General features: G+C 37.5%; 3 protein-coding genes across 7 annotated transcripts; all 3 read right to left on the reverse strand.

The window, feature by feature from the left end:
• Positions 1–7,821: 7,821 nt before the first annotated feature.
• DNER (delta/notch like EGF repeat containing) lies at positions 7,822–136,747 on the reverse strand. The gene is made up of 13 exons (XM_005147040.2): positions 136,490–136,747; positions 80,927–81,223; positions 72,338–72,432; positions 69,772–69,938; positions 55,466–55,611; positions 47,034–47,187; positions 44,085–44,198; positions 35,152–35,376; positions 24,746–24,868; positions 21,382–21,495; positions 20,178–20,309; positions 14,625–14,871; positions 7,822–7,933 (listed from the first exon to the last, which is right to left on the reverse strand). The coding sequence occupies exons 1-13, from the start codon at positions 136,745–136,747 to the stop codon at positions 7,822–7,824; spliced, it is 2,184 nt and encodes a 727-aa protein (XP_005147097.1).
• A 16,435-nt stretch (positions 136,748–153,182) lies between these two features.
• TRIP12 (thyroid hormone receptor interactor 12) lies at positions 153,183–230,669 on the reverse strand. Of its 5 annotated transcripts, XM_031047242.2 has the most exons (43): positions 230,522–230,669; positions 222,811–222,908; positions 205,373–205,519; positions 195,728–195,853; positions 193,976–194,775; positions 186,847–186,952; positions 185,535–185,671; positions 184,484–184,567; positions 182,999–183,094; positions 181,870–182,018; positions 181,535–181,570; positions 181,341–181,436; positions 180,843–180,935; positions 180,542–180,703; positions 178,765–178,833; positions 178,501–178,666; positions 177,549–177,666; positions 177,252–177,408; positions 176,783–176,936; positions 176,023–176,251; positions 175,180–175,298; positions 174,165–174,372; positions 172,916–173,016; positions 172,617–172,791; positions 172,073–172,214; positions 171,028–171,219; positions 169,950–170,101; positions 168,424–168,596; positions 167,822–167,895; positions 167,518–167,717; positions 166,537–166,664; positions 166,126–166,277; positions 165,527–165,669; positions 164,837–164,993; positions 163,592–163,690; positions 162,944–163,058; positions 162,612–162,766; positions 161,961–162,125; positions 160,572–160,736; positions 156,919–157,032; positions 156,046–156,140; positions 155,743–155,846; positions 154,383–154,579 (listed from the first exon to the last, which is right to left on the reverse strand). In XM_031047242.2, exons 3-43 carry the CDS (start codon positions 205,468–205,470, stop codon positions 154,383–154,385), a joined length of 6,201 nt encoding a protein of 2,066 aa, XP_030903102.1. In that variant the 5' UTR covers positions 205,471–205,519; positions 222,811–222,908; positions 230,522–230,669. The 5 variants fall into 5 exon arrangements, with proteins under 5 accessions (XP_030903101.1, XP_030903103.1, XP_030903105.1 ...); XM_031047241.2 differs by lacking the exon at positions 222,811–222,908 and having other exon boundaries at positions 153,183–154,579; positions 230,522–230,667; XM_031047243.2 differs by lacking the exon at positions 222,811–222,908 and having other exon boundaries at positions 153,183–154,579; positions 168,424–168,581; positions 230,522–230,666.
• A 31,768-nt stretch (positions 230,670–262,437) lies between these two features.
• Positions 262,438–276,862, reverse strand: SLC16A14 (solute carrier family 16 member 14). The gene is made up of 6 exons (XM_034063966.1): positions 276,707–276,862; positions 272,198–272,315; positions 271,646–271,922; positions 270,809–270,952; positions 266,233–267,228; positions 262,438–264,584 (listed from the first exon to the last, which is right to left on the reverse strand). Exons 3-6 carry the CDS (start codon positions 271,905–271,907, stop codon positions 264,436–264,438), a joined length of 1,551 nt encoding a protein of 516 aa, XP_033919857.1. The 5' UTR covers positions 271,908–271,922; positions 272,198–272,315; positions 276,707–276,862; the 3' UTR covers positions 262,438–264,435.
• Positions 276,863–288,358: the final 11,496 nt, after the last annotated feature.

Below are 288,358 nucleotides of genomic sequence, written 5' to 3' on the forward strand. Positions count from 1 at the left end.
AAAAGAAGCTAAGAGCCAATCTTCTTGGAGGTGGCTGGGGTAAATAAAATTCATCATACACAAAATTGCATTCATGGCCCTCATACTCATTACAAAAGAGTTTTCTTGAAGCCTATAATGGTCAGATGTGCAGAAGAAAAGGAGGAGGAACTGAGGTTCTGTGTCTTTGTTCCGTAAGTCAAACCCCTTTGGTCTGATTGTCATTGGAAGCACTTTGTGCTGGTATTTTGATATAAACATGTCCTATATTTATTATTATTAAATGTTGTAGATACTTTCCTCCCAGGAAGAGCTCCAAGCAATCTTGACTTTATGTTTATATGCCAAACACCCCAAAAGGGGGAAAAATGCAACTATGCCAAAACACTGACACTCTGAAACAAGGAAACAATAGGAAGCCATTTGGCTTACATGGCTTGAGGACAAGCAAGGGCATTTGCATAGACTACAGACTACTTTTAATAATGCATCATTTAGGTGCTAAACACTACATTCTTGACTGAGCAATGTCATGCTGAAATATTGCTGTCCTGATGCAAGACCAGATGCAGTCTTTCATCTACTAATGCATTAACAGGATGGGAGGAAGAAGAGATTTAATGAGCAAGGACTTACGGAGAAGGATGAGCCAAGAGCGTCGTAAGTTCATCCTGGTCTGGCTTGCCAAAGAGATTCACAGCTGAGAACTCTTCATAGACCTATTTTCAATTTTTTTACTTGCATATCTACATCTATGATGCCAAAGGCTAAATTTCTCCATAAGATGCTAATGCTCTGGAGTGGTAAGGCAAAAGATTCAGCATAAGCAAAGGAAGAAAGTGAAGGATGGTAGCATACATTACAACAAAGATCATGCCTCAAGCCACTACAAATGGAGGTGAGAACTAAGTCTACTGATAAACTAATTGGAATTGCTGTTGCTACATGCCAAAAATCATCCAAATTGCATTAAGTTATTTTCTCTTTCCACAGCAGCTACACGCATTTTTTTAACTTGTACAACTTGTACCTGGTTTATAGGCTCATATTCCAGGAAGATTAAAGTCAGATTACCTAAAATGCACATATGTCAATAAAAACCTCCGGTGAAGATCAGGACAGTCACATTCTGATTTCTTTGAGCAAAGGTGGACTGATATCCATGTATGATCATATGGATACGCACGTGAACTTGATCATATAGAAACATGGAGTCCAAAGTTTAAGACACTGCAAATTCAGGTTATTGTCCATGTGTATACTACAACCAGGAGGTAGAAGTCACAGCTAGCTTTGTAAGAGATCCCTGTTCTGTTGCAAGGAGCTACCTCTGAAGGGAAGTAGACAAGTCCACAGGAAAAGAAACAGATCAAAAATCTAGACTGAAGGACATTTCCTTGAGAAGATCACATTGCTTCCAGAGTAATAAACATTATCTCTCCTGGTTTGTGGGACAGCAAAAAGTTCAGGATCAGCAAACTAGAGCAGATTGTTTCCCTTAGACTCTTCCTGGTCTGTTATTGAAGAAAGCACAGCAGACCAGCTTATTTTCCTAAATGATTAACTTTGCTGCCTTTTCTGCTCAGCACATCAGATAAAGAAGTTTATTCTGTTAGCTTATTTATTTACATTCCTTTGCCAAAGATCTCACCAAACAAAGCCTATTTGATGATATATTCTTTGCTAAAGGGGAAGCTTATTTACCATAATCATCTTATCATAAAAGGAGGATTTGAAACTGGAATTCATCATAACAGAGAAATCTGACTTTTTCAGAGAGGTCATTTTTGTTATCCATTTTGCACTGTAGAAGAAATTAAGCCAGCCAAGCCCAGATAAGTCTGGATGTGGCATAACCACTCTGAAGTTCTGTTTGTTTTCACTGGTTGACCCACCTTCCCTCAGAAGGAATCACCTTCACCTAATTGGAGCTATTCCAAAATATGAGGGGGGAAAGTATTCAGAGGATGGGTCCCACAGAGGGTGCTCTGCAGCACAGAAGTTGCACAAGAGGGATTATCTCTAGTGTAAGCAGAAAGGAAAGAGTCAAGAAGTACAAAAAAATTTCTGAGCAAGGCCTCTCCAGTGACCAGCACATTAGACTGAGAAAGAGCTGGTGGGAGCTAGGAGCACATTGCACTCTGCCCATGTTGTAAAAATCCCCAGCTGTTTCAGGTGATAGCAGTATTCCAGTTGTTCTGATGTCAGACCTGGGCCAGTCCCATCTCCCTGATGAGATGCTTATGACGGACATAAAGGTGGCACAGAATCAAATTTTCCTTATGCTGTCCCTGCTGCCCCCACACAACTACTGTATCTTGGCAGATGCTCAGCCAACGTCTCAGGGAATGGAGGACAATCTTACAAAGAAGACATAAAGCAGACCAGCTCCATCTCTCTTGTTCGGCACTGATTAAGTCCCTTGCCCTTCTCCCACTGCTCAACTGCTTGTACAGAGCATTTCACAGGGGTAATAGGCTCCAACAGATAAACTATATTTTAAACAAACAAACAACTACCCAAACAAAGCACTTTTTTTCTTATAAAGCAAAAGGTGCTTGAAGACCATAACACGGTAAATCTCTCTTTTAGTAGCCAACAGGTTTGAAGAAAGGGTTTGGGCACACATTGGACTGCCCTGACATTCCCATTTCTTATGTTAGGAACATGTCTGAACTCATTAGCTCTTGATAATACTCAACACTAATTATTTTAGCAGGGAATGGCTTGAAAGATTAAAGCCTCCCCTGAGTTAAACTGGTTTTCATCTGCCTTCCATGTCCAAACAGAAAGAAAAGGTCCAAGGAGGGCCTATACTTCCACACCCCTTCTGAGGTCAGGAACAGGAGAACAGAGTAACATACAAATAGCAATCTCAGAACAGCCAATGCTGAGCAACACATGAACCTTAGAAACATGGCACTAGGGAAAGAAAAAGAGGTTCCCAAAGCCAGTCAAGCAGCAAACAGTTTACACAGAAACTGGGCTGGAGGCACACAAAGGGAGGATGGGTTTTGTTTTCTCAGCTGTAAGGATAGGGCATGGCTCTATCTGATAGTTTGCTGGTATGCTCTGCAAAATCTGAGCAGTTGTGGGCAAAATGAGAAGGGGATCTCAGAGAAATTTTGGACACAAAGGGATTTGGCTACATGAAGGGTCAAAGGAGTTCCCTGAAGGCATAACAGGCAACACAAGTGGGGAGGGGCTGATTAATTCCTTTTAGCCATCCACACAGAGAATAATATTCAGAGCTGTTGAATTTATTCCTCATCAGGTGTCTATTGCTATCAAAAGAGAAACTATACATCTTCAGAAATGTCATAACTGCTCAGGCATTTCTCAACAAAGCCCTGCTGGAGAAAAGCCAAACCATTTCCAGAAATGAAGCTGAGATAGGATGAAAACATCAATGCTGTGATTAAGTTTCACCACATGAGACTTCACTGAAGTAAGCACCATTTACTGTAACTCTATACACCTATGGACAGATGTTTTGTATTTTTAGATGCAGACAGACACCAAACCAGTTTCCCCCCAAACATCCCAAATATCACCTTCAAACTCCCATTGTTTTCAAAGGGATTAACCACGTAAAGAATTCTGCCATTTGAAGATGCACTTTACTGAGCTTAAATCACTTCTCTGTTCTCATTTCCCTCACACCAGTGAGCAGTTAACTACGTTGGCAGTGGAGGGAGCAACAACAAAATCAGACCAATGTTTTTGGTGCAGGGTGCTGCCCAGCCTGGATTGACAGCACGCAGGGTTATTCATAGCAGAGGCTGCCTCAGGTCTCATTGTAACTGCTCACAGAATGAGCCCACATAACAGGACACAAGCCTTCATCTCTGGCAGGAAACCTTGTCTCCTTCACAAGCTACCTGCACCCCTCAACAACATAATTTTTCATCATGTATTTGGAAAAAGATCAAGTGTGTTAGAGGTAGGGAGGGCTGAGACCAGCTTCTTCCAAAGTGCAAGGCCTGCTAGTGAAAGCTGGTCCTGGTGGGGGACCAAGGCTTCTTACCCAGAGGTTCAGATATGTGTCACTTCTGGAGCCCACACAGGCGACATGCTAATTCCAAAAGCACCTCCATAGAGATTAGATGCAAAGAGAGGCCAAAGCTGGGGAAATAGGCTAATTTTTTTCAGCTAAACATAGCATTATGCCTGTGGGTTTTAGTGGGAAAAATTTGTATGGTTTTACTCAGCATGTGTTTCCTAGTTGTTATGCTCAACTCTTCCTTTGGGCCTTGTGTTTATCATACTGTAATTAGCCCAAACACAGGGATAGGATCACTGTCTTCATAATTTTGAGCTGAGCCCATCAGAATCCATGTAAATCATAACATTTTCCTGTTAGCACATGTATCACAACTCTGAGCTGTAACCACAAGTTTCACACCACCCTAAGAAGCATGCAAGAATAGATGTCCATGCTGCTGGGAGAAAACCACTCAGGGATGTTCTCCTATTTTCAGAGAGAAAAGGAAGAAAAAAGAACCAAACCTGGAGTGTGCCCAAGTACTAGAGGTTAATGACAAGCCCAGAGACTTGCCCCCATCTGCAGGAGGAGCTGGAGGCTGTTAGCCCATTTCAGGGGGGAAAAGCACATACAATCATCCCTTTCTGTACCTGGATGATTTACAGAACAAAAAAATGAATGTGGAGGAGATTAACAGCAGGTGGTATTTGCTATGCTTCTATATTTGCACCCTATACAGAACAAACCTTCTTGGGTTTGGCAAAAGAATATGGAATATCCAGTGTCCTTCATCCATATGTCTGTATACCCTCAGAAGGACATTATCTGGCATATAAAGACAGCAATCAACTTGCTCTAGCTGCTTCAGAGCTGGGCTAAAAACTCAGGATGGGTTTGTTCCCCCAGGTCTGAAGGCTGCTCCATCTGGCAATAAGTGCAGTGCCTCACAAATATCTCAGAAGCACACAGATTCAGGCATAGTGCATGCATAACATGCCACCAGAGTTCAATAAAATAAATTGAAAGAAGCAGAAGTAATTTTCAAAGCACAATTCACAGGAAGCCTAGGATGATTTACAGAAGCTAAAGGCTGCAAACTGACAGGAAAATAGCTCCTCACAAATTACTTATCTTTCAGGTCAGTCACTTGAGAGAAATATAGGATGTTCAAGAATCACTGCCAAGGTTTGGTTTGTATGCAGAAGGGCTGCTGTTCATTGCAACAACTCTTGTAAAATATGGACTATGAGTATGTGTGTTCCCTAAAACAATAGAGTTGCTTGTTTCCCTACTTTGTATACATTTCAAGTTCTTCAAAGATAAACCAATATTTTACAGCTGAAAAATAAAAAAAACTTGCAGAATTAGTCTTTCATTTCTATCCGATTGACAGCTCTATTATTACAATACTGTATTTGCCCTTGTTCCACAGAAGTTATAAAAATGGCATAGGGTACTGCTTGTTCTTGACCCCTCTTTCCAAGGGGTTCTTAAAACATTCCTTGAAGTCACCATAAACAAAAGTTTCCATACCTAGCATAAAGCAGCAGCAGCAAAATGTACCAAGAAAAAAGCTAGCCTGACAGCCACCACGTGCAAATGCACAACCTTTATGATAGAAAACAGTGCTTGAAGAATAAAAGAGTCTTTAATTTTGTTCCTTTAGGTCTCTTACTAGTAATTATTGTTGTGGGCCAACATCATCGAAGGCTCATTGTAGCAGATACAGGATGTCAGGAAAGGTATTCTGGATTACTGAGATGCATTTGGCATTTCCATAATTCAAACACAACACAGTGTTACTAATCTGCATATCCACCATCCAGTTATTCCAAACAGTAAGACAATCCTCTGAGCTTCCCTTTAACAGTTAACAGTTCTACTAAAATATATTTTCATTTGCTTTCCTTTCATTTCAAAGTTGGCCCATACCTGCTGCATTTACTTTATTTTTTGGTTTTTAGTGGTGAGCTAGAATGTAACCTCACAATAAAAATCACATTTTAGCAACTCTAACAGCTTGATTTGCAATAATTTGTCTGCCTCTTTTCAGCACTAATTATGCAAGATTCAATTACTATGACTGCAACCAGAAGCTGAAATAATAATGAAGTTCAAAATTAAAAGTAACCTACCAAATGTACTTTGCTCACCTAAACAAAAGAATTAAAACCAGTGGCAGCTTTTTTATCTTTACAATTTTTAATTACATTTGTCTTTAGTGGCTGATCTGGGACCTGGAGATGTCAGCATTTGCAAGGAAAGGGAATGATTGCCTGAGACAACTGCTGTCCTCATACAGAGATGATCAGAGTTGGTGTCATCTTTTTTCTGTCTGGTAATGTTATTTATGTGAAATATGAAGATTTGGGATGCATTCCAAGATTTCCTAAGATTAAGAGGCCAACCAGAGCTTGGCCTTTCAGTGCTTATCAGCCTGTAACATAACAGTACTAACTGGATCCAGTGCAGCACCATGCAGCAGGATTTATAGGTAGCTACAGTATTATTTCCCTCCATACCATGCAGCCTTGGCTTCCCTGGTAGCAGGCCTCTTTGAAACACAAAGTCAGATCAAGCCTACTCACATAAACAGGTTACTCTGACAAAATGTCACTCTTGCTATAACCTAGAGCCCAGATTTGCAGCCAGATCCACTCAGGGAATAGGTTGTAGTGCATATGGCCTGGACTGCCTCTTTACTCTGGTTCTGTATTTGTCTAACTTCTGAGAGATTACCTTGAAAAGCCCATTTTTTTCCTTTTCAAATTAACAGCTGGAATATCTTCTTTTGGCATTATTTATAGTACATTATATGCTCATGTCCTTTCAAATTTATAGATAACACTGCACTTTCAAATGAAGAAAAACAAAGAAACAATCTTCACTTGATAACATTTATTCAATATTTTCTGAAATAAGCAAGAATTTTAAGAAGCCCAGAAGCCATCAATTACAGCCACAAAACCCCCATACTGATCCTAAATAAGAAGCACTATGAGAAATACACAACATTTCATGAAACAATACTGTACATCAACAACCTTTAGGAAACAAACAATTCAAACCATGTGATTATTTTACTCACAATATAAAAAACTTTAACCTTTAAAGAAAAATATAGATTCAGTCCAATTGTAGGATCCAATCCCATGCCCACTGAAGTCAGTGGAAGTTCTTTCACTGATTCCAATGTTTAAAGGATCATACCCTTACTTTGCCTCAAGAGGCACTTTAATTATTATACAAGGCCTAGCCTGAATACTATTACAAAAATGTCAGACATCAACTGAAGAGTATGTTTCAGCAACTTTCAGGAAATAATGGAGGAATAGGGTATCTATCCATGCATGGAATAAGGCAAAAGCTAATTCATTCAGATTAGGAATAATAATTTTTACTATTTTCTTTTTCACAACACAAACATTTTAGACTTTTTTAAGTAATGGATATATTATATATCATATTATGCTTCACATTTTTCCTACCTCTACTGAGAAAGCTGGCACTGACATGTCATAAAGAACTCCTCATTAATTACTGTTTTCTGTTCTGTAACAACCACAAGAAACTCATCTGGGTTTAGTAATAGTGTCTACCAAGAAAAAAGCACACACTATCATAAGCTTATAATTTATAGAGCTCAAGGTACATTAAAATGTAATTCATGAAGTTCACAACTTCTTTTTTAAAATATGTTTCCAAACTAAAAGCTGCAGAAAATTGGTTCTTAAATATTCTACAGAAAATTCTGAAGCATCTAATGGTTTAAATTACTTATGCTTTCTTCTTAAAAATATTTAAATAAGGTTAGTAGCCCATCCTTTTGAAAAATAATCCAAAAAAGATACACTAGATTACAAATCTTTTGTCTTAATCAGTGTAACCAAAGGTTTGTCATCTGGGCTGTAATCTTCGTAAGCAATGGGGGTTGCATCATACATTGCAGGTCGGGATTTCTTGCCAAACCTGGAAAAAAAAGAAAGCTTTTGGTGACAAACAGAAGTATGAATGAGTTAATGACAACAACCCACTGAGTTATGGTATGCAGTTTATCAGAGAGCATAGATAAATTTTAAATTGTATTGGAACATGCCAGAAGTACAGAGGTTTAAATATCTGAACTGTCACTTTTTAAATATATGTGTCAAAAAAAAAAAATCTTCTTGCAAACAAGAAACAGATTCCATATCAAAGGCTACAGGAATTCTGCTGTAGGGTTCAGCAGTATCAGAATATGGGAAGACTATGGAAGGCAAGAGTGAAACTGATACAGTTTCAGGAAGGCCAGAATTTTATTTTAAAGCCTGCTCTAACAGGCAATATTAAGGTCAGGTCATACATATTTACATAAAGTAAATAAGGAACAGCTATGTGGTATTTGCATCTGGGAATGCAATTATCTGTGCTCTGAATTGACTTAGAATCTAGAGCAAAAATGTAAGTCTTTGCTTACCTGACATCCACTTGAAAAGCATATTGATATTATCAACATACTGCACTATGCAGCACTGGCAAAGTTAATGGTAGTTAGGATACTGCAATGCCACATGGACATACCAGTTTAGTAAAGGTTCACAGGCAACAGAATCACATCAGCAGCACGATCCTCCTGAGCAACCACCACTGCTAACAACCAGGCTGTATCTGCCTATGCAGAGAACCACTGCAGCTGTATGGTTGTAGCTGCACATCTGGAATTCCTTGAGGTGCTTTTGCACTGCATACACAGTCTATCAGCCTTCTGACAATTTTTTAGGATACAAAACTAGTGCTAAAAATGGAACTCGAAAGTGGAAAAATTACTAAAGCGTTCTGACTGCAATTACAGGAGCTTTTAAATAACAAAAAGGATCACATGAAAATAAGGTAAAAAATGGTCAAGTCTGCTTTCCTTATGAACCTGATGCAGAGGAAATATTAACACAGAAACAGAAATATTTATGTAGTCATCCACTATTCATGTACCATATCCCCTTCTTATGTACCATATTAAGTCTATATTAAAGTTGTGCACAATGGAAGATGAGATTCAGAAAATTTAGATTTTGAGGATATTTAGACCAAACCAAAATTAGCTTGGTTTTTTTTTCCAAGTTTCTTATGCAACTTCCCGACTCTTCCAATTTATTTCTTGTCTTTTTCAGTGATCTAGAATTGCTGACAAAACTAAAATAGCTGGAAGAATTATAATCAATATGGTGGAAAATTCATTTTTCAAAATACTTCAGCTGTCAATAAGGCCACACTAGATACAGTTCTATGATAGAACATCTGCTTTCTTCTATAGTTCTCTTTAATAAATACAGACAGGCCAAGTTTGCTCAAACCTGGTTTTCTTTAAATGAGATAAAACTCCAATAATTGAAAGAAGGAATTAAATTATGGTATCTTACAAAATCAGAGGCAGCAATGAATTCTGAATCACCCTTTTTTTCCATCACTCTCAAGGGTTTAAAGGAAATAGAGCTTTGCATAAATACAAATTATGGTGAATATTCTCCAGTGATTTAAGTAAAATTTCCTCATTTCTGACAGGGAGAGAACACACGGCTTGTTGCACACAGTGAAGCAGTACAAAATCCGTTCTCTTGTGTAGGTCAGGGTTGACATGTGGCTCTGATTAGAAAATGCTGAGAGAAGACCACAGCACATGTGCTAGTTGTTTGTGGCCTGGTTGAGCCATCTAGCTGGTAAACCACATTGCTTTGATCAAGCAGTTCAGAAGCCAGTCCGTGCTCGTAACAGTCAACAGAGTTAACACAAACCTCAGAGGTCTTGAAACAGAATTGTTAAATGGGGAATCTTAGTTCAATGGGTGTGTATCTGGTAGGATTGCACAAGAATGCTATTTTATCATTTAATTGATGACATAAAAGAAAACATAAAACAATTACCAATACAATCTGCAAGACACAACAATTCAAGGGTCAAAAGATTCAGGGCCCTGCTACAGAGAGTACTGGATCAATTAATAAGCTGCTTATAACAAAAGCACAAACAAATGAATAAAGATTTTTTCAATGCAACCAAATACAGATTATTCACCTAATAAAGACTATACAGTCTTGGGAAGCACCAAGTCTGGAAAAAGACTGGAGGGACATGATGGATAATCAGTTTAACATTAGCTTTAATGCTATACTATATTTGATTAAAAATATATATGTGCTTAGACCAGTAAACAGAGTGTATCAGTAGGTCTAGGGAAGTTTTACAGCTTCTGCATTTAGCATTGATGTGTCCATTCATGAGTGATGATAGTTGTCCAGTGTGAAATTACCAGTGGCATAGGGATCATCACAAATGAAGTAAATTACAATGAGAATTAGAAAGTATATTTTGCAATAAAACACTGAATAGGAGTGACCTGTGTAACCTGACAAAGAGAGACTGAGGGTTCTACGACTGAGGGCTGCCCTGCTGCTTCCTTAGAAGGACATGTCAAAAGATAGGTAACTGTAGAGAGTTATTAATCTCAACAATTCCATTTGCATAGAAGACTTAAAAGAACATTGAATGAACCCTAAAGAAATGGTATCCTCCAAGTTCTGTCAGATAGGCTGCAGTCTCAGATTTTGCACAGAAGCAGAAGAAAGAAACCATGTGTTGCTACTCTGCTCAAAAACAGCAACTGGTAAAAGGAGACCACAAATACTGTTTAAACAAGAGAGACCAGAATTTTCTTTTATTATTTTTTTCTTTTAAAGCCTCCACAGGAGGAGATTGAGAATATTAATTTCCTCTGCATTATTCAGAGAAAAGGCCATGTGCACAAGTGGAATTTTGAGTTCCTTTTTATAACTGGACTATGATGATAGAGTTCTCACAAAGTTGAGACTCTAGCAGAAGGTATATATAAGCAACTGGCACATGCTGTGGAGAGCAGAGTCCTATGCACATGATCATACTTTCACAAAGAGGCAGTAGACTGAAACTCATCACTGAAATCCCTGTCAGGTAATGGTGAAAATCAAGCATGTGCGGAAGCTCATCAGATTCAGGAAGCTCAGGACACTGCAGTGTAACACAGCTGATTTGAACACAGGAACATGGAGAATGTGCAGTGGAAAGAACCTTAACCTGTTCTGACAAAAATCAGAGTCTGATAAACCAGACTCCAACCCACACACAGACAGATCAAGAGCCAGCATATGAAAGTAAAACTTAAAGAAAATACACTTTAAGTAGTGCCTGAAGTCTACTGCTAACACTATCTAGACACACAAAAAGTTTATAGAAGTACAGTTCCTGTAACCAAGTATTTTGTGAACTCAGTGTGGACACTTTTCTAAAGTGCACAATCCAGTTTCAACAGCAGATCCCGGTACCAATTCAACAAAGTCTTAAGGCTGCAGTAGCCAGTGGTTAACTACAGTGTGCTCTGCTGGCTTTAAAATTTATAGGTTTTAACATAAAAGGAGTACTTATTTACTGTCTGCATAATGAATACTAAAGAGACTTGTGATTCACCTGGTTAAAAAACTATTTAGTTCTAAACTGCTAATCCTTAAGAGCATTCACTAGAAGTAGACATTTATTGGTGATGATCCTTGAGCATATCCATTTTCTCTCACAGCAAGTACCTTGACTAGTAATGTCAAATTATAAAAAATGATTAAGAAAAAGACCTGCTGAGAAACATGAACAAGTAATTTTAACATAATTCACTGGACATGCAACAGGCTTCCACACTCCCTGGACACCTACTGACTTTAACAGAAAACTTACATTTAAAGAAAATAGTCTATTCTTTATTACTTAGGCCTCCATTTTCCAAAATTACTAATAAATTTGGATATCAAACTGGGAAAGGAAATGATTTTCGGAAAATACCAAGAATCTATTATTTGAAAGCATATCTCTTAGATACAGAAATTCTGAAAATTAAGATCTTAGTATTTTTTCTATGCAGATGTAAGAGTTTACTCAAAAAATAACTGTAAAAGTTGTGCTCTTTTTCCTGGATTAAAATTACCAAAGCTGTGTTTAATATCCTTCTGAAACCAAAATAAACACAATAATCTTAACAGTAAACCTCTGTGAACTGGCAGCTCTATCTTGTATTTTTATAAGGCATCCATTCTTTGAGAGGCACAGGGAATTATTTGGAATAAAAACATTTCTTTTCATTTACATAGGGGAGAAACACCTTTCCTGAGATATGGAAACCTTTTACTGCCTGGATCCAATAATGTAATTTTTAATGAGTAGTATGGACCTGAAAAATCATTGTGAATATATCCCATTCTAAGAATGTCTTTGAAAAGTTAATGTTGATGAAAATATGCTTTTCTAAATTCTGCCTTCAGTAATAAACAGAGATTAATTCAGAATAATCCAGACAGTAATGATAAAGGCCTCAACTAGCCCAGCTTCCAAGATCTGAAAGGATTCATAGAGGAAATCTTCTACCATTTCTATTATTTGCCAGTGAAAGTGTAAAAGCCAGGGAAAGCTCAGATTAAGAAGATCCTGCCTTGCTTGTATGCTTTTAGTTTGTACCCTTGGATAGAAAGCTGCCTAATTTGCTTTAAGAAATAATTAAGAAAACCCAGGTATTCCACACTGATCCTCAGGAGACAAGTTCCAGTTCGTGAGGAAATACAAAATACCACTTCAGTGAGTAGTAACTGAGGACTGACACATTCATCAGCAGTAGTAGGAGGGAGATGTTTAATTTGAACACTATCATTTTGCACCTTGCTCTCCACCCTTGGAGATATGTAGTAGACATTCAGAAGGCCAAATAATAAAAAAATATAAAGCTTTTTACGGGCCATAAAGCAACACCCTCCTGTCCCAGTACACTGCTAATGACAAAAGGAGTTCTTGGGGTGTGTATGGTGTGGAGGTGCTGAGCTCCCTCTGGAAGAGGTATAATGTTAAGCATCAAAGGAGAATTCAAGGGAAGGCTTAAAAGAACACTGATTTTATTGCTATGTTAAATCAGCTATACACACCTTTCTTTTTTGAAGTATTTACTAATATATTTTGATAATAAACAAATGTTTTATTGCAAATCTAGTCAAAATAGTTTAAAAAGATACAGCTTAAAGCTGCAACATGATTAACTGAGTCTGTGGGAACTCCTCATCCATTTCATATAACTTTGATGACTTCAGCAGTGGTACAAGTTAACCTATTCAAACTAAAATAGAACTGGAGCATTCAAAAAATCAATTACTAGCAATCACCAACCAAAATGCATGCATTTCTCCATGTCAATGAGCAGGAATGTGTCTTCCTCCATTCTTTCAAAAGCATTTTAATGGTAGCATACATGAACCCTCTTCTTGGAATGTGAAGTGATCTTGACAAATTTAAGATATGGGAAAAAGAAATAACAAAAATGAAGGTTCTATCCTATTAAGAGAGATGTCAAATACAGAATAAACAATATTGGCTAGGAAGCAAAATGGCACAGAGAATCTTGGGATGAGGAAAAGGACTAACAGGTCACAAAATTGAGTCATCAGTTGCTGTTGTAATACAAATTAAGAGAATAAAAGGTAAAAAGCAAGCAGATTTTAATTCCAGATATCTGAACAGGAATGCCATAAACAAGATGCAGGAGGTGATAACTCAAGCCATTTGGTACAGGTGAAGATTTAGCTGAGAACCATTTACAGCTTTAGGAACCACCCTTCAAAAAGAAAAAGTGCGTCCCAGGGAGACAATAAAGAAGCTGATATGATATCCCTGGCCAGGTCAGACAGTGCCTCGGGTGAGGCTGTCCAGTGTGAGATACCCATGCCCATGGCAGGGGGGTTGGAACTAGGTGACCTTAAGGTCCTTTCCAACCCAAACCATTCTATGATTCTGTGGTTCTATGATCCAGAAGGAGATACTGGAAAAATGTGTTAGTTTAGTCTAGGGAAGAAGGAAGTTGTTCTGCTTTGCTTGGTTTTTCTATAAAAAAGGGGGGATGTCGGATATGACACCTGTTGTACATAATTGCTATAAAGGGAACAGCGATAGGTTATTCTTTGTGACACACTGAAAAACAGTAGGAAAGAAGCAGCTTAATTCACAGAAAATAAAATTTTGGTTGGATTTTAGAAAAGCCCTTTCTAAATTTATTCAACTCTTTTGAAGGTTTTTAAACACAGTTGTTGGCAGGAATCTAGGTATAATTAATGCTATATCAGTGCAATAGCTGTGCTTGAGCTCTTGAATCCCTTCCAGGCCTACTTTGTATTATTCTGACACCCAATGCCTTGGCTTGCAAGTGCTCCATTTCTAGGAAATTTTGAGGCAAACAGGAGCACAAAAATGAGGATTCAAAGTCTTACTAAATAATCTTGTAAATTAGCCACAAAAATCAATGTGCCAAATTACTTATGTGTATCAGTCAAGGAGTATTTACAACACAAACAGGTCTTACAGGCTAAGAACTCTGTCTCTCTTCAACAGTTACACCAAATAAATTCAGAATAACTCCCTCTGTTTTTAAGGAGTTATGCTGGATTATCACATTTCAGATGAGAACTGATTAGGGATGAAAAAAATACAATGAGCAATGCCTCAAAAGACGGTAGTCCTGTCTTTTCACAGTGAAGAAGCTCATTCCCTGCCAATAGCAGTTAGATGCACTGTGCATGGACTGAAATTACATAGTGTAACAGATTTCCTTTAAATTACCATCCCCAGAACAAACCTGGCATGTCGGATAGAAGCAATTGCACTACTGAATTCACTGTCAATGCTTCTACAGTTGTAAAATTCTTCATAGGCTGGTCTGGAAGAGCCTTGATATTCAATGCGGCTGATACGACATATTCCCACAATCAGAATGATCAGCATCAGGACAAACGCCACACAAAGAGCCCCAATTATGATGTAGAGGGAGTGACGAGGCATATTTGTTAGGCTCTCTGCCATATGTCCAGACTTCCACTGCAGATCTACAATAAGAAATAAAAGGTTATAATTAATTAGTAATTTATATCCTTCGTGCTGAATAGAATTCTTTTATGATATTCATATATTTTATTATATTTATTATATTTCTGTGGAGACTTTTGAAGTTTTGAAGGGGGATATGTAATTTGAACCTTCCCAGGCTCTGTTATGGATATGTCACCATGCAACAAATTTGAATAGCACTATCTTGATCCTTCACCCATCTTTTTTCACAGATTTTTAAGATCTCACAGGAACACCTAGTTTAATTTCCTGTACAATCCAAGTCATAGAAAGCCATGCAGTTAGTATTGTATTATGTTATATTATAGGCTCTCTATAAAGGCAGGTAGGTTTTACATAAAAGCTTCCAGTACTCCACTGACTCTCTGTGCAGTTTGTTCTAGTAGTTGGTGAACCCTTCCACTAAAATGTGGTATTTAATATGTATCAAGCATGCTTAGTTTTTAATTTGAAGCACAGGCTTTTGTTATGCCTATATCCACCAGACTGCAAAGACTTCAAAACCAGCATTTCAAGAACAAAAAGGGCATCTCATAAAGCGCTACAGTTCTGAGCTTACTGGAGTCCTCTCTCAAGCATAATTCCTCTGAGAGGCCTCAAAGCAGACCTCAAAGCAAATCTGGAAGAGGATTTTTGCATTTATAAATATTCTTGATGACCAAACTATTGTATATCAATTCCAAACAGATTGTCTATCAATTGCTTATGTCCTCAGATCTCTTTCTCTAGCACAGGTCAGAGTATTTCTATTAACCTGTACTTCCCTCTAGAGTTCATTTTTGGCAGTCTTTTAAGCCTATGGTCTGGTACATTATTTCAAACCAGGAACAAGCTTGAATCATTCTGACTACGGAAATCTGACAGACTGCAAAAGTTATTTCTAGCAGGTGACTGTTCCTTTTTCAAGTGGACTTCTGCTTTGCAGTGGTATAGAAACTTCCTTTACTTAATAACAGACATTCTGGGAACAGGCCTATCATGCATGTGCTTTGAGAATGCTAAAATATTCTTAGACACCACTTCTCGGGGTTGCTTGTTGATGGCAGAGAACTGATTCAAGCACCTGAGCTGCAATCACATGTTTAGTGGCATCTGTGGATATAATCTCCATCTGTGGTAGAAATACAAGGGAACATATAAGTACAGAAAACAAAAAAATCCATTTTAGAGGAAGGCAGGGAGAAAGATTGCAGCTGTAACGTGTGGGATTCAGCTGGGCAGAGTTTGAAGAACTGATTGCTTTTTGTTTACAATACCAAAGATTGTCTCAGAGCACCTCTGAGCTTGGGCTTGCTTAGACTTTTTGCCCACAAATGGGAACTGAGTTGAAAGGACTGACTGCTTGTTGGTGTTATTTTCTATCAGTAAAGATTCAATCATTCAGTGTTTTAATGTTTCTAAAGTGATGTTACTGCAATATGCTCAGTTAGGATGTGGGGGAAAGAATATAGCTGTGCTCTGTTCCATTTTGGAATTGGTTTCTATTTCTGTTCTGTAGCACATTCGTCACACATGGTGATTTCTGTCAAGTTGTCAGACTAGGCCAAAGTCAGATCTACTGTGCACAGATATATGGTAAGACAGTTCTTATTTAGATTCTGTGTCTTCCAACTCTGGATGGTAAAAGGGTAAGAGAAATGTCTTCCTTTCTTCCTCACCAGATAAAAATATGAAGACTAGCAGCTTATACTCCAAAGGTCATAAATAGTACATGACAGCTCAAAATCACAGTGTTCTCAGATGGCATAGTAATGTTTGTAAAATTAATTGCAAAACTAGTTTTCAATGTCATATACACAGTCCGTACCAGAAATTCTTCATAATGTTAGTTTTTAAGTAACTACATGGTTTGGCCTACCTTGGTAACTACATTAAAAATTACTAAATTGGCAAAGGTAATGATATTAGCAAATAATCAGCAGGCATTAGAGAATTTATATGAGACATTTTGTAAGCATTTTTACAGTGAATGCTTCATTAACTTTTTAGGCAAATATATTTCATTTTGAAAGGAAAACTATCCTCTGTATAATTAAGACCAATTTAATCCTATTTAACTGGAGTTGCTAACACTGGTAAGGACCATAAAATTATATAATAAATATCACAGTTCATCCAGGCAACATAAATCTTGCCTAGTTTCTTGCATATAGAGCATTTGAAAATTAAAGAGTACAGTTTTACAAGATAAACCTGAAATCCTGCTAGGGTAGGCATTGGTGGAAAAAATGGGGAACCATTAAAATAGTTGTTCTACAAAAAAAGAATAAGTTTTAACAACCTCCTTAATGGCTAGTAATCATGAAAGATAAATCATAAAAAGAATCATGAAAGATAAAATGTGATCTATTTACTCAAAAGACTCCTGAACACCAGCTTGTCTCCCTCTTGAGAAACCTGAAGTATTGCTTCATTATGTCATTTTCTAGCATTCAGAGGGACAGTCCAATACAAAGGAAGTCAGTATGCAGCGTTAAAATTTAATTTCCAATACATTATTAACCATTATGTACAAATTGCTGAAACAACATTATAAATATGACAAGGAGGTACGAAAAGGTCAACTGCAGTAGACTCAATCTTTACAACTGAACAGAAATCTACTGCACCATTGACTCAACTCCAGTGAGATCAGAAGTGCTGCACCTATTTATAAAAGAATTGGGTATTGCCTTTCTAGACATGAATAGAATTGGGTTTACATCAGTTGGACAACCCGTAGTTTAGAGAAAGTCAGTGAGTGCAAAGATATTCCCATGGATACATAGTTCTGTAGAAAAAAATGTGCAGATCTAAATGCTTTTAAATCCTTTCTGCAAAGTGATTTCTTCAAAACCCAATCCCTCTCTGCATAATCCTTTATATACCTGTTAAGATCCAAGCAATTTAGGAGAGTTTCTACAGCTTTGTGTATAAGCCCCTGCATTGGTTAGCAAGGCTGCATATCCACACTTTTATCTGACTACTGCGAAGTATCATGGTGTCCCATAACAACACATCATTTTACTTTGATGCTGTGTCAAAGTGACATTTGCAGATGTTAAGGTTATTGAAGAAACTATTGTTAGCCTTCAAATTTTAAGCTTAATTGTACTTTAAAATGTATCTTTATGTGACTACACAAAGATTTTCTGTTTTCATTCAAGACCAATCCAAATCAGAATTTTCTAGATTTTTTTATATCTCTTGTATTATTACATATACGCACTCTATTAGCTATCCTAGTTTATTGAATAAATAAAACCCCAACACAGTAATTTCAACCTCTTCAACTAGGAACAATTGCCATGAGCTATACTATTTATTCTTCAGATATTGAGATGGAAAGAAAAGGTCTAATGTTTCTGGTTGAGAATCAGCCTTACAGTATTACCAATGCCAGTTAACAACTCAGATAATTCTCTGCTTCCTGTCATAGCAGTCACAAGATAAAAGAACAAATCAATCAGTAAAAGCAACAAAAAGTGCTGTTGCTTCTTCCCATCATTTTAAACTACACAGCTTCCAAATGCATACTACAGGCAGAAAACCCAAGTTCTTGAGCAGCAGACAAGGTCACTGCAGCTCAGCTGTAAACAGATGCTATGTGTAGAGAAATAAGCACTAAGCAGAGACAATCCCCTTGCTCAAGAGAACACAGTTTAAGCAGAGTTTTATCCACTATCTCTCTCATACACTTGCAAAAGTGTACAAAGTCTGAAATAGGTTTATACTGACTAACCACAGATGTTGACAGCTTGAACCTGCCTGCCGTATATAGTGCTTAGGCATACATCCCTCATAGAGGGAAACAGGAAAAATTGAATAGCTGGACAGTAGAAAAGGCTCCTTCCACTATCTGCTCTGCTTTCCTCATTTTTCCGTATATTTATATGCACCACACTGTGTATCTGTGGTGCAAAAAGCCAAACTCTTAGTAACTAGAGCATGCTAGCCAAAGGAGAACTCCAGAACAAGCATCACTGAGCCCTGCAGATGGGCTATATGAAATCAGGAAGCACACAAGCTTGTCTGCCTCTGGCATCTATTCATTCCATAACATAACAGAAATGTGATTGTTACTACATTGAGGTACTCCAGGAAGTATATTTCCGGGATGATTACTGCTTTCTCCAACAACTATACTCACCTCTCTCATCAGCCTGCTATTAAGACAGAGAGAATTGCATTGACTTGGACATCCATGTTTCAGGTATTGCCAACAACAGCATTTGCAGTAAAAGCTCATCTGAACATCTGTTGGTATGAGCAATATGGCATACAGACAGCACTCAACATCACACTCCCAACATTAAAATGGCTCTGTACCACGCAGGGAAGCGTGTGTGCCATTCACAGAGACAGCAAAATGTCAGAGCTGCCACCATTTTTGGATTAGCTAGCATGCTCCTCTACAGTCTTTGCTTTCAAAAGAAAGCACTGAAACTGAATTCAAAGCAAACAATACAGGGAGAGGAGGTCATAAACCTGTCAAGATAAAACTTTTACATCAGCCTAGGTGGGAACAGAGTTGTCTCCTGGATTAAAGTTCCACAGTTGGGCTTCGTACTTTCTTCCTCTCATGGACCCTCTGCAGCTCATAAGGGTGCAATTAACACTGAAGCTTTTCTCTATTCTAAGAGGCAAGATAACACTGAAGCTCTTCCTTCAATAGACCCACCAGTGGAACCTCTCTAAATCTTCGTAAATGCTTAGGAAATGTTTTGTTTTGGAGACCTTTGCCTTTCTAACAGTTTTGGTGGAAATCAGCCTGTGATTGAAAAAGTTATTCCTGGAAAAGCTGGTAAACACATGCACACTTATGTTACAGAACAATTACATAGGACTTGTTTCCTTTGGTAAGCAAGTTCAAAATCATTTTGCTGAAACATCACTAGAAGCACAGGTGCTCAAAAGTCAATACAAGTCTGTTAGGACTGTTCTTAGAGTGCTATGAAAGTACACTTTACCCAAGGTAAGTAGGAAAGTAAGCTCAGAAACATAAATGCAACTAGAGTCAGGCAATTTAGAGGTTAAAGGCAAACTGCCTAGTTTCCAGCTGTGAGATAGCATCTCTGACAATCTAGTCCAACATATTCCAAAGCAGGGTACACAGAAAAATAATTTTCTAACTTTCATAGCCCCTTTTTAAATGTTATGGCCTAAAATAAAATTCATTTAACAGAATTTTGGTATCCTACAGATGATTCAGAGTATTTGTGCAGGCATTTATTCACAGTCAAAAACAATTTCTCCATTTTAATGTATCATTTTTTAGAAATATTTAGAAAAATGCTAAACTTACGTATTTCGCAGTTTGCACCGACCCATCCATGTGGACAATGGCAGGTGTAACCACCAGGTTGATCTATGCAAGTTCCAGCATGGTGACATGGATTGCTGTCGCAGTCATTTACATCAATTTCACAATCTTCACCTTGTAACAGAAAAAAAACAACAAAACCCAAACTTCTGTATAGTTGGTGCCTCACATAGCAGGCACATCATCAGTCATTTGATTTGTCTCTACCTGCAAAACACCTTATAGCTCAATAGTATCTTTATTCTCAGAGCTTTGAGTGTTCTATAACTGTTTCAAGTAAAGAGTCTTATATAGCCTTTGAGAAGGAAGCATTATCTTCATTCATCCAGGTGAGGGCTAAGTGACTGGACTAACCTCACCAAGATTGCATGTCTCATTTCTTTAATATAAGCTCCATTCCAAGAAAATGTGGTATAACAATTTAGCACATATATTCTGAAGTGTTATACAATAATCTATCACACTATACAATAATACATTGCTGAGAAACAGCCACTCTACAGTGGAAAGCTATTTTTTTAAATGCCCATTAATTAGCACAGATCAAAAAGCATTATTTGATTTGCAAAACAGCAATGAATGAGCTTATCTTTTGCTGTCACATTTGATATTACTTTACATGACTAACAGAGCATCAGGTTGTAAATTACCTTGACAGCAGATATTTGGATTACACCAAACATGTCAGTTTAAATACAAGGCCAAAGGATGAAATGGGCTGCTTACCATTACTCTGGAAGTGTAAACTGATCCATAACAAGCACATCGGCTTTTTAGCAAATGGATATTGAGGTCATGAGTAAGTAGTTTCTTCAGCTCACAGTAATTAAGGTCTATGTGAAAACATTTTCCAGTTTCAACAGTCTCCAATTAGTATATTGGATTACCTGGAAGTCTTCAAAAGTTGTTTAAAATGGAATCTAGTCTCAAGCAGTAAGGCCATGAGGTGTGTTAAGTGGTTGTGGGCTTAATGAATTATCTTTATTTTGCTGAAAATTTTTTCAAGTTCAAAGCAGTTGCAAGTAATATCAAGAACTTTTCATTCTCACTACCCTGATTACAATTCAGCAAAGTCCAAATTAATTTCTTTCCTTGAAGAAACACAGTCTTACTTTGTATGCATCTTCTCTTGGACACAGCGAACACTGCCAACTAGACATTCTGTGTAATGTAACAAATTACTTGCCTGCATATCCAGGTGCACAGATACATGTAGCATTTAGGCCTTCACTGTCACAAGTGCCACCGTTCTGACAGTTGATGTTAAGACAAGGATCTTTGTACAATTCACAGTGCCTTCCTGAAAAAGTGAAATTAGTAATCGCCATTAACATGACCTACACTGACAGCAGGAAATCAGTACATGTGAAAACTTCATTTTACCTGCATGAGCACAGTGGAGTGCAGCCTCCAAACCTGTCCTATTAGGCAAATGCCATAAGATTAAAGCCATATATTTTATGGTGCTTAAATTTTTTACATACATGCCTCTGTTCTTCTCACACACTTAGGCTTTGGGATAAAAATGGTAGGGCAATTTCTGCTTACAAGAACTGCAGGAATGTCTATGAAAAAACAATGGTATAATAAAATGTAATCTGATCTGCTATCTAATATTCTTAAATAAAATGTGAACAACAATAGTCTTCAGTAGGATTGTTATGTAATAACTTATCTAATAATACACATAAGCATTCTGATATCTCTCACTGACTTTTGCAGGAAACTGAGTATAACAAACCAATAAAGAGAGAAATTAATTTGTTCAAATGTATAGCTAAAACTAAATAATTGGGTGGCTCAACTTCATGCTACTACCTTTGCTCTTTCATTTTCAGGTGTAGTCTATGTGAATTCAGTGGCTTCGCCTTGCAGAAGACAATGCAAGCCATATGTGTCATACAGAACATAAAGCACAAAAGACTCCCACCTGGAGATGGGGACAGAGGCTCTATTGCCATTGCTACACGCATCATTTTCTCTGGAGCTACTTTTCAGATAAAATCAGAAAAACAAATGTATGACTGACCTGATTGATGCATGAATGGCATTTCATACACAAAACTAAATGTACATATGTGACTAATGAGTGGTTGGTGGGACTTTGTTTATAATGTATCTAGTACAGTGAAATTAGTTTGCATTTAACATACCTGCTTAAATTAATCCATTAATGTAAGTTTTAAGTCTAAATCTAAGACTTAGTAGAATTCCTTGCTTGTGAAAGGATCCAAAATTACCACTTAGCTAAAATCTTAAATTGTCTCCCAAGTATTCCCATTATAATTTTTACAAGAATTTCAACAAACAGAAGAGCAGGACAGAAATTTAAATGCTTCCATGTGATAACATTTCTGAATCCTTACTGGCCTACAAACTGTAAAGATGCAGTCAACAGAAGCATAAACTCGTACTGTTTATTAAGTGTAAAAACTGCAGTGCAGCTTTTGCATCAGAAAAATGTTTCTAATCATGAGGTAGTGAATGACAGTGAAGGAATTGTGTTGCATATGGAAGTTACAGAAGCTGTAATGATAGAGGACAAGAATAGGTTAGACAAAGACATGCAAAAAGTAGACATGCATCTGGTCCTGCCGTATCCCTGTCTGACCTCTTTCATAAATACAGTTGTGTTCCACTGGAATTGGGTGTTTTGTGAATTTGTGTTTGGAGAGTATGAGACACAGAGCTATACAGATGTAAAATTAATAACAAAATAGTCTTTAGAGAAAAGAACATGAGAAAAAAATCAATAACAAAAAAGTAAGAAATCAGACATTTCAGACATGTGTACAAAAATTTATTTTATGAGTGAATGATTAAAAGGAATTAACTTAATTCTCTAGCATTCAACACTGCAGTTATGTACAGCAATGCAAGCTTACATGAATTATATTTTTTAATTCCTATTTAAAAAATTCTGTAAGTTAATTGTAATAATTAAAAAATATATAAAAGCAATTTATTTAAAATGTGTGTAGATTTACATATATATATATATATACACACATGTACTCACTCACTACAGACCTACTAAATTCATTTGCTCTGCCTTTTCAGCAGCAAAAAGGCAGAGCACTCTACTTTGAGCATCCTGCCGCTAAGTAGCAGAAGCCAGCAGAGCTAAAAGCACGCAGGTACATGCTGGCATGCACTTCAGTCCAGAGAAGTGATAACAGCTCTTGTCTGTTTGCCAGCCGGGAGGTATGGAGGCAGAAGGGGGCACTGTAGACTGGGGGGGTGGGCTGGTGATAGCAAAATTGAGGCCTCTAATGGCCCGTATATTATCTTGAGCTGAGTACCTCAGGTTTATTCATTAGTACCACTGAATACCTTAAGTGCTGGAATGAAGAAAGCTCAGTAATCGGAAAAAAACTGCTTATGGGACCAGATCCCCTGCTTTTATTTAAAGCAAAATATGCTGCACACAGAGTGCTTTTAGCTGCATGTACAGGTTAGATGAGAACAGAACATGAAGTCATACCATTATCATCAAGTGATCTTTAAACTACCATGAAAAGCTGAGGGTCATTTCCTCGCTAAGCCTCTAAAATTATTAATTCTGTATCTATTGTCAAACATCAGTGAATTCACCAACATGAAATACATATTTAGCCTCAAGCAGCTGTTAAGTGAGCATTACTTATCAACATAGATAAGGACTTATACACTTAATGAGAAAATGGGGTAATGTTCCTTAAAACAGTCATTGTATCTAAAAAATATATATATATTAACACTAGTACCATAGAAAATTACATTCAGTATGGTCTCTCAGCATGATTCAAAACACAATACACAAAAAGTATTGGTTTAGCCCTCCACAGAAGGACATATCACAATTGATATGTGCTACTCTGTGTAAAGCTGAAATCCACTGCAAGATAACAGACTTTGTATATCAAAACACGTAATTTTCTCCTCTATTTTATAGATTACTTGAGAAATGCCAGAGACCAATTCCACTTGGGTGTATCTAGGAATAGCTGTAGGTAACATGGGAAAGCAGTCATAATCCTACTACTGTCTCTTGGCTTTATGGTCTTCTAAATGAACAATCAACATAAAGCTTTCATTTTTACTCCTTTGTGCTAATCTGTTTCAAATACTAACATTTTATTACTGAGCTTTTTAATTCACTTCACTAGAGAAAATAAATAAAACTGGAATTTTGAAGGGCTTCCATGTAATCGATCCTAACAATAACTGATGAAAAAATGTATTTACCTGTTATGTTTTCCTTTAAAAACTCATAACTTTCTAACATATCTTAAAAACAGTAGAAAAAGCTGTACACATAAGAAGAACAGAGAGAAGCCATTTGTCCCCAGACAAGGACATGCATTCCTCATAGACCTGCTAAATCTGAACTACTCATTTGAATAAAGATTACAGGATCAGGATCTACATTGATGTTTCTTTCTGTTAATTTTAGATGTGGGATTCATTTCTGCTCAGTAAAGGATATTATATACCTCTGTCTGTAACGGAACCTACTATGAAAAAATACATAGAACAATCTGAAAAACAAGACACAAACCCCATCCTACCTTCATACTCAGCAAGGCACACACACTCATAGCTGTTGACAAGGTCTCTGCAGGTGGCTCCGTTCTGGCAGGGTGCAGAAAGACATTCGTTATATTCCTCTTCGCAGTAAAGGCCATGGTAACCTAAATCACATGAAGAGGAAATAAAACAAGCTATGAAACACTTCCTAGTAAAATTTAACAATTAGGCAGCTACAGACTGTAGGCAGATGCTTGCTGATTGAAATACACTGCACAGACAAGTACATGCTAAAATACTGATTTTTTGGACATCTCTCCAAGTGAAAATTACCAAAAAGAAAAAAGCCTGGAAGCACAATGTTCTGAGATAAGCCCCAGTTGTTGCCTCTGCACTAAACCACAGTGAGGCCATGAACATAGAGACTGGTGACCAAGGACACTAGAAACAATGAGAATACCCACTCTCTAATTGTAAAAAGGAATAGACTAATACAGACATATCGCCTGGCTTTCCTGGATCCTTGCATCAAAGCTGCTTTTCATCGAAGCGTAGATAATTGTATATCAGTAGATCGAATGATAACATATTTGAACTTTAATGCTGTAAAATGTCAAAACACTGTAGAAACTTAAGATACTTAATTTTTTGCATAGTCCTGAGCCATAGGCAGATACTATGGTCTGGTTATGCAGACATAGAAAGTAGGAACACAGGAAAGCTACAAGATCTGTTAATGGCCACTGAGTCATACGTACCATTAGGTTAAGAAATAAGGAGTTAATCCGCTTGACATAGCGCTTTTCTCATTATTTAGTCTGCCATACAATCATTAGTCTTAACAGTAGCTGAATGCTTCTAGACATAGTATATCAGGTCTAAGTAGTACTTACTCATATTAATAACAGCATTAATTAGTATAGCACAGCAGAGGAAATAAATGGCTGTAATACTAAAATGTGTTTGCCTGATAATATTGGTTATTTGGTATTAAATATGAAGAATCATAAGCCTTGTCAGTTTGAACAGTATTATATTTGATACCAAGAAGCTTAAATTCCTCCTCTACAGTACCAAGTATATAGGTCTGTTAATCAAAAGCTCCGTCTTTTTTATTGTTACTTTTTTCTTCTCTTTTTTTTCTTCTTTTTTTTTTAATCTTTCTTAAGGTATCTTTCCATCTTATCTTTGAACCTCCAGAAATAATGTCTAAATTTATAAGCAATTAATGCATCAACAATAAAAAAATAAAATAGATTGGTCTTACTGCTTAGTAAGTACAAATAATGCATTTAAATGCAACATGAACACTGCTTTCTTCCTGACATATAATCACAGAAGAATTGTAAAACTGCTAGTGTGTTTGACCAGTCAAAAGAGTACCAGGCAATTTGCTTGAGTCTTTCTAAGTAGTTGTTTCTCCCTCTTTGGGGATACAGAGTGTGCTTCATAATTAGCCCAATTAAATTCTGAACCTTCCCCTAAAGGCAATAGATTAAACAAAATACGTTCTTATCTTTTTGAAAGTAGAAATATTACAAATATTTCTACTAAACCATGCATCTTTCAAAATGTTTACCCCCTTCCTGGAAATTGCAGCAAACAACTGAGTGACCAGACTTTTGCACTTCCCACATCTCTTTAGCTGTCAGCTATGTGCTGTTATTACTTCCAAATCCTAGCATCAGACTTGGGACATCACACAGCTACCTCCCTCTCAAGCAAATCAAAGACCACACAGTTAACATCACCTGAATTGACTGGATAATTAAAACAAATTAGTGGTTTAGATGTTTAAGGAAATGGTTTGGCTTCATGGAACCACGACATCACCTCTTCTTTACACATCCATGGAAAGGTGAAGAAGGAAATTCTAGCCCATACTACTTTCCATAGGACAAAACCAGAGACACTTAGTACATAGTGGTTACTGTACACTCTTTCCTGTTGGGCTTTTATTTTATATTTGTGTGGTACTGAAAAAAAAAACCCAATAGGTTGGGAATTTATTTGTTTCAAACATCCCATCTCTATTTGTCAAATTTGCTCAATGTGCTTGAAATTTCATTCTGACAAAGTCTATATTACACATTTTAAAAGTTTCAAATATGCTTTCATATTAAAAACACAGGTTTGCAAAAACAGTCATACCGAGATATGTATGCTAACAGTAGATAAAGACATTTGTTCCACCCATAACATGGATTAATTTTAGTTAAATCTGCTAAACATTTAACCTTGTTGACTCATCATAGCCAATTTTGCCCTTTACCTCCTGCTATTGTGATATAATGCACTTAATATGTACTGTAATCTGTAGTATAGTACCATACATTGGAACAGTTTCTATATACTTTTAAAAATCTTAATTTACTCATTGCATATAGCTATAAAATCAATAGATAAATGAGCATACAATGAAGGAAGATGCAATGGGCATGAATAAAGATGCCAAGGAAAAGGCCTGTAACACAGATGTAGATTCTGCAGTGTGATTCTACTGCTTCAGACAATCTCCAGTTAGTAGCAAAACTTATAGAAATTAAATTAGGATATCTTACATGAAAAAGAACCAAAGTGAGGGGCAGATACTCAGTAGTAATCTATATTCACTTTTCTGGTCTAAATTTCCCCCAGAATTCTCACAGAACCATTGGAAATACAACAAATGTAACCTCCACTCACCATTTTCTTCCCCCTTCCCCTCCATTATGTATAATTCAAAATAAAACTGTATGAAAACACATGTTAGTATTGCACAAGATGCATATGCACTTTTACCCATTTGATTCTCCACAAAATTGTCTTTTTATATGAAATAGTTGAATGTAGCTTATTAGGAAACACCTCTGAACCACTTTCTCTAAAGCTGTTAGCCAGGCAATATGGAATTAATTATGCTAAACGTTATGGGTATTCTTATTAGCCTATGATGAAGTTTATCTAGCTTATGATGAAGGGACTTATCCTTATGTAGTGACAGCTGTAGCCAACATACAAAATCAGAAAACTTAAAACATACGGGAATTCCCTGTGGTGAACACAGATGTAATTAGATATTTTCAGAAGAAAAGTTTTCCACTTCTCACCTTTCAAAGGGAAGAGAAGGAACTGTGTGACTGAACAGTTGTCTGGTTTCCAAAATCAATATCAGCTACAGTATAACCTCCTTAGGATTAGGACAGCCCGCGCTACCACGCACTGCACACAGTGAGCGAAAGATACTCCCTCTCTCCACGAGAGGGCAGATCTCGCCCACACACGATTTCACCCTCGTCGTCCTCACCCTGATGCCAGAAGCATCCTTCTGCTGTAACTGCTGTGATGGAGAAAGTTCTACTGTGTGAGCAGGCGCCAGAGGCAAAGGCGTGTTTCTTTTCATGGAGCTGAGACGCACCGGATCATTCCTAACAACCATTTCTTTTTGTATTTCTGCTTTTGAATTGTATTGATATATAAACCATGTATTATACTGGATTCACACATTTATATTTAAAAAGACTATATAAATAATGTCCTTATTTTTGTTAAAGGTTTTAGATGGTAACAGGAGAATTCTTCATAGATAACTTCAAAATAACACATTCTAGTATAGAACCTTCCTCTCTTTCTAGTAACATTATGATTCTGCTTCTTTTATGTCCACAAGCAATGTCAAATAGAGCTGTCTGCATTTTTTGCAGTGCATAACATTTCTGTGGATGTATTTATAAAAAAAGAAATAATACCTACATTAACAGCACTTCTGTCTTGGGTTCCTGCTGCTGTGTCCTAAGCAGGGAAAAAAAAAAAAAAAATAAAAAAAAAAAATCCCATCTGGTCATTGCAGCTTCAAAAAGCTTCAACTGATATTAACAGACATTTTGCTCTCCAGGTCACTAGAAATTGGATGTCTTCAAAATCAGCACCTTCATGAACTGAAGCAGAACTTGGCAGTAATGCTCCTATTCTGATGTGCTTTCTTCAGAGGCTGGGAAATGGACACGGAACCTAAACAAAAAATCCTTAAGATAAAAGATGTCCCTATGTTACCTCTTCTCCCTCTACATGACAGTCCCTCTCCTGCTGGTCTTTACAAAGCAGAAGCAGATCTGTTGCCACAGTCCTCTGGATTCCTAAATCCTTATTTCTGTTTCTTAAGAAACAGGGAGACTGCCCTGAAGAGACCAGGACATTTGCCTGATGCTGCCTGGCATGGTCCTCAGACAGCATGCAGAGGCGCAGTGCCTTTGTATGTGGCCATGTTAAAAACTGAAATGGGAGAAAATGTGAAAGGAATTTATAATCTGTGTCATAAAGGCTGATGAGGAGAAGCTATGGATTTTGTCAAAGCCTTCAAGAACAGTTGACAGAGCAAAACATACAGCAGTCCAACTTCCTGAGAGTATCTGCATTATCAGATTAACAAAAGAGAAAAGGAGAAGCTTACTCTTCCCTTTATAAATCAATAAAGATCAAAGTTGAAAGCTTTCAAGGTTTTCTTAGACATCACCTCCTCAGCAGTGATACTCTGGCTTATACACACTTAACACCAGAAAATCAAGGCAGCAAGGAAAAAAATCCCTCTTTATGGGGATGAAATTCAGCGCAAGAGAACTCTATTTTGAACATCAGTTCATATATATGGCCACTCACTAACAGAGAATTGCATGTTACAAAGTCAAGAAATGTGTTCACTTAAACTCTGCTTATATGGCAATTACATAAAAGAAAGAGAGAAGAGTTGCCCCAGATGGCAGGAAGGTAGGAAGGAATGTTTACCAGCCATGTCCAGATTGCATGGAGGGTTGTTTCAATGTAGAAGTGGAAACAAGATAAGGAAACAGAAACAATAAAGGGCTCACAGACAGTCTTGCACTGGAATTAACCTAAAGTTGCTTCCGCCAGAGCTTGCATTCCTGCCCCAGTTCCAAACTGTGGGAAAGGAAAACACAGAGAAAAAAAAGGCTACTGCTGGAGAAAAAAGGTGCACCTGCCCTGCAAAGGCACCAAGACAGATCTATGCTCCTATTACCATCTATTAAGCTGCATAAACCAAAGAATCTCCATAGCAGTACTTCTCAAGTTGGCACCATTCTTAATACCTTGTGGATTTTTTTCTGACACTCCTTGGGTTTTTTGTTTGTTAGCTTTTTATTTTCCCCAAAATGTTCTCTATGTGTTCTCATATATATTTTGAAAGTTGAGGGCAGGTGTTAAATGTCTGTACATGTGTACTGCCATTTCAAACTCCATACCCCTATGTCTTTAAGAAAGCCAAATGCAAAACTTTTCTGTCACATTTAGTTATTTCAGGACATATTTCTTTGCTTTTGGCCAGATAAAATTAAAAACAATATATTAGATATGTGCATTTGAAATTGATAACAGCCGCTCTATTAAAATAATGGAGTATAAAGAAAAAAGGCTTAAAGAGGAAAGGTTTAAGAGAAGGAAGACACCTCATTGGGATTCAGGGACTAAAGAAACAGACACAGTGGAGTCTCACCGGTTTCATAATCTAGGTTTGAGATGAGAAATCCAGCAAATGAGCACAAGAATTTTTATCAGGATAAGTTCTTTAACATGGAGTAAGCACAAAAATACATGATACAAACTATGCATCTCTTTGCTACCCATAAAGGGCCAGGTGATAATTGGGGTGTGGAAGAATACAACTGAAGACATAAAGTTTCATGTGCAATTTAAAAATTACACATATAATACAAAAGTAGGTATTTAAGTATAAGGTAGTAAGTATATTCAGCTTGGAAATAACTTACATATTTCCTCACCATGCTGGAAATAGGAACATTCAGAAGTATTAGACTACTTTCCAAGTTAACTTATACAAATTAGCTTTTCTATACAAGCTGATAATGCAGGTTACCTATAACTATGCCCACAGTGAAAGCCAACACATGAAAAAAGAACAGTAGTAAATGTCTGCTTGCGTTTGTTCTGCAAATTGTGCATATATGCAAGTTTAACTACTATCATTTATCATTCTTCAAATCTTAAAACTGGCCAAAAAAACATAGTAACCAAACTGCCTACTGAACAAGGAAATTTTCATAGTCCTTAGGCTAATTTGAACTCTTTAAAATTCATCTTTTAATTTTTGAGGCAGAAGTAACACAGACAAAAATCTAGCTGACACTCTGCCGGCTGGTAGAAACAATGCATAAAGGAAGGATGGCATTAAGGTCACATATATGAACAAAACACTGCAGCACTTTGCTTCTCTAATAAGAAATTATATCCTCTGTGAAATACCTAAAAAACCCCGAAAAGAAAAAAATCAAAAAAACCCAACAACCAAACCATTATGGCATCTTAGAGGTGAACACAAAAATAAATGTCAGGTTCTAAAGTTTTTAAAACATTATGTTTCAGATATATCATATAACCAAGTTAGAAGAACGTTCTAAAACATCATTTTATGAACTTACCATTAATATAGCTCAAAACCAAATAGGAATTCAGTGACATGTCTGAAAGTGAAAGACTCCTGTACAAAGAAGTCAGTAGTCTAGGAGCTCGCCCACCAATGCTGAGCGCCTGCAAGCCAGAAAGCTGCAGGGTCAAGAGGCAGACATAATTTCTTTCCTCCTTATGTATAGTAATATCTTTCTGTAGTTCAGTAAGTTTGTTATTAACCCATTAACCTTTGATAATGCTACTAAACTGCAAAAAAAAATTATTCATCCACTTTACATGTAACAGAGGCCGTCAAATTCTCTGCAGGAAAAACTGTAAATAGAATTTATCTTTTTAATATACCCATATGTAACTCACTTTATCAAATTGCTTTTTGATAGCGATACTAGGAATCCCCAAGTTTAATTTCTCTTGTCCACATTACACACAATAAAACAACACTTGCAAAGTGTGTGTTATGATGCATCCTAAATGCTGATCTACACAGAAGCTGACTCTCGGTTATCTACTATCCCTTTAATTCAAGGAAATCTCTGAAGATAATTGGTCCAAATCCTGCTGGTATAACTTGAAAAAACTGAAAACAACCATAATGGTATGTTCATAACAATTAAAAGGCATAGAAGAATAAACAAACTATTCTGACTGGCCCTATCTTGCTAACACTTAGGTTCAGTTCTTTAACAATATTTTGAAATGTTATCCAAGATTTTAAGTTATTGCAGGTTAATGACAAGCTCACACAATTTGGCTTTTTGTTTCATCTCTATATGAAACAAGTAATGATATATGTAGAGGGAATTCTTTCTGAAACAAATTGTCATTCTTGAAAGTGAAGTTTACAGCAGTCTACAAAAGGTTTGGAAAGAAATAAAATATATATACATATATATTTCCCATTAAACTTCACATGGAGCAACACAAAAAAGTTCAACTACAGTTGTGTTATATATGGTCTTGGATGCAACTTCTACAGCATCTCATCTGGCTAGCTTTTAAACGCACAAATATTATTTCAATAACAGCAAGTTTCCATAACATGAGTGGTCTGTGACTTCTTTTAAATCCTGAGAGACATAGAATTAGTTTGAACAAAATATATTAACAACTTACAATCAGTCTTGGGTGAAAAATTTTAGAAAAAAAAACTAACCAACATTTATTTGTCCAAGAATATTTAACTAGCTCATTTTGTTTGATTGTTTGTTTGTTTGAACCAGAGGCAAAGAACAGGGTGAAGAAGATAAAAACTTTCCTGGTTTACTTGGAAAAAGAAATGCCTAGATTTTCCTACCCTGGATGACTTGGGAAAGGGCACTGGTGCTGAACAGGTCCAAATACTCCAGATAGAAAATCAAATCCCTTTTTATAACAGAAAGTAGGAAAAAAAAATTCTTGCACTAATTGGGAAATCCAGGTTTCTGATGACTTGAATTATCTTCCTGTCCCAAGGTAGAGTATCTGTTCTTGTGTTTTGATTTCTACAATTCAATTCATTTAAATTGTGGCAAATCTTCTCACAACTTTGCAAGAGTACACAGGCACAGTCCTGGTAGTCTTAAAAATGTGCTTCTTCAGTCCCTGTATTTTTTTCAGTCAACTGTTGTTGCATTCATATATTAAAAAACACTTAAATATTAAAACATTGACACACTTTGATCACTTTCCTTGGTGTCCAGAGTGAGGCAGCTCCTCATCTCAGTAGTTCCTCCACCCTCTGTAGAGATTTTTCTTGGCTATGCCTTAACTGCTTGTACCATTCAACAGCTAGAAAAATAGCAGTTTTCTGATAGGAATACAAACCAGTTACCAAAATAATTGCTATCCAATGAATGAATGGGTTGATATTATCAATTCACTTTCATAGCCCTACCCACTGACTTCTTTTTTTCTCCATCTTTATGAATGTTTTTTATACTTCAAACATTTTTTTCCTGTTTACTCCCTTTGCTATTTAGTCCTTCTAGCAGCTGCATGAGGAGAATAATACCAAAAATGAAGAGGAAAACATTAAACTATTAAATTCTCAGTTCTAAAAATGAATTTAGGAAAACAGCACCTGGCAATTTCAACTACCTACAATCAAAAAGATATTTGGTCAGACATAGAACTTATCAATTGATGAATTCTAGTTTGTGCTCTCAATAAGACAGGGTTTGCTAGCTCTATTTAAATATGACTACATCTGTTGCTCTTCATCTCAATACCAATTGTTTTCTCTAAGGATTTCTCTATTATGCAAATGATCAGCAAAACATTTAAACACTTCAAAAAGAAAGACTGAAAATTTGTAATAAAAGAATTATCATCTTCACCTCCTGAAATATATAAAACTAAACACATGTTAGGAAATACTCTTCTGCATTACATAATGACATTCTTCTGTTCAAATGAAAACTGTCCACACCATTCACAGAAACATCTGGACTGAAAACATTTGAGGTCATTTAACCATCAGGACCTATCTTGCCACAAAAATCTACCTACCCGCTGGTTTCCAAAAGTCACAACCAGAAGAACTGAGGATGCTTCCTAAAACACTCCATAAAATGGAGGCTTTTGTTGTTGTTGTTGTTGTTAAATAAGTGAATACATTTCAAAGGTTAAAGCTCTTACATGAGTTTCTTATCATCCTGTAGGTCTAAATTCACTTCTGCTAGACAACAAACAAATTATGAGATAACACTACTATGTATTGTCTCCATTTCACCTTTGTAATTTTCTCCTTTATAAAAAAGTAACTTAATTATAAATCTGTCAAATCCAAACTATAAATTTCCATTGGCTTCTGTTCACTTGTGAGTACCTCTCCAAAACCAATTTCTAATGGTCCTTTTTATGTCTCTAAATAGCAGTGATTAATTCTGACACCTTTTAAAGATGCTGCATTAATATATTTCATTACAAACTCCCCAAATCCATAAATACCTGCAAATATGAGATTGGTAGGGTACCTGCACATACTGATAACTGAGAACAAGGGAAAAGAGCTGAAAAATTGTGGCTGGTTTCCCACAAGACAAGGCAAAGCAGCAGAGAAAAGGTATTCCTCTGAAAGGAACTTTGTAAGAGCATGCATGTCAGAGCATTATGTATATATAGAGCTACCAACTATCCAATCCCACTCTTTATTTTATTCCTGGTAAACTGGGAATTTATTTTCCTCTGAACCTCTGCAGTTTTCAAGTTTACAGCTTAAAAAAAAAAAAAACCCCAAAAAAAAAGTGCCAAAATGATTACAATTATTCATATGAAAACAAATATCATTGGTTTTCATTCTGTAAGTGCTTAAGCAGTAGTAGATATGCGGCACATGGTATCATTCATTTTAACTGCTACTTAACCTATTAATTATCATTTCTAAAATGCATAAAGGAAGCTATAAGTATTCCAATATTCTGTTAATTTGGTACAATTAAGAAAAAATCCCAAGAGCTAAGCAAAATGCAACCCAGACGCTATGCACCTAATGTTAGGGTATATTGTCAAACAGTTACTAGCTGAATCTAACTATACTCATCTATATATTGAACCTGTACTAGCTATACACATCTAAGCTTTATCACTGAAACTTCTGAAGAGAGATAATTTATGTAAACACAGACGGCAGAACTGAACCGTTTGTGGTAGCCAATTTTTTTCCTTTTCTACCTTTGTCCAACTACGTCATTTCCATTCCTTCCACAATGATCAGTGTCACATTTTCCCTGTGATGTGGAAACCATATTTGTAATTACCAATGACACTGATACCTCACTTTAAAAAAGATTTATCCTCTAGACTGTAGTTTTATAACTGTAGATATCAACTAAGCCATATGGATCTCAGTGGGTATTTTCAGTGCTCAGTCTGCAATTTTTAATTTTCCAAATGGAATATGTAGATTTCTAACATTGTTTTAAACAGACAGAACATCTGCTCAATGTATTTTATACACTGAAAAGAAAAAAGTAATTTTAAACTATATATGGAATATGCATTTAAAAATACTAGAAGTTTACAAAACAGATAACTCTTTGGTACAAACCAGGGATACAGAGGCATCTATAGCTGGTTCCAACACTACGACAAATGCCATGTGCACAAGGATTCAGAGCACAGAAGTCAATAAGCTGAGCACATGTAGGTCCTGTAAATCCAGGACTACAACTGCAGGAGAAGGCAAGTCTGTCTGCATAACAGGTTCCATTGTTCTGGCACGGAGATGATGCACAAGGGTCTATTTTTTCTTCACATGAGCTTCCTAAAAATCCTAAAAGAAATAAATGTTTTTTATAAGTAAGTATTCTGCTATGCATACAATTTTAATAACCAAAGCAAGTTAAAAGTCTTTGATATTTGATATAGCTATATTTCTATTTTTTAGTGCTGTGAAATTACAAAATTACATACTTCCTATATATATATTAAACTCTAATTTTACCCATTAACATGGTATGATAAAATACCATTTTATCCATTTATACCATTAACACAGTATGATAAAATGCTTCAGGTAGAATCATACTATCATATGATTAAGGCAGTGGATTGCAAAGGTTGAATCAGACAGTGTTTATCCACTTTACAAAGTACATCTGGCTAGAAAAGCAGAAGAGATTTTCTAAAGATCAGGAATAGGCTAGACTAGAAAAAAAAAGAAAAGCCAAAACTGACCTTTTTTTTTCATTACTGTTAAAGTGTATGTTAAGAATAACAACCTCCAGAACAGCACATGAATTTACTTGAGCTTCAATAACTTTGAAGAGTACCTTTTACCAGAACATCCTTCTCATTAGCAGGAGAGACAATGATTTATTGAAGCAAAAGCATGCAAAAATTAGACCTAAAGAAAAGGATCTTCTTGCAAAGGAGTTTTTTTAATCAGATGTAGAAAAGAATAATATTTGAACAAACAACAGTATACTAACTATAGTTTTTATCTATACATACAGATATGTCATATATATACATAGTAACACTACATGTAGTTATTGTACCCAAAAGTTACTCAAGAGAAGTATATTCAAATACCAGTACTCTTCTAAATAAAAGGGGAAATTGTCCTTTCCATTCAATTCTAGTATTTTTTGATCATTATTTGGTCAACTCGTACAGACCATCAGTTTTCAGGCTTCATGTTTCCTGGAATATCTTACATCGTAGAATAGCTTTTATCATTACAATACATTAATCACTGGGAATGAGAAATTAGGAGCAAATCAGGCCAGCCTCCACTCAAGACACAGCAAGCCAGCTTTACCTACACTCTATCAAAATGTAAACCGCAGCGTAAAAGGCAAACAGACCACATTGTCACTGCTACCCAGAAGACTGTAGCAACATTTCAGACACCAAAGAAAATAGGTAAATGCATTAAAAAGTACTCTAGGATTTGAAAATTATTTAACCAGAAAGAGGGAAAAAATAAATTTAAACAATCCACACAAAAAAACCCCAAAACAACCTCAAAGCAAAAACCCACACAAAATGTGTCTGATGGTGAGAGAAAGGATCAAGATGGAGGAGATGACTCTTCTAGAGCATCCTGCCAATGACTCAGAGCATGAAAACCATGACAGGTGACATTTTGGATCAACACTCAATATTGAAATCTTATCCCTGATGGAATGAAGCAGATTTTTGGCCTTATGTGTATAGTTTTTGCACCTCTGCAGTCTCACAGATGGATTAAAACTAGTTGATGTATTAGAACTGAACTCCTATATTGTATAAAGCTTATAATGAATACCAAAAGTGAGATTGAATACCACATTCAGTACATAGTTCATGGCACCTCATTATCTTTTACTGATTCCATATACATTTTTGTTCTAAATAATGTAATTCCAAATTTCAAGCAAGGTAAAAATCACCAGGAAATAGTTTTCAGTTAATTTTGATAGTTGTGTTACTTTTGGGGCATTTTGATTTTTTTTTCTTTTCTAATTATTCATTATTCACATTCAAGTGAGTTTAATTTTGTTTAGCTGTAATTCTAGCACGGTAATCATGGATAGCAAGTCAGGAGTTGACATTTCTGAAAACAAGCACATAAGAAATTAATTTACATTTTAAAGCGTAACAAAAAAAAAAACAAACATTTACTAAGAAATTTGAATTCTATAGTTTGTTCTTTACTGATTAATTTGTTGCGGGTCTTTGGCCAGAAAGAGCTAGTAAACTGGGCATAACCTCTCAACTTGACTGAGCTCCAAGACTTGAAGAGTGAGGGAGGGCTGAGATAATCAGGCTAAAGACATTAATTTGCCAGCACACAACATAAAGAAGACTGGCAATTAATTTTAAATATCCTGATGGCTTCCTCAAGAAGACACACTCCATGGCACCACAAAAGCTCAGTGAACTGCATCAGAAAGAGGGGGACATGCTTATTAAGCTAAGGTGAGCAACGCACACAGTGTATTACAGATATCTACTCAGAGAATTAACAAAACTAAGTAAAAGATAGAAAGGCCAGAACTACCCTGTGAGCTTCAGACAAAACTAGAAGATTCTTGGGCACTGTTGGCAACAGGATTTTAGAAGAATCCTCAAAATGTTAAGTCCTGGACAAATGACTTAAAAAGCCACATTTCCCTCATATGTTCAGAAAACTTACATCAGAACTATGGAATGAAAAACAAAGAAAAAATAATCCAATTAAACAACCTCCAAAAAAAAGAGTAATAAAAAAAAAAAAAAGAAAGAAAGAACTACAGATTGACGCTTTAAGAGTTTAGTGGCAACTCATTCAGTAACAGACCAGGAAACAAAAAACAGATCTGGCAAGACACAGGCAAAGAGCCATCAAGAGCTTTCTGCCCTCTCAATTTTGCTATTTTATGGCTCAGATTGCATTATGGGCTTTGTCAGGACCACCTGCACAGTAGTGCTGGAGAGGGAGAGCTTAAAAACAGATACTGTGGAAGCTCATATTAGAGGTCCCTCCTGTAGATGATAACTGCACAAACCATCAGGAACTGAAAAGAATTAAAACCCTAAAATCAAGAATCTAATCACAGAAACAGTTTCCTGGCATATGTAAAAAAAAAAAAAAAGGAATAGAACCAACAAAATTAACTCCTGGACAGATTAAAAGGAATCTCCAAGGACTTTACTACCAGGAAGAGATCAGCCAATAAGTCCAGTGAAATCTCTAACTCTGAAACCAGATTAAAAAGGATCAAAGAGATCTGAGGTCACACAATGACATTAATGCTGTTTCACTACAACCTTTGCAATTATTTTTGCTACAAACTACAAAGTGAAGCTTACTGGCAGATGGCTAATGTTTTAAGTGACAAAGCACTTCAAGAACACAGGCGGGTTTAAAATACACTAAAACATGTTGCCCTTGTGCTATCTTTGACTGCACTGAGAAATGTGTTTAGTTGATTCTGGAAGTTTAAACCTTGTGTACGAATTAAATATCCAAAAATATTCAAAGCAGCAGCAGTTATAAATCTGAATTGAAGATCTATTATTCTGGCATTTCTGAATTTACATTTAAATCCATATCAATAAAATTGTTGAAAACAAATAATCCAAATAATAAATTTGAAAATCAAATTTAGAGGTGTATTGATTAAAAACAGAATAAAATGCTAAAGGAAAAAAATCCCAACCCTGCATCTACGTCATTACTGGTGCAAGAGGGTCATGACTGAAATATAAAGACTACTGATGATTTGAAAGATCTGAATGCAAAGTTTACTAAAGGAATAACACAGAAGGTAGAGAGGAAAGGCAATATTTGGGCTTACACAGTTCAGACCGTTTGGCTTGTTCTCCAGAAAAATAAAAGTATTAAATCAAGTGATATGCTTTATATATTACTACAGACCTCCTGGGCAGTGATAGAAATTTTTTCAGAGATAGAAAACCTCTGGATAAAAGTCAGTTTTCTCACCATGGTGGTATTTTAATTCATAGGCTATTGAAAGCAAAAGAGAGTATAAATCAAGGAAGTTAAAAATTTTCTGAAGATACTGTACAACTGCTTTTTATGCAGTCTGCAGAGCAACAAACTTGCCTAATTGTTATGTTTAACCTAATTCCAAGAATTACACAAACATGAAAAAAAGAAGTCATGAATTGATAGGGCTCAGGATTACAAAACTGTTAAATTTTAAATACAGTGATAAATAATTAAAAGAGATGCAGGCAATACATTATTTTCCCTATAGAAAATTGTTTTGTGAGGAAATACAAAATATCTGCTAGTATTTCAGAAGAATTCTGTAAATGAAAAAGAAAAGACAGCATAAGGAAACAAGAAATCATTAAAATGTAATTGTAAGATTTTGATTAAAGTTCACACTAGCTAAGTCTTTACAGGTAAAGATGAACAGAAGCTCAGCCCATTAAAGCATTAAGAAGTGTATTAAAAATAAGAGCAATTTGGGAAGATGTCAGGTAAAAACATTAGATAAGCAGAAAATACCAGAAACTAAACAGCCATAAAAAAATTTAATTAACAACAAAATGTTCTTCAGGTAAATTAAACTCTCTTATGGTAATATGAAAAATTCTGCATTCTCTAATGACCAGTAACCTTGGGCAATCTTCCATATGCAACAGCTGTGTGACCTAGTTTCCTGGAATCAAGATAATAAATAGGTTTATTGTATGTAAACCTAAAGATGTTAGCATCACATCTGCAAGCTATAATATAGAAAAAAGGCTTTTAGATGAACAACGAAGCTCAGAAAAAGTGAAGACCTTGAAACTTCAACTATTCTTCACAATTAAAATTCATGGTGACAAATGTGCATTTTATAGCTGCTACTGCAAATCAGCACATATGAATCACAAGTTAGCATCTTCTATAGCTGTCAACCTCTTTCAAACCACAGAAACCACAGTAAGAACATTCATAACTTTGCTGCTTTACAGTATTTCCAGAAATACCTGCAGGTATTCAGGTTTTTTCAGTATGTTGCCTAGCTGTGATTCAGTAATTTTACTGTCAATACAGTAGGATGTTATGCATGGAAGAACATCAGAGGAGATATTTAAAAAGTGATATGGAGTTTTATGGAATCATTCTGAATATAAATTTCAAACATCTCTGTTCAGGTCAACAGATGTTTACTACATGTAGATATTTAGAATTTCTAGAAATTTCTTTGCATAATCATTTGAAGGTAATGCTTGCTAAATGTATGTTTATTATCATGAAACTTTAAAGATGATCAAAGATCCCTACCCCATTTTAAGTACAACATCCCAAACATCCTTTTCACAATAATAAAGACTGAAAATTTTTAACAAATTCTTAAGTCCTTAGTATTTCTTAAGCATCTTGACTATAAATTTGATTATAAAATCCAGTTTTCCCTTCAGTACGGGTGACTCGACAACATTAGATAGCAGTTTATTTTTTGACACATTTTGGACATTAAAATTGACAACGCATCCCACAGAAAACTGAATCTGCAAGCATAAAGAAATATTACTTTCAAAAGGACTCCTAAAAGAGTAAAATTGTCTAAAGACAATTAAATGTTCATATCTAATCTAGACTGCTTTTCCAGTGCCTCAGATTTCACCTTCTGTAAGCTATCACATGCTTCTTTCATTAACACATCTCATTTGTAAAAGAAATGCACACTTTCAAGACCATTCCTCATTGTCTCCATCGCATTCCTTTATCTGCCGTCTTTTGCCTTTGTGAGATACTTTCCCCATCATCTCTTATAATGTTCTGTCTAACCACATTTTATCTCCAGGAGGGTGTTAATTCAGGAAGTTGGAAGCTAGCAACAAAAAAAAAACAAAAACAAAACCAAAACCCCAAACAAGCAAACAAAACCAACAACAACAAAAAAAAGGAGGAAGATGACAGTTAAAAGCAAGGGGCTTCCTTTAAAATCTGACAGGCAGCAGTGAAATGGATTACTATGAGTGCCTCCAAGAAAAAGCAGCAGGTCATAGTAGTCAGTGGCTCTACTTTGAAGGGCAGAGAGGCACCCATCTGTCAGCCTGACGCAGTCTCAAGGGAGACATGTTGCCTACCAGGGGCTCAGATCAGGGATGTTGCAGAGAGTCTGCCTGGTCTAGTAAGTCCCACTGACTATTACCCACTTATACCCACTTCATCCATGTGGGTGCTAGGGATAGATAGCAGTAACCTGGGAATCATTAAGAAGGACTACAGAGCACTGGGAGAGGTGGTTAGGGCCCTAGAGCTCAGACTGGTTTTTCATCAATCTTCCAGGTCAAAGGGGAGGACCTTGAAAAGTCCAGGCAGATTTGGCAGGTTAATAAATGGTTAGAACAGTGGTGCCATAGTCAGGGTCTGGTTATTTAGAACATATGACTCAATCTGGGAGGCCAGGTCTACTGGAGGCTGCTGGAGCTGGTATGACAGCAAAGGGGAAGAGCAGTTTTGGTAGGAGGCTTTGCCAGACTTGTCAAGGATGCTTTAAACTAGATGTGCTGGGGGAGGGGGGCATCATTCCATCCCAACACACCCACTCAGTTGCCAACACCTATAATAAAAGCTTGGAGCGATGCAGACATATTTCAGGTGCTCCAGCCAATGAACTGGCTTCATTTGTAGCTCAGCTCAGATGCCTCTATACAAACGTCCTCAGTATGGGGAGCAAACAAGAGGAATTAGAGGTGTGTGCATGTCTATGGAGATATGGTATCATTGGCATCACAGAAACATGGTGGGATGTCTCCTATGACTGGAGTTTTGGAATGGGAGGTTACAGGCTCTTTAGGAAAGACAGGTCCAGCAGGCAGGGAGGGGAGTAGCTATTTATGTCAGTGATAGGCTGGAGAGTATGGAACCCTCTCTGGGGACAGGTGATCAGTTAACAGAGAGCTTGTGGGTCAGGGTCAAAGGGAGAACAGCGATGGGGGACATTACTGTGAGGATCTGTTACAAGCCACCTCATCAGGAGGACTCTGTGGATGAAGCGCAAGCAAGAGGGACTCTTCATTAGGGACTGTAGTGATAGGACAAGGGGTAAAGGGTTGAAACTTAAACAGCAGAGGTTTAGGTTAGATCTAAGCAAGAAGTTCTTTACTGTGAGGCCCTGGAAGAGGTTGCCCAAGGAAATTGTGAATGCTCCATCCTCAGCAGTGTTCAAGGCCAGGTTGGATGGAATCTTGTGTGACATAGTTTAGTGTGTGGTGTTCTTGCACATGGTAGGGGGGTTGGAACTAGATAATCTTAAGGTCCTTTCCAACCCTAACTATTCTATGATTCTATAACACAGAGACAATCAAACAGGAGTAAAACCAGAAAAGCACAACCTGGCTCTCCTGCAGTGGGAAAGCTGCTATCAAAAGGAACACTACACATCAAGCAGTGGCCCATCAGATAACATCTACATTATTCTCTTTGCAGAGAACAGCTCTGGAGGGAGATGAAGGGAAGGTTTTTCTCTGCTGTGCTCCAGGTGGCACAGGGCCTTTGGCACAGCCAGCTAGTGCACTTACAGGAGCAGCATTGCTGCCGGTGACTGTCAGGGCCTGTGGGCCAGGAGGAGCTGGCAGCCTGCCCCACTCCCATTCACAGGCTAATTGCAGCTGGCATGAGCTCCCCGAGCAGGAGAGCAGCCTCAACCCCCCACAGCTATCAGGACATAAATGCCTTTTAACAGGGTGATCAAGAGCTATGCTATAAGCATTGTGTCCCAGCCAAGCACCCCAACACACCCACAGAAGGGAAAGGGTGAGGTGACCATCCAGGGACCTCAACCTACCAGCAGCCATGTCCCATGGTCAGCATATCAAATGGCTATAGGAGACAAGTTGAGACACAGCCAGCATATTCATTGATAGGTCACCAGGAGCAAGCAATTAAGGTACGGCACACATAGAAACAAATATATCAGTTCTAAACCAGCCAAAAATCCTGGTAGCTATTTTTCCAAGCATTTATTACTGGAAAGACCCTTTCCTGCAAAGGATCCTTAAAGATCCTTGAACAGATTTCCTAAGAAAAATGAAGATAAATTATTGACCAAGTCTAACATCTAATAATTTTCTCACTGATTTTTGTTACAAAGCAAACAATTTTCAGAATTTCTTCCAAATTCAAGACCTGCACTGTTGACAAAATGTCAGTGTCTGCGTTTCAACACAGCTGTTAAGTGGGTCATTCATTAAAGGATGACACTTCAGAAAAGCAAGGAATCAGCCTAAAGAAATTACAAATAATCTTCATTATTAAGCAAGTATGTTACAAGAGCAGTTATCAAAGACTTGTACCCTTAGAGCATACACAAGGTGCTGTCAGAATAAAAACAACTTCCACAGATCAAGAACAGAAATATAATTAGTTCAAGGTTCTAATCTTAATTATAAATAACTAATAGAGGGCTTTATAATTGAGAGCTTTCACTCCTGATATTTTTTTTTGTGAGCAATTTAGGCATCTGCCATTTCAGTCGGCAAACTGTTATGAAAGCATGCATTTTAGCATTATGATGTCCTCATTTCACACAGCGTGTTTAACGATGAGAATCACTGAAAGGCTTTCATGTAGAGAAATAAGAAGTTCAAGTAGAAAGGAGAATTAATTAAAAATTTGGGGGATTGAAATCATTCCCTCAGTTTTGAATTACTGCTCTTACATACATTTTAGCCAACTGGTCCATATGCAGAACTATGCAGAGGGAGGCATCTTTTTCTCACACATTTACTGGAAAACATAAAAATCAGACCACATCCGGGGTCTCCTACGATTCAACTTTCTCACAGTGCTGGAGGCTGATTTCTACTTTAAAGGCACCAGAGAATGAGAGAACATTTCTGCACCACATATACACCAAAACATTAAGCTCCTAACATACTTTGTATACTAATGATGATTATAGAGCAATTTCTCATCTTTTTCCCAAATGTGACCTAAAGCACAATTTTACAAATATTTAAATAGATATAGGTGGAAATTTAGACTAAGCATACCCTGCAAAACACCAGTTTTTATGAGGTATTAGACAGGTCTTTGTTGTTTACCTTCCGGGCACTGACAACTGAATCCATTGATGTTGGATGAGCAGGTACCTCCATTTTGGCATGGTTCCTGGATGCAATGATCGATCTCTGACTGGCACAGCTCTCCTGTATAACCTACAAAACAGCACAGAACATTCAGAAAATACACCAAAAAATGAGGCTTTATCACTAAATGGTGATAAAGGTAGGTCATTCAAACAGACCATTAGTTTTCTGAGTGTAAAATTAACCAAAGTAAGAAATAAAATCCAGGTCAGTCTTCTAATTTCTTCTAAAATGAGATTTTTAATTAAAACTTGTACTTCACTGGAGAAACATAAGCAAGTAGTGAAAATCTAGAGATTATATCAATTGTATTTTACCAGCAGCAATATTTTGACAGCACAAGTATAATGGAGGTTGGTACTCATTAGCATCCATATAACAAAAAAGAAAAAAAAAAGAAAAAAAAAGTCATTTTTGAATGGTTTTCAAACACATCTTAAATATAAAGGCAACAATCTTTATCAAGACTTTAAATAAGACTTGACATTATGAATTATTTGTGCATATGCTGAATGACTGTCATTTGCTCCTACTGCTGGGCTTCAAGCAGAGTGTTTATTTTAAGTGGGAACTGTGAAGAACTGTTCAGCACAGTTGCAAACTCTTCCAAATAGGCTCCTTTATGTTCACAAGCTACAGATTGTGTGTACTGTACTATTTGACCATAAGTTTGCTTTGTTCCATATGTCTGATGTCTCAAATATGTCCCCAAAAAAATAAACAAACTTACAAAATACAATCTAAATGATTAAACACTCAAAAAGAAATCTTAACAAATGCTACACGTTGCCCCTTTCAATTTTTATTTATCCCAAAGAAACTATCTTGGATGCATGACTGAAAAAGAAACTACACATTACACAGAGGCATTTTATTTCTTAAATGTAACTCTACATAAAATAGTAAGTATCTTCCATAGAAGCATGTTTAACACAATGGCTAGTGGTAAAGAACAGTAAGCTGTAACTAGGTGACACTGTTAATACAATATATCACTATGGATTTTTTGGAGAGGTTTTTTTACAATCATTCTTGTATTTCTTCTGAGATAGGGAAATTGCAAAAGGAAATTTAGCCTATAGTACTTGATGTAGAATAATTTCCAATATATCTGTCTCAATAAAAGCAAACAACAAAAACATAACAAATACAATTTTTTTTTCTTTTCTAGTTGGAAACTATTTGTCACGATCCAAAAGAATTCTGAATCAAACATATTCAACATGACAGTAGTGGTAGGAGTTGTTCAAATGTTGGAAGTTTGTCCCACTCTGCTCTTTCTCTTATTTAAATGATTACTCAACTGTATTTACCTATCATGTTAAAGTGGTATTTAATCCTTTGGCAAATTTATGAAATAGAACATAGTACACCTGCATAATAAATTCACATCTTAGTTTCAGAGCAATATAAATCCAGGTCATTAGAAAAAAATATACAAATATAGATCTCTTTCTGACTGCACTTTTGTTAGGGACTTTAAGCAAAGTGAGAAAAAGTGGGAGTCCTAGAAGCAGAAAAATTATGAACTTAAGCCTCTGTAGAGAATGTAGAGCCCTTAATAATTTGCCATTGCTGATTTTCTGAACTGCAAAGTTCACGAAACAGTTTGGAGGACAGTATATGACATCCACATTAAAGCATCATTTGCATTCACATGTTTACGGCTCAGTCATACTTCAGGCTGGTACTTATATATAATCTAATGCAGATGGAAGTTTCTCTAGTCTGTACAACATGTGTGAGGGTAAAGAATAAGAATATTTCTATCTTCAAGGGAATATCAGAACACCCACTCCAGGACCTGCTTTGGGGCAGAATAAAGTATCGCTACATGTACCTTATATATATATTTCATGCACACAAACACCCACTGAGCATGAAATCCAGTCAGCCATTTAGACACAATCACTAGAAACCTGACCAAATAATTTATTTTTCCACCTGCTTAGCTTCTATAATCTGCAGGTCTTAAGGACTATTCTGGAAGTATCTTCCCCTTTTTTCAGTTTTTCCCTTAAGTTCCCTTTCTCTCTAGTATCAGCTGACCAGTATTACAGAAATGAAAGTATAAAGTAATGTTTGTAGGAAAGAAAATATGTTACCTGCTACTGATCATAATCTTAGTCAACTTTTATTTTTAAATAATATTAGAAAACAGATTGAAGTAACTTCTATTATGATAACTGAGTTTGGTTTGGTAAATTTCAGATAATTTTCTGTAATAGTTATTCAGTAAGAGTTTTTTCCATCAGCATGTATCTTTAATTTATCCTCCAGCATGTGACTATCATATTTAGTTTGATTTTAATTTCAATTAACATTTCTATATTCACTTAATTGATTTTTTTAAACAAATGTTCTTAAAATAACTTCAGAGAACACAGTCATTTGTTCATTAATCAAACCCACAAAGGACACCATTTAGTTTATACATTTTTTAAAAATTTCAGGACTTGAGTTAATTTTGGGGAACAATCCAACTGCATAGTTAGGAGAAAATATTCTTCCATTTGATGGGTGTAACTGAAGAAAAGAGTTTGGTAGTTAGAAAGAAAGGATGCTTATTGAAAGTTTAGTTGTAATGGATACTTAAAATCTACATTGGATATTTAAAAAAAGAAAAAAGATTAAGAAAAAGCTGATGTACACTGCATTTTGGTTTTTTCATCTGAGTAGGTAAAGTTCTATTGTTATGAATAATTCACTCATTAAGTTATAGTTCAGATGTGTGTTTTCAATGTCATTTTTCACAGATGAATCTTCCTTTTAAAAACTGTCCTTACGCTGTTGCTGTATTTTCCTTCTTTCCTAGTATTTGAAGTTGCAGTTCATTGCTCTGCATAAGAGATGTACTGAATGATAAAACAAAATGCATTATTCAAAGGGTAATACAAAACCTACCAGGTAGGCAGGTGCAGGTGAAATTATTCCTGTCATGTTTCTGTGCTACATCAGTGCAGGTTGCATTGTTCTGACAGGGCTGGCTCTGACAAGCATCAAATTCTTCACAGAGGGAACCCCGGTACTCATCCTCACATTCACAGAAAAAGGTTGCCTAAAACCAAACAGAATTTGCACTTTACAATACATTTTCAAATACTATGTTTTCACTGAGTACTCCACTGAACAAAGATAGAGCTTCATTTTCTTGTTCATAACAAGACTAGCTGCTGTAAACACATCAACTGCACAAAGTTACTTGATGATATCCTAAACCTGCAACAATTCTTCAGCTAAAATTTGTAAACATGCCAAGTAATTTCATCTAGACAAGGAGGCTGGGTTCAGATCCATCATGTCTAAATCATTATACATTTTTTCTTCCACAAATTACACTTACAGAGAGGAATAACTGTCAGAATGAGTAATGCACAAGTTTTTCCTGCAACAAAATCCTACTACAAAGATGCACCCTTTATGCATCTTTGTGCCTGTGATGGTCAGAGCTGAAGTCTCAGAGGCTCACTTCAATGATACTTCAGTAGTGACACATCCCTTCAATTCTGTTAAAACAAGTCTTCTTCTGAATGTACTTGTTATTTTTTCCAAACCCTGTTGCTTAATAAAGATCAAAAGCACTACACAAGTGTTAAAGATTTAAAATACCTGTAGTAGGCATGATAGGGCACATCTTTGTGAACAATAAGATAATTAAAATTAGATTTAAAAATTCTTTAGAACACAAAGAAATCTCAAGGAATCGAAGCAAGGAAAGCTCTCATCTGTAGCATACATTTAACCAAATCTTACTATTTTTGTTCATCAGACACTAGATGGCAATATCACTTATTCTCATACATTTTAAAGCCAGATCACTGGGGCTGAACTGAAGCTGTCCAAAGCACAAATGTAACACAAAGTTCAGAATGTGCAAGGAACTAGAAACAAAGAGATGGGGTTAGTATTTTGTCTTCTATTTTTACTTGTGTTTACTTCATATGAATAATCATCTGTGACCTAAGTAGAAAATAATCTTCATGCAAATTAAAAAAACTTTATTCAGTAAAATCTGGACTTAGTTCTTCCTTACAAATATTACACTGGTAGTGTTTAAACAAGGATTAATACCATATAACTCCAAAACTCATAGTCATGAGAATGTTAGTTATCAGGAGTGCTGGAAGTTCTTGCTAAGTGCAGTCTATACATGTCCTGGTATTACCCAAGCCTTTTCATAAACCAGCTCTGAACATCTCACACATTGGCAATGACAGGATTCCAAATAAGGCTGTAGCTTAAGAGGAAGGAAAGTGAGGCAAGCAAATCAGTCAAAATTATTAAAAACACAGAACAGTAACTTACTCTGAAGAGATCGGGGGAGGGGGGGGTGGTGTGGTGAGGGAGGGGCTGAGGTGGGGTTTTAAACCACGATAAGAATTCACAAGAGCTACAAAGGAAAGGGGCTAACAGTGAAACAAATGATCACTTTTATTTAAGAAGTAAGCAATTAAGATAGAATCATAGAATAGTTAGGGTTGGAAAGGACCTTAAGATCATCTAGTTCCAACCCCCCTGCCATGGGCATGGACACCTCACACTGAACCATATCACCCAAGGCTTCATCCAGCCTGGCCTTGAACACTGCCAGGGATGGAGCATTCACTACCTCCCTGGGCAACCCATTCCAGTACCTCACCACCCTAACAGTAAAGAATTTCTTCCTTATATTCAATCTAAACCTCCCCTGTTTAAGTTTTAATCTGTTACTCCCTGTTCTGTCACTACAGTCCCTAATGAATAGTCCCTCCCCAGCATCCCTATAGCCTCCCTTCAGATACTGGAAGGCTGCTATGAGGTCTCCACACAGCCTTCTCTTCTCCAGGCTGAACAGCCCCAACTTCCTCAGCCTGTCTTCATATGGGAGGTGCTCCAGTCCCCTGATCATCCTCGTGGCCCTCCTCTGGACCATCCTCGTGGCCCTCCTCTGGACTTGTTCCAACAGTACCATGTCCTTTTTATGTTGAGGGCACCAGAACTGCACACAATACTCCAAGTGAGGTCTCATGAGAGCAGAGTAGAGGGGCAGGATCATCGCCTTCAACCCGCCGGTCATTCTCCTTTTGATGCAGCCCAGGATACGGTTGGCTTTCTGGGCTGTGAGCACACACTGAAGCCGGCTCATGTTCATTGACCAACACCCCTAAGTCCTTCTCTACAGGGCTGCTCTGAATCTCTTCTCTACCCAATCTGTAGCTGTGCCTGCGATTGCTCCAACCCAGGTGTAGGACCTTTCAGTTATCGTGGTTAAACTTCATGAGGTTGGCATCAGCCCACCTCACAAGCATGTCAAGATCCCTCTGGATGGCATTCCTTCCCTCCAGTGTATCAACCGAACCACACATTCGACAAATGTGCCAATTGTGATCGGCAAACTTGCTGAGGGCGCACTCAATCCCACTGTCCATGTCATCAACAAAGATGTTAAACAAGACCGGTCCCAACACCGATCCGTGAGGGACACCACTCTTTACTGGTCTCCAGCTGGACATTGAACCGTTGACCCCAACTCTTTGCATGTGCCCATCCAGCCAGTTCTTTATCCACCAAATTAAATGCACAGTATTAAATTTCCTATAGTAAATGTAATCAAATGCACAGTAAGTATTTCCATATTTCCATATGGTATTACTGGGAAACACATCAGCACAGGGATCACTTTGGTCTTCTGTTTCAAAATTAGTGTTGTTCTCAACATCTCAAGTCACTAGAGTCATGCTATACCATTGTGCATATATAGGATCAGGACACAGGCTGAGTCAGAACAGAGCTGCATCCTTTGCACATGCTCTGACTTTACTGATACTAAATATTGACTTAAAGTGCTTGTTATTGTTGCTGGAATGGAGTGTTGAGTTTAGACTTAACACAAAATCAAGGCTGCTGCCTGTTTAAATACACCTGTTCTGGATGAACAAAGTGAAATGCCATTCTATGCAAAAAAAGTCATTTTTTCTTAAAATTGATGTGAGTAGCGCATCTGGAAAGAACACACACTGCACATAGACTCTGTGCCATTCAAAGAGATCAGATCTTTGATCTCATTTAAATGAGTTACTGGAAATGAGAACAGGCTTATCTACATCTATCTGAAGCTTAAGACATTCCTAAGCAAGATATCCAAGAAATATATCAAAGTTAACTGCATGAACAGAGAGGTGCTGTGTTTGCTGGGTAGGTTCAGATTCACAACTGCTGCATGCTAGATCCAAGATGCAAAGTACATCATCACCTGAACCATTCATTGGAGAGGAAGGGAATGTCTGTACTGTTCACAGACACAAACAACATGGCTCTGCCTGTACTAAAATCTCAGTTCAAAATAATGGAATCTGATTATTATAAGTATTATTTTATTTAAACAGTGCAAAAGTCAGTCATTGCCTGAACAATATTAATGAAATAGGAATTCACAAAAAGCTCAGATAATATTGATATCTAAGAGTACAATATAGAGATCTTTACGCATGAAGTGTAGTTAAAAAAATGGGTTTTGAAAGCAGCAAATAAAAGACTGTAACACTTCAGACTGAAACATCCAATGACAGATAACAGTTCTGAGCTGTAGACAAGTCATTCTGTAGAGAAGATTTGATGTTACCTTTTCTTTTGCCAAATTACACTATTAAATTTTATCCAGAACAGATGGCAAGTACTAGCATATTTGAGGAAAATTAAGTTAAGAAGCAGCTACACACTAGCATAATGCTAGTATTTAAGTCACTAAGAATTCCAAAACAAGCTACTACCTGGGTATTTTATTTGATTATGGGAGTGCAAATCTATCATATGTAACTTTAGGTGCAATAAAATACATTCTTTAAAATAATATGTCATTATCCAGTCTGCAAGTATCATATGACAATTATAGTTGGAATATAGTACTTTTTTTCCTATTTTAGGTAAGCCTAGTAATAAAGTGCTTATAAGGGTTTAAATTTCAGACTAGAAATGCTATAAATGCCATTTATAGTATAGATAGCATTTATATTTTTTTAACTATAGTAAAGAAGCTGTTAAGATGACCAGGACAAAATGGATGTCTACTCTTCCTCTTGCTGAGAAAGACTTTCAGTATGTATTGCAAGTCACAGTGAGCTGCTATAATATTTGAGTAAAACATTGTTTTATAACAGTTATATATTCTGCATTTAGAAGCATATCCTATTTAGGAACCTAAGTCCACATGTAGTAGAGCACACCTTTAGGTATAAAAGGGGCTCTTTTATAATTGGCCTTTCTACAAATATAATTAAGTGGATCTAGCCCAAAGCTTCTAACCCATAGAGGTGGCATGGAAATCATTGCTATTCAGTTCAATACATTATTTCTCAGTGCAGGCAGAGGCCAGTTATTTTTGTGTAAATTTCAAGGGTTCTAAATCAAGCAATAACATTTCACATATACACAGTCAGCTCTTCAGGAGAAACGAAGTTATGGAACAGAGCAATTTGTGAAATAAATCATTTTATCCCCATATGTCAGCAAAATTGCGGCACTTAAATCCAATGGATGGCCAAAGTTCTCTTTAAAATTCTACATGGAATTAGAAAATCGCACCAAACAAATCTTTCAGGTAATACCGAAATATTTTCTCTTCCATTCACAGCTAACTGGTTTGAGGACAGCTTATTCCTCAAATAACTCAGTAAAGCTGAGTACACGAATGTGAAAATTGTATTTATATTTGCATCATGCCAAGACCAGTATTATCCTTCTGATACATTAATACTTCCATTGTGGAACAACAGCAAGCATGGCAGCAAAGCAGAGGTACAAACTTTGCACATAGGAAGGAAAAGGCATCACTTTGACTCAACATCACTTCACAGAACTTTGTTCAAAGTCTTCCTTTCAAAAGCAACAATAACTGAAAAGAATTCTGCCATTAAAAACTTCCCTCTCATATTCACACTCTGTAAAAAGCACTAGCTGAGTAGAAGCTAAGTTATGTATAAGTAATAAACGAATAAAATCTGGATGAGACTTCCAAATTAGACCAGAATTTGTTTATAGTTTTATGCACTCTGTAGATAACAGTATGCCACTGCACTTAACATCACTGCAGACTGTTAATCACATTTAACTTTCCCATTAAGCAGACGTGCTACTACATTCTTTTACATTAAACTAGATTTAGAATAAAATTATGAAGTACATAAAATCACAAGGACAATAATTAATGTTCTTGGCACTGGAAACAACCACTACAGCCAGCAGAGCTCTTAGTTTGTTCATGGTATTAGGCCTTTTATGCATTCTTCTAAGGAATTGCTCTGCAATCTGACTAGATTGTGCAAAACAGAATGAATTATAGATAAAAACAAACAGCAAATCACAAAGGGCATGTTGTAAACCTAAAGATGATTAATGTTTCAATTCTGCAAAAAGAAGTACAGAAGATGCGTCTTGTGGGAAACTGACACAGCAGTCAGTACACGTAATTTTGGCAGTTGTTTGCTCCATCATTAGGAAATCATCAAGGTATTTTAGAGCATATCTTACCTAAGATGAGTTGAACAATAGCAAAAATATCCTGCTTAATGAATTACACACCTTCTATTTTGACCTATGTGGCTTATGCTGGGCCTGAATTGTTTTATTCTCCCTGGAGCAGGCAACTGGACATAAATTATGTATATTTCAAAAAACTGTATTTGAGTTTTTAGTGAGCTACCCCAGCCCAGCAGGCTACCTCAAACCACCATTTGAGGATCACTGATATGTTTTCCTCATTTGTTCAAGTTCTAGAAAATTTAGGAGCAGTTTGTGACAGTGAAAAATAAAGAAGTTACATTTCTAAGGTTTTGTTTGAAGATAAGAGATATTATTATTATTAGAATCCTAATTCTAGTTCTCTGACTACCATGAATTGGTAGGTGCCTTTTTGTAATCAAATTTCAGCATGATTTCTGTGTCCCACATTTTCAGCCAGAGGGACGGCAAGCAACTGCAGCATAGTGCATACTGCATCAAAAACACCACGTAATAAATTTTCCACTTATCACTCTTAGGTTTCAAAGAAAACATAGGTGGAAAAGTATGAAAATCCTTCAATCCCCTTTTTTTGCATTGTGACTCCAATGTCAAGAGCACAGGTGAGCACATAGAGGTCCTGATTTCTTTCTTTTATTTTTGAGTGACATACTAGCTCCTCTTTCTTGCCATGAAGCAAATTGTCTCTCTTTTCAAAAGTGTATTTTATTTTACTTGCCATGTCACAAAGATTTGCAAAACATGGATAATTATTAAAGGCTATATATGCATTTTCATTAATATAGAAAAGCACTTATTTTTCTGCATAGATACAGGAAGTAATTTATTCTTATTTGTGAGATATAGCATGTAATAAGAGAAAAAAAATTCATGAAAATGGGCAAATACCATGAAAACAGAGAAAACAACTATTTATGAAAGGCTTTAACTCTTATCTGAGAAAAAATGGAAAAATTAGGCATTTTGATATGCTGTTATATACAGTAAATTTGAACGCAAATAAGCGTAAACCAAATTCAAGATACTGAATTTGTAAACTAAAACTGTGAAATACATTAAAGCAGAAAAACAAAACAGGACTATGAAATAGGACATTGTATCTGAATTAGTGGTTGGTTTGGATACCAGCCAGCTGGTATGGTAGAGTAGCACTTACTTCTAAACACATCTTGTAACAATTGTGTTCACACATCACCTCAAGCATTTGAAATTTTCATTTTTGAGAAATTAGATGCTTAATTATTTCAGCTGTTAGCACTACCATGCATATATAGATTATGGTAGCAATTTTATTATTATTGTTCAAAAGGTCATTTTTCTACCAAACATGCTTATTGAGAATTTAAATCAGAAATTGGTAGCAGATGAACAGTGAATTCCCTAAATATGCCTGATGTTCTGTGCTCATGGCAGGCTCACAGCTGTTAATATTTACTCAACAGTTACTATTGCTTTTCTCTCCCAAATGAATATTAATAAAACCAAAGATTAACTGTGCATATTTGTGCTGTAAATTACTTTTAATCCATTAAATAAAACACCACATATAGAAAGTAATAAGAGAATACAGGATCTCATTCACAGAAGGCCAGACTGGTTCTGTAAAAGCAGTAATATGGACTGCAGATCTGACACATTTGGTTGTTATGTCCTCATGTGTCCTGGTTTGAGCAGTAGCAGTCATTTTTTCTCCTTCTTGGTAGCTGGTGCAGTGCTGGGTTTTGACTTTCGGGCTGGAAACGGTTGCTGATAGCAAGTATGTTTTGAGTTACTGCTCAAATGTTTGGTTTGTCCAAGGACTTTCTGAGCCTCATGCTCTGCCAGGGAGGAGGGGAGGCCTTGAGGAAGTGGAGACAGGACACCTGACCCAGGCTAGCCAAAGAGATATTCCATACCATAGCACATCATACCCAGGATGTAACGGAGGGTGATCCAGAAGGGCTAGGACTCTTGGGGGGTTGGAGGAGGTATTGGTCAGTGCTCGGTCGGGCAGGGTGTGGTGAATTATGGGTCGGTGGCAGGTGAGATGTTGTATTCTCTTCACTTGTTATTTGCTTTATCATTATTACTATTATTAGTGGTAGCAGTAGTGATTTGTGTTATACCTTAGTTATTAAACTGTTCTTATCTCAACCCGTGGGGGCTACATTCTTTGGATTCTCCTTCCTAACTCTCCAGGAGTTGGGGGAGCAAGGGGGGGAGTGAGTGAATGAGCTGTGTGGATTGGGATTAAACCACGACATCATGTTACTAGATAGCACAAAAACCTCACAGTGGCCAGTGGAATTTTTGTCACTATTGCGATCTCGCAGCATAGTATCTTGTAAAGGAGAAAACTGCACAGGAAAACTTCCAAACGTTACTAAATTACTCCATTTTGTTTCCAAGTGAGAAATTATTGAGACATGGAGAGATAAATACTAGATTAAATCAGACCTAAAACTGAAAGAAGGTTGAAGACAGAACAAACCGGAACACACTGTTTTGGAGATTGAGGATCCCAGCTGCCCACTAGCTCATGAAGATGCTCTTCACCTCATAAAGAAATGTTCTTATATAGTGACAGTAAGATGCAGTAGACATTATGTTATAGCTGATTTGAAGAATTGTTTTTATTGCCAAGGTATGAATCTTTTAATCTCATCTGAGTTATTTTCTTTCTTCAAGTGCTTGAGTTTTAGAAATAACAAATAAACATACGGTAATTATTTAGTACTATCTGTGAGCTATAGAAGAGTGTTACACAGCAGCAAGGTATGCACACACTCAGAGAACCAAGAAAAGCTTACCTTGTGTTTATATTATTATGGAATTTCCACACTACAGAAAATTCACCTTACCTCATCTGGTTTAGTGATACATTTTCCTTTCCCCGAACACTGGAAGTTATCTGAATGGCTTCCCACAGGCATGCAGGTACTGACTTTCACTATCACAGTCAAGCGTAGAGCCACAATGCATTTAGTAACTGAATCATTCAGAAAACCTTAGAAATAAATAAATAAATCAATCAATCTTACTATAGAAGAAAATACACCAATACATATTACTGCTGTATCACTAGACAAACAAATAAAACTCAATAGAAAGAAACTGGCAACTAAGAACAACACTGTTCATATTTCATACACAACTATCTAAATTTAATGCATGTAAATAAAAACAAGAATATAGTCTGGAAACAAGCACTCATATTAACAAAGGGAGGCAGGTTGGTGAAATAGATCTACATCCAAACCTCTAACCTGCTGTCTTTATTCAGGTCTCAAATAAGCAAATGCTTTTGCCTGCAACTTTCTGATAAGTTAAAATATAATTCTTTAAGTTTTTTAATGACAGGGAATATCAAATTCAGTAGAGAAAATGTTTAAATGAATTTCTGAAAGTTATGTCAGAGCTAAAAAGCACACAGATCTCCAACTGCATTACATGGGTAACAGATGGCTGTATTTTTAGGAAGTTTGCAAGAGCATATATACACAGCTTGACAGCATTTCTTTTTATGCTTGCAATACAAGTACTATTGAATGCCTGATCTGATTACTCTATAAGGTGATATACCAGGTAGAGACAAACAAAACATGAAAATGGGAACGTTTGGCAAGGAAGAGGAAAATTCATTAATCTCTGGCTAGCACTTCAAATTACATGGAATTGAAATATAGTTGATTAGAAGCTATTAAAACACACTGGAGCATAATGACATCCCTATCACCCATATTTCTAGCAGATATACCTAGAAAATAAAAGCCAGCAGAATAGATAAAATAAGATAAAATACAAAGCCCATGACATACAGTATTAAGTCAGAGTTCAAAGTAAAATACATATACTGCTCCTATACTTCAGTTGTGCTCAAACTGCATCGTTCTACCCAGGTTACAGCCCTTCCATGTGTGGCATCAGTTGGTTGTTTTGTTCTAGAAGCTTGTAGCAGAATAAATGTGCTGTGACATAAAAATTGTGGGTTTTATATAGTGCATACACTGTATGCAGAATATATTCATTGAAAAAAAAAAAACCCTGAACAAACAAACAGAACAAAGATTGTTCCATAAACTGTCAAACTTTAATTTGACTTTACCTTTCTTCATATGGATAGACTCCTAAGGGTCTAAGGCTGTTTGTAATAACAGAATGGGAAGTTACAGACACAGGACCATTGCAGGATCATACTTTTTTATAGAAATTAAGGAGAGAATTTAGTTAAAAACTGATAATTTTTTTTTAATCTAGATATCCCTATTTTTAAAAATAATGACAGTAAATAGATGCAGGAGTGAATGACATTGAAAGTTTTCCCTAATATTTTTCACTTTGAATTCTAGAATCCATTTATAGCCTAAACTTCAAAAGAAGTTCAAAGATGCAATCTAGCTTCCTGCATTAATAGACTGGAAATAGCAATACTTGAATACTTAAATAGTCAAGCAGAACAAAAAATAGTATGAGATAATATTTATAATGAACAGTAATAAACCTAGGTTTTATGAAACTCTCTGAATTTCAGGTGAATTCTCTTTCCAGAACAGCTGCTAAACGTTTCTTTGATTTGGTATATCAGAGTGTCAAGCATGACTAATTTTACAAATACTATTAAAAATAAGACTTTCATTCTTTGTTCACTTTTTAAATCCTGCATCCTTTCAACAAATAGTGGTCTATGCTAGAAAAAATGATCCCTAAGACATATCTTCAAAGCAGGAAAATCTCATGTCCAGTATGGATGTCATCAGCTTGAACATTGCCTCTACAAGCTAGCTAAGTATTCTAAAAGATCAGATTAAAAATATACACATATGTGTACTGGCTATAGTTCCAAATGTCTAATGGTCTGTTTTGGCTAGTAAACATTACTGTAATCTGCTGACCTCTTCAATGCAAGCCAATATATTCTGGCCTTAATACACACCCCATTTTTAACCATCTGTTCAAAGATGCAACCAGAATTATTTCCTTTAATAATTGAATGAGATTGTCACTGGCAACCATGCAATTATATGTGAATGCTTGAAAGAATGCAGTATTTAGAAAATGTCTTTGGGTTCACATTTGCTTGTCTGAAGCAGATTGCTACATATTCTTCAGGACAGTTCCCTAAAGGAATATTAAATCAACCTTCTTTGTACTTTCAATCTTGCTACTATTTTGGTATCAAAAGCCCTTAGGCAAAACACTGGAAAAAATCATTATTCACACTGGAATGCCACATATTTTCCTGCAACTCCTAATTATTTTGCCTAATTTCCAAAGACTAGAAAAATAAAAACATGGCTATTTATTTTCACTCTATAGAAGCTGCATACAACTTTCTGAGAGCTCCAGCTTTTAAGGCTAGAAGCTTCACTGATCACCTATATATGGCATCCTGCTTAACTCGGGTCATAGCATTTCAATTAATTCCTTCTCCAATTCTCATAACAACAAATGAACTAAAGTGAGTTTCAAGTTCTATTTTTAACTTCCAGGTAGGAGAATAATTTCAGAAGCATTTTTACAGCTCCCTTCGTCTAAGGTCTGGGGAAAACATTACAGCTGTTTAAACCAGAAACTAATTTTGTTCAGTTTAATCTTCCTGGTTTTCTAGAGCTAGTTAAAACATAATGACATCAGAGTATTTTAAGCTGAAGAATTGAGGATAGAGCTATTTATAGTAATACTGCGGAAACAATTTTAAAGCCTAACATATCATAATATGATCTGAGAAGTCATTTGGATTGCAGAGGAGGCATTTTTGAGCTTTGTGCACACACATTTGATAGTCTGAGAAATGCCTGCACAATTTCATCAGCAGTATGCATGGTAACATAAACTGCAGCTCATTCCACTGGTAGTTTCACCTGCTTACACCTAGGAGCACAAAGTACATATGTTGCTGTTTCTCTCACATCAAGAAAGAATGAAAAATAAGGAATAAAGTCAAAATAAAAGATGACAGGTGTCATCATGTCTAGGGGAATTCAGCAAGGTCATATCGTGCCATTAAGATTACCACTACTCAAACATTGATTGATTGTAGATTTTCTAGGATACACAAACTGATTTGCTTCCTTTTGCAAGTCCCATTTCTGAACAATACCTACTTTCTATGCACAGCAGGCTGTGGTCAGCAAGCTCATCCATGGTAGGCTGCCAAAATAAGGAAGACGAGCTAATAGGCCACCAACTCCAAACATTATCTGGTTGCATATTATGTTAATGGAAGGCACAAACTGAAGCTAGATCTTGTTACGCACCCAATGCTATTACACACTCTTGCCCATTGCAATTGGCTCAAGAGTATTCTACAGAGTGACTATACGTATTCCAACATACTTTCATCTATAGTCGAAACAATACTATGAGGGTGGTGAGGCACTGGAGCAAATTACTCAGGGAAGTTGCGGATGCTCCACCCCTGGAAGTGTTCAAGACCAGACCAGACGGTGGTTTGAGCAACCTGGTCTAATGGAAGGTGTCCCTGCCTGTGGCAGGACATTTTACTGTATGTAAAATCATACAATGGAACTGTATGATTTTAAGGTTACTTCCAACCTGTCCTGGGTTCAGCAGGAGCAGTCATTTTTCTCCTTCTTAGTACCTGGTGCAGTGCTGTGTTTTAGACTTCAATCTGAGAACACCACTGACAACACAGAAATGTTTTAGTTGTTGCTAACTAATGCTTATGCCAATCAAGGACTTTTCAATCTCTCATACTCTGCCAGTGAGGAGGGGCACAAAAAAGCCAGGAAGGAACAGAGATAGGACATCTGACTCAAACTAGCCAAAGGGATATCCCATACCACAGTATGGCATGCCCACCATCTAAAATGGGGGAGTTACCTGGAAGGGACTGATTACTGCTCAGGTCAGGCGGGGTATCAGTGGGCAGGGGGTGAGCAATTGTATTGTGCATCAATTGTGTTTATTGTTGGGGTTTTTCCCCTTCTCTTTTTAAGTTTTATGTTCTCTCCCCTTGTTATTTCCCTTATCATTATTGTTAGTAGTAGTTTTGTATTATTCTTTAGTTACTGGACTGTTCTTATCTCAACCTGTGGGGTTACATTCTTTTGATTCTCCTCCTCATTCTGCCAGAAACAAGGGGGAAGAAAGAGGAAAGTGACTGAGCAGCTGCATGGCTCTGAATTAACAGCTGGGCTTAAACTATGACACAACACAAACCATTTTATGATTCTGTATTTTTACAGCAGAAATACAGTAATGGCTCCCTACATTAAGTTCCAGTTTATAAAAAATATAGCTCTATGAGTCCTCCTAAAAGTTTCTTAGATGAGAGAGTATGACTGCCAGGGCAGTTGGACACTCACAATGAAGCATCAGTCCCCAAGTTCTCAACTTATTTTTAGCCTGGTTTCCCAAGGAAATGAGACAGCAGTGAGATGTCTATCAGTTTCTGTCTGTTCTGGTTTTCTCTCTTAACACTTTCCCACACCAAAAGCTTTTGGGGTCAGTAGCCAACTTCAACATTTTGCAAGCAGTGGAGTTCTCAAAGACACTATGTGCCTACAGCTTCCGTGCACTGTATACAGCCTTAGCACTACGGGCATTTCTAAGTGGGCAGGAAAAGAGTAAGGTCCCCAGAACAAGGTCATTTCATTTCTTCTCTCTATTCCTGGTGTACAGTACTTATTCACAGTTTGGAAAAAGGAAAACTGGCATACATATTGTAAGTAAAACAGTATCAGTCCTTCAGGAGCAAAGCGGTGGTATTGGGTGTGCCTGCACCACATCATCAGTTCATGTCGTGTAATAACATAATGAATCTACAATACTTCTAGACCTGATTTCAGCTTCTAGAAACAATATGGCTGCTGTCAGAAGAAATTGAACCATAGCTTAGAAGCCTTAGTGATCCAGAATAGAAGCTACATAAGTACCTCTGCTAGCTCATCCACAGATAATGGAAAGTTACAGAATTAACCTAAAGTGTAAGAGATCAAAGAGGAATTTGCTGTTTGACCACATCTCTCAGATCACAGGAGAAAATGCTATCCAGCAGGCTAAATAGGAGTGATTAATATGCTCAACCTTTTCTTTTGTGATTGTTGAAATTTGCAGGCATAAGAATAATTTAAAGAAAGGAAGCTGGGGGAAGGGAATTGATTACAATACTCTACAAAAAGACTACAAAGAGAGGGAGACTTAAATTCTTGTCCTTCCTCCTAAAATTTTATGTCCAAATTTTATTCAAAGATTATTCATGTCCATAAGACTTACACTATCCATATATCATATGATATAGCTAACATTGAAGACTATGAAGCCCACCATAGAGATCTATACTAATCACTGCCATGCTTAAGTAAATTTTTGGATCTAAGCATGAAGTAGTAAATTCAGTTTAGCTAGCAAACCAATTTCCCTCTCTTATGGCATTGTATATCACAAACTCAAACAGTAGTTATTAATCTAGCAAATCCAGGAGTGCTCAGTCCTTCTTACTCATTCATGGAAGTGATGTTCAACTCATTTTAGAAACCTAACAAATGAAAAAGCATAACAAGCTGTCCTCATGATACACTTGATTGTGAAAATTTACCTTTACATGTTGAAATAACAGAGACATGCTTTTGATTTACAAATAACACAGTCATTTATCTTTCTTTTCCATGACTCTAATGGTCAAAGTCATTAAGGCCTATCAATACCCTCAGGGCCCTGACACTAGTTCTACAGATTCTGAAAAAATAGGTCAGGAATCCTTTCCTAGTTTTCCTTAGGATTATTTTCATACATAAGCAGAAAACAGTAAGTGAGAAACAGGTAGTCGATGACATTAGTAATCTTTGATGCAGTGCTTCTGTGCCATCAGTGCCTTAGGATATTTGTACAGAACATCTGAGATCACTCTGTAATGATACTGCTAGGCAACATAGCATCTGGGAATACAAAAATACAGCTGCAATCGCAAAACTGCTATTTTGCCCAGAAATAGCATTTTTGATAAGTGGTACAGCTCTCCCAAATTTTATACAGATCAGAATGCGGACTGTGCTTTGTCACAGAAGCCTTGGTCAGATACTACTTTTGAAAGTAGATACAGTTTTTATTTATTTATTTATTTATACAGTTCAAGAATTGTTTGAAAGACTTTATTTTTCAAAAATTCACATGAAACCGCAATTCAAATAGTTTTTTTGTTGTGCTGGAAAGTGACTGTAAAACTTCTCTTGTATTTTTTTTTCTTCTCCAAAATGATGTCATAGTCACATTCAGTTTAAAAATAGATATACTTGCTTCTTTCATTACCAGCACCAAAAACTCATCCTGGGCTCTGAAAAATCAAACATATGCTTTCTTCTTAGACGTAATCACCATTACAGTGATAAAGATAAATGTGCTGCTGGTCAAGTTATATTCTCAGTAACATTACTGGAATTCTGTCAGTGACAGATTGACCATTACAGTGTTACACAGGTGCAACAGAGAGTAAAAAAAAAAAAAAAAAATATTGGGATATCAGGAAATTAATACCAAAACTTTGGGAAGAAATAGCATACAGCTTGACCTTCAAGCCAGAGCTGAGTTTTGCAGGACTCACAGTTAAAATACATTTATGAACTAAGCAAACCAGCTGGATTCTCTTAGCTCAGAGAAATCCCCAACCACATGTTCCATTACATTTCTTCTAAAACAAATGCCAGCTTCTGAATTTCAATGTTACTAAACAATTGCCCAACTTAATGGCTTGAGTGGACCAAAACCCATAATAGGATTATGAAATAGTCAGCTAACAAGAGTATACTTACGCTTATGAAACTGCTTGCATACAGCTTATTAAGGAGATGTGACAGTAGCTTAGAGTGTGACCTTCTGTCATGGCTTCAAGGACTCTGCTTACTGTCCAAAATAATGGTGAAAGCCCAGTGAAGTGTGACAAGACTAATCTTCTAATAGATTTCCTATATCACAATTCCCCTGTTTAGTGCTTATTTATCAGCATCCCAACAATATTGCCAAGCTGGCAGCAAAACATTTTGGGCACAAATGTAGACCACCAGAATCTCTGATACCACACATTCCCAAAGTAGTTAAGTGTGGTGGAATGCAAATGGCATAGCTGATAGGGAGAGCTGCAGTAGATGGGATGACAAGGTTGGCCAGGATTTATCTATAGTGACTGGTTCACCTTACAGACTTATGAGTAGCTACCCTACTTTTAAATACACTGTTCAGCATGTTACACTACTAGCTGAAGATCTCAAAGCATATGGCAAGCATTATTAAAATGTGCCTCCCATTTCCCTTTGAATTATGCATTGCCATCCTTATTTTACAAATTGGGTTAAGCAATTTTCCCAAGATCTCACAGTGCAAACGACCATGTGGTCGACTGAATGTAAATACCTTTGAGAGTGAATTGGTCTCAAAAGTCCTATATGAAGAAAGAGAAATCTTAAATAAACAAAGTATATTTTGCCAAGCATTACATGTTTGAGCAAATGCATTTCCAGAGAAAATAATTTCCCACTGTTACTTGCTAGAAGTGAATAAAATTAATTATAATAACATAGTAATTCAAGATTACTCTAAAGAGTAAAAATTATTTAGATTCTAGCTTAAAACTTAATACAATGTATTAAAGAAGTAAATAGTCAAATGTTTACATTGGTTTACATGTGAGATAAGGTCCACATAGTTTGATCATGAAGGACAGCACAGGATATTGATTTTTATCATATTTATAAAAATACCCTTTCTTATATAGCCTAACAGCATTCTTCAGAATTATTTGGATATCAAATGAGTGCTTAACTTTTTTTGCCTTATAGGATGATCTTTTAAAAAAGTAACTGAAATTAACACTTGATTGAACTTTTTATGCTCTTCACACTTCTGCTGCTGCTATTATTTATCAAACAGCCATTTTCTGCAAGGTTAGCTCTCATGCCAAGAACCCCAGGGAAATGTTCACAGTTGAGCACAATACTCAATACCGCCTACAGCAGGGCCCTTCCAAGCAAATTGCACACATAAAAATGAAAACCCCATTAACTGGAGCACTTGTCACCATATTCCCCCAGCAGCAAGGCTGAGTTGCACAGAAGTAACTAAGTAGTCATACACACACATTACTGCACAACAGCAGAGCAGCAGAACTGCATGAACAGTCCAGCTATGGCATGTGCAAGGCATTGTGATTATTGTGACTGCACATATGCCATGGGCTAAGAGCTCACACAGATGCTCAGCTGACACATGTTAACTTGTTAAAGCTAGAGTAACTTGATTATGTGGCTTTCAGTGAATTCAATTCACACATCTCCTACTATGAAATAAAATTGTCCTATTTTATTTTTGCTTAAGTAAAAACAATTTCAACATGCAGCAAACTGCTTTCTTTTGATGAAAATATGTCTGTTTTAAAGATGTGTAACAACACAAAATACAGCATCCAAAAGACGTTTACAACCTGTTTCCCAATCTGAAATTCTATAGCCAGATAAAAAGAGCAAGATCAGACTCAGTTCTTTCAAAATATATCTCTAGATTGCTTTTAATACAGTATTTTGGACACTAAGTTTCATTTTGCCTATTTGATATACTTGCAGCCATATTAGTGATGATCACTTGTTAATGTATGAAGAGATGTTGCAAAGAGATTCATTAAATAACCCAAGGAGCATCAGAGAAATAACTGCTCAGAGCAGAGATAACAAAGAAAATACTTTGCTGCACGAGAAAGCCAGGACAGCATTTTGGAAAGGGAAATATTAGCCTTTCTGATGCCAAAAGCACACATGGTTCACACACTTCTTAAAATGCAACTGATCTCTTGTGCTTGAAGAGTCAAGCATTAATTTGAAAAGCAAATGAAAAGCAAATTAAAATGAAAACAAACTTCAGAAAGTTTTCTGGAATTCAAGAAAGCTGATAGGTGCTGGCATTTTAATAGCATCAGTATTCTTCATAAGGATTCTACAGCATCCATTTCCAAATGTGTTCATACAGCTATCAAATTTACTTAAAGAAACACTTTTAAAATACTTTATAATTATGGTTTAAACTGATTAGTTAAAATGTATTCATCTAAAAGGCCAGGCATCTTGCAGAAAAACATGTTACATACCTGGTCTATACCAATTTTTCTTTGCTGTGATGAAAACAAAGATATTAAAGATTGTACTGGAGGATTTATTTTCTATTCGGATAAAAATATTCATTCATATTAAATGTTATACTTTCTGCTTTATTATCTCCAAGGTCTTATCTGAGAAATAGCAAATTTCCTTATATATTTCTTCTTTTTATAAGCAGACAAAAAAAAACCAAAAATCTAAATGTAGCAATATCTCACAAAAGCTGCTTTTCAAGCTGTACCATGGATGTAATAAATTAAGCATAAAGTCAAAAAGCGAGTAATTTCAAGACATTTACAAGCATGTAGGTATACAGCTTTTTCTATCATATTACCTATGGAGGCAAAATAACAGCACCCAGCTCTTTGTTTTACTATTTTTCTGAAACAACTCCCATCATTGCAGCTTCAACAGTGGGCACACCAATGCAGAAAAGCAGTTTTTCCAACATTTTATCATGGAAGCTGATAAGAAGCAGGTTATGTCAAAAGAGTTAATATCCTAATAACCATGATACAGACCTGAAAACATAATTGCATTTTTTTAATGTTGTTGGGAGAAAGGAAAGAAATAGGTTGCATGCACACAGTCAGCACTTCCAGCTCCATGTTCTGCATTACACCCAAACCTCTAAATAAAGACTATTGAAGCAATAATCATACAACGTGTAATTTTATTGCCCAATTTCAAAAAAAAGAATCAAAAATTATAATAGTATAAAGACTTAATTAAAGGATTTAGTATATGTTGGGTTTGGGATTTTTACTATTTTGATAGCAGACTGTGTTTTACAGTAAATGTTCCAGTTTTCAATCAGACTGTGATTGCATGCTTTAATGAAAAAAGATGCATGCAACAAATCATAGGAGATTTTTGAGACAGATGCCATGCAAGATGAAAATGTCTTTCAAGATCCTTCATAAAGGCCTTCTTATTTTCTAAAAGAAAATATAAAGACTTTTTTTCTCAAGAGAGATATTATTTAATCAATTTAGTAAATATTACACACTTGCAACAAGTCTGTTCCTGCATATGTTCGCAAACACAGTATATTATTCCATGACAGAAGTGCTCAGTGTTGAGCAGATTAGATTCCAACCAAAACACCCTTTAGTAATAAGCAGCACTTTCAACTCACCACAGAGATTCTTAGCTGTAACCTATTAACATTCATGAGTACTTGAGTCTGAAAGACATGCACAAACTGACAGGGTATCAGGGCATTCTTATCTTTTTTTTTCAGACTTGAAAAATGTATTTAATCAGATTTCAAGTTTTCAAGATATTTTGCAATGAAGAATAGGTGTGTGTGACAGTAACAAGATAACGTTTTACAATTATTTTCAAATATTCTAGTACTATTATTGTTAGCATGATTGTCTGAAAATCCTGAAGTAAAACACATACTGATGGGACATTTTATAAATATTATAAATAATATATGCAAGAATAACTCATTAACTTCAAAGAATACTGGGAAAAATTCCATGAAGCTATAACTATTGAAGTAAAAGGCAGACTTTCCATGAATTAGTGTTTCAAATATCAAATTCCTTAACTGCCATCTCATTAAAAATATGTTAAATTCCCTCCTGCTTCACTTCCCAACTATCTCTTTGGGAAATCTTGACATCCACCCATAGCAATCCAACAAATACAACACTTTTTGACTTCTTAACATCAAATGAAGCATTTTGTTGCAAACGGTGAGCAGAAATCAATAATTCATCTGTCTTGTGCTACAGGTCAACCACTTAGTGATTGTCTTTGTCTAGTAGTAACTTGATACTAAAAGCCATCAGCACCTTGAGATATGCTCTGTGCTTCAACCTACACGTAATCAGTGAGCGAATCAGCAATTTCAGGGACTTTTTAACTTCAAAAACCTGAGCCATATTGGTCCTTTTTTCCATTGGCTAATAAGTATACTTTCTAATAAAACATAGTAATTTATTTTAGAAGAGTGGCATGTCTGTAGCACCAAACTTATTACAAAAGATAACTCATTACAGAAGTTACAAACTCACTACAGAAGGTACAAGCCAGTCTTCAAGTTAGTACTTTTACCCATCTACTGGGACTTATTCTAATGGGGTAAATGCTGTAATTAACAACATAATTATGCTGCATTAATCACAGCATCATAACTCTTTTTCTGCACTACAAAAGCCTGTTTACAAAAGCAGCAAGCATTTTATAAATCACATTATAGAAAACAGACTGCTCTTTTTTGTTTAGTTGTATTACACTCTTCTCCTTCCCTTAAACTCTTCATTCTCATACAGTGCAGGTACTGTCTCTGGGGCAGTATGATCAAGGTGTCTATTTTAGGATCGTAGAGACAGCATTCTTTCTATCCTCTAGACATTATGCCCTGAATCATATGATCAGCAAACCAGTACATTACTGTTGACTTTTGAATCTGGTCTATACAACTTTAAACTTGTGTCACCATGAGGAAACACAAAACAAATAGTATTTCCCTAAATATTTTAACTTTGACATAGCCATCTTATTCAGAAAGATTTGCAAGAGGTAATTAAAGTACCTTGCTGAGTAACAAAACATGGAGGCAACACAGTGAGAAGAGACTCAAATAAGATGCAGATCAAATGACACACACACAAAAACAAATTCCCATGCTCAATCTATCTTCCCCATTTTTATTTTAGAGTTCTACTTAGAAATTTTTTAAAACATAAAAGAAATGCATTTTACAGAATTCAAAAATCATGGGGAAAAAAATCTTTAAAACCACATTTGAATAAACGGAAAAATTGTGAGGGGTAAAAGCGGAAAATATAGAAGGTAAATTTATCAGCTGGCATGGTCCACAGCCTTACTGTGTGATTCTGTGCTTGCACCATCCTACACTGTATGTGGCCTTGTGATTGTTCTACCTTAAGTACCTTCAATAAAAGCACATGCTACATTATCGCTCTTTTATATCAAATCATTAAATGTGACTCATCATACCTTAGAATATGTTGGACACATATACCAAGAATCATACAGGAAGTGCTGAAACTGGCAGTTTCCCTATTCCTTTAGTATTTCACCCTTCTTCTACTCAAGTGTTTTAATAAAAGTAATTTATTCTGGGAAAAGCTGCACCTAAATTAAGGCCATATAGAATAATTTACTCCAGAAAATTGTTATCTCATTACTTTTTTTATATCATAGTACAGAGTTGCAATGCCACAGGAGTAAAAGATATGCAGAGGGAATGTTTCATACTCATTTTCCTATGAAAAGCACTACAGATAATCCATCCATTTGCTAAAATAAATAGGATTTCTAAAAATTCAAAAGCACTATATCTGCGCTCATCTTCACTAAGCACTCAAATGCTCCTATTCACAAATGCATCCCTGTAGTACGGGAGTCTCCCTGCTGCTCCATGCATATGCATTTATGATTCATGTTCTTTACATAAATTACACTACAACTGGAAAATTCTACGGAAAATTTCACTATCAGGAAATTAAGAAGAAAGACCAAAGAGAGTCGCAAAAAAACCCCAGATGGAAGTAAAATTAGAGGTCTGAGAATATTTGTACTCCATGAAAGAAGCAAGATTGTTAGTACAATTTTAATGAACTAAACTTTAGTTTGTATTCATCAAGAAAAAGATCTATTTTCCCTTCATGTTACCTAGAACACAGTATATTCAAAGTAAAAATCTCAGTGGGAGAAAGACAGCTACAGAGAGACAAGTAGGAAAAGAAAAGCTATGAAAGAGCAAGAAAATATTCATTTTAGCCATCTAAATTAGCAGCTTTTGCTTTATGTTGTGTCATGTACATTCAAGTGGAGCCTTCACAGAGCAACTTAAGCCTTCCGTCTGGGAGCTTATAGATCAATTTATGCCTTTAGGTACTTCATTGGGTGCATAAGTCTTAGAAATTATCCTGTCTTCACCAAGTTTTTACTTCCTTTTATCATACATTAACTACCACAAGGCAAATGCATAAAATAGGGAGTTTTAACTCTAATAATTTAAATGAAAAAATAAAGAAAAATATCTAAAAGTAACTGTCTTGGAAGGAAGTAAAGAATAAAGAAAATAAAAGGAACTGGAAAATTATTTTATAAATAAATATAAAACACCACTGATCATAATTGAATTATTATATCAACAGCCTTCAAGTAATATCTTTGCCTTATGACAGCTCAAAAAGGAGGGAGCATGGCATTACTTTTGCATTTGTGGGTTGGGTTGTTTTTTTCCTGTATCAGCTACACAATTCAAATTTGGCCCAATGTTTCTGCATCAGGATGCTTTTAATTTTACATTTATAAGCATGATAGGTTGCTGAATAACAATTTGTGGCAGCTTACTCTTTGTTATAAGATATACAGAACTCAAGCAGATTGCAATAAATGCTGTTATCACAATGACTTTGGTTTTGAAGTCATTGGTTCTATCTGCCCAGAAAGCTTTATTTAATTGAGTCTATTGTGTCTGTGCATAAATAGTGTATTAAATCAGTATTATTTCCCATACAGTGAAAAATAACATATCAGCCTATTTTCATTACATCCCTTCTGCAAAGACACATAACATTTATTTGCCCAATGAAACATATATTTCTAAGATTTCATACTCAGAGACAAAACTGGAAGAGAAAAAGTAATGCAAGTAAACACTGTTAGAAGATCAGATTTTCTATCATATTTTAATATAATTTTTCAAGTTTACGGTGCACAGACTTAAGGTTCTTTATGAAGTATCCCATGGTATAATATCTGAGAAAGAAACCCTGAAACATTCAGACCTATTTATTGTAGCATTTACCAAAAGCTTTATGGTTGTTTAAAATACAACATATAAAATACCTTGCATTATCTAAAGGTATCAGACAAAAATCACCATCTAGATTTTAAACTGAATCGTGACACCTGTGTAAAAATTTTGCTTACCTCTTGTGTGCTTTGAATGAACCAAGGTCCCAACATCTGGATCTTTCAGCAGCACTTAAAGGAGTTACCTCTTTGTTTCTCTAAATACTGGGTAAACTATCAGCTGTCACATAAAGGTGATAAAACATTAGCATGTTACTCACCAATAAAGTAGTTGTTTCCTAATGCAAGCATTTCTTCAGAAAGAACAAGTCCACCCAGTGCCTGGAGAAGAGTGACACTTCTGCCATCAATAAGTGAACACTGTTTAAATCCAGTGGTTGTGACCTTCCATAGCAGGATAAGAGAAGCAGTAGCATCTTGCCTTATTCTGACAAAAGAAATTATAAGAATAATTTACACTAAGGGAAATTGGTGTTATTAGGAAGTACATCACTGCAGGACAAAAGTTCATCCACAAAATAGAAAAACTCACATGTAGCACACATGGAATCAAGAAAAGGCCTGAAGGTTTTTAACATGTCCACAAAAATAAAAAAATGCATCAAGAGTAATATTTAATATTAGAGTCTCAATTTCTAATACTTGAAGGGCATAATCTTAGTGGCCATGAGGAGTTTTACATGAACATTACATAAAAGCATTCCTTCTCAGTTTTTCTATTTCTGCCTTTTTTAATAGATCCTCCGTTCTACATCTACATCATTTTCTGTAGCTGAACTACATCCAGCTTTCTTGTTTATTGAAGTACATTAAATATTCATTCAATACAGGGAAACGGATCCTGGTAGAAATCCTCATGTTTGACATACCAGATTGAAGGTTCAGAACAGCTTACTCTTGTAAATGAGTCATGTAATGGTCCCAAGGTCACCGAGTACACCGTGTGCTCCTAAATACCGACAGGGTAAGTATTCACAACTGCATACATACTGTCGGCTCCACTAGGGAGCACTGTATCTATGTCAGTGTTTCTTTCCTCTCAGGATACTTTTTTCCTTACTCAACTCCACAAAGAAATAAAATCCTGTCGTGTTTCTGGCAAGTGCCCAAACATTGGCATTAATTTCCTCCAAAGGAACGCCAATATGTTTGAATGATCCTCCAAAAATTCAAATGCAACTGCATCCAACTTCTGAAAACTGGTAATTCTCTCTTGGTGAAAACAGGCCTAGAAATACCCAGAGATGAAGTTCTGGTCCCCAGTTTCCTGTACTGAAATTGTTTCAATCCTGCTAAAAACACAAGGCAGTTTTTCTCTTGTTACTTTTTATTTGCATCTAAAACAAGAAATGAAAACTTTCGTAATCATGTTTGATACAAGTTGAAAAAAGAATTCAGCTAGACATCATACGAAGCAAAATTTTGGACAGTATTTGGAGTCCTCTTTAAGAACAATAGAACAACCCTCATCACTACTGCTAAAGCTGACCAACTCACTGTGAGAACAGGACAGCAGCCGATTTTACAGTTTAGGTCATGCCTGATAATCAAAGCAAAATAAAATTATTAAGCTGAAATTATTTTCCTTTCAGAGATAGCCGTTGAACCAGTAACTTGGACCTGTAAGGAAAATAATAGAATGAGGTAAAGATAGATACTGACCCGCACTAATCTACCTAGATACAAATCACTGCTAAAGATATATAGTGTGAAAAAATGACTGTGCACTCTGCAACCTCCTTTAAGATGGGGCCCCTCCAACAAGGGTCCTAAATACAGCTGTAGCATCCAAAAACACCAGCTTATTCCTGATTTCATGAAAAGACACTTGTTTACTTACAGATTCCACCCAACCAGAGCATCCACTCTTAGAGATCTCTTCCTGACTTAGGCTTAATGCTCATGAATGAGAGTAATGTGGGAAGAGTAGGACAGCTCCCACGTTTAACAGTTACTGCCCCAAACTGTCTGCAGCTTGTCTGCTTGCATCAGTTTGTTTTTTCCTGTGAGCATGGCCTTTTTTAACTGAAAGCTGGGATTCTGAAAGATGAAATGACAGTATGATAAAAGTAGGCTATTTGGGGAAAATGCAAGTCTAAAATTGCAGCAAAGCTGTGAGCCAGAGAACTACGTTGGCAGATTTTTATTTTAAATAAAATTTGCTATAAGAAAATGTCTCATCCCAGCTGACAGAATCAGATCTTTCCAGGAAATCGTGTTCTGTTAATTAAAATAACAAAGCAAGTATTTAATAGAAAAAGCGTGAGTTTGAAAAGTGAATAATACAGAATCAATTAGAATGTTTGAGAAGTGTGTTTGAAAAGTGAATAATATAGAATCAATTAGAATGTTTGAGAAGTGTGTTTGCAGAACACACACAATGATTTCACAGCTGATGATGACACCCAGATCAAATGCAAGTTCACAAAATACATGCGTTTAGATAGTCAATAATACTTTCTACTAGCAAGTGCATTTTAAGATTAAAGGCGGGAATAAGCGTTCACTGCATGAAAGAGAAATTAAATGTTGTATCTTCCTCAAACTGACATCTTCAACACATCTGCCCTAATTCTGAATGCATTCTGATAGCCCAGAGACAGTTTACATGCTTACATCTTCTAAAACATTAAATATGTGGGGAAAATTATGTCAAGCAAAGAACTGACATGGCACTGCTAGATGTCTGAAGTCTGTCTGAAGTTCTTTCATATACTTCTAGTCATTTGACAAACCTGCCTATCTGAATAACCTTTATCTAAAAGATGCAGACAAATTAAAATAAAGGAATTTTTATATTTCACCATATATGAAAAACATTCTTACTTTATTGATGTATTCTGTGGAACTTCAAAGGAGACAAGCCGGCCCCCAGCAGAGTTATTGGAACTGGCATTTCCACAAGCTACATCTGGGGTTATCTGAAAATGAGAATAGTTTTAAATAACAATAAACTAGAAAATCTGGCCAAAGAAATCATGAAAGATTTTTTAGAAAGTAACACAAGGAGTCCAGCAGTCTTCTTGTAAAAATCATCAGGATAAAACAAAACAGTCACCAAAATTTTTATGCTATCAACAAATATTCCGAGAATTCACATAACCATCCTTTGGTTTTTTTAAACAAAAATGTCCTGCACAGAATTGTGAACTTCTAAAAGCTTCTTCCTTTAAAAGAGGTCATGTTTAGTAAATTAATAGGCTTCTTGTCTTTTAAAATAAAAAATAAAGCTCTTACTTTTGCCAGTTCCAAGAAATGTTGTATCATTAATTTAGGTGATCTTGGAGGATTTATAAAACAAATACCGATATTGTCTTTCTACTATATTGAAATATATCTTTTTACAAACATAAATTAAAAAAAAAAATACTGGCCCACTTGCCATTTTTTATTATTTCCAGGTAAAAGTTAAGAACACAGTTGAAAGTGGAAGGATATATTTGCCAAATCAGTGGTGCTTCGTAGGCGTTTCATAAAGGCAGCTTGAACACCATGAGCATTACTAGTGACACATTTATTTCAAAGAAGTAATATATTATGTGGCATAAATGAGCCTATCACCTACATTACCAGTAATTTTAATTGAGTAGTTTTCAGATATTTTCATCATCTTACCTATGAAATATCACACTGTAAAAAAAATCAGTTCAAACAGCTAGGCAGTTTTTGCAATGTATTGTTTCAGTCCTCTATAATACTCACTGGCAAAGCAAAAATGCAACCTGATGCACTCCCTGAATTAATCAAAGAAAATAGTAAATTTGCAAAATTAAGTAAAATACAAACCCATATTTCAACTTCACTATGAAACATCTGTGAAAACATGAACAACAGAAGTCCAGAACACGATGCAAGTAGTAGGTTTTAGAAGACTCAAAGCTGATTTTGACTCAGGCAACACAAATTCACATTTCCCAAAAATGTCTAGGTTACTTGATTCATTGTTAAATTCCCTGGCACATAGAATATATACATGTAGTTTCTGAAAATTGAGATGCAATTTTATTGTATTTGTTCAAATATATTTTGAAAAAAGATTATATCCGTTACAAATTTTCCAATTTTGGAAGTCAGAATTATGTAGCTAACATTCAAAGTACAATGAATCCAAAACCTTTTTGGCTAACACTCTTCCTTTCATATTTGCCAACATTTACACTTTCTTTTTTTTTGTGAATCTATATTCCTACTGAGCCAAATACAAAAAAAAAAAAATTGAATCAATATCTCTATTCTCACACAATTTTATACAACATCTAAAAATACATTCACTTTTAAAGTATTTGTATAATTTTACAGTTTCATGCATCTATTACCCTGGAACACACGGGGGAAAGAAATGCAATTTAAGCCTTTCCTTTACATTACTATTCAATATTAGAAGTTTGTAAAAGAAATTGATCTCTTTGAAACTAGAATTAAAAAATGACAAATAAAAAATTAAAGAGGACAGAGATGACCAAAGTGGCTTCGCAATGAGAGCTGAGACTTAAACTTTGAAAATAAAAAAAAAAACAAACCAAAACAAAAAAAAAAACCTTTGGTTTGCAAACACATCAGAATTAAGCATTACTCAGCATGATAAACACGCATAGGCAATATTTCAACAGGTATCAGAAGACCGAAATGCAAAATTTGTGACTGTGACTTTTCTGTTAAGACATCTGTAACATTCGATGTCTTTCTCTAGGAACTTCATTTGTAATTGACCCTGATTTCATGCTTCAAGAGTCAGAGAAAATAATGATCTAAACCAGTAGGACACCAAAATAAAATTTTACAACAGCTTAATTTATTTTTTTTAATATTAAAAATCCCAGTAATTGGATCAGGAAAAAAAAAAACAAACAACAAAACCAAAAAAACAAAAAACCCCCAGAGTACCACAGCAAGAAGCAGCAGCTCTCATAAGGAAGAAAAAATGGTTCTAGCAGTGTCTTCTTTCAGACAAATATTAGGGAGACAAAAATTACAGCTTTGACACCTGAATTAGGAAATAAATTGCACACAGAGTTTTTCTAGAGCTATGGGAAATAGGAATAAGGATTTTAAGTGTGTCTCTTTCCTGTCTGAACAGAGCTCCCTGCAAATTTGAAAGATTAAAGAATGAGGGTAAAAACCACCATGGAATTTAAATGGATTACCTTACCAGGCCATAGCAATAATGCAGATGAGATTGCAAAAGAAATCAGATGTTACCTAAGAAGAGAGCAACAGAGTATTTTTCCATATTACAACTTCTCTGAAAAAAAAATGTGTGAATTGTATAGATTCTCTCAGGCCCTACACACCAACCAGAAAAATGAGATAGACACTCGATTCAACAAGTACTGAAATACATACATAAATCCCAAGGCAACAGTTTTACATGAGTGTTTTTACTACTTTGATAAATTAAGTGTACTAGCCTTTAATTCAATGAATTAAAGTAATATACACACCCTAAGTCTGTATTTATGCTAGATACACAAACACAGCCTCTCACTACTGAAAGTAGTTCTCTGAAGATTTTTATTATATATGAAATTTCAGAGTATGTGTCTTGAAAAGGTGACTAGATATGTAACTCTACAAGGACTTATTAGCAGGGGCAGACTAATCCTGTACAGTGCAAAAAAAAAGTTTATGTTAATAGAAGAGTATGAAAACAATTTCATTTTGAGAAAAACAAGGGTATGTTCTGAGTGGTCTCCCATGAAAACTGACATGGTCATTAAGAAAGATTATCTTTCACTTCTTCGGTAGGACAGAAACTGCCATAATGAATGCATTATGAAGGATGCTTCAATAACGCAAGTTTCATAACATGCAATTTTGCCTTTTCTCAATATATAACTACCTTTCATTAGGATAAGGCCTGCAGGATTTTTTCTTTTCCAGCCCTCTAAGGGTACCAAGAGGTATCTCCTGTTTTCTAAGAAATAAAACATGTTTGTCAGCCTTCCTTACACAAAGGAAAAATACTACATCAAAGAAAAAAAACAGGAGACTATAAGATCTTGAACATCCCTCTGCAAATAATTAAAAAGTAGGAAAATAAAAAGCAATATAACGCAACCATAAGAGAGGGATCGATTACCATCTTCTTGTAGTCAAGACACCAAGCAATAAATGAGGATCGTTTCTGGCACAGAAATACCATTTAAACAGAACAAAATCCTACAAGAAAAAAAAGAAAAGCAATTCCCTTGCCCTGTAGCATGGAACAACCACCTCTCCTGAAAACCTAGAGGCACACAGCTTAGCCTCCACATGAGTGAATTTGTTTCTACGCTCCAGTGTTTCATATGGGACAACATTTGAAAGAAAAACAGAATAGAAAGAAAATAAAGGCTTACTTCTAACATATCTCACCAGCAGGAGAGAAAATCAGAAGTGTTTAGAGTAGGAGTAGTGCCTCTCTGAAGAGCACCAAGGGAAGACTGACAGACTGCATCCAAAAACAGTATCAAATGAAGAAAGCTTTCCAGCTATTATAGCACTGAAAAGTGATCTGAGGAAGGCTGCATATCCACCCAGAGAATTCTATAGCTGGCAGTCTGTGTTTCTTGGCTCATCTGAGCAAAAGACACTTTGTGGAGTCAGCAATCAATTGCCATGAGGATCCAGTGCATTCTAGCATTGGCAATCCTCTAGATGACACTATTAAAACCGTATTTCTGTCACAGGTTAACAGTGCCAATATTACACCAAGTGGTAAATGCTTCATCAGGCACAGTAAGGTACCTTAAACAATGATACTTTTTCTGACAGATAGCCTGGATAATCATATAAGCCAGATGCCTTCCTGTCTAAAGCTGGCTAACAAAATCAATATTAACTTCCTAAAATCTAACAGTCTGTACTGGTTTGGGCAGGGATAGAGTTAATTTCTGCACAGTGGCTTCCACAGTGCTATTTTTTGGATTTGTGATTAAAAATGTTAATAATCACTGTTAATAAAACAGTCAGGGCATGTTTTAGCTTTTATGAACAGTGTTTCAGTGTATCTGATACTGAACACAGCAACAAGGCCTTTTCTGCTTCTCAGACTGCCTTGCCAGCAAGTACACTAGGGGTGCACAAGTTTGGGGGATGCAGTGAGACAGGTGACCCCAGCTGACCAAAGGGACATCCCATACCATATGATGTCATTTGCAGCAATAAAAATAGGATGGAAGTTGACAAGGGCTGCTGTTGCTTGAAGACCAACTGGGCATCAGCTTTTGTTTTGTTTGGGATTTTGCTTTGTCATTTTCTTTCTCTTTCTTTTTTAAATCATTAAAATGTCTAACTCAACCCATGAGTTTTCACCATTTTGCTTTTTCAATTGTCTGCCCCATCCCACTAAGTAGGGGAGTGAGCAAGCAGCTGTGTGGGGCTCAGCTCCCTACTCCTTGGTTAAACCTCAACACAGTCATTCAATAAACATTACTTCCTTGAACAAATAAAGGTCTTTTCTTCTTCCAGAATGTATGGAGCTGCTCTAAATTATAAAGGTAAACACTGTGGAAACAAGTTCATTGAGCAAAACTTCCACATAGTCAAATCTTTACAACCAGCATTTGAGTTCAGAGCAAGGGAAAATAAGCTAGGACATAAACTTCAACCAAAGCCCATCAAGTCAGCCATAACACTGAAAGGCAGTAAAGCCATCAGGGTTTGGTTTGGGTTTCGTTTGTGTGCAGGTTTCTTTTATTGTTTGATACTTTGATTTTTGTTTTGTTGATTTTGTTTCATTGTTTTGGGGGTTTTGCTTTTGTTTTTTCTCAGACTTTCAAAGACTTCAAGACAGGATGATTCCTGAAGGAGCAGTTAAAGAACCCAGATACTTGTAAAAGATAGTAACCAAAAGTCCTGAGCATACCCACCATAATAGATTCAGACAAGCAGGGTTTCAGTATCTTGACATAATTGCACTCACTGAATTTTCTATAGCATAATTCTGTTCCTAAAGAGGATACAAGAGTTTTGATTTTTAAGAAAGCTAATATTTATAACAATTCATTAAACATCTTTTAGTAATGGAACATACTGAACTAAGGTTTGTGTGAACTTCACGTAAGTTTTATTTGAGCATATTGAGCTTTTAGAGACATTTTGTTCAGTGCTTTGAAAATAAATATGATAAGGGGTATCACCTATCCAGAGATGCTTACAAGTTTTCTATCAGAATGGCACTTGCACAGTAAGTTACATACACAAATACTGTAGAGGAGAGATTTAGTTAATTTACAGATTTATGCTAGAAGAAAGACAAGATTATTCTAGTAAAATCGGTTTTCTTCAGTCTCCCTATTTGCTTGTATGATACCTTTTTTAACAAGCAAATGAAAAATAATAGTTTCCAAAACAAATCTTATACACAGTTATTAGAACAGCTGCCCTAAGTCAAACCCAAAGTATACATATTCCATTACTTTATTTAACTCCACCAGCAATCATAAGAGGGAATGCCAAGAAAATAACATAAGGGCAAGCCTACTTCCTGCAACCTCTGCTCAGTTTCATAACAGCTTAGGAAAATCTTTGTCATTTCAAAGGACAGCATTTCTATGTATTTAGCAACCTCAAATGGATTTCTCCACCATGATTCTGTTCAGCCTCCTTCTGTACCTATAGCACACTTTGGCAAAAACATGTAAGCATTTGGCAACACACAAAGCAGTCAAAGATTCAAAGGTCTCTGTTTCAGGCCAAATTATTCCTTAAGCACATGCCATTGCTGCAGAGCAGGAGCACTCTCTTTCAGAATTTTCCACCAGACACAGCCATTCTCCTTGTAAAGGCTTACAATTTACTAAGAAAACATAAAACAAATGTTTTCCCCATTGCAAGGGGAATTACAAGTTTATTGTAGCCTTTAATCACTAGTTCCAAAAGCTTGAATGTAAGTAGTAGTGTTGCAGTATAAATAAAAGGTTAGACTAGGACTCACATGCTTAGCATTCTACTTCCTGCCTGTACACCTGGTAAATCACTTTGCTGCTCTGTACTTCAGCATCTCCGTTTGTAAAATGTGAATAATACTACTTATTTCCTTTGAAAAAAAAATGAGAACTATTAGGGGAAAGTATTATATAAGAGTACACTACTGCTATTCTTACAGTTAATTTTGTACACAGAAATGTTTGTTCTGTTAGTTGAGCAGGATTAATGAGATGGTTTCTTTTTCTTCTATTATTGGCTAATAGAAATCTTTTCTACACTGTAAGACAAAAGATCATTGAACTAGGAACATGCAGATTGCTAGTCATATCTCTTGCAGATGGAACAAGTTAGTCACCTCAAGTAGGAAGAAAAGTTCTCTTTCAACAGCTGAGCACAAAGATAAATTCCAAAGAGAAGTTCCTTAAAGAAACCAACAGACAATATTTTTCTCTCAGTGATCTGTTTGTAGTCCTTAATCTGCATATCAGGAAAAAACTCATTTATAGCAAGTGATCTCCAAGAAATTAAACTATCTAAAGACATCTGTATGTTGTCTACTGGTGCAGATATTACTGAGAACACTCAGTCAAGCAAGCACTAGCAATTATATCCCTAATATTTAAGAAATACAGGAAAACATGTCTGACTGTAACCATACATCATGCTTCTCTTTGTTTACTTTGCTCAGGTGTTCATTTTTTCAGTTCCCAAAGCTTCCCAGAAAAGCTTCTATGGAAACTTCACCTTTGCAAAATACTGAGAGCTTTCATTTGGAGAGATTCTGCAAAATTTGTCTTTGAGCAAGCAGGTTAAAGAATATGAAGAACATCAGTTTACTTGCAGTATCAGCACAGAATAATGGGAAACAGGCTGACTTGGAAGATTAATAAAAAAATAACAAGAACAGTTCAATTGTTACCTCCAAATCTCAAGGAAGATCAAAACAGTAGATGTTTTGTAATATAAAACCTAGCTATTTATTTTTTTCCCTTTTAAGAGTGCAAAAAAGTATTAAGCTCTGCAAAGCTTTTAAAGCTATGAGAAAAAGTAGTATTTTCCTGCTTAATACTTTTTAGTGTTGAATCCTCCACCAAAGAGTCTTTGGAATACAGACATTCAGGCAAATCAACTCTCTTTAGTTTAATACAAATCAGAGACAATGTCTTGAATTAGCAACTGAAATCTTTCTTTCGGATAAGCATCTCATTATGAATTCTAAAGAACAGAAGGTCATTATGCTACACTAGAAAGACTGTGAAAAAGATCCTTCACAATATATTAAAAACATATCAACACAAGTAATTTTTTTAACAGGGTACAGGGTAATAAGTAATTTCCACATTTATGTTAATAATGCAATTGATAACCTATATCTATTTCTCAGGTAACAGAAGACATGCAGAAGGGTGAGTTATAGCTATTAAAATACCCACTTGTGAATGATCTGCTTGGCCAAAATGCTTAGTGAATCTACCTAAAATGCAAACCAGGCAGAAATGTTACTTACACAATACCAGAGCACAGATTGAGAAAGACACAAGGGAAATCCAGTACAGAGAAAAACATACCCTTAATTGATCAGGACATATGGAGCACCCATGCAGAGACAACCCTGAGTTGAGACTAAGTAATGAAAGCAGATCATTGTTTCTGCTTCAGTGCTTTCTCCATACTCCACACTTGGTGCCCAACATATGTTCTACTGTAAAATAATACGTATGGGAAATTGAACTCCAAGAAACAAAGCTCTGTTCTCCAGACACTGCCCACCAGAAGTCCCACTCAAATGGGAAACAGCTCTATAAATACTTGTACCTCAGATCTGATTTGTGAGTCGTAACATATGAAAAAAATATTTTACATAGGTTGAGTTTACTTCCAACATTTGATTTAGATAAATGTTACAGTAAAAACATGACTAAATTTGGACTAGCAAAGAGTTATGAAAAAAATACTTTTTCCAGGATTAAACTCCTTTCGCAATATCTGGTGTGTGCCAACACCTCAGAAGAATTTCACTCCTTGAAACACTTCATACACAGATACAACGGACGTTTTGCCTACTTATTTCTGAATAAACTTATATAAAATTACTTTACAATGTGTTTTTCCTTAAGAAAAAGACATCACAAACATTTTACTTCTTTGCCTACTGAAATTATATTTCATCAGCACATTAGTTTGGTACTAAATTGACCCAAACAAAAATAAAGACAAAAAAAATTATTTGATATTTGGAGATATGTTGTCATGCAAATGACTAAAAGAATATTATCCCATTCAAAAAAAATACACAATACAACATGTTGGTCAACTTCAACCTATTGCTCTTAACAAGCATCAAATTTGTTTGCATTTAATTTAAACTAGCATATTAACTCAGGGCAGGTATCATATCATCAGTCCTCTCATGTAGATATCAGTGAAGTCATGCACAAATGGCAACCCAACAATGATAACAAAAGTTCTTTCCTATGCATTTTTATTTAGACAGAATGTTCTCACCTCTGTTTCATCCCATTTCAGATCTACAACTTTTTGTCCAGCTTTTGGCTGCCATGTAGGTAACGTCACAGTTGCTTTTGAACGAGGAAGAACAATGTCAGGTTCCAGAGTGGATGAGACTACTCTGCTGTGTTCTGCTGATGTCATCTCTGTCCGTTCAGAGACTGGAAGGCTGTGGATTGAGTGTTCACAGTTTGTTCCCTCATAGCCTTCACTACAGAGACAGAGGTAGCCATCACTGGTAGTGCTGCAGTTACCATGGTGACAGGGGTTGCTGGCACAAGGATCTGAAACAAACTGGGAAAAACATATGTAGGTCAATTACTGCATATAAAGGATTTATTTCTGACCTTTACAAAGATGATAAAAAAAAGATTCCTTCCCCTCCTATATTTTATCTTCTAAATGTATTTACAAACCAAGCTCATATTTGATGTATTTTCAAGGAAGTAATTTTAAAGGATTAGAGAAAAATATTAATCCATATTACTCATTTTTCTCAGATCATTTAATGCTAATTCACTGTTGGCACATCCAAGCAAAGGGATAAACACAATGTAGGAACACAGACACTGTTGATAATCAGGGATTTTCAGAAACAGTCTTAAAAGAGTAACCTATCCAGGGAAAGCAAAGAGCATCTGGAAAAATAATGCAGTAACAGAGCTAAGGATGTGGCACAGAACACCTACAGATTATCAGGTCATGGAGCAGCTCTGTGTTGTCATCATGCAATCTTATTTGTGGACTCTCTGTCCATTTTAAAACAGCTCCGCCTTTCACCCACACTTTGTTCAGTGGACATCAGTTTCAGAATCTGATTCATTCTAATGCTGAAAACTTTCTATGGGAGTTAGGAAGTTGGGGCAAAAATGTGTTTATTTTTAGAACATCATTTGTAATAGCATAGGACAAGACTGAACTCAGTGATGTAGGAAAAATCCTGTCCTAGGCTTGCTTGCCTTCTTCCAGTTTCTAGCTGAAATTATTCTACAGCTAGTTTGTATTCAGTTTCTTATGTTATCATTTACTTTCATATTAAATGTTTTTTCCCTCTTTTGTGCTGATGTCTACATCCACAATGTACTTACATACTACATCTACAAACTCTTCTCAAGTTTCTTCTCATAGACTAGATAAGTCATGCTTTCTCCTTACAGAGGATAAACCCTCCATTCATGTGCTCATTTTTTGCACCCTGAACTCCGAAGTTTAGCACTGACTTTTGTAAATGCATCTAGGACAAACTTTTGGTTGTCCTAGAAATAGCTTTCTTGATATTACTTAAGATATGTTTGCCTTAGTCAGAGCTAGATCACACTGCTGACTCACTGTCACCATTTGACCAATCAAGACAGCCAGGCAGTTCCCTTGATTTGTCTTCACATCAAAGTGAGAACCCATAACTGGAAAAAGACATTTTCTCAGTCTTTAAACACAAATTTCACCCAAGTGCTGCACTCCTAAAAGTTACTAGTTTTCCCCTGCACAATATTCCAGCCCTTCCCTTCATAAGCAATGCTTCTTATTATATTTCTCTGGAAGACGCCACAATTTTTTTATTATTAAGCATTTGTTTCAGTTATCATAGGAACTACAAAAGCACTGGATCTACACTATAAATTTTACCTTTGTATCAGTTCAAAGGCCTGGTGTCAGTAATATCCAAATCCTATTATTACAATTTCTTATGTAAAACAGTACCATTATTGACCTCAGTCAGAACTCTTTCTTTGGCTGTATTTTTGTATACCCAACCTCTGTATCATTTTTTGACAGAAACAGAGGAAACATTATTATGAAAGTTAACTTCAGAGACAGTTAATGTTGAATGTCTCTTCCTCCTGCAAATCAGCAGAATATGTAAGTTCTTTAAGAACAATTTCTAAATTGATTCTCTGCAAAATAATATTTAAGTGACACAAAAGAAAATAACCATTTCTATGAAGGAACAAAACCCAGTTCTGTTCTGTGGTTTCTCAATTACATTTTAAGCTTGCTCCCACAGCCAAGCAGCCAAGATTTTGACAGAAATTCTTCCTTATAAAAGTGTTGAAGATAAAAAGTGTTGATGTGTAAACAAAGCCCAGTTAAAAAAATTTTTCCAAAGCTTTTTCATGTTCTTGTTGCTTGGATTAGATCTGAGTTTCAAAGACATGCAACTACCCTATTTTGGGATAAGCTCTTTATTCACTCTTTCACAATTGATCCAAATTCACATAACTCATTTTTTTAATAAATCAGCATTTATTCTATTCGGAGGATATATAATTGTTCTCATCACACCTAAAATGTGAAGGTTATTCTTTTAAAAAATAAAGAGCATTTTTTCCCCTTAGTAAATACAACCATTCACTTTACAAGCAAAATAGTAAAAGGTGTTCTGTGATACATTACTTGCTGTAAACTGTTTTGAGCTCATTTGACTGAAAACAGATGTGCTTCCTGAAAAGCACTGCTTACTGCTGGCCATGAATCACCACTAACCTTCCACACACAGTGGAAGTGGAAATGATTAAAGCTGTTTGGTTTAGATGAAGAATAAAAAAAGATGAGTGTAGATGCAGAACTTCAGTAATGCACTCAGAATTTTGCTTTATGAAATACTTCACAGGATTTTAACTTATCATTCCCTTTTCTTAGTTACTATTAATTCTAAAGCTCACTTCCCTTTCAGCAAGCCTATCAAAACAATGCAATGTCCTTTATGCATGAAAGTTTTCTGTTGAACTACAGAAAGTTCATTTTAATTAGCAGCTAAAAAGAGATTAAGAAATAAAATTGATTAATCTCTGTTGGTTGTGATGTTTCTGTGGTTCTTCTAGTCCTCTTAGAGGCAAGATGGAATGGTTAGCAAGGGCTCTGCCAAACATCTCGACAAACACAATATGTTCATTACTAAAAAATACTAGATTATATTTAGGTGTAGAATTTCAATAATCTTGATTAAGAAAGTATATTTAGTATCTAGGTCTCTTGTTTTCACCACCATGTCTCCATTTAATAGCCCGTCAGTTTTCCTAACACATTCAGTGACTAAATAGGTACAGTCAGCAGTTTCAGCTGACAAAGATGAGCTAAAAATCATAAAATATATTTACATGCAATTACTATTCCAGATGCCTGGACAGTTGTAATCTTTGGAGCATTTTTCCAATAAAATCCTAAAATAGATTCATTCTAAGGTGCCCTTCATATTGCAGTTAATTTTCCAAAGGCAGACTAAATATGGTATAAACACTAAGCTTGATTAAGAACCACACTCACAAACATGGATTGCTTGCCAGCCAGTCCAAATGTTTTTAAATTTTCAGTTTAAGACAAAATATAGCGAGATGTAAATCTGCAAGACTTCTGCAAGCAGAAAGACAATCTTTCTGCTGGTACTCCTTGTGGTGACACTAATTTGTCATATTTTATGTTCATTCAACATCTCTTCAGAGTGGTTCTACTTGTTCTACTTAGAGACAGTCCAAATAGATTCCCCCTAGAGAGCTTCAAAAAATAGAAAGGTAAACCTAGAGAGAAGGCTGTAGATAAGCCCTTAAACACTCTGCAAAACCTGTAGTCCACTATGGCTCCCCTCTTAGGTGTGTTAATACAAAACTAACTTTTGGGTCAGATTTATTGCTGTTGCCTGCAGTCACAGACAGCATTATATCAGCTTGTGATTTTGTTAAAATACAGAAAAAAAAGAGTAAAGCCAGTCCTCATATTAGGAATTCAGCAGATTGTTTAAATCCATTCTACATAGTGAACGTCAACCAGTTAACAAAGCGAAGCTTCCTCAAACATTTTGAAGGCTGGTATTACATATGTATGGTACCACTCAAAACCTCTGAAGTAGCCTTCAGACATTAAAAGCTGACATAATCCAAAAGTTTTGAATGGCTCCTCAATGGCTCCCTGAAATAATTTTTCCAGTTACAGGATAAAATGTTGTGGTTTTCAAATACGGAATCATAGAACAGTTAGGGTTGGAAAGGACCTTCAGATCATCTGTGAAGTGTCATGTGAAATGTCTTTAGCTGATTGCTATTTAGACAACTAATTCCTTCATGTGTTATGATAGAAACAGATCTTAGGAGAAATTTAAATCCGTAACACTGGCTTTCCACCTACATTGCTGTAGAAATCTCCCAATGCAAAAGCAGACAACTGTGATCAAAAGCATTATCACCAGCAGAAAGGAGCAGACACACCAGTTTCAAGCTATGCACAGTACATTAAAAATTATCAACTTCTGAATACTTTAGAAATAAAATAATTAAAATCTACAGTCTAAAATATTATTAGTCTGGTTTTAATACAGTAAGTAGAAAATAAAATTTTCTCTTATAAGCACATCTGAAATATATTATCTTTGCATATGCATTACTTTCTGAAAAAGAGATAGATTTAAATCTTTTACATAGCAATGGCAATAAAGATTACCTATAAATGTAAGAATGGTTTAACTATGTTCAAATTATTAAACTCAGCCTTGTTCAATCCCTCAGTCAGTGAAATTTTAAATCCGATTCAATCACACACTAAATATTAATGCAAACTAGAAAATGAAAGACAGGAAAACAAGATGAATTTAAATAGGAAAAAGCAAACAGATGTTCTATAAAGCATCCACAGAAAAAGCACTGAGATGAGTATATGGAATGAATGCATTTTCTTCTATTTTGGGAAAAGACTGTCTTGTGACGCAGTGGGACTTAAGCAACATATGAGGTCCTGGAAACCAGAGCAATCAGGGCTTTCTTTTCCATCCCTCAAAATAATCTAAGCAGGACAAAACATTTTTGTATTACATAAAACATTCATATGGCAGCTACACGAGTTTCAGTTCTGAGAAACTACAAGCTGCAACACAGAATTGGAATTAATCAAGATTCAGAGGGTAATGCCAAGAACTATATTATACTGAAACTACAATGTAAGCAACTTCTTTCTAGAAGTCAACATGTACTGTTTTCCTTTAGCGATTCCACTCAATGCCCCCAACCCATCAAAAATGACATCAATAAATCTAATAAAGAACTGTAACTTTTATCAGATAATTCAGAACATGATTCTTTGAAACACCATTAACCACAAGTATTTTGGATTGCTTACATGCTGCTATTCTCACTGTATGAGTTTTGAATAATTAGAGTAATGAAACTGCCAGTGAATGTAATAAATGGATAGAGAACATTTTCCTTACTTCAGTGAAGCAGCAAAAGAATGCCTAAAGAAATTGTCTGTTTAATTGAGAACCAAAGCATGGCTGCCCAAATCTATTTGAAAAACCAGCAAAAATAACAAGGCAAATTTTGAAAAGCAGGATAGATTTTAAAAACAGAGCTCTGGCAAATGACTAAGTTATCCTTGCATAATAAGTTACCATACATCTGCTTTGCTCTGCCTATCCTCAGGCACATTCTTACCTCAAGGCATACTGAAATAACTACAAAATAAATGGATATCACTTTCCTCAACAAAAGTTAAAAATCTATTTCACACTAACCACAGATTACTGCTATGTATAAGCATGTACATGGCTAATTATTGAGAATCACTTTACAATTTTTCTCAGATTTTTTCATCAGTTCGTGGGGGGGGAGGTTATTATTACTATTTTCCTTTATCCTGTTAGGAATGGCCATTCAAACTGTTTGATATTTGTCTAGATATAGTGGATTTAATATCACATTTCAAGTATACAAGTCAACTTACTGTGTTTTTCAGCCATGCCCATACTTAGCAAAAATGCTTCTAAAAATCAAAATGAAGTCAGAATATAGATCCTGAAGACAGGTCAACTGCTTATCAGAGAGGATCTAAAAAGATCAGAATTGAGTTTTTTTACCAAAGCATCATCTTATGTTGCTCTCAGCAAGGGCTGGCAATCAATATTACAACTGTTAAATGGGACCCCAGTGGCACTCTGATTACTGCTGGTAGACCTAGGGGATAATTTTGAAGACAAACCATTAAATTTGTTACAGGAACACAACACATCTGTTCAGACCTGATCATATTATTTCAGTATTAAAATATCACACAGAGAAAGAATTGCCAATAGTGTCTTTATTCTTAATATTGTTTTCCCTTTTTAGAAGTATTTTTTCTTGAGCAACAGTAGGGTGCACAAAATATTTTTATGATAGGACATTAAGATATGTAATGATATGAAAACTCATAATATTTTTATTTCTAGGATGAACTTTTGCTACTTTCTAACACACACTTGTGCAAAGCTGAAATGAAGTAAATAAACTCCTTTATTTTCTTCTAGAAGTCATTAACTGGCCTAAAAAAAAATCACAGATAGCATTCTATTAAAAAGAAGAAAAATTAAAAAAAGGCAAATGTTTCAACTCACATGCAAAAGATTTTAAAATCTTTTTAAACAAAAGATTAAGTAACTCTAATTAATTTAAATTTTAAGTTAAGCATTTGGCTCACACTCTGATCCAAGGCTAAAAATATTACTTCAAAATCTTAAAGTTCTGCCATGAATGCTCTGAGTTATGGTGAGATCACGACTCGCCTAGGCAGAAATACAGTTGAAATACCTTTGATCTGAACAAAAAATCCCAAATAATCCACTACTGGGATTTTCTAAACTGACTAAAGAAATTACTTATTCTACTGAGATTAAGAATATCTTGAATTCCTAAATTTTCATCTGTTTATAAATCAACAGCACACTATAGCCTCTATTCATGTATACCAAGTATTACACGGTCTGTGTGTCTGTTCACCCTTACAAATATTGACTGCAGTGAATGAACCATATCTGGTATTTTTCTAGAGATCTCAAAAATAATTAAGCTTCTTGCATTTCCATTGCATGAACAAGCAACCAGATAGAGGATCAAGCCTCTGGCAAAAAGACCACCATGAAGTTTACACTTTATTATATAGCAAGCTAGTTACAAGGCAGAGCACTCTTAGAAAAGTTCAACAACAACAACAGCAGCGTTTTCACATTCTTTAGCATCAACATCAATCAACCTCGAGACACAAATTCATATAAAACAAGACTTCATTACTTCAAGTACTCATGACATTTCTTGATTTAGAAGTCTGAGGCTTCAGACATTTTCTAGGTAAGATACAGCAAAACAGACACACAGATCTTGCAACAAGGACTGAATAACTTAGTGAGTTGTGCAATAAAACTATGCAGTTGAACCATCAACACCACATAAAAACCTGAAAAACTCGATAGATGTGACAATTGGCTACTCTCATAGCTGTTTGCCCACAAAAGGCTGTGAAAACAGGAAAAGATAAACACAACCACAAGGTATCTAGGCAATATGATAAGCTCAGCAGACCACTGATGTCACGTTTTCCAAATCAAACACCAGAACAAAACCCAATTAAAGTTTGGGGAGTTTGGAAAGAAGTCATAATAATTTCAAGCCACAAAACATCAGAAAGGAGACTTTTCACCAGCTGAGGCATTCAGCAATCAATAAAATGCTTATACACCTAGCCAGATAGACAACCATTACACAGGTCCTCCAGCACTTGCAAATGGTCAGCATTACAACTAACATCACTGCACTCTGTGTAGTACAACTGACATCACAGTAAACCACAGATATGTATACTCCTGATATTTTCTTATTTCTCATACTTAAACATCCTGCCAGATCAACAGTTAAAATATTGGTTAGTTGGAGAAATACTGAAAGATTAAAAAAATTGTGAGCACATGAATGCATTCTCTCAGTAGGTCTTCTCTGTATTGCTGTGTTGGATTAAGCTACTCCCCACAATCTCTGTTTTAAAAACACTTTCCTGTATTTATTAATATATAATTAATTTTAATAATTTAGGCTCAGGATTAGAATTCCAAGACTCACCTGCATTTTTCATATGGTTATTGAGGGTTACACATCAGGTACTTAACACACAGAGCAGAACTGACATCTATGGTGTGGAAGACAACTTCCTTCTGCAAGTAATAGAGGAGCCGACGAGGAGAGGTGCCCTGCTTGACCTCGTGCTCACCAACAAGGAAGGACTCGTTGGAAATGTGATGCTCCAGGGCAGCCTTGGATGCAGCAATCATGAAATGGTTGAATTCGAGGTCCTCAGGACAGTGAGTAGAATGTGCAGCAAACTTGCTGCCCTGGACTTCAACAGAGCAGACTTTGGCCTCTTCAGGAACGTGCTTAGTAAGGTTCCATGGGATATAGCCCTAGAGGGCAGGGGGACCCAAGACTCTTGGTTGATATTCAAGGATCACCTGCTTCAAGCTCAGGAGTTTTGCATACCAACTAGAAGGAAGTGCAGCAGGAGGGCCAGGAGACCCCTTTGGATGGATAAGGAGCTGCTGAGAAAAATTCAAATGAAAAAAGAGGCTTATAAAAGGTGGAAGCAAGGACAGGCGATCTGGGAAGAATACAGGAATGTTGTCCGGGAAGCTAGGGACCAGGTTAGGAAAGGTAAGGCCCAGTTAGAATTCAAACTGGCTAGGGTTGTTAAGGACAACAGGAAGGGATTGTATAGGTATGTAGCAGATAAACACCAGAGTAGGGACAATGTAGACCCCCTCCGGAAACTTTCGGGAGAACTGGCTACACAGGACTTGGAGAAGGCTGAGGTTCTGAATGGCTTCTTTGCCTCAGTCTTCACTGGCAAAGGCTCTGACCGCAGCACCCAAGTCTTGGAAGGCAGACACAGGGACTGTGAAAACCTAGACCTTGGGTCCACTGTACGAGAGGATCTGGTTCGAGACCATCTTAAGAACCTGAATGTACACAAGTCCATGGGACCTGATTAAATCCATCCGCAGGTCCTGAAGGAGCTGGCGAATGAAGTTGCAAAGCCACTGGCCATCATATTTGAAAAATCATGGCAGACAGGTGAAGTTCCTGATGACTGGAAAAAGGGAAATATAACCCCCATTTTCAAGAAGGGGAAAATGGATGACACAGGAAATTACAGACCAGTCAGTCTCCCTCTGTGCCTGGCAAAATCTGGGAGCAGATTCTCCTGGAAGGCATGCTAGGGAACATGAAAAACAAGAAGGTGTTTGGTGACAGCCAGCATGACTTCACTAGGGGGAAATCCTGTCTGACCAACCTGCTGGCCTTCTATGACGGGGCTACAGAACTGATGGACAGGGGTGGAGCAGCTGATGTCACCTACCTGGACTTGTGCAAAGTGTTTGGTACTGTCCCACATGACATCCTTGTCTCTAAATTGGAGTGTCATCAATTTGATAGGTGGACCACTCGGTGGATAAAGAACTGGCTGGATGGCAAAGAGTTGTGGTCAAAGGCTCAATGTCCAGCTGGAGACCAGTAACGAGTGGTGTCCCTCAGGGATCGGTGTTGGGACCGGCTTGTTTAATATCTCTGCTGGTGACATGGACAGTGGGATTGAGTGTGCCCTCAGCAAGTTTGCCGATGACACCAAGCTGTGTGGTTCGGTTGATACGCTAGAGGGAAGGAATGCCATCCAGAGGGACCTTGACTCACCTGTGAGGTGGGCTGATGCCAACCTCATGAAGTTTAACCATGCCAAGTGCATGGTCCTACACCTGGGTCAGAGCAATCCCAGGCACAGCTACAGGTTGGGCAAAAAGGAAATTCATGGTAGTCCTGCGGAGAAGGACTTGGGGGTGTTGGTCAATGAGAAAATGAACATGAGCCAGCTTCAGTGTGCACTCACAGCCCAGAAAGCCAACAGTATCCTGGGCTGCATCAAGAGGAGCATGACCAGCAGGTCAAAGGAGGTGATCCTGCCCCTCTGCTTTCATGAGACCTCACCTGGAGTATTGGGTGCAGTTCTGATGTCCTCAACATAAAAAGGACATGGAACCATGGCAGGGAGGTTGGAACTCAGTGATCTTAAGGTCCTTTCCAACCCTAACTATTCTATGGTTCTGTGGTTCTATGACTGTAAAGAGATTCAGTGAAAAGGGATGCCAGTGTGAAGTAGCTGCCTTAATTTCTCTGGTTGTTACAGCAGACAAGGACTCACAGACTTTCTGCATGAATTAGGAACCTAAACAGATTTCTTGTCACAAACGATTTTTCTTTTAAGACACAGAGACAGTATAGAAGCCTTTATCTCATAACAAAGCACCTGCCTGCACATAAAGAGCAATGTCCAAAGAGTTTCAAATCAACATCCAGTTCCTAATCCTGAAGAATATAATTTTACTGCAAGAAATAATTGGATTAAATATTTGAACAGTGTTGGAAACAGAGATAAAAGCCCAAATTTTCTCTGCTTCTCCTTGCTTAAACATCACCACTCACTTGTGTTGACACTCATTCCCATCGTCACACTCTCTGCCCCTGTGATTTTTGCTCTGTGAAAGCAGTTCAAACTATGCTTTATCTCACATTTTATGACAGGCTAAGAGTGAACTCAGTTACTTCATGGCAACTAACACACTAACTTGTTAAGGTATGACAACAGCAACATATGCCTATAACTTGAGAATGAGCCAGTCTTCAGATGCATAAAATAGGTCTCTTTATTCAGTGGTTAGAGGCAATTTTTCTTTTAACCTCATCTGAAATAGCTGATTTGCCCAGTCAGTAGAAAAACCTATAGGGGGCTACTTTAAAAATTTGCCTTGTGGCCCAAAAAGACCTTCTAAGATTTGTCTTAAAATAAACTGGACGATCATTTTTTCATGTCAGATACAATAACAATTTTTCAGGGTTTTACCTTTCTAGCTTCTATAAATACAATATTTCTAATATCAGGTTTTGATAATTTTCTTCTAATTTCAGCTTCTCTATAATTTTCACAGCTTCTGGTTATATACATAAGCTTTTCATTTCTGTAGTGCAGAGAACTGTGCCTTCATGATAGGACAATTCAAACAGGAAACAACCTCAAAAATCTCTAGGTCTAGGAAAATAGAAATATGGTGTTTAACCACCTCTCTGAGACAGTGGCATGCAGTCTCAGCTCTCCTGCACCTAGTCACAGGGACCCTGTCATTACAAATAGGATATTTAATCCTCAGTATGTTTACTGTTTTTTTGTATTCTGTCACATCAAAGATAACAAGCAGAAAGTTGTTTATTGTTAGATCTTCTTACTGTTGTCTCCAGGATGCCATGCATGCTCATTGTTCAACATGATGAAAGGCACACGTAAAATTAAATGGTAAGATTACTCAAGTTTCACTAAACTAGCACCCAGCAATAAACTCATCATCTGTAATTCTAAGTCTGCCCTAAAGATCACAATTGTTACCAAATGCATTACAACATTAATGAACAGTCCCTGAAATTCATTACATGATTTGTCCCCACTCTAGATGGAAGGGTACAAATGCAGGGGCCCTGACCTTTTAGAGCATAAACGATTATAGGGGTGTTTTTGCCTAAGTTTCTCTTTCCATTGGCCTGAACTCTGGCATTTTCAAAATCCGATACAAAACTTTACAGCCCATTTTTCTAGCACTGTAGAAAGTAGGGCTGTGACCTAAATAAACAATCCTATTAACTGTGCATGAGGTCAGATATCGAATGACCTTATACCTGTCAAACTACACTGTGGGCATGCTGTCATTTTGCTGGCCCATATAAACTCTAAAAATAAGAGTATTTTTTTAAGCAATACCATTCTACAATTTCTCTCAATCTTAAAATTTCCCTTTTGATGGTTTACCCTCAGATACCCTCTGTATCCATAGAATCTGAAGATTATGTCAGTGGTCATCGCCCATATTTTTTTCTTCTCCAAATGCTTTATTACTCTCTTTGAATAACTTGCAATCCACTGTTTTAGCTAATAATTTCAATATTAAAATATGTTTATTGGCCAGGTCCCTTCATGTTTTGATGTTATGAATTAGAGTTATCATTTTCTGAACTCAGCAATACTTCATGGCATCTAAAAAAATTCTGTGACAATAACTAAGCTGTAGAATTTCTGTGCTGAATGAGGAAATATTCCTTTAACCTGATTTAAATTTTCTGTTCAGCAATTTTATTACATTCTTACTCCTTATCCTGTGATATGCTCTCTTCTCCACATCATTCATGACAATTGAGACTCCTGTCACAGCTGTGTTTGGAAAAGAGGTGAAAAAGAAAAGGCCTAGATATTAAGAAGTTCTTACCTATGGCTTGTTATCGTTCAGTAATTTTGAGGTGGAGAGTGAGTACTGGAGATGTGGGGATTTATAGACCAGTATAGTGAAAATACCTGCTTTTTTCTCTGGTCCTTTCATCACACTGAAATATTAAAACCATTTCTTACAATGATCCTCATTTGTTTTGTCACTATATGTCATGTCCTATCTTTATGACACATTACTTTATTCAAGGACAAAATTGATTGCTTTTATTGGTTTAGAGAGAGACCCTCTGAGGTTCTGCATGTCTCCTGCATACATGTACAATACACAATGGCAATTACCCACACAAATCAGGAAGGCAAAGATTTTCAGATCTGATCACAGTCATGCTGGGAAGCTTTGTTTGAATACAAAGGCAATAGCAGCAGAATTCTATTTCCTGCAGACAGTTCGAGCAGCCTTTCATTAGTTAGAGTCCTGTATGTATCCTTGGTTTTTTTTCTTTTTTTTGCAAGATTCCATTGAGTCTTAGAATAAAACATTCTTTTTTGGTGATAAACATCAGGGCTTTCGAAAGGTACTCTCCCATACTGATTAATGATATCATGGGTAGAAAGAGACAAGAGTGAGAGCACTCCAGAAGCAAGAAGTATTTATTTATGGATATTCTTTTCCTCCAGATTATCAGAGTTTTAGAAGCTGAAGCACTTTGAAACAGCTACAAGAATTCAAGGGAACACTTCCTGCTACTATAAAAGAATTCTAGGTTATTTCTGGGGTTAGCATATTGCCTCAAGTCACACGCATTAGTGAGGCACTTGCATACTGTTGTTCACGGTGCTTAGCTCTGATAATAAGCATTAGTCACGATATTAAAAATGCTACTTTTCCTATTGAAACTGTATTGAAAGATGGTGACGCAGGAAACATTTGAACAGGCAGCCAAACAGTCTACAAATAGCAAAACAGTATAGTACATTTTGCACAAAAGTGTATCTCTGGGGACTCATTCCATTCAATATAAATTTCAATTTGTACATCCGTCTATTTACTTAATGGGATTAGATAGTATCTTTTGATAAAACTCAGATATTTTAAAACTCACTGAAAACTACAAAAACACATCTTGCATCAGTATTTTGTCCTTGACCTTCAGCAAATATGTTTATACTAAAACAAACTTCTAAAATAATATAGGAAAAATGGGAGAATAAATATAAGAATTTTAAACCACTGTTACGGACACGGCTTGCAGGAAGTTTCTAGTGATGGACAAAAAAATGGCTCATTAAATCCCTGCTGTGCCATATCCTACATATCTTATTCTGTCAGGTTATATGATATTTTAAGACACTACACAACTGCCATTCCCTCTGAGGACAGAAAGTGCAAGAGGATAGGATAAGATTCTTAATGCTAGTTTGCAAAATGGTAAAACACAACATCACCTCATTGTGGTATAAATTCTGTCTTTACTCTCTGTTCCCTCACTGTTAGTTAGTTCAAAAATTGTTTTAATTGAGATAAGTAATTAAAAAGGTAAAAATATGGACAGTGAAAAGTGATAAACAATTTTCTCCTCATTTGTCTTGTTTCTGTTTTTCCACCTTATCTGTTTTTCTTTCCTTATTCCCAAGAAACCTTTCAGACATACAGTGTTCCTTCAAGATTCTACTGCAAGTCAAGAAAATTTTAAAACCATGATGTGATTAACCAAAAATCCTGGCAAACCTCTTCAAATTCATATGCCTTTTGCCTTACAGAAATTATAATTATTTTTTACTTAAAGGCACAATTAAAATATTTTTCTGAGTAATAATATTTTAATTAATTTTAATTATAATATAGGAAATATATACTGGGGGAGAAAGACTAGAGCAAGATCAAAAGAAGCCAAGGGAAGCTGATCAGGAGAGACAAAAACATATTTTTACAATACAAGTGAAAGGAGTATTATTTAATCAAAACATTTATTCACAGAATCTGTCAGATTTTCTAATATTAAAGATTACGACCATGGGTTCACAATTCTTTTCTTTATTATAACAAGACAATGAGTTACAGATTAAATAGAGGGGTCATATGACTAGTGCTATAGCATTTAAGAAATAGATTTGTATTGCAAGGAGACAAGAATGCAAGCATTTTACATAAGATTAGACAAATATTTCTAAAAAATGAGTCAGAACTAAGCATTTGCTAAACTTGGTACCGTACCTTTAACCTGAAATCTCTACCTACAGATGTGTTCTTGCAGCATTCAGCTGCAAAATACTCATAGAATCTCAATTGTTCACATTAAAAACAAGCAAAGTACCACAAGCACTACTTTCTGAAATGTTAGCCCAAAGCGACAAAGAGGAAAAACAGTTCTGAAGTGTTAAAAAAAATGTTATTTACCCACATATGCCATATATGCTTTTCATTATTACTTTTACTTACAAGATAAATACATAGGAGGAATACCAAAAAATCCACCTATTTCAGGGCACAGAGCAAAAGAGTTTTACAACTATTGAAAACTACAGTTTGCAAGAGAAACAATCTGATAATGATAGAGTTCTATCTCTCTCCTGTCCTGCGAAAATCAGGCTATTGCTCACCTTCCAAAAAGCTTTCTTAGAAATTCTGCAGCATACTACTGTTTCTTATCCAAGTCTTCCATAAGTTCTCCATGAATGCTAAAATACATATCATAACTACAGTTCCATCATGGGACATCTACTCCAATTACAGCCTTAAAGACTACAGATTTTTTAGACCTTCCTGTTTTCATCATTTTTCATCCAGCTGATGATCTGACATACACTGGAACAGAACCACTAATGAGCAATGGGCATTTACATACGTTTGCATCCTTGAGTAAAGGGGTGTAAGATGCAAAAAACAAACTAAGCCTTAGAATCAGAGGATAAATAAATACCCTAGAAAATACTGTTACCCTGCCTAATAGATATTGGGAATTAATCTGCCAACAACTCTGATATCTTCCATACAATTATGATGGATACTCACAAACATGCTGAACCACATGGTTTTCTGTAGCATTTGATTTGCTAGGCCCAGTTTTAATACTGCCTCTCTGAGTCCAAATCCTTGAACAAACATTCAGATGCACCCCAAAACTCTCTTGAATCTCTTATTTGAAGGACACCATCATCCAAATGTTCATGCACTTGTTTCAGGAGAAACTCCCTCATGTGTTGTCGCTGTCAGCTTCTTTAACTCATGGTTTATTTCTGACAATGAAAGGACAATGAAGTCAATTAACACTCAGACACTGAAATTTCATATATGTACCCACTTTATTAGGTGTAAAGAAAAGTTGTACAGTTGGTTGGAAATACAACATGTGACCAAAATCACTTTTCCATTGTGCAGACTACACTAGCATCCTTAGGTTACAAGTCAATCCTGATGCTTTCTTACTATATTTAGGTTTGCAAAGCCCACTCTCCTCCCTAAAAATGGCTGAAGGTAAACATCCCTCCTTTCGAATCTTAAAGTCTGCTTTGCAAGTCTACAAAATCCATATAGTTTCCTCTCCCTGCTCAAATGATCTGCTGCTTAATTACAAGCTCATAGGGAAGGATCAGTATCTCCTGGTTGCAACCAACTCATTATCCCAACATTCTGCATTAGACTAAGAGAAACTCCAGAATTTTATTTTTTAATTGTTCAAGTTTCAAGCATCCTCTTTAAATACCTCCTGGAATTTCATGCCCAAATACACATTTAAAAAGATTAAAATAGAAATTGTGACTTTTTGAAGATGGTATGGAAATGATGCTTAAAACCTAAAGAATGGAGAAGTATAGGAGAACATGAAGTTACTTTTATTCTTATGGTCTCCTCTGCCAGAACACTGACTTTCTGTGACAGCAAAACCAAAAGAGTATATGAAACATTAAATTCCCACTTTAATCAGAATATTTTGCTCATTACTGCTTTTGCCATATCAAAGGGAACAAAGGTACAGATGACTAGAAAGCCTAACACAAAGCATGCAGTAAAATGTACTGCTTTGAATCAAAGTGTCAACACCTGCATAAATAATTAACCAGAACAAACATATTTAAAATACGAATATGCAAAACATATTTAATAACACCCAAAGTTGTAATTTCTCCAACAGATAGGCCCTCAATGGATTCAGAGAGTAAAGAGAAGCCTGCAAACTACAAGTCAGATAAATGTTAAAGAATCACTGCCCTCCTGGGATTGTAGATTAGTATTAAATTTGGAAAAAGCAAAAGACTGAAAGGTAAGAAAAAGCAGGTGGCTCTTGTACAAGCTTTGGCACCTTGCTTTGCCAATATATTTCTGGCTTGATTTGTCACACTTCTAATACTTTTCTATTAGCCTTTACTAGAACAGACTGCATATTTTATGAAGACATTCAGGAACAACTTCTTGCACACAAAAATGTCAAGGACAAAATAATTAGGAATTTCATTTTCATTTATGATCTCAAAGAGGATTTGAATCTTGATAAAGCATGGACTAGTTCTCCTAAAAAGGAAAGGAGCAACCTTTAGACTGCCTGAATTAGGGCTTCCTCACATTATGATGTTAGTCTTCAGTGTAACATAATGTTATTTATTTTTAAAATCCAACAAAATCTGACTATCAATCAACTAAACAACTAACCATGGAAACCTCCTGCACCATAGGCCAGTGGAATTACAGCAAGTAATGCTGTAGGTGTGCCTGGAACTCCTTGCTGTGGCATCTACCACATTAAAAAAATAAAACCACCATGCAATATTCCACCACAAACACGTACAGAGATCTGCCAGATAAATAATTTGAAACTAGAAGGCCTGTATTACAAGCAGATTGAAGCGTGGCACTATCTCATCCTAAACTTCATTATACATTCCTTTTGTCTACACTTAGATTGCAAAGTCAGAAAAATAAAATCAAAGCAAAACAGTTTTAGATGACAAATAATCTGGCAAAATGCCTAAAATATTTACTCTGTTTCCTTTAGAATAGCTATCCACATGTTGGTAACTACCCATATTTTCTTGTCCCATGATACAATCAGCTTGGAACTAGAAATGAAACCCAGAGCACTGAAATTAGAAGTATATTCACAATTTAGAGTATTTCCTACTGCAACTGTATTGTTCTTTCGTTTAGTGTAGAAAATTCTGCCTGCTGATTTATTATTGCTTTTAAACACCAGTACTCATTAGATTTCAAATTGTAATGACCTTGCAAAAGAAAGCACTGATCATCATATTGGGGCTGGATTCATCTTTTTTTTTTTTTTGTCTTTCTTTTCATTACTTTTGTTTTTATTTATTAATAAAAAATACCAGATCTCTTCCACCTATTTAGCCTGTTCTGCTTATTCTAGAAATATTTCCAAAAATAGAATTATCTTTTCCATCCCAATAGACACATTCTGTATCTTCATTACTCTTGCTATGGCAAAGCTATATTACTCCAGATCAAAAAATTCAGTACATTGAATGCTTCTTTACTAAGTTTATAACTCCCTGTTCTGCTCACAAAAATGATTGCAATCTTTTCTTCTTGTATTTTTTATTTGTCATAAACAGCTCTTGCCAAGTAGCAATGGAGGGGAAAAAAAAAATTATATTACTCCATATTACATGTAATGAACTATATTATTTATCCTTTCAATGATAACTATTAGATGCACTAACTAGCTTGCTTGGATTTTCCAACTACATCAATCCACCAATATGTATTATTTTATTTACTAACCCCATTCCTAAGTATTATAAGTATTTTTATGTTGAAGGAATACTTAACTAAATTGCCTGGTTAAAAATTATGTAAAAAATAAACCAAACCCTGAGACAGTATGACTTATTCATTAACAAAAGCAATTAAGAAGATAATTAATGATGTGACATGACAGCAGAGTTTGTATTCTGTAAGGAATACTGACACCCTTCAACTGAAGCATTGCATGACACCTACATTCTTAACATACAAGCATCTGTATAACTAGATAATATAAATTCTCTTGATTTGGCATCAAATGTCTTTTCTCCACCACTTTTCTGTAAAGAATAACGAGTTTTGGGTGAAAACTTTGAAAAATTTTAATTAATTACTTTAATTTATTCATACATACATACACAAGAATGTTTAAACAGCAGCTATTAGACAGATTGCCCAGCTCTTTCTCTCAGTTTTATTACTTTTAATATGGCAGTCTAAACACTTCTGACACAGACAGACCATCAGTATACACTCAGAAATAAACAGCAGTGCTTCAGAAGCATCAATAACATGACAAGATACACCCCCTAGCAGCTAGCAGTACAGAAATGACATAACAATGCAAGCATCTCCCCCAGGGCTGTTAAAACTCCTAGTAAATTCATTTCACATTCTTTAAATACAGTAACAGTCTCACAAAATTGATATGAAAAAGTCAAACACCTAATAAATCACAGAATCACAGAAATTTTCATTTAGAATGTATTGGTTTGCACACTACTTAGCTAATACTACACGTTCTCTAATCCCTGCAGTGAAAAACTGAATCAAACAGGACATCATCTTCAGTTTTTCTTACAATCAATATTTACCCATAGGCAACAGCCAAGCACCAGATAGTGTGCATAGGCATCATGAAATTGCATTAAGGATGGAAGAGCTAGGAGTAAGCAAACTGAAAGATGACAGTTATGGTTGTTTTCAAAAAATACAGGAGAGGAAAAAGCAAAATTTGAATGAGAAACAGCCAAAAATATTAATTATTTTTATAAATATCAAACACTTGAATAGCCTAGTTAGAATCAGAAAGATTGCACTTTCTAGCAAGAAATTATTCCATAGATCACTGTTTATCACTGTCATCTGCCTTAAAAATTGGAAGCATTTTCAAAATTGCATCAGAAATGTCCCTGGTTTTTCATACACTTTTTTGCTATTTCTTACAGCAATGTATTTTAGTCTCAGAACCACCTTTCCAATTAATTTCTAGCATAATAACACAGAATATATGTCCTGGTTCAGCAGTAGCAGTCATTTTTCTCCTTGGTAGCTGGTGCATTGCTGGGTTTTGACTTTTGGGCTGAGAACGGTTGCTGATAGCAAGTATGTTTTGAGTTACTGCTCATTTGTCCAAGGCCTCTTCTGAGCTCATGCTCTGCAGGGGAAGGAGGGAGGCCGGGAGGAAGGAGAGACAGGACACCTGACCCAGGCTAGCCAAGGAGGTATTCCATACCATAGCACGTCATACCCAGGAGGTAACCGGGGGAGACCCGGAAAGGCTGGAGCTCTGGGGGAATGGAGCAGGTATCGGTCGGTGCTCGGTCGGGCAGGTGAGTTATGGGCCGGTGGCTGGTGAGGTGTTGTATTCCCTTCACTTGTTATTTGCTTTATCATTATTATCTGTAGTAGTAGTAGCAGTAGTGATTTGTGTTATACCTTAGCTATTAAATTGTTCTTATCTCAACCCGTAGGGGCTACATTCTTTGGATTCTCCTTCCTAACTCTCCAGGAGTTGGGGGAGCAAGGGGGGGAGTGAGTTGACGAGCTGTGCAGACTTGGTTTTAAACCACGACAATATAGCAAGTTTGGGTTTTTTCTTTTTTAAATTAGAGAATAGCTTATGTTTGTTAAATGGTCAAGAGCCCCTCTGCTTTATACAATACAAAATAAAAGATCTTCTCTTTATATACGTGGCATTCAAAAAATAACTCCTCAACCTGAGACTGTCAGAAATGGGCCACATTTCTATGATTTAGAGTGCAGGTGCACTCTACAAAAGCTATCACACACTTATACTGTTTAACTGTTTCAGAAATGCAGATTTATCTTCATGCAAGAGGGGGGTGAATCACATAAATGTCAGGTATACTTTCTCTACCGATCCAGGGTCAAGAGTAGTTGAGACTTGTCTTCAGGATGAGGTGCTTCTGTCTTGCAGATGGCCTTTTACTGTATCTGCTCCATTTATCGTTCCAGCACCTCTCTTCTCTTGTTGCATTCACAGTCCCTTCCCACCTTGATCTAATGGGAGAAGGTCACATTTCACTCCAGTGCTTATTTAACTAACTAGGAATTTACTCCATTCACAGTCCTTTTGATATCAACACAATACATTTTAGTATGCCTTGGTAATGAGGGAACAGGTCACTCTTAGGCAAAGACTTCTGTAACTCATTCTTAAATTCATAAATTTGCACTTCAGTCAACTTCCACTGGCAGCTCACTGTACAACTATATCTGAGTCAAAGGCAAAAACTCACCACTTTCCTCCTTCACTACCACCCAAAGCTAAATTCTTTAAGTATGTCTTAGCAGAAACACGTACTTTCCTACACACTTGCTACACACAAACTCTGCAACTAAATATTGACTAGTTTTGGTTGTGTGTAACATCATTTAGACACAATTTTACTTCATCATGTTAATTCTTGAAATGTAAAGCTTACATTCATCATTTTTCTGTTAAGGAAAATGCAGCCTAAATTTTATGAGCATTTTCTTAGAGATAAAAATGGAGCAGTAGTAAATCCTACTGTTTAAGACAATTATAATCGAGGCTTCACTAATCAAACTTTGGGAATAAAAGTTTAACACAAGTAGTTCCCTGTTAAAATACATAGTTACTGAATTTTCACATTTTCTTCTCTGTTATCTGATTTCTTCTCTTGGGTCCTTCTGGTGACCTATATAAAATGGCAAAGTCTCATTAACAGAAATTTGCAGCACCCAGAACTGGTTGTAACTGATGAACTGAAGTCACAGCCATAGCAAGAACCTGTAGTTCTAAAGCCAAGCAGGAAATCTTCACTTTGAAATAAACCAGAAATAGGCTGTCCTCACAAGGGCTTTGAAAACAGGGGTTGGTAAAAATGTGAAGCTCTCTTATACAGAAATAAGGAGGATTTAGGGGAAAAAAAAATCTCAAATTGATGCTTTTATCCTCCTAACCACTGCTGCCCTTACAAGCTTGGAAAAATCATTTAAGTCCATCAGTCTTTCAAGAACACCATTCCTCACAGAACTCACATGCTTACAAAGGAGGGAGGGGGGAGAAGTAACTTCTGTTCACATTGTGAATGCAGAAGGGAATACATCATAAAATATATAAAAACATTAATGAGTAAGTCTAGGCATGGAAAATCCATGGAATTTCTAGAATTCTAGAAGGACATACACAGACATCATAAAAAAATAGCTAAGAAATTATCTTACTTCATGTATGTTCTAACAAGATGTTATATTCTAATGGCCCAACATCGATCAGCAGAACAAGGAAAGCATAACACAATGTTTTCAGTCTGAGAGCACAGAAAATTTCAGTAAGATGGAAAACTGAGCATTACTTTCATCTTATTAATGGAATGAAAGGTGGGAGAACAATAGTTCAGTTATCTTGTCTCATTCTCTTGAAATCTGAAGTACCCTTGGGACCTGCGGTGTGCATAAACCATTTGCTTGGATGCATCTAACACATTGATCTTCAAGAGTTTATGATACCACAACCACCCAAGCCTTGGTGCCTACATTTTTCTCTCCATCCAGCCAGAACTTCTACAGAAACTGTTCTGTAACAGGCCACTCTGAAAATAATTCTCCTCCATGTGCAATTCAGTGAAGGAAGCTCAATTTCTAGGAAGTTTCTAGAACTTCAAGTTCTTAGGAACTTATTCCACTCTACTCATCACTGGTCCCCATTATACAAAAAAGCTGTGGACAGGCTGGAGGCAGTCCAGAGAAGGGCCACATGAGGAAAGGCTGACAGAACTGGATTTGTTCAGCCTTGAGAAAAGGCAGCTCTGGGGAGACCCATTCACTATGTTCCAGTATTTAAAGGGTGACTCTCTTCTCATAGAGAGTCACATGGAAAAGACAAGGGGTAATGGGTAGAGTTACTCCCAGGGGTATTCCAACCAGACACAAGTGGAAAATTTTTCATAACGAGATCAATCAGCCACTGGGAATAATCTCTCCAGAGAACTGGTGGATTCCCCAGTACTGGAGACTGTAAACATTCAGTTGGACAGGGCACTGGGACATACTGTCCAGTTCATGCTTTTGCCAAGAAAGGTTGGACCAGGTGATCCTTGAGGTCCCTGCCAACATGGTATTTTATGATTGACTGATTGTGATGAAACCTCTCCAAACTTCTTGTTTTTAAGCATACCTGAGGCACAGAGAAACAGATCAATACATGTCTTCCTACTCTTATTTTCAATTTATTTGGTTTAGCTCTATCTCTGTTTAAGGAATATTTAGTTTTCAATATTAATTTCTCTTCAGATTTGAAGTTCTAGGCTGAGCTTTTTGTAAAAGACACTAGAAATTGCACTTCTCTGACAGCTCTAGGGTAAATGAAACAATGTCCCCTACATACGCTTCCTGATACTTTTGTGTTAACATGGGAACAGAAACACGACTTTACCACAGAAACAAATATCACAGCTTTAAGAGATTTGTTCAGTCTCTCTTTGTAATTGACTTTTGCAGTTTCAAAGTCTGTGTACTCCTAAGAATTCTAGTGGATTCCCAGGGCTTTGGTTGGCTACAGCAGTGACCAATTTGTCAGAATTTCTTAGATTACCTACCATTATTTTAACTGTCTACACACATGAGACTTATGCATGCATCATATGAATTGACCACACCAGCAAACAAAATTTCCAGCTGCATGCATCTTCATGCAGAAATCATTACAAAGCTCTCCCATGTCAAAACATCAGTAAGTAAAGTAAAATAGCAGGATTTTTGAGAGGTAGAACTCTTAGCCTTATCTATATGCTTAAGGACCACATTACAGCTTATAGAAGCATATGAAATATGTGGTTCCTACCTTTACCATTCTTTCTAAATAGTATCTAAGAAAATAACATAGGTTAAAAGAAACAAAAATTACTGGAAGGATATTTTAACATGTTCGCTGTTTCAGAACAAAACGCAAGTGACTGCAACACCCTCAAAATATCAAACTTCAGTCAAAACAGGCATATGACATATATTGCTTCATAGCCTTACACCATATAATACAAATTTCATCTACATGTGTGCTGTCATAAAACATTGAAAATCAAGCTTTTGTGCCTTAAAAAAATACATCAAATTAGATTATTTTTATCTATATTTTACCACTTAAGCCCTGTTTTTTGTATAAAATAATAATAAACTGGCCTACAAAGAAAAACATGACCAGTTCAAATTGCATGTTATGTGGAAGCAAAGGTTTCATAACATGTTCTCTCTTTTCTTTCTAGAAAAGAAATCCTAGAAGAATTGTTCTAGGTATAGACAGTACTTGCAATCAACAGATATAAAAATTTGATCTAGAAAAATGGCTTTCCAAAAATTTCATCTTAACAATGCAATATAGTTTTTACTCTGTGGTTAAGAAGTTATTTTTTCCTTAATAATATTCTTCAAAGTATAAAACCCTTTAAAAAAATTGGACTACAATGACTCAGTAGTTCCAGAGTAAGAAAAGAAGGCTTAAACAAAGTGGTATCTCTGCATCTAGTGAGCAAATACCTAATAGCTATAAATATCCTTAAAGACCATACTAAAATCTACTTGGTCAGCATCCTAGATTTCAGCATTTAACCTTGGTTAATTCATTAATTTGATCCAGAAATCAGTTTATTCCTTGCTTTTGCTGCAATCACAACAAAAGCACCCTTCATAACTCTACTGACTGTTTAAAAAAGAAGTAAAACAAATAAATAGAAACCACATGGGAAGAATCTTTCCTTGTTCCTTAGAACAAATGTATCCATACACTTACAAAAATAATCATGGGACAGAGTACATATGTTTTATAAATAAATGTAATTAGAGCTGTAACCCTTCTGCCTCTGTATATAATTCTCAGAAATACATCATTTCCTGAAGAAATATACTTGCCAATATATTTCTACACCATTGTCTCCAAGTCCATCTGCAGACATGAAAGTATAATATGTAAGTGTAATGCAAAAAGAACTTTTTCAGGACTGGAGCATGTACCACCAGTACTTACCAGCCCACCCCACCCCACCCCTCTTTTTTTTGTTTTTTTGGGTTTGGGCTAGGGAGTTTTTTCTAATTCAAAATGGCCTGTTTAGCAACAATCATCAAAGCCCTAATTCAGGACAAAAATTGCAAGCATCTTCTTTCAATATGCATTCCAGTTCCACTGATTTCAACAGCAAATACATTCATGGCTACTTTTTCTAACAAGGCCTAAACCATATTCCAACAAAAATTGTTATATCCTTAGAAGTCATTCAAACGTATTTTTGTTTTCCAGATATGAACTGCTAATTTCCATGTTGCCTTGTAATATTATATTGGACACGAGGCTGTCTTGTATTATAAACAGGAACTACTTATAAATACATATACTTATCATGAGAAATTAATATTCCTAAAATTTAATGAGCAATACTGGTGTTTGCATGCAGTTCATTAGGTTCCCATGTGGAGAGCGGAAAACACAACCACTCAAAATTAAAAACAGTGGTTGTAAATTTGTTCTTTTAGGCCTCCTCATCTTTTGATTGGCAGTGGTAAACAGATGTGAGACAGCAGATGCTCTAAGTTCAGCTCATTACTGTCAACCATGCATTATTTCCCAACCTTACTGACAGCATGCTAATTGATTCCTACTCTGTAAGTCATATTCCTCTAGACGCATTTGGATTTGAACAAAGATTTTCTCTGCCATATTTCAGGAATTTCAATATTTTTTATTTTTTCTCCTATTTTCTTGTGTTCATGCTATAGTTTGAAGATCACTTGTCTCAACATACTTTCCTGTAGTAATGGAACAAAAATCATTAGGAATTTTTATTGTACTGTGTCTCATCTTCAAAGCAGAAAAAATATATTTCACACTGGAAGAGTGGTGTGCCAAGAGTACTGCAATTCCCAGAAAAGATTTACGTTAGCTCGAGAACAGCTGCCAAAACAAAGGTGCTATCATGATCCAAAACCAGGAATGATTTGCACAAAAAGGGTGCGTAAGGAGTAAATATGAGAAAAGCACTCAAGTTACAAAAGGTAGGCAATATGAAAAGAGTTCTACAAACTACAAAATTCAAACTACAGATGCCCTCTAGCAAACAACTTGTTTTCAGTAATACATGAAAGTTTGGGCCATTTAAAAATAATTTCCCTAAATTTTCACTGGAAAATTTAAGAAAGTTTACCAAATTAATAACATCATTTATTACATAAGGAAACACAAAGAAAAAAAAAATAAAAATAATGAATTCCAGATTTTTATTTTTAAGATTTACACTCCTAGAGCAGAAATAAGTCTGCCTTGGCATATTTTGAGGTTATGTAATTTGCTTCCTTACCTCATGTCCCCATAAGACATCCCCATAAGACTTTACATATCTCTGAATTGCTGTAACTAACCATGCAGTCATACTCTACACTTTTTAAAAGCAGAGAAGAAAAAGCATATGGGTATTTTAAAATAACACAGGTGTTTCAACTAAAGTTTTTAATCAGATGCTTTCAAAAGGTTTCATTTGAGGTTACATACTGAAGGAAAGAAGAAGGAAAGAATAAGGAAATAATGAAAGAGGATGCCCATTCTGGTTACTTTGCCCATGGCCTGGTTACATTGCTCTGTATTTGACAAGTCAGAACACAGACAATAATGTCAATAAATGCATTTACATAAAAACTTTGAGATACACAGCTTTTGATATTGTCACACTTGAAGACATCAATTCAAGGGAATACAAAATAAAAAATGACCAAACAACAAGAAATGAAACTCTCACAAAACTTAGGACAAGTGCTCATTCAAAATTTGTTTAGCAGTCTATGGCAGTTTGGATTAACCTTGTCAATTAAAAGGCTATTCTACCTGTAAAGTCTTCCCCACATAATGTCTCCAATGCTTTAAATAAAGAACTGTGTTCAGTACCAGTTGTATTTCTGCAACCCGTTCAGGGCTACAAATAAGATAGCTCTGCATCATACTCATATTACTAGCTGAAGTACTAAGTATTCAGAAAAAGAGACTGCACTCTTCCTGAAGCCCAAGATCCCATGACTCTGGGTACAGTATACACACAATGACCTGAAAAAACCTCCCTTGACAACTAAAAGTAAACTTTGATATCTTTTTCTCCATGGATAGCAACAGGTTTTTCCCTTCAAAAACTTTGATCAGTCTTCACATCATAACATACAAAGTGGGATTGTAAGGAGAAATTGCATATAGTTGGAGCAATATACAGTAGATGAACTTTTAACAACTTTGTTATTAAATAACTTTTAATAACTGTTATTAAAAAAAAAAAAAAAAGCTGGTTGGTGACAGCCAGCATGGCTTCACTAGGGGGAAATCCTGGCTGACCAATCTGGTGGCCTTCCATGATGGGGCTACAGAAGTGATGGACAGGAGTGGAGCAGTTGACGTCATCTACCTGGACTTGTGCAAAGCGTTCAACCCTGTCCCACACAACATCCTTGTCACTAAATTGGAGTGTCATCAATTTGATAGGTAGACCACTCGGTGGATAAAGAACTGGCTTGATGGTGGCACTCAAAGAGTTGTGGTCAACAGTTCAATGTCCGGCTGGAGATCAGTAACGAGTGGTGTCCCTCAGGGATGGTGTTGGGACCGGTCTTGTTCAACATCTTTGTCAGTGATATGGACAGTGGGATTGAGTGTGCCCTCAGCAAGTTTGCCGATGACACCAAGCTGTGTGGTTCGGTTGATACGCTGGAGGGAAGGAATGCCATCCAGAGGGACCTTGACATGCTTGTGAGGTGGGCTGATGCCAACCTCATGAAGTTTAACCATGCCAAGTGCAAGGTCCTACACCTGGGTGGGAGCAATCCCAGGCACAGCTACAAGTTGGGCAAAAAAGAAATTCAAGATTGTCTTGCAGAGAAGGACTTGGGGGTGTTAGTCAATGAGAAAATGAACATGAGCCAGCAGTGTGCACTCACAGCCCAGAAAGCCAACCGTATCCTGGGCTGCATCAAAAGGAGCATGACCAGCAGGTTGAAGGAGGTGATCCTGCCCCTCTACTCTGCTCTCGTGAGACTTCACTTGGAGTATTCTGTGCAGTTCTGGTGTCCTCAACATGAAAAGGACATGGAACTGTTGGAACAAGTCCAGAGGAGGGCCACAAGGATGCTCAGGGAACTTTAGCACCACCCATATGAAGACAGGCTGAGAACGTAGGGGCTGTTCAGCCTGGAGAAGAGAAGGCTGCGTGGAAATCTCATAGCAGCCTTCCAGTATCTGAAGGGAGCCTACAGGAATGCTGGGGAGGGACTATTCATTAGGGACTGTAGTGACAGGACAAGGGGTAACGGGCTGAAACTTAAACAGCAGAGGTTTAGATTGGATATAAGGAAGAAATTCTTTACTGTTAGGGTGGTGAGGTACTGGAATGGGTTGCCCAGGGAGGTAGTGAATGCTCCATCCCTGTCAGTGTTCAAGGCCAGGTTAGATGAAGCCTTGGGTGATATGGTTTAGTGTGAGGTGTCCCTGCCCATGGCAGGGGGGTTGGAACTAGATGATTTTGAGGTCCTTTCCAATCCTAACTATTCTATGATTCTATGATTCTATTTTACATGTAAAGTATGGACCAAAAACCTCTCCAACAAGGAAAACAAGTAGGAAATAGCGCTGATTGACAATGGAAAGCCTCTCTCTGTCATACTTTCTTAACACACAATCCCACATTCACTCTTGCATTTTAGTAGTTGTTCTGGATTCAGCAGTAGGAGTCATTTTTCTCCTTCTTAGTAGCTGGTGCAGTGCTGTTTTTGACTTTCGGCCTGGGAACAGTGCTGATGACACCGATGTTTTTAGTTGCTGCTCAGTAATGTTTACTCTGACCAAGGACTTTCTCAGTCTCATGCTCTGCGAGGGAGGATGTGAAGCCGGGAGGAAGCAGAGACAGGACACCTGACTCAAACTAGCCAATGAGGTATTCCATAGCATAGCAAGTCATGCCCACTATATAAACTTGGGGCAGCTACCCAGAAGGGCTAGATTGCTGCTCAGGTCAGGCTGGGTCTCGGTCAGCAGGTGGTGAGCAGTTGTATTCGCTTCCCTTGTTATTTTCCTTATCATTATTATTATTGGTAGTAGCAGCAGTGGTTTGTGTTATACCTTAGTTACTGGACTGCTCTTAACCCATGGGAGTTACATTCTTTCAATTCTCCTCCCCATTGCTCCAGGAGTAGGGGGTGGGAGGAACGGTGTGGGGAGTGAATGAGTGGCTGCGTGGTTCTGGATTGCCGGCTGGGCTTAAACCACGACAGTAATAAATCAGACTGTTATTCTTTTGGAAGAGTGCAGACTAAACAGGCCACTTGGGACACTGCATCCTTCAATTCTTCTTAAGGATAAATTCTAGACTCCAAATAAAACCTGGAAGCTATCAAGTACTATGTATCTGGGAAAACATAGAATCATAAGGTTGGAAAAAAACCCTTAAGATAGAGTTCAGCCATTTACCTAATACTGCCAAATCCACCATTAAACCATATCCCTAAGTGCCTATCTACACGACATCCCCCAGGGATGGTGACTCTACCTCTTCCTTGGCCATCCTGTTCCAGTTTTTTTCCAATGCTTGACACCCTATCAATGAAGGCAATTTTCCTAATATCCAAACTATATCTCCCCTGTTGCAGCTTGAGGCTGTTTCCTCTCATTCTACCAACCTCGGAGAAAACAACACCCACCTCACTACAAACCTCTTCAGGTAGTTATCGAGAGGTAATGCTGTAGGTCAGGTATCAGATCAGATAAGGCAGTAAAGAGCAGACATGGAGGAAGTAAGAGTCACAATAAGTGGAATAAATTTAGCAACCAAGTCCTATTTCACTTCAGTAAAAGGGTAAAGAGAAAGCACCAGCAAAGGGCTCCTGCATACACCTATGTGAGGATGTCAGACAGGAATAAACATAAGTCTCAGTGTTTAGCAAGACCAAAACCAGCAACTTGCATCTAGGAACCTGAGAAGCAAAACTATGCTAACTAAAAAACAATGTTTGGACAGCAATCACGAATCACTGACACAAGATCAACAGAATGCATGAAATTCCCATGGACTGTGGTTACTGGCCATACTTAGAAGTCATGTCAGGTTAACTAAAATAGGTTTTTTTTAAACTAAGACATCATTTGTGCATGGACTCTTCAAATATTTCAAAAGGCTTTCAAATAGTTATTTCTACTTAAATTTCACCTGCAAATTTGTGCCATTCTCATTGTAGGAGAATTCTACTAAAGCCTACTAAAGAGAACTTTTGGCTTCAAATTCCTACGGCTTTCTTGCTGGGAGAAGACAGGGAGAGTGGAGATAGTGCAAGAGGATTATTAGACTGGACACAGGCAACTTTCCCATTAACTTTGGAAATCAGTCCAAAATATTTCATGTTCATGTCATGTTAACCAAGCTTTTAATTGTATTTTTTTTCCATGGTCATGATAAACCAGCCATGAAGCAAATGCTGCTAGGTCTCCTTGACATGCCATTTTTTTCTTTTGTGACAAACTGGAATCACACAAAAATCATTCTTTCCTTTTGTGTTTATAGAAGTACAGCAAAATCCTTGTTTGTGCCTTATTTTCTAGATGCTACAATATGTATGTACTATTACATGCAGAATTACCAGCAAATTATGGTTTTGGATGATACCATGGCTACAAGTTCAGAATATTTCTGGGGAGGTTGTTGCAGTGAGCTTAAATGACCCAAATTTGACAGGCTATGCAAAGTCCACCCCTTCACAATATGAATCAGCTTGAACAGCTCTCAACATGAGTATGAGGTTTAGAGCATATTTTATATTGTCTGACTAAAACGATCTGGGCCAAGAAGGATACTTCACTGATAATGGTTATCTGGAAGGAAGTCTGCATCCAAAATAAACCATTTAATAATTCAAAAGTTCTACCTGAAGATAACTTAGAAAAAATAACATTTTGCTTTTCAGCTATTATACCTGAGAGTATCTACCATTAAAAAGCCTAAATGCAAGAGCTTTTTATGTTACCTTACATCCTTAAAGACTGCTAAAAATTTAACGAGGTGGAATCCAAAACATGTGACCCTAAATTGAGAAGCTGTTAAATAAAACATGTAGGAACACACTCAAAGCTTTCATTTGGAATTCTATTGTGGCCATTCTATATTTGGAGCTTAAATGTCTCAAGGAGTACCTCAGGTAACCTATGAAAAATCTGCAGGGGGAAAAAAAAACAGTCAGTGGCTTAGGAGGCAAAAGGAAAATAAATCTTATTTTGAAATCATATATTCTTGCAGCCTACATGAAATGCAAAAGTAACCAAGCGGTGAAAAGCATGCTTTGACACAGCCAGTAGTTTACCTAAATTTATTTTTTCTATTACATCAACAGTGTTTAAGTGTTAAATAGATATCCAGAATGAACAGCCAACTGACAGAAAGAGACAAAGATAGAGATGAATATAAATGCGTAGGGGGAAAAAAATCCAAAAGTTTTGTTATTAGTTCTTATACATAAAAACTTATGCTTCCCCTTTTTGAGGGATGAAAATTCACAAAATAACCCCTTCTTTTACTACTTTTCAACTACTATGACATAACAAGACAATGATAGCCAACTTTAGCTAGAGGGCTTGGTTTTCAATGATTAGACCATCCAGTTAACTAGTAGATTCGGATATATGAACCCATACATGTAGGAGAAATCAAATCCTGATAGTCTGATACAGGGAGTAACTGAAGACACACTTTTCCTAATGGAATCTGCAAGCTCTGTGAGCAAAACAACACCATTTAACAGCCCCTGGTCATGAGCTTACCAGCTTCAGAAACTTCTCATTAACTTTCCCCTCTGGTAAAACTTCGTTCTTCAGAAAATATGCAATGTTACAAGGTGCTATTTTATTCAATTTAGAAAGAAATAAAATGTTCATATGCCTTCTGAAGCAATAAAAAAGAAAATTAATTTGTTAAGACAGCATATAACAAGATTTTGGAAAAACTTCTGGATATTTTCTTATAAATAATTCCTCTCAATTTCTCCAGTCCTGTCCCACACTGATCTGCAGTATCAATACTACATTGGACTCCTATTCAAACATTTGACATTGTTAACCACCACAATGTTGATTAGATTTTCTCAATTTAATTTTCACCAGCCCAAAATTAGTATATTATTTGTAAGCTGTTTGGTGTTTTATAGCGTTTATCCATTAAACCAAATAAGTCTTTTCAGTGCTACTTGCTTGAGTTGGAATCAGAACACTATTTACAGTTCCTCCCCAAAAAAACGTTGCATAAAAGGTTACTTTAGAAATTTTTTTAACAGTTGTGGAACTATGTGCAAAAAACAACAAAAGAAACATAAAAATCACTGGGTGAAAGTGGTTTCAGTTTCTTGCTGGGAGAGTATGATTTATAGAATAAAAATGTTTGAGAAATATTTTTCTGTATGTATTTGTTTTCACACTCTATCAAGCGCAGATCTTCTAGTAAACAAAGCAACTCAGAAGGTTGTCTTTTTAAATCCTTTATTAAAATTACCATCCTATGAGGTTTTCTTAGAAATATAAATGCCCCACACCAAAGATTCAAAAACTTATACAAATTATGCTATACAGCATTAATTATGAATTTTGCAATAGACCTACACTGAAATTTTCCCATAAATTTAAACCAGTATGTCATCCACAGGATGACAGTCAAATCAAGGAACAAAAAAATGAATCTGAGTTTTCTCATTTACATCCTAACAATAAAATTATTTCTCTTTTTGTTAGTTCACACAACTTTGTCTATTCAGCTGCTGTTATTTTATGCAAAGTAAACATTTGTTGGTTTTTAAGAGTATGAAAAAATGTATGAAATCTGGGTAATTTCAATGGCAATGTAAAAAAATGCTCACTGGTAAAAAATACCATTGAAGAAGAAAAATCATCTAGAATGCAGTATTCGTGTCAGCACAAAGTTTCTTTTTGATAATAAGCTCTCAATCAGATTGGCATTAAAAAGTAGAGAGCTTTTTTTCTTCTTTTCTTGAACTACAAATAATTAAGGGTAACTACTTAGAGTTTACTGAACAAAGTACAACCTAGTCATAACTGACATACATTTGGATTAATTTTCTCCACAATGCATAATGTCACACTTCTCTATTTCTATTCAAATTACAACCCATAACTGAGTATTCATTATCTATTGAATCTTATGTGTAGGATCATTTACTTTTTAATGAAGTACCAAATTACCAAAACAAAACTCCACAACAGAAAACGTTCCCTAGCTTACAAACATACCTCCATTAAGCTTCCACCTTTAATTATAAATATGATATTAAAATCAGGTCTAATATAACAGGCAAGATCTCAAATCACATGTAAAAACCTTGTTAAAAAGTTATTAATGGCAATTGTTACTATCTCATTAATTCCTGTGCTTGTCAAAACTTGTCTATTAAAGCATATTCGTATTTATGCCTACCTGCTAAAAAGCAAAAAGAAAAATGTAATAATAATATATTACTAAAAGTCTGAAGCAATCAGGACACTGATAGTCATCCAGAATGGGAGGTAGAGAAAGTGAGAATATACTGAGGTAGTAAAAATTGCCTTTTTGAGGCATGCATTACAAAACAGAGAGTATAACACTTCTGTGGACAGAAAGATGAGTAAAATAATATACTCCCAGAATTATAAGTACCATCATTAATACAAAACAAGGAATGTTTCTTAGCATTTGTTTTATTTGCTACATAACATAGAGCAAGACTGAGAAGTATCATTTAAGCAGATAAGGAAATCCACAAATAAACTGAGACCAAACAGGAATTGCCACCAAACAGCATCTTAGATATGGAACAAACAAAATCTCAAATATCATTCAAAGCAGAAGATATCAGAGGTGACTCTGATGTGTGTGCACTCACAGCCCAGAAAGCCAACCGTATCCTGGGCTGCATCAAAAGGAGCATGACCAGCAGGTTGAAGGAGGTGATCCTGCCCCTCTACTCTGCTCTCGTGAGACTTCACTTGGAGTATTCTGTGCAGTTCTGGTGTCCTCAATATAAAAAAGACATGGAACTGTTGGAACAAGTCCAGAGGAGGGCCACGAGGATGATCAGGGAACTTTAGCACCTCCCATATGAAGATAGGCTGAGAAAGTTGGGGCTGTTCAGCCTGGAGAAGAGAAGGCTGCGTGGAAACCTCATAGCAGCCTTCCAGTATCTGAAGGGAGCCTACAGGAATGCTGGGGAGGGACTATTCATTAGGGACTGTAGTGACAGGACAAAGGGTAACGGGTTGAAACTTAAACAGCAGAGGTTTAGACTGGATATAAGGAAGAAATTCTTTACTGTTAGGGTGGTGAGGTACTGGAATGGGTTGCCCAGGGAGGTAGTGAATGCTCCATCCCTGTCAGTGTTCAAGGCCAGGTTGGATGAAGCCTTGGGTGATATGGTTTAGTGTGAGGTGTCCCTGCCCATGGCAGGGGGGTTGGAACTAGATGATTTTGAGGTCCTTTCCAATCCTAACTATTCTATGATCTATGATCTACAACTATACTCTGCTACCACATTGGCACAAAAGAGACAGAACTTCCTTTGAATTTAACATTTTGAAACAACAACACAACTTCCTGTTCCGCCTTCTCACCCCCGAGCTTTCTATGTTTATGTAATTTCTTAACTGGTAATGTTATTTATTATTAAGAATAATTCCTCATCTGAACTGTGCATCATCCCACCTCAGAATGCCTCATCCGTGTTCAGTGAGTAAAGTTCCAAAAAGTTACTTGTCAGCCCTCCAGTCACGAGGTAGGGGGACCAAAGAGCACATAACTGCCAGATGGGCAGACAAGAACTCTCCACAGAGTTAATGTTAACAGAGGTATAAATCATTTAAATTTAAGAAAGAGCACAGTAGTACATACACTTTTGGCAGCAGTTAAAAGTAAAGCTGTAAGTTTCCAACTAAGTAAAGGTTGAAATCCTTAATTAGACTTCAAGACAGAAGAGCATATTTCAGAACTAGAAAAACCTTAATACTAGGTTTCAAAATCAGAAAAATTGGCTTTCCTGTAACTCAGATTGGGTGGGGGAAAGAGCTATTTGCTTTTAAAAACATATAGGTGTAAACCCTTTAAAATACCTTACATATAAACCTGCTTCACATGAAATGGAATGGAATAGGAAAGAAATTGTGTCACTGTGTATGCTGTTGACAATTCCATCTATTATCTTTTTATCACAAAAGTCATTAAGCACTGCAGCTTTCAGGCCAAAAGCAACCTTGAATTTTTACTTACAACTTCTGTAAAACCTCAAATGTTTCATATTTTCAGAAATGTCTGGGCAACACGTTTGATTTATTACAACATCAATGAACCAGTTCACTGACATACCTGCATCCAGGCAAGACTAAGCATTCATGAAAGAAGTGCAAGCCAGAAAACTTATTTCCTGATAATGGACACTATAACCCAGCGTGATTGACAATTTTCAACACAAACTACCACTATTACTTGAAATTGTGCAATCCAGCCAAGTATCTCACACTTAGCAGCAGCAGAGAATCCAGGTAACATGGCAGTGAAGCTGGACAGCTAACTTCGCATTCCAGCCCAAAGCAGACTCTGCTTTCCATTTGATAAAATTGTTTATTTCATTTCAAGTCTGAATATAAAGTCACAAACAGCTTTTACCCTGTCTGAAGAAAGATGCAGAGACACATGCAAGCTACTGTTGCATAATTAATGGTTTGAGTTTTAGCATCTAACTTGACTGCTATCATCCACTGCAGTAACAGCATGGTAAGCAAAATAAGCTCTTAGTGTAAGCAAACTTCCCTCTCATTTACTCCTTCCATTTCACCTTCCTTTCTCTGCTGCAAGAGATCACCAGATGCATCAAAGATTGAAACAAACTATCTCTGTGCAGAATTACACATAAATCAAGAACTTCTGTCATTGCTGAAATCAGCAGATTGAACATTAAATGGTTAAAGATTTGAAATCTCAATCATTCACCCATTTGTGAAAGGAAATATTTCTTTCTTTCCCTTCATCCAGCAATATCAGGGTGGTCTATTGATACTGTTTTTACAACTAAATACATTTGGCAAAACACGCTTGTTTCCTCCTACTCCTAAGCAGACAAGTTAGAAACCCCCAGGTCTAACTCTGTATTTTCCAATTTTATACATATTTGTCCATTTTATTTTAACATAAGAGGTCACATTAAATTTGCTTTGCTGGTTGTACACATGTCAAACAGCTGTAAAATACAATTAACATGGTAGGGGTATTTCAGGAGAAAACAAAGGGTGCAGATGGCATTGCTATGAGATGAGAATTTGTATCTACAGATGAAAATACTTCCTGGACTGAAACCTTTTGCTAATCATTGAATTATTATAAACAGCGAGGTATTTTTATCTCCACTGATTCTCCAGCTCCCCCCCGGGACAGTTGCTGTGTAGCAGCAGCAGCAGACAGCCAAGGTTAGAGGACTTCACCCACCGTAGCTTAGCAACCAGCAGCCTTGCCTGGGCTGAAGGACGCAGGGAGCAGAGCAGGGCAGCCCAGCTGCCCTTAGAACCCACCATAGGTGCAGAATCCATAGAGTGCTCTCACTGTCCTAATCCTCTCCTGATGATGGGAGGGGTTCGTTTTCCAGCTATTATAGGTGGGTTTTTTTGTCATGAATCCTCTTTGCTGATAGATAGCAGATTCAAACATGGAAATTACTTTGCTTTTGAAGCAACTACAGGTCCACTGCTAACCAGCCTGGTAAGTTTTACTTCAGAGAGCTTAGGCAGGACTCATGCTCCTGCCATACCACAGGAGCATTAAGGACCACAGCCTAACCAAATTTTGAGTAAAGGTGATAAAGTGATAGGAGACAGTATTATTAGTAGTACTTAGCAGTTATCTTATGCAATGCCAACAGATCTGTGTATGGTTTGGGAATCCCTCCTTGTAAATAATGTTCCACATTATTAAGTCTTTTAATTATAGGATCTCTATTATTAGGTTTTACTATTTTAAGTGCTTCTCTGGATCTTACAACAAAGCTGTATAAGCAGACTTCATGCTGATAGCATTTAATTGCTTTGCATGTGCATCAGTTAATGCATGGATGATTCAAACAATTAAGACCTAGAGGTGCTGATTAATTTCCATTCATTCAGAACCCAGGAAAATCTACTGAAATAAAGTAATGATTCTCAGCTGCACTCATGCGGTTTGAAATCATGCAGTCTGTCTTCTGAAATAAAGCAAGCATGTAAAACTTGATTTTTAACATTCCTTTGATCTGAGGTTTAACATATACCTAAAACAAGGTTTCACATTCATACTTTTGGACTATCAATATGAAATTAATGCCTTTTATGGCATATTTTAATACTGCAAGAACAGTTACTTTATGGATGGCTATATAAACAGTAATTCTTCCAAATGATGGATAAAAACCAAGAAAGTTTATTTAATTCTTAAAAAATAAAAATCAACTAAGCATTCAATCATTCAGTTGAGACAGTGCAAATAATTTCCCCAAAGAAAACTAGTGTAAGGCAAGAAAATACAGTGTCCATTATTTATTTGTCTAGTGCAGATGGATTTCTCTGAAGAAATCCAATTAGCTCTGTCATTTCTTATCATCAGATAGATCTATTTCAAACAGCAAAAGAAATATTGTTTTCAAAATTACATATACACACAAAATGGAAAAACTGATAAAATAGTATGCTTATTACGGGAATAAGATTCTGAATTTCTAAGGGTTGAAGTATGATTCAAGATAAACTGAACAATGCTTGTCATTCAGTGTCTTTCACTGTAATGCAGGTACAGTTTTATTTAACACTGTCATTTCAATTTTAGAAGCTAGATAAACAGAAGTACTTGTAAATAATCAGCTACTCATGTTCAGAATGAATCCTGATTTTTTAGATTCATTTTAAGGAGACAGAGAACTTTAATGAGTAGGGCATTCTTTAACACAAACTCACAGACTTAAAGTTGCTGAAACATGAGGGTAATTTTGCAGGATAGACACCTAAAAGTTTAAAAACAAAAAAAAAGTTACAACAAAATAAAACAAAAAAATAGGCAAAAAGGCGTTTTACTGGAGACTTTTTTTACTGGGCACTTCTACAGGCCTTACCAGTTGGACAAAGGACAGAATTCACACAGAAAGTGAAGGCTCTGTCAAAGTAGTCCAAGACACATTGCCATGACAGTGACTGATGTATAAATCAAAAGACATCAATTGCAAAACTCTACAATTATGAAACCATTTTTTAAATGTGCTGACTTGTATTTTTAGCTTCAAGATTCAATATGTTTCCACAAAGAAGAGGTTACACTCAGTGGTTGATAACAGTTAAGAATAATTTTTTTTTATTCCTGCAGCTTATACATCAAGTTCAAAACCTTTGTTATCAAGGCAGACCCGTTATACCTACACAAAGCTGTCTAATTAGTTACATCTTACGTATCCATATTCTGATTCCTAAATTCTGCACATTTCACCTAAATGTTGTGAGGCGTTTCTCATTTGTTAACTAATGTTAAGATACACTTTGTGAATCTACGTGATAGCATTCATGGATCATTCAAATTTCTTGTTCCAAAATACTTCAACAATCCAGATGCCTGCAGTAAGTTTAATTGCAGAGGGATGGAGAATTGAACAAAGCCTACCTTTTCCACAAACACTGTGTTTCTCATCCACCAACAGTGAAGCTCTTAGACCAGTCATACACCAAGACTGACCTCTTTTCAGAAGATGCACAGGAGACCTGTAAAGAGATTCCCCTGGAGAAGGTTCATTCTGCATAGCAGACCAAGTTACAGAAGTCAGTGACTACATGGGATCCAGGGGGATAAGAAGAAAAAGACACAAATATGGATTCTTACTTCCAAAAATGCATTCCAAATAAAAATTTCTTTACTTTAGCCAAGTCCAGAAATGGTGTTTTGCTAACAATCAAATATTGACTTCAGTAAACAATCAGCTGGGAGAAATCTGGATGCGCATCAAACTTTATAGTCAGCTGACTTGGCAGCCAGGGTACAATGAGCAGAAAAAGATTCTGCATCTGTAAGCTACTTTAATTAGGAAAGAGCATTCTGTGAAATATTACAGAACACAAAATTAGAGCTGGTTCGTATTCATACAAAATAGAGGAATCTTATGTTGACAATTTGATGACTACATTCAGCTTTCAGTTTTAGCAGATTTTTTCAGCATGGAAAATAAGCAGACTACAGATGGTGAAAATATTGGAGCTGGCTCAGCAGGGTTAATTCTGGCATGATGCTGCATTGCTAGTCAGCTGCAGTGCCTCAGCACCGCACTCCAGGGACCAGAGTAATTGGGTATGGAGCTGGCAGGGAGTCAGAAATTCTGTTAGCTCCTGATCAGCATTAACCATTCTAAATAAAACTCAGCTCTACAGACAAATGTAGGTGATTCCACATGATCCTCATCAGTATCCTGGAGTTTTTTCTTCCATGAGAAGTATGCTATTTCCCCAGTAATAAAAATAATGAAAAGTGATTACTACCAGAAGAAACATCTTCTGCAAAGATGTCCCATTCCAGTTTCATCCCTTCTGTACACACTTCCCTTTTCCTACAACACATACAAGCAAATCGGGTTAAACAAAATAACATGGACAAGAAAGCAGACCCTTTGCATTGTTGCAGGTGCACAAGTAAAAACCCATGATAAAATAAAAATTAAAATGTGCATGTGGTATGCTTGTTACTACAGAGGGAAAAATGTTTCATTATAATGAGAAGAGCTTTAAACATTACTGAGTATTCCAGAAGTTTCTAGTCTACACAAAAGAATGTTTCCAGAGGCACAGAACCACTCTGCAGAAACAGTTCACAGTTCACTAGACTAACATCCTGTAACAACATAAAGTGGGAAAAGGAAAAATAAAGGGGAGATCAAATTAGGACCTTGACACAACTAAATACAAGACCAAAATCGACCAGATCACTTAAACATATACTAAAAACCTTTGAGAATAAATCTAAAATGAAAGTAAATTGGTATAAGCAGGTGAAAAACTACAGAACTTATCAGCTCTGAAGAGCATCTCTGAGTTCTAAAAGGCCACCATATTGTTAGACTGTACAAGAAAGCTTGTAGTACATTTGAAATGAAAATTTTGTGAAGATTTTGTGAAGATCTACATTTTTCTCATAATATCAAGAGATTTGCAGGGTGAAGAGGGAATGTTTGGGGTTAGGTTGGTTTTTTCCAACATTATAGAATTATAGAAACTTTTACCATTGAAGAAATTTTTTAGAAAATTTCTAGGGACAGATTATAAATCGAGGCTTTTAATAGCAAGTTTCTAAACCTTCAGATCAAAAAGACAATGTTAACAGATCAGGCAGGAGACAAGAAAAAGAAGGGCAGGGGCATGATTTTTTCCTACATCTATCAATTATTTGTGGCCAGCACTATTTTATATTAATTGACCAATCATGCAGATGTTGATCACTACTGCAGACTACTGATCCAGTACACAGTAGCTGAAAGCAATGGAAACAGTCTCTATTATGAATTTAAATGTCCTTGCAGAACAGACTCATTTCTTTCTTCACTCATTCATCTTGACCCATATCAAATCTTCTATCTTCACACAGAATTAGACATAGAACCCACCCTATATACACAGTGAAAACATAGAAGACAAGGGTAGCTAGGACAAACTGTGCTTACCACATTTATACAGCACAGAAAATGACTCAAGGTTTCAGAGCAAGGCATCTGAGCTGCACTACTGAAATCACTTAATTTTAGACTACCTGAACAATCTGGACATAACTGATTGTTAATGAGAAATAAGCTTCTTTTAGAATGTCACAGCACCACTACCCACTGTCAAAACAATTAAATCGTTGGCTTGCCAATTTTAGTGCATTTATATATACAGTATCATTGTAGATAACTACTTTAAAATGTTTCTAGGAAGAAGTTACAGTTACACAGCTTCAACAACAGATAATTCAAAATCTATTTAAAAAAAAAATATAAAAATTGCACCTCAGATTTTACTTACACAACCAAGGTGCACTGAGTTATCTCAAGTATGCAAAGAGAAGAAGGTTGCTATATGGTCTAGTTGGTTAAAGCAGAGCAAGGAGCAGAATTGTGACACTAGTAAAAGATGCACAGTACATTTTTCATCTGATTTTTTTCTCTAAACTATTTACTTCTCATGTATTCTCATTCATATTCTGAAGCCAAAAATTAGTCCTTACTATTTCTATTCTTGTGAAATCCTACAGCAGATGTCTATGTCTGCTTCTGTATTACAGATCACTGCTGTTTTAAGAGAAAGTAAAATTTAGAAACCCATACAGATGACTAAAAATAATTTGGGTTGATGAATCCAATTGAACAATGGTACATAACATAATAGGAACACAGAAACTCATAATCCTTTCATACCCCAAGAGTCAGAAAGACACCTGGAACACCATGCAGCATCATTAATGCATTTATTCGGACCTGGAATACAGGCAGGTGCTGAAGAAAAAGCCAAGTCAAATGCTTTGAGATACATTACATGAATTCACCTGAGACATAGAAAATTCAAACCAGCTATCATTTTGCTTATACCTAAAGAACTGTCAATAATGAAATGAAATTTCCACATCCGCATTGAAATGCAATTCAAGACAGAAAAGCCATCAGGCCTTTTCAGCATCTGAACCCTCGTTTTTTTAAAAAGAAAATAAAAATTATTTTTAGAAGTTAACTTTATTTATGCAACTCAGAATTAAATGGCATCAACAGAAGCTATAGAAATGACACCCCTGCAACTACAGTGAAAAAATCAGAGGCACTGAACAGATGCCTAAGCATCAAATAAACTGGGAATTGAACAGTTGTTTTTCTTATAAAGGTGGAACAAAACCAGGAAAACATAGATTGCTTTCTGATGGTCCCTTGTTGCATCCATATACTCACCTAGCTACTATTTTCAAAATTATTCCAAACACTGCAGAGGTCAAAGGCAAGGGCAGCTTGATGGTTCAGGAGCAGCTCTGCTGTAGATGTCAATGACAGACTAGGACCCCAGCCCAGTTCTTCTTTTCCAAACTAGCAAACACAGCAATGCACACATCCCTTGCCTCAAGTATATTTTGTACATTAAATCAAAGCTTCTATAACTGCCAAATTCCAGAACACAAGCCACAAGGGCTCTGTGATAAAGCCTGAATGAATTGATTTCCTCATTCTATTATGAATGTCAATGGCAAATATTTCAGTTTATCTGTTATACAAGCTTAATATTCAACCCATAGTTTAACTGCTGTCCTTTTCTCCTGATGCTGCCTGTATTTCAGGTCTTAAATGCAAACATACAATATCATGTTCTATAGTCTTCTTCATCCCACTTATCTCATGAGAATTTATTATTCTACTCATCCCACAAGTCAATGACTGCAACCAAACCAGTTTCTGCACTGAAACATCCCTACATCAGCTTTTGTTTCCTCTTGGTTTGACACCATTGTCTTTCGAAAAAAAGCAAATTCTCCTAAGTAAGATATATAAGCTCCATCAGCAACTTTCCCATTAGACTTTTCTTGTTAATACACTGGGAAAACCAAAAAAAATGAGAAAAGTGAAGGTCAGTAATGGAAAACCAGATGGATTATGAAGGTAGCTTGAGATTTGTAGGACAAAAAGAGTTTGGTGCAATGAAAAAGGAAGATGCTTTGGATACAAAGTACAGGAAAAGGTAACTAAATATTTTATTAAGCAATGTAAACCACAGGTTCTAGCATAAGAAATGCATAACATTACATCATCTCAGCTCTGCCAAAAAGATGATTTTTTGTTCATCCCACTTCCAACAGGCAGCATTTTCAGATCTTAGTTATTTGTTTCATTAATGTTTATTTCCATAAATAAACAGGCAAGTTACTACAAGATAAAACAGGATATGAGCTTCCCTGCATCAGTTACTTTAAGACAAATACTTATGTGCACATACTTGCATAGTTAGCATAAACATAACAATACAGTTAGCAAATTTGCACCCAGATCTTTGAAGTCTTGCTGTCATGCATCCATATATTAAAGTTTTTCCCAAATCAGCCTAACACCGTTAAAATTCCCTTGAAAAACATCAAGTCTCATCTGTGTTATTTTAAAAAGAGAAAAATCAACTGCACAGATCAACAACTGATGCTCTAAAGTTTTACAATTTTCTCCAAAATTAGATTCCGTAATGGCAACTTTAATATCTAAATCAACACACGCTCAGGACCTTTTTCCATTAGATACCACTGTACCACACTTCTTACAATTGATAGAAACTTCTGGGTGAACACAGAGGTTATCAGAAAGTGACAACTCACTGAATAAAGAGAGGTTTGTGCTGACATCTCTGATGAGGAGGCCAAATCACAGATATGTCTCTGATGGAAGCTTTCTGGTGAAGCCACACTCTCTGTTGTAGCACTAGTGCTCTGCTCAAAGATCTAGGAACACAGCACCTTGAAGCTCTGAGCTGCAGCCCTGCTCTCAAATCTAAAGAGAAGAATGTCAACCACCCTGACATCTGTTTGGGTGACAGTACGGCCCAGCACAAACAATCCAGGAGGTTTCTCAATTGTGTGGAAGACAACTTCTTTCTGCAAGCAATAGAGGAGCCGACGAGGAGAGGTGCCGTGCTTGACCTCGTGCTCACCAACAGGGAAGGACTCGTTGGAAATGTGACTCTCCAGGGAAGTCTTGGATGCAGTGATCACAAGATAGTCGAATTCGAGTTCCTCAAGACAGTGAGAAGAGCGTGCAGTAAGCTCACTGCCCTGGACTTCAAGAGAGCAGACTTTGGGCTCTTCAGGAACCTGCTTAGCAAGGTTCCATGGGATATAGACCTAGAGGGTAAGGGGGCCCAAGACTCTTGGTTAATATTCAAGGATCACCTGCTTCAAGCTCAGGAGTGTTGCATCCCAACTAGAAGAAAGTGCAGCAGGAGGGCCAGGAGACCTCCTTGGATGGATAAGGAGCTACTGAGAAAAATTCAAAGGAAAAAAGAGGCTTATAGAAGGTGGAAACAAGGACAGGTGGCCTGGGATGAATACAGAGATGTTGCCTGGGTAGTGAGGGACCAAGTTAGGAAAGCTAAGGCCCAATTGGAGCTAAACTTGGCTAGGGATGTTAAAGATAACAGGAAGGGATTTTATAGGTATGTAGCTGCTAAAAAACAGACTAAAGACAATGTAGGCCCCCTCTGGAAACTTTCAGGAGAACTGGCTACACAGGACTTGGAGAAGGCTGAGGTTCTGAATGGCTTCTTTGCCTCAGTCTTCACTGGCAAAGGCTCTGACCGCAGCACCCAAGTCTTGGAAGGCGGACACAGGGACTGTGAAAACCTAGACCTTGGGCCCACTGTACGAGAGGATCTGGTTCGTGACCATCTTAAGAACCTGAATGTACACAAGTCCATGGGACCTGATGAAATCCATCCGTGGGTCCTGAAGGAGATGGCAAATGAACTTGCAAAGCCACTGGCCATCATATTTGAAAAATCATGGCAGACAGGTGAAGTTATAATATAACCCCCATTTTCAAGAAGGGGAAAATGGATGACACAGGGAATTACAGACCAGTCAGTCTCACCTCTGTGCCTGGCAAAATCTGGGAGCAGATTCACCTGGAAGTCATGCTAGGGAACATGAAAAACAACAAGGTGCTTGGTGACAGCCAGCATGGCTTCACTAAGGGGAAATCCTGCCTGACCAATATGGTGGCCTTCTATGATGGGGCTACAAAAGTGATGGACAGGAGTGGAGCAGTTGACGTCATCTACCTGGACTTGTGCAAAGCGTTCGACACTGTTGCACATGACATCCTTGTCACTAAATTGGAGTGTCATCAATTTGATAGGTGGACCACTCGGTGGATAAAGAACTGGCTGGATGGTCGCACTCAAAGAGTTGTGGTCACCAGTTCAGTGTCCAGCTGGAGACCAGTAACAAGTGGTGTCCCTCAGGGATGGTGTTGGGACCGGTCTTGTTTAATATCTTTGTCACTGACATGGACAATGGAATTGAGTGTGCCCTCAGCAAGTTTGCCGATGACACCAAGCTGTGTGGTTCAGTTGATACGCTAGAGGGAAGGAATGCCATCCAGAGGGACCTTGACACACTTGTGAGGTGGGCTGATGCCAACCTCATGAAGTTTAACCATGCCAAGTGCAAGGTCCTACACCTGGGTCGGAGCAATCCCAGGCACAGCTACAAGTTGGGCAAAAAAGAAATTCATGATTGTCTTGCAGAGAAGGACTTGGGGGTGTTAGTCAATGAGAAAATGAACATGAGCCAGCAGTGTGCACTCACAGCCCAGAAAGCCAACTGTATCCTGGGCTGCATCAAGAGGAGCATGACCAGCAGATCAAAGGATGTAATACTGCCCCTCTACTCTGCTCTCGTGAGACCTCACTTGGAATACTGTGTGCAGTTCTGGTGTCCTCAACATAAAAAGGACATGGTACTGTTAGAACAAGTCCAGAGGAGGGCCATGAGGATGATCAGGGGACTGGAGCACCTCCCATATGAAGACAGGCTGAGGAAGTTGGGGCTGCTCAGCCTGGAGAATGCGTGGAGACCTCATAGCAGCCTTCCAGTATCTGAAGGGAGCCTACAGGAATGCTGGGGAGGGACTATTCATTAGGGACTGTAGTGATAGGACAAGGGGTAATGGGTTGAAACTTAAACAGCAGAGGTTTAGACTGGATATAAGGAAGAAATTCTTTACTGTTAGGGTGGTGAGGTACTGGAATGGGTTGCCCAGGGAGGTAGTGAATGCTCCATCCCTGGCAGTGTTCAAGGCCAGGTTGGATGAAGCCTTGGGTGATATGGTTTAGTGTGAGGTGTCCCTGCCCATGGCAGGGGGGTTGGAACTAGATGATCTTGAGGTCCTTTCCAATCCTAACTATTCTATGATTCTATTCTATGATTCTATCCAGTCTGATTATGCAAAAATTCTACTCTGAGAGCACGAAATAAAGAAAGGCAGAAAAAATTGAAACTATGCAAGTTTTCTTTTTGATTGCCCAAGGAAGTTGTGAATGCTCCATCCCTGGTGGCGTTCAAGGCCAGGTTGGATGGAATGTTGGGTGACATGGTTAGTGTGAGGTGTCCCTGCCCATGGCAGGAGGCTTGGAACTAGATGATCTTAAGGTCCTTTCTAACCCTAACTATTCTATGATTCTGTGATAAGACTGCCAAGGTAACTTGAAGTTCTCAAGAATTCTTAGCTTCACAGAACTTCCTTGCTTACTGTCAAGGAGCTTGGAAGAGCTTCTACCAGCCAGCAGCTCTCATGTCTCAATAGCTGCCTGCATTAAAGGCCCAACCTCTGAGTGGAGTTTACCTTCACTCCCTAGCCAAGGAGCTCAGAAAATCTGAGAATACAGAATAGAAATGGATGTAAACTTATTTTGAAAAAGAAAAATTACATCCTCGGAACTAGAAATCCCAAGTTGGAAGCTGCTGCAGTACTGATTACAAAGTGAAAAGCATATACATCATGCAAAAATCAATGAAGATGCTACCTTTGTGTTTGTTCTAAGTCACTTACACAATAAGATTTGCCAGCACATTTGTCATTCCAGAGTATCCTTCAATTGACTATCTCATATAAACATAAAAAAAGGTTAAATCTCTCACTAATATGTTATAGTAACAGAAATTCCACCATATTCTGAAACCAAACATAGTGAGGTTTTGGTCCATACCCCAGTTTGCTACATGCTTCTGCAAGCAGGACTTGATGACCAGAGGATATACCTGTAACTGATATATCTATCATGCTGTTCTTAAGCTGCCTTTTGTGAAAAGGCATATATATGGCACAGCTATAAAAGGCATAACTATTATTCTGTCCTTGCTCATTCACCTGCAGAAAGAGTTAAAAATTGGTGTTGCAAGGGAAGCTGTCTAACTGGGGAGAAAGATGTTTTAGAAGCAGGTGCCACAGCTGGCTTTGCTCCTGTATTCATTCACCTTAGAGAGTTTCTTTGCTACATATCAGGAGCACCAAGAAACCCAAGCTCAAATGGTTACTCAAATGTAAGTTTAGGAATAGTTATTATTTTTATAGACAAAGAAATTACTGAGTTTACTTCACCTTGAAGAGATGGAAGTTTCCCACAGCTCTTTAAAGATGCTCAACGTTTTTAGCATGCTCTATTCAAGCCAGATTCCCCCGCACCTTTAGACAGATTATCAAGAATTTCTGTAACATCAACCTAGTACCTTTCCATTACTTTTAAGAGGCAATAGCTAGCCAAATTTTAACATTAGAGTCCTATTACAGTTATATAAATTAAGTCAATTTATCCTTCCTTCAATTAAACATGTTAATTTCCCAGGGGACCCAACACCATTTTCTTCAGTTGTCACACATGCCATCAGCACACAGTATGCTGTAGACTTAAAGAGAATTCAAGTATCTGGTCTTGCAGAACCTACCTAAACCTCATGTAACTCAACTCACTGAAATTCAAAGGCATTCTCGAATGAGAAAGCTGCTCAGTACATACAAGAACACAACCTTTGTGTTCTGTAGTGACAACACACACCAGAAAACAAATCTCCTGCAAACAGACAGCAGAATTAGCACTCTCAACACAAAAAGCACTTAGCCCATAAATAGTTCAACTTCTGCATGGCCATCTCTACTTCCTTCTGTTCAACAATGTTTAGTTATACTTGCCTGAAGATTAGTTTACAATAGAATTACATGTATATAGTCAATCACAAGTTATTAACGACTGTCAGTCTGTAAGAAAACAAAGCCATATATTTTGGTTTGCCATTAATGAGATTCGTTCATTAATCTGATCTTGATTAAAAGTATTCAGCAATTTGCCCAATTTCTTCAGCAGAAGAAATCATATATATGTTAAAAGTTTAAGAACAAAAATACAACTAAAATTCACATGCTTTGCTGAAGTAAAAGCACAAATCATTAGGGCTGAAAAAGAAGCATAAGAATTGCCATATAGTTCATGTTGAGAGTTGTTGTTGTCCTTATTAACAAATGCCCCTACCAAATACTTCAAAGGGAGATCAAAACAGCACATCAAGTCTGGAAAACTACAGAAAATTGTCCATATATTTCTTCCTTAGCCACACTGATTGTAGCGCTCTCATACCTTTTGTTTGTTAGGTTTATTTTAAAGCACTGTCCTTCTTACAAGATTACCTTTTATTCAGACTCTTCTCATTTGTCTCTGTGTAAAAGTGAGTAAGTTGCTTCTCTCGGGTTATTCAAATAACACACCTACTAATCACTTCTGATGTCCTTTCTGTAGGCTATATATATTTCTGCCCTCAGTTACGTCAACTTGATTTCAGGGGATTAGGTACTACTTATTCATAGAAGGGAACAGAATTCTAAAACAGCTTCTGTCCTCTAGTGATATTATCTGCACATCCTTAAATTATTTGCACTTTGAGTACTCAGGCTCAGTGAGGATTATTCAACATATTACCACCAGAACATATGGGTCCTCCTCCCAGATAATTACAGACTACTTAGAATATGCATGGTTAGCTGAAATTATTCCTTCTCTTGCGCATTTGTCAACAAGCTCCAGCTTTATTAGGTCCAGTACAAAGGACCACATAAGGGCAACCTAGGCTGAAAATGAGGCTTGTTGTAAAGAAAAGGAATCATATCTTGTTACTCTTTTTACAGCTACTGTTCCTGAAGATACTCAAACCAACAATACAGTTGCTGTTGTAACTAATACATGAAGTACAACAAAGTTCCTAAAAACATTAACATTCAGTGACCTTATCTCAGTATAACAAACCTACTTTCACTGTCAAATTGAATTCTGTTCTTACCTTATTCAAGAGTACCTTGTTCACAAACACCTTTGTTTCTGAAGTCTTTGAAATACTAAGCATTGATCTACTGTCCTTGCTTTCAGTGGGAAAGAACATTATAAAACTAATCTGTAGACTGCTAGCCTGAATATTTGGCAGACAAAGAAATAGTCTAAATGGCTGATTTTTTTATATATATATTTTTTTAATAAGAGGGGGGTTTTGCGTTTCATTTAAATATATTCTGATAGGCCACTGACATGTAATTCAGAATCTGGCATTTTAATACTACACTTCATTATAAAGTGCTTTTCACTCTACATTCTTAAAGCCTTCATACACATTTACAAATTAACCTTTTGAACAGCCAGAATTATCTGAATTTAGAGAGGAGAAATCTAAGGAAGAAGGTCGTGAGAGTTTTGCCCTGAGTGACTCAGCAAAGCAGTGAGAATCCTGAGCACCAAGCCCTGATGTTCCAATTCCTAGTCACAATGTATCGCTTTCAGACTTTTCTAGAGAGGTTACAGCTTTTGTTTTTTTCCAAGTTCACAGCAGAATATAATGCTAAGTAATGCAGGATAATTGTTACTACAGCCTGTATAATTGTAAAACACATCTAGGCAAACTTGAAAATTAATATAGGACGGCGATATGTATTACTGACATCAAAGAGGTTACATATGTGGCATACAAATCAGCTTTTGAATGCAGGAGTGCTTCTTTCTAAGAGAACACAATGAGTAGAACAAAGTAGGGAGTTTCCTTATCAAGCAAACATCACTTTCCTCTATATGTACCTTCATGTGCATTTCCACTGTTACAAAATCATTGGAAAACTGCAACAATTGTATTGCAGTTCAAGACATTTTTCCTAATTAATGACAAATATACAATCTGTTTGTGTAGCTCATATTGATGGCTCTTTTCTCTCCAGAGAACATCGATTTCAGTGGTTTTTTACATTATTCCTATAAAACATAAATTGACAAAAAAATCCAGAAATAAAAAGTTAAATGACTTTTTACTTAAAAGTCAAAGACCCAATTAAAGACTCATAAACTATGATCTACAACATCAAATGCATATACTAAACTGCTTTTGTCTTCAGATTTTGACCTAAATGCCACCAAGAAATTTTTAATTACATTGGCCTTACTCTTGCCAACCACCATGCTTTCAATTGACATGGATGCACTTTAAATATGGATGCTTTCATTTGGGAATCACCGCACCGCAATCAGACACCTCCAGAAACCAGGGAGGTTTCTGAGCTCAGTTCACCAAAACTTGAAACAAAATAAAAATAAAAAACTGTGGATATTATGGAAGCCTTCCCTCTAATGCATTTGTCAAAAAAACAGGTAAACTCTCAATATACATAAAAATTGGGATTTGACACTGTACAAAACAGACTATATTAACCAGCAACCAACAGGAATACTGTTATTAGCTCGATCTATTCAGCTCAGAAAGGATGCTGAAGAGAAGAAAAATATTCAGTACATATACAGGGAGGGAAGACTGGAATAACTCACTTTTAAAAGGGAAAAATACAACAGGGAAATTCAATCAAATTGAAAGACAGAAGATAATAACTAATAAAATTATGTTTTCCATGAAATTAATCTGTTGGATTAATTGGAACACAAATGTATCACAGCCAAAAAGAGTCAGTATGGATAAATGAGGGACTTGATATTTAACAACAGAGTGAGATATGAGAGCAAGTACCAGAAAAAGAAAAAGAACCCTGCCAACCTATGTTTAGGATCAAGTGGACACTATTTCCAGCAGACTCATGTCTGCCTATTAAAATGGAATTTCTTGCATCATCTAAGATTTCTGGTCTTATGATCCCACAATTAAGCTGAAATCCTGCTACATGCCACTTCTAAAATTATTTATCTCAAGCAATAATTGCCTTTGCAGAAAGGCAATATGTAGAACATGCTATGGGAGACCTCAAAAAGAGGAGCATTTCAATCTCTTTTAAGATGGAATAAACTATATGACTCCAGTATATAAAGCAATATCCTTTCTTACTTCTTTTCCCATCCATTTGCTATTGTTTCTTCTCTTGTATTAAAGATACGGTATTCTCTTAGTACATTGGGAACCTGTTCCAATAAAGAGGATTTCCTAAGGTACATAATATTAAGTTAGGTATTTCAAAGGAAAGTAAAACAACGTTGGTTTTTAAATGGGTATATTGCTACATGATTCTCTTGGATCAAAGAACATATACTGCAATGCAAAATGACTTATGTGAAAGGTGAGGCATCTTAGTATAGCATATCTTCTACTATTATTCAGCTACTTCATACCTGATCCATCTCTCAGCAGTCTCTAACCACACAAAAATATATTAAAACCAACACTTGAAACTTTCAGTTATATGATGGAATTTTTCAGAACCAAATTATTTGCACTATGTAATGACCTGACTAGCATATAAAAGAACTATTTTGACCAGATTTAAAGGGAGTATTTCAAGACATTGAGAAAGAGAATACAGAGATTCACAAAGGTTAGTGTGCAGACAATACCGTGATAATAACCACTTATATAACCAAGACAGTTTGGGCTATTACATGATTCCAGTTTTATTCTACAGAAATTTATAATACATTTGTTTAAAGCACATAGCAACAATCACAGCACAATTCTTTATTGATTGCTTTGGAAATTGCTTAATTATAGTTCTCTTGCACACATATTTTCACATGATATATTTCAAGGCAAGGTGCTAATTTGAAAAGCTTAATTTTCTGACTGGAAATATATTTCTACCACATTTAGAGAAAACAGGTGTTATAACAGATAAAATAAATAGCATGGAGAAACTATTTTTTACATTCATTTATTCTGTCCTAATGTTCCCCATATTCAATACCTCACATCACCACACTGCAGAACTTCATCAGTTCCATGACAACCATAGAGATCAAAGTTCATGAGGTACCTGAACAATATTTCACTTACAGATCAGAAGAACTCACAGAAAACAACTAATATCCATCAGGCATGTGTGACATATAATTGTTGCTTGAAGAAAAACCTCAGAAATGTCTATGAAACATGAGTATACTCATCTGTGACTAAAGGAGCTGTAAACTAAGTAGCTTGGAATTAACAGTAAAGATTTTTCATATAGCTAATAGTAATACTGTCATCTTTGAACACCTTCTTGAACACAAGTTTGTCAGCTTCCAGGTACAGTCTAGACTTGATATAAAACATATGCATATAATAACATGGAAATAATTTCAATATCCAGCAAAGGGGAGGCAGGAACAGGACAAAAGTAGTAGGAAAATGCAAAATCGGGAGGATAAACAGAGGTGTGTATATATACAGAATCACAGAACAGTATTGTATAATGGTTTAGGCTGGAAGGGAATTGAGGGAGCTCTCTGGTCCAGCCCGTGCTCAAGCCAAGGCTAATAATAGGCTGAGTTGCTTGGGGTCTTGGCCACCAAGAGCCAAATCTCCAAGGATGGAGCTACCACAGCTGTTCTAAGTGCCTGTCCCAGTGTTTCACCACTATTATTTTGACGAGTGATGATAGATTTTTTCCTTAGATTTAACAGGAACTTCCCCTACTATAACATGTATGTCACCTCTTGTCCTTTCACTGACCATGTCTGAGAAAAGTCTTGCTCCATCTTTATGACCACCCATTAGGTAGCTGAGAATGGCGCTTAGTTCCTCCTTAGCCACCTCTAAGAAAAACAAACCAAGCTCTCCCAACTTCTTCTAACACACAGTATATGCATCAATGCAAATATTTCAATTCTGCAACTTGAAAGCACTGCAAGAGTTATCAGAGTCAGCAGGAAATGACATGGAAAGCTAAACTACATTCAAATAATCCATGAAAACTCCAGGGCATCTAACAACTATGCAATTTACTCATGTCCAAGATAAAAAAGTCAACAAAATAGCCACATAACAAAACATGCGCATCACAATAACCACATAATTTAATTATATACCCTTCATTAATGAGTGCGGGGGGGGGGGGGGGGGAAAGGCATTTTGAATTTGAGGGTTATTTAGAGATCTTTCAGGAGGGGTATTATTACTTATTAGAAAACAGGATCTTGTGAAAAATTAATCAGGATACAGACGTGAAGGCAATTTAGCAGTGAGATTAAAGGATGTCCTTTTACACATTTTACTATCCAATGCAACCTGAAATAATCTGGTCAATGAAATGTTGTACAACTTATTCTAAAATATTAGACCAGTAAGTCAAGAAACAATAATCCTTCTTTCTGCAGCAACTTGTTAACCCTGGATTTCTGCATTCACCATTAAACAGCACATTATCACCAATGTACTGAGAACAGAAATATATTTGAAGAAAAATGAAGAAAAACTCTACACAGGATAAAAAATAGGAGGGGGCATAGAGAAGAAAAATAATAAAAATCACTGCAGTGTAGTCTACGAACATTCAAAGACAAGAATAAGTTCACCTGGCATTCAAAAGTATGAAAAAAGGGATAGAGTGAAGAAAAACAGAATCAGGAAGAAATGCAGGAGGGAAAATAAATAAATAAATTATCCTTTAAATTTAGTTCTTAGAATGATTTATCTTAATGTCTCTCAATATAAAGCTCAGAATTAGTCAATTTCAAATTCCTGCAGAAAGGATGTTAAATTCACTATAACTTTGTACTATTTCCTTTGGAATACACGTGATTTCTTTCCCCAGATTAAAGTTCAAGGTACTTCAACACATAGAAACCCAGTAAAGAAAAGTGGGGAAAAAATTCACATCCATGAAAACAAGTTGAGTTAAAGCAATGTCGCACAATGTGAAACAATCCATAACAAAACAAACATGAAGTTTGCAAAAGAAAGTATATTCAAACTCTAAGTAATGTGAGAAACATACGCATGTATAATTCACGGGAATGGCATGGGAATATTAAGAGGACCTGTAATTTCTGTTGTTAAATAAATAATGAGTTACTAGAGCATTGGCTTAAGCCCAAGTTAAATTCATTACTTGGAGATAGGAAAGCTGTGGACTTTTAGAAGCATCTCATGTATGTGATGTCAATTTCTTTCTTTTCCCACACCAGCAACACCAAGTCCATCAAACCCAGTTACACTAAATCTTCAGTAACAAAATCTGTGGGAAATGTCCAACTTTGACTGTTAGCAGTCCTTCTACAGTACCAACTTTACTGTGCCCGGTTGACTTGAAGGCACATTTAGTACACTTTTTTCTTCATTCTATGTCTCAAAACACCCGAGCAGAATGGGCAAAATGTTGCCTTCACTACAAGAAGTAACCTGAAAGTAATTCTGTATTTTTAGTGGAGTTCCCAAAGATCTCCAGTCCCATCAAAAACTACAAAAATGCAAACTTACCTTCTATGATCTGGGTATGTATGCATAATATTTCCTGTTCTTTTTTTCCCTGCTCTTGGCATTCCCCTCTGTGAGTCCAACTGTTCAATAACAACTCCAGCAGCAAGACGAATGCCCCCTGTCTAAATATATCTTAATGGTCTCCTGGTTTAGCCCATAGATGAAAAAAACATAATTATTTTAAAATCCTTATAGTTATTTACTGTCATTGAATTAGCAAACATAACTGAGTTCACATTTCTTTGTAGAAGTTTAAGGTGTTAGACATCTGTTAAGCTATTAGGCATCCAAACAAAAAAGCAATACAAGAATTCATTGCATTTGTACAATATTTATTTCCTATTACAATAAAATGAGGGGGAAAAAAATCAGCTGTGGATATATTGTGTTCATATGACCCCTATTGTCTGCTTTCTAGTTAATAAAAGTTACATTTCAAAACCATATTAACTTTTTGTAGGTAACTGGCACCTATACTTCCACTGCTGACACAATTGGTCGAAGTAGCATTCGTTCATTTTTTAGTTTTCCTTGTAAGGGCCGTTCCTCACTATTTTTTTAAAAGAAACACAATGTGCAACACTTTAAGACCCCTCTTATTAGTTAATAAAAAGCATAACTGCTATGAAAATATTGTCTTTCTATTTTATTACAAACAATTAATTCCAGTTCCCCAGGTGCAACACTTCACAGGAGGTATGGTGCTTCCTGCATTACATTTTCTAAGTCAGTAAAAGGGTCATCAATCTTTTAGTTATGGATCTCAGACTTTTAAGTCTAACACCAAGAAGCAGAAGCAAACACCCAGCGCTCTCCTTTTCTCTCTCTGTTGATAGAAGGATAGTAAACGCTTAAGACAACAAGACCCACAATTAGCCAGAAAGAAATATATTTAATCCACTTTCATCTCTCTGGTTTCACAGAATCTCATTAGAGTAAATATTTTTGCTTTCACTGGTAGGCTGAATCAGCTGAGACATTTCAAGGCAAGCACAGAACTCTGTGCATAGTGCTCCTACTTTACAAAGACTTTTACTCTCACCTACACATTAAGTCTCTAGTGAATGCATTATCCCTTTCATCTATTCAACTGTGCAGTTCAGATACTATGCAACCAAGGAAAATTTAAGAAAGGGGGAAAAAAAATAAAAACCAGACTGAATTTACTTGAATGCATTTGCTTCTGTGTCAAATCCACTTAAAACAGAGAGCACTGGTAAACGGTAGCCAATCCACAGAGCCTTTTGTACACTGCTGTCACAGAAAGTAACCCATGATATACATATATGCAGAAAACAAACCTCATTGTCCCTGTGCCTGCTTTTCCACATCTGAAGATACAGAAGATTAAGTTTATGTGAATTTCTGGACGTGACAACAAGAATTTCCATCCTTAACACTAGAGACAAGAACAAAAATATCTTCACGTGACAAAAACTAAATTCTATTATATTATTACATCGAATCCCCGTAGTACCAAGCATGTTAGAAAGATTCTGCTTACTGCCTCTCTGTATTTTAGATCCTTATCCCTAATCTGAGCTTTTTGACCTTCCAGAATTCGAAGCCAATCCAAGAAGCATCCGAAACGCGAGAGCAAGCGCTCCCAGCCTATGAAAATGACATCTGGAGATGCGATTTAACAATTCGTATTTAGTGAAATACAGTATCCACTTCCAAAGCTCATACTTTTAACCTTAAAATAAGCCAGTACTAAGTAAATTGCCAGGACCGGACAGTGGGGACTGACAACAGCGCTGAGATTAACCTGGAAGGCGCCGGCCGAGCTCAGCTCCATCCTCATTCACCTCTAACCGAGCCCTACAAGCCGCCTGTCCGATCCGTGCCCGGGGCTCTTCGCTAGAATGCGCCGCTCGCAGCACCGGCACCCGCTTTAGGCGTCCACCTGCACGAAGCGCCGCCGGCCCCCGGAAAGCCCGGGAGAGGGCAAGGCTGCCCTCGGCGGCCGTCAACGGCACCGGCGGCTACCGCGCCAGGATCCGGCAGGAGGGAGCGGCCGCGGGCGGGGAGGGAACCGCGGCCCCAGGGGAACGGGCACCGGCCTCCGTTCCCGGCAAGCAGGTACCCCAACGGCTCAGTGAGGAGAGGGGCAGGGCAGGGACGCCCGCAGACGGGGTAGGGGCGAGGCGGACTGAGAAAGGGAGGGAGCCAGCCGCAGACCGAGCGGGGACACCCAAGGGCAGGGACGAGCACAAGGACGCAGGGCGGGAGCAAGGGAGGTGCCGAGGCGGGGGGCACGCAGGGCGCGGCCCTTACCTGACAGAAGGTGCCGGTGACTCCCGCGGGGCAGGCGCAGCTGTAGGCGGCCGGAGGCTGGGGCAGGAGCAGCTGGAGGCGGCGGGTCGCGGCGGGGCCCCGGGCCGGTATTGGCGAGCAGGTGCCGTTGTTGCGGCAGGGCTGGCTGAGGCAGGGGTCTCTGTCGGGGGGCGCGGCAGTGGCTGGCCCGGGAAGGCAGACACGGCGCTGGGTCAGAGCGAGCAGCAGCAGCAAGAGGAGCGGAGCGGCTCGGGGCATGGCGGCGGGGCGTGCTGGTGCGGATGCCACTCCGCTGCAGGCACCAGCTGGGAGGGAAGAGAGAGGATGGAGGCAGCGGCTGCCCGGCTGCTCCCTACCCCCGTTCCCCGGGCAACGGGCGGGCGGGGACTGGGCGGGTACAAGCAAGCAGCCGCGCCGTCGTGTACCCGGCAGGGGGCAGCCGCGCGTCCGCCAGCAGCGCGCCTGGGCTCCGACCCGGCAGGAGGCGGTGAGCGGCGCTGGGCGGCCTTGCCCCGGGTGCGGTACCGGAGCGCACAGCCCGGTGTTATTTCGTCCCTACAGCCAAGGCGGAGCTCGGCTCGGGCCGGACTGGTCTGCGCCCGCGCCCCATCTGCCGCGGGAGGGGGAACGGCGGCCGGGTTGCTCCAGGCTGCTGGGGCCCTGGTACCTGCGCTGCTCGCCCAGCCCCCTGGTTTACCACGGGATCCGAGCGCTAATATACCGCCCGATAGGCATTGCTGGTCTGCCACTGCCTCCAGTTGGCGTGGCGAGTGTAAACGGTAGCGCATCTGGGACCAAGCCCTTTCCCGGGACAGGCAAACCCCTGGAAGGGAAATTCCGTGTTCAGGACCATTCACTGTTTGCTTCTCATTTACTGTTTCGTAACTGTAATCTGTGGACAGTTACTTTGAAGTTCCTTTAAAACTTAAGCAGGGGGAGATGGAAAGCATAAAATGAATCCTGTCATTTCCCATACTGCAGAAAAGCTGTGGCTTTTCTCAACTGAGGTTATCTACAGCTAAATTTTGAAAATCGACTTGTATTTCGCGAGACATTTGGATTTTTTTGCTACCTCTGGTTAGAGCCAAGATACATAGTCTGTAAATCAGGAAGATAATCCACAGTCTCTGTCCTTCTCTTCATTTGCTTCTGCAAAAATTAAGTATTTAAATCTCGCATAACTAATGACTTCTCATATATTTGTCATACAAAACGAGGGGATTGCTGGCAGCAACATGCTACAACTTTCATAAACCCCCACACTTTGCGTGCAGCTGAAATCCGTATCCCAAGTAGAAATGACAGGTGATGCTAATTGAACTGAAAGTCCATCGGGGGTTCCAGCAGCCTGACTGTGGTACTCTGTCCCCACTGGGGTTCCAGCAGCCTGAGCTTGACTGTGGTACTCTGTCCCCACGTGGGGCTGACGTGAACCGCCCCTGCTCCTCTGCTGTCCTGCCAGGACCTTTGTCCCTCTGATTCCTCCCTTCATTCATCCTGGTGCCGTCCTGGCTCCCACCACCACCACCCTGGAGCCACTCCTTTATTCAACCGGATCCAACTGTCTTCCCCCTATTCCCAGTACTGGTGGGTTCCAATGTTGACTACAGCCTGTAGGCACTGTGGTAATACAAATAAAAACCAGTCTTAGTTATATATGTTGAATTGTTTGTTTATTTTACAACTCTTCTACTTAAGGTTGCTTTTTCTACCACTCCCTGCTCACCAGAGCCCATCACACACTGTGACCAAACAAACCTTCTGCACCCACCAGACCAGCTCTTTTCTTTATTGATCATTATCAAATGGCTTATTTCAGTGGAATAGGGGAACATGGAAGACATGCTTACACTTTCAAACTAAAGGACTACTCACTGTTCTTCAAGCACTTTTTTTCCTCCTAACCAATAAATATTCTTGCTAATTTGCTCAGCTTGTTCCTAAAAATGTTGTGGAAAGCAATGCCAAAGGCTTTCCCCCTGTCAAGTTATAATAACCATTGTATTCCACTAACAAAATTTGTGGCCTTGATCTACAAGAAAATAATTTTATTTGACATGATCTGTTCTTGATAAGTTCACAGAAGCTGCAACTTGTCTCTTCGTTATCTTCCAAGTGCTTTGAAATAACTTGTATATATATCCCAGGGTGCTGTGGCAGTTACTGTCAAAGCAGCTGGGCTGTAATTCTGTCCCCCTCAATAGAAACATTTGTCCTTTTCCAATCTCCTAGGGCTTCACCCTTCCACACAGGCTGTCAAAGACAGTCAGCAATAATGAGCTTCAGCCAGTTCTCTAAACAACTTTTAGAACAAACCATCAAAACCAGGCAATTTGAAAGTTATTCTACTCCCTGACCTGACCAAGCTCTCCTTTCACTCAAACTCTTCTCCTGGCTGATGCTAACCATGTTGACCAGCTGAGTGACCTTCCTAAGAAACAGAATGCCTGAAGAAGCTGGTCATGTAGTGCCCCTATTTTTTAGTTGCTCTTGGTAGACCCAAAGTGTTCAGTAATTCTGGTGAAAGTCTGGTCTGTACCTGAGCCTTTTAGTAGTAAGACAAATATGGTTTCAAGACTGAGAGCTAGATAATGAATTCTGTTGTTGTAATAGCATGGCATTTGCAGAAGGGAACTTTAAAAATAAGCTAGTAAACCTACAGGGCAGGATATAACATGGTGTTCTGAGTCAGACTGGACATAACTATATAACATGAGTGTCCTTAGCATTTTACAGAATATATATAAGCAATATTTGCATTACAATTGCCATTTTTATAAGGAAATATTAAACTATACAACAGAAAATATTATGCTTGCTTAATTAGCTAGTGATTTTCCAAAATGTTGTATCTTTTTATGCACATTAATGTTCCAATAAGCATAGTTTAAATAATTTTATAGTCAGCTTTCTGTAAACAAACTACCAATCTTAGTATTCAGTAAGGATTTGAGCTGCCTGCCTCAGTTACACTTGCTAGAATTTGAATTGTATTATCAGTCTAATAGCTTATTAGTGTGGCTTAGATAAGCTACATTACCGCTTAACTCTTTATTTTGATAAAGAAGTACTCATCCTCTAGTGGCTTGGAGATTTTTTTTTATCTGTTCTGATTAAATATTTAGTGAGGAACAAAAATCTCTGTGATTTCCTGACAGGAATTTGTACACTTTAATGTCTCCCACAGCAACAATGATCTTTTTGATTAATTATTTTAAAACCACAGTTAGTTACATTTTTCTTTACTATAGGAGTTAATTTAGATGAGACAGTTACTGTGCTGACCCTTTTCTGAGCAGTGTCTGGTCTGTGATTATTTTCTGTTTCATGCTTTGGTTCAATGCAGTCATGTCTGTATGATATTGTTTGCAGAGGCCAGACTGACGTTTTCCTCATCTCTCCCTCAGCTTGTGGCTGCTTTAAAGTACCTCAGGAGTTTCACTGTCTACCAAAAGGACTGGGGTCTTAATTTCATTTGAGAAACTTCAGAAGGGTCTCACTCATGCAACTGGAGTCATATTTCCAAACTTACCCATGGTGTTCCTAATCTCATATCCAACAGCTGCCAAAATTAAAGCTATCGCCATTTGAAAGTCATTGCTGCAATCACTGAAACTATTACTGTTGAACATCAACATGCATTTATTCAAAAGGTTTTCTACATGTATTTATCTTTCTTTTTCCAAGCACATAGTTTCTACTCCAACAAACTCTATTAATACAACTGCTTGAATGATCCACATCTAAGTTTATCAAAATACTGAAGTACACATTTAAACACGTAATTAGCCCACAGAATCCAATTAGAATACTCACCTCAAAAGAAGGATGTTCAGGTGCTTCATATTGGAACTTTTTGCCTGACATTTGTGGGTTTGTGAGGGAAGGTTTTGGCCACAGGAAGTTAGTTTAAGCTCTGGAAAAACTTTTAAAACTTGGAGTTCACTGCTATAGGTGGATGAGAGGGAAATGTTGCTTTATTTTCATATGCACCTGAATAATTGGTATTTTATTTTTGTCTTGACACAGACTGGCAAACACCCTGCTCCCGGACAATGTGCAGGGATTTATCTGCTTTCCTCCCTAGCTCTTGCATTTCTATTAATTTTATTTTTCTCCACTTTATTAAGCTATTTGAAGATTGCATTCTTTCTTCCTTTTGTTCACTAATTTTGACATAGGAAATTGGTGGCAATCATGCCGATTTGTTTACTGCTGTCAACAGTGAAAGGAGATTTTGTTAGTTAACGTCTGCTGTTCAGGGGATCTGCAGTACAACTAACATCAAGAGAGAGCTGCCAGTCCGGGTACAGAAACATTCCTCACTGTGCAAATCATAAAATCTTGAGTATCATAAATCATATTTTAAGGCAAAATCCATAGAGAAGTTAAACTCTTACATCTGGGAGCACAAAACCAGCTTGTGAAAATCATGATGCCTGTTTTATCAGTGGTAGACAGACAATGCAGAAGTAGCAGTATTTCCCACATCTCCACCTGTTTGTTTGGCTCACAGGAACTTATATTTTTAGAACAGTAAAATCAATCCATACCTCTACACAGAATAGATGTTAAACAAGCAAAATGACTGCCAGATATTTGAGAAAGATCTTTCTCTGAGAGCTGCCTGAAAATTTGTCTCAATAGCTACTGCACCGGTCAGTAAAGAGCTGTACACAGTTTGAAAAGAGACACTTCTGCAGCAAAGATGTACTTTCAATACTTTAATAACGTTTTCTATCACTATCCTGTGTGACACTACAACAAATATTACTGTACTTCATGAAATGAGAAATTAATCTTATTGAAAGATTAATCAGAACCTACCGTTATGCAAATAAAACTATACTGGGTAAAATCCTGCAGATTTATACCAAGTAAGAGTCAGCTTCTAAGGAGCTTGTTTGAAAAGTCTCTCAGAAAGTAGCACTACAAAACAAATGTTGCAACTGACACAGCTGTAGCTTGAGCTATTTAAATCCTATTTTGTAGAAACAACAAAATAATTCAGAAATAACATAGGTTTTGCCATTTACAATCTTCTGCTCTGTTCTTAAGACATAACATAGATTTTCAAACAACAACCTGACGATCAAATAATGATTATAGTATTTTCTTTTACATTAATACTTTCAACTTCAGTAGAAATAAAAAAATAATAATGTAGAATGTGTCATTCATACAGACAGTAATTTTTAGTCAAAGAAACAGAGCAAGTATAAAGCACAGAATCTTCAATAATGTCAGAATTGTCTTTAAACTCAGAATTTACATAGCTATTTTGGTAATTCAAATGATGTGCTTAATACGACAGCTATCAGAACAGCTATGTGACAATGAGAACTTGGACGAAGTACTATATCTGAAGAAGAGCTATTTTGGTATCCAGTAAGTAAATGACTTCATATTTCTATGAATTTCTAGGTGCAAGTGGCAGAGGACATGACATCTATATTCTGGTTGGCTGGAAAACCTTACACATTAGAAGCTGTACAGAGGAGAAGGATAAATAAAATTCTGTAATTTTGTAAAAATATCAATAGATATTTTACTTAGAAAGAAAAAAAAAACAACCAAACAAAAACCAAGTGAGAAGATAACCCAGCCAGAGGTTGTAAGTCTTTATGTTTCTCTTTGTTAGTCTTCCTGCGCAGTAAACAAAAAGGTGAGGCTTTTGCTTGGTTTATGGTGAAACAAGGCTGGCACCTGGGATTCTCAAGGCAGCAGCCAGCAGTAAAAATATCCTAAGGAGAGAACTGCATTTATTGTTTTAATTTCAACACAGAATTTCACAGCAAATACAAAACCAATTTTATTTAGTTTCTGTTGTTATGTTTTGTCAGTTTGGTTTTTCCCCTCATGACATTATTCCTTAAAACCTTTTTCAGATCTTCATTTCTCTTCAAGCTTTTCAATTTATTATTGCTCAGTAATATCACCCTCCCTAGATTTAAAATTTATAGATAAACGCATCTTTTTTTATATGTGTTCTCCTATGCTTCCTTTATAAGTAGCAAATTATGGCTTATATGAAGACTGCAAGCAATGAATGCTCTAGGTATATTTTCCTCAAGAATTTAAATCATAATTTGAATTAATCTAGTTTTATCAGTCACCCACTGGATCTACTTTTACAGTTTTTTCACAGACTAAGAAGCTACATGCTAGCAGAGTCATTTACATAGCTTTTTTATTTCTGCAGGTGATACTATACGAAGATCAAAGCCATCTGTGAACATTCTTTTAAATGAACTAAACATCTTTTGTCAACTATTTATTAACACTTAGGTGCTGTAGGTCACATGGATATTTCACGGCAATAGAAGTTGAAAAATCACCATTTCTGCTTGTATAACCACTGCAAATACATATTCTTCATGCAGTTATCTCCCATTAAGAACTACTGGCTTCCAAGGAAACAGGCAATATGTTCAGCTTACTGTGAACCTGTAAATACTTCATAACGAATAGGCTAGAAATTACATGGGCTTTTCCTTATACCATAAAAGACTTCAGAAATAACTGCCAAATGGCACATGTGCACCAGTTACAATAAACAAATAAATACAATACCTGATGTGAAATGTATTATTAATGCAAATATGAAGATTCTTAATTGCTTTCAGTAATTGTAGCAGGATAGATATTGTCTGGTAGGTATTCACTAGGTCAGTGGCAGTATTATGTCAACATGGGTGTATCACTTAAGCCCTGAATGTCTTTTGGAACTTAAGAACACAAAATATAGACATCCTTAATCTGTACCTTAGTACTAGAATTATTCAGTCTTTGAGATGGTCAGAAAGAAAGTTATTTAGGTTGTATCATACGTCAACTCAAAAAACTCTGAGAAAGTGACTTGAATATGCCAACCCAGTTTTGTCAGGCTGATCCTATATAACACACTATCGAGTGGAATTTCTCCTTTTAGTTCTGTGTGAATTACTAATTTGTTCCTAAAACTACTACAGAATTATAGAAACTTACAGTACTAAAAACATTAAAGAGTTTACTATCATCTTTATGACTACACCCAGACACAGTGTGTCACCAGTAGTGACAACCATTTGTACTATGCCACAGTCGAGTATAAAAACAGAGTAACAGCAAATTCTTTATTTTTTCTTAACTTCTTCTTGCTTAGCTCCGTAAGTGGCTACAAAGGTCATGTTCTTGCATGGTTTAACAAGTCAAAATAGGAAACACAGAATCAGTAATTTATATTCCAGATTCAGCTTTGCCTCTTTTTCCTTTTTTTGGTTTAAAGTGCCTGTGTGTCTGTTACCTTCAAGTAAAGCAAGCATGCTTGGGGGTTCTCCAAGAGTAGAGGGGCCTTAGCACACAGGGGTTCATTCAAGTAATGAGAAACCAAAGTCATAAAGAGTTGGCATGCTATCTCAAAAGACGCATATCTAATTTTCTCAACATCCAGCACACACTCTTTTAGCATGTGCTACAGTGTTACAAACGACCTTTATCAGACAGGTAGGTATTTTCACTTAGAGTCGTACCTCTGCAAAATAAGCTCTTGCGACAATGGAATGGCTGATTTTGCAGAAGACAGTGTCAAGGTGTCAATTGCTTTAATGCAAAGGGTTCTGTGCCTTTCATCAGAAATGATCAATTCTGGGGACATTAAATAAATAAATAAATAAATAAAAAGTGTAAGTATGAAAAAAACAACAAAAAAAAAACAGAGGAACAAAGTTACTGGTACTAGCAAGTTTACTGAGGATTTTTAAATGAAGATGCATAAACTGTGAATTTGAAAACCAAACTGCTATCTTAAATTGCATATAGAGCAAGGGATAAATCTCATCTTGTCTGGTTTTCCACTGTCACATGAATTTTCTTCCAAACTCCATAGTGAAAAAAAGACATACTAAGTGCTTACCACAAAAAAAAGCGTGTGACAGAAATGATCTGTGTCATCTATTTGACAGCTTCAGCTACATCCATAGGTGCCATTGCTCAGTCTCTCTGGCAAATGACACATTGCTTAGAAAAGCAGCAGCATAGCGCACATCCATGCTGTGTACCATCTAGCAGCAACTGGAAAATATTTAATCCCTGTTGCTCTGAAGGGGAAGTCATACACCTAAACCTCCATGAAATGAAACCAAAAAGGCAAGCTCTGCAGAAGGGTGCTTAACTTCAATTTGCCTACAAATTTCATAAATGGCATTGGGCAAGTAAAAAGACTACATTGCACCAAGAGTAATTTTACTGAATGAAAGGTGTGGATTTGCCCTTTTGAAAGCTGTTTTGCTGATATTGTGTAATACAAAGCAAATATAGTCAAAATTCCTTAACACCTCTTAAAGCTATATGAAATGTAAGAGACATTGTTACACAGAATTATATATTATTCTGATCTTCGCATTGATTCAGGTGTGAACAGATGCATTTTCATGATTAAGAATCAAGTAGGTAGGGTCCCTAGAAGAAATAACAGAAAGAGCCACTATACATTTGATAAAAATATTTATATTCACCATTGACTAGAACTGCCTAATTCCATTTGAAAATTATTATAAGGCTAAAATTATTGCTATTAAATTATTTCTTTTAGGTACCAAACTAAAGTTCAATAATTAGATATTTTTTTATCTCTCACAAAAGATTAATAAGCAAATCTCTAGCAGCTGGTAATTTTTTTGCTTTTATTTCCAAGTCGAATAACAATTCTGAGATGCCCCACTTGCAAGCACGTTCTGTTTGATGCTGTACATAGAAAGGACAAAAGAAGCTTCCCACTGCAGAGAACTTACCATGAAAGCACAAGAGGGGCCAAAGCCAGGCATTACGGAAAGCCATCACAGCATGAAGGACAGAATGAGACAACACCAACCATGACAACAAGCCATAAACATAAATAGCAATTGTCACTTAGCATGATCGTGGCAAAGAACCTGAGAATACATACACACATGTGCAAGATGAAGAACAGAAGAGAGAACAAAGGTTCTTTTTTGAGCACTGAAAGACAAGGACTTTAATGTGGTGGAAAGGAATTGTTAAGCAGAAAGCTCCAGTATATTCAGATCCAGTATGGATGCAAGAATTTATTTTTGAGGCCAAACTGACAGGGAGGATGTTTGTATTAAAAATTAAATAAATAAAAGTAAAGCTCTTGGAAGGATGATTAAAGATATTAAATATGTGGATATCAGTGGTGTTACATCAAGACTATCAACTGTCAAGACTGGATTTTTCATCAGAAATAGTCAGCCCCAGCACAGAAGGATAAAACCCTTAAATCATTAGTATGAAGGTAGCAGATGAACATGTCTGAGTGCAAGATTACTGAAGCAGAGAAAACAAGAAACCAAGACCTGGGACAGTAATTGTAACATAAAATGTATGCAGCAACAATAACAGAAGATACAAATAATGTATCTTACGTTTATCTATAGAAAGCTGGTACTGTACAGTCTCCCCCATTTTATTTCTAATACCACTTCCAGATTTAAATTGAAGGATTTGTTGTAAAGCTGTCTATTCTGCCTACATCACGCAACTTCTCTTGTACATTACTGTAACTTTACTTTTGAAAGAGGCAGATATATCTAACAGATCAATACTGCTGGAGAAGAGGCAGATAAATATTGAATTAGTGTCAACTTTGTCAGGTCATGAAGCATGTATGTTCCTCCTGTAGCATGCTGTCTTTCTAGTTTTAACTCCCATTGTTTTTTTCACTGTCATTCTTAAGACAAACATTTTTCTATGAAACAGCATTAACAAAGATTGCTTGGTGAATCCAAAAATACCTCTAACCAAATAATTGATACTCAAAATGAGATCCTTTTTGATCTCAACTAATTGGTAGCTTCTTGCTACACCTTTTTCTGTTTACATTGCTATGGATATGCAGGATTTATGTCAACTTCAAATCAGGCATCCCACAGCTGTCAAAAACAGTAACAAATTTTACTGTACAATAGTCTCAAAAACAGGTGTCATGGGTTAAACCCAGCCATGCAGCTCATTCACTCATTCCCCCCCTAATTCCTGGAGGGATGGGGAGGAGAATCAAAAGAATGTAGCTCCCACAAGTCGAGATAGGAACAGTCCAGTAACTAAGGTATAACACAAATCACTGCTGTTACCACCAATAATAATAATAAAAAAGGAAATAACAAGTGAAGAGAATATGACACCTCACCACCCACCAACCAATAACTCACCCCACCCTGCCCAACCAAGCACTGACTGATACCTCCTCCAACCCCTCAGAGAACTAGTCCTTCCAGGTAACTCCCAGTTACATCTCAGGCATGACATGCTGGGATATGGAATACCCATTTGGCTAGTTTGGGTGAGGTGTTCTGTCTCTGCTTCCTCCCAGCTTCCCCTCCTCCCTGGCAGAGCATGAGACTCAGAAAGTCCTTGGTCAGACTAAACATTCGAGCAGTAACTAAAAACACTGTCGTTATCAGTGCTGTTCCCAGGCCAAAAGTCAAAACCACAGCACTGCACCAGATACTAAGAGAAGAAAAATGACTACTACTGCTGAACCCAGGACAACAGGCATCTTATATCAAACAGCATCTTATTCTCTGTTCCTTTGCCCATACATACTGTGTATACATACACGCATACTGTGTGCAGTTCTGATGTCTTCAACATAAGATAGACATGGAGCTGTTGGAGCAAGTCCAGAGGAGGGCCACGAGGATGATCAGGGGACTGACTGGAGCACTTACCATATGAAGATAAGATGAGAAAGTTGGGGCTGTTCAGCCTGGAGAAGAGAAGGTTGCGTGGAGACCTCACAGCAGCCTTCCAGTATCTGAAGGGGGCCTACAGGGATGCTGGGGAGGGACTATTCATTAGGGACTGTAGTGACAGGACAAGGGGTAACGGGTTGAAACTTCAACAGGGGAAGTTTAGATTGGATATAAGGAAGAAATTCTTAACTGTAAGGGTTGTGAGACACTGGAACAGGCTGCCCAATGAAGCAGTAAATGCTCCATCCCTCATGGTGCTCAAGGCCGGGTTGAACAGAGGCTTGGGCAACATGGTCTAGTGGGAGGCAACCCTGCCCATGGGAGGGGGGTTGGAACTAAATGATATTGTCCTGTCCAACCCAAACCATTCTATGATTTCACAGGATCAAGGGTAAATTAATCTGTTTGTGAACTGCAGAGGGAACTTTTGGTAGACCATGTATTTTGCAAGCACATATCAGTGAATATTTGCAAGAATAAAATAAGGCAGAATTATATAACATGATCATAAATACCTTGAGCACTTGAGCTTTTCCCTGAAGCATTTCACCTTCCTAATTCTACCTAATCTTTCAATTTTCAGGCAATTTTCAGGATGTTATTTTTGGTTAATACCTGTGAGAACTGCTCTTTCTAGAAAATCTTGTACATGGAATTATGGCATCTCTCCATAATTCCTGTCAAATCATGTCAACTTCTTTGGAAAAAAATGGAAACAACCAGCTACCTGCTGGTATAGAAGTGAACACAAGAGATATAGCAGCTCCTGAACACAGGGAAATGTTACTTCTCTCAATATTAAAACCAGAAATAAGATGCCAGAAAAACTTTTTAAAGTTGAAACTCTGGTAAGAAAAGCAGAAGCAATTAAGGCCTGTAATTTTCAGTCAGCTGAAGCAAAGTTCTCTGAAGTGGAGATTACTCACAATCTGCAGCTGCAACAAAGATCCTGGTAATTTCCATTCATTTTGTCAGATAATTTAGAAAACCTTTCTCTCTGCATATTAATTTCTCCAATTGAATTTAAATTAATAGGACTGATGTAGAACAAACCAGTGCAAGACTATTCAAGAAGCATACCAACTTTTTTTTACTCCAAGTCACCTGTAAGTGCCTGCATGCAGTTTTGATTTTAAATTCTAAAGATAGCTAATTTTAGAATTGAATATATTTTAGTAAAACAGATTTATACAGTTAGGTCTTGAAAAACCCAGAGAGACTGCACCACCTTTCCTCTGGGGATATGAAACAAACGGAATTAATCCTTTCCCTCAACCTCCCAGCTCTGCTCCTGGTAATGCAGCATGGAACGCTGTTGCCATCCATTGCTGCCATGCCACACTGCTGATGTGTGTTCAGCCCTTTCCAGCAGAGCTGCTCTCAAAAGTCAGTTTCTCACTTTACCTAGCAGAAGTAGCTGATATTGCTGGCAGTAAGGTGGAAAACACCCATCTTATAATGTTATTAAATGTGAAACAATTTTGCTTGTTAGTAACCATTTTAATGAAGCTTTTCCCTTCCTGTTTGAATAGTATTTATACTTCTAGTAGCCCAGAACAAGGCTTGCACCTTTGCTTACCAAATAAGTATCAAAACTGTGGGAAATCTTTCTTAATGATTAGGAACATCAATACTTCCACAGTAAATTAAGTATACCACGCTACAAGGTAAAGGCATAAAGGTTAAATACTACCATTTGTTTGGGAAGCATTGCACAGATTGTGGGAAACAGTAGCCTCAGGGGAAAAAAAAATATACCAAGTAAGAAATTTTCATTGTTTGGCCAATGTCTCAACAACTTCAATAGGTGGAAATAATAACCTGTGAAAAGGTTGGAAGAAAAGGCTGGGAGATAAAGTGCCAGCTCCTAGACTAGCGAACTATTTCTGGATGACCTCTTCAATCACCTGCCAGCCAGAGGCCTTTGCATACACGAAGTCCTACAGACAGAACTGCACATCTCAGATAGTAGCTAAAGTGAGAATAAAGCCACATACGTAATATTTGCCCTAAATATTCTGTTTCCCATCAAGTAGTTCTGGGGCTCCTAAAACAGGCAGAATTTCACTAAATTCTGTCTTTAGTCTGATGACCCATTTCTCTAACTCATTACAAAGCATCAGCTGAAGTTGCTTTCTTTCCTGAAAGCACAGGGTCTACTTTACCAAAGATCTATGAAATATACCCCAATTCTGTCAGAAATGATTACACTAAATTGTCTCCCTCTCAATATTTAGCCTCATCCACCATATGAAACAGACAGACCATAGGAACAGAAGGAAATCAAGGAATAGGAAGACAGGTACAGAGATGAAGCAGGAATCAACAATGTCTAGCTCTAGTTAAATGCCACAAAACCAGTTGAATACAATTGCCATTTGCCACAACTGCTGCTGCTGTTCTAGTGTAGTTTTTCCTCCTGAAGCAAAGGTCTAAAAAAGTACCTGGTTTTCTTTTCTTGCAGGATCCCACCATCCAGGATAGTTAAAAGAAGGTAGCAGCTATGCCTACTCTATAGACAGTTCATGAAATTTCATCTTTTCTCTCTACCTTTCAGTTGTATACTTGGGGAAATAATGCAGAAAATAGCTATTGAGATATAATAACAACATCATTTTTAAGTATATCCATTGCATCCACCTGCCTTGGCTTTCAGTATATAACAATATATTGTTTAAGCTTACCCTTACAAAAAGAATCCTCCTTCCACCCCTTTCTGCTCCCAGACATTTTCCCCCAAGCTTAGCTACATCTTTCTTGAATGGGGTCTTAGCAACAGCCACAGCCTAGGAGTAAAGGGAGACCAGAGGGTAACTGGCCAGAGAGAGACAAGACAAAGAAAAAACCAAAACCCAACAAAAAAAAAAAAAAACTCACAATGCTTGTTGCTTTACCCCAACAGGCTGCTTATGGATGGGACAGTTTCCTTCTTGACTACAGGAAGAAGTGACAACAGTTAGGAATTCCAGCCTTTGTATGTATGTGTGACAGAGAGAGGGCAGTGCACTTTCACCTGTATTACTTCTTTTAGGGTTGTTTGGGGTTTGAGGTTTGTTTGAGTGGTTTTATTTTCCTGTTTAAGTTTCCAGATGTTGCTGCCAAACCAAACCTAGGCTATCAGGAATTTTAATTGAGTGCCTTGAAGATATTGGATCTATCTTCACTGCTTCCCCAAAACTTAGTTCTCCTTTTTACAGGTCAAGATTTTGTGATTCCCTTGATATACACAGCAAAAGAAAGAGGCTCACGTCCTGCTCCCCCTGGACCTCGAAAGCAACTTGATGACTGATCAATGCAAGCACATTTCAGTACCAGAAAACAAGATCATAGTATTCCCATCTTCTACCCCAGTCCACTGAAGCAGTTTTTCCTTGAGCCATTTGCTGTTAGTCTCAGGCTATGATGGAATTTGTTTCCTGTCTGCTGTATAAACCTGCATTGCTAAATACTTGTGACAGTGCACTGGGGTGGGATGACTCCTACTTCTGGGGCTACCAACTATAGTCATCTGAGAAAAGCTATTAAAAACACAACACAGTAAGAGAGACACAGCAAGTCAAGATCACACAGCTGTGAAATTCCTGCAAGATCACAGGAAGAGATCACATCATAGAGGCTTTCCAGTTCAAGCTATCAAGAGACTAGGAACATAAAGTACAAGAAAAACAGGACAAGTCCTGAAAAGACACAACAAGGAAGATTTTGCCCCCCTTTCAAACATTTTATTGTAATGCATCTTAACCAAGCTTTTTATTTCTCTCTGTTCTGTCAACAGTTTTAGCTATAGAGAAGCATTTTGGCTAGGGGGAGGCAGGTTCACACTAAAAACAAGGCATTATCCCTGAAGTCAGGTAGACTAACATCTTGTTAAAGCCCTCTGCACAGGTACAGATTTATCTGACAATGGGAACTTTAATACCAGCATGTTTGAAGACAGGTTGATGAAACTCGTAGGACAGGGCCCAGAAACTCTACAGATTACAGTTCCATCTCCAGCAGTGGCCAGAAAAGAGGGCACAAGTGGAATTTCAAGGGCCTTTGGAATTTCACCAGTCACTGCACTTAGGCTCCCATCTTCTCAGCAGAGGATTGCTCAGTTAGGAAAAGGAGATGGAAAAAAAAAAAAAATCACCAAGCCCTAAGGTAGAGGGGAACGGATGAAGAATCTCAGCAATTCAATTATGCAAGCAGCCTGCATATGAAAACTGGAATAGCCAGAAGTGCGGCAATGGCATGGGGATTTCACAGAGAATTCTTGTACATATTCCTACAGAAGCAGCACTACAAATTACTAATTTATATCAGATGGGATACTACTCAAGTGTTCCTGACAGATTTCTTTACAAAACAAAAACCTAAAAAAAATCACTGCACAAATTCAGTAGCAGCTCAGTGCTTGGATGGCACTTCTTTCCACAATTTTCTGCCGCTCTTGTTAATTTAGAAGGACATAAAATCAAAATAGTAACTGACGGCTGATGTTCTCTAAAACTGGGTGAACTTACCATGTTAAAATAAGTCTCTATTTTCAAAAATACGACTTAATGTACTTTTGTCTACTTTATAGGGTATAATAAAAGTAGTTCAGTGCTAAGACAACTATACATTCTTCTGAAGGCTACAGTCTTGAACAGGCATCTGCACACACCCATGATGGGTTTCAATAAGACTTTCCCTTAATCCAAAGTTTCTAAAAAAGAGGAATTCCCAAAGTCTTGCCCCACCCCTCCACTTGTTCTCAACTACTCTTAGATACCACATTTCTGGTTTTAGTGAAGTACTGCAGTCATGCAAACTGTTACTCTCCAATTTATTCTTACTATTACCTTTTAAGACAGACTGCTCTTCTAATACATTAAAAGCTTGACAGGAAAAAACCCAAAGTGCCACCTAAAAGAGTTTCATTCATTTTTCAGGGCAACTACATCCTTAGTCTGTGCTTAATATGACAGCCAGCACAGCAAAAATTGTCACCACAGGTACTTGCTTTTTCCTTTTTAAACAGGCAACCAGCAACTTATTTTCCCACTGGACCAGTTATACAATGTCTCTATACCAAATTTGAAAGCTCCTCAAAATTTCAAAGCTGATCAAAGCCAGATTCTAGAGGGAGACAACATGGGTAAAAAAATATCAATACACATGATATTTTAATACAAAATATTAGCTTTTTTCTTTTCTTTTTTTACACAAGTCAGGTTTTCTTTAAAATATAGAACCTTAAAAAAATGAACAAATTGCTATCCACACACTATAAACACTTTTTTGTGCTCAGTTCAATCAAGTTATCAGAACAATTTAAACACCAGTCCATAGTTTAAACACTGCCTTGAAGTTTTATGAAAACTATGCCGCACTGTGCACTACCATTATTATATGTACAGTGTGAAGCGCCTTCTTTCAGTTTTAATACGGTAGTAGAAACTGTTCGGTTATCAGGTTCTTTGTGCAAGGATTTCACATTCTACTCATGCTCACGACAGGTTTGCATAACATCTCAGTGGCACTGGTACAAGCAACCACATGTAATTCTGTGAATGTTCACTGGAAGAATGTCCATTACATATTCTGGAAGTTCAAGTTCTTCAGCTAGATAAAAGAAAACTTGTTAGTTTAGGGGAAATACTAGCCTGATTTGCCAGAATTTAACAATTTCTAAGCACTGACATGAATTTTGATTTCTCAAAGTTGAATAAAAGTAATTAACTATCATATTTTCATAGAGATTAACTAGACAGATGGTACATCTCAGGAATATTTGTAATAGCCTGTTTTTTGAACCCATAGAAAGGAAAAAAAATTTCCCTCTGAGTTGGAGATCTTAAAAGGTCTTGTTTTAGTAGTAAATCATCCACGAGTTGCAGGCTGTTAGCCAAGTAGATTTAGGATGATTTACTTGTGTCACAGTAATTTACACAATTGAACTTTATGCATACAGTACAAAACTATGAACAAAAAGGTGAAGCAAACTTTTTTATTTATATTCAGGTAAAAACATTAACCTGATGAAGTAAATTATTGCAGATTTGAGAAATCAGCACATAAAACAGTTGGACAGAGAATTGCTTACAGGTGCTTTATCTGTGTCAAAAGACAAAGGCTGAACTGTTTGTTCCAAGCTAGCATGGGGGGGAGGGGAGAAAAACAAACAAAAGAAAAAAAAACAGAAAAAAAACCCTACAAAAGTAACCAGGAACTTGGATCAAGAACAAGAAAACTGTTTACTCAAAGAGGGAATGAAACAACTAATTTGTCTTTTAAAAAACTTTACATCAATTCAAAATGCTCTGGCCTTTACCACAATACACACTGGCCAGCCCAAGCTGTTGGACTTCAACTACACAAAAGAAATAATTCTTCCTAGCCTCTAGTAAGAGGCTTTTGCTGCCTGAATCACTGTGTAAACAGCTCTAGAGTGTCGACTAGTAAAGACTGTCGCCATTATATCCTACCACTACAGTAAAACTATGCTATAAGAAAGGTTCTACCTAGTTACAAAGGCTGAATTATATTGACAATATATATTTGATTTCAGTAAAATTTAAATTATCTTAATCAGAGAAAGAGGCATGGAGCAGTTGAATGCCCATGCTAACCAAAACATAACAATTGTTGAATGTTGCACACAAAAAGAACCAAGTGAATTGCACATCAGACAATACATGAGGATGGGCAAAATTAGAGGCAGGTGAGGATACACAGAACTAGTCTACTAAACTAGATTCAAATACATGGTGTATTTAATTTCTGTACTTATGTACAAAAGTTGTCTTTGGAGAAAAAACTTCAGACTTAGCTAGATGGATACACACAGCCCAGTATTAAACTGCACAGCGACATTTATTGTTCCAGCCTGGAAAAACATCCCTTTTTAAATTTCACACAGCAAAGCAAGTTAAAAACTTCACTCATCAAATAAATGATAATTTAAACAAGAACTTGCTAAAGAAACCTTGTCACAACAACTTTTAGGGCCAGATCGCTTTAAGTTCATAGGGGCCTTTAATGAATATCAACCAAGTGTCTTCGCTTATAATCTGCAAGCCGTTTTTCTACAACAAGAAGGCGTAACACGTTTCCTTGACTCAGGTGATATATTTAGAAAAGAATCACGAGTTTTTCTTTTGCTGTAACAGGCAGACATTGTATTTTTATTGTGATCAGGAAAGATGGAATGACTGCTGCCCTTCTCTTGCAGCTATCAAGAGTTTTTCACGCATTATCTCAATAGTTGAATAGTCCGGCAATTTGAGATAGTTCACACAAGTCATTACTGAGGGTAAGAAATCATCTGGATTCTCTGTAGACTCAAATGTCTTGCGTACAATTGTTAATGGAGGATTCAAACTTCGAAAGCCTGTCAATGAGAAAAGACATACAGAATAAGGTTGATCCTCCTGAAAGGACACAGACACACTGTAGACATGTACCAGTGACAGAAGCATGCATCTCATAATTGATGGCTCCATTTTTCAAGTTCAGAGTATGGCTTTATAAGGCCATGTAGAAAGGTAAAAAAATACCTGAAGTCCTGCCTGTAGAACAGTTTTCCAAGATGAATTAAAAATACCCCAAACAAATCAGTGAGATTCATCTACTTTCATTTTACTCTTGTGTTCTGTATGTATAAAAAACCCTATTCTGAACAGCAGTCCTTTAAAAAGTTTGTTGGATTCAAACACATTTTCCAAGATGCCCAGAAGTTATTTATGACTGGTACCTTATTTATTTAACTCCAGACCCTCAGCTCTGTCTACACCATGTCTCCCCCGCTCCAAAAGAAAAAAAAAACCTAAAAATATATTTTTTATAACTTTTTCTCCCAAACCCCAAAGAACACAAGTAGTGGAACATACATATAAATTTTGGTTTACTTGCAAAGTATTTAGCTGAGCTTACAGCAAAATGTGTATTCTATAATGGTCCCTAACAAAGACAGCAAATTCCTCAGTTTTCCTCACTTATCTAATTTCTGAAATTCAAAAGGGAGAGAAATCAGAAGTTTATCATTACACTAGTATAGCCTCCTTTCTAGAAAGGAGATTATTGTTTCTGGGTAGCAGTGCAACATTTTGTTTGTTGTCATAACTTGATGCACCTCTAGTCAATGAATACCATATTACGGAGTTGGGATTTTTGTTTGGGGGTTTTGGTTTGCTTTATTGTTGTTTTTCTGGTTGTTGCGTTTTGGTTTTTTTTTGGGGGGGAGATGGAAGAGAGGACAGGGGTTGGATTATGTTTTTTTTTTAATTTTGAACTATGCTTTAACCTTCAATAGGTTATATGGTAACATAAATTAAACCTGAACAGTCAACTGAATGAAGTATCATGAATAATACAGAGCTGATGAAAACTGTACCTTAAGTCTACCCAACCACTTCTGAAACTAGAAATGTCAAGCAAGTAGGAACATCTAGAATACACAAGTAATTTTTTCCTATACTAAAATAACCCACTTATTCTGAAATGCATTAATAGTACTTATTTCATATATAGTAGTATGTAATAAACAAAACCTACCTCCTACAGGCAGTCTGGGGCTACCCGTCACAAACTGAAGAAACAGTCTCTGCTGCTCACTATCAAAGCTACTCAGAATTTCAAAGAGATACTTCACTGCTCGACTAAAAAGGAGAAAAAGGTAAGCTATTATTATTTTGTTTACGGTTAAGATAATTGCATCAGATTAATGTTCATTGCAAAATGAGTATTTTCAAATGAGTGTCATAATTTCTTTAGCCTGAATAACAGTATATCATATTCTCTAAATATCTATTCTCTACTGCTAATACTTATGTTTTAACAAGATCAACACCATATTACCTGTCATGTGTATAACCGTGATCTGGCCTGCAACATTCCATTAAAGTCTTTGCATCCCAAGTGTCTGTTTTACTGCCACACAGAAGCTGCTCCAACTATAACATTAAAAAACATGGAATTAAGTTTTCTGTTTTCAAACTTGACGCACAAAAGTTATTGTCTGTTCTGAATAATAGTAGAGCATTTTGCTTTCTGGAATCACCTGCTGCAAAATAACCTTAGTCACCCCAACCAATCTTCCCAATTCTTTTAATGTAATTGCTTCATCCCAGTGACAACCTCATTTGCTGAATTTGCCTTTGCATACACATTTAGCATCTCATGTGGTAGAGCAATGACAAATATTTATCAAGGAAAATATACAAATATCTTATGCTGCTCCTATGCCTTAATTCTGATTAACCACATTAGCAGACTAGTTTCCATATTTTTAGATTTCCAAGCAAGTATCAAATCATACCAAACAACAAGCTGACAGAAAAATAGCACCGCTGTCCTGGGTTTGTTTGGGTTTGTTTTGTTTTGGATTTTTTCAATAGCTGTTAAGTACTGCAAAGCAAGGAATTAAAGTATCCGTACCAATATAAAGAACCTAAATATATATACATTTAAGCACTTTGCTCAGAAAAGCTGGATACACTCAATTTTAAAGAAAACTGAGCTGTTCATAATAAAAGCATCAGATAAATGACCCCCACTGAAAACTTCAACATTTAAATATGTGATTTAAAGGACAACAACGTTTTGCTAAAGTGCAACAGAAATGTTATGTAATCAGACTCTGTCACAAATGCACTGCACGCAGTACACACCTAGGTTCAGACTGTCCATACATATAAGGTTATAAAAGCATCAGTAAAGACATTTACCAACCTCCTCAGGATAGAAGTATTGAAGATGACTGAGGGGAAAGACTGATTCAAATCCATCTCTGAATGAGTCAAACTGTCTGGCAACACCTTCATTTAGTGCCCAAAATATAACCAACTGCAGGGAACAGAATAAAACACTCATTTTAATGAAGTGTGTAATGATCATTACTGTTGAAAAAAACTACAGCTGCAAAAGAAAACTATAGAAGCCTACCCATATGCTTACTGTAGTTGCAGCAGAGTTTGAACTTTGATTCATGGAGGTGTTCTATGGCATTGCTTCATTCTGCCTTAATACATAACCTCATACGACTGTGTGCAAGTGCTGTGCTGCTACAATGCAGACAGAATTTGCCGAGTTTTTTTTTTTTTTTACAACTTTCTCATGTAGTCTAACACTGAAAATTATTACAACATATTCAGAATACCCTTAGCATGCTATTAATGCAGAATTTAAACAACTTATTTGTCTTGATTTTTGACAAACCAAGGTTAATACATGGAGCTCAGAATAGCTGGTTAAACTGAACCTACTTATCAAGATATTTTAAAACAAATCCAAACATTTCATAGATATTTTTAGAAGCCTAAGCTAGATGTTCTTTCTGTACACAGAAACAGAACTGAAACAGAAATTCTTATAGAATCATTGGCAGCATTATATTAGTTTCCCTCATAGAAACATACAGGTCCCTTTTCTAATATACAGTTACAAAAACTAACTTAAGTCTTTTTGCTTTATTAAGCAGCTTGATATAGGGGGGGAATAAGTAACTTCATTTCATGTTTCTAGGATTTGGTTAAGAATGCTAATGCAAAACAGTAGTTTAGACTTCTTGTGGGGGATTTGTTTTGTTTTGTTCTGCAGTTACACCTTCAGGACCAAATTCATCTTCCAAAGTGGAGAGCACATACTGAAACATTAATCACTTGTGGGTGTGGGGAGGGAGGAAGGGGACATGACAAAAACAAGACCAAATATCTTTTAGAACTCCTGCAGCCAGTATTTCTCCACTAAATTAAGTAATATATTATCCGTGGCAAATGCATCCTGTCAGTAGTCAGTGCTACTGATAATTACACTTGGCTTGAATACCCTTAACTCTGTCAAGAAAGTAATGCTGATGTGTTGTCAACACACAATTATTAGTTTTTAAATGTATTAAAAGCTCTTTTCAGCACTCCAGGTAAGCTTCAAAGATTTCCAAGGATGCACCTTAGTATGATTAAAAACCTCCCTGATGCTGAATTCAGCTGAATTCCTGAAGTAAGTCTTTAACCCTGTCCCAGCAACTGAAGGGTTAATTGTTCCAGAAAGCTCTGTGTTCAGTAAGCCTATTAACATACGTTGACAACCTTTCCTAGGAAAAAGGTCAGGCATTGAATTTCGGGTAAAGTACATACCCCTGCTTTCAAACATCAGGTTGCAATACTGAAAAGGAAGCTAGTAAGAACCAGCACCACAGAACACTGTTCTCTAATGTAGAATCCTATGGCTGCTGTAGCAGCAGAGTTGCTTACTTCAAATTGTGATTACTTTTTAAAGACCAGAAGCATGTGCAAAATTAAGCTGCACTGTATTCTTGTGGATTCAAAGAGGAAATCAAATTTACTAGGCAAAAAGTTGCACTCCAGAAACTTTTTGTCCACAGATTGAGAACATGCAAGTTGGTCTCTTTCTATACAGTACAGGGGAAAAACAGCAGGGGGAGGTGGTGTGTGTGAAGAATAAAGTCTTTCACTATACTGACAGCTGAAGTAGTTCTACTTTCTGATAAAGGCAGCTCCTGTGGGAACTGTCCTTGGGGTAGTGAGGGGCAGTACGGGAAGTGGAAGGTAGAATAACATGACTGCAGGAGAGGCATGAAGTACCAGTAGGATATTCTAACTTTTTAAACTACTTTCAGTGGTAACCCACTCACAAGATTTTAATGAAAATGGTATTTTCAAGAGCAGGGCAGCTAACCCACAGGGAACTGTACAGACTAGCTGATCTATTAAATATACTGTTTCTAAATCACACTTTATCATACTTATGAGACAGATGACACTAATTTTCTCTCCACAATCTTTTCTATTTCCTTGACATCAAGTCTGTAGTGCTAATTATTGGGATCTGGATTCCTCTGTAAGGTGGAATATAAAAACCTCACAAATGTCCTTTAAAGAAAATAGTTCCTAAAGTTGTTTAGAAAGCAGAGAGCAAATTTTGTGTAGCGATCTGCTTTTTCTTTGAAATGCTAAAAGTCTGTGACAGGACAACTACAGGACACCAAAGCCGTTCACAAGCCTTTCCCTGAATATCAGATACTGGATATGTATTACCTAGAAGAAAAAAATACCCTTATTTTCATACAGCTTGCTCTCAGACTTGAAAGCAACCTTGCTCAGCTTTCTCCAGACTGCAAATGCTGTTTCTAATAAGCTATGGTAGCTATGGTCATCAGCACTGCCCTTCTGCAAGTATGCAAATAGCTTTATACCCAAGTATGTTTAATTAAGTAATTCTGGACTAGCAGAATTTGCATTCAACAAATAAAAAATATGAAAATTGAATATGTGGAGTATGGAAGATCAACAGTAACTGCTAAATTTTCAGTTGTAAGGATTATGGAATAATTTTGCAAAGTTCTCAGTTTATATGCAGGAGCTTATACGCCTCTTACTGATTCATTTCTACCAAAGCATCAGATTTGTGTCTTATCAGTACTTGAAAATCTTAACAGTCCTCAGAATGAAACTGGCAGCAGACTAACTTGTCAGAAAACGCATTATTTAGGATTTGGAATAATGGCTTTTTCATGATGCAGTCATTCTTACCTCTACTCCACTCACAACTTGATGTGATAATACTGCACCCTGCCTTCCCACATCTCTCTTCCAGGCTGTTTTTTAACCTATTCCCTTTAACACTTCATTATGCAGAAACAGTTTCCTTCCTTAGTCCAACAGTATCACCCTTATGGTTTTCTATGTTTTATGTCCCTTCTAACAACGGAAGATATCAATACGCATGTGTATTGTCAACTTATTATAGCACCATCTTGTTAACTGCTCCTTTACATTTTTTTATTTTTTTTAATGGTTTGGGGTTTTGTTTGTGTGTGGAGTTTGTGTTGTGTTGGGTTTGGGTTTAAAAAACAAAACAGAACAAGAACAAACAAAAACAACTACTGCACTTTGTCTCACAACCAAGCTGATGCTTTCTAGCCCTAACAGATTTCAGTATAACAGTTCAAAGCTCACCGAAACATGAGCAGCAGGTGCTAAATCACTACTGCAAACACATTATCATACCCAGATGTGGCAACTTGTTAAAAGATTCTGAAAGTGCACAGCCCGCAGATCAAATTACTCCGGTTACTACAACACTTTTTATCCACAACCAAAAAAAGCACTATCCATCCTTCTGATTGCTTACTTCATCACGTATATATCAACTTTTTTGTACTACGAAATTTTCAAGTCACATACACTGACTAGGATTCAACCAGTTTTTTCCATAGTAATACACTAGTACAGAAGAGGTCAGTAGGAAAACTATTGCTGTGTCCAGCTCACAAGAATGCACTGAAATATAGATGGAAACAAACTACTGGGGAGCAACGTGAGGAAGAATAAAAAAATTTTAGTCCTAGCTTTGCTTTAACATACTCTGAGATACTCCTCTAAATTGTGGATGGTGACAGGTGTATCTTTTCCCCCTTTCTTCAGTTCTATATTAGGGAACCCAGGAAGTGTGAAATCCAGCCCTAGATCTTCCACTGAGCAGCCATTCATAGTCAGAGCCTCCAATGCATACTGTAGACTTTCTTTGGTCTAAAAAATCAGAAATGAAAACTAGTGAGAACAATTCATTCACACTGACTTTTTCAAAAGTTATGACTTTTTAAGTAGTCTGGATTAAGTAAAAATTTCAATTAAAAAAATTACTATTAATTTATTTCTTTTTCCTGTTACAGTATTCCTTGCTTTTCTTCTACATTTTTCATAACAGTAAACCAAGACAAATTATATTAATGGATAAAGTTGAAAGAACGTAAGTACACTTTTTTCCTTTTAAAATTACTTCTTGCATTTTGCCGATTTAGAAAATGCTACAAGAGAAGATGTGTGATACGCTAAGGCTTTTGGCTGTGTTTTTTCTTTAGAGTACTTAACTGCATTCATATTTGGCATGCATACTGACATTTTTTTAGCTTTCATCCACAGGGTTTCAGGTTTTTCAAACTCTTGTTGGGAAATTAAAAGGGTGACCAATGAGAAAGAGACAGCAAGGTGAAGAGGAACAAGGGTCCACACGCTTGCAATAGCTTCACTAGTAACAAAGATGTGTTAAGAGTATAAATCAGGTTATTACTACCTACTACTTATTAGCAGATCATAGCAAGAACATGCATGCCAAAGACCTTTTATCACTACGCTCTGCAATAGTCAGCGATACTATTTAAGGCTAAGAGTGAAACCTCAAAAAATTAGGACTTCTCCACATCTATAAAAGAACCTGTATGCTCACATATGAAGTCAGGTTTACATCAGTTTTGCATACAGCTCTTCAGTGGGGGTAGAGGTTAGGAGGACGGGGAAAAAAACACAACACAAAAGCCACATTTAAGAATACCTGGAAATTTGTCTAAACCAACTAATAAAAAAGTTAAGCCATTCAAATGTTTAAAAAAGAAAAAAAAAAGAAATCAAGGATAGATTTTTTCCTCTGATCAGTTTGGTTAGCTTTTCAAAGTGAACCAAAAAGAAGTTACCTTCAGCAAACATCTGGCAGTTTTAGACATTTCTAGCCTGTGTTTAATCACACAGAAGAATCTCATAATAAGTTTCCATTGTTAGAGTCTACGTTACAAAAAGATAATATTGTAATTACTAACCAATGATTTAATAACATTAAAACTACTCCTTTATTAAAACGAACTAATTTTCACTATTATTATCAGTACTAAGCAATATTGCACACTTAATTATGGCTACTTTATAAAATCCAAATGTGTGTGTAGAAATACTCTTCCATTTTTAGGGTTACTTTCCCACCTGTGTTTTGTCCTGTTCAAGTCTTTTCTTTTGTCTTACAATATCTTCAAGGTGATATATTGATTTGGCTACTACTGGATCAATACTGAACAAGTCATGTGATGTCAAGGAAGTTTCCTGTCGTAGCATCCATTTATAAAAAGGGAGTCCAAGAGGAAGGTCCACCTGGAAATTCAAATGTAAACACTGTTTAGTATTGAACTGTCTTCCAAAACTGTATGTTTAGCTATTTTATCTCTTGATTGGATCTAGAATTTATTTACCCATTCACAGTTCTGGCACACAACAAAACCAGATATCTGAGTGTTTTTACCTGAGAAATTTGCAGTCAAGAAAACCCTAGTGCATATACCTTAGAGCAACCAGTAAGCTAGCAGCCAGAATAATACCTCCAAGACAATCTTTAAAGAAGACTGGGGAAAGATTGCAACACATGGCAGAAAACGGCTCTTTCTTCACTATGGTTTCATTAGCCACTGTAACAAATCTTCAACATGTACTACCTTTTCCCCCTCAAAACTTCAGCTGCACTCCCCCTCTCCCCCAAGCTGCTACAGACAAAAATAACTCCATGCACATCTTAATGTTTTTCCTCCTCAGACCGAGCATTTTCTTAACCCTTCAGAAACACGTTTTCCATTTTATTCTCACCAATCTAAAATCCATGATTGCCTTGGCCATTAGTTTCCCCAGAAAGCGGAACTTCATTTTAACTTTTGCAATATGAGCTGGCTTAGCTGTTCTACCAAAAGGAAGCGCAAAAAGGCCTTGAAGGTTATGGATGTACTTGGTACCTTCCTGGCTTCCTGTTGAGGAAGAAATGAAAAAAGTTTAATACATACACAAAGATGAACACTGTCATGAGGCACATTACCTGATCACAAATTAAAATGCTCTTTCAAAGCCATTCACATAACTAAAGTCAACTTAAAACCAGTTCAGTATTAGATCACTATTAATAGTTTAGGCAATAAAACATCTACCTTTTGGATTGGCTAAAGTCACTTCTTCTCCTCTCCAAAGGCCTAAGTCTGCTCTCTGTAGTTCCTGAGATACAAGTGCATAGAACTCTAGCGTGGGGCCTAGGCCTGTGCCAACCTTCAAGGAGAAGGAGAATGGATGTGGGGAAGAGGAGAAAGAATGAGATAAATAAAGAGTCCATTAGGTCAGCTTGAATTACCAAAAACTTTACTCAGTCTGAGAAATACAATACAACACTAGCTATTAAGAAGATTGTTAAAAGCATCTAGAGAACCTAACTATGCCAACATTTACAATATGACTGAGACAACTTGGAAATACCACATAATAGAGGGAATAACAGTGGAATAAAAAGTATTAACCACCTAATGATCATACTATAGAGAAAATGCACACAGCTGTTTGCTTAGAGGTAATAAAAAAAAAAACCTTGTCTGCAGAATAAGACTGTGAAATTTAAATCAGAAAGAGCTTCTCTTAGCAACTAAAAATCACAACCAAGTGAATCAGGGATAATTAATGGACAAAACTTTAGGGCACCAGTAATTTGAAGGACCAAGTGTCTGACCAAGTCACTCTAGGAAAGGTGTAGCATTTTTCTATTAATCTTCAGCAAGGGACTTAAATTAGACTGCACTGATATTACTTACTTCATTCTCATACTGGATTTCCAACATGGCTCTTGAACTGCCCAGATCTTGCATCACAGATTCTGCCTGTTTCAACAGCTCATCTCTGTTCACAGTGCGCTACACATTAGAGAAGTTTTAAGTAGTGAAATTATGTCTGCAAGCTCCCAACGCAGTTACAACAGGAAAAAAAAATCAGTTATACAAGTTTCTCCAACCCATGCTAACAGTTCCACAGTTAAACAAATTGTAAGCAAATAATTCTTGCTTCTATATGAAAACATGAATTAGGATGTTCAATACAAAATATCCCCAATGCTTTATATTTGTGTAACTATTAAGTACTACTCTTGCCAAGAATCTGGCAGTAGGACTGTAACACAGCACATAAAAGAGAAGTGCTTTTGGAGAAGTACATGGAGAAGAAAACACAGACTAAAGATGCCAGACTTCAGCAGCCTAAAGGAATATTCTTATACCCTGCCCTTGCAGATTCTCTAGTAGGGAAAATGGCAGGTTTCAAATACACCAAAACAAATACCACCACCCCCCCACCCCCAAAAGAAAGAAAACCCAGACCAAACTGAAACACACACATGCAAAAAAATCACAATAGCACTGGGATTCCTTCATGTTGGAAGCTATATTCTAGCTGAATTAGATTCTCATGTCTCCTGTCTTCCCCCATCTTCCCCACTCAAGCCTATGCAGCAGATTTTAGTTTAAGATAACATCTCTCCAGACTCCAGGCAGACACCCAAGACTCTCACAATTTAAACCAGTCACAGCTTAATTATGTTGTGACAGGAGGTTTAATACTCTTCCAGAAGACAAGAACAATGTTTTGTTTAGTCAGGTAACACTTAATGGTCTAAATCCTATTACTTGAATTTCTCTGAAACTCTAAAAGCAGAACAGATTTACAAGATAATATATGAAAATGTTATTAATATTATCTAAAACATAGAAGTTCATTCTCTGAATATAGTTTCAGAAATTATGTAAAAACTCCAAAATTAAGCAGAAAGCAGTGTAGTACATCCTTTAGCTCCTTCTGCCACCTTGCGGCAGACACCTAGAAGACAATGTGCTTTCTACTCCCCGGCTTTTAAATAAAAAAAAACCCTCCCCTTCATCAGTACACTACCAAAACCTGAGTATTGGTTATATCCAAGTTTCACATGAATCTTCCTCACAGTTATATTTTTAAAGACAAAACAAAAATAAACAGATCATTCATTCAGTTTTTAAACAAGATACACCTACTTTTTTCCTGTCCAGTCGTGGTGCCACTCTGCTATCCTGAGAATCTGATTGATTGATTTCTGGATTAGTATCCAGTAGTCTTTGCATGGCTCGATCACGATCAAAAGCAGTTACATAAAACAGCATTTGACGGGTATCAAATGGAAAGAAAAATGGGCTGTAAAGAGCAGTGGATTGTTAGCTAGATTCCAACGTGCATCTGTGACTATAGTTTAGCTTAAAGTAGAAATATAGTATGCCCAAATTTAATGTTTTATTAAACAGTGGTGAAAGCAGCCTCCAAAGGAAGACTTTCAGAACACATCTTAATATTAGTTACAATGCTTACAAGCAAAGAGTCTAGAGATGAAATTTAACGTAAGAAGAAACCACAAAAAAATCCAGACCAGAAAAGAGTAACCCAAGTACTATGATTTCAATGAGGAAACCTCAAATTTCTCAGAAACTCCTGTAAGAAGCAGACCAAACTTTGTATCTAGCCTATCCCTTTGTATTTTGCTTAAAGTATTGCAATGTATGTGTAAACATTCATTGAAGTGTTACTATGTAACTTAACAAGACTTCTGTGACTACATTTTAATCTCCCCTAGCACTTCCAAAAGCCTTAGAGCATATGATGCACCTGGGCTGCATAGCCAGGAGGCCTACTGAACTCAAAATTAGAAATGCCATACAATAAGTCATTCATACCATGTTTTCCCAAGTTCTGTCAGCCAAGTTGGTATGTTTCCCGTCATAATTACCAAAGGATCCTGAAGCTGCCTGTTTGCTTTTGCTGTCAGTTTACTGTTGATAAACTCTGAGGTTGGAATTATCTCCTTGCAGATTGCATTCTGTATTATTATATAAACAAAATATACTTCTAGTTAAATGCTGGAAGAAACAGCAAGTCTTTGTTAAGAGAGGTTTCTTAATGCTTCTAATTTGCTTATAACAAGAAAAAGAAACTAGCATTGTCAATTTGTCCAGAGTCTAAGCCTTGAAGGAAAGACTTGAGTAGATTCTTATTACTAATTTTCTTTCCTGGAATAATACTGCTCTTTGAACTTAAGGCAGGAAAAAACATGGAAAATTTGTATAATGCACTACAGAGGAAACATTACTGACTAGAAGAATTAAAAGCCTTCAGCTTACTAGAATTTAGAGAAATAGATAGGAAAAGATAATAGTATTTGCATTATCCTGTCTTGGTGGGTGCAGTAGACAGGGGAAGAAAGCTATTTTTGAAGGTGTTTCAGGACAGAGTTGTCTATCAATTATGAAAATTATTTAAAAAGTACTCTACTTACATCATACAAGTAATACCAGTATCGACTGATAGCATGTAAAACTCTCAAAAGAAGAATAACATCTAATGACGGATCTTCAAATGTTATGTTTTCAGGTGGAGAAGATATGAGGTAAACTTCGAGGGGATTTAATACCGAAGGGCATATACCATCTAGTAGGAAATAAAAAAAAGAGGAGTGTTTTATAAAAACAAATAAACTAGAAGTCTTCCCAAGACTTAATTATCAAGAGCCTAGGTAGTCATAGCATTCATTCAACTACAACACCTTGGACAATCCAAATAAGTATCTTTTCAGCTTTAATACACATTTTATATATACACACATGCTTGCTTTTCTTATACTGTGCTTGCTTTAAAAGAAACACTGTAACATCTCTAAACATCCTTTCTCCCCATCCAACACACTCACCATGCCACAATTCATCATGTTTTTTAGAATTTCTAGGGGAGGTTTTCGTGGGAGCAGTTTGTGCTCTTCCTCTTTTACCACCAACACAGTCCTTATTACCATCTTCATCCTCTCGCACAGGTTTATACCTAAAAAGTAATTAAAAGTTAAAAACATATTTGTGAAATACTCACATGAAAACAAAAGCAGTTATAAAAGTGTTAGTTCTTTTATTACCATATTTTTACTTGAATGACAGTTAAAAGCAGAAAGACAAGAACAATGCATTTAGGTATGATCCAGCCTTTGCCCTCAGAAGCAAAGCATGTCATAGGGGAGAAAAAATGGGGACCCTCCGGCTCCATGAACTGGAAGAGAAGCAGAAGGTATAGAGAAGAAAGAAAAAAAAAAGTGGTTTGTTCTTGGTTTTGCTTTTGAATAACACATTTAAATATTAGCAAGAAAACGACACTGCTGGAATGTTAAAATATTTGGCGCAGTCATAGGTCAATACTGCTCCTTCCAAAATATGGTCACAGAATACATATACCTGCACAGCAATCAACTACAAAAACCAGTATGAAGTTTACCACTATTTGTAGACTGCACACAATGTCTCTATGGTTTATAGTTAGTTACCTAACACTAAAAACAACTTGTCTCCATCTAGCAGGTGCTATTTAAAATTCACCATTTCTTGTTCACCAGCTTCACCCATGAGCTAGAAAGAGTAACAGTAGCTAGAAAGGAATTCTTTCTTACTAAGATTCAAGTATCTCAAGCACATCAGGAAACTCAAAGCTACAGTGTAGGGGTTTGTTGGTTTGGAGTTTTATTTGTTTGCTTGGTTTTTTGTTTGTTTTTGCGGGTTTTTTTGGAGTTGTTTTGTGGGGTTTTTTTCCCCCGGGTAGAGGCAGGGAGACAGCTACATTCCAATTTCTTTTAGATACACACATCTAGGGAACTTGAGAAGTTGCCCCCTGATTTCTCTAGCCAACTTACCAAATAGTATGTGTTTTTGTCCAAATCCCAGCTCTTCCTAATGGGTTGCTTTCATCATCTGTAGACTCTCTCTCCTCCTCAGCTTGCAAACTGTACTGCCTCACTGCTTGATACACAGTCATATTGTATGGCAGCAAGTGATCTCCAATGTAAAATTGCAGTCTATGTCTCACATTCCCTGAATTTAAGAATTGAGCAGCCTGAACAAAAAAAAGCCACACAAGTCAGGAAACTCATTGTTAGCTTTTCTTTAATCCTCTCCTCACACTGTTCCCTCCCTCTTATAGCCACAGCAAAAGCTTACCAAAGATTCATCTATTTCTTCATCTGATCCATCATCATCACTGTCTTCATCATCCTCTCTTACTCTTCCATAGCCTGAGGCAAGAGAAGAGAAAGATATCCTCATCTGTTCTCACATAAAATGTAGCAAGATTTTTCTACTTTGAAACAGTGGACTTTATAAAATTCAGAGAGTTCCAAAATACATCAGTAAAAAAAAAGTCAGACTGTGTTAGTAAAAATTTCAGTATCAACATCTGGCATCAAAAACTCCAAGTTACAGCCAATCTCATAGATCCAGATAATACTTCTGTTAGCATTTACATTGAACTGTTTACAACAGGAAAAGAAGTTTGGATCAGAAAAGGGCAAATTCAGATCTTCCCACCTGTGAGCAAGATGCACTTAAAAGCATCTCCCATGTGTCTTCAGTAGAATCCTCATAGTTTTATGGTTTTGTGGTTTTTGGGGTTTTTCTTTCTTTATTTGGTTGGTTTTTGTTGGGGTATGGGGTTGTTTTTTTTTTTTTCCTTTTACAGATTCTACATTACTGACAGTACTGACCTTCCCAAGAAGCAAAATACATGCAACTGGAGGGGGGAAAAAATTACAATATATATATACCTCTAACTACAAGGTATCTTTCAATGGCTTGTACCAAAGCCAGGGGATCAATCTTCACAGGTCCACCTTTCCACTGCTTCACATTAGCACAGTCTGGATGTCTTTGCAGTTGGCATTTTAATTGGTGTGTATTGAAGAACTTTAAAGCTTGGGATCCTCTGTTGAGAGAAAAACTCAAAATAATTTGTGAAAAAAGTTGCTACACAAAGAATCTAACAAAAATGCATTAATAGGCTTATATGTGTATTTGCAAATTCACTTGTTCAGATCATAAATTCTGTCTATTTCTTTCAGATTTGGATAAACAGATTCAAATTTTTTTCTGACAAGACCACCAGAACCCAAGTTGGACAAAATCTGATTTCCAATGGAAACTCCATGGATTAAGAGAAAATTTAGTCTGAGATCTGAATACAGTATAAACTATACCCATCATCTTTGAGGTCTGATGAGATTTACAGCTGTGACTATGTGCAGTGCAATAAAGATCAGAATCAGGGGTGGAAAATGCAAGTATCCTTTCATATGCATTTTTAATAAAGACAATGCAAAAGCTCCTCATTTTTCTTGCGAAGTATAGTTTACACATGTGTTCCATCTCACCAATAAATACTCAAGATAGCTATTTTTATACACAAACGCCTTATCTTAGGCTGCTTCTAATTCCAGGTGCTAGTGAAAGACTGCCAAATCTTAACGCCTCAAAATCCTCATTGACGTAATCTACGGTAAAACTAGCAGTCAAACTATTGTGGCATTTCAAACTTTGAAGAATATTTTTCAAAAACTCTTTTTAATGCTCCTTTCCTCCTAACTTTTAAGTAGTCACAAAAATGTCTACAGTCAAATTCAGCTTTTAGCCATCATCATGAAGTACTTTCAAAATTTACTGCTACATACTGAATGAAAAATAGAGTTGATTTATTAAAGAGCAGTATGGAAAATAGATTGTAGAAATGGGTTGTGACCCAGATTTGTTACTTAAAATGCAAGTAACATACTGGATTCCAAATTTAATCTATTTTAAGACACAGGGCAAGTCTACAGATAAACTATGTTGACAGCCAACAGTTACCACTCAATCCATTATCATCCTAGAGAACAGAACCAACCTGAATAACAAAATACAGCTATAATAAAAACTCTCAGTATTTTAATTACTTCCATAATAATTAAAAAAAAACCAAACAAACCAGTGCATTTCTTGAAAAGATGTCATTTTTTTCCCGGTGTTTGTTACATGGGGGCAAAGACAACATTTGAATTTCTAACACCTGAATTTAGATTGTATTTAAAATTACATATCCACCTCCAATTGAAGTGAGAGAAGTTTCAGGATGGTAAGCAAACATTTGGTTAAATATTCTATATTCCACTGAATTCAAAAACTTGTGAACTGTGTTCACAACTGCTTTTGTCTTTAGTAGGTCAGAAGTTTCTATTACCTCTTGGAACATTTAGGGTTGAAACAAGTTTTTGAAAACAAAAGCTTCCAACAAAACTGTTACCTGAGCATTAATCCTTACCTGCTCCCTGTTCCATTTCCACTAGGGAAGTCATGCACTTTGACAGGAAACTGTTCCATCTGACTGAGGCAATTGTTCATTTTATGGACTAATGCCAACAAAGGTGCATTTTCTAATGGCTCTAATCTTCCAAGGGGTTCTTCTCCTGGAAGCTGAAATATATTCCAGTCTTTTAGTTATGTGCTTAAATTAAGCCATCTTAAACAACTGATACCACAAGTCATTAAAAAAAAATGACATTAAGATACACTACTCTCAGTTGAAGTAGCAGCAGTATCAGGATGACCCGATGACAAAATTATGTCATAACAAATGACCTGTTTCAAAGAATGTATTTTTCTCTCCTGGTTTCTACTGAAGATTTTAAACATTTACCCTTAACCATGAGCAGGAAACTTCACAGAAGCTATAGTTATCTACTTCCCTCTCTTCCACTTTAAATTTCTTTTAAAAACAGGACAAACTGGTTTCTTGCAGTACTTAGAACTAAGGGAGCAAGTGGCAATATTACTATCTAAACTCCCTCCATATCAACTTCTTACCAGGCAGAAACAACTTCCAAGTTGTTCAAGACTCAAGACAATTGGCCCTTTTGGAATTTATTTCCACTGCTGTGTGAAATCTCCTGTATTTTAAACTTAAGAAGGGTAAGTTCAGGTTAGATATAAGGAAGAAATTCTTACTGCAGGGGTGATGCACTGGAACAGGTGGTTGAAATAAGTGGGAAATGCTCCATCCCTGGCAGTGTTCAAGGCCAGGCTGTACACAGCCTTGAGCAACAGGGTGAGGCATCCCTGCATATTGCAGAGGGGTTGGAACTAGATGATCTCAAGGTCTTTTCCAACCCTAATCATTGTATGATTCTGTGATTCTAATTACAGGGTATTCTAAAGAGTTTATGACCTATAAAGACACAGGGCCATGTGAATATCAGTGTTACACAGCTTAGGCATAAAAAAATTGCTTCCACACTCCATCTTTAAGTCAAGGTAATTGCCAGTCCTCTTAGATGGTCAGGTAAGTACAATGTGAGAGAAAAACTATTAAGAATGGCAAAATACAAATCAAGAAAACTTACTGGAGAAGAAAAAAATACATGAAGAAATCTTTTCAATCTGATATCCCTGCTTACAGCATCTTTCTCACATTTAGATGTCAAATAATGCAGCAGTTGTTTAACAAAGCCACTATGCTGAATTTCAAACGAGGAGACGTCAGACTCCGAGACAATGCTACGGATTTCTACAAGGCACTCTGTTCCACCATCCACCTGGAAAGTAGGAAGATAGTATTTTACCACCTAGATATTAATGGCTATTTTTCCTCCTACTGCATGGAACAGCTTAAAAGGGAGGGATAAAAAGGGAAAGTCTGGAGTGTACAGTAACTCAATACAAGCAATGACAGGGCAAATAATCAAGGATAAATGATTTGTCTACTCAGAAGGAGACATTACAGGCAACATCCTTATTTCCCCCCTTTTAAGAGAAATGCAAGGTTCCATTTCTGCCTCATGCAGCATAAAAATGAGCTCCGAACAGAGGGGTTACTTTTTAAAATAGTAACCCCAGAAACATACAACTCAGACTGGCATATATTTTACATGGCATCTGTGTGGGAGAAAGGAAGAGAAGTTTCATATTTTAACAACTGCTCAGATCAAAGCACAGAACGTAACTCAGCTGTTTAGCTATTTTAGATGTTACAGGTTTAGACCCGCTTATCAAGTATTACAACTGTCTGAGAAGCAAGGCTCAAGTTTTTCAGAGCCTAGTAGATTCCTCCCAATCTGTATTTCTGTTCTTTCACCAAAATGCCACTTCTCTCTTGGCCTCCCCCATCCTCAAAGTTATTACTAACTGTGTTCTTAATGTAAGCCCCTAACATTTAAAATGCTAACTGACATACTGCTAGGAATCAGTAAACACCCTTAAAAACAAAAAAACACACAAACAAACCCATAGCAAGCATCATTGTAATGCAGCATCATTTAAGATAATGGAAAAACTATGCTTAAAATATTGGTCATACTGACCAAAATGGTCAGCACTTCTCTAGTTTCTTCCTAATATTTCTACTGCCTCCATTCCCTCCCCCATTGCAGGCAATTTGCCATTTCTAACCTGGAGGTTGAGTTGTTCAGTTGCAGTGCAAAGTCTCTGTAATACATTTAGTGCAGGATTGCTTCCATCCATATTTTCAGAACTAAAATAACGTTCTACAAATTTATGGGCTTGCTCCTTAATCCAGCCCTTAATTTTTTCTCTGTAAAGAAGCACAAAAAAACACATTTGGCTACATTTAGCATTTGTGTACTCCAATGCTACAATTAACACAGCCAGAGTATCATTGTCCCATGCTTAATAACCATCAGACAAAACCCCTTTCTCTTTTGCTCTAACACAGTAAAGGTCTATATTCTCTACAAATTACTACTAGCACCTTTTTTCCCGATTCTCTGTTTTTTCTCCATCATGCTACTTTACACCATTAAGAGGTTATTTTTCTCTACCTTAATCTCTTGATTCTTCTTCCAGTAATTTTGGTTAAACTCAAAACTTCTATGAGAGATGTTACATAATCACCCAATACTTGTATCATAAGAAAATAGCTGCACCTCAAAGTCAACACCGTATTTACAAGTATGTTGATGGTTTTTGTGTGTACCTGTTATTGGAAATGGTATCCTTGGAAGCAGCCCTTGCAAGACCACTTACTCCTGCTGTTCGTGCTGGTTCAATATTATTACTGTTAGACTGTGTGCTTAATCTTCCCCATGTTTTAGGATTTAAGCTTGCCAAGAAAGAAGATTTAGGAGACTGAGTAGTTGTAGGGCTTTTAGCTGGAGGAGGCACAGACAAAATTAATAGAATTAACAACTGTATTACAGCTAGTATTTTTATATATAAAAGTAAGATTGTAACATGTCAAAAGTGATAAAGTAGCATATTTTAAGATTTATTTACCTTGATTGTCTACTTTATCATCATCTCTTGGAGGAGAGTATTTTGGTCTCCTGGGCCCTCGTTTTGGCAGTCTTTTTCTTTTTAGAACATCACTCAGTCGTCTGTCAAATTTAAAAAATAAAGTAACAGGTTTCCATCCACCATATTCATATTCACAACCACCTATCTGTTTAAGATGCATCTGCCACCTATTTCCTCAAGAATTAGAAAAAGATTCCATCCCATAACAAGGAGGGGCCTAGGGAAGAATGAGCTCTGGGGGGAGGAGCCTCAACTGGAAAGACAAAGTGACTATGCAGAAAAAACAGGTTTTGCTTGCTGTCACCTTTCTACTACAAGGAGCCAAATACATCAAGTGCCACTAAATAAAAGGTTTCACATTATTTTCATACATCTATTTGTATAACAACATGGCTATACATTTATTTTAACATACTTTAAAAAAAAAAACAACACAAATCTCTACTGAACAAACACCAAGAGACACTGGAAAGTTGACGTGTTTCCCCCTGGGGAAAAAAAAAAAAAAAAAAAAGAAGCCCAGAAACCACTTTTTCAACAATTTACAGAGTTGGTTCTCAGCAAGCCCTACACTTTCTAAGTTTGGGTATTTCAATTCTGGTTTGAAGTGAGCTTCCTTATTATACCAATAGACAAATATTCTACCTTAAAAATAAAGGCAAACTGGGTAACTCTGAAGTAATTTATTACTACAAAAGATTTTAATTGTACAAAGTATTCAAAACTATTGTATTCCAATAAAATAACTTGAGAATGGCTTCTTTTTTATCCTGTTTCCAGCAGAAAAGAATCATGCACCATAGCTGTAATTTCTCTGAAAAATTCACTACATGACAGTACAGCTGTTGCTCTTGGCATTCTCCAGCCTATCCCAAGCAGCAGATTGTTACATAGCATTACATCATAATTATCAGATCAATAGTCTTTTTTTTTTCCTTAACACTTCATATAAAATGAGTAAAAACTGCCCATTGATAGCTTCAACATCACTCCATTTCAGCTCCTTAGAGGCAATTACCATAGCAAAATGCAAGTGGTACTGTTGCAGCCTCAATCAGAAAAGACTTTAAAAAAATCCCCACTCAAAACCAAAACCACCCAAAACACACCCCACACCAAACACCACCACCCCCAAACAAAAACAAACAAACAAAAAAAAACCCAAACCACAAAACACCAGAACAACCATCCCAACAGATTGCCTTTCCACAACAAAAAGTGCACTTACCCTTGTGGGCTCAGATCCAAAGAATCCTCCCTGCTCTGTTGCAAGCTAGGAGAGCCCAAATCTGCAGCTGCATTACTGGCAGCAGTGGCTGTTCCAGTACTTATTGTTGTAGTGGTACTCAGTGTTCCTGATCCATTAGTGCATACTTTCGGTGGGCTTGTTAGCAAAGCCTCAGACTCTGCCAAATTTTTCACTTGGTGCATCACCCCTTTGCAAAAGAAATGTTTGTTTGGTGGGTTAGTTTGGTCGTGGGGGTTTTGGCTGGTTAGTTGCTTGGGGCTTGCTTGGTTAGGTTTTGGTATTTGTTTTGGGGTTTTTTTTGGGTGGGGGTTGTTTTTTGTTTTGTTTTGGGGAAGAAGGTGTGTGTCAGCAGGGACAAAGGTGTTTGAAAAGGCAGAAGTCTGTTACTCACTGACTATGGCAGCAGTGGCTCACCCCACCCATCAATACTAAGTTTTAAAAGCAGTTCAATCATTTCTTAAAAATGTTAACCCACAAAGTTTCATAAAAAAAAAACAAACAAAAAACAAACAAAACACAAACAACCCAAAACCCACACACCTACCAAAACTAAAACCAAACACAAACATCAAAAAAAAATCCAAACAAAAAAAAAAACCAAACCTACACACATGACAGCACCACAAACAGTAGCTAAAGAAACCCCAAAATCCCCAGTGGGTTAAGACAAACACTTTCTGCCAGAGATCTGTCCATTTTGTCCAGTACAACTACCCATGTAATTTCAGCAAGCCACCTTCCACACATTTAGGAAACTTGCACAAACTTGCTTTCGGAAAAAAACTCAAGCTTGCCTCCTTCAGAATCTTGGTCAGCTCCTCCCTAGTCATATAAGGACAGCTTGTATGTATTTGTCTTTATTACTGAAATACAATACTAATTTTTTACAGTTTGGGGTGGGGGGAATAGAGCAGTAGACTAAGGATATGGATTCTACACACACATGCTTTTAAAACAGCAAGAAGGTGGGAAGAGGGGAAAAAGATAGATTTACCTTCTCTTCTGAAGTAAACACTAAAAATGTCAGGTAACTTTTGCATTAAAATCTCTGCCATCTGCAGGGCTCCAACTACTATCTTAAGGTCTTGACTTGACAGCATGGAGGCAATATGACTAAAACAAATAATTTATTAGAATTAGATTGGTCTTTTTATTTTTTGCCCCTTTTTCTTTTAATCAAGCCCATTATTCTTGCATACATAGTAATGGAAACTGAATATAAACAAATTTCATTGTGCTTTTGTAAAAGCTATAAATGCAAGGACTTTGAAAGTCCTCTTCCTGCCTAAATCACCTTTGCCAAGTTTAACATGTGACATAAAGATGAGTTTTCTTCCTGTAAAGTATACGGTGCTATGGAATTCGGTACTTAAATTAGTCAGTTTATTTTCTAACTGCATCCTTTTATCTAATCCCCAATTTTATGGTTTAGCATGTAGAAGAGGTCTCATGAATAGAACTTATCAGCTGAATGCCATGAGAGTCTGTTATTGTTCACATTCTATTACCTCAAAAGTCACCTTGCTCACAGAGAAGTTTATAGTCATGTTTTAGAAATCAGGAAGACAGTCAATGGTAAAGTTAAACATTGCTAATGCATACAGCCATTTAGACAATTTAAGTTTATAGTAATTACGCCTCAAGTCAGAACCTACTGAAAAGTCTAGGATGCAAAATATTCCATAACAAACAGCTAGCAGCCTCAGCTTTTGGAAAATAAGGAAGAATTTAAAAATACAATTTTCCTTGAAATAAAAAAAAAAGTTCAAAAATGGTAAGCACAAGTTTGAGTTGTAAATTCAGAATTAGTTTCATTCTCAATGGTTAATGAACCAACCTTGAAACAGCATGGTTTTTCAGCACATCCTTCAGAAGTTCAGCATCCGCAAAATAAATTATCCTAAGAATTGCTCTAAGGCACTTGTGTCTAACAGCAGGTCCAGCTGAAGAACTATATACTTCATAAAGAACACCAAACAGTGTTTTGATAAAGGATTTTGCCAGTTCTGGGTCTTCTTTCATTAGCTGTGCTCGGGCATCATCCTTCTTCATTTCTGAATGTCCACCTGTAAGAAATTGTGCAACAAATCATTGTGTGGTTCTTTGCATCTCTGCTCTGATGATTACTGTATTTTCTTAAAGCTGAATTAGTTTAGCTCTTGACTTGAAAATATATAATTTACGAATCAGAAGTCAAACTGATGGCAAGAATGCAGGTACAAATCCTCCTCTTTAAAGGAGTCAATTTTTTTTTTCTTCAAACTTCTTGCATGTTTCTGTACAAAAGTAAGAAGTCCTCACATGGTCTTTGTGAAATAAAAGAGCTGTATGAACTAAACTGTTTCAGAAAATCCCAAAGCCAGGAATACCTCTAGCTCCCCCCCCCAACTTAATGCATTTTCAGTTCCCAGGAAAGGAGTTTTCATCTTAAAAAGAATACATTTCAACAGCTGTTTTGCTGTAAAGCTGTCTTCAACCATGTAAATAGGAACAGTATGATTTCCCACAGAAACCATAAGAAATACATATGAAATGCTGCATAACCCAGCATAAATTAACCATAGCTAGATACCAGGTGTCTCCTACGCTGCACTTACTAGTGTTTGTATTGGCTAAAGGGTTTGGTTTTCGCTGAATGGCACGTGCTGTTCCAGTATCCTCATTTATTTGCTGCATAGAGTTAAAATCAATAGTGTAGACACGCCCAAGTGTAGATAGGCTTATCTCATCCTCACCAACCTGATGAGCTGCCTAAAATTAAGGAAGATTTTAGCGTTAAAAACAAAACAAAATAAATAGAAGCCTATATGAAAAGTGAAGAGAGAGGCAACAAAATAGGAAAAACGATGTCTGACAAAAATACAACAGGAACAGTAATTAATCTATTCAGGTATTACTGAAATCTGAAATACTGCCAATATTACAACAGGATGTTTGAAGAAACTTGTATTTCTTACTCAGAAAGAACAAGGCTGGTATTTTCAGAACCATAAAGAGCCCACTCAATTCCCTATACAACCACATGCATATTCCAAAAATATTACCGCAAGTGTATGGAATTATTACCTCTATTATTCGACTATCAATCCTGTTATAGGGATGCCAGAGGCCCCTGTCATCACGCCACTGCCATATTGCACCATCTGTATTTTGTGCATTTCCTTTCTTCAGCATAGTATCAACAGCAAATATGCCCTCTTTTGGCAGGCAAGGCATCAGTTCACTGCAAAGAACATTAAAACAGTATTTTACTAGAAGTATATAATGAGTCCACCTAAGTTGAAGCCTGTTTATCTACATTTCAGAAAAATTAAGGATTTTAACATACCAATCAGACCCAAAACCTAGGGCTACATAACTTACCAGATAAGAGAAGTAAGCTCATAAAGTTCTTGAGGACTTCGTGGAACAAGGTCAATTTGTTCCTGACAACTCCCATTTGAGGCTCCACAAAGGAGGAAATGAAGCGTTTCTGCAATATCTAGAGAAATTATTATTCATGAGATTGCCCATATCAGACTATAGACTTCATTTTGTGTGGACACTGTGAAGTCACAGTGAAGAGACAGACACTGCCTGAAGCAAACAAACAGTAAGACAAAAGCCATCTGTTTGAATGTTAAGAAGTGTGTTTGTTTTCAGGTCTGGGGTTTCTGGGGTTTTGTTTTGTTGGTTGCTTTGGGGTTTGTTTGGTGTTGGGGGGGGCTGAGTTTTTTTTGGGAGGGGGGTTGGTTTGTGGTTGGTTTTTATTTTAGGGGTTTTTTTTGTTTTGTTGTTTGATGGGGGTTTGTTTGGTAGTTTGCTTTCCTTTAAGAGACATCTAAGGAGGAAATATACTCAATATATAGGGCACTGAAGAAAACAGAGGAACATATATGGCAGCTAAAGTGACAAGTCAAAACTTATGACATTAAAAGAAGAAAATGAATGAGAACTAAGACAGCTACAGAACAGTTACTTTTCTTAATGTTTTCTCTTACAAGAAGTTCTTAAAATCACATGTTTTGCCCACCTGGTAAAGACTACAAAAATAATTATTCAACTTGTGCTGGAAGGAGAGTAAATTGTGCAGCTAAGGCTGAAAGTTAGGCAAAAACTTCACTGACAACAGCTAGAAACAGGAAAAGGGAGAAAAAACCCTTACAAGAAAAAAAAAATTCAATGAGATAACTGAATTTTTTATCCCAGGAAGACATAGTGAAAGTGAAGGACACTAAGAACACAACATTTGTCTCATCAAGTGTACAGGGTTTCATATTGTCTGTAAACATTAACTTAAATAGGTCCCCAAGAACATGAAAGAGTAAAAACTCACTTTGCTTCATAAGTTGGACTGCAAGTGTAGGGCAATTGGAGCACATTAAGGAAAACATGCGCACCACCATGATGAACATTCCTGAGCTCAGGATAGGAGGTGTCACTACCAAGAGTTGCTGGATATTTGTTAACAAGTCCTTGGAAGCAACCTGCTGGAGCAAGTTCTTCAGAAGGGAACAGCAAAATTGAAAACATTAGTATTTGAAAGGTAAGCCCTTAGAAGAAACTGAAGGAGGGAAGAAGGAAACAAAAACACCCTTACCTCCTCATGCTGGAAGTTGTCCACTAGCCTTGCGAAACACAGACAAGTGCTTTCAACAGACTTTTTGTCCTATTATAAAAAATACATACATATATATTTCTTCAAATTAAAATGTTTGAATTTCCATCAGATTACCCTGTAATTTTGAGGCATTCTTAAAATTTTTCCAAAAAGGTCAGCTGAATCACATTTTAGAGAATATTACAGCTCTGAATTTTAAATTCATTGATACAGTCTAAACTGACCTCTGGATATGGCCATGCTCCTGCATATTCCCTGGGAAAAACCTCACACTTGCAATATAAATACCTTTAGGGACCTTTAGATATGAATAAATTGATTTAGAATATCATTTTTGGATTCTACAAGGAGCAAACAAAACGGAAGAGAACTACAAAGCCAAAGCAATAGGAAATATAGATAAATAAATGATGGCTTTATTTCGAGAACAAAGCAGAAGTAATATAATAAGCAGGAGTGAAGAAGGAGTGACAATAAGCATAATAAGCAGGAATGAAGGCTACTGTTCTACAGACTACATGAAGCCTGATTTTTATAATCATGAGGTGCAGCAAAGACAGCAAAAACAAATACACCAGGATAGCAAACACTCCTCTAAAAACAGTTCTAATTAAAAGTTCACTGAAACTATCAAAGTACCCCTGAACATAATAAAACACTTTTCCTGTAAGGGTGGCTGAATTCTGGAAGAGGGTGCCTGCAGAGGTTAAGTCAACTGAACATGCTTCTGGGCACTCTGGTCTAGTTGACTGTACTTAAGCAGATAAACTGAGAGGTCCTTTCCAACATCAATTATCCTTTTAAGAGCTAACTCGAGATTTTTTTTTTTTTCCTGCCAGAAAAATTCCACTTCAAAATTTCCTGACATCTTACTTTTGTGGGCTCTAGCTTCTCTTCAGAGAACAGGAGTCAGTAATTGTCGCTACTACTGCTGAGAATGGTGCTTCCTGTTTCCAAAGCACCATCTAAAGCCAACATTTGACTTCTGTGAAGATGCCTCAAAGACTCAAGTAGTCTCTCAGCAAAAAGATGTTGGCAAAATGAAGAACAGCACAAGAATACATACAAATATTACCTGGAATCTTCCATGTAGTTGCATTTGTAAAGGAACAAAATATTTTCTCCTTTTCCCCATTTTTAACAGGAATCTGTTAACCAAGGAGTATTTCCAAATCTCTTTTGGTGCAACAGTCATTGTGAGTGCTCATTTATGAATGTAGCGGCATTGCAGGACAAGTAGGTAGATCTTAGGAGCCCCATGATTTAGGATTCATTACTTAAAACTATTGTGCAAAGAGTAGGAACTTCCTTTTTATAAAAGCCATAAGCTCTCCCGAAAAGTCATCTGAGTGAAGGGGAGGTATGTGTGAAGGGATTGAAACTGAAGCTTTTGTAAGTTTGAAAAGGAAGGGAACCTTGTAATTCATTTGTTAAAAAAAAACAGAACAGTAACACTATGGGATTTCTTCTTACAGGGCAACAAGGATTACAAACCCATTATTATTCATGCCCTAAATTAATTTATTTCATTTTTCAAAATTAATAGGGATGTCATGAATCCTTAACAGTACATTTACAAAACACAAAAAAGTCCATATGAATGTTAGAATATCACAATTTCACAGTATAGAAACTCTAAGGCAACTACCACATTGCAAAGCAAAATGATACCCAACAAAGAACTAGATATCTGTGGGCAACTTTATACTACTTTCAGGTCAAAATCACAGCTTTTCATTTTATAATAGACTCTTACCTGATGGGTTAACCTTTGTGTAAGCAATGGCAAAGAGTCTGCCACAAAGTGAAACTCATCAGGTGTTATACTCTGGCAGCAGTTGGCAGCGATAGCTAGTGCGTTCCTCTGTGCATTTATACTGAAGAATTCCAGATACAGCAAACAGTCTGCCAACCCACCCTATAATATAGATAAACAAATATTATTACTCTCAGTACTGCTAAAAATCACAGAAACTTGTTTTCCTATTTCATCTTCACAGAAGATCAACAAGATGTAGAACTACTAGAGGTAAAAGTGCTTTCTTTTTTTTACTTACTGCCTGCAGAATGGCTTTACTATGCCTGCGTGATAACATCTCCAAAGCTGTAAGCGCCTGCTCTGCCACATCAATGCACTGAATAACTTGCAGCTACAAGAAAACAAGAAAGCTTGTAGATCAATTTCTAAACCAGTATGTAAGAATAACAATCTTCATCAACACACGGACAAATTAGCCTGTACTAAGCCACATATGCTGCACTACTGGATGTACTCAAGCTAGCCAATGTAAAGCTAGATCAAGTATATAGCTACTCAAAGAGTTACCAGTTTTTATAATTACACAGTATCTTTGCAATACCAGACAAAAAGTTCTCAGAGAATCAGATGTTTACTCTTAACACCCTCACTGAAAAGCACTCTTTTTAAAAGCTTCTCATGCATTATGTATTACCTTGTAAGCTACGGAGACATCTTCTTAACAGTATATGCTAAAGCTAAAACAAAAGATAAAATCCCCTCAGGTAAGTTTAACACTGTTTTGATTTCATTTTACCTTCTCCAAGAAGACAGGAATTGCATCTACCACTACAGCAGATGACCTGGGAAGTGCTTCCATCATATATGTTAAGGCCCGACATGCATGGTTCATCTATTAAGCATACAGATATTTGGTTTAAAATACAGATGATACTCTTTTGTATTTAAAAAAAAAACACAAAATTCTCTTAACCATTACAGATCACTTACAATATCAAAGTTGTGCTCCATCTGCAACAGCGTTATCTGTTTAAAAAATATAAATAAAAACAATTGTTAGTTTTGTAAAAAGTATCTAAACATCTACATAAGAAGGGCAAAAATCAGCATTGGAACTTTTGACTCAGGACTTGGAATTTTCAAAAAACCTAGTACCACTTCCCGAGGCAATTAAAAGAATTAATAGGAGTATCAAAATTTAGCAAAACATGCCATCAAAAACCAGGTAAGATACACACATAATTGAGAATATATAATAAGTAATATTTAAGCAAGGTATTGAGTAAAAAATATCCTCCAATAGAAATATGATATTTAATTATTACCAAAGCTGGTACAACACTCTTGACTGGAAATCCTCCTAATGTTTCTTCATTTCCCATTACCAACAGCTGGCACATCTCAATCACTGCCTGGAGTTGCTGACTTTCATCAGTGGCTTGGAGACCTTGTAAAAGCTGTTGGGCTTTAGAACCTATATAGTCAGAAAAAAAAAAGGTAGGAAAGAAGATATAAGAAAACGTAAGTGTTCAAAGAAATTGTTATGTAATACTTCTGCCAGAGTGGAAGACCAGAGATAGTTTCTTTTCCTCTGTACTTGTAGTTTCACTTCCTTTCCCTGTCATAAGAAGGGGGGGATAGGAAAGGGAGGCAAAAATCTCACTCTTGGCTGTCTCTCCAGTGCAGACTGATCAGACAAGGAGTCCACCACACTGCTCACAATAGCCATCTTGCCAACCTATAGCAGGTACCAGAACTCACACCACTCCACCTTCATTAAAGCAAAGGACTTTCAACACACCCCCTGACTATTAAAGCACATGGGAGTATCCATGAGATCCCATCCTCCTCTTGGCAGGCAGTGTAACAGGCTGCATCCTGCTCTCCTGAGAAGCCAGACTTGAACTAGAAGGTACAAACCCACCTGCATAATGCAGGTGTGGTGGAACAAGACTAAGGACCCATGTTTTCTCACTGACTTGCCTGGAGTCAGTTATTTGTGTGAAACTTAAAGACATTTTTGAAGCTATAAACATACCTTAGAACTGACATCTCCTAGAAGTTTAAGCTAAATGAAGCATTTGTTTAAAGCTAGCAAAAAAACAAGGTTATTGGACAGATCTTTTGTTAAGCAGCCCATCATGCAAAAGAAAAACATAAGGAAGGGGTGAAAAGACAAGAATCCTCCCTTCCCCACATAGAAAGGAACATTAAGATGCTCCCCCCACCCAAAAAAAAAAGAAAAAGAAATATAGCTAAAGAAAATTTCTCTTAGGAAGACAAGCAAATTGATATTGCTGATCAGAGGTCTAGCACTAACATAACATATACACGTCCAACACGTAAAATACGTTAAACTATGAAGCTAATACAAATATTAGCATTTACTAGTGGCTGAATTCTACTAGTCTGGAAGTGGAAAGAATTAAGTCAAATTAGACAAACTTTGCTTACTAGCTCCACTTCCAATTGTCCTGTGGAAGAGCTGCGACATCCGAGGACCAAGAGGGCCAAACAGGTGAGGAGGAAGACCCCTAGCCTCTAATAGAGCTAAAAGCAAACAGAGGATAACAGCCATTGTCAAAGCTTCTACACATATTTTTAAAAGCTTAAATTCCATGACGTTATAATTTCAGACTACCAGAATTTTGATACTTTGAGAAAGAGTTAGAATTAGATGACTGCAGCTATGTCAATTTCTTAAAAACATCAAATAGAGGACCTTTAGGGAACAAATTACTCTTTTGTAAGCATCAGAGCATGAAGGCCCTTTAAGAAGTCACCCACTGAGTTTCCAGTCACACATTTCACAGAACAAACCTGGTCTACTAGATCATTATAAGTCTAGATCTAAGTCTAGCAAATACACCAGACCAATTTCAAATCTCAACTACACAAAACAGGTTAAGCATATAGCTACATTTTCAGGACCTGAATGGCACTGCAAGTCTGGAAAAACGTGACACTAAAAAAACCCTTTACTTGCTGATAAGCAGAAGAAGGGAAAAACTCTGCTAGATATTAGGGTTTTCTGATTTTGACCTTGAACACTTTTCCGCAGTGTTGCTTAGAGGCAGACCAGACCAAGTGATTCTGATTTTTAATGTAGCAACCATGACTACTGCTGAACAATACAATAATAATTAATAGTATAAAACAATTTAGCTCAGTATTCCCAATGCATACGTATGCTTACTGAGGACTACAAGCAAACGAACTAGTAGTGACACAGCACTCATTTCCACTTAAATATCCAGATTAACTGAAACCTGTCATTTGAAAGACAAATCCTGATTTCAGAACACCTTGCAGGACAGTGGCAAAATCATTTAAAACAGTTGCAAACTGGACATACAAACTGAGTTTATACCTGTCTCTACTCTCCAGTTTTGAGACACCTCAATCCTTTAGCTCAAGCACAAAAGCAAGCGTTTTAAGAATATTTAGATTTTGTCTGGTCAAAGCTTACAGCAACATGGGTATCAATGACAAGCACAAAAAATGTTATCCAGAAGCAGGCAGAGTAACAGTAGGCCTAACCTGGCCTGTCAACTTAAAACATTCCTGCAATGACTTATTTTCATGTTTGATCTCACACACTTCATAGGACTGAGTTCAGTTCTCCCCCACCTCCTCCTGAAAAGTCATAAATAGTGTAATACACCATGTAAATGAAAGACACTTTGCTACCTCCTCCAGACATCATTTCCAAATTCTTGCATCTTCAGCAAATTAAAGCTTGTAAGCCCATACTTCAGAACTACCATAAGCAAAGCAATGGTCACAGATGGAAAAACAAAATACAGCCCTTTCATTACATATAATACAGAAATTTCCTCACTACATATACTGCAGATTTTTGGGTAGGTATCGCTATTTATAGGCTGCAAAGGAAATAAAAAAATAAACAAAAGAATAGTAAATTAGCAACTTTTATACCTTGTAGTCTTCCCATCTCAGAATCATCTGACTCACTTTCTCCAGAGGTTGTCATACCTACAGCTCCAGCAACAGAACTAGAAGCTAAAGAAAGAAAGAGATTAATGCAGATTACAATGCCTTTAAAGTACAAAACCCATATCAATTCCACCATCAAGGAAAATGTCCACCATCAGAAGAGTACTCTGCATTTAATATTACCACCATCATACTTCTGTACAATTGTCACTTTAAATAGATCAGGTCTACAGGTCTAATACTTCCCAAAGGCTGAAGAGAGAGGTTATATCAACACAAGACAATGGAAAAAAGAAAATGGAAGTACAGCTAGATCAGCAAATTGTCTTTCAAAGACATTTACATGTATCCTTAGTAAATCTACACTTTTCTTACTTGAGTGTAATGCCTCACATAGTTTACATTAATTCTGAGGTTTTGTACTGCTGTAGCTAGCTTTAAGCAGAGCACATTTGAGATGTTCTACAGTCCAGCATAATTGCTGGAAAGTAACTTTGAACTCACTACTGATTAGGACCAGATGATAAAATTAAGTACCAAGCAATAGGACTGTGTAAGTAATAATATTTAACTTGGTTACAAATTTCTCCAGTACAGACATGCTTGCAATTTCAACAGAAAACTTGCAGAAAATTTATGAGCGTAAATTAAAGAACTTTCACAGGTAAATGCATGCTTTCTGTATTCTGAGCAGGTTGGTGTCTCTTCAGTTGGCAGTGCAGTATTTAGCATCAGCTGAAGTTACTTTTAAGAAAAACCAACTGTAGATGCTGAAAACTAAAGCGTAGTTTATCAAATGAAGTTTGGAGACTACAAAAAAATCATAACTGAAACACATACCAGATATCCAAGAAATCAGATTCAAAAGTAAAGGCCCCTCTTGTTCAAAAACCTTCAGGAATTATTTACCAGCTGTACCAGCTTAAAGAATTTCTACCCACAACTTAATCCATCTAATTATTTTGTTTAAAGTGATAAAGTTTTTCCTATCAGCATCTGTACTGGAAGTGCTTCAGTTGGTATTTCTTTTTACCTGCAGCACCCTGAGGAGCCTCATCTGTACGCGCAGCTGAAGAGTTAACGCCATCCTGGTTGTTGTCAGGATCAGCCATCTTCTCCTGTCGGCGAGCTTCAGCTGCTCCTCTTTTGCCCAGGCCAGAGCCTCGCCGACTAAAGATTCAAAAAACAAATTTTCAGACCTTATTAAGTGAGATTTATTAATGTAAGACTACTCAGAACCACATAACATTTATGTAGACCACTACCACAAAGCTGCACAAACTATCAGGTTTACATAAAAACTAGTCTTCACAAAATTATCTAACTTTTCTTTACTCTCACTGCACTGCACCATGGTGTTTATTTGTTTACATCCATTACAGCTAGGACCTTACATTATACCATTCAAGACAAGGCAGTCTACTAGACTGTAACTGTAAGAATGAGCAAGGATTAAAATGATCACTAGTTACAAATCACATACACATGACAGAGTGACTATCTTTAAAGGTAGTTCTGAACTACTGAAAACACAAAGAACTGTGATAATAAACCCAGTTTTCAGTGCTAGAAAAAGTTTGAGGGAACAAGCCTTCTCAAATTATTTAAAACACTATTATCATCATCACTACAAATATATATGCCTACAAAGTAGATAATCAAATTCAAATGCACACTTAGAATCAGACTTTGGAACCTTTTTTTACGGCATTGAAAAGAAAAAAGTTGTGCAGAGATTACTAAATGTAGTTTAAGCTTAAGAAAAAAAAAGCTAGTTAAAGCTTCACATGTCTAGCTTCACAATATATGCAACAAGAATTTCTTGCATCACAGGACACGTTTACTTTCCCCTCCAGTTTTATCTATCAGCTGTTTAAAATTATTAATTCAGAGCTAGTTTTCCCCTGCATCAGAAAGTATTTAAGTACTTAGATATTTGTAGTGTTGTTCAGATACAGTTGCTGACAAGCTTAGTCAGCTAAACTATGTACACTATTGAAACAGACTCCTGCATGGTACTATGAAATCTGAATATTTTCAGAATAGTCATCTTTTTTATTATCTGTGAACAGTAGTTTAACACTCTGTGTTTACTGTCTTTTTAAAAACACCTCCCTAAGAAAGCATTACTTAAAATCGTGGTACTGTCTCTGGACGTTTCCTTGCCTTCACCCTACTGAGGTGTTGGCTCTCTATGACACTACTGTACAGAGTAACCCAGAAGGCCTGAAAAAGCTACACCTACTTCTACAATAGCAAAGAAAGAGACAGGGCAGTTTTCATGCCCAAAATCAACATTAATATCAACCCACTGCAGTCATCACATTTCATTATCTAAATTTTACCTGGTGCTAGCACAGGAGCCCGTGGTCTTTTGCCGTGTGCTCCGCCGCAAACTGGGGAGCTCAGCAGGTGGTGATTCACTGCGCTTCTTTGTAGATTTTCTCAGACCTATGTAATATGTAAAAGAATTGAGAGTAAATCAGTCTTTCAATACACAGCAGTTCTACAAAGAAATGAAACTTCTGTGTACAGGAAACTTTAATGCAGAAGAACAGTTTCTACATAAGAAGCACAATAAACCCATCAGCTTTTAGTTGCCTTGCACCCAGCTGCTCTACCAGTAAAAAAAAGTTCAGATATTTACTTTTACTCCTTAATATTAGACATACTGAACTCAAACTTGCTACCTAGACACCTTTACCTAATCTACACATTACAGTTACAGAAGAGCTTCTAAGTCTCTCATGATACACAGTTTTCACATTACAAAACACAGGTTTATTATTCCCACATGTCAATAGTCAAAACACTTAAAATACTATACATTACTTTTATCTACAGAAAGGATAAAAAAAAATACACTGCAGGAGAAGGCAGCTGTGGCTGCATCTGTTTTCACCCACAAAGTAAATCTGGGCACATAAACTCACCACTACCTGAATCATATTCTTTTAAGTCAGTTTTATTCAAATTAGTATGCCTTTACAGTAACTGCCTTAACCCAAAACCATGCTCCCCTCCAGGAGTCAAGCACTGCCAGTGCTGAGATCTCTCACGTGTAGTATTTGCATTATTCTTATAGCTACATCCCTTCAGCCCCTACCACTGTCACAAGGTCTTCCTTGATGCAAATAATCAAGCATACCTTCACAGCTTTGGAAAAGGAGTCCTCAAGTTTTTTATTTTGGAAGTATTTGCATTGTTGAAGACTGACTTAACTGGTATTAATTCACTCTAGGTTATGAAGCCATTTTTCTGATTACGTCCCACTGCAGAACCAGGTAAATCTTAAACACACAACAAACCTATGCAGTACCTTTTCAGATGATGAACAACCTTACTATCAGGCTGAAATATCCTATAACACCTTCTGAACTAGAAGGTTAATAATCAAAGTGTCAAAAAATTTAAAGGCTTGGGGCTCAGCTTGACATTTTAGTCATGTGTCTCCCCACCCCACATCTGCAATAAATAAATAAAATGAGAACCCCACAGCATTCAGACATACTATTACTAGAACAGATTTAATTAATTTCAAGAGTAAGAAAGTTAGATCACTGCTCCCTCTTCTGACAACAATTCAGAAATAAAACCTATTTAAATGGGCAATGGTTTTGAGAATAGTACATATCAAACTGGCTCCTGTCTATCTCCTTAATCCTAAAGCATTCCAGGAATGCTGAGCTGTGATACTAAGGGATAAAATGGTAACTATGCAGCTTCTGACTAGATGTTTAACAGAAAAGGGAAAGTGATCTGAAAAGCCATTACTGACCTAGCCATTAGTCTGTCCTTTCAAACACAATACTGTATTTGACCCAGTAACACAATGCTGTGCACAGCTAAGTTCCATGCAGGTAAAGGTCAATCTGATATTCATGCATTTACTACACACCTGGCTTACTAACTCAAGAAATTTGGCAACCTTAAGAAAACACTGTTCTGTATTTAATAGCCACCAAGCAATGAAGCAAAGCAGACTAACCAGTTGAATTTTCAGGTTGTATGTCCATATGGAAGAAAATACATAACTTTTTCAAATATTAAAAAAAACAGTGGCATTTTTACTACATATATTTTCAAACAAAAAAAAAATTAAGTTGAAGTTTCTACAACATAAATACACAACAACCCCAACCCTATTTACCTATGGTGAGATACTTGCAGCTGGGGAGGGGGGGGTAAAGGAGTGTGTCATAAAGTATATACAAAACAAGTCTGAAACAGTTGTAGCAGGATTTCATGCCATAAGCCTCCTAAGTACAACAAGATACAACAGAACACTCCTCTTAGCTGGTTGTGTTCTACACTAGAAAGCACATGCTTTAACTGGCACTGGGTACAGCACTGTTTCACTCCACAGATAACGTGTTACCACCCTGAGTTCATGTTACATACATGGAAAAAGTAAGCTACCTGGAACCTGTAACAGCATGGTGAAATTCTAAACGACATGTACTTTAGCTTGACATTTAGAATAAAAAGTTAATCACCCTATTATAGTAAGAGTTCACTGGAAAAATACACAAATGTTTTAATTCTTCATGTCAGCACACCACTTACCTCTTTGAATCTGTGGGTACACATTTTCAAGTAGTTAGACCTAAATACTAAATAACTTTGTATCAGCTTAGTAATAGTGTATCAATGAGACACAAAACAACCACTCAAACGAAGCAAGACTGCCTTAACTTATATCAAAATCAGATTTCTCCTAAAGGCAAAGGTTTCACAAAAGAGCAGACCTTACTGTTGTTTAGCAGTATGATACACTTGCTCATGATTTACTGACCCCAAACCAATCCTAAGATGCACAAACTGCACACCCGATACAGTTTCCTGCTTCATAAGTATTCTGTCCATTTGGTGAGCTGAGCTTGCTTAACACAGGTCAGATGAGCACAGATACCACGAACCAGTAGGGCAATGAAGCTGTGACATGGGTTATCCTTTCCTTTAAATGATTAAATTAGCTGAGCCATCTCCTCAAACTGAATTCATAGAATTATGGAATGTTTTGGGCTGAAAGGGACTTACACATCATCCAGTTCCAACCTCTCTGCCATGGGTAGGGACACTTTTCACTAGTCCAAATTGCTCAAAGCCCCATTCAACCTGGCCTTGAAGACTTCCAGGGATGGGGCAGCCACAGCTTCTCTGGGTAACCTGTGCCAGTGTCTCACCACACTCAAGCTAAAGAATTACTTCAGTACAAGGGTTTGAGAATTTAGAGATGCGCATTTACACCTTGGTTGGCAAACTGCATAATACATCACAGCTTGAGCACCCAGAAAAGTTGATCTCATTTTCTCCTGCTGCTCAGAACTCTCCACTTGTCAGATCTTTTTGCACATTTCTCTTTTCCCAAGTCTTTACTTCTCTACCTCTGCATATGCCTTAATATCATCCTATTTGCATGCTAAACACTCACATTAATGACTCAGAAGGAAAACAGACCCAAACAGGCTAAACCTGAAACAGTACAACCTAACAGAAATCAAACAACAAAAAGTCTTGAGAACATATTCCCTTAAGTGTGTTTACTGGTCAGCTTCTTTTTTAAAGGCTTTTTTTTGGCTGTGTGAGAGCACCAAGTTCTGAATGCAGCCATACTGCATTCACTTAATTCAAGTATTACCCAAGCCAAAACAAAGTTAGTCAAACTTTCACAGCCCATAACCCGCAAAGCCCTTTATTTGCCGTTCAAAAATATAATCAGTAGAGGTGAACTTGCTAAGGGTGGAAGCTTAGACTTCAGATTGTCCTTATTGGGCCACTCTCTTCCTCATGCAATAAAGATGGTGAAAATAGCTGCAGCAGGGGAAGGCAAGGCAGTCTCCTGTTATTTTAATATTCCACTGTTCCCCTCCCTCAGTACCAGCCCAGACATCCCCAGCTCTTGATTATAGCCCTGCAGATCCCATCACTGCAATTAAACCAAGTATCTCCAAGCTAGTAATCTGTTTCCTCCACCCTAAGTCCACAATTCTAAGGCTCAAACTACCATCACAGAGACAGCACTCTTGCCCACAGTCCCAAATAGACTAATTTAGAGCTATTTTCAGATTCTTTCCTCCCTCACCTCTTGCCAAATCCCTTGAAGCCAGAATTTACACACCATTCCTGCTCTGTGTTCACCTTCATGTGGCTTTTCTGTGTATCCCAGTAACCTTTCCTGCCCCCCCCCAAATCATAAAGTGTTAGGAACAGGCTTCTCAGTCAGGAGCAGCTACTCCAAGCTACACTGCTCTCAGCACTGTCCCAGTCATCACTGTCAACTACTTTCCACTTAAGGGCCACAAGAAACTACACAAAGGGCAGCAGAGATTTCCCTCATCAAGGTTGGGTTTTTATCATTACATAATCAGTGAGCTGATCAGTGATCTGCCTCATTTTAAAAGCCCCTACAAAATACAGGGCTTGAAAGGGATGTAAAAACAGTAACATCAAGAGAGCAAAATAAACTTGATTCCTCCCCATTCCTGTCAGCCACAAAAAACAAAACAACAAAAAACACAAAAAAAAACCCACAACAAAAAACAAAAACAAAAAAAAACCCACAACTTTGCTCTAGTCTGTTTTATTCTTCCAACAAATTCTATAGCTGTTTTTCAGTGATGTCACTGCTCAGTTAGACTGCTGTGTAGCTGAGGTCTCCTAAGAGTCACCTTGGGAACATGTAACACCTATTAATTATCCAGTAAGGACTGCATAAGAAACCTCAGGGTATACCCCTACAACATCTGAGGCAACCACATCTCTCCTCATTCTTCTCATGAGCAGAGCAAGCCAGTTCAGCTCTTCCAAGTTCCTCCTTCAAAGATCACAACTACTAATAATTACTCTTGTACTTCCTGAACTGCAATACCCAAAAGTGAACAGCATTGTATTTCTATACGTAAGTCTAGTGGAAAGTGTCCCTACCAATTGCAGGGGAGTTGGAACTAGATGATCTTTAAGGCTGCTTCCAACCCAAACCATTCTATGATTCTATGTTCATCCGAATCATCTTCCCTCTTCTCCCACTTTCCTTCCTAGAACCACTCCCCCAACACACATTTTTTTCCCAACATTTTTACAGCTCCTTACAGAACGATGTTTGCATGTTTCTTTATCTTCCACTAATTCTATATTTCAAACTTCTTCAAACATCTCTTTCATACTATTAAACTACACACACCTACGGAGTTTTAGCTTTCACCTTTTACACTGGATTACTATGATTTCTAAGGACATGTTTCCAGGCAGAGGGGTGTACACCTCAGCAATTTAATCTAGACCACTGTTTCCCTCACTACTTCAGAAAGCCTCACTACGTTAATACTTGTGTGAAAAATCACCTACTTCTGCTCCCTAATCCTCTAAGGGTACTAGTGTGCTACAGAAAATAAATTTTAACTTATTCATTCTTCCTTAAAAACCTAACCTGGACATATTTTCTTGACAGTATTACCCAAAATTGTTACAATATTTCAAATTTGTCTCAGTATTTTTGAGTTAGCAACACTGCATCATAGCAGACAAGTGGGTTGGTTGTTTTTTAAAAAAGGCTAGAGCTAACAATAGTCACTATTCATCCCAAGATCACTTGAATCTGTTGTCAAAGAGCTCTAATGCACTATTTGAAAGGCTGACACTATTTAAAATATCAGTTTAACACTTTTCTTCTACTCCCAAGTTCTTACTGATATTCAGTACAATCACTTACTCTGATTTTCAATATAAATAATCACTGGAATAAATTTTGCTGTAACTTATAGTAAAATAAAGAGGCATTAGACATTTTAGGCATCTTAGCATCACCTGTTAGTACCTCCCTCCCCAGACTGGGATGCCAGCTAAAATAACTTTAATGTCTACCGAGTCTGGAAATGTCTCACACCATGCTTTGTGCCCCTTATCAGAAACACATATACATACACACATTCCCATTCAAATCCGTAACATTTTGGTTACGTGACATACACTCAAATATATTAGTTCAACTCAAGTTTACCTTTTTGCAAAACATGACTTTCAGGTCCTGGAAGAGCTAAAGCTAGTCAGGCTGGCTTTCTCAGTACATTCTTTGTAGAGACAGATTAGGCTCATATTCCCAATGCTGGTTTTTAAGCTACTCAAATACACACACACACCCCTTACATTATGCTATCCCACCCTTCTGCTTCTCACCCCTTGGTGAAGTTTTGTAACTTGTCAAAAATTAGTCTCTGCCTTCACCTTCTTGCTGCTCACTTGTTGGAAGCAAATTTTCTCTCCTCCTTGTTGTTTTACATCATTGCCAAGAAGTTGCCTACAACAAGGACAGACCCAGCTAATAACTTGCTGGTCAATATAATTCTTGCATGATTCCTTTCCACTTCCCTCTCAGTCCATCCTATGCCAATTCAGCGGCTTTCATCTGGAATTCAACATCCAAAAGGTCTTGAACCATGGAGCAAGTAGATAAAACCTTACTATAAAGAAAGTAACTTCTCACCCCTTCCCCAAGACCATTCTTCGTCAATTGTGTTAGATCATTACAAAATGAATACTCCAGTCCGTAACAAGCCTGTTAGGTCAATTAAACTTGTTTTGATTATACAGGAAGGCATCCAGTTGCTCTTGTTTATTTCCTGCATTAGTACTTGCTATAGACATGCCCCAGCTGGGAGAGGCTACTCCTGATCAGGTCTGGTTAAAGGAACAACCAACCATAAGCAAGCTTAGGAATCCAACTTCTTAACTTAAGTTTTAGAGAAGACATGCTATAAATAAATTACGGTACACAAAGGCAGCATAACGATTTCAAAGAAATTTTGTTCAAGGCAATATTGCTACAAGCATATCTGCACACTACAAAGCAAATTCTCTGCTTGGAAGCAGCCTATACTTCTTAGTGACAATGTCCAAGAACTGTAACTGCTATTCAAATTCGGCACCAGAGCCTTATTTTGTAAGAACAATTTAAAAGATGAAGTTACTAACATTCCAGGCAGTAGGTACACTAGGTTTAGAAGACTGCTATTCTTAAAACAAAATCACAAGAGAATCTCACAGTAAAGAAAAACTAGGAAAGTGGACTTGAAACAAGAAACCACATTATCTGAGTGTTTTCCAGCATTTATCATTCCCACTTAATGACAGAAAGCTTAAGAAAATAAGAAAAAGAAAAATCTAACAGAAGGAATATAATCAAGAAAGTTTTACAGTATGTGTGTCCCCACCACAACATGCAATTATTTTGCGTATTTTTTTAATTAATTTGCAAGACAGAGAAGCAACTTGAACTTACAGAACACTAACTGTACTAAAATAATTTTCTTTAGCTGTGAATAGTTTCAGTCACAGCTTTACTTAAAAACTCAGCAGAATACACAATTTGCATTTCTCTAGGAAGATCCCAAGAAGCCCAAAAAGAATAGAAATATTTGTTCAGAAGACTTGGGTTTAAAACATATGTACTTACTCTTTTACAGAAGATCAACTTACTTGCTAGCTTTGCCTGTAGTCCTGAAGGTCCAGGTTTTGATGTCTCTGATTTGGAAGACCCTGGTAGAGACAGCTTTGTTTTAGGGAGGCTGACTTTTGGGCTGAATCGAGCAGCCCAGTCAAACTTTGAAGAGCCACCTGTTTTACTCTGTTCTTTGTCCCTACTACTCCTTCTTGGACTGGGGCTAGATGCAGAACGGGAACGTCTAGCTTTATTCTGGTCCTTTCCCTGTTTCACTCTGGCACCCTGAGGAACAGTAGAAGAAGCAGAGGCCACAGCAGAAGAGGAGGAGGATGTAGAAGCTGAAGAAGAAGAATCAGTGATGGTGCTACACCCAGCTTTGGCTGAGGTCACCGATTTTGAAGCCAGCTTGGAGAGTTTTGCTGACTTCTCTTCAGCACCAGTTGATTCAACTGCTGAACCACTCTTTATACAAGACAGATCCTCTGTCCTTTTTCTTTTCTGACTTCGGGAGCTACCAGCAGCTCCACCCTTCCTGGTGTGAGCCTTGCTTGTTGATGGCAATTGTGCAGACTTTGGCTGTTCTTGGTCTAAGTGCCTTCTCTTAGATTTAGTATGTGGCTTGTTAGTTTCCAAGGAAGTTTCACTGTGTTGAAGTGCTTTGGGTTTTTTAGCAGAGCTAGGAGAATTGGTCCTCCTGTAATCTGGACTAGCACTGCGTTTAACTCCTCGAGAATTGTCTTTCTTAGGCACTTGCCCCGTTTTTTGCTTTTCTGAAGTACTGACTCTCTCCGGATCTTCTTCTTGTGGTATTAGGCCAGCAGATGAACTACAGCCTCTGTAGAAGTAAGCAGGAACAGTGTTAGTGTTGAATGAAAAAAAACCTCACAGTTGCAACAGATTTGCAAGATAAATGTTAACACTCTCTAATAATCAAGGGAAGCACAGATAAACACTGTTGATTAAGCTTACACTGAAACAAAAAAAACCAAACCATGCTTATAAAGAACAGCCATACTGCTAATATTTGCTAGCATGAGATCTAAAATAAACTGCAACATAAAAAAACATAGTACACTTTTTTCTTTTTAAGAGAAAGGTATGAGGTAACTTGGACAGATTTTACTATCTGCTTTTGTTTTTATACATATGTGAAACAGAAGGAAAAAAAAGCCATGAAGCTATTAGCTGAAAGTTTGTGAATGCAAGTTCCACAAGAGAGTAAGGAGCATTCAGTAATGCATAACTAGTCATAACTATTCTACTTCAAGAAGTCTCTTAATGAAAGGATAGTTTCTCATCAATCTTGAAATTGAGGTAATGAATCACACAGAAAGATGGCAAAATTCTCTTTGATGGAAAACTATTCCAGTGTGTATGTAGAAGTGCACTAAGAATGTACAAAGCACCACCAAGTTCATTATCCTGAATATAGGCATACTTCTGATTATCCTATGTTTCAATTTATATTGGACATTGCTCAAATTCCTTAAGCAATCTTCTCCAACATGAAGCAGGAAAAGAGTAGAAAGACCTTGAAAGTATTCTAAGACTAGTTATGCAGACATTGTTTCCTCCCCATCACTGATGGAATGCTTAGTTGGTGAATAAGAAAAACAAAGCACAAACAGAATGTGAAACACTGAAACATATCCACTGAACGCAACACCTAGATTAGGTAAAATCTATTAGTCATACACTTTACAAGAAGTCTGTACGACTAGATATATTATGCACAGTTGTGAAGCTCAAGTAACACTGGTTAACATACAAATATGAAGCACAATTACCTTTTAGAAAAGTGTCCCTTGGACTGCTCAGAAGGAGTGTTAGACTGCACTTTGGGTGCCTTTGAAATAGATTTTCTACTCTCAGGAGGGCTATGTGCCTTATGTTTTGCCTGCCCTAAATGTGACCTGTCAGCAGAAAGTCAAAACAGAAATCTATCAGGATTCCAAGATACAGATACAAACCTATAGGTGGAATTATTTACTTTTCTGGACCACTTAAAAATGTTAGTTTACAGCTTCAATCCTTTCCATATCAACCCCTAACATTAAATCAACATTTCAAAAGAATCACCTGGTGTAGTTACAAATCACTACCAGTTCAACTGTTTTGTAAAACACACATTTAGTCATTTTAAATCAATAAAACATCATCTCAAACCCGACCTGTGTAGATAAATTTGACTTTCTTTGGTATGCAAGATTACCAAATTACTCACTTGAGCATTAAGTTAGGACAATAAGGCACAAGACTAGAGCACCTGTCAAAGACCTCTTCTCTGAAACACTCATCAACCTCAAGATTCCATACATCAAGAATACCCAGTTAGAAGTGCTTAAAAGTATCTCTTTGTTCTTCAGCTTAATAAAGTCAAATGCTCAGACTACGAATGCAACCATCTACTCAGTAGTAAAGCTCAACCCTGCCAGTTATTTTCTGGCTGCAGATCCATCAGTTCAAAGCATAAAGAGCTCTTCCATAACAGAGGAATGAAGAAATGCATTCTACCAATGAAGGCAGAGAAGAGACATGTCATGTCAGAGAAAGGAATGATTTTCATACAGGTAAGCTACAAAAGGTCTTCCAAGCAGCTTTCAGCGGTATGCAAAAAAAACGGTTTATTGCATAAGCTGTTACTGGAGGACAAAGATCATAATACACCATAGATGAAATTAAAGATTTAAGTTACATCTTCACATACTCCACATCTACTTTCAAAACCAATCAGAGTGACCACCTGCAAGACTCAGAAGAGACAGCTCTCATCAACATTTGAAACAGCATAGTATAAATAATTGCTAAGGCAAGAAACATGTCATTTGCACTTCCCCAGATAAAACACGCTTTTGACTCAGCTGCCTCCAGGAGAACTCTAATGCTCATATTCCACTAACCTTCATAAGACCTCCAACCAACCTAGTATTAATGCTGAAAGAAGCAATATTTAAAAAAAAATGTTGCTTATATGCCATTAACCTAGGCTATCTAGTCCTTCGAGTTAAGCTATGCAAGTATCTTTGAATCATATGGGAGAAAAGGAGAAATGCAGACTTCAGATTTAAGTGTTTTCTCCAACCCATGCCCCCTAACACCAAAAAGTTAAAAGACTACATCTTTACAGGAAGATACAAATTTTCATAAGCTTTTGATACCTTCTTCCAATCAAATGACAAATCTAGCAGCAAAGGTGGAGCTAAGCCTGCTACTGACCAGGAAGTTTCACCATCCTCTTAAGGATTTTAACACAAACTTTAGTAGGAAAAAGGTACCACATCTAACCTATGTGACAACCACATAATAATGTCCTTAACAGTCAAAATAGTAAAAGTTCAGTAATATGACTGGTTTTCTTTACAGCTTTCCTTCCTCTGTTTTCTTTCGAAGTATTCTTATTTAGTCAGTTGCTCAAAGATGTAAATACACCTGGACAAGGTGTTTTCCTGGTTTCAGCTGGAATAAAGTTGATTTTCTTCCTAGTAGCTGGTACAGTGCTGTATTTTGGCTTTGGTCTAAGAATAATGCTGATAATACACCTACATTTTAGTTGCAGCTCAGCAGCACTTACCCTGATCAAAGACTCTCACGTTCTGCCAGTGAGAAAGGACACAAGAAGGCCGGAAGGAGCACAGCCTAACCCAGACTAGCCAAAGAGATATTCCAAACCACACAGCAGTATTCCCAGTATATAAACTGGGTGGAGTTAGAAGACCCAGATCACTGCTCAGATTAGGTTAGGTATCCGTCAGCAGGCACTAAGCAATTGTATTGTGTTTATTGGGTTGGGTTTTTCTTCCTCCTTTCCCCTTTCAGTTTAATATTCTCCCCCCTTGTTATTTCCCTTATTATTAGTAGTAGTAATAGTATTTGTACTTTAGTTATTAAGCTGTTCTTATCTCAGCCCACAGGTTTTACATTTTTACAATTTTCCCCATCCCACCCAGGGAAAGCATGTAAGCGATCAGCTGTGTGGTTCTGAGTTATGAGAAAATAAATCTAAGCGCGTAACAGTCTGAAAAGATTAACTGCATCTTCTGCAAATTACTCCAGAAATTTGTTTTTATTTCTTGTAATTGAAGAAATAATTTTATTATCAAAAGCAAGTGAAACAAAACAGATCTCTAGCTCATAATAGCAAACTCCAAGGTAACCTTGGGAACCTTTCACCTAACCCTGAGTGTTTGGATTTCCCTTTTCCCAGCAAAAGATCAAGGCATAAAATTTAATTTTCCCTCTGAAATGTTTTTATTATGGGAGTAACAGAAATGGTTACATAATTTACACTTGGCAGGAACTTCATTTTTCATGTAAGCTAATCAATCAGGGTTCATGTATTCTGAAGTATATTTTTAAGTTTATTTTCACTTTAAGATTTTTGGTTTGCTTTAATTAGAACCCATATTCAACTTTGTGCTTTAAGCATTCACACAAACAATTTAATATCATTTCAACTAAAACATGGCTAAAGGAATACATCAAAACATCAACTATTTAAATCATGCACTGAAGAGTTTCCACTTGTTCCAGGCTTCCCCTCTTCCACCTTTATTACCTTCAGGGTCTTACAAGCTTTACAAACATGATTTCATACCATTGTTCAATTTATGCTGATCAAGAGAGCTACAACCACACAGTAAATACTGTATCATGCAGGCTATTTGCATTTCCTTTATTTTATTTATCCATCAAACCAACCATAGAAATAACACTCATAGCCAGAGCAGAAAGGTTACACTAGAAATATAACACCGTAAGTCAAAAGTGTTTTTTTCATTTTATTGTTAAAGACCTATTGTGCTCTCACTTCTCTTGAGTTTAAGGATTCACTTGCATGTGTTGCAAAAAGAAGATATAGAAGACAATAGCAACTCTGCACACAATCAGATCAGTTAAAAGAAGCATGATATTAACTCCCCTTCTCCAAGATTTACATGCCCAACAGCAAGCAAACTGACAGTTTGGAGAGACTGCAGGATTAAGTTAAAAGAACTTGAACCAACAAGTATCACTGTCCCAGTTTATATTAAGGTTGTGACAGCTTGCCTAAGGTTTTGTTAAAAGTTAACTTACATGCAAAGGTATGTTGGAATACTTGAGCGAGAAAGAGAGTAATGCTTAGAGAATCGAGTGCTATGAAAGGTACATGGGCAGTTAGAAGCCTGATTCTTGTTAAAGGTCACAATCTACTTGTACTTTTGTCTGTAATTCGAGACTTTTACATTGTAACTTACCTAGTTACAAGCTCTTCATTCTTTCCATTACTGTATCATTCATTCAGAAGCTTCACTTAAACCAGTATTCCAGCACCAAGCATTCTGAGAGGCTGCTCCTCATTAACGATGAAAAATGATAAGTATTTATGAGCTTGAGTTTGTGCATTTCAAATTGCAGTGGCATGTCCAGGAAGACTCAGCACTTACTGCACCTTCAATTGTTGCCTTGGGGTCTCTTGGTTTGTTTTGGGTGGGTTTTTTTGCCTTCTTTATTTCCTCTCCCCCCCCCCCCCCCCCCCCCTTTTTTCTTTATGATTTGGTTTGGCTGTTTTGCTTGAGTTTTTTTTCCCAAACCTAAACACAGTTTCATAACCCACCCCAAGGCTTCACTCAAGCAGGCAAAGGTGTCTGCTGCCATAATTTAATTCACAGTCAGTTTAGAATAACACACACAGGTAAGTTAACAAGTGATCCACCATTTAGTTTGCAGTGTTTATATAAACAGCCCTTAGCCTTCCTTAGTAAAACCATAATAAAGAGCCAACTAGAACCTGTCCTCAAAGAGTTACTCAATGCATATAAAAAACCCATACCTTTTGAAGTTAGTTAATAAACAAAGCATTTCATCTGTCATGTTCCTCAGCAGCTGAGGTATTAAATGTTTCCAAACATGAAGTCTACAAAACTAAACACCCTTTACTTCTGTCAAAAGAAGATTAATAAAAAAAAAAAAGCAATAGCAGTAGACTGTAAAAAAACCTACTTTCTATCCTCAGAAATACATCACTTGTCTTACCCATAGACTCAAACATTAAATTTAGTTTATGCACAAGTCTCAATTAGGATGTTAATATTTAACATATTATCAAGACTAGTCAAAAAACAAATCTTGTTTAGAAGGTAAATGGTGTAAGTGACAAAAACACTCTTGTTGCTTTATTATTTGGAAAAGGCCAGTCCAAAGTGTTGGAGATTCTACTTTTAACTTATGTTCCCTATGAAATTAAAGATTTTGCCTTCAATCTCAAAGGGACAAAACTGAAATTCTGAAAACTTACTTTTATAGAGTATCATACTTTCATACACAACTGCAACAGCATAGCAGTCATTTATGTCAAAATGATATCCTACTGAGATACCATTCCTAAAGATCTCAGAAAAATTACAATATGCATATTAAAAAATATGTGCCACTGTCATTTCATGCCACTAAAATATTTGAAATGTTCTACTACATAGGACCACTTCCATTACTCCATACCAATACACTGAAACATTGTTCACAACTGAAAGGATTAGTCAATTGCACCTCTTTCAGAAAAGAATTTACTGTGTGCCTCAAAAGATAGCTTCCAAATTGCTCCCATTCAAAGTAAATACTATGGCATCACTGGGAACTTAAGCCACAAAGGCAACAATTCCTCAGCGCACATGGTGACAATATAGACAGTTAAGACAGTGACAGCAAGTACCTTACACCCCCTCCTCCTGCCCCCATGAGAAGGGTGCTCTCATTAATGCATCTGCTTCCCACTCCTCTTTGGTTTACTGCTGCAAAGGGAAGCTTTAGCATCATTAGTGCATCCTTACAAACCTGCAGTCATCCTTCAGTGGAGAGTGCTGGAAAATAGTTCAGACAAGAGTTTATGCTGTACAGTTAGGATGCCATCATAACTGTAATTGCAATTAGAATGGTAACACTGAACATTTTGCAATCTGTTAGTATGGCCATTAAGAACTAGCCACAAGAGCAGAAAGTCATCTAAAACACAAAGTTATTTCCACACCAGTACTGACAACAGGAAGTAAAGAATCACATTAGTCCAACCTCACTAAGGCCAGTTTGGTTATAGAATCATAGAATAGTTAGCGTTGGAAAAGACCTTAAGTTCATTTAGTTCCAACCCCCCTCCCATGGGCAGGGACACCCAAGACTAAACCATGTCATGCAAGGCTCTGTCCAACCTGGCCTTTAACACCGCCAGGGACAGAACATTCACAACTTCTTTGGGGAACCCACGCCAGAGCCTCACCACCCTTACAGAACTTCTTCCTTATATCCAATCTAAACTTCCCCGTTTAAGTTTTAAACCATAATCCCTTGTCCTATTACTACAGTCTCTAACAAAGAGTCCCTCCCCAGCACCCTTATAGGCCCCCTTCAGATACTGGAAGGCTGCTATGAGGTCTCCACACAGCCTTCTCCAGGCTGAACAGCCATAACTTTCTCAGCCTATCTTCATATGGGAGTATGTGCATATATGGGGAAGAAAACAGTTCATCAGTTATAAGTCTGTCTTCAAACACATCCTTTGCTTCCACTAGAGAAAAGCACACATCACAGATGCCAAGCTCCGTTCCAATTTGTGCTGCAACAATCATCTTGCACTATCTGTGATACTGTGTTGAATGTTAAATTGCTGGGAAAATTCCAGCAGAAAACACACCATGGGCTTCCCCCACTCATTTTGACTGCAAGTATTGATGTTATTAGGGTGACAGCAAATAAGCCCAGTCTAGACAAAAAAGGGTTTGTACTGTTGCTTCCATGTTAAGCCAAATCTGCCAGTATAATATGTCACAGGAAGAAGATTAAAAGCATTTTTGTTTTATGTACTAGACCAGTGAGGAGTTTGGAGTTTCCCAAGTCCTCAGGCAAGACAGCAGTGGCTGTTCAGCAACAAGGTCAAAGATTATATACATTCATTAGCATTTCAGCTTGGAAGTGATGATACCATTCTTCAGCCTCTCTCCTTACTTTTTAACACCTTACTTAACCCAAGCCTACTGTAGTACTCAATCCATTTCGAGCCTTAAAAGACAGAGGCAAAGTTAAGGCTATTGCAAAGCCACTTGGCTATACAACCACACACTGACATTCGAACAGCTGACTTCACATCAAAGTCTGAAATTACAGTACAAGTGACAAGCTGCACAAACTGCACAGTTTTTGTCACTTATTTTGTATTTTGAAAGTATGTGCACCTTAGCCACAAGAAAGCTTTAAGAAAAAAAGCATTTCCAGCATTTAGAAAGCTATTTATACAAAGAAATGTAATCAACTACACAAGTTCAGACAGTATTGAAACTTGTCCTTGCTCGAAGGGGTATGACTAGCATATCTGTGACCAAAGTGAGGTAACCTTCTCCAACACTTCAGAAGGTGTGGTGCTTAAGTTTGCTTATAAACTTTGTGGCTAATTTTAGGCATGAAGCAACAACCCCCTACAGACTCACATTACTGCTTAATTCCCTATACAGTACTAGGTTTTTTGTAGGGTTGGGTGTTTTTCTGGGGGTTTTGTTTTTGGTTTTGTTTTGTTTTTGTTTTTGCATTTGTGCATTGGTTTTGGTTTGGGTTAAGAAACACATGGATCTAGTAAAGTGACTGATTAAGATCTCATACTGTCGGTACAACTACATTAATAAGTAGTGCAGATCAACAGACAAAACCATAAAGCAAGACAGCTGTCATTAAGGACCAACATCCAACAGTTATGCATTTCAATGATTTCTACTTCAAAGGAGAGCAGACTACAACCGCAGGTGACCAGGAGGCATAGAGCTGCTTTCACAGAGCACATCTGCCAGTCTGCCTTGATCCAGAAAGATTCCAAGTCAAAGTGCTTCAAGATTATCTTCACTATGTTAGCCAAAACACAGTAGGTAAGGATGACAGATTTGCTTCAAAAGAATATTCTCAACTCCAGCTAAAATACTAACATGCATCCTAAGCCCACAAGTTTTTTTTTTTTTTGCACAATATAAGCACATCATCGAAACTGCTCTTTCCAGTTTCTTCATCCTATTTAAACGAATTTACAGCTGAAATAAAACAGTTGCATTTTATGGATGGCAAATGTCCAAAAAGACTAGAAGTTAGTGTCCCAAGTGTTTAAAAAAAAAAAAAACCCACCAAAAACAGCAAAACAAACAACTAATTTACAAAAAGGTGTGTTTGGTTGCAGGGGAGGGAGAAGAAAGGGGGGCACTGGGTTGGTTTGTTTTTGGGTGGGTTTTTTCCCCTTTTTTTTAAATATAGCAGCCAAAGTAGTATGTATCACGAGGGTACAGAAAGGCTTAATGAAGAAGGTACATCAAGCTGTGAACTCTAAACCCTCTTATGTACTGTTCAATAGCAGAACTAGAACATACTATGCTACCTCATGCATGGAAAGATTAGTCCTGAGGTTTGTGTATAAAGCCAGGCAACCAGGGACAGAGCGACTGTTATCAAGAGCCTGTGCCTCCATTTAATCTACAAAATTTTCAAGGACCTCATAGATCTGTCTTGCATTGTTCCTTGCACAATAGCCTTTTCTGCCCAACAGCTTACTAAAGAGAAAACACAGAAGCCAGTTAAAAAAAAAAATCAAATTCATTATAAAGTTTATATTAACCAGCATGCTTTATGCAGGCCTTTTATATTCTCTGCCAGTCAGAAATGCTTGTTCACAGATAGAAAGTCAGGGCAGGTCCTGTTCTACAGAGTCTGTATTTTCTAAGAATCTTGCAAGTTTCCACCCTCTTCACTTAAGCAAAGAGCTTTTGTTCAGATAAAGGTTGTAGTTCAGGAGTACAATACACTCTTGCTCATGGAAGTCTGATACACACAGATTTGAGGAGGTCCAATTATTTAAGATAAGCTGCAACTTGAACCATTGTGCGATAGCTTAAATAACAGATGACAATACATTAAATAAAACACCAGATGAGTAACTTTCTTGCAAGGAAAAAGTGGTACCCCTAAAATTCTTCAATTTGTCTGACTCACTGTAGAAGTCTCCTTGGCATTCTGCTATAAAATCTGAATAAACAGTAGATATCTGAAGAATCCCCACCCCACGCTCAAATAACTGGGCTCTAGTCTTTTACTCTAGGAATTATTATTAATTCCAGGTCAAATTCAGTGTAAAAGGAAAGAGCTCGTAGGGTAATAACCAACTTAAATATCCATTCAGATGTAGAGATAATACAGAATAGACAGAATAGAATGAAGGGTTCACCATGTCAACACGTCTCAGTTAAAGGAGTATTCTATAAAGACAACTCTAGCTTGCAAAATAATCAGCTACATAGGGCAGCAACTTCCTCCTCATTATGCTACGTAACCCAGGAGAGAAGGCTCATGTTTATCACCTGGTTTTCCACGTGTGCAGTAGATTAGTTTAGAAAAAGTGCAGCTGCCTTTTGCAGACTAAATTAATCCTTGCAAGGTTCTCTGGAAGAACAGCCAGCTTCCTCCACCCATTCCACAGTGACCTTGTTCTCAGACTTAGTATCAGTAAGTAATAACACCTTATCTTCAGTATACATTATAGCCTGATTTCTTAAGAGTAAAAAAAAAAAAACAAAAAAAACCCTTATTTTGTGCCACTGACCTGCAATACTTTAATACTCTTATAAGCCCCTTCACAAAAAAAAAGCCCAAAATACACCTATTCAAACAACTGCACCAGTAACACCTCTGAAGAAGCAGAATATAAACAGATGCTTCTTATCATGGTACTATAACTATTTTTCAGTATATTAATTTCAGATTAATATTGTAACAAAATTAAAGGAGGACCTATCCACACGAGCTCCAGCCAGATGAAAACTTTTAATTCTTTAGAGAACACAACAATAATTATACAGTCAGCTTCCACAGAAGAGTTTCAAGGATCATCTTTGTTCTGCGTTGTAGAGTCATCTTTTACAGAAAAAAAAAAAATACAATTTGGTCCACTTGGTCACTAGCACAAGTGTATTAAAAGGATGGCAAAGCTTTTGTTCCTGAATTATTCAAAAGCTGCACTGGATTTATATAAAGCACAAGGGAACAGAGAGATGGCAGTTATTGAGTCTTCTCTAGCAGGGACACAATTTTTTTTTCTCAGATTACACATATCAGACTTCCACCTCTCCCCCTTTATTTTTTTTGTTATCAGGGAAGTAAGAGAAGAAAGGAATTTACTACTGCCTGTGACTTGTGGAATGTAGCTCAGCTACACTTTTTCTCCATAGATCTGCTACTGCTATTCTAGCTAAACATGCATGATTAAAAGTTTATTATGTCTTCAACTCATGCAATGACAGTTCAGATAGCATTTCAGCGGCAAGAAGTTTTTAAACGAGTTTTCAGTGCTTGGAACAGAGGATAGAAAACATTCTCTAATTATATCACATCAACCCTGCTTTCATACATTAAAGTACACTCACAGACAATAACCATACCTTCCTCCTACTGCGTCGTCTTGTGGCTGGGCCCCAGCAGTGTTCCTCTGTGAACGTCGCAGTGACCCCCCTGGATTGTTATTAGGCCGGTTGGACATTGGCACCTCTCTCCTGAAGGGACATACCCTTTCTAGACACTATCATTCACTGAAAGACAAGAGAGAGATAATCGTAAGAGACATGGCATGAAGCTTACAGCCATGCCTCAAGAGGCAAATGTAAAATGCTATTGTTTAAGACAAAAAAAAACCTTTGAACAATTTTTAGTTAAAAGACACATGGACCAAGATACTTGTCAAGAATCTTCAGACCCTTAACAGAAAGCAACCAGTTCTCAATATATATACACCATACAGATGACCCATTGGACTAGATGACCTTGCAAGGTACCTTCCAACCCAAACTATTCTATAAACATGCTTGTTTTCTGGCAGGCTTTTATAATTATTTGAAGGAAACAAGACAAATGCAATTTAAGATGACCTGTATTTGTCAACACTAAGTAAAACACACCAAGTAGTAAAACTCAATGCCTTATAGAAAACAATAGTATTTAAGCATTTTATTGGGGGAGATTACAATGCCAGATTTGGGAATAAACAGCAGTAACCAGAAGATAACACAAGTAAATTAACTAATTTGCTTTTAAAGCAGCTTCTTTCTCTAGGCAGATTTATGCAACTTCCATTTGCACAAAAATACATAGTTGAATTCAGGAAATGAGACCTAGCTATATAAGCAAGTTCTTGCTCACCAGAACTTAATTAGTGGAAAGAGGTATTTGAGACAGAAGAATTTATGAATGAACATATTTTTTAAAAAATAAAAAAAAATATCCATGTGATGGCTTCACACTGCTAATTGTGGAATTGCTTTGTGACTGCTACAGATCTACACATTATTTTGGTAGTTATTTGTAGAAGACTACCATAACACCGAGCTGCAGGCCTCAGAAACAGAGGTCTTTCAGGATCAAGCCTCACTTAGATCTTCAGTGGAAAGGTAACTTTTATATCCTATTTATTCTAAGTTGCAATTTCTATACAGAGAGCACAGCAACAGGACCACACAATTGTCTATATGCTTATTCACGATATCTGTAGCACAGGAGTATGCCAGGAAAAACTTTAAAACATTTCAGCTGCAGATAACTAGGGCTCAGTTCAAATTTAAATGCCTCCAATAAAATAATTTTCAAGATGTGGCATTATCAGGAAAGCCAGACAACACTTCACTATATTCATTTCTCTCAAAAAGCCTTATGGAACTGAACGTAAGGGAGTGGTGGGGGAGGAGATGCATCCTAAATTATTCTGTTTTACTGTAGGCCATAAGAAATCAGGACATAAATTGGTATTACACAAACCATTACCTCACATACCTAGTACAATGCCAAAAGGAACACACATACAAACAAGATACCTGCACAGCACACATAGTTAGTAATCAGAATCCTGCTAGCTAGATCCAGTCTTGTTACACTGTAATGATGCAGCCCAGTACTGAAAGTTCCCAGTTAGCATGCCAGAAATATTTTAAATAAACTCCAGGAATCGAAGAATAGAACTTAGGCAGAATTGCTCCCCATCCTAATCCCAGGAGTCAAAAGCATCTTTTGACAGTTCTTACATTCTTCGAACTAAGAGGTCCAACACAGAAGCAGACAGCAGAAGCCAGAAGTAGGACTGATTAGCAAATCATTGTATATACCTTATGCTTAGAGGCTTGAAAGAATATAAGTGAAGCACAAAATACACAATTCCACAAAATAAAGTTGTTCAATGAACCTTGCAACTAAAAAGTCTTGATGACTGGGAAGTTGAGAAAGCTGTAAATCCTGCTCTTCAAAAGCTAAGTTTTCCCACTTCACGACTTTTTTAATCATAGCTCTTAACTCAAAGCAAATATGCCCACCAGCTTTCCAGTAACACACCACCTTCAGTCTGCAACTTCTGATGCTTTAGAGCACAAAGATTTACAGTAGAACATAAAAAGCCTGCTATAGCTGGGAATTATGACAGCTTGCTGGTAGAGGCAGATCAGTCAGGTTGAAGAAAGCACAAACATTCTCTTCAGAGTATGCTACAGATGGCAAGACAAGGAGCCTAGCATTAACCAGGCTGAAAGTTGACCAAGGTTCCAACACTACCTAGGGGGTCTAGCTGAAGTCAGTCACAGACATTGTCAAACGCTATTTTGCATTCTCTAGTTCTTTATATTCAAACATAAGATGAAGAAAAAAACAAACAAAAAAAAACCCAAAACCACCCCCCCCAAAAAAAAAACATCTCTTCATAAGCATCAGCAAGCAAGCATGTTCTGTGCACTTTCTGAAATGAGGGAGTAGTGTCCTCTACAAAGGCCAACTGAAGCTGAAATTGGGTACTCATGTCAAGCTAGCAGTCAAATTATGGTATGGTTACCATTATCTATTGTATCACTTTGTATTGACTGTAGGAACATGCATTTCAGCAGGTTTAATTCTGAAAAAGAACTAGCGCTCACTCTGCAGTCTGCTAGATCAGCCACATGCCTTTCTACCTAGGGCCAGTAAAGGGACTCCTCCACCGAACACGAGAAGAGTTAAGTTGAAGAAAATATCACACAAGCAAGCCTGGTGCTGTCTAAAGAAACTTCAGTTTAATGTTTATCTCTCTGCATCAGCCAGCCATTTTAAGTGGTCTGTGCTTAGAAGTTATTCAGCACAGTGTGTCATATTTTCAGCTGTGTATCAGAATGAAATGGCAGCTGGTTTATCCCGTAAGGCATCTGTCAAGATGATGTCCAGAGTTACCTTCTTTATTGAAACCTCTCAACTGTGTTTCTTATTGTGTAGTGTGTAACCATATGACTCCCAGTTTGCCTTTAAATATAATGCTGCTTCATGATTCAGCTATGACCTTTAACATCAAAATATTAACTGAAATCTCACTGCAAGTACATAAAGCCACACAATATCATGTGTCCAGTTATTCTAGTAGGGAAAACATCTTTTCAGTGAGTCACAACTGTCTTCCACATTCTACAAGAGCCCCAAGGACCCTATATTTGAGCTGTTCTCTTTTAGACTTGTCCCTCCAACTATAGGCCTTACTACCAGTACTTGGCTTATTCTTCCCCCTCTTTAGATACCTCAGTTCAAAGTAGATGCACAACCCAGTAGATTAACTGAATGTGTCAGTGCAGTCCTGTCACATTTTAAGACAATTTCCTCAACTACATTGAGCGTCTTCCCCACTCCCCCAACCAAAAAAGCACTACAACTGTACATCAGACCCCCATGCTTCAGTTGACAGACTTTGCAGTTTGGAATTTTAAGTTCAGGTCCTCTTCTAGTGTGAAGTTTTGTAAACAAGCCATTTGAGTTTTAGTTTCACAACTCCATAGTCTTAGCTCTAATGATGCTAAAGCACTGGCCCACAGATGCTCTCTTCATAAGCACTCTTTAGATTGAGGATAAATTCTAAAAGCCAGCATTTCAAATAAACCCACAACACATCTTTTAAGATATCTAACAGCACTGGCATGTAATTGTTATTCTGTTGCATAGTATTCTTGAGTTTTAGTAAATGCTTCAAATACCATTAACAGTGCCCTTTGCTACTGTACAGGAAAGGAACTAGAGTTCCTTTCTGTAGACCTATTACAAACACTATAGCCAATGCATAGCTAACATTACTTAGGTTCCACAGGAACACAAGATACAAAAAAACACCTGACAACTTGCCGTGAAGCCTTTACCTTTCTTCTCATGGGAAAGCCAATACAAAAAGACTGACACTTTTCCACACCTTTAAAGCAAAAAGATGAACTAGACAACTACAGAACAAGGCTGTATTGACTTTACTGAAATAACTACAGTTTACAGGGAATTCCTTTAAGAGAAGGTAGCCTGTTGCTATGTAGGCTACAGAGAGGAAAAGAGTGAGTAAACTGAAGCGCTCCAATAGTGCCCCGGAGCCACTAACAGTGTAACAAAGCACACCAGTAACAACCCTTGTAAAAATGGAACTGAACCTTTTCACAAGAAAGAGCATTCCTCATCCTCTACATGGATGAGCTCTAGAATATGTTGTTGGGGGGGGGGAGGGGGTGTTTGGTTTTTGTGTTTGGAAGGGCTTTTTAAGTTCCTAGCAAGAGTCCTGGTAGTACAGGAAACATTTAAGCATTCACACTCCAGTTTCCTGTATATTTAAGGGTATGCCTAGCACCTCTGCCTATAACACTTCCTAATACCCATTAGCAGCTTAAAGCTGAGCTAAGTGCACTGGTCAGTATACTCCTCTTTTGTACCCTGGCCCCAAAACCAGTGCCTTACTTCATGCTGCTGCAGTAATCCAGCTTCTCAAAATTGCAAATACTACCCTGCAGTCAGTATTAGGCAAAAGGGAGGGAGAAGGAAAAGACAAGGATGTTTACATGCCTTGTAAATTCAGGACATTTTCTTCCAGCAAGTTGCACATCTTGCCAGTCAGAACCCAGAGTTTAGCACAGTCATCAGAAAACATTAAGTCTAAGACTTGAAATTTATATTCCTTCAATGTAAACAACAGTAGTTTACTTGATCAACTGTATCTGTGATAAAACTAGTCAGTTAAGGTAGAAGCAGCATTCTAAATACATAAGCATACAATGCGTTTAAGAGTTGAGACTTTAATTGCAACTGAACAACTTAGTGTATATGGTTTAGGAACTATTGAATTGGTTTGGACCCACATTACTTAATTTTAAATTGATCTCACAGCTACACTTCATTTTTGCTCACTGCTCATAAGGTTCTCCTCAATTAACCTGCAAACATACACACCTATTTTCCTGCCTTGCAAGCAAACACTTGCAACCATTCAATTACTTCCACGACACTACCTTGACTCAAATGTATTAGGATGACTTTTTAGACCAGTTAGTTGCTTTAAACCAAGTCTCATGCAGCTGACTTTGACACAACATTCTTCCTCACTGTACTCTCCAAATTCAGCAGTTATCCACCTGCCCACTTCTACCACAGCAGTCCTCATCCCCAAACATAAATTTCATGTCAAAGCTCCATGCAGGCAGAAGCTTGTATTTTCAGTGTAGCTGCCTCATGCCCCTTCATCTTGTAGAAATAGTTCATGGAATAATCTAGGGTAGAACAACATACTGAAGATTTCTGAGAAAACTTTTCTGTGACATCTCCCAAATTATCATCCCTCCCTTCTTACTGACAGCAAATTTCTACACACAAACAAGGGGAAAAGATATTGTCCCATGAGCTGCAAGGTGCTGTACAGTAAATTGTATGGATTTTGGCTGTTTTCATGCAAATCATGGATTACTCAGATTAATGAAAGCACTGAGCCTTAAGGAATTACAAGTGCTTCTTCAAAAACACACACAAAAAAAAAAAAAAAAAAAAACAACTCTCAACAAAACACACCAACCAAACCCTATACACAGAAATACATGCACAGAGAAACTAAAATTCAGTAAACAGAAAGCCTTCAGGACAAATAAGATTTTACAGCCTTCTAGTATTGTAACATTACCTCACTGCTGGGAAGACAGAAGTAAGTATCAAGGAAGTTTCTTCTTAAAACAAGCATGTCAAATGGTACAGAAACAGATTTCTATATCTTTCGCAGCACAAACTTAAACAATTCTACATACACCACATTTGTCAGTTCTCTTAGAAGACATTATTAAGATACTGGTAAGACAACAAGCAGAATTTAACAGCATATAGTGGCAAGCTCCTCTTCAGACCAGATGCCTTATTGATTCAGGGTTCAACTGGAGTACAAGAGTTAAAGTCATTAAAAAAGCCATGGGTGTAAAGGATCGAGATCTTTTGGTTCAACCTCTTGTTGAAAGTAGGACCTCAGATTAAAGATCTTTCACTCTGCTGAGAAAATTTCCAACCATGATGACAAGATATACTCTGAGCAAGAGCAGAAAGGCAAACGGTGAATCATGAAAGATACCCTGAAGAAAGGGGAAAGGAAAAAAAAACTGTTAAAAAAAATTAAGTAAGATATCAAAATACCACAACAGGTACAAAGGCATGCAAAGATGACACTAACAGACTATCAGAAAACAGTATTTTCAACAGAAGCATTTTATAAGTAGTTATGCAATAGATATCAGTTAAAGTAACCAAATCTCAGATCTGTGTAGATCTAAAGGTGTGCAAGGGGGCATTCCCCATCACTCCCAAGGACAACCTTTCTGAGGAAAAGAAACACTCTAAAAAACTGCTATACCATAAAGCACTCCCTCCCCTTCAGTTCCTCAAAAATACAACCCAGTCACCTGGACCAAGGTGAGGAAGTGAGCAAAATGGGCAGGTAAGCTGTAAATATCAACTCCAGTCACTGAAAATATTATAGACTCACGGCCAACTCACATGTCCATTTTCACACTGGGTAACTTCACACCAAAACAAAAAAACTTTCAATAAAAAAAAAAACACAGTAAAACAACAACAACAAAAAAAACACAAATACACACCATCAGACTTCAGCACAATGGAAGCTCCTTTTAATTAGCTACTCTGAATCATTAGAGCAGAAGCATTTCTTAACCATTTCAGAAACACCCCATATATTAAAAGAGGTATGGATAATGGATACTGCAGACAACTATTTCTCAATTACCAGTAGGCTATAAATACACTCAAGCTATGAGCTCCACAGGGGGCAGAGGAAGGGGGAGATTATGAGGACAGGAATCACAGAATCAACTATGTTGGAAAAGACCATTAAGACCATCAAGTCCAATAATTACCCCAGGACTGCCAAGTCCACCACTGAACCATGCTTGCTTCAAGCTATGCTTTATTTTTTACAACACTTCCAGGAACTGTGATTCCACCACTTCCGTATGAGTGGTAAACTGGTAAAGGAACAGGAGTTACCCCCTACTCAACTCACTGACTTTACAACAGTCATCAGAAGATTATGGCAACCTTGGGGCCTTGCTTTAGGAAGAAGTCAACTTTCCATTGCAGTCTTTCAAGAGCTTATACCTTACCCAGCCTTCTAGCTGAGCATGGCAATGCAGAAAGCTGCCTTCACAAAATCAGCAAAACCAATGGATAGGAACTTGGAAGGATATAAGCACTATGTTAAGGTTCTCTATACTGCATCTATACATACATGTCTACAATGACAAAGAATGGGAAGAGAAAGTTCTGGCATGAAAGAGAAAAAGGAAAGACCTAAAAATACCTTTATTTGTGATCTCATGGTTCATAATTAGGGGAAGCTGTACTGCAAATTGGCAGTTAGATTATCATTGCCTCAAACTGAAGATTCACAAGTTCTCACAGTACATTCTCAAACTGAAAATGCCTCTTAAAGAAGCACAACACTGCTCACTAAAGGAATGCCCAGGTTACTAGGGCTGTGTGATTCAACGGGTTATACATGCTATGACCCCAAGCCAGCAAAATAACACCCTTACCTACTGACTTCTACCTGGTGAAAGGACTGTAAGATAGTTGTGCAAAAGATACCGTAGCTTGCGAATACATAGCCAGGGGAAGTCAGAGGTCAAGTACTGTTCAAGGAAAAAAATCTAAACATATGCTATCACATGCTCCACTGTTGATAAGAATAGTTGTGACAGTGGGAAGACATTTCTGAGCTGCAAAAGCTGAAGAGCCTCCCCTGCTTCAAGGAGGTCAGTTGAAGTCTGAGACTGCAGAAACTTTTTGCTGGCCCTGATATGGAAAAGCAAACTGAAGACTTTACTCTGCAACCTGGAGAAGCTTAGAACCTTGCTCCATAATGATTACCAAGACCTGGAACCCATCACTGGTTTAGAAAGAAAATGGTGGATTGGTCTACCCACCACAGCCAGAACCCCAGCAAATCCTTTTGGACTGTATCAAAAAATTAAATATCATACACAGCACTATTTCAAACTACAGACATGAACAGGCACCACTGGCAGACCACTTTATAACCAGCTATCAGTACAACTGACTGTACAAGAAACTAAACATCTCACAAATCAGCTAAAAAAATGCACAAATCAGCTAAAAAAATGTACCTGGCATAAGTTACACAGCAGAATATTCCTGTTCACCTGGACAGCTTAAAGGAACAAAAAAAAAAAAAAACACTGATCATGGTCTGTTTTGCATATGGTTATACAGGGTTCAAAGTTGAGCTCAGGTGTCTCAGGTCTGTTTGTATGACCAGTGTGCCCAGCTCATGGCACTCAGGAATCCATAGTTTTCATTACCGAAGAAAGAATCACCCTTTTAGTGCACTGAGAAATTAAACCAGGACTAAAGTTTAACTGAATTCTTGCGAGCTGGTTAAGGGGCCTACCTAACATTAAGAATGCAAAAGCCTTTACCTCCTACACTTCTTTCCTCTGGATGACCTGAAGCTGCAGTTTGAGAAGAAAAAGTAGTTGCATGGAGTAAATAAAATACAACTTTGTTTTGAGGGCACCCCCCTTCAGTTCTGCCACCACACTGCATTTGGTTGATTGGTTTTTGGTTTGGTTTTTTTTTTCCATTTTTCTTCTTACATTCATCAAGGACAGAAATATTACAAGATGTGTCTACTTTCAAAGTGCATTTTGGCTAACAGAGGTACAGAAGTGTCACTCAGATCCTCATACAAAAGACAAGAAAAACAGAAAGCAGCTCATCCCTGGAGACATTACAGGCCAGACTGGCTTGTGGTTCTGGGCAACCTGATCTAGCTGAAGATGTCCCTGCTCACTGCAGAGGGGTTGGACTAGATGACCTCTGAAGGTCCCTTCCAACCCATCTCTTCTCTTTTGTATTGTCTAACTGTGGAAATTAAATATGTTGTCAACAGCAACTATCCCTCTTATTTTTGAGAGCATTAGCAATGGAGTTTATAAGACAAACACTGATACAGTACATACCCATGTCCTACCTGCAGAGCCTGTTAGACAATACATGCCCCAGGTTGCAGCCAAGTTCCTCATCAACTTCTGCCAAGCTGTCTTATATTACAGAGAAATAGTGAGCTCAGTGGCTAATAAAACACACTTTGGCCACTCAAAGTCTAAATCAGCATAAAATGATCTCTGCAATCTTCTAGACAACTAGAAGGGGTGAGGCATTAAAAAAAAGAAAAGCAAACCCAATTTAATTAGCCACTAGAAGTAAGAAATTCAGAGACTAGACCTTGCAGAAGTTACTGGATTAGACAAGTACAACAGACAAACACAAGATTATAGGGCATTATGTAGATGAACCCTGAAAACAAGGCAGAAGGAAGAGACTGAGTCTTCATTTTTATAATATTCAGTTTCAGCTTGAAACTAGTTTACATACAGAAATGCCCAAAGTGGAGAAGCCCAATCACTCATACTAGCATGGGTTAAAGAGAAACACTTTGGAGATAAAAACAAATTTAATAAAAAAATAAAAAAATCCTACATTTCCAGGGGAAGGGGAGGACATCTATTTTCAGCTTTACTAGAACAGGTCTCAAGTTTTTGTATCTTAAAAGTATCATTTAGAGGTCTGGACAAATAAGGAAGATATCAGGAGTTTCTCTTGTTTTTTTTAATCACTTGTATTTAGCACTGACTCAAACTGATGTCTGTTAAGGCTTCCTTTCCTACATTGTCTCAAGCAGGTTATGCTATCCTGAATTAAGTCTTCTATCCAAAAAACATCATAGGCCTAATGCATAACAAGATTCCTATGCCACATGATACAATCTGGGAAACGGTTTAATTGTAGCTGTTGAGGAAGTAATCCAATTAAAACAGGTTAAGTTTCCGGCTTCCTCAGCACTAGTTCTGCATACAGATCTTTAACTATCACAAGGATACTGCAAGACCAAACAAAGGGATTAAAACATATTTAAGGTTTCTGAACTGGGTAGGAGTTCAATTCCAAGATGCCACTGGCTCATGTGCCACAGGTGCACCTCAACCTAAGAAAAATTTAGACATTGACATTATACTTTGCACTGATGTAATAAGAGCAAGTTTCAATACACATACCAAATCATTGACACAATCAAAGATATTTACCTTGTATGAAATATCAAAACTACCAAACTACCTACCAAATATCAGCTTAAAGAAACAGAAATTCTCTGTAAAGCTGAATAAAAGGAAGTCACATCTAAAGAAGCATCTAAAGAAGCTCCTGTTAAACACTAAGGATTAATCTGTCTTTAACTCCACAATGCTCAGAGCTATTCTTCCATGGTAACTACACAGAACATATAATATTGGCTTCCAGAACTGCACTTCAGGAAGGTTCCAACCCTTACAGTCATGGAAGAAGCTGTCAAAAGTATTCCAAGCTTTATGAAGGAATTAAATTTTATGGCACACCTTACTGAGGAAATTGTCTACTACACACATACGCATGTTTTCAGTACTCTACAAATGAAACAAGTCTGTAGGAATGAGGCATTGTACATGGAGATTACTAAGTATGTGCTTAGCAAATGAATGCTCCAAGAACCTGAATGCAGAGCATTAAGATGCTGAACTTACACAAATCTAAGTATTAGAGGTCTTTCAAATGCTTTTTAGAAGGATACCAGACTTAGCTTTAATTTTAAGCTAGACAAGAACTCACCATCAACAAACCTTAGTACCGACAAAAAAGTGTCTACTACAAACTCCTCTCTCCCTTCCCATATGTGCAAGTACCACTAGCCCTTTCCTCTCCTTTACTTCACCAGTGATTTTTACCTCCTCTCTCCCAGGCTACCCACACATTTTTTTTGCATAAGGAACAACTGTAACTATACACATTTTATAGTTCACTAGGTGAACATATTTACACTAATAAGGTACTTTTCCTCAGTGTCACAGCATGGCCAGCTCTCCTAAAGCCTTTGCCAATAATCACTTCAGATTGAAAGACTGCTTACTTCCTGGCAAGATGTTCCAATAGATGCTGCCTAAATTTGTTACCTCTCAGCTAAACTGCTGCTCCTTAATACACTGTAAGGATTCACAGACTACCAGGAATACAGAAAACTAATCAGAAGAACAAAGTTTTGACACAGTTCCAAGATACTTGTAAAGAACAAGCAGAGCTTGAAGCTTTCTATAGCTTGACCTTAGGACCAAAACTATTATTCAAGAACTAGATAATATAATAGCTGATTTGATAAGCCTTTGCTCTTGCAATTTACTCTGTGATCCAATCAGAATACTCAAAGGTTGTCTCCTATACAGGTGACCTTCTATCCTACACTAACACATAACTATGCCTTACGAGTAAACCTACAACCTACTGCCCCCAAACAACACATACTTATTCTGGCCTTGCCTAGGATTGGAACAGAAGATGACAAGGAACAGGGGAAAGGGAAAGAGTTTCTTTTAGGTGCTTTGTGTGCACATCAGCAACAGTATACCCTGGAGCAAGGCTATGCACCCATCTTGCTACACTCCTGAAAGCAAATTTTTGCAAACAAGAAAATAATCCCATACCATTAAGACAACACTGAATTGGAAGTAAACTTCACATAACTCCCATGCAAGACATCATCTTGTCTTTCTCGTGTTTGGGGTTTTGGGGGTATTTTTGTTTGGTTTTGTTTTTTCCCTTTAAAAAATATCCATGAGACTTTTGTGTATCTTCAGAACTATTTCAGATGTTATCCTCTTTACTATTTCTTTTAGCCATTTAATAATATGCACAAGTAAAAGAGACAAGGCAAACAAAAGAATATTTAATTGCAAAAGGCATATTCATCATGATGCAAGATAGAACAACTCTCTTTACAACACTTCAGTAAAAACCACACAGGGAATGGAGTGGCTTCAGGGAAAGATTAAAGACAATATATAATGTAGACAGGCTTGTGAAGGAAGATGGAAAAAAACTGCAGGCCCATATATTAGCACAGTTTCTTCCTTCCCTCCCCTCTGTACAATATCTTATCATATTAAATGCAAAATTTAGGCACTTCAGAAAGACTGGAGCCTCTCTTAATCCTACATCTGTTTTGCTAATGAGAGATACTCAGCTAGGAGCATGCACATCCCCATCCCACATAGGATTAATGAGCAATGAAGTGTTCTAGTAATCAAGCATCTTTACTATTTCTTCTTCCTCACATCAGGTCTTTGATATCTTTTTCACATCAATTATGTCCTAGCACCTCCAACCTCCATCAGCTATCAAAAATTCCAAATTAATTGTACTAACTTTGGGTCTTTCTTCTATGCTTTTCAATCTTTATTTGTATGTTTTCTCTGTATTTAAAGGCTCCTCTGGCAGAACGGTTTTGGGATAGATTCTGTGTACTGCAATTTGAAAACAGCCTAATCTGTCCCACAATTTCCTCCACAGATCTGAATGGTAATGAAACCACTGCTCACCAAACTGGCACTAACTATTAAGAAATAGCTTAAACTATTTCCTATTAAATGTCTATTTTGACTAATTAGATAGTAGAGAGTACAAATCTTCTAACACTGGACTTTCAAATGAATAGTCTCGCTCTACCAAATACAGCATGTGCCAGTGACATATACTAACAAAAATAATTATTGCATTGAATGGCTGCATGATGAGTCTACAAGTTTCAGTGGTGTTTTTTTCACTTTCAAGAAAAACATTCTGGATGCAGTATAGTAGTGTGCATTTCATAATGGATACTTTCCTAGTTAAAAAGTCAGCATAAATACTCTGTCCATATTCAACTATGACAGACATTAAGCCAAACTTTTTTTTTAAAAAAACTCCATTATCTCTAAGCTTAATAGTGATTACACTTCCTTTTACTCTTCGACAGGATTTCACTTACAGTACAGTTACAGTGCAGACTAAGGACAGAAAACCTAAACAAGACAGACTTCAAGGCATTAGAGCCATCAACCTGCACTACACAGTTTTTCAGCTAAACTCCACCCTATCTTTCAAAGAGTACCACAACACTGATGTACGCTGAAAACCCAACTACATTTCTTGGGAGACCTCCTAGTGAGTGTGGTCATCTAAATAAACTAGAAAGGAAATTTAGTTCCTCTAATCCATAAACTAAGTAGAAATCTTGAGCACTTCATAGAAGGTAGCTTCCAAGTACTACACGTATTTATCCAAAGTTCCTACCTTTGAGTACGTCATTATTTCAAATACCTCTACTTACACAAAAACCTCAGAAAGTACAGCAATACAGTACAATTCTTAGTTTTACTCTAATGCCTGAGCAGACCATTTTTGCTTAAGAATTCAGCACACTGAACATCAGGAATTAGTTAAAAAAAGAAAAACATAGATTGCACCTGTACAAATTTATATAGACAATTTAAAACCTGATACTTTAAGCTACCACTGTCACCAGTAAAAGCCTTCAAATTCTGCTAAAGCAACCAGAAATTACATCAGCTTTTCCACCACAAATGATAATCTTATCTATGCATGTACAAACAACAAAGCAGCTTAGATGATAGCCAGCCAGTCACAAATACATATTTTTAAATTATTCCCACCTCAATGCTGGGCCACCAACCTTCCCAGCAACACTGCAAACACCCCAAAAAGTACATACAACTCTAGTTTGTAGCCATAACCTAGAATCCTGTTAAGTAATGACAAACTACCTTGATTCTGGATGCACCTTAACTAACCGAGACATTTAAATTGCTATATCCTGCTATAGGTTGAGCTTCAGCTTCTAGGTGGCACAGGTCTGGTTTTCCACTGGTTACTTTTTTAATTTTATATTTTCAACAGAAAGACCAAACCCTTCTGAAGTAAGCTTTCTAAACAAGTTAAATTACATAAAGCAAAGGCAGTTTCACACAAGCTACCTGAAAATAAGAGGAAATACAGTAGTTTCTCATCTTCTGTACTTGCTACACTCTTATTTCTGAACAGCTTTCATGAGTCAATAGGCACAAAACTCCAGGTCCTTAAATTCCTTGCCTGAGCTGCTCTAAGCTAAAGCAGCAGGTTAACATCTTTAGAACACCTTCATTTAAGAGAACTAAACACAGAGATCCCATGGGAGCAATTACCTTTCCCCTTTCATGGTATAGCTGCAACATTCATGACAATACAGCTAGAGTCAGTGGTATAAAACCTTACACATACTTGCGAGCTTCGTTTTTTCTCATCCTGTTAGCCTTTAACTAGCAACTAGATATTTTGGGCTAAAAGCCTGGTATTTAAAGTACTCCAATCTAAAATGACCCAAAAAAAACCCAGTAAGGAACCACTGTCTCTCTGCTTTACAAAAAAAAAAAAAAAATTAAAAAACAAGTTACTATTTAAAAAAAGAGATCCCATTAGTGTTGACAGCATTTCCAGGAATATGTTCTTTCCTGACAAACTAATATTAAAAATTGGTTCTTTCAAACACTTCTCACAGGACAGCCTAACTTTCACCATGTCAGTAGTGCCATGAAATTACATTTGTTTACTTTATGAACTTCTGTAGATAGATATTCTCACTGAACTGGAGTTTCACAAAAGAACACAAGTACCCTTTGATGAGCACTATTTAAACTACAGCCTTCTACCCATCAGTTTCAAAGCGGTGTTACAGCAAACAACTACAGCAAGAGTATTTTTGTCTAAAGTACTTCTATTTTTCAGACATAGCTGGACTTAAAATATACAGAGCTATAGTGAATGCGCAATCAGAGGCCCAATGTTAAGAACAAATGGCTGGAAATGACAGTTCTGTAAGCTATGGGCACTTAACCCATAAACATTTTTAACACCTGAAGACAGCCAATATTAAACTTGTGATGGAATTAAATCTTGAAATCCTCATTCAGTAAACAACAGGACATCAGTACAGGACAGCAAAACTAGACACTTGGTACTAATTCCAGGCTTACAGAAGAGAGGGCATTCATTATTTTGTTTCTGTTTTGTTAAATCCAAAACTATTTAAACAACCAACTTCTGTTAAGTAGCATTCAAACAGAATACATCATTGTATGAGTGTAGCAGAAAGTATTTGTAATGATAAACAGACTCTTACCCATAGAAGGAAACTATGAAATTTCTTGTTATTACAGCTTTATTGTTTATTACAGCCTTGCTTATTTCAATATACAGGTAATTTCAATTACACAGGTAATATGGTCACCTAAAGCCAGAGCTGTTCCCTCAAAATTCCCATTTTTTTCCCCAAAACTATTACAACTTGCAAGTTACCTTTCCTCTCCTCCTTCCCTCCCCCAACATAAAAAATATGCATTCAAAATACAGAACAGTGAATTATTCTGAGACACTTGCAGTGCTATAAAGTACAATAATATCAAGCACCATGGAAATCCTACCCCTCAACACTAAACCCAAGTTTTACTATAAGCCAAGCTTGTGAGCTGACATAAGCATTAGTGACTATATGCTCTAGTTACTCACAGAATGATACTGGATGGGAAGAGGGTGGGGGAGGGTGAAGTGAGGGGGAGTGGAAGAGGAACCAATGCTCATGTAGATACACCATTACAGAGTAAATGAGAATTCTCCAGTGCTTTTGTACAAAAAAAGCATTCATCTGGAATACTCTACCCCATCACAGTTGTCCTTGGTCAAGAGAGATGAATTTCAGTCGAAAGTACGTAAGAGTACAGGAGGTGACTAACAAAACCTGTATTATTTAGCCTGCCAACAAGGTTATAAATGCTTTAAGTGCCAAGGATAAAATACCAAGAAAAGTACTTCAAGTAAGAGGACAGCACTGACACAGTTAGCAGGCGAAACAGTTATGACAAACTTTCAGGCTAGAAATCAGATGATCCCAAATTTCAAGAAACAACATGTTGAAAAAATCTCCCAGGAGGATTGAAGAGTCAAAACCCAAGTGTGAGACTAAAACCAATGCATGCACTTAGCTGCTTTTTAGACAGCCGCAAGTTATATATACCAAGGGATAAACCAACAATATTAACAAAGTTACACTTTTGAAATTATAAGGTCTCTTCCTAGATAGTAGCTCTTCACTGTCCTCACAGAGAACTGACAAATAACAAGTTCTGTTGTTCTACTAGGCCAGTCAGAGAGAGATGACTGAGATACTCGGGTATGAAAAGTATTTTAAACACTCAGCTCCTAGAAAAAGCCAATACATCCACTTTGCTCTTTTTGAAAAGGAAGTAACCAGAACACCACTCTAACACCCATTCTTTCCCAGAAGGTAAACTCAGAGAAAACATTGTGAAGAAGCAAACTAGTATTATCTGCAGTTTGTTAAACTGTTCTTACCCTGCCCCATGGTACCTACCACTGAAACTTTACTGTGACTAAGGAAACAAAACTTGTCCCTACACATTCTGCTGAGGAGGAGGGGTGGAGGCAGGATATAGCTCTCCTCAAACCAAGTTATTGCAATAAGCAGTGAGTTCTAGGATTTAAAAATAAAAAACCACAAACCACACACCACTCTTTTGGACAGCATTATTCTATGCAGAGGTTGTTTATCCAGCTTGATCCTTCTATTGCTGTGTCACTCTGTCCATATGTTCATGTTTGATATCTCCCAAATGGGGGGGGGGGGGGGGGGTGAGGAGGGCAGGGAGGGATATGCCAGAGTTAATACAGCCAGGAAACCTAACTAGTTACTCAATTATTTTTTTTAATTAAAAAAAACCCAAACAAAAAAAAACCAACAACAAATAGCTTCATGTAGAACTAGCAAACAATATACAGGAACTCTACAAAAGTACAACACAGAGATTCAATAATTGAGTTATTAACAACTTTCAGAGACGAATTACAGAACATAGAAAGTCAAAATATGACTATGTTGTTAGGTCAACTAATAATATTGCCTGCTATAGAGTTTTGACGTACCATCTTACCAAGTGGACTTTCCAATCAGCCCAACATAACTTTGCCAAACAAAAACAATTATGAATTTCATTGCATTAGTAGTACAAGTGAGATCTAAGCTGCCTTGAAATGGCAACAATGAAACAGACCACAAAGAGAAGCAACAACAGTTAGAACAGACAGCTGAAGAACAGGTTAAAGGAGTTGACAAAGTATTTCTGGTGACACTACAGCTGTTGACAGCAGGAAGCACAGTTAGAATTTAAACAAGAGATCTCAATCCAATAGAGATCCCAGTCAGACAGAAACTCGGACTTATATATAAGTAAAGAGTTTTGAAAAACAGATGACAGAACTACATCACATTTTTCTACTGGCATAAGTTACCCAACAGGAACCTATTTAAAACCACACTAACAGTTCTTGCAGGTTTTGACTAAGTCTGTGACAGAGGAAAAAGCCTGATGCACCCAGGGAATTTACTTTAGACAACCTCTGGGAGCAATGAAGTATAGCAAGAAGTGTGTTCATTGCTTTGTACTTTTTAAGTGACAGATAGAGATTACTTTGCCTGTCACTTCAGTGAAGTCTCATAGGCAACTTAACTTTTTTAAGTGTGCTCTCAAAAATTAACTTATCACTACATTTGTATTTACCTCAAGTTTCCAAACACAGTTCTCAGGATCTATCTTACCCAAGTTCCTCTGCATACAGCACGGTTAAATCAAAATCTTCAGTGGCCTTTCTGACTCCAGTTCAGTTTTGGCTGTATTTCATAAACGACCTAAACTACTAAGGACAAAAAAAAAAAAAAAGGAAAAAAAAAATCTTTACCACCGTGACCATAGTTCTCAAGAATTTAAACATTAGTGGAAGGCATTTTAGTTTGGATATGAGGAAGTTCTTTACTGTACAGGTGGTGAGGCACTGGAATGGGTTGCCCAAGGAAGTTGTGAATGCTCCATCCCTGGCAGTGTTCAAGGCCAGGTTGGACAGAGCCTTGGGTGACATGGTTTAATGTGAGGTGTCCATGCCCATTTCAGGGGGGTTGGAACTAGAAGATCTTACCATCCTTTCCAACCCTAGCTGTTCTAAGGTTATATGATTTAAGCAGTACTGTTTCTTCACACTCTAAATTCCAGAAAATCCATCTTTCCTTTTCACAGTTAACCTGAAAAACACTCAGTTTCCACTCTCACCATGAAATACTTAAATGTGCAGATTGAGGTGTGCAACAGCATTTCTCTTAACAATGCTTCTTCCAATTGTAGTTACAAAGCACTGATGAAAATTTTGAGCTGGAGCCCTATTGACAGTGTACTATAAAACATGGCTACATTCAGTTGCAAGACTACAAATATGCAGCAGAACTGTATCAACTTAAAAGCTGTCATATAAGAAATTTGAAGAAAGCATATTTGCTATGTTTATTTTTGACAAAGAAACACATCTGATCTTCTGCCAAGCTTTTTGTAACTGAGTGTGGGAATGAAACTTCTTTAATCCATCATCTTACTGCATAATGCAGGTCTTCATTTTTATTAACAGTGTTATATTGCAGAAAGTTATCCACTAAATAAATCAGATGAAATAGTATCAGAGTAAGATGTGGCAGCATGTAGTTATTACATAAACACAAAAAACATTGTTGGATAGACTGCAGATCTTTTAAGGACAACTTTTTAACCCTTGGAATCCTGGCTTAAAGTTTGCCAAAGTTATGATGTTTCCATCACTGTCCAAGGTTCAGTTCAAATGGTATTTTCTCCTGAAATTTTTTTAATAGCCTCAACTGAAGTTGCTTTTACATACACTGACAGAGGTCTTGCACTTCCCAATACTTGAATTCATTTATTCTGATTACTGGCATTACCTTAAAGATATGAAGCCTACCTACAAGAGCTTCGCCTCAGGTGCTATTCACTCAGGCTTAGTTTACAGCCTATGACTGTCTGAGTGCCCCAATTCAAGTTATCGATTTCCCACCTTCCCCTAACCCTTACAATGGTTGAATTTATCAAGCTATTATACCTGAAACAACTGTAAAAGTCAAAACACATGAAGTTTTGAAGAGAAATTACAGCTCCCAGTCAGTTACTTTATTAAAACTGACTATATCCTCAAAATAGAGGAAAACATTCGCTCTCTAATGAAGGCAGAGTTCCAAGTCCGCATTCAGTATACAGCCTATTAATATGCACCTTCAGTTACTTTCTTCATTAGTTCTCTTTAAATGCATAGCCACATCTCACCTGTGATCAGAGGATTCAGTTACACAGCACACACCTTCCAGGAAGGGACACTTTCTATACTAAATAAACTGATTTCATAATAGATTTGACATTAGAAGACACAGAACATTATTAACATGGATGTCTGGTTTTTAAGACTAGTTAACGTCAGGGCTAGAAGATGACATCTACCACAGGTTCGTAACCCACAAAGATATATAATGTAAAAACAGCTTCTCACTAACTCCAGAAGTTACAGCAAGCATCAAGGACATTGAACTAAAGTTCCCTTATAGTTGGTGGTGGGCCACATGTATGTAGTTTTTCTCTTCTTTTGAAAGGGGCAGAGAGGAGACAAGGGATATGGAGAATGTTGAAATCCACCATCACCAGTGTTATAATGCATATAATGGCACCTCAACTCATTCATATTGCTCCTAAACAAAAATAATTTGAGAGGTCTTTTGGTTTCTATATTTATTTATTTTCCTGTACTTTTACACATAAGCAGTCCTAGATCAGGGCAGGAGGTACAGACAGACTTTAAGCACATAAGCCCCTGCCGTACAAAGAGATCATTTCATCTACTCAAGAGTGGGTAAGACAAACCACAACAAGCTCATAGCAAAGCAAAGAAGGCAGAAGTTAGACATGGAGAAATATGAGGGAGAACAAGACAGCACACATGCTTTCTAAAGGCAACAATAGCAGGACCTAGTTATCTTGGAAAGTATGTATCAGATGACCTGTGATAGATTGTCCTAGGCCTAATTTTCCTAATGGTTTTGCCCTTAGGAGCTACCCTTAAAATCAAAGTAAAAATTCTTCATTGCAGTTACTGCTCTGCATTAATAACAGTTGATATTAACCATGCTTTACACATGTCAGCCACAAATATGAAGGAGATGCACACTGCTGTTATTGAGCCTAAAGCCCCTTTCACTACTCAACCATCTTCTGAAAGTTGAACAATTTCATCCCCAAATAACATGCACATCAGAAAATAAACATATCTGTAGTCTTTAATTTCCACCTTTATAACAGTCTAGCAAGTAGTTGCCCTTCTTTACACTAAGTTTAATTATCTGGATGTTATACAATAAAAGAAGGCTTGTCAGTAACAAGTTACTCTGAAAGCAGAATAAACATGAAATGTATCTTTTCTGTCTGATCTTAAAAAAGCCTTCTTGTTCAACAAGTACCAGGGACCTCAGCTTCCATTTTGAAACCAAATTGCTCTCTATAACTCTAGGTTCACATTCCAGGAGATGACTCAGAACCTTTCATACCTTCTAAGAAGGTCAAATCTTTGCAGTTCATCATGCACGCTTTATTGTGGACATCATCACAAAGCAGACCAATCCATTCGGAACAGTGAATTCCCCCAGCTTCTCAAGACAACATTGTACTGCTACACATTTTAGAATCCTTCCAGTTTCCTCTCCACACACCCCCACATACCTTTTCAGGTTTGTTGTCTGTTGCCTTTTTTTTTTTGGTGGTGGTGGTTTTACTTTTGGGTTTTTTTTTTGGGTGTTTTTTTTTGCTGTTGTTGGTTTGGGGTTTGTTTTTTCCTTTTCTTATCACTCAAGCAGATGAAGCTGTTTTATCAGTTCAGTGATCAATGAAAAACTATTTAAGAGTAGATAAAGTCAAGTGGTAAACAGGGCCACGTGACCTCTGGGATCCTTTCTAAAACAGCTTACTCTATGAATCACAACAACAATGGCTTTTTTTGAGTAACTGAAGGTAACTATGGCTTGAACACCATTGCTAGCACTTCTCAAACTTATTCAGTTTTGAAGGCCAGCATTAGATCATTGTGATTAACACTTTTAATATACACCTAACTTTTTCAGTTTTCCAATGTAAAAGTCTTCACTTCAAAAGTTGGTTATCTACTGCTGTTATACATGGCAGTTTTCTACCATATTTGTACTGAGTATGCTCATGAGTCAAGTAAGACTGGCAACAGTCAGTATATTGCAAGACAAGCCTTACTATAAACAGTGAGTAAACAGATTGGTTATGTGTACTCAAACCCTGGCTGCCAGACAGAATTGAAGGAGAATAAGACTGCGAATTTACAGTTTCAACCAACTTGATGAAAAACATTTTATCATGTGGCAGGATTAGAAGAACAATTGCTCCTCAAAACTAACCTTCACACTGAAGCAAACATCACTGGTATCTGAAAGCATACAGTGAAAACCTAGCTGACTTACCACTATCTTTGACTACACTTGATACCATGCGTAGCTGGAAATCTTTTATTTACAGAATTCATGTTTTAAGCTTAATCATAAAAAAAAAAAAACAAGACATCCTGAAACAAGCAGCTACATACAAGCTTTTGCTATGCTTGATAACCAGTAAGAAGTCTGAAAATAGGTCTGCTTCTTGAGAAACACATTCTTTTCCTCCTGCTATTTTTTCTATTAATATAAAATAAAGTTATTATGACTTAGTTTTGCAGTTATCAACCTCATGTTCTGAATTAAATATTTGCTATGAAAACACTCTGCAAGAATTTATTCATATACTGCCATAAAACTGCTATACTATATATAAAAATATTAAGCAGTTTCAAAGTGTTACTTTTTCAGAAAAAAAAAACCAAACCTCACTACTCAAAGGTAATCTGTTGCCCTACCAAAAATTCAGATGTATTGCTTTGTTCAGTCAGTACTGACAGCTGTATGAAAAGTTTCCACTATTAAGAGTGTCAGAGTCCACAAAGTGCTTTATAGAGAATGTTATTAATTTGACAGGTGATAAACAAGACACAGATGATCCAACAGGGCAATGGGAGATCGTAGAAACATTCGGGTTTCAGTTTTTGACAACGTGATAGTACACCATGTTGTACAACTTCAGGATTTGATTGTACTTTGTCAAAATAATTTAGTCTCAGTGTGACAGAAGACAGACCTGTGATCAGAAGTGTTCTACATGATGCTTACTAATTAGCTTGTCAAAAAATACAGCATGGCCTATAAGATTAACACAGATAGTTCTGAGATTTGCTTACGCTGTAAGTTAAGAATAAACATGTAGGTTAGTCAAACAATAACTTTCCTACTCATGCTTCAGTTTCACTGCTTAGGAACAAAAGGAATTCAGTCAGGTTATCATCTTGGATTGTCTCTAAGTAACTGTACTTTTCAGTGATGCAAAGATGCAAAAAAATTAATCATATTTTTCATTACATTAAAGTCAACTGCATTACGTTTTTGCTAAGCTGCTGCAGAAGAAATATAGTCTTTGTTGCCTGTAGCTTTGAGCCTCAAGTTTACAAATGATTTATTAGAAGAAGTTTTGATCATAATTTTCCTATAATATTTACATTCTGAGTTTGAAGACAGTCAAAAAGCAATATAAAGTAGGAAATAAAAAAAAAACAATTAATTTGTGCATCATTCCCAATTGAGAATGACAGTTCTGATTATTCATTTACTGGGAAGATACAGGTTGTTTCCCTAATGGTCACTTTGGCCTAAAGAACTTTTGCAACACATCAAAAGACTCCATTTTCATAAGCCTCTTACTCAACAGGTCGGCACTCCTACTGAATTAGATCTGCTATATTAGTAAGTAGTAATGTCACAGTGTGGGTGACCTACAATTTTTCTACTAACAGCTAAAACCTGGTTAGGCTTCTACCTATGGAGCCATCTGGAGACTGAAGAACATTTAAACTTTATCAATTCAAGCTTACTATTCCCAATTTTTTTAGACATCCTCAGAGCAAGCAGCAGGGGGGAACCCCACACATTACCTGTATTTCTAACACAGTAATCAGATACACCAAACAGCAAAAACTAAAAATACCCTTCCATTTTAAGATCAAAGCCAATGTATATGCAAAGCCCAGCCATTCATAATCAGCCACATTTTAGAAATTTAGAAACTATTACAAATTTAAAACACATGCCTGAAAACCTGAAGTATTTACTCACCAAAACACTGCTTTTAAACATCTTAGTTTAAATACAGCATTGTTAAAACTATTACCTTCAAGAACTGAAATACTAATATTTTCACAAATATCTTTCATTCCTATCAATACTTAGTAAATAAGCTACCAAACGATAAAAAGGTATATACAGTTATTTTTTTCAAATACTTCTTTGATATTAGTTATGCATATTTTTTAAATGTAGAAAAAAAAAGTTAAAATTTCTATCTTAATTTAAAAAAATTAAAAATCACAAATCTGAGCAGCAATCAAATACCAAAAGCCAGCCTTGTACAATCAGAAGTCTAGACTTGAGGAGGTGAGATAGGAGAGACCTGGAGAGAATATACCACAGATAAACACAAGTAATCACAGCAACTCTTGCTTTTAGGATCTTACAAATTAAGTATACCTTCAGTGACAGTTCCCTACACAAAGCTCGTGAAATTAATTTACGTGTTCAGAATTCCTCCTCTCACTACAGGGATGTACTTCATATTTGTCAAGTGGTAACTACTCAACTCCTCTTTCTGACTGCCTTTAAAGCACCAGGAAACTCAAATTCATAATACACACAAGACATAAACTGTGGAAGTTACCCTGGTTAAGTTCTGTGTTACTGTGTTAGAAACTCTGGATCAATATTATTTTCGTTGAAAAAGACAGGAATTAAAAAAAAATCTTTTGGAAAAAATTAAAAATTATTGGATTGCTACACGTAATAAAAACGCCCTCAAAACAAACCACACACACTCTAAAAATGTTCCCGAGTTGCATGCCAGACTTACAGAATAAATTTAGGCCAGTACCAAGCACTCATTTCTTCCCCATGTGTAAATGCGACACAATCAGGCCTCACATGCAGGCCTCTCTCTCTAATACAGGCAGGACCTTTGTTCGATACGTCGATGTTTTTTTCCCCAAAGCCCTTGACATAACTTTCCATTCTTTCCCCTATTATTTTCCGGTTCACAGTCTAGACTTTCGGACTCCCGTTCTGTGAAAACCCCTGGCTGTCGAGAAAGCCAGTGCACTCGGAAGGGGGGGGGGGGGGGAAGGGGGACCAACAAAAAAGTTGAACAACAGGAAGACAGGCCTACAGGTCTGGTGAAAGCCCCGGTATCGGTTTGTTTCCTAGCCCCAGAGAACCAGAGCAGTTACCAGGAGGCGGCTGGCGTCGGTACTAACGGCACCTCAAAACTTCTCGCGCTCCCCAGCCCCCCCCAGGGAAGGGGGAAGAAGGAAGAGCCAGGCAGGAAAGGCAGAACCCAGCGTTTGATCAGCCTCCAAGTACGACGCATTATGCAAGCAAACGCAAAGACCAGGCAACTTGCTTTTTAACGGAAAGCAACAAAAACATCAGTTCTAAAATGATAACGGAGAAAACAACCCCTTTCGTGGGCAGCCGACACTGTAACTCCGACCCCACAAGTGCCTCCATTCTCTTCCCACCTTCTTCCTCCGCCCCCCCACCACCACCACAAGCTTGTGAAATATGGACGTCGGCCGATTATTTAGCATTTTTATCGAGCTGGGCAAGGGAGAATGAAAGAGGAGTTGCTATCTATTTTCTTCCTTTAAGATATTCGATAGCTCCTCCGCGAAAAAAAAAAGAGGAAAAAAAAATTAAACACTAATATTAAAAAAAAAAACTACTAGGGAAAAGGGGGCCAAGCGGAGCGGGGGAGAAGACGGAGAAGGGCATACAAATCGGTACAGCAGTGTCAACATCGACACTGCCCTTTTGTATCAGCAGCTACACAGGGCCTCGAGCGAGGAGGCCGCACTCCCCCCACCGCCGGGCAGCTCAAGAGAGGCGAGGCGATGCGGTGCGCAGCAGCTCGGCCCGGCGCCTGGGGGAAACGGGATGTCCCTCGAACGAGCCCCGGTGACTGCCTAGCCATTTTGTCAGTGCCATTTCCACCCCTTCCCTCCTCCGCGAGGACTCCCCCTCCTCACCCCATTATACACCGCAGGCCCCCAACACACACACTCACCAGCGCGGCGTCGTGTCGTCCCCGTCCCCCTCCCGCACCCCCATCCGCAACAAAGCTCCGGGATGGCGCTACTCCCCTCCCCCTGCCCCGGGCCGCCAGGAAGGGCAGCTTGGCTAATGCCGGGGATGACACAACAGGCCCGGGCCGGAGACTGCCGAAGAACCCAGCACCACACCACCCCCACAACGCCCCCTGAAAGAACAGACGGGCCCCGAATACCTAGTTTGTCCCGATACGGCCTTCACAGACTTGCCGTGCCGTGCCTTCCCTCCTCCCAGCAACAACCACCTCTCTTCCCTTCAATTATCAGCTGAAGCCGAAGCACCGAGCAGAGCCGCCTCCGCCGCCGAACCCCTTCCAACGGCGCGAGGGGGAGGCTAGGGGACTACTTTTTCCCAGCCCTGGGGCCCCACCGGGGCCGGAGAGCCCTCTGACCCGGCGGGCTGCCCAATCACGGCTGTCGCCCCCCACGCAGCCCCCGCTGCGGCCGCTTGCGAGCCCCGATCCCTTCGTCCGGCGGGGTCGGTGCTCAGCGGTCAGTATCCCTCCGCCCGGGTCGTCACCCCTGGGTCCGCGAGTGTGCCTCCCCTCGGGTGAGGGCGGGGGGCGCGGGTGGAGGGCGGAGCCGGCGGCAGAGCGAGGCTCTGCCGGTGGTGGGGCCGAAGACCCTGCCAGGCCACCGCGATACTACCGGCCCTGCGCCTTTAAGAGGGGGCTGGGCTCCCGGTGACCCCGCGTGATGTCCGCCTCTTCCTGGTTGCTATAGATACAACTTTCCAGCGTCCCAAAATGGCGTCGGTGTTAGGAGAGGGAGTGCATGGGACGCGCGGACAGGCTTCAGTCTTCTCATCAAGTCGCTCGTCATCTGTATTGGGCTGGTGGGGAGTGTTCTTTGCCCCGCCGGTCTGTTTACCTTGGGGTTGCCGCTGCTTCTCTACCTGGGATGGAAAGAAAGAAAGAAAGAAGGAAGGAAGAAAAGAAGCTGGGCTTTATCGCCAGCCCCTGAGGCAGTAGTGGCTTTAGTAAAGGCCTGTCTTTGGGGAAGAACTGGCGAGGAGCGAAGGAGCTCGTAGCGTCTTGCTGGGGGAAGGCGGGTGGCTTCTTAATGTCACCAGGTAGCGACCTGGGAGGCGTCATCAGTGTGTGCTGCTGGTTTGGCCTATTCAGGGCTGAGAAAGCCTTGCTGCGCCTATCGTGATGTTGTGTTGGTGAGTACCTGGGGAACAGGAAGAGCCTGCTACCGAAAAGGTTGTTTCCTTTTATAGTATAGGTGAAAGTGTGTGTGGGCTAGGAGATTCTCTGTGTGTAGGATTCCTTTTACCTAGAGTATCCCAAACCTGTGGGAAGGGGCTCTGAGTGGAGATCAAAGGAAGCAGAGGGGAGGAAGATCCTTCAAAATGGGGAGTTTGTAGTCTTGAGGAGAAGTATATATGCATCTGTGATTTTGTAACCTTAATGCAAATTTAAGTCTAGTCTCAGAAATACCTCACAAGTAAATGAGGTACTAACATTTAAAGTATTTCTCCTAAGGAAAGACAAGTTCAGCTGCACTTTCAGAGTAACTAGACTTAAGTCAGGGGAAAACAGTAGCCAAACATCTCACTCAAGAAAAATAAAATTAAACTGCCTTACTGGGAATGGGAAGACTGTTTATCTTCCATATGGTACCTGAAGTTGTTTAGGTGACCTGTCTTTTGCTTGTGTAGATGACTGGTTTTCCAATCAATGAAAGAAACACTGCTTAAACATCCTGGAAGAAAGGGGATTTTTTTTTAACTTTTAAAAAATATTTTGCAAAATTGCTGTATGGAACGTTTGACAGTAAATGAATGAGTTTTAACAAATCTGATTATGAGTTATGAAATAATTAAAATTTATCATTTTTGTTTCAACATATTTTTGACTGGGTTGACTTTGTGCAAGATACAAAATCAAAAGAAATTTCTGATAAAGTTTTTTAAATGTCTCACTGGAACAAAAAAAAAAATCCACATCTTGAAACTAGAGGAAAGGTTTTGTTTTGTTTTCCAAGAGTAAACCAAAATAGTGAACATTATTTTTTTCTAGGGGTGAGAGAGCTGTCAAGTTTGTAATTGAGAAATTAGAGGAAAGGAGAGCTGATAAACTGAAGTTCAGCTGCAATTCCAAATGATCTGTGCTCTGTGTGTTATATGCTCCTTCTTTTGTCTGCCTGGTGCCAAGACTTTCCTTTTTAAATCACCAATTCCTAAAGGTGTTTTGTTTTCGTTTTTCTTCGGAATAATTTTTTTAAGGTAGAACCGAGTTCCACCAAAGCTGAGAGTAATTACAGTGCTGCACAGTAGCTGAGAAATACATGCTTTTCTGAGGCTGAGGTCTTGTAATGGGTCTGTCCGATTGACCTTATGGAAATCATGCAATGATTGTTCATGGAATATGTAATTGTTACATGGGGTTTTACCACTCATTTTTGCACCCAAATAATAAAAATACGACACTTCTTTTTGTTATCTTCAGATTTTTGGTTCTTGTATCAGTTTCATGTCAAACACTTCAGATACCTATGTCTGGTTTAGTTTTCAGCTGCCCAAATACATCCTTAAAACAAACCAAATTGAGTAACATGAACTGTGCAAAAGCTTTGTAACTGTCAGTGGAAGTAAGTTAGAACTACTTGTAAATGTTTATTGTACGTTACTAGGAAGTTGGTGTCATTGAAAAAGATATGGTTTTAATTATTTGAAAAACTTTGTTTTGATTTTATGATGGTAAGATCATTTGAGTATGATGTGGTGAACATATCTATTTGTATATATCACTGTATCTTCTGACACTGATGTATCTGATTCCAGCAAAACTTTTCACTTAAATCACATTTCAATTCACTATTGCTGAAAACAGCTAACTTCACTTAAATAAGCTTTACAGTTTTAACTGCTGTACATGTGAAACTTCCGGGTGCTAGTTAGCCTTTCTGCAGGTCATGGAATCTCCTGAGATATCAAAAATAGTAAATGAAGGTATATATATCACTGATGTGCCAAGTTATGTATCATGTAAAATAAATTCAGCCATACTGTGTTAGCATCTAGGAGGCCCAGTTGTTGATTCATGTTCCTAATAGGCTAGTTTTCAGTCTCCTAATAAATGATAGTCATTGTCTCAAAGACCTTAGTCTAAGCCTCCAACAGTGCATGTAGTTACATAAATGCTGAAATTTGCTGCTTTGAATAGTCTTGTTCTTCAAAGTCTGTGGTTTCAAAACAGTACATTGTTTTTCTTTAAAAACAGAAAGGGAATTAGTGGCTGCATGTTGGATTTGTATGAAGGCTCACATATTTCTGTGACTGTTGGTACTTTGAATGATCTACTTGGGCTTTACAGGAGCAGCACATTCAACTTCTTTAGGATCAAGTTAATTGATGGGGCATGTCATATAGTTCCAGAGTGTGTGTACCTGTGGTCATAGCTAGGATTTCCAGTTATCAGCTATTGAGTCACTGTTATAGAACCAGAAATCCTGTACAAATGCAGGTCTTAAAAATGTATTTGGGCAAGAAATTTTGTTGGACAAGGAGGCCATATCTGGGGGAGAAAAGCAAGTCCATGGCAGTAGGCTTTGTGTTCAAACAAGTCACGTGAAATGTCTGTGGGTTTTGTTTAGCTTTTTCCCCTGCATACTAGGGAACTGGCATCTATCTTCCATAATGTAGCCTGATATGTTAGTGATGTTGTCCAGAAAGTGTTTCAAAGTCTGATACGGCCTCAAGATCAGTACAATAGGCTCAAGCTATTGTATATTATACAACTAAAAATAAACTAATTGCAACTGCCAAAAAGTGAAAGAAGGGACGTTTCTGAGAGCAGAATTAAGCATACACTAGGAAGTTTGAAGCTAACTATGGCTCAAAGAGGACAAGACAGAAAAAAAGAGTATCTGCAGTGTGATTACACAGAAGCACACATCCTCAGCTGTAAGCATGTGAATTATTTTATTACTGCATTAATGAATTGGAAAACATTTGTTGCTTTCAATATTGTCAATTGTGATCATAGCAAGGTGTACTTAAGCATGCTTGCTTGTGTTTAATTTGAATCTGCAGAAACCAGGACACCTGGAAAAAGGAAGCAGGGCCTGCTGTGGGCAAGCAAGGTATTGAAAGGAGCAAAAGCAGAGGCTACTTTGAGCATTTCTAACCAACCAAATACAACTGGGAGGTGGCGGGGGGGGGGGGGGGGGGGGAGGAAGGGCAGGAGGGCAGGCAGAAGAGTTAGAAAGACACCCACTTATCTGTGTGGGTGTATTTGTGTCCACTTGGTCACTTCTGTTTTGCAGGGAAGGACAGTTTCCATCCCAGATACAAATTCAATTTCCATTATATTTCAAAATTAGAGCCATTAATCAGGGCTCCATGAATAATGGTATTGACTACTCAGTAGCAAATACGCAATTCCTTTGAAAAGTTAGGGAGGGAAGGTTAACAACTGTTTCCTACATAAGCTACTTCAAGAAGGAAGCATAAGCAGAATGTGAGAGCTGTGTAACTCATTGCAAATAACTCTTCTAAAAGTAGAGGAACAGATGCATAACTGAATATTCACAGAATACTGTTCAACCAGTTGGATTGTGTAGAAGGAGAGATCTTCTGAACCATCAGTGAATTTTTTGTTTGTTTGTTTTTCAGGAGCTACTTTAAGACTGCGATCAGAACTTTATAAACACAGGGAAACTATCCCATGTGTTTCCCCTGTGTAGACATTTACCAGTCCCACTGCAGAAATATAAGACTGAAAGAGATGACTTCAAGTCATTAAGGTCTAGCCCCTGCTGTTTCTTCCTGCCACATAATAGATCTTCATATCATATATGGGACTTGATGTCTTTCAAAGGTAGTGAGGCTTTCTTTCCGTGCTACTTAATGCAGAGCAACTGCTCCAGATAGTAATTTCTCTGATGATTAGAAATGCAGTTATACAGTCTAATTTACAGCTTATTTTGTCTGTTGATATCTTGTAGCTTGAATATTGTCTTCTGTGTATGTAATGTTGTATATTTTTGTATACGCATGTATGTATAAAATGTTACATGTTTTGTTTTTTTCTGTCTCCACTTGAGAAACAGTCTCTACTTCCTGGTTACTTTCGTATCTTTTTTGCTGCGTTTCGTCCTATTAGAATCTTTGTTCTTCATAATAGTAAGTATTACAAGTGCCATGTGCTATTTTTACTGCCTTGCATCTCCTGGAAAATTGTATGATTTATATTTTAGGATTATATTTAACTGTTTCTACCAAAATCACATTAGTGAACTTGATCAACCTCTGGTAAATTACTATTCCAATGTCCTCTGTCAACTTTCAATTTATAACATTTTGGTTTATAACAGAAATTATCTCTAAATTAATTACTTTGCCCCTTGTACTTTTCAATTTCTCTTTTTTCATTTTTCAATTTTTCTTCTTTTTTTCAACTTTTCTTTCTTTTTTTCTATTTTTCTTTTTTTTTCTCTCTCTCTCCAGGAGTACTTTGAGTTGTTATAAAGGAGAAGTTATTGTACATGTCAGGATAATCATACTAAGTACAATAACATGTTTGACATAAAATGTTTGCTAGGAATCCTGTTAAAATTCATGGAAACAGTGGATAGTATTGTTTTGTGTGACTGCATCTAGTATTACATAGAACGGGAACATTTTGTGTCTCAAGGATGGCAAGTTGTTTAACATATGCATTTACCTTTCTCTGTACATGTTATTCAAGCACTCTTGAAATACTAAATTAGTGCTTGATATGCCAGGTATAATTTGACAAGCTTTGTCACAGCAGCAGTAGACATTATCTATTTGTACAAAGTAAGCAACAAATCATATGGTTTCCAACAGTAAATATAAGATTACTTGAGATAGCCACACAAATAACCTTGCAAATTATTTTTTTATATAAATTGTGTAACAAACAATAAGTACATGTTTTGAAAAGTGCCAGGAAGGAATCCAGATGGTGGGGTAGTGTAGAAAAATCAGTCACTCATTTTGGTCAAACAAGGAATACAGACACACACCACCCCCCTCAAAAAAAGGTCTGGTGCTTAATCTGGGTATAGGATAGGCTGATAACTAGAAAGAGGAGGCTGGTAAAAAAAGAATATAATGGGAAAATGATCTACTCAACATGTAATTAATACTAGCATCTGTCACCATTTAATGAATGCTGCACTAATCAGAGGATTTTGTCATGCTAGTAAAATGTTTAGCTACTTATCCGTAAAAAGCAGGCATCATATGTGTACAAAACTCATGCTGTTCTGTGCAATATTCCATGTATGATCTGTTCATATAACAGGACAACTGAATTTTATCAAATACATAATTGCAGAATTACATGTTTAGTCAGAGGTTGGCAACTAGATCCTCTTAACAAATATAACAGGACATCTAGATGAACAAATAGTGTAACTAGGCAGAGTTCTGATGACTCTTTACACATCATTGTTCCTATTATTTAGTGTACATTTCTACATCTTCAATCAGTTTTTGATTAAATTAATTTATACTGGTTACAGTGTATTATTTTGAATACTGAGAACTACAGTATTTTCTTAGAAGATCCTGTAGTTTTAATTGTTTTAATTTAAAAAATAAATTAATTAAAAATAAAAGCAAACCCACCTTTTCAGTAAACTACCAATTCCATGTCGGATTACTATAAACCCTAAATTAAACAAATAAAAAAAACAAACCAAAAAACAAACAAAAAAACCCCAAAAGCTTAGCACTTTCAATAAAATTTCAGTTTTAGGAGATGTTAATAAGTTACTGTTTTATTGTTTGTGAGATGGTTGGTTTTCAGTTCTGAGTAGCTTCAGGCTCTACTGAAACCTGCAAGGATAGTTACTCCATTTTGAAAAATGGTATTATACATTTAACTAAGTGTTGCCTTTGTATTTTGGGCTTGTTTTCAAGTCTTAATAATGACACTTGATGTATAACCTATTTGATTGACAGAAGATGCCATTTGAAGTGCTTAAGCCAGATGGATGGGGGGAGGGGAAATTAACAGATATTATAGTAATTAAGCTGAAATTAACTTCATTTTTTAAGAAACAATTTTTTGCAACGTAAGTCTGATTTTAAGTAAAGATCTGTGGGAGATGAACCTTTTCCAAAGTCATACACTTTTATTTGCCTTTGTAACCTGAAGGATGCCATAACAGTTATTGCCTAGCTGGACCAATTCTTTTTCAAGTCTTTTCTTTGACATGTCAAAAGATTTGAGTTCTGAACAAACAAGAGTGTAGACATTTCACTAGCAGGGGTTTAAAAATTATAGTTTTGTTTGTGAGGTATTCATTTAAAGGATTTCTATTGCATAAAGCTAGCAACTTTTTGTTGTCTTAAATTAATGTCATTTTAAGCATAATTTTGTCACTTCAGGAGAAGGAAGCTGTTTTGTTCCAGCTCAAGAATTTATCTATGCTGAAAAAGTGTATTTCCAAAATAACACTTTCATGGTGATGGTATCACACAGTATTAAGCAATTATTATCATGAGAATGTTTGTTAAGCCTAAAATATACAGAGGAATCTCCTTTGCTTTTTTTGCTGTCTTTAGTTCAGATACGTAAGTAAACAGTAGGCCTACTTGGAAAATGGAGACAGTTCCTCTGGGAGAATAATGCTGTATTGGAAAAACATGAATATTATCGTCAAGTGTTTCTGTACAAAGCTAAAATATGTTGGTTTAGCAATGTTGTGATATTGTGTTATAGTTTGGATGTATGATAATGTAGCTCACTTCTTGCATAATGCACCACCACTGGATGTATGCAGTTGCTAGATCTTATTTATACATAAGGTTTTGGGGAAGATTTGGGAATTATTTGGTCATGCTGCAATATTGAATTTGTAATCTAGAACAAGAACCTAATAGACAGAGGAAAATTTAGACTTTAAAAAACTTAAGTACAATTTTTTTATGTGTTGTAGTAGCAATGTTGGCATTTCAGGGCTTTCATTATTGATGGATCAACGTTTCCCTACAGAAGACATCAGATAAAGCAATGTAAGTGGTTGGATTTTTTCTTCCCCAAAGAATTCTCTTGGGTTTTGGGTTGCTGGGTTGTTTGGGTTTTTTTCCTTATGAACATTAATAAGTGCTTAACCCCTTGAAACATTCATTTATGAATTTGAATTTAGAGATACAATTTATATTGATCCCTTAAGTGGTTATTATTTGTGAGGTTCAGTACGTACAGGCTTACAAATTTCATTTTTTAGTAGTGGTTGAGCTGTTACTTAAAGGTGCAAAGGAGTATTTTCATATCAATTTCAACTGAGGTATGCTAAAGATAATAAATTTAGGTAAGTCTCTGTTACCATTAGTTGCTATTATTTCTGTATCATTGGTAGCCTAGAGATAATTTTTTCTTTTGTTTAGGCTGGTTTTTGTTCACTTATTAACTAGTCTTAGTATACATACAGCAGTATCACACTGAATTGTAATGTTTAAGTTCCCATTTGAAGTTTTATGGATGGCTTTATTATTTGTGCCTGTCTTCAAAGGTGTCATGCTCAGTCTAGTTCTGCATGGCAAGAATGATTTTCAGGTCATGAAGGTGTAATAGTTTATCAAGGTAAGCAATCACCACTATCTTCTGCTTAATGAAGTAGATATTTTGTACTATACCTGAGTACGTTCATTACTGTCATAGAAAGAGTTATATTCTCTACTTACCTTACTTCAGGTGTTACATCCCTTATCCCTATTGCTCTTTGTCTTGGGAAACCTCAGGAATAATTCTACTTTTGTGTTAACAAAACTACGTTTGTGTTTCTGTCTGGTGTCTTGTTTCCATTCTTCCTGCTTCAATTTAGGAAAATAATTATGTCATGTTTTCTATTGCCTTTACTAACCAAGAGTAATTCTCCTTATTTTGTTTTTGCCATACCCAGCTGCATTTATCATGAAGAACCACCAGATATATTTACTTGACTAGGTGTACTGTATATTTCTACTTTGTTCATTTATCAAAAATCAATTATGTGCACTCAATGTGTTCAAGAGAAGGAAAAAGGAAAGAAGGGTAGAAGGTAAAGCTAAAAAAGGATCAGGATTTTTATATCAAGGTGTGCTAGACTATGAAATATCTTATTTAAAGATGTTCCAGTGTAATTTAAAATTTGTTTTTAAACAAACTTGCTAAAGTTGGTCTAAACTGCTCTATGGATACTTATTGTAAAGATTTACTTTATTTTTATTGCTTATAAACTAAATCAATTTGTGTTAAACTGAAATAAGTGTAAACTAAATCTAAGTGCCTGCAGCTTTTGGAAGGACTTCACTAAATTAGATTAAAATTGTGCACTTGGGTGCAACCAGTGTAAATGTCATTTGTTGGATGCAACATGAATTAGACAAATTATCTGGAGAAGTGTAGTAACTAGAAAAAAGAATGCTAGTGCACAGTAAAATGAGAAAAATCACTTGTCAAAAAAGGCAAAATGATAGAAGGAGAAGCCCAGGAGAGTGTCTGAAGCTGGAGTTCTAAATAACATAATAGGATGATGGTGAACAATAGAGTGAAAGGAATGATAGCAGATGGGGATTGTAGGCAAGAGAAGCTGTGTGACTGGAAAGCATCAAAAGAGCAGGCAGATACTTGTGATGGAAAATGCAATGTATGTTTTTAATATATATGCACATGAAATTATCCTGACAGCTGATAATGGAAGAATAGTTTTCAGCATTTGCTAAGTTGTTGCTGCAGCTGAATTGTGCAGTTGTTCACCCCTGTGCAGTTTACAATGTGACTGAAACCTACAGGTAATGAGTGTTAAGTTTAATGTAAAACAAGTAATTAAAGTTGGACTGGAACTGAACAAACAGAAAGGAAAAAATCTTTTCAGAAAGCATGTTACCTGTAGTACTGAGTTCATAACTTTAAAGAAAAGGCATACTTGTTACCATAGCTTTTTCTGGAAACTGGAGAGATGGGTAGAAATCGAGTATATATGAATGCCTGCACAATGTGATGTATTCTTTAGTATTCCTGTAATTTGATCAGGTAGAATTAAAACTGTAAATACACCAAGGGAACTTTGAAAAGCACACTGAAATTATTAGTCTGTTTTTTAAAAGTGTGATCAGTTTTAGGGGCCAGTGCAATAGATGGTTTTTAAAATTGAGAGTAAGAGATGAAAGTGAGCTGACCACAAAAGAATATAGGAAAACAGTTTTCAACTGGTATTAGATTAAACTGGTTGCAGATACATACAAATCAGGATGATAAGTATCCAAGAAGAAAGCAGTGGATCATTGAACTAAGATTCATCTTAAGGATTCATCAAGGATTGCCAGTTACATGCACATACCCTGCTAAAGGAGATTTAAGGCATAAACTAGACCTGAAATTGTAACAAGGAGACCTTGAAACTGAAGTAAGGAGGACAAAACTGAAAGAAATGGTTTTAAATGAAATGTGTCAGTGTCTTACCTGTCTAGAAAGGAATGTATGTCTTGCACTTAGCTAGCATCCTTTGTTCTGTTAAACACTGGAATAATCTTTTTGTGGCAGTCATATCCAGGTCTGTCTGTTTAATCACATTAATAAATGGCAAGTATCATGCTCATAATTCAAGACTCTGATCCTCAAGAGTAATTTTTGTATTCCCTCTGGTAGTGTTGCTTTCCCCTCAACACATACCCCCCTCCCTTCTGCATTGTCTCTCACTCTTATGCTCATGTATTGTTTCCTCTGTTCTTGTGCACAAGCCTGTATAAAAGTCAGCCTCCAAAGCACCTGTGTTGTAAGCATCTGTGAGTGAGATCTTTAGCTTTTTTGTTTGCTTGTTTTTGCTTATTTTCATGCCTTTTTTTTCCTTTTTTCCCATAAGCTCCGAGGAAAGATGCAAAGACAGAAATAAACTAGGTATTAACCAAGAGGAAGGGGAGAGTCCATGGTAAGGCAACATATTTCTTGCTCAAACATAACTGCTGCACTCCGCAAGGGGAAATATAATTATTTTTCCCAAGCTTTTTATTCTGCCTTCCTTCTGTATTTTACTAAAATGTTTTTTAGGTAGGTGAAGCCTTTGGTATTCAGGCACACGCATGCAGATCTAATCCCTTAGCTTAAATGGGCTGGTGTTTCTGAGTATGAGTGAAATGTGGAAAAAAATAATAGCTTCATACTTGCTATATATGAAGTTTTGAAATTGTGACATTTTTCTTTTTCTCCATGCACTTGAAATATGAACAGTTTGCACTGATGCCAGGAAGTCATCTTTCTTTCCACGTTTTCCATATTCTTTCTTTACAGTTGTACCCTACTGCATTCACGTTTTATTTTTGTTTGATAACGAATGTGTAATGACTAGTGTGATCCTGAGGAAAATCTAAATAAACTTTTAAGTGCACACTATTGTCCAAAACTTTGACCTGATGGTCTGAGAGAACTTTTTTTTTTCTTGTAGAACAGTTTCTTTGCACAGCATATGAGGTTTTGCATTTTAGACTCTTTAGTTGCCTGAACTGGACATCTGATAGAAAGATTGAAAAATTGACTGTCTAATACGTACCAGAGACCCTGATGTTTTCTTCCCTCATAAATACACAGAAGAAGGAAAAAACTATCCTGTACAGATGGGATCCTAGCAGTGTAGACAAAATAGTAATTTGTATATCTTCCTGTACTGTAGCAAATGCAAACATAGAAGTTCGTAGCAATTGTCAAATGAAGCATGGGTGTTATAAGCCCCACTTTAAATTTAAATAAAGGTAATAATTTGCCAAAAGAAGAGCAAAAAGCATCAGATTCCACAGACACAGCATGCAGCAGCTAGTACCTATTTGATTTCACATTGTGCATGCCAGAAATGTGGAAATGACATCAGTGTATGGGTAGTTTAATTCCCATTTCACAGAATCACAGAATCCCAAGGGTTGGAAGGGACCTCGAAAGATCATCTAGTCCAACCCCCCTGAAAGAGCAGGGTAACCTAGAGTACATCACACAGGAACTTGTCCAGGCAGGCCTTGAATATCTCCAACGTAGGAGACTCCACAACCTCCCTGGGCAAGCTGTTCCAGTGCTCTGTCACTCTTACAGTAAAGAAGTTCTTTCTGATGTTAACGTGGAACATCCTATGCTCCAGTTTACACCCATTGTCCCCTGTCCTACCACTGGATATCACTGAAAAAAACCCTAGCTCCATCATCCTGACACCCACCCTTTACATATTTGTAAACATTGATGAGGTCACCCCTCAGTCTCCTCCAAGCTAAAGAGACCCAGCTCCCTCAGCCTCTCCTCATAAGGGAGGTGTTCCACTCCCTTCATCATCTTTGTGGCTCTACGCTGGACTCTTTCAAGCAATTCCCTGTCCTTCTTGAACTGAGGGGCCCAAAACTGGATGCAATATTCCAGATGTGGCCTCACCAAGGCAGAGTAGAGGGGGAGGAGAGCCTCTCTTGACCTACTAACCACACTCTTTCTAATGCACCCTAGGATGCCGTTTGACTTCTTGGCCACAAGGGCACATTGCTGGCTCATGGTCAGTTTGATGAACTCTTCCACTGTTCTTCCACCCAGATGTAGTTTGGTGTTTGTTTTTGCTCCTAGAAAGTTTTTGTTCAAAGACTTCTGGGAACCCAAAATAGTGGAGGCTTCATTAACTGCAGCCTGTTGATAATGCATTTTACTACGTTATACAATGAAGCAGCTCAAAACCTGCCAGCCACTTAGGAGTACACAAGTACTATTTCACACATACACACTCCCAGCCCAAACACAGTATAGTTCCTTTAGCCAGACTACATTTGCTGGTGAACATTGTTCACATTCTTGCTCATTTACTAAATCAAGACTCAAAATAATCTCCTTTGACCAGTCACAGAAAAGAAACATGTTTTAATTAGAAATGTTCAAGCAGAAAAATAAAAGCTTTATTTAAAAAGGAAAAAAAAAGGTCAAAGCAATCATAACAGTCAATTCTGCTTTCTTCTGTACTTCTGTCTCTCTGATTAAAAACCTCAAAGCAAATTCAAACCCTTCCTGAATCCCTCTTTCTCCAAGACAGTAGGAAATATGCTATCTATTGTAGTTATGAAATAGTTTGTGGAGTTTGTCATTAAGGCCACTGTATGTTCTTAAAGAAAACTGTTACAATGGAAGTAGCATTGTAGTAATTTGTTATATTTGCTATAAAGACTAGAGAGGCATTATTACATTCTAAATATTTCCAAAGAAACATGCAGGTCTGCTGTTCATACATGTTGTACTTTAACAGCATTGCAGGACTATTCCTCACTGCCTTGAGATTTACTCTAAAAGTAATTTAAGTAGGTCTTAAGTTTTAAGTGTGTTATAAATGTTCTAATTTTAACTCACACGTATTATATATACTTCAATAAACTGAAGAGTTTTATTACATGTGAATTTTTGTATATCAGGAAGAAGAAATAATGGTGAAATGTGAAGGTAGTATCTTAATACAGATAAACTAGTCTTTTTAAATTGCTGATAGTTTACAGAAACCACTTTTCTTATGCACATATTAACATCCATATTTATGTACACATGTGTTTATTGATTATTATCCAAAACTTTAGAGTGCTGAATTTTCTTTTTTTTATATTATATATATATAAAATATATAAACCTGTCATAAATAGCAGGGGGCACAAATATATGCAAGTAAGAGTACTGATACTACTTAATTAGTCAGAGGACAGGTGGAACATTGTCCCTGAGCAGCCAGTCAGAAAGTAAAAGAATGTTTAAGAAGTGACTGTAGCAGCAATAAATGCTTTCCCACATGCTAGCCTTAGCACAGTTGGAGACCTACTGTAGCTGGTGAATATATTAAGTCTTTCTGTTGATGTAGTGTAATTAGGAAGGAGAGTGGTCTTGCTGGTTAGGTTGTTTAGCTTCAGTTACAATTATTTATACAGCACTTTCCATTGGGAAAAGCAGTGTTAAATATTACTGTATTAATTTACTCTTCTTCATAGTGTCCTTCTATCTGTCTCATACCGTATTGGGTTTTTTTTCTCTCATTATCCTACAAGACTCACCAATATGTCCATTCATTCTATAAATGCTGAAATAGCAGGATGATCAGGTTAAGGAGATGGATCGAAAGCCACAATATGTTACAAGTAGTCTTCTGTTTTTCATTGGTAAATTAACAAATTGTTTTGTCAGACATGAGTGTTAATCATTTTTGTGATAGTACTGATGAAGTTGTATGATATGGAGGTAATAGTTTAACGCAAACAGTAATTATTGCTCTATGTAAAATCTTTAGATAATTATTTTAGCAGTAGTTTTGGAGTATTTTGTCTTCTATTGAGCTTTTCATGTTTATGATCTTAAAGCCCAATTATAAAATTAAGCTGGTTTTCGGTTCTTTAGAAGATAAAGATGGAAGATACCCATCTTCAATAGCAATGAGTGGTCACAACTGCTTTTCAGCTTTGATGTTTATTGCAGCAACCCAAAATCCCCCAAATAAAGCAGAGTAAAAAATACACAGAGTTTTGAGTTTTGTTTTTAAAATCTCACTCTTACATGGAACAGGGAAGCTGGAAATAACTTTCTCTGTATGAATCTTTTTTATAATCTAGGTCAAGCTAAGCCCTGTGAGGTAATGATGCTGTGCAGTAGGCTATCCATGATCATTCTCTGCTGGCTTTTCTATGTATTCTTATATTTTCAAAGGACGGAAATAGCCAGCTGAGCATTTACCTTGTATCAATACGTATTATAAAAGCATGATTGGGCAGAAGTTCATATTTTCAGGTGAGTGTCCTCAGGTGATCATACTTGCCAAAAAGTTCTGTACAACATAAATCAAGAAGTAGGCCACAAAAGAGAAATCTCAGTGTTCACAGATTGAGATGCTAGTGGAATATCATAAAACTGACTAAAGATGCCTCTTTGACTGCAGGACTTAGGTCCTCCTACCAAAAAAACAATAAAGGAAACTTACTGCAAGCAGTGGATAGGAAAGAGCTTTATTTTTGCCAGATTTTTGTGTAGCCATCATTAGCTGACTTAAACATGAGAGTAACTGCTATTTTCTTTTATGGAGAGATTGTGAGGAAATTATTAGAAAAAAGTCGCTATGTAACTGTGCCAAGATCATGTTATAAATATTGGGTAATATTTGTTAAATGTCCTCTGTAACTATCAATTTCTCTGTTTCACAGCATTTTGTGACATACCTATATGTTGCTTGTTATGCTCTGTGAAGGCACAGTGGAAATACTTCTTTAAACAAAGGGTATCTTTTCACACTGGTTTTGGAGGCAGAAGGAAAAAAAAGAGACTTAACAGATTCTTCAGTTCCATAAGATCTCCATTCCCTCTTCTAAGTTAATCAAAATACGCCTTTAGTAGCCTAACATGAAACAATTGACCATGTTACAGTTCTTCAACATCTTATACCACCGGAACCAAAACAGCCTTTGCTTTAGTTGCATTGGTGTCAATGCATAAGGATAGTCTAGCTCTTTCTAAAGTTATTTAACATTTGGGTTTTGTTCTTTTGCAAATGCCTATGCATTGTTGGTGCTACTTGATTCCAATTTTTAGATTGATTCCAGTACTTCAGATCTAATACATGGTTGCCTCTTGGTGAAAAGTGAGTAAAATTTTAAGGTACCTCTTTTCCATTTTTTAAAGTGATGTAGACGCCTAAGCTTCATTCACTTGCAAAATGACAATAGCTCTGTCAAAGCCTGAAGATTTCTATTGTCATATTCAGATTCTCCTATATTACTTATGCAGTCAAAGCTGTAGTATGGATGTAGTTGCAACTACCTGGAAAAACTTTACAATACTATAGTATCCACTTCTCAATTAGATGCAGCTATGTTAGAATAAGAATAGAAAAATCTATGACAGTAGGAGTGCTTTTTCATAAGTAAAATTGTATCTACGCTAATAGGAACTGGAAAGGTGAAGGAAGCAAGTAAACGGTGCTAATTTCAGAATTTAAAAAAAATATATGGTTAAAGTATTTGACCTTGGTTTGGAAATTGAGCTTAGGTTTACAAGCTCTTAGGCAACAGATGAGCTGATACTGGCTTCAAGAAACAAATTAACTGAAAGATACTTAGGTATATAAATCATAGCTTTAGAAACCTCTGTCTTTTAGTTATTTCCATGAAGATATTTCAATAATGCTGGTATTAGAATCATAGAATAGTTAGGGTTGGAAAGGACCTTAAGATCATCTAGTTCCAATCCCCCTGCCATGGGCAGGGACACCTCACACGAAACCATATCACCCAAGGCTTCATCCAACCTGGCCTTGAACACTGCCAGGGATGGAGCATTCACTACCTCCCTGGGCAACCCATTCCAGTACCTCACCACCCTAACAGTAAAGAATTTCTTCCTTATATCCAGTCTAAACCTCCCCTGTTTAAGTTTCAACCCATTACCCCTTGTCCTATCACTACAGTCCCTAATGAATAGTCCCTCCCCAGCATCCCTTTCAGATACTGGAAGGCTGCTATGAGGTCTCCATGCAGCCTTCTCTTCTTCAAGCTGAACAGCCCCAACTTTCTCAGCCTGTCTTCATATGGGAGGTGCTCCAGTCCCCTGATCATCCTTGTGGCCCTCCTCTGGACTTGTTCTAACAGTTGACTTTTATTTTGTAAAGATTTCTGTGAGGGTAAAATGGGTGATTTCTATACTAAGGTGCATGAAAAGGCCATGCTTTAAAATAACAGATTTATCTGAAATTGCAGAAAAAATGTAACAATATTCTGCAAGAGAAAATGAAGTAAAATGAGGGACAGAAGCATTTGGATCCTCTAATTTTGAAATCAAATAGTAAGGCAGTATAATTTTTTATGGTCTCCTCCAATCCACAAAACCCAGCCAAAAGCAGGGTTTTTTTGTTTGGTTGGTTATTTTTTTCTTTGATCTGTTGAAAAGTAATAAAATATGGGATAAAACACAATGGGAGAAGAGATTTAGTAGAGATAAAGTCACTGAGACTAACGGAGAATGTAAGTTTTTCTCAGTGGAAGACAAAATGGCTCCTTTGCTGTACAGAGGAATGAGAGCTTGGGCTCAGTAACAAATCCAAGGTCAAAAAGACTGTCAGTTTAGGCTGTTCACCTGGGACAGAGGAAAACATTTGAATTTAGATCTCCTAAATCTTAGCAAGCACTATTTTCTAAACTCTGGAGTTGCCTTCCTCCTTCAGTGGATGTTGAACTACTTAAAGAAGAACAATTTAAGAGAAAAACAGAAAATTACTCTCCAAATAACCTGTAATCTGAGAAATTCTGAGTTACTAATTTTAAGCAAGGCAGAAAGCTGAGTCTGGGGAAGTTTGAAATCCTAAAAATGTGTATTAGAGGAGGAAACAGTTTCTCATATGTGCATTTCTAAGAGGGCTTCGAAATTCACATCATTCTTCAGCTTCCCTTGAAGGTTTCTCATTATACAGTATGAGTCTGTCATGTGAAACTTGTCTGTCGTTCTATAACTTCCAAAATAGATTAAATTAAGGGAAGGCTGAGCCCAGCATCCTCAAAAGATGGCTCACCACGACAAACTTTAAATATTGTTTTCTCATAAAATGTGATTAGTACTATGCAGCTGTTATACTACAGTTCAGAACATTTTTGACAATAAATACTAAACTGGATTATTTTTTTGTTCTTAATTTTCACTTAAATATTTTAGTTGTTTAACCACTTGCTATGACTTCTTATCTGAAGCCATGGCCACTTGCTGCTGTTTAAATTTGGTTCTGCTCATCCTTTTCTCTTTATTTTTTTTCATGAAGAAATGACAATGTAGTAGGGAATTGCTTTAACTCTTTAACCTCCAAATAACATTGAGAATGAATTATGTCCATGGTAATCAGGATGCACTTACAATACTTTCCATTCTTCTGCAAAATGTATAAAATGTATGCATATATTTTTATTGGAAATAACCAGTGCAAAGAAATTAAGGTAACTATAGTTTGTCCTGGGTATTTGTATGTAAGGAAGTTTTTAAATGTAATAGTGTTACTGTCAGTTTTCCACCGTAAATCGAAGAATCATCTCTAGAAAATACACAATGGAGTGGTGTTTAATAGTTACTTTAATATTTTACTTTTCCTGTGCCTCTGCCTGTTGGCCTGATCTTCCCGTTCTGACAGATAACTCTTGGCAGTGTGCTTCCTAGTGTAACAATTAGGAAAAGGAAAGATTATTGAAATACTTATGTCTGTAATTTTTTAAGTTTTTTTTTAAGTTAGTATTAAAATGCTTTGGCATTTATAATTGTACAATACCACAACAACAGTACAAGAATTTTTATAACCATGTTAAAACATCTATTGTAATATCTTTAAAAACAGGACAGAGGTATATAATTTGTAGGCTATTGACTTAGTGTTCCATTTTAGGGTTAATTGGAATGTATAAAGGCAAAATCTTATTCTGTATACACATATGCACACTCAGTGTTTTAATTAAATATGTACACCTGTTTATACATAAACTGACATATAAATACAGTCATACCCACAAAATACTAAAGAAAAATATATAGAATACTTACTACGAAAAGTTAATCTTGTTTACACCAGTACAGAATTTGGGCAAGCGTCTGCTCTCTACACTTAATTTTATTGTACTGTATATCCTAGTCTGAAAAGTATATATTAATGTAATTTGTAACAGATCGCAGCACATTGCAATCTGTTGCGCAACATAGTTCTGCTTTTTTAAGAGTTGGACTTCTAGATTTCTATATAATTAAATCTGTAAGATTATACAGAAAATTGATATGTAGATTGGTTAGCTGTTAGGCATTAAAGTTCAGACATTGAAAAGCAACAGTGATCGTTAATTTTTGGTAAGTGGTTTTGGGGGCAGGTGGCTGTTTCTTTTTCAGTTATACTTGGGATTTCCATGCTGAGAAATATGGGGTTTTCCTGGTAGTTTGGGGGGGGGGTTGTTTTTTTTTTGAGAAATGCCATTTCCAACAGAGACATGAGAAGGCTGAGAGCATGTTAACCACATTTCTTTTCTCCTGTAACAATGATTTTTTTCCCTGCAATATACTATATTCCTGCATACCATTTTGAAGTGTACGCAACCTGATGAACATGTGGAAATGCCTTTTCTTTCACCATTTGCATATCAGTTTTGTTCTGACCTTATTCTCACCTCTTGTTTCCCACAGATAAGAATGGAAGTAGCCTTACATACTGATTCTCCCTACATTGCTAGAGATAAAAAGAATTATCGGATGTACAATACAGTGCAGCATTCACTGTCCTGTTATCCCTGGAGTGGGCTACAAACATACGACTTCTAAAGCAATCCCACATAGAAAGATTGTCCCTGAAACAGAATGACAAGTGGTTTATAACCTCATTGTCATTGAATCCTCATATTACCAGTGGTGTTATTTTAGCAACATGGCAGTGTATACTGTGTGTGTACATTACAGAAATGTTCATTCTGTTATCATAAAATATTTCAGTGATGTAATTTACTTTTCATATATTCTAGAATGCAGATTGAAGGAACGGGGTTTTTTTCCTTTAAAGAGGCAACTGCTTCACTGTAAAGGAATAAAGATGATGTATGTCACTGTAATGTAGGATGAACTTACACAACTGAGTAGGATGGGTTTCCTTTTAGTCACATAATAAGGGTTATTTTACAGAGTATTGAGGATATGTTTGAGAGTTAAAGCTGTTTTGTATGTATGCTGTCAGAAATATGATTTAGTAGTTCCAATTATACCCTATAATGATATATTAGCCACAATAAACATCAAAATTATATAATTTGGTTGGCTATAATTGACATTCAAATGTAGCCTTTATTCAAACTTATTTACTGTTACTGCTACTTATTTACTGTATATGAGATATCAGCAGTATACAAACGACTTGAAAAAAATCTGTAACTGATTGGTGTGGGCCTGGATTAGGTTGTCTGGAATCTGAGCTTTAATTTGAAAATCAATTATGAAAGTGAATGCAACTCACTGGGAGTTACAAATCGTAGAATCATAGAATAGTTAGGATTGGAAAGGACCTCAAGATCATCTAGCTCCAACCCCCTTCCCATGGGCAGGGCCACCTCACACTAAACCATATCACCCAAGGCTCTGTCCAACCTGGCCTTGAACACCACCAGTGATAGAACATTCACAGCTTCCCTGGGCAACCCATTCCAGTACCTCACCACCCTAACAGTAAAGAATTTCTTCCTTATATCCAATCTATACTTCCCCTGTTAAAGTTTTAACCTGTTACCTCTTGTCTTATTGCTACAGTCCCTAGTGAAGAGTCCCTCCCCAGCATCCTTATAGGCCCCCTTCAGGTACTGGAAGACTGCTATGAGATCTCCACACAGCCTTCTCCAGGCTGAACAGCCCCAACTTTCTTAGCCTTTCTTTGAATGGGAGGTGCTCCAGCCCCCTGATCATCCTCTCAAATTTAAAATATACACTTAGACATAAAAATACTGGAGAGATGTAAAGTAAAACTCATGTTTAGATATGTAAACCACTGTTGTCATATCTAAGATTTGTAATAGTAACTTTAAGTGTCTGCTCTTCAGTCAGTATATGCAAGTATTCTTCTGTGGCTTATTGACAGTTAACTCAAGGCTTGCTTTTCATTTTCCTTTTCTACATGCCAGTAGAAAAAATAAGACTCTGTGGAGTGTAATTTTTTATATACACTTGTGTTTATAAATATCAGTTTTATCAGTGTGTCAGGAATCTACCTATACATATGACAATGTAAAATCCTCACTTTTCTGAATGAAATGGCAGATTAATATTACTAAAATTACAAGATTATTTTTTCAATGTTGTCAACAACAGCAAATTAATCCTACTTTTGGCTTGAAGTGTGATCTTTGCTAACAACTTCTGTGAAGGAAGAGACATGATTATGACTTCACTGTCCTGTAGACCCAGCTGTGACAGCAACAAAATGAGAGTCGATATTAAAAGCTGACACATTGTTCAAGCACAGATTTAAGAGAACTCTGAGAAAGTGACTGATAGGCAGTGCCACGTGTTCTCCATCATTTCATAGCTACGTAATTTATTGTTCATATAAACCATTTGTTTCAGTTGCATGCTTTGTAACACAGGCTTTCTTTTCTTGACTCTGAAAATGTGAGTTGAATTTGTAATTCTGGAGAGCTTTTTCCAGAGTTTTCAGGCAGTTTAAGTGCTGAGCTTTGAACTGTCTTATAACTTTTGATTTTAACAAAATGATTTTTTGACAGTTTAACTTCTAATAGGGCCACTTTTGAATACCTGAGCTGTTGAATGGGTATTTCTACTTAAACACATAATTCCCAGTGAGCTGCTTTTCTGTGACTAACTGAAAAAACAAAAGAGAATGTTTATGGGTATGCAGGTTGAAGTGTCATTAAATGTGCTTTAATTTCCATGAGCAATTTGCACACAGGGGTTGGGAACATTTTCTTTGTATGTAAAAACATTTCACATTTGTCTAGGTGCATTATGGGATGCTTATTGTTTTTGGAAGCATGTAGTAGGGCAGCTGGTAATGTAACCGTTCTCTGATCTCTTATGATAACTTTGTTTTGGGAATGTAGTAATATTTACACAACTGGACTCCTGAATCTCAGCCATGTATTTATGTCATGGTACTTGATATTAATTTCATTTTCATTTTTTCTGTTTAATTCTTCCACAATTGTAGGTTAAAAGGTGGAAAATCTCACTTAGGAACGAATTTTGTGAATTAAGACTTGGAGAAATTAAAGAATCCCAGGAGGACTTTTTGGGTGATTCATCTCTTCATAGTAAGATGACAATAATAATTACATATTTGCTATGGCACATAATGGAATAATCTACCAATACTGATCTCTAATAACTTTAATGAAAAATATGATTGCTTTGATAAAAGTCACTTTTTTGAATGAATTTACTAATATAAATTAACATGAATACTGGAAAAATGAAAAGACATGGCAGTAAATGTAGGATAAATTCCAGCAACATTGATAGTTTCATCATAAGACAGGGGCAGAGGTATTAGCAACAGAAATAAGACAGCAGTATTTTTATTGCTAATAACTCAGTTCTTAAAATGCTCTGAACCAGCACATTTGTTTTTATGGCCATCTCATGTGTCACCTGGATTAGCAATCTAATTCAACATGACACCAAGTGCAACAGGTATTTGGGATTATAGAAGTGCAACATGACTGTGGCAGCATGCAGCCAGAAAAAGTCATTAGGGACACCACTAAAAAAAAACCCTGAAAATGTAGATTTATAGAGCTGGTTTCCAACCTGTTCCTAATAGACTGACCACTGTGAGCATCTGAAATAGTTATGCTTTTTCCCTTTCCCCAAAGTTCCATGAGACTATATATCACCAGTAGTTACTGCTCTGCATCTTATAATCTTGGTTCTCAATAATAGGTTAGTTTTAAGAGATTTCATGTCACAGGGTATGGTTGGTCATGGCTCACAGAGGAAACAGTCTCCTGAAAATAATGAGCCAAAGACACATTCATTCAGCAACTGCAGTGAATAACTGAGGTCTGAGCTATCACCTCTCTGAAAACGGAGAACTTCATAAATGCACCTGCAGGAACTGGATTGAGACCTGAAGCTTTTGTCCCCCAAAAGAGTAGGTAGCACTCAGATACCTTGCATTGGTGAGATTTTTCTTTTTTTTTAATTCTAAATAAGCTGCTCTTGTATTCTAATTATGTTCAGATATTAAAAAAATAATTACAGATGTGACTTCATATTTATTCAATTTTTATTATGAACTTGAAAGATGTAATTTCTAAATGAAGCCCTGTTTCCTTTATCAACAGCTCTGGTTGACACCATTTTATTTACACCTAGGCAGAGAAGGTCTGCTTTCCCAAGAAGTGTATGAATCTCAGGTGGTAGGGGAGAGGGTAGAACTTTCCTCAAGAGTATATACCTGATTTCAAGAGTAAATGTCATTTAGGGTCAGAAATAAGACCAACACGTGTTTCCTGTGCTTTGCATATAAAAATCTAGCACTACTACAGCACAATCAAGACATTTTTAGTCCTGGTGAGTTAACATGGTCTGCATCTCTACGTTTATCCTTGTGTTTCTGATCCCTGTTTTAACTTTTGTAACAGACCAATTTCAAGTGACTTTGATGGAAATAAAACTTCTTAGGCAGTTGGGTGGAGAGCTGCTGTTAGCGCTCTGTTGATGGAAAGATTGCTCATTCTCAGCTATAGTGACTGGATTTATGCACAAACCCTGGGAAAAGTTTCAATCAGCACTCAGAGTACATAATAAAACAAATCTTTAATTCAAAATTGCTACTACTTGTTTTGACTAAAAGGGGTTAGCTTGGGAAGTTTTCCTTATTACTTATATGGTAATTTTCCTGTGGCATTTGGTATTAATATAATCATAGAATCATAGAATAGTTAGGATTGGAAAGGACCTCAAGATCATCTAGTTCCAACCCCCCTGCCATAGGCAGGGACACCTCACACGAAACCATATCACTCAAGGCTTCATCCAACCTGGTCTTGAACACTGCCAGGGATGGAGCATTTACTACCTCCCTGGGCAACCCATTTCAGTACCTCACCACCCTAACAGTAAAGAATTTCTTCCTTATATCCAGTCTAAACCTCCCCTGTTTAAGTTTCAACCCATTACCCCTTGTCCTATCACTACAGTCCCTAATGAATAGTCCCTCCCCAGCATCCCTGTAGGCCCCCTTCAGATACTGGAAGGCTGCTCTGAGGTCTCCACGCAGCCTTCTCTTCTCCAGGCTGAACAGCCCCAACTTTCTCAGCCTGTCTTCATATGGGAGGTGCTCCAGTCCCCTGATCATCCTCGTGGCCCTCCTCTGGACTTGTTCTAACAGTACCATGTCCTTTCTATGTTGAGGACACCAGAACTGCACACAGTACTCCAAGTGAGGTCTCATGAGAGCACAGTAGAAGGGCAGGATCACCTCCTTCAACCTGCTGGTCACACTCCTTTTGATGCAGCCCAGGATACGGTTGGCTTTCTGGGCTGTGAGTGCACACTGCTGGCTCATGTTCATTTTCTCATTGACTAACACCCCCAAGTCCTTCTCCGCAGGACTACCATGAATTTCCTTTTTGCCCAACCTGTAGCTGTGCCTGGGATTGCTCCAACCCAGGTGTAGGACCTTGCACTTGGCATGGTTAAACTTCATGAGGTTGGCATCAGCCCACCTCACAAGTGTGTCAAGGTCCCTCTGAATGGCATTCCTTCCCCCTAGCATATCAACAGAACCACACAGCTTGGTGTCAAACATCTGGTTTATATTACCTGAGTGCAATGATTTAAATAGTTGAATAATTGTTAACATACAATTCTCAACTGGTATCCTGTGTATTTTCAGTACATTATAAATAAGATCTGCCTGCTTTTTCTTGAAAAGTGTTGCTGTTAGTTCAGTTTTCCTATCCCATAGGAAGTATTGAAAGCCACAGTTGCCATTCTTTCCTAGCATTTAGTCACTTCTTCCTCCTAAAATTATCTTTAAAATTATACATGGGGTTTTCCCTTTGGCTTTTAGAAAAATTTTAATTTAAAAGTGGTTTGTTTTCAGAAAAAATGCTAGCATAAATAGAAGCATTACGACTATAAATTACTGTGTTTGTGAGAAGTTGTACTGTTATATTGATATTATTTCTGTCCATAGCTCTTGCTGTTCCACACAAGCAGATGTTTTACACCTCCTTCTCACCTCCTGTTAAGAGAAGCTTTGCTGCTGTTCTCATTCACAGATTTATTTTTTCAGTAATTCTCCACAGATATATATATATACACTGCAATAATTTTCTAGTTGTCTTTACTGAATTTTTTGGCAAATGAGGGTTCAAACAAAAGACTCTTCACCAGACCCATAGTTAGCTGCTAAATATTTGGCACACCCCTATCAGCAAAATGTTTATCTGTTGTTAAGTATTAATGTTTCCTGTTGTTATCTCCTAGTTCTCATTCCTGACATTTTATCTGTTTGCACCTGGTCGGAGACTTCTAGAGAAAATTTGTGGACGTTTATTTAAAAAAAGAAAAAATAGAGGGGGGCTAAATTATTTCCAGTGGGCATAGGGAAAATTAGTCCCCCTGCAAATGAAATGTTTTATCAATATGCCATACAGGCATTTGAAGCATCCAGTAAAAAAATGAAGAAGATTTATAATAAACATTATCATTTTATTAAATTTATATGAACTACCATAGAGCCATGAAGATCTGTGTTTGCTTTATTTTCATTTTTTTAGACAGTGAAATAAAGTATTGTTAATTTCTTTTCATAATCTTGATAGAGCAAAGACAGAAGAGCAAGATCTTATATATGGCTAGATTTTTGTTACGGTTTTCTAAAGATGAAAAATTAATTTATGATAGTATAGGCAAGAGAGGTCTATTTAAATTTTCGGATGAGTGAGCAAACAGGCAGTCATCAAATAGTATCCAGCACTCGTAGGATGATTATTTCACAGAAAAACTGAAGCTCAGTATACTTTCAAAGTTAGTTCATCATAAGTTGCAGATACATTTATAAAGCAAGATAAATACAGATAAATATAATTTTAAATAGCCAAACCAGGTCACAGTGTTATTTCTAGAAATAATTTTCTAGAAATAATTTACAGATTTTCATGTAGTAGCCTGCTTAATCATTCAACATTAAATAGATGCACACTACAGACATTCTAATTGTCATTCTTAGCATGTGAAGATTTGGATCATTCTGATCTATCAGCTTGAATTAGATCAGCCAGACAATTTTAGTTGACTGTGTAGATCATTTTTGTTCTTGCATAAGGAGTTTGAGAAAAATTACTGACTATATAGAACTGATATGGCATGGAAAGTAAAAAGACAAATGAGAACCAACAGCAAACTGTTTGCACTGGCAGTATGATATAGCAACAGAAAACAAAGCTTGAACACTATTGGGCCATCTACCCAAAGAAATGAAGGAAGATAAGGTTATAGCTTCCTTCTACATAATTACCTTAGAGATATTTGGAACAAAAAGAGAAGAAAAATGTCTCAATATCTCAACTGTAAAATCTCATTGTTTGGAAAGCTCTTTCAAAAGTTTCACGTAAGCTTCAGATTTGTAACTAATCTTACAGTATCTCTTGGAAGGAAATTTGCTGCATCAAAATTGGATGCACATACTGCCTATAGTCAGTATAGTTTCAACTTCCAAGATTCTGATTCTCATTTTATGACTTTAACATACATGAGAATATAGACTCTAGTTAGTTAAAAAGAAACAAAAAATAGTAATTCTGCTTTAAATTTAAAATCTGATCCCCACTGGGTCCCTGGATGAGGAAAAAAGGAAAAAAGTCCTTTACAAATCTGGATGGACTGCATTCGTGTCATCAGATCTTAGGGAACAATATGCAGCTCCAAAATTTACCACTGAGCATTTGTTAGAAGTGTAGCAAAATGAACTCAGGATCATGTTCTATAATGAACTAGTGGTTTTTATTAGAGCGCTTTAATAAAATGGATAAATGATCTGAAAAAACAATGGTAAATTCGAAAGAACAGGTTGGACACTGAAGCAGAAATAGTTGACTGTATGAATGTAGAATCAGGAGCAGCTCACTTAAGTAGATCTATAGAGAAAAAAATGGCATTGTGTTGGATCACAAAGTGAATGAGTCAAAAAATGTCATATCACTGTAGAAGATAACTGTCTTCAATTGCATTTTAGAGGTTTGACTGTACCTCCATGAGATAAGAAACAGAACTGCAGGGACTCTTAATGTCAGAGCCACCATTATTTTCCCCAAAATGTACAACTGGGGTATTTTTTTATGGTTGTTTTACTAACTTCCTCCTGAGTAAATAGCACACTCTTTATGTAAATAAATGTATACGTATGTGGAAAAGTGGACAAAATGGATCTGGGCAAGTTTCGGTTCAGCTTTGCAGCTGTTTCAATGTTCTTGAGCTGAGACTAGATTTTTCTGTACACTAGACAATGTACAGTCTTTTAACTAAAGCCCTGTTTTACTACACAGGCTTCCTTGATGCCACTAGCAGCTCTGAAGATGAATTGGAATACTATATATTACTAATGTTCAATATAAGATATTATATGTTATTTTCTCTAGAAAAACATAAATTCTGATTTTTGTAAGATATATCTGAACAATCTGGGATTATTGTCAAGAAATTTCAGGCTTTTAAAATCTGTTGTCCCTTGGGTTTCTTTGCGGGTTATTGTTTGTTTTATCACAGCTCAGGTTGCTATAGTGTTTGGTGACAAAGTTTTAGAATGTGTCCTCAATCTGTGCCAAAGCAACTGTGACTTCCTGGAAGGCCTGTCCCATTGCTCCTGTACATCATTTCCTTTCTGGAGCTTGAACTTACTTCCAGGCTTTCTCAAGTTTCAAGCAGATTTGAAATGCTAAAAAAAATTAAAAATGAAAAAACAATACATAATTTCTTTTAAAATTGTTAGCTCTTCTATGCAGCATTGTGGGTTTGATTCATCTCATGTTAAATATAATCATCCATAGGTCTGCTTTACTTAAAGTTTGAGACAATAAATTGATCATCCAGATACAAACAAGTGAATGGGTGTAGTAAAAACTAGAAAGGCAGTTAGAGAGACTGTGCAAAATTTTATTGCATTGTAATTCCATTGTAACCCATGGTTGGGTGTCATGCACTACTTCCAGGATTAAGTATTTGAAATGTAAAATCTATGTATGCATTATGATTTGTATTATTGTAATGTCTAGAAATTTCAACCACAGACAAGATCCCCTTATGTTAGAGTCATTAACAGACAAAAAACCATTGCCATTCCTGGAGACCTTGTATTTTAAGTCTTTGACAAAAGACAGGAGCACAAGGAAAGAGATTTTTTCAAGGGTTTTTAGACCTCACAGCGAGGAACTGTAAGAAACACAGGAGGCTGATTGGAGCTAAGGGCAGCCTCTCAGTACTCAATGAGGGGTAAAAAAAACCCAGGAGGGATAGCCAGGAAGTCCCAGGAGAATGAGGGCCAGTCTGTTGGTGCAAAAAGAGAAAAGCCATAGGATAGCTTAGGCTGTGTTGGAAATATCATCTATTCCAGTTTCCTAGTCTGTGCAGGGCTAGGTAATCAGAGGGCTGGTAAGATAGTATGGTCAAAGCTGTGATGTAGGAAGCTAATTTTTGTGGGGCTGAATACCTCAAGATTGTATTTTCTGTCCCACTCAGAGCCTGACAAAAGGCTGGTACAGTAATTCTGGTAAGGGGAGAAAAGGGTTTTAAGTTATGAAAATAGGAAGAGAAGCATATTAAAGAGAAAAATAACTTGATTTTTGTCCCCAGGGCTGCTGTAGGAGTCTAGAATGAAGCCTGTCAAGCTATGGGTTGTATGGTTACTGAAAACATAAGTAATGGTGAGACCTCAGGAGGAAGATAACAGGTTTAGTCATCTTCAGTCTGATCTGACAGCTAGATACTCTATGAAAGACTTCAAAGAGACAAATTAACCTGTTATTTTGGAGAACAGGACATGTTCTGGTACAGAGTACATCTCCAAATTGTATCAGGATGAGATTACTTGCAGGGTTTGTATTATTTTGAGACCCTGTGGCCCAATATTTCAATAAAAGCTCTGTGGAGGACTGCTGACAGTTCAAGAGGACATGGCTGTACTGTTCCTGTGGCATAGCTACAAAGACCTTATAGATGCTTTTGGGGAGAGTAAGTTCAAGTAAGCACAGTCAATAGGAGATGGTGCAAAGAAAGCATAGGAGAAAAATGGCAAGATAGCAAAATAGTGCATGTCTTGAATTTAGAGATGAAGGGCAGATAGAAGCAGATAAACTTGCTGAGTTCTGGGCTTTATTTCAGTTTGAAGATAAAGCAGTTGATATTGTGACTGGGAAACAATTGGTAGAGGATGAGAGAATGAAAACAACTAAAGGAGAGGAAAAGAATGAATAGAAGGATATCAGGAAATGATTTATTAGTGTATTTGAAAGCCATCTGTCATTTGCAGAGTGCAAGCTCAGTAGGATGAGATACTGTGGAAGGCAGTAAACCTTCCATCATTTTAGCACAAAGCCTTGGATATGCTGGAATCTAAGGAAGTTCTCAAAAGAACTAGTTGCATAATAAAAAAGAATAAAGTTTTAGCACAGTGAAATAACCAATTGCAACTAGTAATGCCATATGCTCTTTCTCTCATTTCAGCAGGTTTTTTAAGGAATTAAAAATTTGCCCCAATACTATAAGTTTTCATTTTCAGATTAATTGACCTGTAGGCTGGAATAATGCTCCCTGTGGAGCACATTCAGATTTTCAAATAGGGAAAAATAGAACAGTCTCTGCACTCAGGATTGAAAACAGGAGTGTGAGAGGCTCCGTACGTACATCCTGTGCAATGCATCTCTGATAGTCTGAACTAAAGAGGTATCTCCATTTGTTACCCAAAGCATGGCACTTATCTGACTGTGTAGTTCTGAACATAAAGGCTGCTTTCCAGAGTATTCTGATGCTTTCAATGTGCATTTCAGAGTACTTCAGATTGTCCCTAGGTGCTATTTTTAAGGGTTGTAAAAGAAGTTTCATCTCAAAAGAAAGTACAGAAGTCCTAATGTAGACACCACCGTTCGAGCACTGCGTGCACTTTCCAGACGTTTTTTCAGCTACCTGCTGTCCTGCGATGTGTCCCAGTACAAACTCGGGATTAGGTTTCGTTCAGCTAACCAGGGTAAGCAAAACTCCGGCTCTGCACGAGCTCGGGATGCGCTCCCGCCAGAGGGAGCCGGGCGCGCAGCGCACGGCCAGAGCCGCAGCTCGCTGCCGTTCGAGGAAGCGAAGTTCTTTGTTATTACGCAATCCAGAAGCCGCTGGCAGGGAAGGAAAACCGCAGTAATGACTGATCATGCCTTTTTTTCCTTTCTGTATACATTTTTTTTTTAACCGAGCATTGTATATGGAAATTAAATCTATGACACTAAATCCCAGTCTCAGCTATTTTTAACTTAATAGTGTCCATTTTTCATAGGAGCCGCAGGATGGTGAGACAGAACAAGCAGAAATGTAACAAAAACTTTAAAAATGTGTATATTATAATTTCATGCCTTCTACAGCAATATTTCCCCAATAATCCCTGCTTTTCCTTTGCTAAAATATGCTAGCATGTTGTGTGTGCTTGCAGTCTGATCACTCTCCCAGTTCGAGAACAATAAAAATAGTACCACACATATTGTGATACAGCTTTGCTCTAGTTGTGAATTCAGTAGTTTCAGGTATCCAGCCACATCAGCAGTATGTAACAGAAGTTATACCAGGACTTTTGCTTGACTCTTTCTGTTACTACTTGTGATGGACAGACCAGCCACTTGCATTGCAGTAATCCAGTATGACTCCTTGCAATTACACATTTAGAAAAGTGGAATTCGTTGAGGAAGAATCAATGTTATTAGGCTCTGGTATAACTTAAATAGGAAGATAATATGCAATTACACAGTATCTTCCTAATTATTTTTTATGATGGTTCTGTCACCTGACAAATTGCATGACTTTTCTTCCTGTTTAGAATGTAGTACTTCCACCTGATTCTGTTTACGGAGTCATTCTGAAAGAGGAAGGCATATCCTGAGAAATGGTCTTAATCCTACATTGCTTTGGAAAGCTTCCTAGGATTGCATTCCCAGTGTAAGTCCAAAGGCAAGTTGCTACTTTTGCTTACCTTGAAAACAGATTTGTGATTGTGATGTGATTCCTAAATCCCGACAAGTTCTTTGGCATAATCATACACAGCTTCGTGGATTCAGTGGGCCTGTATGAATTACATACAAGGAGAGTATGTTCATTACAGCTCCTTGTAGTGTGGCAGAAAGGCCTTTGATACCATACGGAAAGAACCTTCTCAGATTTTCCACAGAACATGTGGTATTTTGCACTGGCAAAACTTCCACTGTTGTCATTGTGGATTTTAACTAATACTGTGTCTTTCAAGATAGGCGGGCAGTTTGCACTGCAAGTGACCTTCATACAAGGCACCTGTGTTATCTAAACACTTTTTGTGTAGTGAAATAATCAGCAATGAGTAAGCCACTCAGCAATGATTTTAAGCCTCTACTTTTAAGGCAAATTATGATTCCAAGTCTCTTAGTAGAGATTTGTAACAGTAATGCGTTCTGGGAAAATACTGTGGGGAACTTGTGTGGCACAATTACACCTGAAATGAAAGAACTTGCACAGGCAATGGCCTGGAATCTATTCTTCACAGTCTTCAACCACAGCTGCAGCTTAGAAGAAGGAGGCAGAAACAAAACACTCAGAATGAAAACCAACTGAATAAAGACCCAGATGTTAAAAGCAGTGATTGCAGTATTTGGATATACTAGCATAATGCTCAAAGATTGTATTATGCCTACAATTTTTGAACATGGCAAGTATTAAACTTGAATTTTATAAACTGATTAAAACTATGAATACAAGGTTCTTAAATCATTGTTTCTTTATAAAGTGGTATTTCAATCTTTCAATGATATTTGCTGATTTAGATTAAGAATATTTTGTTCTACAACTATATACCGATATTCTTGAGGCATTTGGTAACTGTAGATAGAAGACGCTGTTAAGTATATTCTTTCCTCTTTGTGACAATTTCCTTTTAGGACAATGACATAAATATCATGATGTGCATAAAATACTGTATTCATAAAATTTCTGTTCTGTTTAATAAAACACTGTAAAATGTAATTTTTCTTTAGAGAGGTGATTTTAAGAACTATAGTATGTGAGCAGAGCTACTAAACAACAGACCCTCTTTTCTCACTTTCTGTCAATTTACCAGCAAGTAATTTTTTCTTAGCTTGTGCTCTCATAACAGATTTAGGCAATTTCAGGTTAGGAAACTAGAACCCATAGAGTCAATATGGACTGACCGAATATTAGTTTTAAACAATAATTTAACTTGATTTTGACAGGCCACCTTCTTCTTGATCAGCCATGTACTTGGCCCTTTTGCTAGAAGAAATAAGAATTATTTTCCAGGAAAATCTTCATTTTTAAGCTTAAAAAAAAATAATTACTAAATGAACAGAAAGTGGCATTTTGGGTAATGTCAGTTTATTCCATTATATGGCCCAGTAAGGACTTCTATAGAAAGGTATATTGCAGATATCATAAATGAACAACATATTATGCTTTACAGTAATATGCAAATAAAGTTGATCTTGACAAAAGACAAAGTGAAGATCTAAGTATAAAGGGTACATATCTTTCAAAAAGAAAAAAAGGAAATTGAGGGAAATCATCACTTCAATATATAAATGACACCAAGATATCTCAGTTAAAATAAGCCAGCAGCAGCATTCACACCAAGATATTAAACCTGTAACAAAAGAACTGATGTGAATGTGTAGTTTACATGACCATTTCCTCCAACAAAAAGACTGATTTTAAGACATTGCCGACCATGTGTTCATACGATATGTTCATACCATGCGTTGCAGTTTGCTGTCTCCTCAGTTGTTTTAGCATCAGTTTTAAAGGCCATACTTAACTATCCTGTATGACTGAATGGATCTAAGTCTTAAAGTAGTTTGGGGGTTTCCTAAGGTTTTCTTTTTTAATTTGGCTCATTTCAGTGACACATTTTAAAGTATGACCCTGCCAACAGTTGTACTAGTGTGAAACTATGAATTGCAAATGCAAACAATGCAAAATATGTTTCAGAACTTTTGTTAACCAGCCTTGCAGCTATAAAAAATATCTGTATAATGATATTGTTACATATTGAACTGTTTCCCAAGATTTGTTCAATGCAATTGAATAGTATCAATTGCTCCTAAAGATTTGCATCAGCATGTATCAGTGTTAAACTATGAACTTGATTTGTCACAATAAGCTTTCAAAAAGCTGGAAAGAAAAAACCTACAGTGACCTTTTATTTGATAGAAAAGTGAACACCAGACTCAGTTCTCAAAGCTGAAAAAAGTGTGTCCTGCACCACCATACAAAACATTCTGCATTGATTACCAGATATTTCATGTTAAAAATATTAATCTGAATATTTTACATGGTCTTTAGCTCTGCCATGCTCTGCATTGTCTAATTTTCCAGTGAATAAACATGGTGATCAGTCTTAGCTTATGGTGTGCATTATAAGCAGCAACACAACTGCTCATGATGTACCAGGTTTTGTTATTAATCTTATTACAACAAAATCTAGTGTGCTGTAGCCCTGTTCTTTCTTAAAAGTATATTTGGCCAATTTTGCCTAGCTGTCTTTCTTTAGTTGTTTACTTGACAAGTCCCATGGGAGGAGTCAATTGCAATGTTATGAAGTTCTACAATACCTCTAATTGGTAAAGCAACCAGAAACTTCCAACTGTTTCTGGAAACATTTTCCAGTCTGTGAATAACAGTAGTATTTTTCATCTGTTGCCTGTTTCTTCTTTTATGTTTTACTTCAGCAGCATTAAGTGTTACAGCATTTATAATGCAGCCTATGTATTGAGGAAGGCTCCTTTATTATGCAGCTGATAATTTAAAAATCCTTGAAGAAGAGAGTAATTTCAGAAAAATATATAAGTACTTTCCTTCAGTTTTGCATCACAGAAATAGTAACTTCAGTACACTGAATTAATTGAATTATTGTACTAGCATTTCAACAGTACTTGACTAGCCAGGTAAGAAACATAGTCATTTTCTCATACTCAGTAACTAATCTTAGATAGAATACGTAGTAAGAAGGGCTTTTAGAAATCATTCATGTCCTGATCAAATTCTCTTGTTAAGACCAGTGTAAATCAGAAGTAACTGCACTGCAGTCAGTGGAATTTCACTGATGGGTAGAGGTGAGCAGTAAAAAGAGAAGCAAAGATACAGGCTTCTAGCATTGTTTCAAATTTAAAAGACTAGCATAGTGCTTTTAATCACTTATTTGTTAGTTCTAAAGTAAAAGACCTTAACTTACTTAAAAAAAAACATGTTTCTAATAATTTATTAGCATTTTGGTGCACATTTGCTTTTCACTTAAGTATACTTCAATGTGATTGGTTTCATAAGAAAAACAGCTTCATAATGTCATACAATAGAAATGTGAAAACAAAGAAAATTCTGTAAAAAACCTTCTGGAATTTGTTCTATACTTGTGCTTCTTCTGTAGATTTTTCTCTTGGTTGTTTCTTTTGAATACAAGGTTGTATAAGTAAAAATACTATTCCCACAATGTATAGCAAGCCAGATATGTAAAAAGAATAGTCATATTTCTGTGTGATGTCATAGATCCAACCTGCAAAATAAGGACAAAGCATGTTTGTTATAAAGCTTGACAACAAGGTACGTTGCATGGGAAAACATGAAAAGTACTGCATATTGCTTTCATGATATTTCTGTGAAATCTATAGGGGGGGTTGTGGGGGAAAAAAAAAAAAAAGAAGTGGCAACTGTCTCCTCCTCTAGATGCTACAAATGGAAATGTATTTACAAAATCCCTTATTCATTCACCAGAACCCCAAACCAGTGCAAAGCCTATTCCCTTCATTTAAGTATCATGGAAGACTTAAAATGGGACTCTAGCTACGTGCCATCCTAAGAAGCCAAGCAGCCCTCTCTAAAGCTGTACATTTTTCAAATAGGTTGTCACAAGTCTGACATTAAAATAGACATTTTGGAATCCCAAAGCAATTAGTTTTTCCACCATGCTACTGTTTCTGTAAAATGCCCAGTACTGCTGTTGTGCTTTGTGCAAGCAAGTGCATTTCCAGTATCTTTCTCAAAGACTTGTATACTGATAAAAGACTTTTCAAGAGATGATACAATCTCAGTACTCTCATGCCAACCTTAATTCCTCTGCAAAAATACATTAAAGTTACTTCAAAAAGGTTTAAGGGCCCAAACTAGCAAAACCTAGTAACCTCAAGTTCAGACGCTTTTTTTACACCAACTAATTTGCTTCGTTACTAATGACCAAATACGAAGACATGTTCAGGACAGACTGAGAGGTGCTGAAAGAATATATGGTAGAAAAAGTGCTGCTCTTTAATGGGAGTGAGTGAGCTTTCTTATAAATCATGTCAGTTCACTCAGGGAGAGAAGGTGAAAGCATTCTCGCTTTTCTTGGTTGCTTGTTTCTAATAGCTTCAGTTCATTCTCCTGCCATCCCTGGTCACCCACTGCCATTACTCACAAGGTCTCTTGCTGCTTTCTTCTGATTTGCATCTCTGTAAAAGATAGCTGAAGTCTGGCTATAGTATTGACAATCACTACCTGCATCTCTTCTGTACTTCTCCACCTCTTTCTATGAGAAAATTTAAGAATGTTTAAACCTAAGAAACTTAAGCCACAACATATACACTTTTACCCTCCGCTGTGCATGGCAGTAAACAGATTATGAGCCACACAGTCCCCAAAGTAAATATTTCTGGATGAAGGAAGGCAAAGCTGAAAGTTAGTTAAATCAACACATTCATTGGCAGCTTAGTGGTGACACCCAAACACACTTTATAGTTCTTAGGGGTAATATTATGGGACAGACACCTGCCTACCTTGAAAACCATTCATCATTTTTTCATCTAGATAGAGGCATGAGTATGTACAATGCCTACACAGCACAAAACACATTTAAATAGGTTGAACGTTTCTCATTGTACAGAAAGTGTATGAAAATATTTTAAGGAAACATACAATTGAAAACATAGATTGTAATAGATTTGGGGTTATTTGCAAGGATTGTAATTTGTACTATGTGAATAGTGAGATGGTACCCATAAGATGTGACCTGTACATCTGCGCAATGTAAAGCTGGATGTTACCACCCATTCTGGAGCAGCTGTAATTCTATTAACTACACAGGCTCATAACATATGAAAGCTTAATAATATAATGAGTTACACGGTTATTATACAAATATCTGTTGGTCAGCAATTTGAACTTTTTACCTGCAAAGGGTGGTCCAAACAGTGCAGATATTCCATTGGCACAAATGATGATGCCATAAGCATTTGCAAGGTGTTTAGTTCCAACTAAATCTTCAGTCACAACAGGCATTAGAGAAAAGTAGCCGCTAGAGAATCCTATTAAAGCACAAACTACAGCCAGGCTAACGTACGTTTGCATTAGTGGTAAAGTAAGAATGCAAGTGACCAGGGTAAAGTTAGCCATGAGGAAGACATTCCATGTGCTGACACATGGGAGATCAGAGATGATTCCAAGGATCACTTTACCAAAAATATGAACAATGGCTATAATGGATGTCAAAGGAAATATATTGTTCTGACTAGACAAGTTGTACTGCTTGACTATTTCTGGAAGATGAATAAAGGGAATGACAAAGCTGCTATAGGCAAACAAAGCCCAAATTATAAAGGCCACAAATACTCTATTTGTAAACAGTGATGCAGCTCCAAAGTAGCTGGAGTACCATATTGCAAAGCCCTTCCTGACTGTAACTGTCAGCTGGCTCACTGTCTTAAGAATGCGCAGTCCATACATACTCCTTCCATCTCTGGATTTACCTCCAGATTCTATGTGCTGAACACTGTCAAGCACTTCTTCATTTGTTGCCTCTTCTTTTTTTTCCAGTTCTTCACCGAGGACTCCATTAGATTTTATAGTCTCTGCAGAATGGGACAGAGCTTTTGCCTGGTTATCTTCGCTTTTACTTCTCACAACATACTTTTCACTAACAACATCTTTGGGAAAGAGTGGTCTCATAAGCGCTCCGCAGACACAAAGGTTCAGGGAGATGGCGCCCTGGATGAACATGGCGTTCCTCCACCCAAACTCAATGCAGAGGTGCTTTAGTAACGCAGTCATTAGGAAAGCTCCAAACCCTGTTCCTGTGGTACTGAGTCCTTGTGCAAGCGCTCTTCTCTTCTGGAAATACTGCCCTACCATGACCACTGCAGGCAGATAAACCATGCCACTTCCAACGCCTATGGAAACAAAGCCCAAAATCAATCTGAATTTTTGCTAACAGGATAGAACACAGTAATAAACACATCAGTTTTATTCCCAACTTGTGCACAAGCACAGTGATGAAAGCAAGCATAAATTTTCAATTCTCATGTTAGCTTTCATTTCCCTCTTACAATATTTTCCAAAGTCTGCAATACTCATGCCAGTGAGAACACAATACTGCTATTTAACTGCAGGAAAAACTGGAACAGATGGAAAATAAAACCTCAGGTCAGCATTACACTGCTGGAAAGTCCCAAACATCCCACAATAAGTGAGTGACAGTTAATGTGGGGGACAAACATAAAACCCTATTTTGAAGTATCTGTACTTGTAATACCTGCATCTTTCTGTATCAGCAACCAGAAATCGCTTAGTGGGCACACCTTGTCGCTTTTGCCCAAGTTCACCAACAATGAAGACCCAAACTGAGTTTTTGTTCTTGCTTTGTAACTGTGGAGCCACAGTGACCATGAGGTGTTTCAGGAGTAGGCACAGGGGTGTTAGCCCAGTACTGGGACCTTGCGTGGCTTCAGGGTCTCTCTCTGGGCACTGAAGTGAAGTCCAGGCAGGGCCACACAGTAGCTACACAGGCATATTCTTAAAAGGCAGATCTCTAATTCTGCAGAAAATCCCCCACTTGTAGTTTAAAAATAGGGTATTGATAGTACCCATTTCAAGCAGAAAGTGTTGAGAGTTGTGTAAATACATCATTAAAGTTTTTCTCAACAGCAAATTCCTGACAGGATTTATACATGAAGAGATGGTATGCAGAAGGATTTGGACTGGAAGAGGTGTATGCAGAAGATGCTTCCAAAATCACTGTGATCATAATTTAGAAGAGTGGTTTGGGTTTAAAAGTTTCCCTGAAATAGCTGGTAACATAGTTGTGTGCAGCTACATTGGAGAAAGAGCAGTTTATTCCAGCAAAGCCTGAAAAAAAACCCCACCTCAACATTACATCACAGCAGTGTACCATGGTCAGAGCTGACCTGTTTTGCCTGTTAGAAGTATGTACTTCTTTGCTATGTATATACATGATCAGGTTGAAATAAGCCATGTTTTTACATTTTCATTCTGTGGACTACAAAGCAAAACATACTCCTACTCCATGCAAAGACATGCCCTCTCCACAGGTAAGCACAGGGCCACAGGCCTCCCCACTCTTTTTCCTCGCAGATTCGTGACCATTCATCATCATGGCAGCTGCATGGCTGGCTCTGCTCTCCCTGCCTTGCCCCACATAGGGCCTCAACGGACATTTTGCCCCCCACTCCACAGGGATTCCCTGCTGCCAGGGGCTCCAGCACACACACCCAGGGGCTCCCCAGGAAGGGTGAGGGGGAAGAAGGCTCCCCTGCCCTACTGCTGCTGCAGGGAAGTGAGACAATGGAGCTGGATGAAGCAGTTGACCAGCAGGTGAGGGGGCAAGGCTGTGAGGAGATGTGGGTGGGGAGCCACGTTGAGGTGAGGGGCACATTGGGGGTGGGAGCTGAGGCAGCAGGATGGCTGCCATCAGCGGACAAAGCTGGGGTCATAGGGACATACTGTGTGAGGGCAACTGGCACAGTGTGTCACCAGGGAGAACAGGAGCCATGAGTAAGCCCATGAGCACTTGCGTGGAGGTCCAGAAGTAATGGCAGCAGGAGGTGGCCACCATAAGTGAAGAGCAGCCTTACATCTAGCAACCAGGAGAACATGAAAGACACTTCCCTGAGGTGATGGTGAGGTGACCGTGAGCAAGCAGATGGGAGTGAGTGGGCAGGGAGGGACTAAGACAATGAGTGAGTGAGGAGATTATGAGTGCAGGGACAATGAGTGAGGGGATGGAAAGCGACGATGTGGTGAATGGAGGTCTGGAGATGGAAGAAACATCTTGGGCATCTCTACACTGGTTTTATTCCTGCAGCAGCATCTCATATCTACACCTCATCAAAAATTTTGTCTCCGCTTTTTTCTGAAAATGAGCTTTTCAGCCCTCTTTAAGTCCACTGTATAATCTCTGCCTTTTTTGTCTGGTATTTGGTGTATGATCCTTTTGAAAAGCAGCAAGGCCCGAGAGAAAGAGTGCGTAGATTCCTGTCTGCTTGATTATATTCTATATATATGGAAGCAGAAATTGCAGAAAGGGCAGAACCCTGCCTGTAATTATTGTTTTTGCTCAGGAATTTACATTACTGAAATCTCTGGTATGGTGGTATGAAAAGTCACCACAACAAGCCTTGCTAGTTTAATTTTTTTTTCCATCCAGAGAGCTAGATAAAAAATTATGTAAAGAAATTCTGCAGATACCTATGAAATTCTGTGAAAGGATAGTCTGAGGGAATGGAGGGTACTGAAGCTATTATTAGTATTGCAAACAATTTGTTTTTTTCATCATGCATCTGTGCGTCACATACAACATAGATACCATGCTTCATTTGCAAACATAACTGGCCATCTTATCCATGGAGTAAATAGTATCTCAAAGCCCCTTAAATTGCTCCATGTTGCTCAAATAATAATTTTGTATTTCTTACTTGGATCACTTTAACATCTTTCTTTTCTATTAACAGTATAACTTTCCAGAAATGAACAGTGAATAAAATGGTCTTTCAAGTAGATAACACTGGGTTCCTCTACATGCCCTGCAAGTGGCTGGGCTGGGGGTGCACAAGAAGCTGGGAGGGGACACTTCTGGGACAGCTGACCCCAACTGAAGGGACTGCAGGGATATGCCATACCAGATGGTGTCATGCTCAGCAATAAAACTGGGGGAAAGGAGTAGGAATGGAGGACATTCAGAGCTGTGGTGTAACAGTTACACATGTTGAAGCTCTTCTTTACTGGAAATGGCTAAACATCTTCCTGCTGATGGGAAGTAGTGAATTAACTCCTTGGTTTCCTTTGCTTGTGCATGCTGCTTTTGCTTTACTGATTATTATTTATTTATTATTTGTTACTATGGGGGTTGGAACTAGATGATCTTAAGGTCCTTTCCAACCCTAAATGTTATTCTATGATTCTGTGATTAAATTGTCTTTATCTCACTTTTAACCCTCTGGATCTCTGCTCCATCCCACATCCCAAAGAGCAAGCAGCTCTTTGAGGCTTAACTGCCCATCAGCAGTAACCCACAACTGACTTTAAAATGGGTTTTGAAGCAGTACATAGTTAGCATAATCTGGTATTTTATTAATGTGGAGCAACTTCTGTAGAAAACATTTGCAGTTTCTTCCTGTGAAGAAGACGGAAGTTAGCTAGATTCAACACTGCTTCAATATCTTTAAATTCCACTTCTACAGCTTGGGTTATGTTAAAACTTCTAATTAAAAATGTCCTCTAATATAATCGCTTGGAGGAAACTGGTAATACCATCTTTACATTGCAGATTTAAATGACAGCAGAAGTCACTGGCACCAAACCAGTGAGTAAATAATGTTTTCTGAGGCTGTAAAGAGTGTGAAAGAAAAGTTGGACTAACTTTGCAGTATAACTTCCCTCTTTATGCACCCAGATAACCTTTAAAGGAATGAAAAAGTAGTTGAAAGAGCTTTCCAATGCTAGTTCAGCTCTTACCAGCTGTCACTCCGAATGTAAGGAAGAGGTAGTGCACATCTGAGGCATAGGCACTCAGTATCCAACCTAGGGCATTCAGTATCCCTCCAATTATAGCTGTCTTGCGGCACCCACACATGCTGATGAATAAACCAATGAAAGGACCTGTTAAAAACATGGGGAAATATTATAATTATTTAATTCTATGTAATGTTTAATATTTTTTTCACAGAAAGACTCAATGTTTTAAACTAAATGTTAAACATGAGGCTACTCATGCAATTAATTTTATTTTACCCATTATTATTTAAAATCCTGGGAAGAAAAAATTCAACCAACAAACCAACCAAATACTTTGCAAATACCCACAAGACCTAAAATCACAGTTGCCCAATGAAGAAGGGAAGACAGAGATGTGTATATACATGTATGCACAAACATACCCCTCCATGTATTATTTTGGGTTGATCCAACCATAACTTAAAAGATAAATTTTAGTTCATCTGCCAAACTGAAATATAAACTGATCAAACTCAATATTTTCTCCTCCCAGATGATAGCACAGGGAGGACCACAACCTTCGCTGATCATCTGTTTTCTTAATTCTAGTGAGACTTTGAAGTCACAGCCATTATTTCCTGCTCATGCTGTCTCCTGGAGTAATTGTCTTCTCTATCATCTTCCCTCTTGTTCCCTTTCTCTCCCTAACTTGTAAAAGTTGTCCTGTTGACGTTAAAAAGGCAACTTGGGCAGCTCTGCAAATAAAATGGAAAACTGTAAGAAAACACTTGAGGGATGAGTGGTAAATATATTCTAAAAATCGTACATAGTTTTGAAATAAATTAGGCTGGAACGTACCTACGATAAGTGTAATGCCCATGCTGAGGGAACTAACCCATGCTGTTAAGCCACGACTTTGATTAAACTCTTCAAGCCATTCCATGTTCAGTATTCCAAGGGCCATTTGGGACCCCATGATAAGTATGTGCACAAGGAAAGAAGAAAGCACAATCATCCAAGCCCATCCTCCATCGATGTTTGGATTAGGCTTAATTGGCTTACTTCCAACTTTTGAGTCATCTCCAAAATCATATCCAATATCCTCTCGACTAGCATACATTTTTCCCAAGGTATTCTGAAACAAATGCAGTAAATACCTTCAAAATACATACAAAATGCTCAGATTTTGTTGCTTGTTTATACTGAATAACATAAATCACTAACATATTTCACCATTGTGGTTTAGTGGAGTTGTAAAGCAAATACTGTGTTTTCATTGATTAAATGTAAAATGCTTATAAAATGCTGCAATTAATGGGGTTTTTTTGTGTACTTAGTATCATGGCTGCCTATGCAGGATTATTAACAGGATGACAGTAGGCTGCATTATTTCCATTACTATATACTTACTTTTGGGTGGCTGAGAGCACTCACTCTTCATGGGTTGACAGGTCACAAAAAAGACTGGTCTCTCTCTGTATATTCCTCTTCTGCTGTCCCAGTAAGATTTGTATTCAAGTTCGTAAAGCTTGGGAAAAAAAAGGAAATCCTGAAGAGGCAGATAGGTGAAGTTGCCACCTCTTTTCAGAGGAAACCAGTTTTGAGATGTATTTCTTTCTTAGTAGTGGAAGAACAACAGTGAAGACAGAGAAAGATAAAGATTTAAGGTTCTTGATTTTCAAAATGCTTTGCTTACATAAGTTGTTACAAGGGTATTGTTACCACCTCTAGCAAGCTTTTCATTAGAGTCAGCTTGACAGTTTGCTACTATGCTTTCAGTTCCATAGTTTTAATCCATATAATCCTACTAAAACCAAAGAACCCTTCCAAATCAATGCGAATGCCTATCAGAATCAAACTGAGCGGCAGCTATGTGAATAGGTGGGTGTAGGATCAGGCCGTAACAACTTAATTTGATTTCTTTGATTTCTTCCATTGTTACTCTAAGTGGAGATTGCAACACAATGTGAAAATAATTTCAAAACCATTTTTAATTGATTAACAAGCAAGGTGCAGAACCCAGTCTTCCCTCTGTCCTATTCCTGCTGCAACACATTGAAATTTTACCCAACTGTGGAACACCAAATAGGTTTCCATAGATACTAGAAATGTAACGATACAAATTACCAGAGATGGTAATTTTTTGTCTTCTTTTCTTCTCCAGAGAAATAAAAGAGCCATCCGCTGCAAAACACTAAAAAGAGAGAAGAAAGTTCTCAAAAACTGACCAAAAAAGCTCTTTATGTATTTTGTGAGCCCTCAGAAGGTATGGCTAGTTCCTCACTATTCCATTCACTGGTAGTGAATGGAACAACTCAGATTCTGTACTGACTGAAAATTTGGGCTGTTCTCTTTAAATATATGAACATATTTTTCTTCTCAAGTTACTACCTTTCCAAACCATTCTACTTTTTTCTTACTGCTAGATAAACACACAGAGAATGCCTTGAAGTATTTCATACTAATACATCAATGGAGTAAGAGCTGATTGGTCAAAGCTACCATTTCTTCCACAGAAAACAGTGAAAACCTGACAATGTATGTAACCTTTCCAGACTGGCTGCTGGGTAAGTTACCTTTGTAGTTAAGTGACACATATCTGTTACAGTGCAGGTAATTACATGTAACTAAGGGCAACTTTCAAGTAGGTTCCTCCAAGAGTAAACTGGTTTGCCTCATACTATGGATTGGAGCTAAAATATATTGTGATCCTGGTATGATATTTTCACAGACAGATACTGCTTTCAAATTAAGGTGTCAGTAGTCCTAACTCGGCCATGGAAGGTAGTGGTGATAGTGAGGAAGAACAAGAACTAGGCACATTTAACACTTGCTGCATGAGCAGATAAACTGGGAGCAACTGTTGAGTCCACACCTCGGTGCCAGTAGAAACACACACTGAAATGACTTACTGGCTTTATCTTTCCAAATCAAGAGGCAGAGAGAAGGGGGCTTATATTTAAAGGACTTTATGGAGTGTTTGAGGCAGGAGAGGTAGCAGGGCAACAAGCCAGAGCCATGCAGTGGTACAGGGTTTTTTTTGAACATGAGAGGATGGCCTGGGACAGCCTTAGTCAAAATCGTACTTCATACTTCCTCAGCTGTAGGTCTTAAAGACATCATCTCAACTCTTTCCTATTAATGTATTTGCAGCTAGATTCCCCATTGATGTTGTTTAAATAACTACTTGTGGAGGATTCAGCCAACTCACAAGAGAGAGATATACTAACTGCATAAAAGTAATAAAGATAGTGAATAACCATGCTAGTGGGAAAGAATGAGAAGCAGCAGAATGAAGACAAATTGCAAGCTGTTAAACATGCTCTGTGCAAGATTAATGAAAATGTATGATGGATATTACAGTGCATCTTCAATAATGGAAAACAAAATTATGTAACTGAAGATTCAGTCAGGATTAAATGTGGAGCTTCACCTTTCTCTTCCGTGCTTTTGACTGGTTTTGTGTGCACCTGAATACTAGTAGCGGATACAAAAGTTTCTTTTTTGAACATGAAATGTATATACCTTTAATATATTTTAAAGTATTTAAAGCAAAAAATGACTGAGATGCAAACATGTGACACTCATCTTTGCAATATTACTGACAGAACAGGCTTAGATTGAGTAGATGCAAGTTAATGTCAAGCTTGCATCAACTCCCACAAATCTTCAGAGAATGTATGTATTTTCCTTTTGAACTGGATTCCTGCTTAATACTACTTTTATACTACTAACTTTCCCCTAACATCACAAGTTCAGAGTACTCAAAAGCAGGGGACAGGCTCTGGAAGAAGCAAGGACTGTATATCTGGATCCTCTCACCATTCTGTGGCCCATCACACCTAGGAGTAATGCACTTTATCTGACCTCAGACTTCTTCCCACACCACACTGGCATTACAATGCCAAGAATAAAGCATCATAGCAAGCAAAGAAGCCTAAGGGGCTCTTTGCAATTGTGAAATCCTAAAGAAGCTGCAATGAAAACCACAGCAGCTGGTTTGTGAAGCCAGCCACATTTCCCCAGTGAGCAAGGCGGTGAAGACCCCCACTTGCAGCAACAGTGGTTGAATACAGCCCCTCTCAAGGGACTGTGTTTAAATGCAGGGGAACCCAAATTCTTGTTTGATCAACCTGGAGAAGGACTAGGGATTGGGTGGGGATTTTCTTTTCAGCAAGTCCTTTTATATCGTATGCATACACAATATGCAGAGCTCTTTGAAAACTGAACCAAACATTAGTGGCCACAAAGATGCTGAGCTTTATTGAAACCCTGACTCATGAGCTATTTTAGGGACAAATGCAGGTGCTGTAATACAATCAAAGTTAGCAACAAAACACCCCAAGTTTGCTGTAGCATCACTGTGGTGGAGTTATGGCTCTCTAACTTGTAGTTGAAATGGATCAATGAAAAACATCTGATCTTGATGTAAAAAGTCCACATGATGAATAATAATTTACATACACTTGGCTGACTGCTTCCAGTACCTGATTGGCTCAACTACAGCATAAAATCATAGTTTAAAGGCACTTCCGATGGATAACTCCTAAACACATTATAAATAGTAATGGGGTTTGTTTCACAGTGTTCCCAGTAGACATGCTACATGTAACTATTTGTCTTTTGAAGACATAAAAAAAAACAAACAAACTTGTCAAAAAGTAGTTTATTTTGGGGGTTGGAAGTGTTGGCAGTCTAACTCCAGCTTCCTGATACACCTAGCACTTCAGTTGTCAGTGGCTTTCAGTGGAGGTGTGGACTGGAGCAACTTCTGCAGATCCCAGCACGTAACTGTGCATGCCCAGGGAGGAAGAGAAAACTAGAGAAATTAAATGCTTAAAACGCTAATTATAGAATCATAGAATAGAATAGTTAGGATTGGAAAGGACCTTAAGATCATTTAGTTCCAAGCCCACTTCCAATGGGCAGGGACACCTCACACTAAACCATATCACCCAAGGCTTCATCCAACCTGGTCTTGAACACTGCCAGGGATGGAGCATTCACTACCTCCCTGGGCAACCCATTCCAGTACCTCACCACCCTAAAAAATTGCCAGGGTCACAAATTCACATGAAGTCGTCGCCAGCTCCTTTCCCAGACTCTGCTCTCCCAGAGGCCGCATCCCAGGCCCGCTCAGACCTCCAGACCTCTCTGAAAGACACTTCGGTACTGCCCTGTCCTGATGACACCCACCAGCGGAGGGGTGCCGCGCCCCCGGTGGTAGCCCCAGTAGGCTCACAGAGTAAATTTTTCTCCCCGTGGTGCCAATGGAATAGGCAGCTTGCATCAGGCGCTCTACCTCTGTTTCGTAAATGGTGAAAGGATGCTATAGGAGCAGCCCCAAGGCAGAGGACGTTCTTCCCCCCACCTCCCATCCCACAAGATAATGAATGCGGAAGCTGTACACGTTACGCGCTCCCCACCACTCAAGTTAAGCTCATGTATGCAGAACGCTGCTCAGAAGGGGGGGTGAGAGGGCAGCGCCTGTCGCCGAGCTGCTCTGGCGGGGCCCCGGGCTGGGCCGCGGCGGCCTCCCCTGCCCGCGGGGGCTGCGGCGGCGGCGGGGCCGTGCGGCGGGGCGGTGTTGGAAGACCGGCGCGGCTGCAGGCACCGCCCGCCGCAGCACAGAGGATGACCGGTAGTTACCCCGCGGCGCCGGCGTTCCCAGCACAGTTCGGCGCGGAGGGGCCGCCGCCGCTTTCCGCTGCCCGCCGGCAGACCCGCGGTCCCGCTGCACCGCACCGCACCGCGCCGGGCCAGCCCAGCGCAGCCCAGCCCAGCCCAGCCCAGCCCAGCCCAGCCCGCCTCTGCCGCAGGCGGCGCGGCTGCTGCGGCTTCTCCCGCCCGCACCCGTGCCGGTGTTGGTGCCGGTGTCGGTACCGTGCGGCGGGTCCCGGCTCCTCCCCAGGTACTCACCGCGCCGGTCCCGCCAGAGCCGCAGACCCGGCCCCCCACGGCTGCGAGCCCCCACCGTCAGGCAAACCCGCGGCGCTGCTCTGCTCCCCGAGAGCTGCTGCAGGCTCCGGTGTCCACCTGCGCCCGGCTCCGGGCAGCCAGACGCGCTAGCTCAGCCTCGCCCCTGCCCGCTGCCCCGGGGCTTATTCTCTGTAGAAGTGTGGCACTGGCCGCGGGCCTCTTGTCCCCCGGGCAGCTAGTCTGCTGCAACGCCTTGTCTCCATCCCCTGCAATTTCAAATCTCCACGCTCTTTCATTCCTGCGATACCGGCTAATTCTGGTTTGGCGGAGGAGATTGGCAATCCTCTCACAGGCACACTCTTGTGGCTGAATGAAGTTTATTGCTGCACAGGTTATCACTGGAAATCTACATCTGAGAGAGAGGATATAGTCCAATACAATCAGCCAGTATCATGATTTTAATGCCCTTTGGATTGTATTTACTTCAGAGAGGCTGGTTGAATTTAGTCAAACCACCCTAAGAATGAAGCTTGAAAGCTTTATGGTATAGTACCTTATTTGTGCAATAAAGCTTTAGCAAAGCTAAAAAAGCAAAAGCTTTAAAAATATTCCCCCCTTAAGAGTAGAGTTGTAGAAATATGCTCCTACTTTTTCCAAAGTAGCATCCGGACCCCAGTTGTATCTTTCTGAACAATCTGACATTAATGAGGTAGACATTCTGCAATACATTCTTTTGACTATTTGCAGATAATTTACCAAGCTAAAGTGATTGTATGCCACTGTACAAAACTTTAATCATCAGAGAATCTATGTCCTACAGCAGTGCACTGAGGAGCGTAAATAAAGGCTGTTGAAGGATATGTAAGAGGTAGTTTGAGAGAAGACAAAATGAGGAGAGAACAACTGGAATGTTAGCATTATTATAGTATTATACATGCTGTCTATGTGCATAACTTGGTGGTTCACAATCTGTTAAAAGAGAATAGGTTTTGGGGTTTTAAAAAGATTTGTTTGGGGGACTTTATGTTTTTTTTCTCGATTTCTGTTTGACCATACTCTTTGGCCTATCTGCCATTTACACAAGCAAATCTCATTTATATTTTTCATAAATGTTTAATGTTCCATCATATATCTAGTTCATCATATTTATCTAAACACTTTTATCTGGTTTTGGTTCAAGTGTGTGGAAGACCATGAGCTACTGCTATGGCTTCAGGTTTTACTTCAATCTTATACTACGTTGCATTGTAGTCTTAAAAAGATATTCCTTTTCTACAATAAATAACTAGTCTAGTGTCAGAGACTTGTAATTGGGTCCATTTACTTCTTTGTAAAGAAAAAAAAAATCCAATTTGAAAAGATTATGGTGTTCTGAAGTATACATGTTCCTCAGCTACTTTGTGTTGTACAACACTTTGCCCAAGTGAATGAGCATTTTTATCCCAGATTTCAACTTTGACATTAGCTTTTTGTCTGGAGTTTTCTTTCTTAGATGGTTTAATGATAGGGACTTGTAATTTGCTGTTCACTGGCTAGTGGTATTGCCCAGGTTTGAGCCACATGCATTTTGACTTGTGAATCATGTTACACGCTACATACTTTCTTAAACCTACCGCAGAAACAGATTTACTGTTGTGGATTGTGGGATGACTGGTCACAAAATTATTTGACTGGCTGTTAACCCCAGTTTCCTCTAGTACATGGGATGCCACCTGCATGCTTAAATCCCTGTGGTAACAGAGTTTCTGTTTCTACAGTTTGGTCTGATGGAGAATTCACTTATCTGTGTCATACTGTGTCAACAGTTCTGGCTCCTATGTCATTGTGGTTCTGGGGTAAAATCTTGGCTTTATGTTGTCTCTTGGGAAGATGAGTATGTATGGGTCTACTCGAATGTTAACCACTAAATTGTGCAGATACAGCAGCGAGGGTACAAATTATGTTCAATAAGTGTAAAAATCTGTTTTGTAAGAATGGGAAGGACAATTTTGCAATATCAGAAACAGTCTGGAGTTTTTAGCAAGGATGCATAAAGGGTGCATAAAGATCCAATAAAACAAGATATAAACCAAGTCTGACAGACCCTGGTGCCTTAGAAATTGTAACTGTATAAACCGGTTGGATGGCAAGCTGAGTAACCCCAACTGAAAAGGAAGGATGTTTTACTAGTCTCTTAAACATTATGTTAATTTATGTCTTAATATAACTCAAAGGGGGGGGGGGGGGGCAGAGGGATGGAAACAGGGAGGGAAGCAGGAGTAGCAGGAATTGGTAACTCCATTTTACTTACTATCTGGGGGCCATTAAGGCAGCTTAGCCTTCTGTGGTCAAAGAAGGGGTGGGTGGAAAGGTTCTCTAGGGTCCATCCTGTACAGTCCTCCTCTGGAAGAAGGACTGTAACCTGCTGTATTACAGATCAGCTATGGCTCTGCCTAAACTGCCCTTGAAAGCCCCCCATTAGAAGACAGACTTTCTGGGCAGTATGTTTCTGTGCAGCACCACCCATGCACAATCACATGCATCCAGTCACCACTCCAGTGTCTCAATTTGTGGCCTTTGCTCCTTGTTTTCCTATTTACTATGAAGAAGAATTCAGGACAATGATCTTTGCCTTCAGGTAGTTTTAGATTGTTATCAGATCTGCCCTTATTTTCTTCATTGCCAGGCTTTGCCAAGCCCAACTTCTTCAGTATCTCTTCACAAGTCATATGCTTTTGGTTGCTTATCATCTCAACAGCCCTCTGCATGCCCCTGTTCTGTTTCTTAACATCCTGCTTGAACTGATTCTTGAGCTGAACCCTGAACAGGACCATTATTTCAGGTGTGGACTCACTAGCACTGACTAAGGAGAGATAATAATTTCTATTCATCTGCTGTCCATGCTCCCTTCCTAATGTAGCTCACTTGATTTACAATGAAAACACCCTGTTGGCTCATATTCAACTTAGTGTCCACTGTGACAGCCACATGCTTTTCAGCTCAGGCAGCCTGCATTGGTGCCTGGCACTATTAAACCCCACGTGCACAATTCTGTATTCTTTGTTAAACTTCATCAGGTTTCTGTTGAACCAATTTTTGAGTTTCTCAAAGTCCTATCAACTGAAGAGTCCACTGTTTGGTTTGAGAACCACCCCTTCTAAGCCAGTATTGTCTGAAAATCTTCTGCAGGTTGGTCCTATGTCACCATCCAAGGTCCAGTGAAGTTAATGAACATTAACCCATTGATTACAATCATTAAACCCAGCAATCCATCCAGTTTCAACCTATCTAGCAGTTCATTCATCCAGACCATACTTCTCAGCTTTTTCTCCACCTTGGGATTTAGTCACTTGCTTAATGCCCATTGCTCAAACTGGCAGCTGTGCTGGAGATCTTACAGACTGTTCAGCCCTTTGAAAATGTGTATTGATGAAAATATAAAGTGTTGATTTAGCTTCCCAGCACCTTCTCCTCTACTGAGGCTGCAGTGCTGATTATTCTCCTCCCTGAAGTTCTCACTAAGTATCCACCCTACTTCCCATTAAATGGTAATACTGCAGTGATTGATAAGGAAATAAAAAATTGAAATACCAGCTTGGTTCCTTCAGCATCAAGATACAGAACAGGAAAAGCATCTAGCTCCCAGTTTTGTTTGATCCCTGAACTGTTAACCAGCGCAAAGTATCATCAAGTAACCTGGTCAGTTTTTGCTACGCAGTTACTGTTGAAAAGAAACATAAGTTATGGTACTTGCAGATTTCATTTCTTTCTTTCAGTAACCTCTTGTGTTGCTGAAGGATTCTCTCTGTTTAGAAGGGAATGTTACATTGGGCCTGGGTTAAAGAGGTATAAATAAAAAAAAAAAAAAGAAAACAAGCCAAACTTAATATTTTAATTTGGCACAGAGATTGCACAGTAGTACAGCTTTCATCCTAAAAGCTTGTGATTCCTCTTCATTTTGGCAACTTCAGATTGCCAAAAAGAAATAATACTTATTTTCTTGATTTTCCCACTGCCTTTCTGAAGAGAATCCTTGGTATCTTTGGTGGATTTACCACAAAACAACATCCTCAAAGAATATCCTGAGCAAGTATGAATATTTTCAGCAATTCTTCTATCTTCTCCAACTATAACTGTAGAATCTTACTCAACTAAGAAACAACTAACTTGATATCTTCAAATTCACCCAAGACCATGGCAATGGAATTCAAAAGTAGAAGAAAAAGTAACATTTTTGGTCATTGCTGGCATGGAGATTTCCATTTGGACAATAAATACTTGTCTTTTCTCCTTCCCTCTCCAAGACCTGATGCATTATAACAGCTATGGATGCAGGAGGGTTTGGGAGGTCCTGTCCAATTTTCCCAGATCCAACATCAATACCAGTAATACCATGTCCAAAATAGTATTTTGTGTATCCTGTCAGAGACATGAAAGTCTTCTGGAGTGCATTAGAAGGACAAAAGGATGATCCTCAGCAGATGGGGATACTGAAGAGGTTAAGTCTTGCCTGAGTGGAGTGGCTATTTCATCAGTACCTTGTCAAGATTCACACTGGAGATTCCCCCAGAAAACCTGAATATTGCTACTCCACACACAAGGGGCTGGGGCCAGTGTGGTGGTTTAAATCAAGTCCACACACAGCTCGTTCATTCACTTCCCCCCTTCGCTCCCCCAACTCCCAGAGAGTTAGGAAGGAGAATCCAATGAATGTAGCCCCCATGGATTGAGATAAGAACGGTTTAATAGCTACGGCACAACACAAATCACTACTGCCATTACTACTACAAATAATGATGATAAAGCCAATAACAGGTGAAGAGAATACAACATCTCACCAGCCACTGCCCCATAATTCACCCCACCCTGCCCGACCGATCACCGACCGATACCTCCTCCATCCCCCCAGAGCTCCAGCCCTTCCGGGTCTCTCCCGGTTACATCCTGGGTATGACGTGCTATGGTATGTAATACCTCTTTGGCTAGCCTGGATCAGGTGTCCTGTCTCTCCTTCCTCCCGGCCTCCCCTCCTCCCTGGCAGAGCATGAGCTCAGAAAAGGCATTGGACAAACCAAACATTTGAGCAGTAACTCAAAACATACTTGCTATCAACAACCGTTCCCAGCCCGAAAGTCAAAACACAGCACTGCACCAGCTACCAAGAAGGAGAAAAATGACTGCTACTGCTCAAACCAGGACAGCCAGGTTCCTCCTGCTACAAGTGCAGCAAGAATGAAGGGGGAGAGTGAGTGGGAAAAGGACACTGAGCTGGAGAAGAATCCTAGAGTGCTGGTAGGGTACATTGGATAGGCAGGAGTATGCATAATGGCTTCTGCTTCTGAACTGAACTGAATGGCTGCCACCCACATACTTTTAAGTTGTTTAGGGGCAGCAGCAGCAGCAAACTTGGGCTTTCAGATTGTAAATGAAGAGGCCAATTGTAAAATGGTTTTATGGCTCCTTCTAGTTATTTCCCTGCTTTAGAAAGTCACAGGAGAAATGGCACTTCCTCACAAAACAAAGGAAGATGTGACAAAACAGGTAATCTTAGCCTTGTACCTTAGCAATCTAAACTGCATATTGAGAAGGTAAAATAAACTATCTTATCAAAAAATCCTATTAGGCGTGAAGTGCTATTGTAACACTAACATGTTTTGCACATGGAGATATCTGGCTTTTCTGGTTTAAAGCCTGTGAGTATAAGGGTGTGGTTGCAGTTGGTTAAACATCAGAAGTACAGTGCTGAGAGAAAGAACTCAGGGGCCCTCTGATATGACTCACAGTTGCGCTGCAGCTTCCACTGGGTCAAACCTGTGCATGTAAGAGATCCCAGAGAAGTACAGAGGACCGTGTCACTTGGTCATTGGTTGTACCTATTGCAAATATACCAAATTAATTGCAAATTCCAGTAACATCAAATTAGCACCAATCTAGTTTATGTAATTTATTGATAATGATTTATTTCAGTGGCACCAGGTTTAAGTCCTTCAGTTTCTGGCATTCATATCACAGTATTAATCTGTGTGCAGCAGCTCTCTAAATTTTCACTCTTGAATATTTGACTCCAATAGGTACAAAGTAAATGTATTGCATATGTCTTGTCTAAACCATTAAGTTTGTTTCTACTGCAGATAAAGCATAGTGTTTTAAATAAATTGCTAGCTTTGTTCTGTAATTTCCTTTATGCTTATCTTGACAGGCACTTAGGTCAAAAGAATCTCCTGATCTGTAAACATTTTGAAAGTATTAAAGTATTACATAAACCACATACTTGTAAAGTACATATGCTTGCAAACTCTAAGTTCGTCTGACATAGATTTGAAATATGTGATTTTCTTTTCTGTTTCTCTGTTTATTCTCTGTAGTGCCACTGCCAAAGTATTGCGATTTTTTAATAAACAGTTCACTAAATATCATAGCTTTTATGAAATACTAACATCAAAATTTTACTAACTTTTTACATATATATAATTCCAAAGTAGTATCTTTTCAGAATAGATTGGGGTTTTTTTTAACACAAGAACTGCAATAATATTATGATTGATGAGAACAGAGCAAGTAGACAATGATTAGAGACAGAAAGAGAGATATACACTGTCCCTGACTGGAGCGAGAGCTGTAAATATTTTAGCCAAGTTACAGCAGACAACTGTGTTCACAGCTAAATTGCACTGTGTGATTAGTGGGTCAAATCTCATAAGGTTGTCCGCAACAGTACTCAAACCAGGTATTTTCTTGTTGCAGGAAGCTGCTGTGGTGTTCTCTCCACTGTTCCTGGACTTTGCTGTTGTTACATTCTCCAAAGCTGCACAGGCCATTTTGGAGCGTCAGAGTGTGACTGATCTGCATTAGGCCATCAAACCCTGAGATGCTGCAACAGAAATCTCTGCGTGAGTTCAGTCAGAACTATTTGTACAAAAGCTGACATGATGTGTCCAAGGTACAGTGATGTACAGTATTACAGGAATGTAATCTTTGGACCATCATCTTCCAATCTTTATTGAACTGCCTTAAGTTCTTCAGGAAATTTAAATACATATAAACAGGAGTGCAGAATAGAAATATATTTTATGGTTCTTTTATTTGTGACCATTTTGTAAACTTCAAAATTAAATTAGAACATTTATATCAAGGCCTGGGTTATGTTTCCTCATTAAGTTTTCATTCTTGATCAGTAAACAGAGAGCTTCCTTTGAAATCAGTAAAAGCCCAAACTAACAAATTGTTGTCTTCTTCTTAGTTTGTCTGTGTCTCAGTATGTAACAAAATATTTGCAACTCTTCAAGCTCCATTAAACTTTCAGTGCTACACATGGACCCCTCCCAGAACACTTCTTTAGTCTTTCTGCAGTACAGGTCTCCACGGAGTTCCAAGTCAATATTTCAACTTTTGATTATATGCCATCTATGGCAGTCCTGTAGGTACTGGACATCCTGTGCTCACTTTCCAAAAGACATTACATGCATCAGAAACTTGGTCTTGTTCTGTAGTCTCTACAGCTAGACCACATGTCTCATGCTTTTGTGTGCTGGAGCAGTTCCCATGTGCTGCATGGGGTACACAGAACACTGTTGCTTGTTTCCTTACCATATGACAAGCTGCAAACCAACAGGATCAAGAGTCCATAGTACTAAAAGGTATAGATCATTTATATGGATATCATGGTCTGGATCTTGACGAGATTTATATGAAAAGGAAACATCCACAAGTTCTGAGCAGTTACTGTCAAATTGTCTTTGGGGAGGTAAGACTGATCTTGAGAGATAGAGGATGACTTCCACCTTTCTTGGGTGGAAGAAACCATGCCAATTTCTAAACAAGCAGTGAAAACCATGCAGTACCTGTAAGAACGTTTTCCAGTCAATACAGAATGGAAATTACAATATAGGTCACAATATAGTTTCATTATCAAATTAGTAACTGTTTTTTCCAGTGTTGCAATTTCTGCTATTTTTTTCTATTTCAGATTATATATATATGTATGTTAACACCCGTGTCTAAAAAATAGAAGTAAAAATATATAAATAATAAATTCATTGATCTGTGGTCCACTGTTCATATTAAATCTGTTCATTGTGCAGTCCTAATTACTGCAGAAAGTAACCTACCAGCAGTGAAATTTTAGATTTCAGGGATTTAGCATTTTAGAAATCACTTCGTATTTCGTAATATAGTGAGCTAAATTGTTCTCTTTCTCTCCCCTCCCCCCTCCCAATTTAGTATTATTGCTTTAAATGATGTAAAATGAAACGGTTTTCAGAATCTGCCTAGCAACTAAAGATGCTCTTTCTCCCTCTAGTGGAGGAAGCTAAAACAGTTTTATTTCCGGTTTCGCATGAGTAAACCATCAAATAATACTATCAGAGGCTGGAAGCTTTTCTGAGCAAGAATATATAATAATTTGTGTTTAATGTGCAACATAATTGTTATATGAATACCAGTGTAATAAGAGCTATTTTCATATTAATATTCTTCTGCAAGTGCACCGTTTTTAAAGTAGTCCTTAATTATATGATTTTTAAAACATTTACGTGTAAATATTTACAGATATCTAGACACATTTCAAACAACAATAAAGGCCCAGCAGTTAAGATTAAAAATAACACCTAATCTCAGAAGTATAACACAGCGTGCTTAATGTTGAATACAGGAGCAGTCTGCATGTTGTTATTTGCCAGATCGACCCTCAGTTCAAAAAGCATGTTCCTAAATGCTGAAGTTCATGTTTTAATCCAAATGTTTACAGCATTTGTGGGGTCCAGCTTGAGAACGAGACTGCCGCAACACTTGGATGCAACATGTATCTTTCTATTTTTAAAAATTAGACATTACAACCCACTCCTTTATTTCAGTCTCCTAATAAAAAATAAAATAAATTGAAGAATAGCATGATATCTTCCAAGCACTTAGTATTCATTGCAAGTGCAAAATTCTTATGTAAGTAATGATTTATAGGACTAAGTCCATAATGAGGGTAAGCAGAAAATACTTCCTACATATTGCTGGTTAAACAAGATGTTCCTATAATTACTCTGCTTCTAGTTTCCAAACTATAACAAGACTGTTGTGTCTTGGTTAGATTCCTGTTACAGTTTTCAGTGGAAAGTTTGTTTTCTTATACTGCTGCTGGCTGAGCTTCTTTTGAGCATATTTTTCTATTTTATGTTTTTATTATCTCACTTTATCTATTAATACTTTTTCTTTCCCTTCCCTGTTGCCATGCAGGACTTCACACAGGTAGGTGGAGAAAGCTGCAAGGCCAAGGGAATCTGAAAGCTAATGTGTACATGGGTAACTTCACAGTCTCCAGCTTTCAGGACAAGGGGGTTTCTTCACATGCAAGGGAGGTAGTTCCCTGCACTATGTGTGTCACTGTGAGCATTTTAGTAAAAATGAATTCGAGCTTGTGTATTTGTTGCTCTTACCAAGTCACTAAAGTGTAACAAAGCTACTTAGCAAGAAATGCTGGGTGAGAGATCTGGGTTGCTATTGTCTCCCCTTAAGTACCAGTGGAAAGTGGATCTCTTAGCAAGGAGGAAAAGCTTTTGTTTTCCTGTACGGGGGAGTGACTCCAAGGACTGCGGTGCAATGAGTCACTGGAGTTGTAATTGCTATAAGTAGCACAGAAAAAGAGTGGTGTGAAACAATGTGCTATGAGATAACACAGAGAAGATGGTGGAAAGCTCTTCAGAAATGCCAGTATGGCCTCCTGACGAATCTGTGCTTCAAAATGTCCTCCAGCATGGAGAGGTAATGGTAGGCCAGAAGGATGGAAGAGATACTGCTTTTGTGGCTGGCAGGGCAGCTCTGCACTTCTGTCTGATAGAGACAGGCTGGTGTAAACGCATCCCAGGCTCTGGAATTTTACAAACTATTTACAGCTCGTTTCGTTTAAGCGGTGTTTAAGGGTGGGTGACAGAGAACAAAAAGTAGAGGAGCAAAGTGTGAAAGGGACGTTTGTCCACTCACTGCTCATACTAATGAGGAGAGAGAAGTAATAGATTGCTGGCCAAGATAACTTAGTAACGCCATCACACACAGCCTGTATTTGTTGGCTATTTTCCCAAATGCGGTCCCCCTTTAGTATATATAAGAATGTAATAAAGGTTACTATTTGAAAGAGAGAAAGAGAATGCCGGCCCCCGGGACATTCATGGTTAGTTGTGAACCTTTCCCTGGTTTCAAAAGGGAGGCTGGAGCTGTGGTAGTTTCCAAGGATCTGGCAGATGTTTGGAGATGACTTCTGATGCACGGAATCAGACTCTGCAACTCAAGGAGAGTTATAAAGCAGGTATGTAGACAAGGAGTTTCCGAAGCTAGCAGATGTTCGGGAGGCACTGTCTCCAAGCTAACCGGAAAGTAGAAGGAAGGGGAGAAATAATTCACTCATGTTAGTAGGGTCACTAAATTCTATTCTGTTATCTCCCCATAGACTTACAACACAAACATTATTCTCTATTTTAGGCCTAAGTTAAGCTATAAGTATTTTAACCCTATGTTTTCCAGGCACTTGCTTTCCTCATATCACCTACACTGCTGTGACAGCTACAGCTGAAGTGGCAACAAACACACAAAATGGGAAAGGAAAAAAAACCTATCAAATATACTGTAATATAAATCAGTTGAACATCTGTGGAGCTGCATTAATCGGGGATGCAAATATGATTTCAAGACAACTTCGTTTGTGTTAACGAAGGCAGTGATTGTTAACCTTTATAAGCTTTGCTTTGGAAACGCTTTGTGTTCATGTTCTGAAACGGTTTTTGCCCCACTACTATTTCACTACTGTTCCTAACTTGGAGATGATGATTATTTCAGCCTCTTAGTAGCAGCATTTTCAGGTGCACTGTCTTTGTTTCCAAGGTCAATTATTGAAAAATCTCAAGATTTTCTGTAAAATCGTAGTTGCTTTATTCAGCTCATTTCATTACTGACCTGACAGCTCCCCCAGTTTGTATTTTTCTAATTTATTTCTTAACAGAAGTGTAATGAGACTGTAATGAGAAGCTATAATTAGTATTAATGAGGCTTCCTGGAACGAACATTCACCAAAACACTTTACTGTCACTACAACATTTTACCGTCCCTAAGAATAACAAGGTTTCTGCGCCTCCGGCTGCCTCCTTCCCCCGATACCCATGCGGAGGGCTAGCTGCTGGAGGCAGCCGTTTCCCTTCACAGCGGCTGTGCCAAGCCAGGGCTTCCCTGGTGCTTCCAGCACCCTCCGGCCCCACGGTAGTTCCATGAGGAGAGCGACGAGAGGCTTCGATGGAGGCCGCCCGCCCGCCACGCCAGGGGGCGCTGTTGGCACAGGCGGCCCGGACCGGCCGGGCTGGGCGCTGGCTCCTGAGCGGGGAAGCTGCTGCTGCGGAGCCCTGCGGTTACAGGCTCTGACCTCCGCAGCGCCTTGCTTTGGGTGTAGAAACTAGGATTTGGCACATCTTAAACCTTGCTCTGTTACGAATAGGAGCAGCAGCTCGTCACGTGCAGATGTGGCACACCAGGCTCTTCGGTCGGGGGTGAATCGGGAATAATGCCAGTTAAATCAGTGGAGTGACAGCGGGTCACGCTGGGATCAGACACGGTATGGTTTAATGTTGAATTATTTGGCAAGGACACACTTTTTTAATACTTACTTTAACCAAAATCCATCTGAAAATGTTGCTACTGCGG

The sequence above is a fragment of the Melopsittacus undulatus genome, chromosome 6, assembly GCF_012275295.1.
Source record: "Melopsittacus undulatus isolate bMelUnd1 chromosome 6, bMelUnd1.mat.Z, whole genome shotgun sequence".
Taxonomy (NCBI): domain Eukaryota; kingdom Metazoa; phylum Chordata; class Aves; order Psittaciformes; family Psittaculidae; genus Melopsittacus; species Melopsittacus undulatus.

Coding starts and splice junctions, on each gene's coding strand:
- DNER (XM_005147040.2), bottom strand. CDS start 136,747: ATGCCCCGAGCCGCTCCGCTCCTCTTGCTGCTGCTGCTCGCTCTGACC. Junction 24,869..35,151: donor TAGATGCCTCTGTATCCCTG/GTTTGTACCAAA, acceptor CATGTGATTTAG/GTTACCATGGCCTTTACTGC. Junction 7,934..14,624: donor GCTTCTATCCGACATGCCAG/GTTTGTTCTGGG, acceptor TTTTTTTTCCAG/GTTTGGCAAGAAATCCCGAC.
- TRIP12 (XM_031047241.2), bottom strand. CDS start 205,470: ATGTCCAACCGGCCTAATAACAATCCAGGGGGGTCACTGCGACGTTCA. Junction 186,953..193,975: donor ACTACAGGCAAAGCTAGCAA/GTAAGTTGATCT, acceptor CATATTACATAG/GTCTGAGAAAATCTACAAAG. Junction 170,102..171,027: donor ATGTATTTTTTTCTTCTCCA/GTAAGTTTTCTT, acceptor AATATATTTCAG/CTTCCAGGAGAAGAACCCCT.
- SLC16A14 (XM_034063966.1), bottom strand. CDS start 271,907: ATGTATGCTAGTCGAGAGGATATTGGATATGATTTTGGAGATGACTCA. Junction 267,229..270,808: donor TACATTCGGAGTGACAGCTG/GTAAGAGCTGAA, acceptor TTGTTTCCATAG/GCGTTGGAAGTGGCATGGTT. Junction 264,585..266,232: donor GTTTGGACCACCCTTTGCAG/GTAAAAAGTTCA, acceptor CTTATTTTGCAG/GTTGGATCTATGACATCACA.